The following is a 273,905-nucleotide window of genomic DNA, read 5'->3' on the forward strand; positions in this document are numbered from 1 at the left end:
AGCATGGGTGGGGTTGAAAACAATGATAAAGATCGATATATTCTAATAGAACGCTCAAATACCCTAATAGAGCAGTCAAGGCCTTCATAAAAACGTGTTCCTAAAAGTAGCTTTAAAAAAAAAAGAAAAGTTTCCTACATGTACAGTCGCGGGAATCGAACCAGGTACCTCTTACTTTATGAGTTGGCGTCTTACCACTGTATCAAGTGTTTCCAGGTGGCTACAGCCATATAGTCTGTTTTGTACTACTATATTTGAAATGCTATATGTTCATTCTATCTCACTGAAGCCATAAAAAACTGGGAGTATATGGTAGTTAAACCGGTAGTTAAACCCCAGTACATGTTCAGCAAAAATTGAAGCCATACCATTACAAAAACTACATATTCAGCAAACAATTAAGCCATACACAACTGACATGCTTATTAACACATTGCTTATGAACTTGACTACTTCCAAGCATGGGATAGAAGCTAGTTAAACCCCACCTGCACTTGTAGGATATCTAGTTATCAACAACTCGGCAAAGATAACAACGATATCCTATTTGTGCCGGGTGGGGTTTAACTATAAATTAACCCTGTAATCAACAGCTAAAAGCTTTGCCAAAAAAAGTTTTTAACTGGAAAATAGCCTGTTTTAAATAGTTTTGACTAAAAGTGGGTGCTTTAGTTAAAATGCTTTAAATTGTACCTATAAAATTGCTATGAATTAATTTTGGTGAACTTTGAGACATTGTGAAAGCTAAAATGGCTAGGCTGCGCCCTCCAGACCTCCCGCTGCCAGAGACTCTATACTCTGGTCAGCCCCCCCCCCACATCAACTACTTCCTCCGCCAGCAAATGCTGTACCCACCAAATGTTTGTGAATCAGTTGAGTCAGAAAGCAGACCCTCTCAATTAGGTCAATGTATCAGCAAACTTAGCCTTGGTAAATTTTTTTTCCTGGCTACACCACTGAGTGGTGACTGATTGACTGACTGAGATAATGGCTATAATGCTACAGGCTTGATCTTTTTACTGTTAGATGCCGACAGGTGCCTTTTGGCATACTGCAATACATACATTGCATGCATCATGGAGTTACTCTTACTCTCCTTTGTGTCCCATTTATCTTTGCTGACAGTCCAAGGTGCTGATTTGTGGTAGCGCACAAGCTCCCTATGTTTGTAACAGAAATCATCCATATTTTCAGTAGCATCTGGATTGATTGCAGAGATGCTTCTTGCACTGCTCTTCATTTGTAATGCTGTATATTGAACCGAGGCATGGCTGCAAATGAAGCGTATAATGACTACTTCACGTTGCCAGGGTATACATTCAGTTGAAAACATTATCTCAGGCACCATTCTTTTATTTGATGCAGCGTGCACAGGTTGACCAGTTACAGAAAAGTAAACAAACAAGGAAAATTAGGAATTTTTAAAGATTATAGGCTATAAAATGTAGTCAAACAAAGGAGGTTGCCTATACACCTGCGGATATACTAGTGGACATTTAATCCCTAATTCATTCATGGATATAGACTGAAGTAGAGTTTAAATGTCCATTAGTATATCTGCAGGTGTAGGTGACCTCCCTTGTGTCTGTACTTTTATGTCTATGATTCCTATTTGAAATTCCTTAGATGTACTTGTCAGCAATATCGTAACAAAATTAAATGTATCTTATAAAGGGAAAACTACGTATATGCTATGAATGTGTATAGGATAGCTACTGCTAGGGGTCTGATGTTATATTTATGTATACATTGTAGTTGCTATAGCTACTTGAGCTTTTGAGATGACATTATAAACTATATTATTTTTAAGGTTGCAAACAAATTAAATTTACGGCAGCTGGCACTAGTTACCAGCTGACCCTCAGATCTTGTAATTTTTATTTCACCCTTGATTTCTCTAATGTTTCTGTACATCTATTAATTTGATCTGTAAAGTATTAAAATAAATAAATAAATAAATCAACATGAGAGCCAGCTGGAAAACTTTAGTAGCTATAGCCTAAAGATGCTCAAATCTTATAGCTGTGTTACACATGCACATGCATGCAAGACACTTAATTGGACAACGTTCAACCATTCCAAGACTACTCTGTATATCTTGATATCCTAACGAAACTGGTGATACTTTACAAGCTTAATGATTTGGTAGCTCATTAATTTTGGTAGCTATTGTAGCTGCTGAAAATTCCAGCAGGGACGTAGTTAACATATAGCTATGATGTCATGAAGTAATATAGTAGTACAGTGGAGCCTTTCTAAGCCGGTCACCTTAGGACCAAGATTTCTTCACCCGATAGGTAGGTGGCTGCTTTAGGGGGATGTGTTAGAGCATAAACTTGTTACTTTAGGATTTTAGTGTTGATCTTTTAGAGAGGTGGTCTTTCTAAACAGGTGGCCACTAAGACTGTATAACAAGCAATTTAAATTTGAATTATACTGACTGCTGTATTCAGGGTGAACATGCAGGGCACATCCGATCCCCCCAAAAATACATTGCCAAACAAAACTTAAAACAAGATCAATATACTCTAATAGAACAGTCACTACAAGTAGCACTATTAAGAAACCTCCACATCTGTGGCACCATCTCATGGGCACATTGATTTAGGAATTTCACAGATAAAAATGCACATGGTCTGCCTTTGTATGCATGACATTCCAGCTATACTCCAAGGCATAACTGAACTGTACTGATATGAATGGCACTGATTCTCTACTATTCTTGATCAATGCAGAGCAGGCCACTTAGAAAGCATAATTTAGTGCATAAAAACTGCCCCTACTGAACTCTGTTTGACAGTAGCCCGGTAGTAGCTAGCTGCTATTAGAGACTGATCAGAGATGATCACTTTTCCAGTTTTTGCTAGCTAGCTAACTAACTTTAGCTACTAGGTATATACAGCTATAGCCCTATATATCAAAAGTGGTTTGAATGTTATTCAATTTTTAGTGCTCTAATTATAGCCCTTGATTGTGATCAGAGCCTGTGGTTAGGCCTAGCCGCCCGCCCTTACTTTTTACGACGGGGCGGGTGGCGCCAGACTATGGTCGGCCGGGTGTGCGGGGCGAGAAATTTTTAACACGATTATAAAACATGGATTACAAAAATGGAAAGGAGTCTGAAGAACCCCTCAGCAAACTATTAACCCTTCCTACTGAGCTACTGATCTATATTATCACATTTTTGACGTGTGCTCGTGACATGGTAAAGCTGCGATATGTTTCACGAAGAGTGAGAAGCATCTGCGAAACTCCGTTGTTGTGGAGGAAGTTTATCTGGCCATATTTTGATACTCGTGAGGAGCGCTGTGTGTTCAGTGCATTTAAGTCGTGTGGACGGTATATAAGACAACTTTCTTTCCCTGATCACCCAGATCACATGACAATTGACCCTCATAAATTAACAGCCATGGTGCGACAGTGTAGTAACCTCGTGGATCTTCGCGTATCAACTAGTAAACTAAGCTCTGACCAATTAGGAAATGTCATTAAGTCTATGGGAAACTTACAGGTTTTGGATATATTGTGGACGGGTCAGATTCATTCATTGCTAGTGATTTGTAATGGACTAAAGGAACTTTCAATCAGAATGAATAGTGTAGACATGGATAAAGCACTATATGATTGGACAATAAATGGACTTCTTCCCAAGACAGTAAACATTTTCTGTGATCATCACTATTCAATAACAGCGTTAACACAACAGTGGTCATCTTTAGTGAATCATACTTTACTTGGTACTGCCCATGATATGCGTTATTTTAAAGTATATAGATACCGTAAAATTCCGATGGATCTATCCCTGCCACTACCAAGTTTTCAGTTACAGTTTGGTCAGTCCTGTACTCTACCATTTGTAGCACCCGGTAAATTTGGTTTGTTAGGATTGGAAGATTATCTTTTATTGTTAACTGACTATACCAATATCTATGATGGCAAGACACTATACAAGGCAAGAGCAATGTTAAACTATGAATTCGGTCGTAGTATCATTCAAGACAGTGGACCCAACAGTTGTTTAAACAGTACTGTTAACAGCACCTTCATAACTCATTTTAATGGTTCTTATTGCCAATTACATTCTGGACACCTTGAACAATTAGCCATGGCTTGTCCTAACTTGTTGGAATTGAACTTGGAAAAAAATGTCAATTGTTTGAAGAGGTTACAAGGTTTGCGTACCATTGCTACTTGTTGTCAGTATCTAAGAGGACTAAATTTATTATTTATCTCGGCTAATGATTTGGAGAGTTGCATTCAGTTGTGGGAAATTTTGGTCGAATTAAAACTGACATACCTAGCCATTGATTCGTGTGCTTTGTTACCTCATGAAATAGATGATCAAACAATGAAAACAATTGTTAGCTTATACCAGGAATGTTCAGATTTAAAAGCACTAGAGTTTGACTACTGTGATGATTGTAAACATGCTGGTGATCATGGAGACTGTCAGTTATTGTCCAATTTTCCATCACTTGTGCACTTGTCGGCAAACACCTTTACCCATCCCACTGCTATGAGAGATATAGTTAGTAGTTGTACCCAGCTCAGATTCTTTATTTATTCTTCAAGTATCAGCTTTGATTTATCAGGTTTTTCAAATTGCAACTTGGTGGAGTTGGACTTTGATTTTCTTAGTGTTGATATTTCTGATAGTTTTATGGAGTCTATATCAAGTCATGGTGGACTGGTACATGTTGTTATGAGAGTGAAATCAGTGACAAGTGATGGTATTGTTGCTCTTATAGGAAGTTCTCCTAAGCTCATGATTTTTCACATTAGTGCAAAATGTGTCAACGCCTCTACCGATGTTCCTTTAAAAAAACTGAGAGGTTTTAAAGCAGCTCTAAAGAAAGAATTTTACAATAGGAAACTGTTTTCTTGTGGCAGTTATCGTTTGACTATAAATCGCCGAGGAGAGGTGATTAATTGTTCTTTGATGATACTTAACAACACAGAACTCACTTCATTGTGGTGACTGTACATGTGGTCCTAGTATTTAGACACTTTAGCCTTAACATACATTGCCATAGCTACATGTATCGTGTAACTTAAGAAATTTTTCACTTTTCTGTCGTGATGCTTACATGATGTCAGGCATGCAACTAATCCCATTTGTATTATCGGGATTTTCAGTCCATTGTCTTCTTATAAAATTTACCCAGAGTTTGATTGGTCAGGGTTCCTAAAGCTTTAAAAAAGGTTTTCTGTGCACTTTTGGATGAAGCATGCAACTCGGCAAAAATCTGGTTACATGTGTGATAAAGATTATTTTTTGATGACCTTTACAGGCAATTTAAAGTTTAAAAACTCAGTTTTGTGTTTGTACTATCCAAAATCCACAAACTTGGTGTCAAATTGAAGCTCTTGCCCTGATAAGTTGCAATTGGTTTTTTACAGAAAGTCTTACTCTGTTCTAAAGTTGCAGTGATTATGATGGTAAAACATGCCGCTATTTTCTCACGCACAAGCTTTAAATAATTATGTCAAGCTTGATGAATTACCATGGGGTACAACTCTTTAGAGTAAGAGTATTAACTTGATGATGCCCTATAAAAATAGCCTCAAAATGCAGAGTACATATATTGATTGATTGATAAACGGACACATTTCTGCCTGCAAGCCATACTGCATGCTAGAACACTTATTGGCTTCTTCAGGGCGTCACCTACCATGATCTACTGTACACTTGAGCATGGGACAACACATCATGCATTTAACAGTACCTGTTCTGTTGCTCACATTACATCATACTCTTCCTCACATTACATCATACTCTTCCTTACATTATTCATGTCTCTACAATTCAGTAGGACTAGACATATGCTGACTTTAGTGTTCTCACAGTTCTCTAGTGGGATAGCACTTCCACACCAATGGGATATAATGGCTTTCTGTGATTTTGCAATAAAAAGAGGTAGGCGTTTTTGTCACTGCAAGCTAGCTAATGAATTTAGTATGGCTAACAAGTGACCCATGCATGACTAAAGGCTCTTGGGGGTTCCATAAAATTCTTGCCCCCCTCCAGATCTGCCACTGTCCTGGGTGGAATCCTGCTTTAAAAGTCTGGATCCACCAGTGAAGAAACTTATAAAAACATTATAGTGAAGAAATATAAGAAAAATTCTTAAGCTGGTAGGGATCGATATCATTACAATGAAAACTGCTATAATGGAAAGCCATGCATGCAAGCTATGCAAATGTAATCCCCACTTTAACCATGGTGGTTTGTTACAGAGTATAGGGAATAAAATTAATATGATGTCATGATCATAAGTAATGACTGATCATGTTTAAAGAAAATCAATGCGACTTAGAGAAGGCTTATACTGTCATGCACATATTACCATATGAATATATTGTATGGATTTCATTGGTTAGAAGGCAACTGATCCATCAACAACTAATAATGTCTCAATCAGCTCTCCGTAAAGCTATATATCTATTATATGGTAGAAAGATTTTCAAACACTCTACACTGTAAATTCAAATGACCCTAATTGTTGGGTTGTTCTACCTGCAATTCAAATGACCGATTTTTTTGGTAGTAATGACCCAAGGATGTACTTGTTTATTTTAACTTTGTAAGATATAGTCATATTATATACCCAGATGTCTATGGTCTCTTCAACCACTAGCAAAGTGTTTGAAATAACCTTGCCATCATGGTCATTTTAACCATCTGTCATAAAATTAACTCTCATCACAAAATATTTGTTTATTTACATTAATTAATGAGTAGGTCATCATTAGTAATTATATACATTAATCTATCTATGACACATATATTCATGATAATTATTACGTACTGCATCCTATTATATTTTAAACAGTTAGTCCAAGGGCGGATTTAGGGGGTGCTTGTGGTGCTGAAACACCCCCACTCCAAAATTTACCATGTGCAAGCTAGGAAGCTTCTAGAAGTTGCAGTACAGATGCAATTGCATCTTATACGTATGCATGGGAAATGAAAAGATGGAAAAAGAAGGGAGAATGGCTAATCTTTCTAAGAGGGGTTCAAATTATACTTTTGGTGTGAGACTTAACCTAAAAGCTGCTAAAAATCGAAATACTCTAATAGAACACAGTCAATTACTCTAATAGAACATCCATCATAATGTTTTTTTCAAGAAGTTGCCAGTGTGTTTTCTTGACCTGTGCACTGCTATCTTACCATTGCTCCAAACATCCTGCCATATACTGATCACTTTCTGAGAACAACTTCTGTCAAATGATTTAATATTATAGTGGGTGTTTTCAGTTGTTGCTACAAACTTGATGCTTGGGTTGACATGCTTAAATAAAACAGTTAATTTCTTAGAATTTATACAGTTAACAAGGCTGTAACATCTGAGAACTGTTTGTTTTTGTTTTATCAGTACCAAAGTTCCATGCTGCATTTATCTGAATCTAGCATCAATTGAAGCTAATAAAATTTAATGTTATACAGGGTTTGCACTCCCAAACTGCCCCTCGAAGCTCAACTTTATAAGCTCAAATGATACTGCAGCATTTACGCTCATTTACGCTGTCACATTATAAGGGGGTTAGTTGTGGCCAAACACTAGTTGTATATGTATGTGACTTTGGACTCATGTTGTAAAAAATTAATATGGTGATGCATGGGGCCATAGTTGTAAAAAGTCAGATTGAAATAGCAACAGAACGGACTGTGGCTATATTACAAAGTTGAAGTTATTATTGTGTGCATTTTAAATCTCTACAATGACCTTAAGATCCAATCGACCTGTGTATACTGTCTTTGACAATCTACTATTATGTATTGCCTTACAATCCAATAGCATTTAAAAGTGTAACTAGCTTGTTCTGTTTTTCTAAAACTGCACTCATCCATCTTGTACCCACAATTTTTCAGTACAATAGAGTATTTGGTTAAAAATAGCTTCCAGATTCAATCTTGTGATAGCTATGTTCTAAAAATTTCCAGAGGAAGCATCACTCTGGACCCTGGCTCCCTAGCTGGAAAATTCTACATATGTGTACTCTACACACTGATGGTGAGTGTATACAGTACTTGCCTTCTCTTCATTGTTACTGTTTGGACGTTATAGTTTGAACCATGAGACTGTAAAGCACACTAGCTATACTTAAGCCAAGCAATACACTAAATTTGGCGATCTTGTATGTGACCAATTAGCAAAACCATTAAATTGCTAAATTTAATGTACCACTAAATTAAGGTATTTCAAACACAAAATTAATGGATCATTAGCTGGTTGATATTCATATCCTTCCCCTTCCTATTCTTTATGTGAAGAATAGATTTTTAGTTACTGGCTGTGCCCTTATATGACAGCTACTATTACAACTATTCTGGAATAATGGTGTCATTTCATCATTATATACACTTAGGTCACTCGCAATGCTTTGCAAGCATTGTGAATCACTTAAACAAAGTGGCATCATTTTTCAGTCAAAAATATTACCAAATTTAATACTGATTAGGCTAAATTTGCAAAATGTTCCTGTGGGCGCATGCCCCCAGACCCCTCTAGATAGAACATGCTCCACATTATGTTATAGTCAATACAGCGGGATGTTATGAGGTAATTGTCAGTGTTGATCAAGACATAAGGGATTAGTCCAGGGGCAGATCTAGGATTTCAGAAGGGGGAGGGGTGCTAACATGAATGGTTGGTTGGCTAAGAAAAGCAAAAACTGGTTAATACAAATAGCTATAGTGTGCTTTTTGATCAGCACTGACAATTACCTCATAACGTTCCCCTGTATTGACCATAACATAATGCACATCTGTAATACGGTTAATGTAATGTCCATCTGCAGCCATCACTGCAAGTAGCACATGTTGCTGTCAGACCTTCAGTGCTGGTCACTGTAAAGCTTTAACTTTGAGTATATACATGATTTTCAATGGAGAACTTGTATATGCATAATGCCAACATTATTAGTGTACATTTGAGATGTACATAGGGGGAATAAACTGTTATGTTGATAACAAATAGATTTTGTGTAATGTCACACAATTGTACAATCACGTACAAAAGAAATAATGGCCTACTAAAACACGTCGCGACAACACTCTACAACAACCTGGTACAACCGGAATACAATTACAACTCTATTACACATGCGTGCAACTACAGGAAATTACTATATGTCAATACACCACATCTCCTCCCCTCTAAGTCCTGAAACGCTTAGGATGTCTGTCCCTTGGAGGGTTTTGACACAGGACAGGAGGTTGTGATGGTGGAATATCAACATCATGATGCTGTGTTGTTGGTTGTAACTCATCGACACTCTGTTCTGATGATGTAAAAGGAATGAAAGGAGATTCTGAGTCAGTCAAATGAGAACTGTCTGTTGTGGGACTAGACTGTACATCAGTGTTAACTTTGTTCCGGATGTGGTCAACATGTCTCTTCCACAAGGACTTGTCATCTAACTGAATCATGTAAGTAAGAGGACCAACGTTCTGTACAACCACTCCTGGAACCCACTTAGTACTTCCACGAAAATCTCTAGCCCAAACAGTCTGACCAGGATTGAAAGAACAATCTTTACCATGTTCGTCATGCCTTTGTTTCTGTTTAGCTTGAGCATCACAAACTCTCTTCTCTGTACTGGGTCTTAACATGTCAAAACGTGTTCGTAAAGCTCTGCCCATCAACAACTCACAAGGTACAACATTTGTTGTGGCTTGGGGTGTTGTTCTGTATGTGAGAAGAAAATTTGCAAGTCTCTGCTGAAAGGAAACATTGTCTTTAGCTGTTTTCTTCATTGACTGCTTGAAAGTCTGTACCATGCGTTCAGCTAAACCATTGGAAGCTGGATGGTAGGGGGATACCCTAATATGTTCACACCTACAAAAATCAGTCAATTCTGATGAAGTAAATTGAGGGCCATTGTCACTCACTAACTGTTCAGGAATCCCATGGGTCGTGAATATTTTACGTAACACTAAAATAGTCTGGGCTGCTGTGGTTGAGGACATCTCAATAAACTTGGGCCACTTTGAATAAGCATCCACAGCAATTAAAAAATACTTTCCCAGAAAAGGACCAGCGAAATCAAGATGAACTCTAACCCATGGTTTGCAAGGCCAGATCCAAGGGTGTAATGGGGTGGACTCAGGGACTTTCTGTACTTCCTGACAAGACTTACAGGATTTTACAGAGTCTTCTATTTCTTTATCTACGCATGTCCACCATATATAGCTACGGGCAATCATTTTCATTTTTACCATCCCAACATGACCTTCATGCAACAACTTAAGCACAGATGACTGTAATTTCTTAGGCACCATTACTCTTATTCCCCATAAAATACAGCCTTCTTCAATTGAAAGTTCATCACGGCGGGAGAAATAAGGCTTTAGTGTATCAGGAACTTTCATAGGCCAACCACTTCTCAGGTAATGAATAACTTTGCTAATTATAGGGTCAACACGAGTAGCTTTACATACTTGAGCTACAGACATAGGTAAGACACTTATCTGTGAAACATTAAAAACAGACACTTCTGACAAACACTCACCACTACTTGAATCTTGCAACGGCAATCGTGAAAGGCTGTCTGCATTAGCATGAGCTTTTGTTGGCCGAAACTCAATGGTGTACTGATATGAAGATAGCAGTAATGCCCACCGCTGCAGACATCCAGCTGCTAATGGTGAAACTCCAGACTTTGGGCCAAACAAAGCTGTCAATGGACAGTGGTCTGTGACTAATGTGAAATGCCGTCCATACACATACTTGTGGAATTTACGGATACCAAATATTAGTGACAAGGCTTCTTTTTCTACTTGGGAGTAATTTTCCTCGCACTGTGAAAGAGTTCTTGACACAAAAGCAATTGGGTATTCCTGACCATTGTTATCCACATGTGATAACACTGCTCCAATTACATAATTTGAAGCATCTCCTGCTAATCTTATGGGAAGTTCTGGGTCATAGTGCATCAATACAGGAGCCTCACTTAGCTTCTTCTTCACTTCTTTAAAAGCTCTATCACAATCATGTGACCAATGCCATATGGTGCCATGTTTCAAGAGGACATGTAATGGGTGAAGCTGTGTGGACAAGTTACGCAAAAACTTTCCATAATAGTTGACCATCCCTAAGAAAGATCGGAGTTCTGTCACATTCTTAGGGGCAGGGGCTCTTGTAATGGCTTCCACTTTACTGGTAGCAGTATGAACTCCTTGAGCATCAATGTGGTGACCCAAGTAATCCACACTGTCTTGCATAAAGCTACATTTTTCTTCTTTCAGTCGAAGTCCATGCTGCGACAATCTCTCTAAGACAACTACTAAGTTTTGCAAGTGTTCTTGTGGAGTGGAGCCCGTCACAAGAATATCATCGAGATAGCAAATCACTCATGGTAACCCCTGGAGGATAGTGTCCATTGCCTTCTGAAACACTGCCGGTGCGGATGACACTCCAAAAGGTAAGCGTAGATACCTGTATAAACCTTTCTGTGTGTTCACTGTGACATAAGGACGTGATTCTTCGTCAAGGATCATTTGCTGGTAAGCTGAAGAGAGGTCTAGTTTGGAGAGCTTACAGCCACCAGTTAAGCAAGACATCAAGTCTTCTGGGCGAGGTAGTGGGTATTGGTCAGTGTTAAGCACTGGGTTTACAGTCTTGCTGTAATCACCACATAGACGTACACTACCATCACTTTTGGGAACAGCAACCAAGGGTGTGGCCCACTCACTATGTGATACACTTTCAATCATCCCCAATGATTCTAATCGCTTCAGTTCTCTGTCAACAGCATCTCTTATGGCATAAGGGACTTGTCTGGCTCTACAAAATTGTGGCTTGCTTCCAGGTTTAACATTTAGCTTGATCTTGAACCCAGACAAAGTGCCAAGCTCTTTCTTAAAAACATCAGAGTAGGTAGTCAGTAAATTCTTCAAGGTCAGGGTGTTGTTTTGAACAGTTGCCACACAAAGGCTTGACCAGTCCAGTCTGATGTGCATGAGCCAGTCCTGCCCAAATGGTATAGGGCCATTCCCACTAACAACAAACAGTGTGTGCTTTCCCGCATAATTAGCATACCTAACTTGTACATCCAAGGTGCCAACCACTGACAAGGACTCTGCTGTATAAGTGTGAGGTCTTCTGGAGCTGTGTTTTAGGGAACAACTTCTGTGTTGCTTCAGACATCAATGAAACTGCTCCCCCAGTGTCTACTTCCATGACCATTGACTTGCCATTCAGTTCTAAAGTAACTGTAATTGGTCTGGTGCTGTGCCCCTGAACTTTCAGAATTCCATCATCTGGAAAAGGTTCAGCTTCTTCTGTCGGCTATCTATCCAATTATTCCTTTTTAGTTTGTCAGTTGGAGGTTTACCCTTAGTACTGGTGGACTTGGAAGTCCGTGAGGAACGACAAACTTTTGCTAAGTAGCCTTTCTTACCACATGCATGACACACTGTTTCTCTGTAACGACACTCGTGGCTTTTGTGAGTGTAACTGCCACATCGAAAACATTGATCAGATCCACTTCCTCCGTGTGTACCAGATCGAGCACTAGATCCACTTCCGTGCGTACTATTACGATGAATGTCGCTTACTCGGAGAGGGTCACTATTACCTTTCTGTTTGAGACGCTGAGTGTTGCGGTCTGCTGCTTCCATACAGTCTGAGCGATTTCTAACGCTTTAGTCAATGTTAACTCAGCTTCCGCCAGGAGACGTTTCTGGGTACCTTCACTTCTCAGTCCACAAACGAGGCGATCTCTTATCGCCTGAGGTAAGTTTTTTTATTATTATTATTATTATTATTACTAGGACCGCGTCACATATAACCAAGTACATACACCAACGTGACAGCCCCCCGGTGAGGCTATTAGGTGGTGAATGCATTATCCCCAAATCAACTCAATATGTCACAGTAGTGACAGATATAACACTATAGTGGCATCGTAACTAAAGGCCACCAGTAGCTAAGTGCCAGTACATCATTGGTGTGGTATAAATGGCACAGTGATGTGTACAAAGTATATGTATACAAAACATACAGGAGAGAACTATACATTATTGCAGTATTGTATGCAGCAATACATTATAGGCAACATCACCATGCAGATAAAAATTATTAGCCAATATACAGCAATGCATATCAACATCAACTAGAGCTAAGTAAGGTTCATCAGTGATGTAGCAATGGCACAGTGATGGGTGACACACCATAGTTATGCATACACAACTTTCAGGAGATAGCTACACAATGCTGTAGGCGTATGCAAGCCAGATGAACCAGATAAAGGAAGACAGCCAAGCCAATAGAGCCTAGTAGCTACGCCAGGTGAAGGCAAAAAAGATTAAGCACGTATTGAATTGCCTGACACCAACACAAAGAAAGTTCGCCATGCCAGCTGCACAAGACAAAATTGTTTACTTGTATTTTATATGTAACTGTAAGCTTATTGTAAAGAACGTGGCATATGTCAGTTTAATGTTTTCTTGTATTGTTTATTTACATGAATGAATCCACTGGCAGCTGGCATGGAGACTTGAGATGTTACAAACATAAAAACTTACTTGTAATCTTCTTGTTTACACAAGTGGCTTCTGTAATCTTCTTGTTTACACAAGTGGCTTCTGGCTCTCCTGCACGGGCATCACTAATCTTCTTCGCGCAATATGTAAGTAATTAAGCAAGGGTGTGGTACTGGGCGTTATATAGAATTACACGTATGGTCAAGTCATCAGCACAAACAGGAGCGACGATTATACGTTTGTGCCTTCATTCACAGGCGAATCTATCCCCGGTTAGTTCATGTCTCTAGGCCTCGTAGTTTTCTCAAACATTAATTATTAATTTATTTATTACGTAATTTTAACCGCGTTTCGTATTATTCTTAGTACTTGGTTATATAATTAGCACTTTACAGTGACCAGCACTGAAGGTCTGACAGCAACATGTGCTGCAGCCTTAGGATTACCTAACCTAATTTCAGGGACTTAGACCAAATGACTTGACTTACTGACTGAAAAGGTGTAACAGAAAAGGGGCCAAAGTAAGGAAAAAAATCCCTCCAACCCCAGGATTCGAACTGCAGGTCACCCAATGTCTATAGTCGGGGCCACACTCAGTCTTCAGTAGTCCCCAAACTTACAGCTTGCAGCCAGACGACGCAACTCAGCTTCGTACTCTGCGACAGATTCACCAGGTTCTTGGTTTCGTCGATGGAACCGAAAGCGTTCCGCAATAACAACAGGTTTAGGCTTGAAACGAGTCTGTAAGGCCTCTTCAAGTTTTTCTCGGCTGGTTTGGTTGGTGCTAACAAGTCACTCAACAAGGCGTAAGTTTTCCCACCAATCACCGAGACTGAGAAGTGTTGCCACCTGTTTGTCTTCTTTTACTCCATTTGCTACGAAGAACAGTTTCACTCGTTCCAAGTACGCGGAGATTCATTCGTTCTCAGGATTGAACGCTTCAATGTGTCCAATAGACCTCGTAGTGTTTTACTCAAGTCCTTGTCGCCAGTTGTTATGTTGATAACAAATAGATTTTGTGTAATGTTACACAATTGTACAATCACGTACAAAAGAAATAATGGCCTACTACAACACGTCGCGACAACACTCTACAACAACCTAGTACCGCATGCGTGCAACTACAGGAAATTACAGAAAATTGCATTGTCTTTGCAACAACCGGCCATGCGCGGTTTGAGCATGCGCGTGTTTTGAATAATAAAACGCGCGCAATACCGGGTATAGCAGTACGCAGGTATCGAAGCCGTTCAATTCCGCGTCAGTTAAATCATTGCATAACCGGAATTATACACACCTTTACGGCAAGTATACCAGGAATGGTAGGATCATCACTAGTTAGCAAATACCAAAACCCTGTATTGTACGCATTTTATTATTCAAAACACGCGCATGCTCAAACCGCGCATGGCCGGTAGTTGCAAAGACAATGCAATTTTCTGTACCGGGGTTTTCAAGTCCGTTGTCCTATTATAATTGCGCATGCGCTAAAAACCTACTAACCGAAGGGCCATTCACTGGTGATAAAGGAGTCACAACAACACAGTGAGTAATAGTTTTACCAAATTTACAATCATCCATCATAATAGGGCACACACAGTTACCTGATCTCACTTGAATCTGCCATTTCTTTCGCACTGCTAAGCGCATGCGCCAAAATACATAGGACAACGGATTTGAAAACCCCGGTACTAGACTATATGCAAGACTATAATTATGTCAATACACCACATAAACATTACGGGTAATGAATTTCAGTCTGCACTGCTGGATCTGGCAAAGACATTTGTTTAAGAAAGCAACGCACATCAATTGAATTCTTGGCTAAATGCTGAAAAGAAGTTTCCTTTATAAAAAGCAGCACTAAAACCTCAAACCACATGCGCATATAGCTACTTCAAGGCTGCAGAATAACTGTGCGAAAGCACGTTTATGCGTGCATAGCTATATTATAACTGTTATGTACCACTCACCTAATAGGTGGGGACAGTCTCACAAGACAGCTGTAACACTTATAAAGGCCAGGTTTCTAACATCGATTGTGGGTAACCAAGCCAGACGTTGCGATGACGTTCACCCTGCAGTACTGCAGCCACCTGAGATATTGAAAGCTAGTACGCTATGGGATAAATTATATCACTAACCTGCATTCGCTGTTCGACTCTCATTATGTAGTGCTCAACATGCCAGCGTGATCACTCAATCGCCATATAGACTAAGCGCCAGACTAATTGCCATAGTGATTCCCTCGAGCGAAAAAAAGTAGCTAAATAGACGTTTTAAGTAAACAAAACCCAACTACTAAACGATACTAGTCTAATTCTTACCATTCACACTGGCTAAACACAAATCTGGTGGCATGACAAAACTGGTTACCACAATCGAACGTAAAGGTTAGTATTATTTAGAATATATTTGTTTTATTGAGTCATTGTCGAAGTGGACTACAGTTTAATCTGGGCTAAGATGGCACCAGACTAGTAAGGTGTATAAGTACGTTTATATATATGTAGACTAGAGTTGTGGCCACCCGTGTTGGCTTTTTCGATCGCCATTGGCTGCTTGTAAACATTATACGTATTGGTGACGTTATGGCCCACAATCGACCTTTACAATGAGATCAGAGATCTAACTGCTACCCTGTTGACTGAAGTATGCTCTCAGGTAGCTGTTGAACCAGAGCTCCAGCCGGTTTCACAGCAGGACTACCCTGCTTCTGCCAATATCCAAGATGGTGCCCGTCTTGACATCGCCATGAATGGTTTTTGGGGTGGAAGAAGTGAAAGATGTTTTGTGGATGTGGGGGTGTTCAACCCTCTGGCTGCTTCTAATGCGTCCTCATCACTGGCCTCCTGTTATCGGAGGCACGAGAACATTAAGAAACGTGCGTATGCTCAGAGAATTCGTGAGGAGGAGCATGCCTCTTTTACCCCCCTGGTAATGTCTGCCTCTGGTGGTCTGGCTCATGAGGCTTCTGTTTTTTATCAACGCTTGGCTCATCAACTTTCAAACAAGTGGGGCGATGATTACTCTGTTGTCATGGGGTGGTTAAGGTGCTGTCTATCTTTTTCTCTCTTGCGGTCCTCCATACAATGCATCCGCGGAGCCCGCTCATCCATCGGTCACTATGTTAAGACTCCCCCAATTGTGGAGCTGATTCGGGCAGAGTCTCAGTTTGCCGTGGACTAAGAAAGTCCCGGTTTGTCCAGCACAGGCCATTTATGTGCTGGGGGTGGTAGGCAAGGGCAGTCCATCAAGCCCGGGTTAAGAAAAAAAAAAAAAAATTAAATAAAAAAAAACAACAAAAACAACAAAAAAACAATCGACCTTTACATGTCAGGCTATAAAAGAATTCGAGTGATCTGTGAAGTGTCTTTCCACCTATCAGGTGAGGTGTCGTAGTGGTCTTCGCCACCGGCACTTGTGCTATGCTGCACAAAACCGCAGCCAGTGCAATATCTGTATATTGCACTGCGGTCGGTGCATTATAACTTATAATGCACTCGTTGTGGTCTACAAAACCGCAACCAGTGCGTTATAAGTTATAATGCACTCGCTGCGGTCTGCAGCAGTGCAATATACAAATTATGGCACTGGCGGTGCCTTTGAATTGCCCACGCAGAGTGGTACATATATATATATATATAGGTAACAGAAACACCCATATTATTGCATTTAGACAGTCTGTAGCTACCCGTGTTGTTGATTCGCTAGAAAATCTAAACTGACTCGATATTAATACTGACGTACTGATATAAGCTGATCCTAACTACTATAGTACTGGTCCCTCCGCGAGTGCTGGCAATGCATCAGGTTAGTAAAGTTACTATATACTGTAGTACGATATGCTATGTAAGTAAACCGTATGAAAAAGGCACAACTACTAAGCCATACATGGATGTGCAGGATTTTATGAGCAAGTGGTAGATTATGAGCAAGTGGTCCAAATCAAAAACATCACGTGTAGACTAGCTAGCTACCTTGCTAGCTATATACAGCTATAGCCTGCTATTCAATATAGCTACGTAGCGAACTGATCTGCATATCGTAGAGAGCTAGCTGTACAAGTGTTTTGTCTTCAAATTTCCAATTTCTTGGCTGATTACAACGAAAGCGCGAGGGAATCGACAAGGGAGCGGTCTATGTGCTATTTATTTGTTTAGCTACTTTATTAGCTATTGTTATAATTAGTCGAGATACAAGTGTATTGATGGTCTGCTAACAACCTGTGCTGGCAGCCAGAAAAATTTATATACTTAGCTAATGACAAAACTTGTTTATCACTGCATGGGCAGCCAGTAAGTGTAGTGCGGTTGTTCAGGGGGCGACTGCATGACGCCCCCAAGACCGCGTATATGCATGGGCGTATCTATTTTTATGGATCACTGATTGTGGTGCCCTGCTTAGTTGCTCTCAGTGACGTTTGCAATTTTGTGCATGGTGTATATGTTTACATCTCCATGTTCCCTGCGAATCACTTGGTGTAGGGTGTGACAGCGTAGAGAACTTAAGTCCACTTCGCACCCTTTGTTGATATTCAAACTTTTTACTCCACTGTCTTTCATCATATCTGTGTGACTGGATTTTGGAAAAATGATCCAAATCGCACATTAGAAGTTTCGAGATAAACGGTTTTAAAGAATTGAAGCCAGCATAACTCTCTAAGGATAGCAAGCATGTGTGTGAAATTTACACAAAAGATGCATCAATCTGTTACCTTTCAGGCCACTTCCAGTACTTGTAGCTGCTTGTAGAGTTTCCTGCCAAATAAGAAAGAAAATCTGAGCAGTTGGACGAGCGAAGTAGTATCACGAGTGCTCACAAAGGGGTGGGGGGTGGCGGGGAGGGAAAGAAATAGACCTCAAAATGGAGGCAGACCACGATTAGAGTCCAGACACGAGATTACAGGGCTGTGCTGGCTCCTTAGTGGCTGATATGTAGCAAAATCAACGGAGAAAACGTCTGGCCAACATTATAAGGTTGTCCACCAGTAAACCAGTGATACTTGCCAAGCCAGGTCCTTCACAAGGCCTGAAACCGCCATTTGAGCACTCCACACCACCCAGAAAAGACGTCTGTTAAAACCAGCCTCGTGTAGTTTGGGTAGTACTGAGGGTAAAAACTAGTAGTACGATAGTGTAGCTATTAGTGTTGTAATAGTAATGTGTTCTAAGTTTTGTTGTTATTGTAGAGCTTCACAAAATACTTTTAGTTTTAGTTATTAATTGTTAACAGTGAAGCCAGCGGGTACAATTTAGTTATTTTTAATATTTGTTATTGTTAATATTTGTTATTGTTACATTCAAAGGTAAATTACATATTCTATACGTATACATGTATTAAATGTACTGATCATTAGCCTTAATCAGGACTTCTCTCTCTAAATTAGTGTTGGTTAAACGATTGCGTCTACCAATACAGCAGTATCCTGCTATAGCAAAGGTGCGTTCTATTGGAGCACTAGATGCAGGTACTACCATTAAGTCTACTGCTAAGCAAAAAAGATTTGGTAATGTAGTTTCCAACTCTAACCAAAATGTAAGAGCATCTTTTTTACTGGGCGTTGGTATGTTGAACCGCAATTCATAAAATCTCTCAATTTCACTTTCAGCAGTAGTTGCAGCTATACCTTTGTCAACCTGGTGTGTTTCTCATAATCTTTGGCTTATGATACTGGATAAGTGACGAAATTTCTTTAGAGGAGGTTGTTCATCACTATTTGCTACCACAGACACAGTTTCTGTGCTTCCTGACTCAAGGGTGGTGTCAGTAAATTCTGATATTTCAGTTTTCAATGCAACTATAAGATGTGCCTTTACCACTGTGGTCTGTTGATCATTCAAAATTAGCGTGTATTTTGGATCCAGAAATGTTGCAACTAAGTAATACACATCAAATCCAGCTACAGAGGGATTCACATATTTATCAAAACGGCTTTTCAGCTCATTGTTCAACCTTTTTGATATGGTAGCCATTCCAGGCTTTGTAGACATCTCTTCCAAGTGATACTGTAATTCTACTACAATAGATACAACTGATGATATAGTGGTATATTCTTCCCCACTACACAGAGTTGTGTATTCTGCAAAGGGTTGCAGCAATTCTTGAATATTTTCTAGAACTCTCCATTCGCTGTTCTGCAAACCATCCCAGCTGTGCTCATCAAGAACTTGTATAACAGAAGCCTTGACTGTTAAAAATCGATTAATCAGTAGATATGTAGAGCTCCACCTAGTTGGGAAATCTCCTAGTTGGGCAATCTCCTAGTAGTTTTAAGCCAGCATTTGCAATCAGTTTTTCAGTTGCTTTTGTTGATTTGCTAAATTTGCTTACTATATTCTTGGCTTTTTTAATGGTGTGTCTAAATACACTACACTCATCAAATTTACTGACAACCAGTTGTAATGAATGGGCAAAGCAACTAAGCCTCCTATATCCAACAAATGCTATTTCATGTTCAAATTCGTTTTCATCGAACTCTCTTTCTTGTTCATACATGTCTTGTTGATGTGATTCTTCGATGGTTTTTTCCTGATCAGGTAAAGAATCATCTAAGCTGCCAGTGTCCAATACATCTACGTTATCTGTATCACACAATTCAAAATCTTCCTCATCATCACCTTCATTTTGCATATTTTCTTTTTGTTGTAGCTGTAGAATTTTGAAAGCCTTCACCATGTTGCTCCCATTATCAGTTATTATGCTTCCAATCTTGTGATCAGGAATGTTCCAATCTTTGAAGATTTGCAAAACAATCTTTAATACTTCCTCCTCTCCTGTATGAGGGCTTGGCATGCGTTTCACTGCTAAAGTGACATTGTGACGCTTGTGACTGGCAAAGAAATGAGCAGTGACACCAATAAAAGAAGCTGTCATTCCCTTCTTGCTCCATATGTCAGTACAAAAATTTACTTTTCTAGCTTGCAACATGTGGGACAAAATATTGCCTTTTAAATCTATAAGCACTTCATCTATCTTCTTTGACATCATATACCTAGATGGAATAGAGTACCTACTGTCTAATTCTGTGATTAGTGAAGAGAAAGTTGGATCCTCAACCAAGCTAATAGGGGCACTAGATGCTGCTAAAAATATAGATAACTTTTTTGTGATAGCCTTGCATTTAGGATCTTCATTGTGATACAGCTTGGGCCTCTTAAGAAAAGTAGTGATTTGTGGTTGATTACTTTCCATTGAAAAATTACAGGCAGCATTAGCTCTAGTACATGACTTCTTTTCATTTTCTTTCTCTTTGTTTTGCTTTTCTTCTTAATTACTTCATCATAGGCTTCTCTATGTGATGACTTCAAATGCAACTTTAGGTTTGTGTTAAATTTTCCTGAGAAGGTTTTCCCACACTTAGTCTTAGTTACTACATTTGTTATAACCTCACATTTGCTCTTTTTAGCACTTTCATCATATTAGCTGAAATAATCCCACACTGGACTTGTTTTAGGTCTTCCAGTTACTGCTAGATCACTCATTGCTATCATTCAAAGTCAACTAGTTTTAGAGCTTAATTTACAAGTGAAATAGGTGGTTGGTAGCAAGTTATTTATGCCTTGGCTGACCCATCCCATAGTACATCTGCTTGTTGTGTTGTTTACACCTTCACAGAATACATGGTAGCTAACTCCACCTGGTTAGTTAATTGCATGCTTTTCATAGATATATCCTATAATCATAAATACTACCAGGGGAAGTGACTTTAACCAGCTAATTGTCAAAGCAAATCCTTAATGTTACAAAAACTCTGTGACCATTATTGTTATTGTTATTAATTGTTGCTGTCTATAAAAAATCTTTTAGTTCTAGTTTTGTTATTGTTAACAATAAATTTTATCCCTTACAAAAACTGGTTTTTGATATTGTTATTGTTAACAATTACAACACTAGTAGCTATCCACTGGAGATGTTAGTTTGATTTTGCCTGATGTGCGATTTGGATCGGTTTTGTAAAATCTGGTCACATTTTATATTGAATCTTCAGGCTTTCAATTTGCATGACATCATTTACATTGTTTCCGTTGGGCGTAAGGGAGGTAATGTAAACAATCGTTTATCGTCACCGCGTATGTATTATTGGTTCCTGTACATTTCTCAGCATCAACTATCGGCACCTCAGGGTTTACTGATCCTACCAAACATGGATGGTCATGCATTCTGGTATCCATAGCCGTAGAGTAACTCACTTATTATCGGACGGGCTCCAAAATCAGACGCGATTACTTGAGCTACAACAGGAATTTTTGAACAACTTATATGTCTTTAGATAGTTCAAGGCTATGGGACTTTGTCTGCCCTGCAAACTCTTTTCCAATTAATACGTATAATCGGAAAGAATTTGATTCCCAGACATCCACTGTCTACAGTTTAGACTTACATCCAATCAAAAGTTTTACATCTTGATGTGGTAGGGTAACTCATCTACTTTCTAAATATCCCTAGTTTATTTAATCGAATCTTTTTAATCACAAATTACAAATCAAATAAAATGAGACATCACTGGAATAATAATCACACCATATATTTAAGTATATGGAAACTTGATTAAGTTATAGTTATATCCCGTTACGAGGGTGGTATCATTGTTATTACATGAGTCCGAGGTTGAGCCGAGGACGAGTGTTATAACAATGATATCATCCAAGTTTAGGTTTTATAATGTAGATAAGTAGGTGTAGCTTGTAAGTAGTGTAGTTTATTGTAATTAGTGTGGTAGTTTATTAGCTAGTCTTTGTATTCTTTTGTGTTAACTGTAAATTCACATGGTTAGTATACCGGATATAACTATTTTATATCCCAGTGCGCAGAAGTTTACGGATAGTAAATCAAGTTCCAGTTTGAGTTTCTGTCACTGTGTTCAAGATTTCTTCCAAATTGTGTGGAGATTAGCTACAACAGAGACCCTGCATACTGCTTATAAACTGTAGCGAAGGGCGATGTTACGTAGCAGTAGTTCCAGGTACGGTTCACCTTCATCAGAAGTTGGTATGGTGGTGTCGTGTGACGTGCAAGAGAAAAAAAAGACCAACAAGTGGCTACCGTAGTCCGAGATAGAACAATGAAGCTAGAGGTGATCGAAAGAAGTTAGTTCTTCACCATAGTGAATGTTGGGACTGATTACTGGAGCGAAAATCAGCACAGAATGTTCCTGACATTTGTTAAACTATCGTATTGGTAACTCGTAGTGTTACTGTGTAAAGGATTAACAGTTTTCTTGTAAGATTTAGCAGGTTTAAGTGCTGTACTGGTGTGTTTTGTATCAATATTTCCTTATTTGGCTTTTTATCCATTGGTAAACAATACCATTCACGGTTATTATGATGTCACAAACGAGACTGAGTGGCTCCGCTACAGGGTGATAAGTTAGTTATCACTGATATATCGTACAGTAGCAGCGCCGCTCTGTCTAGCTGTATGGTAGTTATAACACAGTGCAGTGCTTTGACACTCCCACGCACTGGGATCTAAGTATATGTAGTTTGAGATACGTTTACGGGAAATGTGTACCGTATACTTTAACAAACACCGTGTACTTAACTTCATGGTGTGATCATTACTCCAGTGACGTCTCATTTTATTTGATTTGTAATTTGTGATTAAAAGGATTTGATTAGATAAACTGTGGATATTTAGAAAGTAAATAAGTTACTCTATAACTTACAAATATAAAACTGTTGATTGGATGTAAGTCTAATTTGTGGACAGTGGGTGTTCGTGAATCGACTTATTTTCCGATTATACGTATTGATCGGATAATTCTTTGGAAGGCTGCTGTGACGAGACGAGGAATCCGGGAAGGCTGATATTTGGTGTGCGAACTTGTGCAACCTTGACCTAGGTGAGGATGTATAAAGTATTGAAATACTGTAATGCATCTCTGTATAATCGCGTATCCGAGGTGAACCCGTCCGATATTAGGTGAATTCCTCTATAGGGTCTTAGCCATGGTACCAAGGAATCTAAAAATATAGCTATACATAATTTCCATATTTGGGTGCAATTACAGTGCACTTGCATAATAAAGATTTTAATTACATTATGTAAATTAAAATACAGCAGAAACAACAAGTTTTCAATATACAAAGTTAAAGCACATGGTTAATTAGTAAGCAAAAGTACAAGTAGGGTAGGTAAAAACTGAACTGTTACACAGCACAGAATGAGCAAAAATGTTCTTTGCTCCTTTGTAAATGTAGCTCTCAAGTGTACACATCTTACAAACTCATTCTCCATGATTACCACTTCAAGCATCATCTTAGTAGCGTAAGCAATCAATTATCGACCGATGTCTTCGGTATAATACACTGTTGGTAGCAGTTCTGAGAAGTACCGTATAGAGGGAAACTTTGGAGGGGGTAAGCTTTGGCGAATAGCAAGCTAATCCGCACTTGGCGAAATAAACTTTGGCAAATTCAAGCTCAATCTGTAGCTATGAAGATGCTAATCTCAGGCACTACGAATAATTGATGGGTTAAACTTTGGTGAATTTGTAGCAAATCGCTAAATTCGCCAAAGCTTTCCCCCACCAAAGTTTCCCTCTATACGGTAGTATAGAAATAAAGTTACAGGATAAAAAGTAGCAAGGCTTGCTGAATGGATCATTGTGCGTGTCCATGGCCTATTTTTAATTTCGTTTTTTGGATGGAAACAGCCCAAACCTGGCCGATTCTTCTTGGCAAAACCCATTACACATGAGAAGCCACACAAGATAGAACTTAAGAGTTAGGTTTTTTGGTGTGCGGTGCTTGTGGCTAATAGAATCTTTATTATGCTCAGTATAGGCCAGGATGCATAATCTGTGCTGAAGACTTTGTTGTAAGGTGGTTTCTTTGCTATGTGATTATTGTACATGGGCGGGTTATCAAGATTAAAATACTCTAATAGAGCAGTCACGTAAATACTCTAATAAAGCAGTCAAGTGTATAACAACAATCCTTACATTGAATTTGACAGCTATTTTAAAGGCATCAGTAACGTATGACTCTCAGTCTATGCACATTGCAATTTGATCAGTTTCATGTGTGTACTGAAACGTTGACAGCATTACTATGCAGAATGCAAAATTAGTGTATTCACCACAGTCTTCATTATCAATCAAAGAAATCCATAATCCATCACTGGATTAATAAAAAGTACATAAACTAGATGAATAAAAAATTGAAATTTTAAGAGGGAGAATAGGAATCGCTGAAAAAAGCCATGAAACAAGAAGGGATTGCTGGGATGGTAATGTAAACCACAAATCCCTATTTTGACTCTCTGTCATAAATCTTTAGTTACATGCTCTGTCATTTTGAAATGAGTCAAAATAGGGATTTGTGGTTTACATTACCATCCCAGTGATCCCTTCTTCTTTCGTGGCATTTTTCAGCAATCTCTATTCTCCCTCTTAAAATTTTTTCAATTTTTTATTCATCTAGTAAATATCATACCAATGACTATTCTCTACTTTAGATACTACATGATCACATGAACCACTTGCACAAATGTAATGCCATCTGTGTAATGTAATGTACGCAGTTGTGTTGTATTTGACACTAGGCATACAGCTATACATTCAGTATCCTATGATAATCTTCAGTATATTGAGTTACATAAGCACTCTTGATGATGGTCATAAACAATTTTGTCCCATCTTGTGACTCTTTTATCTGCATGTCTTCTTAAACACTGCACATAGTAGCTATCCTTGTGCACCAGTGATTATCATGCATGACCTACAGAGTTAGCACATGTGCAAGTAAATTAGAGACTCTACACACCTACACGATAAAAATATACTAGTAAAGTTCACTACTAAATGTAGTGTGTCACTGACGGTAGTGAGGTAAGACAGTAGTGCTACTTAAAATAGTGAGTATTGTGGCAAAAATTAGTAGTGAAATTCACTACTAACTTTAAAAGTCTTACCAAAGTAAGTTGTATCAATTCTGAACCAATCATCCTGCAAGAATAGCATCACTCATCTAATGGTCCTATACATAAACAAACATTTACTTACTTGCATAAGTAATATCAGGAATGGTATAACTAATATATCATACAGTACGATAGAAACTGTATATTAGGGATCATGAAGAATTGGGCTTTTTTGGCCAAAAATATCACTCCAAATACAGCCTTACAATGCCTTCATGGTGTCTTGGCAGTATTGGCTGGGGGAAATAATCAAGCTCAAAAGTGCTTTCAGTGAATGCTTTCAACATGCAAGTGTGTATGGAATTTAATTAAAATTATATTCAACAGAATTTTCTTCAGTAACTGCCTGATGCCTTCAAACAAACAGAACTTAACAACTGCTATAAGGCTACAGGTTTAAGTTTTTTCACTTTTAGATGTCGCTTCAGCTGTACTGATGCCTTTTGGCATACCGCAGTACATACAATGTATGCTTCATGGACTTATCTGTGTCCTCCTTTGTGCCCATTCACTTTTGTTGACAGCACAATGTGTCAATTCGCAGTAGTGCATAGTGGCTTCCCCATGTCTGTAACGGTAATCATCTGTATTTTCTGTAGTGACTGACAAAAAAGAAGAAAAAAACATGCATATAACATAGAGACAGAAAGCACTATGTGACTCGCTGAGCAAACTGCAATGTACACAAACACACAACTCACATTTGCTTCATGTTACAAAAACAAAACAAAGATATCCTTACTCTCCATGACTAAGTGAACACTGTTTATGGAAGCAATTAAAATGTACATAAAATTGTTTCATAGCACATAATTTATACTCAATATATCTATTTCAATGGCATTTATCTCAAAAACAACACTATATACCACATAATTATAATGGCAATGTTTAATTAATATGTTAATACAGTAGGACCTCCATTATCTGAACACCAGTGTGCCAGTTAAATCATAAAAGTGTTGAATTTGTTCAGATAAATGAAGCCCATTCATTTATATCAGAGTTCTGTTCAACTACTCTAATAGAAGATACAGTTATTCTAATAGAACGTTCACCTATTGATGAAATACTCTAATAGAACAGTCACTTATACTCTTCGGATAATCGAGGGTTCGGATAGCTGAGATTCAGATAATTGAGGTCCTACTGTAATAAAAAATGACTTTACATAGCTCTGAAAACCAGGAAGCTTTTTTAAAAATGTCAGCCAGTAAAGAATTCCACAGGTGAGTGGCTCTCTATTGAAAAGTTTTGCATGATGATTGGATACTGTAGAATTAGCAAAATGTACTGCAGTTCTGGTGTGATAATTTATCTGGTTGCCAAGCAGAATTGGAAGGAAAAGTGAAATTTCCCTGATGGGATGGTACCGAACAAACAATAAGATTAGGAAATTGGAAACTTTCACCACTATAATGAGTATAACATTCCAAAATGTGACATGGTCATATTTGTGTGAGCAACAACAAACAACCTGGTTTTGTAATGAACAACCTGATATTGTAACCGTTGTCATGGAATTGAAGCAAGCAGAATCCCACACTGGTAAAGCATAGTTCAAGTAAGATGACACAACTGAATTCATTAAAAGTGATTGTGATGGCTATACTTTCATACCTTTGCAGTTACTCCCTAGTAGCTATATCATGTGACCTGGCATTTTTTAGTAGAGCCATGCACACATTCTACATTTATTGTAACAGCTCCCACACCAAAACAATTATGGCTTGAGTGGTTTAATGTCGTGTGTACAGAACAAACTTCTGGCATTCCGCCTCAGTAACTTTTCATCCAGCCAAAATGTGCCTTCTCACAGGCAGTAATTTTGGTCCCACATATATTCCACTTAAGTCTGTAACCTTCCGGTGTAACTCTTCACTTCAAACAGCTCACTTTAGACTGAATTCACCAAGCCCGGAATTCGCTACTGGCTACTGCCACAAGATTTTCATGTTAACATCAATCAAAAGACTGTCAGTACAGTAGAGGTCATACCATATGCCACATGTGTACAGAGATGCAGTAGTGAGGGAAATAGAAATAATGTTGGAGGAAAGTGTAATCAAACTATCTAATAGTGAATGGGCTTCTCCAATGGTGATTATCAGGAAGAGGGATGATATTATCCGGCTGTGTGTAGATTACAGGAAGTTGAATGCAGAGGATGCATACCTGATGCCAAGGGATGATGATATCTTGGATCAGGTGGGTCAAGCTAATACCACTTGGATTTGCCAAATAGTACTGGCAGGTTCCTGTTGCAGAGGAGGACTGGCACAAGACAGCATTCATTACTACCGAGGGACTCTACCAATTCAGGATGATGCCGTTTGGGCTCTGTGGCAACATTTCAGAGAATGATATCATCAGGGAGATGAACCAGTTTGCTAATGCTTACCTTGATGATCTGATTGTGCTTAGTACTACCTAGAAGGATCATCTAACATGCTACATTTAAGAGCTGTGTTGGGTAGATCGATGGGTTGCAGGGCCGGAGGAGGGAAAATTGAGTTGGTCAGGCCATTGGCTATAATGTTGAAATTGCTACTGTATACATGTGCCAATGAGAGAGGAGCTGTTGCACAATGCACTCTGCGAAGTGCGAAGCACGAGCATTCTAGGGGGTCTAGGGCATGCCCCCACAGGAAATTTTTGAAAATTAGACACTCAGATATGCAATTTTAGTGATATTTCACTGCTAGCTAGCTATATAAATATGCTCAAGTCTATCTGTTGTTCTTCAGACTTTCTATACTATGTATAATTGTAGACCTGACATACAGGGGACACAGCATGAAACTTGCTGTATGGTTCATTTAGTTATAGCTAGCAATTAGAAGTTCAAGGGGGGACTGGGGGTGCAACCCCTAGGAGCTGGAGAATTTTTGCGATTCAAAGGTTTGAAAATGCCGTAAAATTTAAAATTGATACTAAATTTTAAAGTAAAACTAGCTAGCAAATTGCAACTTCCCCCCCAAATTTCACAGGGAACCCATGCAGCATGACCCCCTTTAGCTAGGATATAATTACTATACAATGAATTCACACAGCTACAATAAAATGCTGCACAGCTGCATACTACTATACTGGTTTGTATGAAGTGAACGGATCATCACGTAAATATACTGGTGGACAGTCATGAGACCAATCAGTATTCGAAAATGGTGCGATGTGGGTGAGACCGATCGGGTGAGACTGAGAGTTTGCTCAGTATCTCGACAGGACGAGTGGGTAGTTGAAGAGGAGTGATTTCTACTCAACATCTCATCCAGATGGCCACCATGTAATGTATGTGTGTGCAGCTTCTTGCCTAGGAATGAGTCATCTGGTTTGTCACTGCCAGCCCTTCGCCCAGTAAAGGAAGCCAAGAGAGACAAGCCAAGGAATGCTAATGATTATTTTATGAAGATTGAATTGTGATATAAGTGTGCTGGTTTAGAATCAAAGAAAGCACCTGCCTTACACGTGATAAATGCCAACTGTCAGCACACATGATACTGTACGTAGAACCCACAATCATTTCTGTACAAAACGATACGAATGCTATGCTGTACTGTAAGGTAATTGGAGGTACTATACGTATAGTTCTGTGCTTTAGTTAGGCTGAGAAACTAGGTAACTACTCGTGTCATGCATTTTCAATAACATCTGTAAAATGTACGTAGCTACATGTAGATGTGATCGTCCAAAGATTGCATGAGAGTAATGTAGTTCGAGCTGGTCAGCTAGTTGGTTCAACTCCAGATTATTGGTCCGGCTCAGGCCTGACCAACCGGACCGTCTCCTCTGGCCTTGGGTTGACAACCAAACCCTCTAAGTATCAGTTTGCAATGGTGGAGTGTACTTATTTAGGACATGCAGTCAGCAATGGAGTGGTGAAGCCAGAGGCTATTAAGTTGTAAGCAATAGAGCAGTTTCCACTGAAGAAGCAAGTTTGATTATTTTTGGGGCTAACTGGCTACTATCGCCGCTTTGATTCATTCTCGTATTACTGTGCCGCTGACTAATAATATTTGACAAGGAAGTGTGTACCAGAGAGGGTGAATTGCACTGTGGAGGATGGTAGGGCATTTGATAAGCTAAAAGAGGTGTTGTAATTTTATCCAGTGTTTAGGAATGTTAATTTCTCTCTTCCCTTTGTCTTCTGAGGTCCATAGGAATAGGGGCAGTGTTGAATTAAACAGATGAGGAGAACTTGGACCACCCTGTGGCCTACTTTAGTACAAAGTTACTCCCTGCTTGAGCCAATTATGCTTTGAAAATAGCCTATTATGCTTTTGAGCAGTGCTCAAGAATCAAACCTATTATGCTCAAAATTATTCTCTCAAAAATCAAGATTATGCTTGACTGTTTTATTTGTATTTCCTGACTGCTGTATTAGAGTAAGTGACTGCTCTATTAGAGTATCTCGATCTTATTGCTATAAAGTGTGAATAATCAGTCAAGAAATAGTAAAAATAGTAACACTACAAGCTTTATTTGATATGAAATGCAGTAATAATGTGCAGTGTGTTCATTTTGTGCAGTATTTTTGGCGTGCGCATATTATTTTTGAAAATCGTCCTATTATGCTGGCATAATGCTTGATGCTTTTGCTAGCCTATTATGCTCGAAAATTATGCCGGCATAATTGGTGCAAGCCTAGTTACTCCCTAGAGAGCAAAGATTCTCTGGCCATCAAGCTTGGGATGGAAGCCTTTGCTGTCTACCTATTAGGAAAGGAGTTTACAGTTCAGAGAGACCACCAGTGGCTTTCTAAATTCCAGAATATGAACAGTAGATTAGTGCGGTAGAGCTAAGCACTGCAGCCTTAGATATGCCACCAGATGAGCTCAGAGAATACCAATGCTGATACCCTCACCTGGATTCCAACAAAAGAGAAGGGGGGAGGGGTGTGAGAGAACAAGAATTAACAGGTCCGGATGAACCTTGTTTATTGTTCAACTTGAATTTTGTTACCATGTTTTCCTGTATCTGGAACAGCATACTTCATAATACAAATACTTTCTTTATTTATTCCGTCTATGGTTTTGTGTTGGAACTACTAGTCCAAAAATTTTACTTAGAATCAAACAAATACAGATCACAGGCCCCAATATTAAATAGCATTATAGCCATTTATAGCTAGATTTGTGGTCCATTTTGTCTCGGTATAGGGAGTTTTTAAGCAAAAAGATGAAGTTAGTATAGGCAGTATTGGAACACTATTTTTTGCTATGTGGCCTGTTGGCAATTTTTGTATAAATAGGCTGCTATATTGTCATTTTGGTGCTTCTATTGCCCTTGAATGATTAAATGAACTGCTGTCCATCTACCTCGAGCTCGCACGCCTTTTACATAGCTATGGAACATGGCTCTCCTCTTTCTCTTGTCCAGCATGTACACTTCATAGTTCACCTCACTTACTCTACACAACACTCTATATGGCCCTTGCCACTAAGCCAACAATTTGTTACTACTGGCGGGCCATATACAATCACATGCTCTGTGAACTCTAACATGTTTATAATGTCTCTCCCTTCTCTCAGACCTAGACTTCTTCAGTTCCTTGTCTTTTTCACAACCTACAAACACATCATTGAAACTAAATTCATTTGACAACAAATCCTTCCCAGCAGACAGATCTGTCCCCTTTGACAGGGAACATGATGGATCTCCTGAAACCTCCAGTAGGGCTGAACCTACATTACTATCATCCTTATCTGCCTCTGCTCTGGACTCTGTGTTGACTTACTTCACCCTATCTGAAGAAGTTTCCATATTTTCCCCGCTACTCTGCCCAAGCTGGCTCCTGTAAGCTAGGCTCTGTTTGTAACCATAAGAACCTTGTCCTTTCCCTCAACAAACTCACCAATTCTGGAACATCAGTCCTTATAAACACTAAATATGGAAGCTTGACTGACACCACCACATCCACATTAACTACTCTCCCCTGCACACTAATCTCAACCTTATCAACAGGGTACACCACAGCATCTCTGTGTGTACACTGCACAGTAACAGTTCTCTCCAAATTAAGTTTCCTCCTCCACGAGGTCACTTCTCACTAAAGTCCTTAGTATCCAATACAATGTCATTAACAAACTGATCTTCAACAAACCTAAACGGCTGTCTCACCAGTTTCTTCTCTCCATGATAACCAGTAGACTTCACAAAAGAAAGTCTCACCAGGGCACTACCTTGAAGTAAGCCCACATCCACCACAATTGTAACACACAAGAAGCTTGTTCTGACTCTTCGGCCTCTTTTTCACTTTGACCACATCCTCTCCTTTTACATAGCTAGATAAACTCACCCTCTTGCCACCACCACTGCTACTACAGTTCTTAGCCAGGTGTCCCAGCTGACCACAGGAATAACAGCCCCTCTGTACAGGTACTCCTATCCTGGCATAAGTCTTAGGAACTAGTGTTCACAATTCTGTCTTCCTGGCTTGGCAATAATCCTCAGCCAGTCTACCTGCTTCCTGAGTAGTCCTAGGTGTCCTTTCCTTCACCCAAACCTTTACTTCTAGTAGCACTTCCATACTTCCAGTAGCACTTCCACAAACTGCTCCTACACCACCGCATCAGCTACATCTTGCCTGTGTGGACAGTCCTTCATCCATTTCTCAACCAGATCTTTAACTCTAATAGCCAGTTCCACTGGTGTCTCATTATCCAGAGGCTTCACTGCATGTAAACATCACCGGTAGGCCACCTCATTGATGTCATATTGCTAAAAATGGTCTTCACCCTGTCATAGTCTCTAGCATTAGCATCAGCCATTGCTGCGAAGGCCAGATGTGCCTTCCCAGTCAGCTAAGGTGCCAGAATAACCGCGCGATCGTCTCTGTCCACCCCATTTGCTTCTACTACTCTCTCAAAGGTTATCAGGAAAGCCGGTTTCAATATCATCACTGTCTGACAGCTTCATCAACTCAAGTGACTCTGGCCCTAGTTTGATTCGATGTGGCCTTCACTCTGTAAGCCCTCTAATAAGCTCTTCATAAAATTATATACCTCGCTCTCTCTTCAGCTCGTTCAGGTTTATAACGCCTCTCTCCTCTTCTCGCTCCTCTTTCCAGGCCTTTAACAATTATGCTACTTCACTCATCTCTGGCTGGTATTGTCTTCCAGAGCATAGCATAAACCAAAACGGGTTTCTTCTGACAAATGCAATCAAGAAGATTCCACTCCTGTCACCTGGTCTTGCGTGGCCAGACCACTTTTTCTCAGCATGGCGCTTATCAATCTCTAATTGATAAGCGCTGTGCCAAGAAAAAGTGGTCAACTATCCTATCACCAAATGTAAAAGGTATGTGAGCTCGAGGTAGATTGACAGCAGTTAATTCAATGTTTCAAGGGCAACAGAAGGCACAAAATGACAATATAGCAGCCTATTTATACAAAAACTACCAGAATATTCTGGAACAGGCCAGACACAGGAATATATGGTTACAAAATTCAAATTAAACAATAAATAATTCTAAGATCTGGGCCTGTTTCTTACTCTCACACCTCTTGAGTACTGCAGTGGCTTCTAAATTCCAGAATATGAATAGTATATTGATGTGGTGAGAGAGAGCAAGAATTAACAGGCCTAGATCTGAACACTGTTTAGTGTTTAATTTGAGTTTTGCAACCATGTTTTCCTGTACCTGGCCTGTTCCAGAGCATTCTGGTAATTTTTGTATAAATAGGTTGCTATATTGTCATTTTGCTCCTTCTATTACCCTTGAAACATTGAATGGACTGCTGTCAATCTACCTCAAGTTTGCGCACTTTTAACAAACTATGAATAAGGTTTCAGTGTGAGTTCAAGGTGAGTTAGGGTTGGAGGGCGCGAAGCCGGGCTAGACCTTGAATAGGGACGCGTCTATTATGCTGGAATAATTTCGGGAATAATAGGTAGTGGAAAGAATTGCCAAAATAACCGGATGAGTTCTAGGAATATTTAGTGAGTTTTACTTGTAGTGTGATGCAAAAATCTTTTTGATACAACACTGAAATAGTGCAAGCATAAAAACGATTGAAAAGATCGAGATACTCTAATAGAGCAGTCAACTTCGAGCCTATAATTCTAATATAGCAATCACTTATGTAAAACTCTAACTAATATGCTTGTTTTTGCACAAATTCCAGGAATAATTTTGGGAATAATTGGTAAATTTTAAAAGAATTGCCAGAAAGAATATTTGGAAGATTAAAAAGCATAATAGACTCCTGCCTAGCCTTGAATTTATCCTGAAATTTCCCTCATGTAGACACTGAAACACATCATTATGCTTAACAGGTAAACGTCAAAGTTACTGTTAGGGTCAGGTTCAGCTTTGGTTTTTTCTTCATTCTGCACTAGGTTCTAGAGCTTCTACTTGATACAGCTATAGCTATGGCTTATTCCGCTTGCCTCACATACAATAGATAGAAACTAAGGGAGGTAGGTAGCTAGCAGCATAGTGTTTACCACTGTGGGCTCACATCCTAGAGGTCCTGGGCTCAATCCCAAGAACGTCATTTTTGTCTAGTTCATGCATGTGACTGCAGCAATCTCTAATCAATAAGCCCCTACACTGAAATAGTAGTCTGGTTACGTGAGACTAGGTTGACTCTTGAAGAAGTGAAATGTTCCATTTCTTGGCTACTGTTACAATGCTGCAAATTGAAATATATATAAACTAATTAAATCTAAAATGTGGGATGGATTCCTTATGACTTATAGTTCATGCAGGCACCTGCCAGTACAGTGTAAATAGTAAAACTCTGTAAATGCTCCAAACATTTCTAAGGATAGATGAAGTGAGCACAATCGAACAAGTGAGTGTGGTCATATGAGTCAATGATGGATTACAGGCGATCAAAGCTTTACCATATAAATTGTACAGCCACTCGATTACCAGCTGTTAAGTTTTATACAAGCCATGGCTAATGAATTGAACATGTGGTGTTTGGTTGTGAAGTTATGATTGTTTAATTCTTGCTGTTCTTTTGAGATTCAATCTGTGTATTTGGTGTAAATAAATGTATTCCATTTTTTCCAACAAGTGGCAATATCACCATACTTAGAATATCCGGGGAATTTTTTTTTAGGATACCAGAGTAGTAAATAACTGTTTCAGAGCTAGTGTGATCAATTGTCTAAGGAATAAAAAGATTGTCTACAAGAGATAGCTGTTAGTTATTATGGAGTGTCTGCATGTCTTCATGTTTGCACAAAAACCTGTCACTAAAATACCTTTGATCATTGTGAAAGTTGTATGAGACACACAAGCTATAAGCTACACTGCATGCTAATAGCAGGAGAGTATATATCTGCACTCTACAAGGGCTTTCATTTATTTACTATCTGATTTGTCAAAGATGGGGTTTCACCAAAAGGCTCAAGGCTCCACAAGGGTATTTTCCAGATTACAAAAACAAGTACACAAGCAAAACTACAGAAATAGCTAACACTACAAAAGCAAAAAGACCAAAAACCTTGTATTTACAAACCAACAAAAGCATGAATGACAAACAACAACATTGATTGCAAAGGTAATGATAAAGAGTCCAGCAAAACACTAGTATACAGGACTGAAAAGACATAAACAAAATAGAGGATAGCTATGGCTCTAAAGGATGTACAAAAAACAAAAATCTGTAACAATTAATTAATTAATAAACAGCAACTCAATAATCGAATTCCTTGTTCTATAGCGAGTAAATAGGTATATAGTTTTATAGGATTATATTATATGGTGTGCAAATTACAGCAGTTTAGAAGCAGTAGTACAAATTTGGTAGTGAGGGTACAAATTTGGTAGTGAGGGGGTTAACCCCCTCACTACCAAATTTGTACTACTGCTTCTAAACTGCTGTAATTTGCACACCATATAATACAATCCTATAAAACTATATACCTATTTACTCGCTATAGAACAAGGAATTCGATTATTGAGTTGCTGTTTACACAAGAGAAACTATAAAGCCATTATATAACTTTAAAGTACAAAACTTGGTCTAAGTGAAACCAAGCATCATGAACCTGTTTACAGTTGAAGCAATTATCTCTAAGTCTGGTTTTCTGGCATTTGAGCACATGCGCATGTGCATACAGACATGAAGTCACTGTTTTGAAGTGTACAAAAGTTGCACCATGCTACTCCAACCTATGTAATCCCTCTCCTTACTGTTTCTCCTCAATAGTAGTGCCATTATCACTTCGAAGAGTCATCTACAATGCTTGTTATTGACTTTCCGAAAGTAGGCAATTGCATCATCTAACTGTGCGATAGTGTGCGAGAGACCGGTTATCCCTATTCCCATTTACTTAAGGGCGTGCCTACTACAGTATATGTGCAGAGACTACTACAATGCTTGATTGAAGTTACAGAGTGTTTAGAATGTGATGCTATGGGCGTTTATATATCAAAACCACCATATGGTAGCTGTACAAAAATAGTGGTTGAACTCAATGGAATTAAACAGAGTGAGTGTCTTCTAGTACAGTAGGTAGACTATCTAAGACTATTAATGCCTTTGGTTGAGTTGTCAGTTTCTATTTTGTGTCAGAATATTTAGCAACTAGCTGTGACTTGTATTTGTCCTGTTTAAATCTCAAATGAGAATGCAATCAGCAGTAGTGCAGATTGTCTTTGGGGTATAGCTACAGTAATACCTGCGTATTAAGGACACCTTGCCTGATATTGTCAATGTGTCTTGATTTTCCAGGTCAGATTACATGCTAAGTGGGACCATTGCTAAGTGTCCAGATTGCACAGGTGTCTTCATTTTCCGATGTCCTGATCAACAGGTTTCACTGTACTATACTGTGTATACAGATAAAGAGTAGAAAATCTGTGAGATTGAACATGGACATTTTAAGTCTCAGTATGTTCTCTGGTCACATGAGTAGCTATAGCTGCTGTATTGCCCGGGAAGATACACTTCTGTAAACTTTACAGTAGATTGATGAATTAGCCTTGTTACTTGATATCTTGTCTAGTTGCCATCATGTAAGGTGTGCTTGTTTAGGTGGTGATCTAACTCTTTATGGGTTATGTTTCAGCAAGTGTATGTTGCACTTGTAATTGGATCAGTTATTGGAAAAGGTTTTATCTGTTTGTTGTTGTTGTTGTTGTTTTATGATTCCTTTTTGCTTATCAGGTTGGTACATGTTTAATGAAGAAGTGTGGTCACAAAAATGCACCGCATGCGCATATTACCAACCATTTTTGTAGGGCAATGTCAACTGGAACTTATCAATCAAGCAATGATAAAAATGGGTAGTTTCCAGACTAAAACCAGGGGCATGGTAAAATAAGCTACTTTCCAGACACTAAAGTATGTTTTTAGGAGGTAATTTAAATTTCGTGTTCATAAACCAGCTGTACAGAAAAGTCACCCGTTATTCTTTTTCAGCATATCCCGAGTATTGATAAAGTTTGACTACAAGGTTTGTATTTCGGGTAGTGATTACTTGATGTAGTATTATACAGTGCTCAGAAACACTTCAAAAATGCTTGCCCTACTTTGATTTTCCCATTCTTTTTGCCCTACACAAATCCAGATTGCGTTACAGAAAAATGATGTACCGTATAGCTGGTAATTTCGAAAGGTTTTTATTTTCAGATATTTTGAAGAGGTCCTTCTTTGCAAAAATAAATTCCCATGTCTGGTTGTTCTTCGAAAATAAATTCCCACAAGTGAAAGCAACGATCCAACTTTTGGCGATTTGTTTGTGTATTCCTCGAGTTTTGCTCAATAATACTGATGATAATGGGTAAACTGTATCATTACTGTGCCAATAACCAGAAAACAGGTGATCCAGAATGGGAATTGATGCCAGAATCTATGGTAGATAGCTAGCTACGATCGAGCGCATTCGATCGCAATCGAGCCAGTGAATTTACTCCACTCGAGACTCTCTCAGTCTTCTTTCCAGTGCACAGGGATAAGGATTATTCCATCAGTTTTTGGCAAACAGTCACACATCTTCATATTTTGTGATACGAATTTCTGTTTATTTGAAATCCATCCAGACTTTGAAATATGCACTCTTCGAAATTAAAATCTTTCAAAATTCAGATTTTGCTTCTTTTGCGAAATTTTCTGTTTCGAAAATAACCTGCTATACGGTAATATAGTGCCACGCCTTCTTGTTAAATCCCGTCTATATGTAAACGGCAGATACGGATACAGACTCACACAGAAATACATGCTCATGTGCATATGACAATATAATATGGACACATTCTTATACATTATACACTACTGCTGATTTGTGCAGTCAGCTATTGCTGTACCTCTATTGCCACTACAATCATACAAGCATGCTAAATTAGTCCTTTATAGTCAATTTTACACCAACCTTTATGGAAATGTGTGTATATACAGATTGAATACATTTATTGGTTGGAAATGAACCTCATATTGGCACAACTGACACTCTAATTCCAGTTTCAGTAAACTCAGCACTTAGGGAGTATTTGACTAGTTCCTCTCCTCTCTTCTTTTGCTCTCAAGATCCAGAAGGGTGGGACACAGGCACTTGTGCTTTGCCTGCAAATAATTATACATTTACACTCAGGCTTGTGCGGATTGTATGTCAAACAAAGCATTTGAGCCTGTGGTATAACTATTGCATACTGTAATTTTCTTTTTTCAGTGTAAAATAATTTTCGTATGCAAAAATTTGTACGAAAATTTCTTACACAAAAACTTTTACATAAGATCGAACTACTGTAATAGAGCAGTCATTCACATAAATCATAAGAAAATATTTTACTTAAAAATTTTTATCACAAAATTTTTGCATGAAAATAAAGCAAATTACGGTAATACCATGCAGTGTATGCTTTTCAATGTAGTTTGAGTTCATCTAGAGAGTGTATGTATAATTTTCTTGTGGTCGCAATATGCATGTTATGAATACCACATTAAATTTAATAATTATTTGCATTTAGTAGAATAAGTGACCAATATTGAATGTGATTCATACTCAGCTCAGTAAAAAGACTTATACATATGATGGGCCTTAAATTTTTTCACCAAGAGGTAGTTCCGTTCTTGAAGAATTTGCTTACAAAATATGTGACTGGATTTTGGAATAACGATCCAAATCGCACATTAGAAGTTTCAAGATAAATGGTTTTAAAGAATTCAAGTCAGCATAACTTGCCAAGGATAGCAAGCATGCATATGAAATTTAAACAAAAGATGCATCAATCTATTACCTTTCAGACCACTTCCAGTTCTTGTAGCTGCTTGTAGAGTTTCTCGCCAAATAAGATAAAAATCTGAGCAGTTGGACGAGCGAAGTAGTATCACGAGTACTCACAAAGGGGTGGAGGGTGGCGGGGTGGGCAAGGGATAGACTTCAAAATAAAGGCAGACCATGATTGGAGTTCAGACATGAGATTACAGGGCTGTGCTGGCTCCCTAGTGGCTGATATGTAGCAAAATCAACACAAAAAAACGTCTGGCCAACATTACGAGGCTGTCCACCAGTAAACTAGTGATACTTGCCAAGCCAGGTCCTTCACAAGACCTGAAACCACCATTTGAGCTCTACACACCACCAAGAAAAGACATCTGTTGAAACCAGCCTCAATAGTTTGAGTAGTAGTGAGGGTCAAAACTATTAGTACGATAGTGTAACTATCCACTGGAGGTGTTAGTTTGATTTTGCCTGATGTGCGATTTAGATCAGTTTTGTAAAATTTGGTCACATACTATTTTCTGTTTTTATGATTTCTTAGCACCATAATTTACTGGTTAGTTGGCACCTAGTTACTACCAAATATCAAACACCATGATGCACGTTTTCTACTTTATTGAATTTGCACAAAATTCATACTGTATATATACCGGCATGATACAGTACCGCTCAAATGTAACGCCGTCTCGCGAGAGTGTAAGTGATTAAAATACTTACTAGTTAATGGGTGTGGCACCTGTTTTACTGGTGAGCATTCACCCTGGGATGAATATTCGTGAGCAAAACGGGTGTCACACCCTTTAATTAGCGAGTTTTTAAATTACTCGCACTCTTGTGAGACAACGTTACATTTAAGCAGTACCGTAGCTGTAGTACCATAATTACTATGGTAGTGATTACACATGCACATAATAGATGGCTGTGTATACAGGGGAATTGTTTAGTCTTACACACATATAGTTTAAATTGTTCAATTAGTGTAAATGACACTCTTCACCATGACACCATTCTTGTTTTAACAAACACGTAAAAAGTAAATGTTAGGCTGAATGTTTAATTGTTCATGGTAAAAAAGGTACTTTTGTTAGAGCATGCAGCAAATTATGCCTCCAGTGTAGCAGACAGTGATTTACTAAGCTATAAACATCCTACAGTGGCAACACTAGTACACCACACTACACCAATTCAGTCATGTACAGAGATTTCCATATAAATTTGATAGTCAGCACAAGAGAACATAAATTCTGCTGATTTAGGAAGCAAGGGATAAATGCTACTTATTCTGATCATCATAGATAGTGACCATAATAAGTCAACCACAAATCTATAATTAGTAGCTATAGCTCTTTAATTTATGTACTATATCACTATTGGAATACCGAAAAGTCGGGTTGTTAAGCGCATGCGCTTATAATTTTCAGAGAAAACTTTTTTGTAAAAATCATACTATCTGTTAGGTGAATATATACGCCTAATAAATAATTATGGTGAGTGTAACCACAGTAGCATGGAATCACTACATTGTAATAGAGTAGTTAATAGTTTGTGCCAGTCACCACGCCAGTATGTAAGGATATTTGACTCCATTTCTGGGTGAAATCCTTTGTGATGAACGAGATTATCTCTATCCAGATGGCTGATTTGCTGTATACATAACAAAGAGAGACCCCAAGGGAGGCATAAGCACTTGAGGAGACATTAAATTTTCAGTACTTTCATCTTTTCTTGCTGTTTCTTGCTGTGTGTAGCCCTATCATCGCATTTTGCTGTGTGCGCTTATCATCCATGGTTAATTACAAGAAATGTGTATGCGTTTAATAAAATAATATGCGCTTAATAGATACATGCACTTAACAACCCGACTGTACAGTATTGTCCCTGATTATCTTGTACCCCTCATTATGTATTAAGGTGTACGGTATGAAGTGCATATATGAAGTCAACCAAGCTGTTTTGATAGTCTACAGTGTTCCTGCTAGCTACCTTTTCCATATAACATTTACCATACTCAAATAGAAAATAATCAAATTACAAGCATAGTGTCTCATAACACCCTGTATGTCTCAAAATATACACACTTACAGTCTCCAGAAAAAGTGTTATACAGGTAACCAAACCATAGAAAAAAATTGAAATTTTAGTGAAGTTTCATGTCACAATGTCATAGTTTACATTTGGGTCATAAGCACTCATGATCATTTGATGTATGGAAATCACCATAGAAACTCAGGAACTGACTAATGATAATGTACTAAAAAAGCATAATCATTAATGATTATTTTATAATTACAGCAATTTAAATCAAAACTAGTCTACACCTCAATATTGACCACACAGAACCTTGTAATAGCCTCATGTACCTCCTTTAACTCTGGTACACCCTATTTCTTGCCCAATCCTACACATTGAGTTCAAGCCTTGACTGGCATGTGTCCAATATCAAGCCATGTATCCGGGTCATAAAATAAATGCGTATGTACAAGCTTATATAAACTGTGATTTGTGGTTTAAGCCCTTTAAGTTTTATACAGCATGTTTGTAATTGTATTGTATACTTTGGTATACACAGCTACTAGCAATAGCTATTCTCCTGGAAAGCTTGCCTACAATGATTGTTGCCAATTCTAACAATGCTCCAATAATAAACACCACAACTGTATGGGATTGTACACTGCAGACTGATAAAAAGCCTTGTAAAATAACATTTGTAGTGGAGCCATTCATGTCGATGACCTACTATGACCTCATTGATGGAAACAGAAAGCTTATGGGATGCAGAGCACGTTTTGATGAACAGGGTGAACTAGTCAACGTATCTAAAAACAAGCGATGTAATGAAACAGATCAATTACACCCACCAATTACAGTAGATGGTGAATATAGACCCTTGATCACTGTTAATGGTCAAATGCCTGGTCCCACTATCATAGCAAGACCAAATCAAAATCTTCATGTTACTGTCTATAATGAGTTACCTAATGTTGAAGGGATATCTATTCATTGGCATGGTATGCATCAAATAGGGAAAACAAGGATGGATGGAGTTGCATTTATTTCCCAGAAGCCTATTCTTACACATCAAAAGTTAACCTACAAATTCATAGCATTTCCTAATGGTACACATTGGTACCATGCTCACAGTGGTGCTCATAGGACTGATGGACTATACGGTGCGCTGATAGTGAAGGATGACCTTCGTCAGGACTTGTATGATGAAGATCGTCCTGAGGAGCACACACTTCTACTAATGGACTGGCAGAAGGATCCATCAATTGACATGTTCTATCAGATTAGAAGTAGCCTCGGATTTTACAATGATGAATATACAGCTTTTGGTGACACCAGAGCATTGGATAACACACAAGTTGCTCCCATCCCATTTTGGTCAGGTATTATAAACAGTAAGGGAAGACACTACAATAAAACTAGAGACCACAATTATGCTGAACTTAGCAGGTTCAATGTTACACAAAACATGACATATCGTTTCAGGTTGATCGGAGCTCAAGCATTGTATGCATACAAGTTCTCCATTGAAAATCATTTACTAACAGTGATAGCTACAGATGGAAATTACATTGATCCCATCACAGATGTACATTATGTTATAGTCAATACAGGGGAACGTTATGATGTAGTTTTTAATGCTAGTGAGGAAATAAGAGATTACTGGATATTAGCAGAGACTATAGAAGATGATAGAATTAGAAATCCCAATTTTAATAGTCCTATTGATAGCCACAAAGCTGAAGCAATACTGCATTATGAGGGTGCCTCTCAATTTGACTATAATGTTGCTACATCTAGGACTTGGTCTGGCTTATGTGAAGTATGCCGTTACACTAACTGTCCCTATAGATCATTTGATCCTAATATTGAATGCATTAATGTTGATGAATTCAGATATCACACCAGAAATAATTTAATATTTGACCGTAAAAGGACAACTACTTATTTTTACAACTTTGGGTTTGATGGTGAAAATACTACCAATGGTAGTTCAGTTGATGGAATAAATTTTCGTTTCCCATCTGACTTGCCTTCCACTGATGCATTTAGAGCAGACACTTGTCCAGGGAGAGGATGCTCTATTGGTCATTGTGCCTGTACGCATGTCATTGATATCAGTAGGGTGAAGAAAGGTGACATTGCTGAGTTTGTCCTTACTAATTTTCCTAGACAACCAGAAGAGAGTCCAGAATCGTCCCATCCAGTTCATTTGCATGGACACAGTTTTTATGTGGTCAAAGTAGGATATCCAATGTATAACTACTCAACTGGATACTATATGTCTCAAAATGAAGACATTGAGTGTATTGTAGAAGAAACTGGTGGGACATGTAACAATTTTATAACTGTGCACGAACGAAGAAATGGAAGAATTACAGAAATACAAAATATCAGATGGACGAATAATACGCCACCGTCAGAAGTCCTTGACAGGAACACAAATTTTTCACTGAAGGACACAGTGATAATACCATATGGAGGATATACTGTGATAAGATTTATAGCAGATAATCCAGGATGGTGGCTGCTCCATTGTCACATTGAGATCCACCAACTAGAAGGAATGGCTGTTGTTGTTAAAGAAACAAGAAGTGGACAAGGTATGTGATACTATAAGTACTCCCTTGCTAGTGAATGGTACTTGTATATAAACGTATGTACATTGCTTTATGCCCACCAGTCGCTTTGTCCATTTAAGAAGATAGCTAGCAGTGTACTTTTTCTAAGTAACGTAAATAATCAATTATCATCAACATTTCATCAAAACTATCATAACTTTGTAAGTGAACAACCTACAAAGGTCCAGTTTTCACTGTCCAATAGACCATTCTTCACTCTCCATGGAAAAAAAAATATGGAAGTAATCAACTCATTATGTCAAGAAGCATAAAACCGCTAATTAATCAATTATTGATGTCATTAATTTACTATAGTCTGTTCAATACATTGCCACAGATCTATTATTGACAAGTTACAAACTTTCCCTCTGACTTTCTGTGGAATTTATGGCAAGTAAAAAAAATTATATAACGTGGGGATATCCTTGAAGAGTAAATGGCTCAGGTTTGGCTTTGTTGTGCTGTACCATTATTCTGTAATTACATTATGGGTTTTCGCGGTTGGTGAAAACCACTGAACTATTCCCAACAACTTAATTTGGTAACTAGGACCTAGGACTCGTAGAGAATATACAAGAATTACTTTCTAACTCTTACCAATAAAGAAAACCATGTATTTTGCTCCTTGTTTGATGTGTATACTATCATTCTTGTTATAGTACTGTTTATGTTGTGCATGCCTCAATATCATTGATAATAGATCTAAGTCGATAATTGGTCCCTTATCTACTGTATAATTATATTTACTTGATTAAATACTGCGGTATATCTATTACCTTTTCGAATTTGACCACTACTCGATACTTAAATTGATGTTGAAGCTCTTATTGTAAAATTTGATTGTGGCATCACTCAAGTAAATATACACTACATTAACATGTTTCTTGCATGCACCCAAAGCAGATTAATTCCACAGATAATTACAAAATCTCCGTGACCTTCATTATTTCAATTTCTTGGAATTGTGCATAGGGGCTCTGACAAATATAGCTCACATGCATGGCCTTATTGCAGTAGCAAATAAGAACATGTTAGGAAAAATAGGAATTATAGAAATAATGAAAAAAGGTTGGCCTGCCTCCTACACCAGCAAATATATCAGGTGATACACATGAACATGAACCTCATGTGTAATATAAATATGCACATCATGTCATGATCATACTAGACAATTCCAAATTCCCCTGTATAGACATACTGAAAGTGCATACAATTTCATTATTTTAAAACAACTTATGCATGTGGGAAATATTAAAAATTGTTGAAATTAGCTTGTTCTTCCTGTGAGAACTTTATTGAACTGACACATAGCACTATCCAGTGCCTTGTAAATAGTATCAATAGCTCATTTACTAAACTATATACCACAAGACTTGCTGAATGTACTCGTTAGCAGCTCATGGGACCTGCACAGAACCAGTCGATAGTTATCTAGCTATGACTCCACCAATTTTACCAAACACATATTTAGACAATTTACTGCAATGCTCACATCATTGTGCACTCAGATGCTGTATTACACTATACTCAGCCACCTGATAAGAATGCCTTCTAGTCTGACCCATACACCAAGGTTATACATGGAATAGGTGTCAAAAGCAGTGTAACATTGTCATAACATAACATATACACTGTTTCTAGTCAAGCAACAAAATTATGTAAAGTCTTACAAGGCTGCATGTTTGCATAAAAAAACACAGAAAACTACAGAACAAAGCAAAGCAGTACGAAGTATTGCAATAATTTTCATTTATTTATTACTGCTTTGCAACACTAGATTGCAAGATTACAGAATTAAAATAGCAATAATAATTATATACGTAACTCTATTCCTGTCTATTGAATTGTCAGTCCACTATTGTTGATACAAGTAATGTTATTCACGTTCTAACATCATTACCTCATCAAAAATCCAGTTAATTTACAGCAAAGCTGTCATTGCATGGTTACTTCTTTACAGAGCACGTTCAGTCTAGCCAGCCACACAGTCTCACAGCTCTCTGTTTCTGTGTACCATAAACCTTCAAGGTTTGGGTAGAGGCACCAGGAAGGTGCTATTAAAACTATGATGCTTCTTACATCCCACAAGTCAAAGTAAAAGGTTATATTATACAGATAGTTTAAAACTACTAGATTGCTTGCCTCGTACTTATGTTTAATGTTTAGTTTAATACATCTTGATGCATTTTAGTCCCATGCGTTGCTTCAAATGGCATTTTTTTAAACTGCTGTACTTTTGCTTTTATGGCTTCACAAGTGATAGCGTCTCAAAGCCATGACTTTTGCTCTATATCTCGCAATCGCCTTAGAAAGCAAAGATCTTAATACCACACAAACCTGAGTAGGAATGATATTAAAATACGCCATATATTTTTAGTGCTGATATCTACTTCCTGTGGGCTGTAGACACGCGAAATAAGAAGAAGAACAATAAGAAGAAGAAGATGGAGATTTGGGGTGATTTTGGAAACTTTTAAAAACTCCCAAAACCACTTCCCTTTTGTTTTATACTTCGAGATCAGTCTTTGCAATACCAGAGGAAGGTTTGGAAGGTTTTTGAAACATATCCAAAGCCCGGAAGGCTGCTTTTGGTGTATGTTCTATTAGAGGGTTTCGAAAATTTTTGCCCAGATCCCTATTATGAACCACGATTGTGGTTCATGATACTTTTTTGTAGCATAATTATGACAGTATGACTAATGAAAACCCATGCACTTATACTGTATCAAAAGAAAGAATGGCACTGGTAGACATGCCATAAATTGGTTTATATTGATACAGGTACCCAATACAATTACTGAGAAGTGAAAAAGCCATTATGTTTTGTTTTCAGATATGTTCAGCCCACTACACAGCATTTTAAAACAAGCAACAGTAGAAGCTTCACTGCAATTGATCCAGTCACTACGGAAATACAGCTGATAACGTCTTTGATAGCTACTCAGCAAAGCCATAGTGTACTACAGCGAATTGATATTTTGTAGTGTGCATTAATTTCACATGCCCATGCACATATACATTTACATAATGTAACAGAATTGGTTCCATGGATAATAGAGGGCATGTACTACCTATGGACCAACCCTCTTGATTCTAGTAGTCCAAAGTTAAGGTTAGACTTTGAGTCACCTTAATCCCAGTTAGGGTTTGGCTTGAAGATAGACTAGTTATTCATATTATCTTGAATATAACTATAGCTAAAATTCGGGCCAGGGTTCCAGCAGCTGGTAGAAGTGTGGATAGGGCTCAGATGTATTATAAAATTGAGCTCAGAAGCTCTATGCAATTTTGGTTCTTCATTTTTTACAAGTAAACTCACAAAAGGCATAGTGTATTGTAAAAGTAGTGCTACCCATCCCCTGAGCTGTCAGTGAAATGAAACGAGACATAAGACAGCTCAAAGGTATAAGTCCATGATGCGTGTATTGCGCAGAGTATGGTATGCCAAAATACACCGGTTAGGCTAATATACAGTAGCAAAAAAAAAAATTGCTGGGCAACCCTTTAGTCTTAGCCATTCAACATCGAGTTAAGCTTGTGTGAAGACATTAGTAAGGTACAGTAGCTAGTTAGTTAAATACATTTTGTATATAGCAGCTTATTGAAAGTGGTGTTTTGAATTACAGTGAAGTTACTAATTTGTAAGTAATCATGTTGAAAGAAAACTCATTATTCAATACCAGTCTCTAGAAGTGGCATTTATGAATCTGCATGATATGCAATGCATGGTGCACAACATAAAAACTGTAAAAATAATGTAGCTAGTAGCTCATATAATTTCATGCATCCAGAAAACTCCTGATTTCATTCCACTTTGGAATGACTGACCCTGTTAACTATTCTCCAAAACTTATTTCTATTGGTAGGCCTAGTGGGACCCATACCTATAAACTGTTCCACTCTGGAACATGGTAATCGATTGCCATGGCCAGTAACTTTAGTTTAGCTAGCTATGGCTATCTCAGTATATAGTAGCTAGCTATATATGTAGTAATATTTTTTGCAATGTTTCACTGCTAAATCTTACCATTAATAAGCCTTTAGAATATGCTTTAAACCATTAAAACGATAACTACTTTTAGAGGCGCATATATGCGTATTGCATATGAAGAGCCAAGCCTTTTGATCCCTGATAGGGGTGATGCTAGGATGGCATCAGATGAATAACTAGACCGTTAACTATTACTATAGGGCGAACATGAATTGTGCACTTGGCTGCTGGTCTACAAACTAAGTAGTTTCACCCACCTGTGCCCGCTCTGTAAACTAATTTCGGGTGTACGCCTTATTTTTGGAGGAATTTCATTACAACCCCCATGTATTCACTACTGAGGGTAAGAGAGGTTGATTTCTGGTCAATATTTTTTATGAGAATGTGCAAACCACCATGGCCCCTAATAATTATACAGTACCACTGCACTGTATATGATACCTATCAGAGGACTAAACAGGTGACTATAGGTTTAGTTGGTGTTGGTGATTACTTGAAGTTAAGAAGGAGGAAAATCCTAACTACCTGGCAGAGTCCTGTAAGCATTCGAGTGTAAATCGGATGGCTGCAGGATTGAGGCTGCCCGAGTCCAGTCATGAATTTATTTTTCTCCATTTTGAAACTTAGGTGTCCTACAGACCTTCAGCACTTATGCTGTAAAGCCTTAATAGATGAAATAAAATACTGCAAAAAAGTATCAAGACCCATAAATATCCAGCACAGCAGTTAAGTATGTATGTGCATCTATTTTACTATCAATGTCTACATAAAATTAAACATTTTTTTATATTAAATATAGGGTCCAACATGAGATATCATGGATGGCCAGCAGTTCAAGGTTTGATGATGGGGATTCTGCTGATTGTCACCCTGATGGGATAGCTGATAGTATAATAATACTATGTTACTGATGCTGCGCAACTATAGGCTTAAGCAATTTGACATTTGTACTGTTATTTAGAGTAGATAGTAGTTTCATGCACAGGATGCATACATTTTAGATTGAGATGCATATTTTATTTGATGCTCACTTTTTTGCCTGCACATGCATGAAATAATATTAGCCATAAACATAATAATATAATCATCCTCATTCAGCAGTAAAATTAATGTCACCTCACCTTAACCTTAAAATGCAAATGTAAATGCAAGTGATGGAGCTGACTCAGACAGAATTAATGTACTGTACAGCTATTAGTTGTGTAGCACTTGTACTGTATACCTACAGTAAAACAGTCATGGCCCCCAAAGGGCAGAGTTCATTTAAAAAGTTGTGAAATCAAAGGTGCATGGTACCCCTGCAATGATGCTAATGCTATAAATATAATGGCATTGCTGTCATTATTAAAATCAACTAGCATTAACATGTACAGCATGCAATAGTTTAGCTACCAAATTTTATGGTAAATTTGTGGCATACCATTACCGTGTAGCCTAAATATTGCAAGGGGCAAATGTTTCAAGGTTGAGCAATGTTGCTAAAATTAAAAATTTTGCGGATTTGCAAGCACTTCCAAAATGTATTAGACTATATAAAGGTCTAAATATTTCAAGGATAAAGTTTTCGCTGGTCATACCCCCCTGAAATCAGCAAAAATTTTCCTCCTCCAAATATTTAGGCTATATGGTAGCAACTGACCAGTTTGTTTACCATCAAACTAGTACTACTCGCTACTAAGTCAGTTTAATTACCAAATTCTGATTGGATCACGTTAGTGTAATGATGTGGAGTGTAGTAACACGTCATAGCATATATACCCCCATGAGCCACGCCCACTTATGTAAATAACTCTGTTAGCATTATGGTAGCCACGCCCATTTATCAGTCTGTAGGTATTCACGAATCCACGTCAGTCTGTAGGCTTATGTAGAGCCAAGCCCACTAACCAGTTGTTATTATACGAGTCATAATCTAGTAGTGCTGTAATTAACTTTGTGACTGGTTTGTGAAAAGCAGGCTATTTAGTGGTCATGCGCTTAAGTTCACAAACAAGTATAAGGAAAATTAGGAATTTTAAATTAGAGTAGGGACAGTGTATAGTGCTGCAATTAAAAGTACTGAAACAAGCTGGATTGGAGTAGTACATAATGTCCAAATACTGTAAAACAATAAGAAGTGATTATCCCTACTGTTTCAGTACTTTTTATTGCAGCACTATATATATACACTGTCCCTACTCTAATTTAAAATTCCTACACTTGTTATTATGCATATTGCACACATCATACTGATTATTGCACCTTCTGAAGCATCACATTATTTTCATTCACTTGAGAGCAATAACTTGTAGCTGTACGAGTATACTGACATGTTTGACATTTACTAGTGAAGTTTTTGATGTGATTGAAGTAAACATATACTCTCCTTTTATGTGGTATTGATATGATGATTTCATTAGAGGAGTTGAGCACAAGGATCATCATTGCCTGGGTATAGCAAGGTATGCACTTTTTCTAATGGGGAGGGCATATATACATGCTAATATAATAAGCTGCACTCTACCATGCCTCTCTTAAGGTTTGAATCCAAAACATGTACAATTTCTTGACACAAATTACCTAATCATGAATCAGTGTGTTGGTTGTTACAAACTTACTTAATCAATTACTTGAGTTTCAGTGTTATATACCGTGAAACCTCTATTTAATGGACACAGAGGACACTTTGGAACCAACTGATTATTGTGAAATTTTACTGATACAAGGTTGTCCTTTTTAGAGGTAAAATTGCATAAGGTCTGGACCTCAGAAACTGTCCTTTATATATAAGGAGGTTAAATGTAGTGTCCTTTACCGGGAAGGTCCTTTAATCTATTTTGTTTTTCAGTACATAAAATTATACAAAGAGGTTCCACTGTAGATGATTTGTAAGTAATGACATTGAGGTAGCTATTCCCAAGTTTCTCAATTTGATAACTATTTGAAAATTGTCCAGTGGAACTCAGGGCACAAAACATGCAATGTTTAACTTGAAGATGAAATTTGGCATGGATATGCTGAACATTTTGGCAATCTTAGTTTAAACATTCTTATATAGAAAGTTTTGTGATTGAATTCTTGTATAGTGCATGTAAAAGTACAGTGAGATAGAAGGTATTCACTAATGTTTGAAGTAAAGTACTTTGCTTGAGTTAGTGATTTCTGGCTGCATAACAGTTTTCTAACATCAACTTAGAAGTATAATCAAACTTTTGATGTAACTGGATACATTTACTACATTATGCCTGTTACTTGAAAGAATTACAAACGAATTTTCAAGTTAAATGTGCAATACAATGTTTAATTCAACACCTCAAGCAAATACAGTTGTCTTGCACCTGAATGCACAATGTAAATACACTAAAAAATAAACCTAAACAGAAGCAAATTATATAGCAGTGCAACTAGTGTTATGTAAAAGTAGCTCGCGTATTACATAATTTGGCTGGTTTTACAAAGGTTAAGCAGAAACTGCAGACTAGGATAACCTTTCATCTTCAATGCTGCTGATATCAGATCCTTCACATGGCCAGTCCTCTGTAGTCCTTCTATTACTGACTTCATTTTGTCTGATGCTGTAGGTAATGGTTGAATTGGCTGGCACTCTTCACTGATAAAAAATTCAAACAGATTTTGTTGGCTTAGTGTGCGACAGTAATAAACTGCATAAACCATGTTTTCTGGAAAATTGTTGGAGCCTTCATTTGTGCAAAGAGTAATGTTGACAGTACCATACCAGCCAGATGAGAAATGCCCTTGTAAATGTACATACATTATCTCTTTGTGATCTTGGTGTATTTTGTGTGTACGCATTTGAGAGGGAAAGCCATCAAACACATCATTCACCAGTAAAACAGATGGATTCTCATCTTCAGACATGCTGGTATAAGCCTGGCAAGTTTCAGAACAAAACTTGTACACTTTTCTGTCGAAATGAGAGACACAGTAGCCAAATGATGCTGGATTCATACAGATGCTACACTTTGGCATACAATACCAGCAGCAGTTAGAGGTTGAACATTTAACATCAAAACAACAATCGTCATTCCTAGAAAAACCAACCAAGAAAGTATGAATTGGTCCTTATATATACATACTGTACATATAGCAAGGTGATGGTTTAAAACGATTGTAGAAATCACTACAGTGATCAGTTACATGTGGTTTGCTATGGCTGACTAAGTTTTAAATATTTGTTACAATTTTTGTAACAAATCAAAGAACAAATAGACAGTGGGTCAGCCAGTGAATACCGAGAATGATTTCTTGGGGAACAGAATTTTAAGTACACAATTTGTGAACATATAAGAAAACAGAAAAAGATAATAGCTAACACACCAGTGCTCTATACTCTACACACACAGACTCTTTCCACCTTGTGAGTGGCAATGTATAATCACATTTCTGAAACTCACCATGAAGCTGACAGCTGAGCAACCAATGATCCATATGAATCTATACCCTTATTGGCAATTGCATCATTCATCATAGTAGGAATTATCAGTTTTGCTTCTTCGATTTTATGTAAGTGGGTATCTCTTAACAGCAACTTTGGCTTTTTATCTGGCAGCATCTCTAAAACAGTGAAATTTTCTGTGGAGATGAAAAAGCCAATGGAAAATTGCAATCCAGGGGAAGAGGAATGATATATGACATAAGGTTTATCAAATGAATACAGACTGCCCAAACCAACCACTAAAAATATAGTGATCTCTAAGCTGTCAACTTTGTTAGTGGCATGAAACACTACTTTATGGTTGTCTGGAAGAAATACTTGAGATTTATCATAGGTAGGACTGATGACAAACTCTTCTGGCAAAAAATTGATAACTAATGGCACACTTTCATCAACAGATGGTCTAATATGGTATGTAGCTACTTCCTTGTGTGAGGGTTGTCCATCACCACTTGTTTCAAGCTGAAACATGTCTTGGACTTCTTCCTGTGGTTTTTTCAACTTTTTCTTAGCTAAAGAGTCAGCCGCTTTAGATGGCCAATTTAAATAATTTTCGGTGTTTGAAATGGCAATTAACTCAAATATTCTCCATATGTTAGCAGGTATCTTGGCTTGCCTAAAATGAGCAGCTGGGATATGATATAATCCTCCATTGGGATTAATGTAATACTCTTCTGGTATTGCTGTGCCAAGTCGACCGGCATCAAGCACATATACGATATTGATTATGCCAATACGAACCACTATGCATTGTAGCATAGAAGAATAAAAGCTGATATCAGGAATCATCAAGTAGCAGGCAATGGGATTTAGTACACTTGTCATTGACATTGGACTATTCTCTACATCTTGGGGCGACAACAGGATAGCAACATCAGGCTTGTGAGGACAGTCAGTGATATGTGGTACAGAAAGAAGAAGCTCACGACATATTCTGAGTAAATACATCAGTTCATTTTTATTGAAAAATTGTTCATTGTGGTACACGGCAATCATGCGAAATATTATTCCAATGCAAAAGAAATACAGCCACTCATCATATTCAATTGTTTGCTCAGCCTTTACATTTGATGGTACATTAGTATCATAAATTCGTTTGAAAAATTGCAGATAAAATTGGGATTCCCCGTACTTGTTCAGTAAAAGTTCACAACTAGAGCAAAGCATTAAAAAGGTGAACTCTTTCGGAGACATATCTGAGCCAGTATGGCTTGCACCTGGACGTAAAATTTTTAGGTTTGTGGGAGCACTGAACCCTTGACAAAATTCCTCCAATAGAGCTTTTGGAAAATAATGACTTCTCTGAAGCTTTGCTTTCTTATGGCACAGGAGACAACGATCAAGGGAGTTTGTAGACAACATGTAATCAATCATGGCAACATCTAACATCTGAAATTCCTCGTCAGTTTCTAATAATCCATTATCACAAACAGCTCCCAGCAGACTCACAGTAGCTTTTGCTTTTTGGTAGCATTCCTTGTATTTGATTTGGCCACTTTTGGAGTAGATCTTGTGCAAATCAGCTTCCTTCTCAAGCTGATGTTGTGTGCTCCTATAAATCTGAAAATTTGCCTTTCCTTGAGTTTTGCTTTTGAGATGTCGTTGCTCTGTAGTCAGGTTACTGTCTACTATCATTTCACAAGTGTCAAGGCTTTCTGTATAATACCCATATTCATATAAACTACCAGCATAATTCAACAGTGATGAAGCACCTTTGAAAAAACAATATGGAATTAAATAACTTGGCGCATCTCAGCTACAGATAATATAACATGTTAAAGCTTATACACACATATATTGTAAAATGAATGTACTTACACAATTTTTTTTGAAAGACTAACTATTGATTGCAGTAACTACGAGAATAAGTGAGTAACTAATGGATAAGTGGGCATGGCATGTACAATACAGCTAACGTGTGAATGGTACACTTATGGACAAGATGAGTTCTACTCAATAGGGTGCACATTTAATGGTCTTGGACGTAAACCAACTATAAAACCTAATATATGCACTACATACGTATGTTCATCACTATCAAGAATCAACAACTTCGTTGACATTAATCCATAGTTTTAAATGTTTAGATAATGTATTTAACAGGTGTAGCTTTTGGGGTTTGATGTCAAATGGTGCGCAAGTAGAGGTTTGTTGGAACAGACTAGTTGATCAAAACAAGTGCTATTTCATGTTAAACACCCTACATGCACAGCCCTACACCCAGGTCCTCAAAATTGATATAGAAAGCTTAGTGGATAGGCAGATATGACTAGCATTATGTATTAATTACTATGCAATTATGGTCTTGTTCAATATGGAGTTAGAAACTTGCAACTGAATATTCTGATGACTATAGAATTTAGAAATTGACTTCCATTTTAAACAACCTAAGGCTTCTACACACACACACACATGCACGCACGCACATATGCACCCACTTACCATCCACCCACACTACACACACACACACACGCACACGCACACTCTACAACACTCTGTACCTGTATCTGTTATGCTGCCTAGACAAAAAAGAGAACACCATGCCAATGAACTCAACTCTGAATCTGCTGAATTTTGAAGTGTTTGCAATACTTCAATCATGGGATAATCAGAAGCAACAGCAATTTGCACTCGGAAAGCAGCATCCATTGTAAGCTTCCAGGTTAATGAGCAAGCTGCTTTTTGCACGTCAACTGTACCACACCCTAGCAGTGATACAAGTACAGGAACTGGATTGTTGTTGATGATAAATTCTGTATTGTGAGGCTCAATAAGAGTATTCAAAATCATGTGGACCAATTTCTCAGTAGGCATACGAAAGCAAAATATTGTTTTGACAGGATTAGTTTCAGTACTTGCTTCTTGCAATGCCTGCCACACGGTACTCATAATGACTGTGTTAAGACGCATACAGTGGCTGATTTCTGAGGAAGAAAGCAATGGAATAATCTTGCTCAGAATCATAAAAGCAAATAATTGTATTGTTAAATCAGGAGAGTTTGCATATGGACTGAAAATTGTTACACAATTCCATCGAGGATGTTTGAAGCAATGCTGAATGTCTACAGCTTCAGAGCACTTGAGAACAGCAGACATCTCTTGCATCACTACATTCTTCACATCCTACATAAAAATAAACAATCTTGCTAATTTTTTTTAGAGCTTGGTTATTTTGTGTGGATTAAACTTCTTTGGATTTTAAAGGCTGGGGTCCAAAACCAGCCTATGCTGACTTTGGAATTTATTTCTACATTTCCTCTAATTTATACAAACACAATGATGATTATTGAAGAGTCATAAATGCATTGTATTGCATATTTAATTTCAATATTTGGTAATATTACGTGTATTGTAATACTCTAATCGAGTGCACATTTTTGAGAACTTGTAATACAACACACCATAAAACAATTTAGAACTTCCATTTGAAATTATAAATGCTTACTAATAAACTTTATTTATAAAGTAGAAATTAAGTGAGCTAATCAGCCAAGATGGCAGTGGTTCAGTGGTGTATTAGGTATGGAGGTCTCTGGTTTGAACTTTGGTAAATTTTTTCAACAATTTTTGTGCACTTAATCACCCCGCAGTGACCGCTCCATTAGAGTATCTCGATCTCGCAAATGTACACTTGTTTGGTTTTTGCTTTTTGCTTATTACTCTGTAGTTATAACTCTATTGTTTTTCAAACCATCAAAAGGCACTGCTACAATGATCAGCCTGTATCCACACTGATTTTCAAGCTATTCCCATACTGTCTCAGTTTACTGTGTAGCTGTGACACAAGTTGGATCTTTTTTCCATGGATAATTACCATATTCATAGCAAACTTATTATATAAATTCACCTTTTTACACTAATCTCTTCTTTGTGCTAAATATTGAGGCAATCAAGTTACACGTTTGCATTTTATAACACTTTTTGCAAGTGTGCAAAAAAAAATCTAAGCTCCCATAGACCCTCTACAGCTTAAAAAGAAAAAAAAAGGAGAATAAATAAAAAATTTGAATGCCCATATCTCGTAATGGCTGATGTAAAATTTGCTGTGTTGTGACCTACCCTACCTGGCAGACAGCTACAATGCAAAAACGGTGTGCATTGGAGAAGGGGCCATGGAGCTATGCATGCGTGAAAATACTGCTTTCTTTCTTCCCATCAATATCATGACACACTATCATGTGTCTTGGTATGCATATAGATTAATGACCATTGTATGAACCAAATTCACAGCATTATTAAATGCAATGTTTGTAATTAATTAATTTTGACATTACTCATTTTTTTAAAAATGGGAATTCAGTTTATGATGAAAATGTAGTTTTTTGTTTGCACGATATGGCTAAGTAGTCCAATATAACACACACCAATGGACAAAATATCCTTATAGAAATGTGATAGATGCTTCTGTTGCTCCTTTGTATAAATCAGGTCTGTCCTTGGATACTCAATACCAAATAGCCATTTGCAACATACTGATGGTGACACTGTGGACATTATGAACAGTAGATGGTATTGTAACTCATTTAGTAAAAATTTGCAACACACATACTGTGAGTCCGTGACACTACTGATTGTATAGAAAAATCCAGAAATCCAGCAAATGTTTTCACTACATTATCATAACACTGTCTTGACCAGGTAAATTGTTTGCAACATGTTTGCCATAACACTGTTGACCGAATGACCAAATATTTGCAAAACTATCGGGCGCTCTTGTGTCACGCAAGAATTTGTAACATTAGTTAATTTTTGATATATATATATATATATATATCACTAGTAACTGTTGATCCAACGAAACTACTTGAAAATCTGGAGCTCACTCAGGCTTGCCCCAGTAATATCCTGTATTTGATGTCCAAGTGTTGGAAAATTAATGACAGAGATAGTGCTGAGAAATAACAGCCTTAATATACACCCCCTCATTTAATAGCTTATGGTTTTTACTAGTTTTACTTGTAATTTGTTGGCAGGAGACCTTATTGATGCTAAGAATATACACTGTATGCCGTCTGTATGTGACTTTCTGCATGTATACTTTTACATTTAAGTGTGTTACTATTTGTATGTATATGTGCATGTATTATAGCTACATAATAGCACATTGCATGTATGCAGTGTATATATGCATGCACATACTGCACACACAAATGTGAGTGCACATCCACGTACGTACGCACGCACGCATGCACACACACAGCAGGGGTGTAGTTAGCCAGAAGGTGATGGAGGGGCAGGCATGCCCCCACGAAACACTCAAAATTGTTCATGCTTGCAAAAAAGGCTAATGACTCAATGATGGGCTAGCCAACATAAGGTGCTGTATTACAGCTTGCATAACTAGTTACATAACTATTAAATTACTGATTGCTATCAGTTGTCACTTATCAATGGAGTATATTCATCGAGCATAATTGCACGTGCCACAACTGTACTCCAACAAGTTCGTCCACAATCCGGTAGAACTATATTGTGAATATTGTAGTGTAAATACATGTATCACAGTTACTTACGTTAGCCATAGCTTGTACTACAGCCCTAGCACACTGATAGTATGACGTGTTCACTCACTTCAGCCACCAAAATTCTAATGCCACGTATTGCACGAAATCCCAGTTCATAACCTGTCTTGCTAGCAGAACTTTTAAGCTTGTGACGGATCCGCCTGACTGACAAAAATTAGAGAGGCATGCCACTGCACTTCTGTATGACTGTAGGAAGATCCAGTGTGATCAACTCAAGAAAAACTTCAAGTTGGTAAGTTACATTAAACACTTTATCACCTTGTAGGCAGTAGGTTCATAGCATCATCTGCCTGGTCTCCTTTGTCACTTGTGAGTTGCAACTCCTGCGAGGTCATTTCGAGCGGGTCACTTGTCTTTTTAGTTCAAAAAATGCTCCATCACGTGAGTAATTAAGGCTAAATATAGAAGTGTGTCTATAATTTTCATTAGGTGGATACATGAACGAGTTGAATGTTGTGTGCGCAATCACTAGCAACCCTTGGTAATTCCGCTAGTAGTGCACATAATTTATAGTCATTTGCATGTCAGTTACTGGTAAGCTTGTGATGGAGGTAAAAAAAAACAACAACAACACTTAGTGATTTGCTCCCCCCCCCCCCCCCTCTATTGGATCTACACCTCTCTCTCTCTCTCTCTCTCTCTCTCTCTCTCTCTCTCACACACACACACACACACACACACACACACACACACACACACGCACACACACACACACACACACACACAAACACTTACCAGTCCAGCATCTCTCAAGCAGTACAAAATAAACAAATGATGAGCAATCCAACCATTTTCCACAATTTGGTGACAAATTTTGTTATTTCCTGACATCCACTGAACCAAAAAATATGACAATTTGAATGAACATTGAGGCAAGTAGACATTCAGCTTTATTCCTTTGCTTCGAGCTATATAATAACATAATTATATACACATGTATACAAACAAATGTACGCATGTGTTGAATTGACAACCATGCACCAGTGTTTGTCATGGTTGAAACAAAAGTACTGCAGACACTTGAATATGCGAAAATAAATTTTGGTGTTTTGGGTAGTAAATTATATTTATAGTACTGGAGTACTCAACAAGTTCAGATGAACTATTATTACTGTCAGTGCAGGCAATCCAACTCTCATATAAATATCAAAGATTATAGAACTTAGTGATATATGTGTTAGAAACGTTCACATGGGTGTTTGTATGTAGTGTACATGTGTGCATTGTTACTTGGAAAAATGTACTGCATTTTATGTCAGGTAGAAACAGTGGAAGAGTTAAAATGGAATATCTGGACATACTGCATGTCACAATATACTAGTTGTGTGAAGTATGCTAAACTAGGAACCTCCAGGTAGAACCTTTGAAATGACAAAATGGAAGACTAGTAAAGGTACTCCAATCTTGTAGTTACATAGTTTGTTTCCATATTACAGGCATTTATAATTCTGAATCCAAAATCTGGCTAAGCTTTGAAATTAGTTTGTCATAACAAAAAGTTACAAGATCATAATTAACTAACCTTCGTAGACAAACTTAATGAACTCATAAATGTCCTTTAGAAGGTTGGCAATGCTCATCACTTCAATGGCAAATTGTTTGGCAGCCCAAACACTAGACATATCATAAATATCCAATATCTTCTCCAGGGTGTCAAACAGCTCTATACTGGCTAGGTCCTGAGCACTACTGGCTGTGACACAGTTAGACATTAAGTACATTGTCTTGCCTATCAGGCATCTGAACAATACAACTGATAAGGTGTCTTGTACACTCAATTCCAAACGTGAGATAGAAGTACTATTTGAAATCAGAATAGGCAACGGCAGTGGCAGTGTTAGTGATACTGAAGCATTGGACAGACGGCCCTTCCACGCAGCCAAAAACAAATCACACTGTTTTTCCATTGGCTTTTGACAAACATGATCTGATATTGGGATCTGCTTTTGTCGCTCTTCAGATGCACTCTCACACCCTTCTATAGAACAGAGCCACTTGAAATAGTTTATCTGACTACGCCATATAATGTGCAATAAATAGAGTGTACTGCATGTACTAAATATATGTGTGCTTAATCATTCAATATAGTGACATGCAATTATATAATATCAATAGTGTGATAATCGTATCACAGTAATCCATTATCGTGATATGATTATAGCCTGTGATTATCGTGAGTGCAAATCAGATATTCTTATCTTCAAAGTAATCTTACAATTGAAGCATTTGTTGGTTTATTTCAATTATTTAATTAATTTGCAAGATTTGCCATATTTATGAAGGTTTGCTCTCTCAACATTAACAATTGTTACATTTCAGTATGGCATAGGATCAATAAAATTACTATCAAATTATACATCTTACTAATTGGATCTACTATCGTGATAAACTATTGCATTGTGATGCAAGTATCATGATAATCGATATAATATATAGCAAAATCATTATCACACATCACTAATTTAATATGATGTATAGATATGAAGCTCAAATGAAATCTCACAATGACCTGAAGTACCTTCGTTGTCAGTCCAAACGTGTTCCTTCCAGCCCTGATTACCCATTGAAATAGTAAAGCTTGCAAATTGCCATCCAATTTATTGGACTATTGGATATCATTACTCTAATAGAACATAATGAGGCCACCTGGCCAGGACCAGCAAGTCCAGATGTATTTTCCATTCTAATACATTGGTGTGGCTTTTGGTAATTGAATTATGCACTTAGGAGCAGCAAATTTTGTAGTGACACCCTGACTGTCTGGCCTCTTTATGAGGGAAAAACATGAAAAAGGAACTAATAAAGCCAATCAGTACTGCAATTTTTCCCAAAAGCCTTGTTTTTCACTTGAAAATTTTTTTTCTCCCCAGGGTGGCCATCACCCCTTCCCCAGCACTAGATGGTAAAGTGCTGGACAAAGAGTAAACCAATGTACTTGACCTTCAGATGTTGTGAGGTCAAGTGCCCCAATCACCACTGGGCTACCACAGTTGGATTGAACTCCACAAAAGCAGGTGATAGCTGACCATAACATAAATACAATTTGAATATGTATGCATGCATAACCTTGTTTATGTTGATCCATTGATGCATCAATCAGCTTCCCTGTTTGTTTTCTGTACAAGCAAACACACAGTGTAATAATAGATCAATACATGTGGACTGGTTGAACAAATATATATTATATGTATGCATCCCCTTTAAATACCTATGATTAATGTGTGTACAAGTATGTGTAGCTACAGGTAGTGTGTAGAGTGAGCTTACATACTGAATTGTTGATCATGCATGTCAACAATGACTACATAATTAATGCATATATATGTACAAATTTTTGAGGGATGATTTTTTTTTTTTTTTTTTGCGGATTTTGCAGTTGCTTGACTCCCGAAATTTATTGTCCTTAAAATTTAACAATTATCAGAATAGACCATAAATTATGCATTGCCATAAATATTATTCTAATAACATGTGACTTTTTGACATGTCACGACAGTGACCGAATGCAACATGGCATACATAGAAAAATATGCAAATTGCAGTGACTCTCAGGAAATAGACCAGTTACAAGAGCTCCATCTGGAGTGATATATTCCTCTACCTGTATAGCAGAGTAACTGGAAAGAGGAACCCTGTCTGTAGTGCTAGTGGTGAGTTATGGCCCGAGCTGCATTACTACATTACCATCACTCCAATACAGACGTCTGAGAGGTGACCTAATTTTCCTTTATAAAATTCTTAATACTACAGATTTTACTGATTTGTATACTTTCTTGACTACTACCACCAGGGGGGCATCAGTTCAAGTTGTTTAAGGAACGGTCAAGATTATTGTGTGGATCAAACTACTGTATTAATAGGATCACCAATGATTGGAATAGTTTACCCACTTACGTTATAAATAGTACCTCAATTAATACTTTTAAATCGTTGTTAGACAATTATTTGCTAGATTCAAGATTTATTTTTGTATAAGACATTGCATTGATCAGGTATACAGGTTGTGCCTTTCCCCGTAATCATAATCCTAAGGCTGCAGTAATGGTAAGGTTGTGCCTTTCCCCGTAATCATAATCCTAAGGATCCTTCAGTGCTGGTCACTGTAAAGCATTAATACAATAAATACTTTAGGATTAAGGAAGAAAATCCATCCCTCCTGGAGGAGACTGAGTGTGGCCCCGACTAGACATTGGGTGACCTGCAGTTCGATTCCTGGGGTTGGAGGGATTTTTTTCCTTACTTTGGCCCCTTTTCTGTTACACCTTTTCAGCTATAAGTCACTAAGTGTAAGTCCTTGAAATTAGGTTAGGTAATCCTAAGGCTAGACCTTCAGTGCTGGTCACTAAAGCATTAATACAATACAATACAATACAATAATCACTATCTGTACTTTTGTATGATATAGAAGTAGCCACGCTGCTAATCAATGCAAATTGGTCATTTTTCGTTCAATAAATAGAGCGTGCATATGGTCTATTGCCTTGGCTCTATGCTGTGAAAACGAGTGATCTTACTGCAAAAATCCTGTGTTAATCCACAAAAATTATGCACTGTACATACCTCGAAACTTTGCATCTTGTTCTGAAAAATACTAAACTTACTACTGATTGTAGGGGAAGAAAGCAAAAATATTGGTCCCTGTAGGCGGATTCTTAATTTTTCCTTAATTCCTCCCCCCCCCAAATATTTAGTCAGGGAAAACAGCATCAGCCAAGGAAGGCTGTTTTTCAGCTGTGCCCCGAGAACACAATAAATACAAGATACAGTATACACTATACACATAAAAGAAAAATTAACTACATCACACAGTACAATTTTTTAATTTAAATGAATTCCTTTTTTTCCTTACAAGACGTGTAGTCTGGCGGCGCCCGCCCTTTCGCATAGCTTACTTGCGAATAGGGCGGGCGCCGCCAGACTAAAAGACGTGAGGGTAAAGAGTGCCTTTAGGGCTGGAATACCGTTGCTTTTATTAAGCTGTATGAGTTCGGCTGTGAGGCAGGGTCACACTGTCACATCCCACTGCCCATGGGGACTCGCGTAAAGGCCAACAAGCCTGTAACTATGTAGGAAGCCACAACGTCACTCCATTGCCCAGTAAAATACAAGACCAGCGGTCAAAACCTTGCCAGTGGCGACTAGTCTCGTCCTCGGTCTCGTCTCACGCCCAAACTCTCGCCCAGACGTATTGCTATAAAGGTAAACCAGACAGATACATTATATATTCCATACTCACCATAAATCTCGCCATAAAGTGTATACAAGGCAATGAAGAGCAAATCCAACTCGGGAAAATCCTGAAATTAATTGGCACGTGATTAATAAACCTACAACCACAATTAAACTTTCCGTTGTGATTGTTTGTTTTGTTTTTATCTGCGGTACTGATTCGCACAGCTGTTAATAAACTGTATGATTTTTATGCTCGATTTTATGGCAGTTGAAGTGACCTGTAAGCAGTCCATAGTCCACAGGTAGGTTACTAAATTACTATTACTCTATGGGTCGCTCTATGTGTGTATAGTGTGTAGGAGGTACGTATTGGCAGCACACGCACACGCACGCACGCACACACACAGATGCCAACCTCTCAACAGTTTTATGAGTAAGACCTCAAACACTACCAGCAATGTGGACTAGACTCAAGTGCAGCTCCAGGATTTTTGGTAGTGAAGACCAAAAAAAAAAAAAAGGTCGCTGCATGCTCAAAGTACATAAATAAGCACAGGGCTAATTAGGAAGCAGATCAGGCTTGAGAACGAAGCTGAAAAACAGAGGGTTAGGTGTGAGAGCATGAGTTACTAGACTCATGCCTAATGCGTGAGAGTTGGCATGTCTGCACACACACACACACTCACAATACACTGCATCCTCCTTTATGCATTCCAAAGGCCACTCCAAATAAATTGTCTGTTTCCCGTCCTCCTCTCAGGCATATTCGCATGCAGGCAGGCAGGCGGTCCATTTCCATTATAAGATTGGCAGTTTTTCAAACCATTATTTGCTGGCACAACCGTGTAAAGTATAATTTACCATAACAACATAAGCTGCAGACTTGTAGGCACTGTTGACACTTACAAGAACTGAGCCTGTACGGAATGCAAGAATAACCGGAAAATAATGGAAGAATAAGGAATATTTAGAGCTGACAGTAAACCAGATGTGGGCGGTGGATGGGTAACAGAGAATTTGTTTGGAATAGCCTAACGGCAGCACCCCTGAATTCCCTCGCATTGCAAGCCACACACAGCAGGGTATTTCATCATGCATACACTCAACTGGGTAACACACAGGCACTCACTGTAGGTTGTTGATCTGCAACTGCGGTCAATGTAAACAATTGGAGCCGCGCCAAGTCAATGGCCAAGAGTGAAAATTTGAAACGATCACTGGACTGGACTATGGACTCAGGTTTTTTTCTTTTTAGCACATATTTGGGAAACTGGTTGTTGTTACTTACTGCTATGTAAATATTACTGCTACATTTGGATGTAAAATATGTAGGTGAACCTGTCTAATTGGCACTACCTGTTTATCTTAGGAATACGTGCAATGCTAACCTTGAATTCTGTGCAAAGCAAAAAAAAAAACCTGAGTCCAGTTCAGTGATTGTATACAACCATTTGAAACTCACAGTCAATAAGTATAAACATTTGTCACAAAGTTAAAGATTAAGTTACACATCAAGGTGAAAGTTTGGCCTGTGAATACTTTGACCATGGTCCCAGATTTACCTGCATTGGGTGCCTACATGACACCACCTTGAACATTCTTTTTTGCAGGAGGATTTAGACAAAGTTGATGACCCAAGCCCTGCTATTGTCTTAGAAGTTTGTCTGCCCTGCAGGAAGTAGGAGGCTTGTAAATGGATTACTCAGTGTTCCATGGTTAAGTGGTTCTCAATGCTCATAGGGGAAGAAGGACTCTTGGACAGGCATTAAATAGGTGTGTTTTGTGGTATACTGTATGGTGTGGGTGTGCGTGTGTGTGTGTGTGTGTGTGTGTGTGTGTGTGTGTGTGTGTGTGTGTGTGTGTGTGTGTGTGTGTGTGTGTGTGTGTGTGTGTGTGTGTGTGTGTGTGTGTGTGTGTGTGTATTAGTGATGCACTGACTAATTGGTAAATAATTGGAAATCAGTTTATCAGCTAGATTTCAGCAATATCAGTATCGGTAATTATTAGTACATTATTTAGCTGATTAATTCTACTGACTTATTTTCATAACAATAAGACAAAAATAAAGTTTAAAAGTGGTAATTTTACAAATGCTTGTAAGCATAAACATCAGATCGATTATCGGTATCGGCCATGATGTGAATTTCAATATCGGCTAATTGGATAATCAGCAAAATCTCTTATCGGTGCATCACTCCGTAGTGTGTATGTGTGTAGTGTAGAATGTGTGTGTGTGTTTGTGTGTTTGTGTGTGTGTGTGTGTGTGTGTGTGTGTGTGTGTGTGTGTGTGTGTGTGTGTGTGTGTGTGTGTGTGTGTGTGTGTGTGTGTGTGTGTGTGTGTGTGTGTGTGTGGTGTAGTACTACTACTGTCTGTTGAGCTATGCTATAAAATGTAAACGTGTTGCAATAAAAGCTACATAACTTGCAAGTTTTAGCCATTCCACTAGCAATTTTTGGATAGTACGTACTAGCATGCCCACTTCTTGTCTCCTTCATTCTTAATTTTAGTATTGCATCCAAAATATCATGAGTGGGAGATGCACTTGTATTAAACTAGCTACAGTGCCCTTCCAAAATGCTAAATCTTTTCTATCTAGCATTTTTTAAAAAATCTTAATTTAAGAATGAAGTAGGGATCTATGCAATAAAAAGTAGTGAAACAATAGATGAATGACTAGCTCGGTGGGAAGTCCCTACTTTGGCATTAGACAAAATAATTATTATAGCTAATGTACCAAAGTAGGGACTTCCCACTGAGCTATGCTGTAATATCATTATTCATCTCTTGTTTCACTACTTTTTATTGCATAGATCCCTACTTCATTTTTAAATTGACATTTAAAAAAAAATACTAGTAGTTTTGTTGTAGCACAGCTAACTACAGTGTAACCTGTGACCATCAAATGGTATGGTAGTACCGTTTAAGTAGGGATTGCCCTGAAAATTTCATGCGCCTCCCAAAATTCTGCCTTTGAAAATCACCCTAGAGATATCTTACATAACGAAAATCACCTTTACGGAATAGTACTAGTTCATATAATATATAATATATAACAAAACACTTACAGGTGGCCGAATATAAAATCGCCAAAACTCAAATTTTTAGTCTTACTGCCTCACTGCCTGACTGACCACAGTCACAAGGCTAGATCGTAAACGAAGCAGTGCACAGCCACCATTTTATACCACAATAGCAAACTCACCAGTGGGATGTCGGTTCCGACAAGTGTAGGCCCCTGCTCCTTGTCTTTTCTTTTATCTCCAATCAGGCTGCTTGTCTTCTTCTTCATACAATGAAACCATACCGAGGCATTAATTTTCTTTATCAGCACTTTCTTTTAGCAGCATATTTAGATGCCACAGAATTATTTGAGAGCTGGATTTCAGAAACGCTTTAGTCCTGGCATTACTATAAGAGGTATATCAGCTAGATACCTGCAACTTCGTGATTGGGATACCGTTTGCGATTAGTCTGGTGGCGCCATGCAAAATAGCAGGTGCTGCCAGACTAATCGCTGGGAAGTTGAAACGCCACCAGGTTTGCGACCACACCCATCAAATAAAGATCTAGGTTGACTAATAGCGATAGAGTACGGAGACCACACCTCTTCATAATATAGCTATTTACTTAACAGAAAACAAGACCTTATCGGTCTATATAACTAGCTGCACACACCTTGTCTGACTCGAGATACTCTAATACAACAGTCACTCTAATGCAACAGTCATGCATGTATGATATTCTAATAGAACAGTTACAAGTTTAGCTGTGCTACAGCAAAAACTAAACAAACTGGTATTTTAAAAAATTGTTAATTTAAAAAATGAAGTAGGGATCTATGCAATAAAAAGTAATGAAACAAGAGATGAATGATGGTATTACAGAATAGCTCGGTAGGAAAGTCCCTACTTTGGCACATTAGCAATTATTTTATTCAGTGCCAAAGTAGGAACTTTCCCACCAAGCTATGCTGTAATACCATCATTCATCTCTTGATTAATTACTTTTATTGCATAGATCCCTTCCTCATTTTTAAAATTTTAAAAAAATGCTATTCTCTTAGAATATCGTACATGACTGTTGTATTAGAGTGACTGAGTATCTTGAGTAAGCCAAGGGGTGTGCAGCTAGCTAGACCAATAAGGGGTGAAGTCATCTTGTTCACTGTTAAGTAAATAGCTAGATTGTTAAGAGGTGTGGTATCCATGCTCTATTGCTATTAGTCCACCTAGATCTTTATTTGATGGGTGTGGTCGCAAACGGGATTCCAATTGCGAAGTTGCAAATATCTAGCTGATAAACCTCTTATAGTTCTGAAATTCAGCTCTGAAATAATTCTGTGGCGTCTAAATATGCTGCTGAAAGAAAGTGTTGATATGAAAAAGGGAAGAAGACAAGCAGCCTGATTGGAGATAAAAGAAAAGACAAGTCACAGAGGGCCTACACTCATCGGAACCCCAAAAGTCACATTCCACTGGTGAGTTTGTTATTGTGGCATAAAATGGTGGCCATACGCTGTTTCGTTTGGCCTCTAGTCTTGTGACTGTGGTCAGGCAGTCAGTCAGGTAGTGAGGCTAAAATCTGAGTTTTGGCTATTTTAAAATAAAATTCTATATCCAGCCACCTGTAAGTGTTTTCGTTATATTTATGTATTATATGGACTAGTACTATTCCGTAAAGGTGATTTTTGTCGTGTAAGATGTCCGTCCACCAGTCAAATTAGATATCTATCACTAAAGCTAAGTTAGTTATGGCTTGAATACTGGGGCTGCAAGTCATCCAAGCTGTGGATGGCCAGTTATCTGTTCACCCTAGGATGGATGGTTATCCTTTGTTAGTACTGTGTCACTACTGGATTGATAGCTAAGACTCCAAACAAGCTTGGATGAGATAACAACCAGGGGGTGAGCTCCACTGGATTGAGCATAGGACTGGAAATCAAACAGAAGAAAGAAAAATTAATAATACTACTCATTATACAGTGTATATGACATGCATAAATTAGCAAACACAACAAGTGCAAATACGTAATGTCTCTGGTGAACATGGCACCAAACAAGCCAGTTCAACTATCTCAACCAATGTCCTGGCCACAACACATAGCCTCTCCCTCGAGTCTGGATGTAGCATGTGTATGCCAAACTGCCTACTGGACAAGTACTTGGATAAGGTAATCAGGGATTCCCACATAAGCTGCTGTAGTGTCCGCCACAACTCAGAAGGTATGACCACTATAAAAAGATGTCTCACTGCCTCCAGAGCTGCTTTCAGTGCTGCTCACCTGGATGAGCTGAAAAGTTAAACCTTGGGCAGTCCCCGGCAAACCATGTCATCCAGAATAGCTGCCACAGAGCACAATACTTGTCCTAGGTAAGTTGACACATCATGCCAAAAGGAGTTGGTCTTGGACGTGTACTTCCACATAGGATGATTGCACCTAGTTATCGACTCAGACATCCCGTAAACTAAGTGAACAGTAGCATCAAGGCTTAAGTCCCTTGGAATTACTGCTTCCCCTAGTCTCAAAAAAGAAGCCAAAACAGCACATACAAGAGGCTGCCTAGAGTATGGTGGTGTAGCACCTTTAATGATGTACTCCGGTCTGGCTATCTTGCCTATATGTGGATCCCCATACCCAAGAGATATCTGGGTGTAACAAATTGCCACAATGTAGTATTTGATTGTAGTGGGGGCAAGGCCATTGCTGAACAAGTAAAGCACGAAAATGTTTGTTCATTGACTGGGTATGCTGGAGAAATAGTAAAGGTATTTTAAAGTTTTCTGGAGCCAGACATGTATGATATTTGTGTGTTACTGGCTATACCTGCTGAAAACAGTTCCTGAACCGTCGTGTCCAAGTGGAGGATGTCCAGCCTGGCTGTAGATCCAACAATAGTTCTATCACACTGCAGAGGAACCAGGCACTGGTGTCCAATTGTTCCTGACACCAGTGACAGATATAATTGTGCATGGTTAGCATCTGCCCACCCATTAGCTGCCCAGAAACATGTGCCACCTCCACCCCAAGAGCTCGAATAAAGAACAGATACCTAAGTAGGTGCATGACGGGGTAACACACCTGTACCCTGAATTGATTGCTGCAACTGCCCCAATGGTCTGCTACTCAACAAGAAATCATCCAGGTAGGTGAACCAAGAATTCAGCACCCACCACCTACTCTGCTGCATCCGCAAGAGCTGTGAAAATCTTAGGTGCTGACCTAAGGCCGAAGGAAAGCAAACACCGCCTTTCTCCATCTTATTCCCAACAGTCACCAACCATAAGGATGAATTGGTACATTCCTGTAAGCACTCTTAATGTCCATTTTTGCCATTAGTGAGCCTCAGCCAAAACTTTGTATTGCCTGGGCATTGTACTGAATGTTGACATAGGTCAGTCAGCACCATGCCTTGGAGATTCCCTCATTAACGTTATCGCTGTATGGGAGAAGATAGGTCCATGATCAGACACCAGTTCCCTGTGGGAGGGACACTAAATGGGCTAATCTGAACTTGGGTGGGTTAAAAGGACCAAGCACCCTGTCTGCTGCACATGTACCCCGGATGTCATTGAGCATGACAAAGACACTGTGTGAGTCCCCCATGGCCATGACTATGCCAATGAACAATCATGTGAAACCCATACATGGGCAACCGCACGGCCCAACAGCACTGAGTGAAGTACTATTCACCACCCAGGTACCTCACCGAAGCCACCATGGATCATTCTAATAAAGAGACATCTGCTGATACTATTACATTACACATAAATTTTGTCTCTACACAAAATATAAAAGAAATTACAAGTGTAATCAGGGCTGCCCACAGGGGGGGGGGGGGGGGGGGCAACTGGGGCATTTTGCCCCGGGCCCCAGCCTGAAAGGGGCCCCCTGAATACCTGTTTAAAAGATCGATATACTCTAATAGAGCAGTCAGATCTAAATACTCTAATAGAGCAGTCACAGTATTCTTCAGAGGAGCAGTGTAGCAAGCTTATAGATAAGGAGATATGGTGATGGGTAGTTATTGTCATTGCCAGCAGGTTGTGACCTTTTTTTTTTTTTTTTTTTTTTGGGTCTTCACCTTACAACTTGGGTCAAGGGCCCCCACTTTAACTCTTTGCCCTGGGCCCCTTAATTTCTCTGGGCAGCCCTGAGTGTAATAAGTGATGAAGATGCCTAAGTCCAGTCCTCAACAATGACAGTTGGTACTCTCCTGCCTCAGTCCTTTCCTGGTTGCCAGGAATCCCCTGGCTAGCCTAGGAAGACTATAGCTGGGTGTGTAATTTGCACAGTGGGTGTCAACAGCTGCGGAACCTGCACAGCCCACTGTTCCATAATTAGCGCATCTCCCCTGATGGCTGGACCAGCAACGGTTGGATGCAGACGCCCCATTTGAGAGTGACAGCATCACAGATTCAATGGCTTTCAGTCAGTCAGCAAGAGTATATAACCATGACTGCAATTGTGAATGTTTGTAAATTATTTCACATGGTATTTTTGTGTAATTCAGTCAACAACAACCTTGATGGTTCAAAGATATATGGGTGAGCTTGTCTGTGTGTGTCATAGCTAGATGCATGTAACCACATAACTACACTACAAGGTTGAGTGATGGTGGGAATTGGTAAGGGTCACTGTGATACCAGCCTGAGGACAGATCCCAGCCTGAGGACAGATTTTGCTACTCTCTTAAGGTAGCCAAATGCCTCGTCATAAGGTCGGTGATGCACATAAATGAAAAAATTCCCACTGTCCCTATCTACTGTGTGGTGATACCACAGCCAAGGAACAGGAGGAGCGGGCTTGGTAAGGGATAGAAGACCCTGTTAAGCCGGTCTAATCTGACCATGTGAAAAGTCAGTCTTGGTATCAAGTTCAGGTGAAAAACCCATTTTCACCTACTTGGAGTGGGTGGAGCATGGGATTTATGGAAAATAAGTAGCAAGTGTTATATCTGGTCAGGGATCACACTTTGTGCAGAAATGACTCATATGTCCTGGCTAGTATCAAAATGCTTTTAACAGCTATGGTGTTGCAGACAAATAAAAGCAACAGACATCATGTTTTTAAAAACTGAACTAAAGAAATAAAAGCTGGATAGCTACCAAGTTGTACTGCACTATAGATCCAAATTTATTCATGACATGTACTGTTTTGTGTTTGTTATTGGATAGCTTGGATAGCATTCATATTGCTAACAGATGGGGGTTGTTCAAAATGTTATTGTTCTGATAATTGAATTCATCCACTCTATTTCCAAGAAATGATTACATTCTTATGACTTCTTCAGATGGTGTACTGAGTTCCAGGAACTATGAATGTTGACCATTGGCCACACACAATGTGTTATGTGTTGGGCGTTCAGTACACTACACACCTCACTGTACTTACTTTTACTTTATCCCAATCAGGACCTTCAAGAAGACTTGCGAGTGTATTATGGTAAATGGTCAGAAACTTCAATTGTAATTGCTGAAAATAACTTCAGACTTTGACCCCCAACATTTGCTGATTAATAGCAGCATGAGTTCATTATGACCTCTTGGTAGTAGCAGCAATATGTAGTGGTATAAAAGCTGGTCAACTAGGTTTAGTCAACCATGCAGTATACAAGCTCTAACCGCAGATCACCTAGGCCAGACTTTATTCTTTTGTTATTTGGTCAGGAATCAAACGACCAAATGACCAAATTTAAAAAAAATTTTTTCCTGACCAAATGACAAAAGAAAAAAATGCAGTCTGGCCTGGCGAGACTACAGACCACCATGACCAGTTTATTTCTCAACTTCTCATTATTAAAAATTTTAGTTGTATTGCCATATGGAGAAACGTGGGAAGTTTTGTTTAGCATTGGGAATGACTACATGCCCATCCTATTCCATTAGTGTGTGGACTTCATCACATTTTTGTGTGAAGGCAATTATATTAGTGGTTACCATATAATAGTGTTTGATTGCAGTGTGGCCTCACAGTTTGTAGGAGTCTACTGAAGTTGTTGGTAGCAAAGTTTGTGTCTGTGCCAAGATGTTGAAGGTAAACATATAGCATGTTACATAGCATGAATGGGTAGCTTTTAGGTAGGTAAAATGTATGTATGAGAAATCATGCTGTCTGGCTGGATATAGGTAGGGTGTGTAAGTTTGTATGGGCTCAGTATATGTGGCATATATTAGTGAATATCATAGTTCTAGTAGTTTCTTTTGCTATCCAGTCTCACCGTATTAATACATATACAGCATTTAGGACACTACGCCGTTTAGTTTTGAATGTAAGGTTGTGATCGAAATAGGAATTTAGTCAGTCAGTCCTTTAGAACTGTTGGGAGATCTCTTGTGCTATCAACAATTCTCCAGATTGACAATATGCAGTGTATTAGTTTAGCTATAATGGATTGGAAAACGTTTTAATATTTGTTGTGTATGTGGTTGTATCAGTAATTATTATGCCACTTTTGCTTTACTGTGTAACTGTGATTGTAATTATAGTAACACAAAAAATAGTTTATTTTTGTTGTGTAGTTGTCGGTTGCAGTCATCTCACTGGCATGTCTAGTAGCAGCTAATTCTAACAATGCTCCAACATTTAATGCAAGCAAAACTGTATGGGATTGTACACTGGAGACAGTTGGAGACAAGCCTTGTGAAATAGCACTAGTGGTGGAGCCATTCATGTCAATGACATATTATGACATCATTGATGGAGACAGGAAGCTTGTGGGGTATAGAGCACGTTATGATGAAGATGGTAACCTTGTTCTTGTGTCTACTACACGCCGGCCAACTAATGAAGATCGATTGCACCCACCGATTACTGTTGATGGTGAATTCAGACCCTTGATCACAGTTAATGGTCAAATGCCTGGTCCCACTATCATAGCCAGAGAAAACCAAACGCTGCACATCACTGTCTATAATGAGTTACCAAATGTTGAAGGAATATCCATTCACTGGCATGGAATGCATCAGAGAGGTACATCAGCGATGGATGGAGTTGCGTTTATTTCCCAGAAGCCTATTCCCACACATCAAAGTTTCATATACAAGTTCAAGGCATTTCCTAATGGCACACATTGGTACCATGCTCACAGTGGTGCTCACAGGACTGATGGACTGTATGGTGCATTGATAGTGAAGGACGATAAACTTGATTTTTTGATTGTAGATCGACCTGAAGAATATACACTTCTACTAATGGACTGGCAAAAAGATCCTTCAATTGACTTGTTCTATCAGATTAGAAATAGCCTTGGATTTTATGATGATGATTACACAGCTTTTGATGATACTAAAGCGTTAGACAACACACAAGTTGCTCCCATCCCATTTTGGTCAGGTATTATCAATAACAAGGGAAGACACTACAATAAAGATGGTCAACACAATTTTGCTGCTCTAAACAAGTTCAGTGTAGCGCACGGAGAGCACTATCGTTTTAGACTTATCGGAGCTCAAGCATTGTATGCATACAAGTTCTCCATTGAAAATCATGTGCTAACAGTGGTAGCTACAGATGGACATTACATTAACCGTATTACAGATGTACATTATGTTATAGTCAACACAGGAGAACGTTATGATGTAATTGTCAGTGCTGACCAGGAAATAAGAGATTACTGGATACTGGCAGAAACTATAGAAGATCCAGAACTAGGAGATCCTAACTTTAATAATCGTATTATGAATCACAAAGCTGAGGCCATTCTACATTATGAAGATGCCACTCAACGTTTCAGTAATTCAGATGTGTCCAGGACTTGGTCATGCTTGTCTCAAACTTGTCATTATGTCAATTGTCCATATATGCCACAAGAAAATTCAAGCTTTACGTGCCAGAATGTTGAAAAATTCAGAGATGCATTTAACACAGCTATTAATAATCCAAAATTTGAGAAAAACCTAACAACATTCTTTTATGACTTTGGTTTTGATGGAGAAACAAGTACCAGTGGTAGTTCGGTTGATGGAATAAATTTTCGTTTCCCTTCTGACTTGCCTTCCACTAATGCATTTAGAGCAGATGTTTGCCCAGGGAGAGGTTGTGATAACTCTACTGCTCACCATTGTGCCTGTACTCATGTGATTGATATTAGTAATGTGAAACAGGGTGATGCACTTGACTTGGTTATTACCAACTCCCCTGGAACCAAACCTCCAAATAATCCAGAATCATCCCATCCTGTTCACTTACATGGACACAGCTTCTATGTGGTCAAAATAGGATATCCAGAATATTACTCAAATGGGACATATCAGTCTCCCAATCAAGATATTGAATGTATTGTGGAAGAAACTGGTGAGGAGGAATGTGAACAATTCATTACTGTAGAGAAAGAGGTTAACGGAAGATTCATACGTAACCAAACTGTCAGGTGGAGGAATGATACGCCACCAGAAGAAGTCCTGAGGAGGGACGTAAGTTTTCCATTGAAGGACACAGTCATAGTACCATATGGAGGATATACTGTGATAAGATTTATAGCAGATAATCCAGGATGGTGGCTGCTCCATTGTCACATTGAGATCCACCAACTAGAAGGGATGGCTGCTGTTGTTAGAGAAAGTGGACAAGGTTTGTGAAGAAAGGGTCTAGATATATAAAGGGTGTCCATGTATCCATTCACTGCTGCACTCAAGTTTTTTTTCATTTTGTTGTCTGCTATAGCCAGACTTAACCACACTTTAAGAAAGTGACAAAATCCTCCACAATGCTTTAATTATAGATTTTAAAACTTGCACTTTATTGTCCGACAGTAGGAAAAAGTTGATAAATCAGTTAAATTTGTCAACTTTTCAAATGTTGATAAGTGCCTCAAAAGTGATTCTTTAGGTATATAATTTTTGTCAACATATAACTCATCGAAGCTAACGAAGTGTGGATCATCAACTTTTTCTTCAATCAAAATTTCCTGTTGTAGAGTGTTCACTACTCCTCAGTGTAAATCATCTAAGATGATCACTGCTACCACATCTGTCCATCTTCTCCAGCTGTCTATTGTAAATAGTAAAGTTCAGTCAGTTTTGTGTAATGCAAATATAACATAGAATTGACATAGCACTTGTCTATTTTAACAGTCTTTTGTAAACACTTGAATCGCCAGCTTTTCAGTTTATAATTCTTTTAAATTACAATATAAGTGCAATGAGTAAAATGCAGTTTTTCACAGATACCGTATTTCCTGGTTATGTAACACCACACCTTTAGTAGTCGCCACATTTGAATAGTGGCCACACTGCACCCTTATAGATAGAGTATAAATGCTGCCAATTTGCCAATTCCATGGCTATTATTTGAATCCTTAGTGTTTGATTGTTCTAAGGTGTTTTCTGATTATCCTTCAGTTTGGAAGGAAAAGTAGACTATCTTGCAGTATTGTTCAGTAGTATCTATTATACAAGTATGAGGAAAAATTAAGAATTTTTCCTTATACTTGTTTGTTTACTTTTTTGTAACATCATCATGACTGGTGAACCCACGCATACCACATCAAAAGAAAGGATGCCGCCAAAGTTAATGTTTTCATCTGAACGCACACCCCACGTATCAGTTACTGACTTGAAAGTGTTACGCTTCACTATCAGCTACATATGTTTACCCCATTATACAACGATGTAAACAAAGAACAATAAGAAAAGTACCTCTGCAATCAATCCAGTTAGCACCAAAAGATACGGATGATTCGTAAGCCCCAACTACTTGAGATTGGCTTAAATGGTGGCCATTATGCTTTGCTTTCATCTATGTATTTCAGTCCATTACAAATGAAAAACAGTATGAAAATCGTCTCTGCAATCAATCCAGTCGCTACGGAAAATACAGGCGAGATATACCAACACAGCCACAGGGAAGCTGCATCGTGCTATCGTGAACCGACACATTGCCGGTATTGCATGTCAGCAAAAAGAACCGGAACACAAGGAGGACAAAGGCAAGTCCATGATGTGTGTATTGTACTTACTGCGGTTTGCGAAAAGGCACATCTCAGGACAAAGCGTCATTGAACAGTGAAGAAATCAAGCCCATAGCTATATCCATGGTCAAGTTATACTTGGCTGAAGGCATCAGTTAGTCAGCATAAAATTCTGTTACCAATATAGAAAATTTTTAAAATTGCATAGAAACTTTTTGGAGGGGTTTGGGGTTGGTCTGAAGCAGTGCCAGAAATAGCAGTCAGCCATTGGCCATTTTCTGAGAAAATTCCCATTTCAACCAACTATTTGGTGACTTGTTCAGTTGAACGTCTGACCAGCAGCAGTGAGAACAGAAGCCATGGTAAAGCTGGCACTGCAAACAGTAAAGCCACAGTAAATCCACGGTACACAAACAAAAACCACGGTACAGCCACGGTACACAAAGCCACAGTAGAGCCACGGTAAAGCCACGGTACACAAATAAAAATAGCAATTTACCATTGCCATATAATGATATGAATAAAACTCAATCAGGCTAGAACCAGTGTCACATCAAAATTAGCTACTCAGCATTGATGTCATAATTGACAAAATGGCCATGTTAATGTGGGGACTTCATCATGTTTTTATTTGTATGTAGTAACTAAAATGAGCCTTGTTTGTGGCTTTTACAACATGGGACCATTGGATAATGAAGGTAAGAGGCTAGTTAGCATGATGTGGCAACGCGAAATAATCCCACCAGGTGAAACCAGACCTAAGTTTTGATACAGATATAAAATTGTGCTCATTTGTCTTGTAAGTAAATATGTATGCCTCACCTTGCCCCTTTTGCTGTATGTCATAGCGAAATGCCATCTCTCTCAATACAATCCTGTACAAAGTCCCCACACTATCGCAGCCATTTTTACGTTGTGACGTCAATGCGGATAAGGTCCATTCGTCCAGGGATCACGTGATCATGTGTAAGGAAGGACTTTTCTAATACTTTGGCGCACACGTTAACAGTCTGTGAGGATGGTTTTGTGACTTTGTGCATTGCTTCATGAAAATAAAGCTGTAGGATGAAAACAGTTTGGGAGATTTTTGCCAAGCAAAAGACTTTATAAGTGACTTGTCACGTGTCTGGTTTGGCAGGCTGCAGTTAAGCCACATTGAGAGTAACCTCCTAAGTGCTCTTACAGTCTTGGATATATATACAGTGATTCAAATAGTAAATTTGAAGGAAACGGTAGAAAACCAATGTTATCAGATGAGGATTCATGGACAAGCCAACCGCTGAACCGGAAGATGTGATACCTGGCGATATGGATGATAATAAAAAGGAAGGTAGTGGTTCTTGCTGTAGCCACGTCACTATCATGTTAGTACAATATACTTGAGCCAGATGTGGCTATTATCAAAGCTATGGCGTTTAATGTAGTACATCCTGTAGCTAAATAATCGTGGCTTGTGAGTAAGCTTATTTGTACATTCAGTATAAATGCACACATTTTTGATTAACAAAATTTAGTAGGAGCCCATATGAAAATGGTGCTCTAAATGTATGTGGTGGAGTCAGAAATGTTTCTAAGTGTTACATGTGTTGGTAAGCAGTGAAAGCTCCTGGTGTCCACTAGTATCCTGTCTGTCACTGAAACTCATCAGCTGCTGTAAAACTTTTATACACACTGTACAGGTTATTCCCAATGATGCAGGATGACCAACCAAATCTGGAAATGACCTAGCAAATTTAGTCTTGCTAGGACATACTACCACGCAATACTGAGTGCTTATTTCTGGCACTGGTCTGAAGACATTTTTGGCTGTGCCTAACCAATACTACCAAGTTGTCATGAGGGGAAATTGAAGCTGGTATTAGGATGATATTTTTGGCCAGTTCTGCATGATCCCTAACATAATGATAAAGCTGAGAAGCCGTCTGACCATCATGGCACTCACTCACCAAACTCAGCGTGAACACAATCAGTACTGATAATGTAACACTCATCATCCGGCTACTCAGATTATTATCACAAGTTCATGCGTGCTTCCGTTTGTTCTCTACAGCATATAGAAGGCTAAGGTGTAGAGAACACTTGAGCAACATTCCTTTGAAAACCACTGTACAAACTGTTCAAGTGGTAGAATGCCTGACTAGTGTCATGGGTTTGAATCCACGTGTTGGCACTTTTTTTTTCTTAAATAATATCTTTTTGTGCATTTTAAAACTTAACTTTTAGCTCATAGTATCTTGGCATGCAAAGCATGTATTATACAGAATTTTAGAAATTAAATGTCCATCATCTGGGAATTCAAGTGTTGTTGTAGCAAATCATGAAGGCACTGGTGTAGGGAAGGATCACTGAAAAGTTGTGTCAAAACCACAAACAAACAACTGTGGTGACTTGTGCACCTCCCTTAACCCCAAGTGATTATAATAACTTTTTTTTCACTTTTGGGACCTTTTTGATGCACCTTTTTTTGTTATATCTGTTCCATGCAATTTTTTTATCCACAAACTCTTATGTTCACAGTTTTTCAGCACTGGCACATAGACTGCCTTACATCATAGGGACTCTTTATAGCACTTTTGTGGTAGGGCAGGCAGCTCCATCTGTGTGTTTGTCCAGTGTGTAAGTAAAAGCTTCTTTCACACTTAATCTGCATGACATTTTGTTCAGATTTATCTCATTACTGCTGTAGAAAATAAGCAACTTGCATGATTGGGTAGGTACTACTGTGCATCTGCAAAATATGTTACTGGCACCATGCAGATACCGTAGTTTATGCTGAGGAACTGTGTGTGCAATTGCTTGACCTTTACTTACTCTACATCTACTTAAAGGATCACACATTACCTGGTCATGTAGGACATTTAAAATTAATGGTGATGTTTAAACACCTGCATGGGGTTTTGTATGACAAGAGGTATATGTGTGTCACTACAACCAGGGGCGTAGCTAGCCAGAAGGTGATGGAGGGGCAGGCATACCCCCACGAAACACTCAAAATCATTCATGATTGCAAAAAAGGTTAATGACCCAATGGTGGGCTAGCCAACATACGGTGTTGTATTATTACAGCTTAAAGAACTAGCTACGTAACTATTTCAGTACTGACTGCTTCCAATCGAGGTAGCTATATTCATCGAGCATCATCGCACGTGCCACAACTGTACTCCAACAAATTCATCCACAGTCCGGTAGAGCTAATACTTTAGTGCAAATACAGGTTACTTTACGTTAGCCACAGCCTGTGCTGCAGTCCTAGCACACTGCTGACAGGATGACGTATTCACTCACTTCACTCGGCGAATTGAAATGCCATGTATTGCACGAAATCCCACCTGTCTTGCTAGCAGAACTTGTAAGCTTGACTGATCCACCTGACTGACTGACTGACAAAGTAAAAACAGACTGCACTTCTGTACGTACAAAGGTCCAGTGTGATCGACTCGATAAAATAAACTTGGTACATTTATTTAGCTAACACTTTATCACCTCGTAGGCAGTAGGTTCGTAGCGTCATCTGGTCTCCTTTGTCACTTGTGACTCCTGCCGCGGAGAAGCGGGTCACTCTTTTTAGATTCAAAAATGTTCTATCACGCGAGTAATCTAGGCTAAATATAGAAGTATGTCTCTAATATTTTCGTTTGATGGATTCACGAGCGAGTTGAATGTTGTGTGTGTGCATTCACTAGCAACCCCTGGTGCTACCGCGTAGTAGTGTACATAATTTACAGTCATTTGCGTGTCAGTTTAATACTGGTAAACTTGTGACGAAGGTTTAAAAAAATCATTTAGTGATGGGGGGGCAAATGCCCCCCCTTGCCCCCCCTTAGCTACGCCTCTGACTACAACATTAAAACTGAAAGTGCATAGCATAGGACAAGTTCTGAACTTATGTACAAGTTCATTTCTTGACAGTAAGACATTTCTCTTTGTTGACAGTAAGGTAAATGTCATGTATAAACTGAACTGTGCTATATATGTGTACACCACCTGTCTTGTAGGTATATATACAATTGCCTTAACTTCCTTGTAGTTTAACCCTTTATTTCCCGAGTTTTGCAATGGAGTTAAAAAGCATCTACTCACCAATGGAATTCACTCTCACGAAGGTCCTCGCACACTAGTAGTGCTAGATGGGCCTTTCAATTAGGCTTCTAGCGCCCACAGAATCTATTTATAAAACACTACTGCACTTCTCCAATTGATGGCACGAACAAGATCAACATGGATCTTGTAAACAAAAACTGAACATTTTTTAAAATGGTTCTCCTAAAGCAATTCTTCCAAACTTGATACACAGCAACAGTAAGGTATGGGTAACAGGTAGAAATAATATAATAGTTGATAAACCTTTCCACAACGATTAGCATGCATGTGCTTACAATAATCAATAAAGTCTTTCAATCATTTTATCCATCCTCCTGTAGGATATACGAGCGGAAAAATCTTTCCATGACTAGCCAATTCGATGGTTTCACTCCAGGGAGAGAAAGTTCAGTGGAAATCAGCCTCTAAACAATCCATATCCTTCTTCTTTGTCACTATCACTCACCTGTATTGTTCTTGAGGCACGCGTAATATAAAAAAGCAACCATGTAGTGTTTCAGCTCTTCTCTCATCCGAGCGCTATTTAGAACTACCCTGACTACTATTTCTAGGTGTTACCATATATAGCCACTTCCTGAAAATCTAAAAATATCACACAAATCACTTTTTGTGTATTGAAAAAATCTACTAAAGATCAACCCCTATTCTGTCCTCATTTTCTATGGGGCGGGAAATAAAGGGTTAACTGTATGTAGTTTAACCAGCCTTGCATGTAAATTATTTCACTATGCGTACTTAAAAGATGACATAAGGATCATGTACTTTAAAGCACTATCAACATGCATGCTACACAGCAATATGGGACACTATAGAATTGACAAGACTAACCTGTTATGCTGAGCAGTACCAAATGTAGTTAAAGCACCACCATGCGTGTGTATGGAAAATACAGCATGATGGGTGTGTGTCAAGAGGCTAATATCAGACTATCAGACTCGGTAATCATACTATCAGTAAGTTGTCATATAATCTATTTGTAGTCGTAGAACGAACTGGTAGGAGTAGTTTGGCTAGCTTTAGTGTTTGACAGTGTCACACACGTGATCCACTGTGCCGTCTGTGTGGGGCTATTGCATCAATTTTCCGTGTCAGATTACCTGTAAGTGTTCATGTAAGCTATTTCTAGTCATAGAACCCACTAGTAGGATTAGTCTGCCTAGTTTTAGTGATTTAAGATGTCATGCATGTGATCAATCATGCTGTCTGAGTGGGGTTGTTTTCATAACATTCCTTACATAACTGTTCTGCACAACTGTACTGTATTTACACAACTGTGCTGTATTTTCCCAAGTGTACTGTATTTTCCCAATTATCTGCATAACTACACTGTATTTGCCCAATTAGCTGCATAACTACACTGTATTTGCCCAATTAGCTGCATAACTGTACTGTATGACTCATACAGTACAGTTATGCAGCTAATCGATACAATATGGAAAATACAGCTTGCAGCCACACTTTGATCCTCCCACGCAAAGTACAATAATGTATTTGTAAAAGACAGAAGAACAGTCATACGTAGTGTATGATAATATAGTAAGTAACAACTTATCAACAACCGTTTCAAAGCATACACAAACACATTAACATTGGAATCACCCAGCTAGGCTAATCTCAACCTGGACAGCCACTGTCTTTTTCTTTTGGGACGACCAACAGTGGTAAAGCAACCCATTTCTCTCAAATCAAAAAATCAACCACTATTCTCATTCACCAGCTTCCTAACTGTAGCCAGGCTGTTGTCTTCTTGCTGGAATTGTCTTAGCAGCTCTGGTGTAAAGTTAACAGTACTACCATAAACTGATGACTTAAGCCAAGCTTAACTCAACTATGCTACCTCTATACTGTTTAGGCCCGGGATGTTTCACCTACCACATCAGCTACAGTGCATGTATGATTTGTCATCCTTTGTGTCCCATCTACACTACTACATATGTGTTGATTCGTAAATAGCACATCAATGGTTTCTTGCAATGGCTGTCACTTTTATAATAGGAAATTTCCATATATAAGTGGATTGACTGCAGAGACGCTCCCATAACTGTTCTTCATTTGTAAAACTGTTCTATGACCAGAACATATAGTAAAATAACTGTGTTGCTGTTCAGTAATATAATAGTTGGGGCTTGCATTATTCGATCATACAGTATGGTTCATACAGTAGCTGTGTAGTAGGGATCATGAAGATTTGCACTTCCCCACAAAAAGAATGTTGACCAGAAACCAGCCTTACACATTCATGGTGGCTTTGCAGTATTGATTAGGCATAATCAAAACTTAAATGTGCTTTTAGCGCAATCAAAATACTTCTGATAAGTTGCTACAAATTTTTAATTTTTGTCTAGGGATCATCCATAATTTTCAGCATTTTCACAAGTGTACAGAATGTACTGTTTTTGCCTACCCCTTCCCTCCTACCTTAAAGCATACTATAAAAATGTTGATGTAATACAGTAGAAATTCACTAAGGGATCATCCTTTATTTTCAGCATTTTTGCAAGAGTACAGAGAGTACGCTAGGGGGGAGGGACAGTTAACAAACAAAGTTATAAGGAAAGTAAAGAATTTTGCAGGCTGGTAGGGATCATTACATACAAAGTGCTGCCATCATTTTAAATACTAGTTGAAGCACTGCCGCAAGTGCAATATAGGAAAAATAGCACGAGGGTATGGGCGAGAGACTAATACAGCACAAGGCAAAGCCGAGTGCTGTATTCAGCTCAAGACCATGCCAGAGTGCCATTTTTCCCATATTGGCGTGGTAGTACTTTAACTGGTGTAAAATGCTTTCTGGTCATCTTAGTTCAGAATGTTCATTTTGTAGACTTGAACCGTATCGGTTTTCAGCCATTACACAATCAGTAAGTGTCTACATAGTACAAGTTTGGTCATAAAACAAACAGATAGCATCGTTTTGGCTATTTCTGGCAATTTAAAATGGTACGCACGTGATCAACAGTGCTATATTTTCCGTATACAGAGCTGTATTTTCCTTTCAGTGCTGTATGGAAATAATAGCACTCTTATTCATTTGATCTTTGCCCACGCAAGTGCTTAAAAGTCTATATACGTAAGTGCAAGATAAAACATTGAGAAACTTGAGCACATGTAAACAAAGTGACGATCTTATTTTACTTTTGGTAGTTGAAAAGGTGTTAGAGTAAAATTTGTGTGAGTCCAGTAATCCGGTCCAGTAATTGTATACAATCAGGTTGTTTGCTGCTGAGAGGTATGTACATGCAGATCAAAACAAAGGCCTGGGCTTTATTTATGGTTGCATGGTCATGTAGCAGAATTCCTGTATTGTAAGCACACATGGTATTGAGTGTTGAGGCTTGTTTCATAGCTAGGAAAGCAACGCTGAGTTACGTGTGACTGACAGACAGTTATGAGGGTTCTGGGACACAATTCATGCATGTAAAGGTGTTAGAGTTGAATTGAGGTTTAAAAAATGTTTGAAGACATCTCTCTCTGACTGCCCCACTTATCATGCTTAATAATGTACCAATTATTTAGAACATTTTACTAAACACAAAGCAGTATAAATTACCTAATTAAGACATTAGAAGGAGATAAAACAGGACTTTTGTCTATTTATTCTTGAAAAAGAAAAAAATACTTTCTCTTTCAACAATATGTGCCATCCAAGTGCACTCATTCTGTACATTCTCAGGTCTACTATTACAAGACACATTGTATTGTGTCATGTGACCAAGAAAGCCAACACGTCACACTGGGTATATTAACAGGAAGGTAGATAATGTAATTTTCATAGTTTCGTTTTTCGTGCTCACCTTTTTTACATACTTTACATTAGAGCTGAGCGATAGTTGCGATCTATCGATTATTGTGATAGTGAGTAACAATTGTGATAATGATAGTATGTAATTGTACTATCGTGATATATTAAACATGTTTCACAAACATGAATAACAGTAGCAAACATGACAGTGTTGAAGTTGAGGAAACTGTAAAAGTCCAGTTGAGCGTGCACAACAAAGATTACAACTGTAATACATACCAATTTTTACCAATGGAGTGTAAGAAAAGCAAATACATGGTGTGTAATTGGATTATTTATGTGTGTCATTTATATGAAGTTGAGTGTCTGATAAATGCTAGCAATATCATGATACTATCATTATCGTGATATAAAAGTTACTATCAATCATGAATAATAATAGTTGTACTATCGCTCAGTCCTACTTTACATGCAAACAACACAAATGCGTAGCTTGATCCTGTTTTAGTGGTCACATGTGACCGAGGACTTATTTATGCAATTTAATTTGTTGTTTCACACTAGTCAGTGAGTGTTATGGACAATTCTGTAGTAGCTAGAGTTACAAGGATGAAGCCAAGCTGGTGTAAACTTGTGGGTCAATATACTCTATTAGAACAGTCTAAAAATGTTGAAAAACCCTGTTTAGTGTTTGAATCAAGTATATTATATACCTTACATATGTTTGAAATCTAATTGATTTCACTGTAATAACAAGGAGGAGTTACTATAAATGAGATTTCAGTGTTTTAATTTTGTACGTGCATGTGATGTTTGTTGTTGTGTATTAAAGATGTTCTCTTTTAACAGGTTCCAGCTGGACAAGGCCTCAAGCTTGGCCTGTTGTGATGATGGCCACCTTGTTAAGCATCATCATCCTGATGGGATAGCAGTATTCCATCACTTCTGTAAACACTTATAAGTTGCAATATTATAGCCAACACATTAGGCACATTAGGCAGCTGGGAATGACTATGTTTTTGTATATGCTATTTTGTTGTGTGATTTTTAGTTGTAATAGATTTGATTTAGTTTATTAACAGTGTGTTCAAACTATGCCATGTAACAACCACCAATGGTAACAAAGCATTCCAACAGTGCAATTAATGCACTTCTGGAAGACTTCCCTTAAATAGATACATTTTGCTTTATGATTTTGCCTTGGCTCAAGCCTACCAGATATTGAATCCTGCCTACAATATATATAAACGACATAATATATAAAAGTATGAAGTGACAAGAATTGCAGGTAATTGTGCTTCTTTATTAGAATGAAAAAGTGATCAATACATTCTCCATTTCAGTACACCCACTGGACTATCATAATAACCCAATAAGATGACTAGTGCTGTTTACAGAAGACTTGATGTTGAGGCTGTCACTGGATAGAGGAAGCCTTCTACAGGTTGGTATATTGTGTTATTGTTTGCTTTCCTCACTCAACTTTTCAGTTTCTTGTGGCCAGTCCACTTTTCCCTGTCATTTCCCCACTTCCAGGGAAAGAGGCTGTCTGGTCATGCAAGACTAGTTACTCAGTACTAAATGTACAGTGAGATGTACATAACATAGTCACTTGCATAGCCAGACCACTACTTTTCTTTGTGTGGGTGGGAAAGTCCACACACAAAAGAAAGTAGTGTATGAGACTAGAATAATGTGCTATGGACAAGTTAGCATACTGGTTGCACTAATAGCCTGCAACTTTACTCAAGGAATACAATTGCAACACCTAACATATTCCAAATTAAATAAGATCATAATTTTGGGATAAAGTGCAGGAGGGTATTTTATACTTGTGTAGGAACATGGTTCCTACATGTGTAGAGCTTTATTGAGAATTTTTGCAAAATTTTTGTTGGAAATGTTCCCACACTGTTGAATTTTGTAAGAAAGATTCCTACACATTGAGCAAAGTGTAAGACATCTTCTTGCAGTGTAGGAATTATTCCTACAAGTGTAAGAATTGTTCCTACTAATTTAGGAATAGTTCCTACACTTGTAGGAATTATTTCTACACAGCATGGAAATGTCTTACATTTTGTGTCGCGTGTAGGAATCTTTCTTACAAAATTCAACAGTGTGGGAATATTTCCTAAAAAAATTTCTTAATAATATTATAGCCCTATACTATACGTGTGGGAACCATGCTTCTATAAATTATGGTACAGCACATAATTATTTACTGTGTTTTGAGAAAAATCTGCCACAACTTAAATTTTGGCTCCTTGTTTAGTTTGGAACATGTTACCTTTTGAAATCCCATTTATAATTGAAAATTTCAACATGATTAGTTTAATTTTGTGTCACTATGAGCTAGTAATATGTGTGTGCAACTGATTTCCAATGATTTCCAATCAGTGCTGTTGATTTGCATGAGCAGAAATTGCATATATATATATAGAATCATTAGTGCTTGTTTGGCACAAAGTCAAGGCTTAGATGTAGTATATAAGAGTTTTACATGTCAAAGTTGCAATATCAGAATCCTTAAATTCCAATCTTTTCTTGACATGTTCACATGTACTTTGCACACACATTGTCAGATTATGCGATCCAGGGGTGATCTGCAATGTTACTTCTGTCCAATTTGACATAGATCAATGAAAAGTAGCTGTAATTTACTATGGTTTTTGGCTAAGCTTGAGCCAATTATGCTTTGAAATAGTTTATTGTGCTTTTTTGAGCAGTGCTTAAAAAACTATGCTCAAAATCATTTCTTTGGAATCAAGGTCATCCTTGAGAACTGACTGCTTTATAAGAGTATATCATTATTTTGGGGTTTAGCCAATGTGTCATGGTTTAGCAATGCCTCTGTGTGTGTGTGCGTGTGTGTGTGTGAATTATTATACTTACTACTGTTTTGCACTTTCCAATCAGTACAGTGTGTCAAGATGTTCACAACGATGATTAACATACAGAGCTTACATTATATCCTGACATGGCTAAGTGACCTTCTAATGATGGTCAGCAAAACTTGCAAGTTCATTCCATTGTAAGTTCTACCCTGGTGACTACATTACTGCACACTTGTATACTGTACACAGATTACAGTTCACTCAGCTCCTTGTCAGTATTCTCCAAATATCAGGTTTGGACCATTGTATGGATGCATGTACAACATAGGACAGTTTCAATTGTATATTATCAGTGCACATGTGCACGTAATCCTTAAAAGTGAAGCATGAAATCTAAAAAGTGAATCTGTTTGAACCACCCAAACCAGCGCATGCAGCAATAATTATGATTTCTTTTGGTGATGAATTTAAATCAAGGTTTTTAAACTTGACAGAAAGGGTGCCCCTGTTGCCTATATTATGTACCACCTTCTATTATCAAGTTTTGTAACTGCTCTAATGTTCAGCCCAACTGGAACCTAGTGACTTACTCTATATGCATCTAAACCTAGAAGTGTGCCTGGACAAATAACTACTACTACTTTTCTTTTACTGCAAGAAGCGTTACACATTACTTGTTAAGTGGGGAATTTATAAAGAGCAGCTGTGTATAATAAAATAGTGTAGCTAGCCTTACATACATCTTTGGGCATACTATGTATCTATGCTATTGGTAGAATAAAATGCTCCTTCTTGACTTGCAATTCTTTTTGAGACGTACTTTATTCACCTGTGATTAGCATTTTGTGTATGTGGCCAATTCATATAGTGTCAATTTGCTATCACCGCAAAGAACTGAGGTGAATCTGAAGTAAGAAGTTTGCAGCGGATGTGCATATGTTTCAGATTTGAATCTTGCCATAATTTACTGTTTAAATTTTTGCTGTCAACACAACTTGTCTGGATACAGAGGCCCAAGGAAGTGAAGTGTTAAATAGTAGTGATTCAGCAAATTCAACACTAACTTTTCCAAACACACTAAAGTTTCCTCTCGTGTAGGGCTTTTGCGGAATCTGCAATCCACCCATATGTTACACCTGTACATAAATTAAAGAATAATTATGACAATAATATTGTCTGGTTTAATTAAGATTCTACTCATTTCAAAGAAGAGAAAGCATGCTTATGCAGGGACCCACCAACTAATACAACAACCAACTTTAGCCACTGGCAAGAAAAGTATTAAAATTATGTAGGAAACTAAATACACCAGTCCAGTAGTTCTGTCCTGTGGCCAATCCACTATTTGTATCTTCCCTATGAGCTCCTACGTAGTTCAGAAACTTATCAAAAGTTACGGACTCTTCACCTAAGCCATGATAACTGGCACGGGGATGCTTCAAGAATTCACCCATGTTTGATTTCTTATATGAACACACCATAAAGTGATGATAAATGCATGTTGCAATTCTTGCATACAGAAGTACGTACTTATAATCTGATCATATGGTACTTTGTACATAGCTTTAGTCAACAATATAAAAAAATTATCATAGATGCAACTATATATACCACTGCAGGCATGGGGGATTGTTGAGGTCACCCCCCAGGGACAGGCTTTGCTACATGTTTCCATTCTATTAATGTAGCCATGAGCCTCGTCACAAGATTCTATCTGCTATCTAATGAGACAACGCCAAGGATAGCTAGACAACTAAATGGACAAATGACTTGGAAATTAATATGATGGTCAGATTAGACAGGTGACCTTTAGCAATGACCTGATTAGACAGGTTTCATGTGTGTTAGAAATTGATGTGTAGAAAATCTGCACTGCACATACACTTGTTGTGCAGGCCTGGGAGTCAGAAACTGAACTAGTTCAGATGAAGTTTAAACTCCTGCTTTTGTAGTCTGTTGTGTTCACCTGAGCCTTCATTTCTTGTTAATAACTCTTGTTACATGGACCAGCTGCCCAAACATTTAACGCCCAAACCAATAGTAAAAAAAGTACTTTGATACACGGACAAGAGCAAGTGAGTTATGAGGCTTTAAAAATATCCCATACATTTAGTATGGATGATTCAGGTGTACAAGCATGTTTACAACATGAAAACATGCTTGTTTCAGTACAAACCATTGGGAGTGAACATGTGTTCACCTCTTTGATATTACTATATTTGGCAGGGGCTCAGGTGAATACTACTGTCAGTGATAATGTAAAACACATCCTATCAATGTATAGTACACTACTGTCATGTGGGCACTTGAAAAAATAAGGACATGCTTCTTCAAACATATTAATGCTCTGGAATCAGGACAGTGTGATACTAAATCAGTTTATCTGTAGACAGGTTTCAGTGTACTGAGAAATAACATGTTTGTACAAGCTGACATGTAGTTCTCACACCCTTGTCTCTATCTCAATTAGTGTCAACTAGTAAACAAATACCATTCCCAGCCTGTGTAGCACTGTATTTGACCACATCTTAATGTGATTAGACAGCTGTTGGTGGTTTCAATATAATAATAGTGTTTGATTGTAGTGTGGTACACAGTTTGTAGGAGTCTACTGAAGTTGTTGGTAGTGTTTTTGTGCCTGCGATACAGTTGTTAGTAACAATTGGAAAGATGTTGAAGGTAAAGATATAATGAATAGATAGCTTAATTTATAGGTGGGTGACATTCAAGGTCTAATACTAAAATGTTCTTAGAAGTTAAAGAGAGTCTGCATGCTACAAGTACAAGTGTAGTATATGGCATGTATGGTCCAGCATACTATACTATGTATGAATATTATAGTGCTAGTACTATTAAAGTTTTATAGAGTGAAGTAGAGTCACACAAAGCTCTGGCTAGTAGTATGAGGTAAAAGTGTATTACTGAATTTTGAGGTGCTGAAATATATAGTTGATCGTTTTTAGCAATTTAGTGCGAAAGGTTATGCAAGTAGTTGTGTGGTCATTGTGGGGAGACATATGATTCTTGTTGCTTTTATGCAGTTGTTGGTTGTGGTCATCTCACTGGCAAGTGTGGTAGCAGCTAATACTAACAATGCTCCAACATTTAATGCAAGTAAAACTGTATGGGATTGTACACTGGAGACAGTTGGAGACAAGCCTTGTGAAATAGCACTAGTGGTGGAGCCATTCATGTCAATGACATATTATGACCTCATTGATGGGGACAGGAAGCTTGTGGGGTATAGAGCACGTTATGATGAAGAGGGTAAACTTGTTCTTGTGTCTACCACACGGCGACCGAGTAATGGAAGTAAATTACACCAACCACTTACTGTTGATGGTGAATTCAGACCCTTGATCACAGTTAATGGTCAGATGCCCGGTCCCACTATAATAGTCAGAGAAAACCAAATGCTACACATCACTGTCTATAATGAGTTACCAAATGTTGAAGGAATATCCATTCACTGGCATGGAATACATCAGAGGGGTACATCAGCGATGGATGGAGTTGCGTTTATTTCCCAGAAGCCTATTCCCACACATGAAAGTTTCACATATAAGTTCAAGGCATTTCCTAATGGCACACATTGGTACCATGCTCACAGTGGTGCTCACAGGACTGATGGACTATATGGTGCATTGATAGTGAAGGACAACAAACTCGATCTTTTGGTGGTAGACCAGCCTGAGGAATACACACTTCTACTAATGGACTGGCAAAAAGATCCTTCAATTGATTTGTTCTATCAGATTAGAAGTAGCCTTGGATTTTATGATGATGATTACAACGTTTTTAATGACACAAAAGCATTAGATAACACACAAGTTGCTCCTATCCCATTTTGGTCAGGTATTATCAATGACAAGGGAAGACACTACAATAAAGATGGTCAACACAATTTTGCTGCTCTAAACAAGTTCAGTGTAGCACACGGCTCATACTATCGTTTCAGACTTATTGGAGCTCAAGCATTGTATGCATACAAGTTCTCCATTGAAAATCATGTACTGACAGTGATAGCTACAGATGGACATTACATTAAGCGTATTACAGATGTACATTATGTTATAGTCAATACAGGAGAACGTTATGATGTAATTGTCAGTGCTGATCAAGAAATAAGAGATTACTGGATACTTGCGGAGACTTTGGAAGATCCAGAACTAGGAGATCCTAACTTTAATAATCGTATTATGAATCATAAAGCTGAGGCCATTCTACATTATGAAGGTGCCACTCAACATTTCAGTAGTAAGAATGTGTCCAGTACTTGGTCTTGTTCATCTCAAACTTGTCATTATGTCAATTGTCCTTATGTACCAGTTAAACCAAACATAGATTGTACAAATGTTGAAAAATTCAGAGATGCATTTAATACGTCTATTAGTAATCCAAAACTTGAGAAAAACTTTACAACACTTTTTTATGACTTCGGATTTGATGGAGAAACAAGTACTAGTGGTAGTTCAGTTGATGGAATAAACTTTCGCTTCCCATCTAACTTGCCTTCTACTGATTATGAAGCATTTAGAGCAGACGTTTGCCCAGGGAGAGGTTGTGATCATAATGCTACTGACCACTGTGCCTGTACTCAAGTGATCGATATCAGTAGGGTGAAACAGGGTGATGCCCTTGACTTGGTTATTACCAACTCTCCTGGAACCAAACCTCCAGATAATCCAGAATCATCCCATCCAGTTCACCTACATGGACACAGCTTCTACGTGGTCAAAGTTGGGTATCCAGTTTACAAGTCCAATGGAGAATATGAGTCTCCTAATGAAGATATTGAATGTATTGTGGAAGAATCTGGTGAGGAATGTGAACGATTCATTACTGTAGAAAAAATGGTTAATGGAAGTTTCAGACGACTACAAACTGTCAGATGGATGAATAATACACCACCAGCAGAAGTCCTTGACAGGGACACAAGTTTTCCACTGAAGGACACAGTCATAGTACCATATGGAGGATATACTGTGATAAGATTTATAGCAGATAATCCAGGATGGTGGCTGCTCCATTGTCACATTGAGATACACCAACTAGAAGGAATGGCTGCTGTTGTTAGAGAAACAAGAAGTGGACAAGGTATGTGATGAAAGGGTAAAACAGCTTGCTGTTGAACCAATTGTGATACGCTTACAGTATATAGATCAGGGTTGGCCTGGCAAGATGTTCATGCATCATAGTTGCCATGATGTAAGCTAACATGGTGCGTGGTATTGAAGCTTGTTTCTTAGCTAGGAAAGCAATGCTGAGCTACATGTTGTTTTGGGGTGGTTTACAGACAGCTATCTAGTGTGTTGTGCAGCCATAGATAATATATACTACATTGGAAGGGATTGGAAACCGGCTTGCGTACTTTTGATGCGGTGTGAGGCGTCCACATTGAATCGTTAACACCTTGCCCTTTGAAGTGTCGGTGTGTTGACTTGAACGAAACTGGAGATGAAACTAGCCAAAGGCTGAGAAGAAAGCATGTATCATCATGCTGTTAGGTTTGGTAGACTGGATACAATTAATGTTACTACATTCACAACAAAAACGAAGCCCAGCGAGTTTGGTTGAACACAGTTTTGTTTGGTAAGAGCTATTATTCCGCCATGGCAGAGCAGCTGGGTTCTTTAAACGATCTAGGGGTAATATTATTGCATATAACACTTACCACAGTGTAGCTTATGGTCTGTGGCATAAAGGATGATAGGTTATAGAGCTAAACAAAGCGTCTGTTTAGTAAATTTGAGTTCCCACGTTACCTCGCGTTGTTCTTTATAGTGAAGAAAAGGGCTCATAAGCATATACTTGTGAGGAGATACTTGTATTTCTAGGTTTTTACAGGTAATTTAATACCAGTAAAACACATGAGAAACCATTAACAGGTGATGCTTTCTTGTAAAGCCTGAGTTGTAAAGGAACTTTTGGGTAATTCCATAAATGAAGCTTCCTGTAACCTCTCCTCTGACTCATTGTACTTAAATTAATATCCATATTATGTTAATAGTAGCAGGTAGTCACATCAAAGTTCTACTGTGCATTAAGACTGGAGAGGTACTTCACACATAGATGATTATATGTACATAGGCATGTAGTTATATTATCTATGGTCACATAAGTAAGCAACAAGTATTAACATAATATGGATCTTGATGAGTCAGAGGAGAGGTCACAGGAAGCTTCATTTATGCAGTAATAAGTGCTATGAGAAATTTACTGCATAAAGTCAAGTGTTCATTATACCTTCTCAGAGTGGCCAAGTGTGTTCCATGTTGATCTACCACAGCAGTTTAACAACTCGGATTGTGGAGTGTTTGTATGTATGTACACAAGGTGTTTGGCTGAGAGATGACCATTTTGTTTTACTCAGACAGATATCCCTTTTATTAGGAAGCAAGTAACTTTAGAATTATTGTATAAGAAATTGCTTTGGATTGAAATTAAATATAAATTTCAATGCATCCAAAAATTGCAGTACATATGTATAATTCTACTGACTACTAGAAGTTTTCTCATATAAATCTCAGTGCAAGCTCTTCGCTCGTTGTGTGCCTTTCTTTTTGTTTTGTTTATACCGTTCCATCCACATGGCCACACTCCAGTAAGTGAAAAGCCTCTCACAGTAAGGAATAACTCCACTAATTTCTTGAGTAAAATCTCTTGTGCCTCTCTATCATCTATTTCAAAATCAGCCGAGGCTATCAACCAGTAGAACTGAACATTGTCATCACTTATTACACTCTTGATGATGTCTGCTTTTGAGAGTGGTGAAGGCTTTTTTAGTGCAATTAAAGCTGATATTCAATTGTACAGAAAAGCTGAAATGTAGTTTCTTTTACATACCATAGCCCACCTCTATCTTGCTTTCTTGTCCATTCTTCATCTGTTTCACAAAGGTTATCTTTGCTCCTTGTCAGCTCCATCAAGCACAATACTAACTCCTTTCATGATTTTCCCTCTCTAGTTGTTGATGTAAATGATGACAAACATAACCTGCAACATATCCTCCTCTCATTGCTTGTTGGGGTGTCTGTGATGTCCTGTTGTAAATAATGTATCTGAAAGTGGTTATCTATCAGTGCATTGAAAATTCTATCCGTTAAGTGCTGGTACAAAACTGGTTGAACTGGTTTGTCAACACCTATCTGCAAGGAAGTCTGTCCATTGTTTTACAAAGTCATCAGAAGTCCTTAGCAGGTAAAACTGCTCCTACATCTTCTCTTTATTATATGAAAAAGACTTTTTGACAGAGGATGAAATAACATTAGTGTAGTTGCTCTGTCAGTTGTTTAACAAAGACTTTCACAATCCGTTTATTAACATCTCTTAAGCACCATTCTAATAAACCCACAGCTGACTGCCTCGTTTGAATGGTAACTGATGTCCTAATTTCAAAGGATTTATCTTTCAGAACGTCTTGCAGAGATTTCACCAGCACGTTTTTTTCCTCTGTGGCGTGCCTCTTACAGCTGGTTGCTGATCATGAGTCGTTCCTATACAAATTAAAGCATGCGTTAAATAGTACATAAATATAATGAGTATTTAATGTTCTAAACGCTACTTAGATATCGAATCACCTGAAGCATCGTTAGAAGCAAGCAGCGATGTCGCCATATTTACGATACATACAATCCAGGGTAATGTAACTGATTTCCAATTATTGTAGAGCAACACATGTTGATAGATGTTGATAACCCTGGTTTCCAATCCCGGGTACATAGTATATATTATCTATGGTGCAGCCAAGAAAGCTGGCACACCGTATAAAGACAGGAAGATAATAAGCACAATTTTTCATGCATGCAAAGCTTCTCCAAAATTAGAATGATTTTTGTAGTGTGAACATATTAAGATGAATACATGTTCCAAATCTGATAAACATTCACGGAGTTAATTGTTTTTAAAAAGACCAATTTGTTTTGTCATGCCCACTGCATATGGGAATGACCTGAAAATTGAAGGTTAGCCATCATAGCTCAAACCTTTTTGTGTGTTAAAATTAGTCACAGTGACAGCTATAGAGTTACAAAAAGAAGCTGGTGTAAATCTAATAGAATGTTTACAGTCACCAAGTAGCAAAAATGGTACAAGAGAACCGTCAAAAAAAGTTGTTCAGTGTTCAAAGCAGGGACCAACTTCCAAACCCTTTACCACTGAGTCACTGTAGTCAGCTGTTCAGCTCATTGGTAGAGGAAGTAATTAATGTGAGAGAGTAGTATACCAGTACAAAAAACACTTGAGGCCTTTTTACACTAGCTCCAAACTGGTGCAGCGTTTACACTGCTGTTATGGTCTAGTAGTTTTGGAGATTCTCAAGTGTTAATTACTTTACAATAGCACTGAACTGTTTTACCAAGTGGCTGAACAATGGAGTTAGCACACTGCCTACTAAGCATGAGGTTGATTCTTAAGTTATTGCTACATATGTAGAAGGCAAACCTCAAGAAGATGTAGAGTAATATTGCTTATTGCAGCAGTTGAAAAGGAGTTACAGGTATATATGATATTGTCAAAGAGTTAAGCTTTTAAATTACCATCAAGTTGGTCTTGCATCTTATGATCACTACATATTATAGTCAGCACTTTTACTTTGTTGTTGGACCAGTTTAGGCTGTCCTAGTTAAACTGGATTAACAGCTATCACCTTTTTACACTATATTTAAATTAAACTACCTGCTGAGGTGCTTTAACTAAACTAGATTGAAGTCACCTTAAACCACTTAGGACTTGTAAGGTTGTAGAACCCTGGTTGTAGAACCCTGGTTGTAGAACACTAGTGTAAGCTGACACTTGGGAAATGCTTGTTGCAGGGGTAAGGTACCAACTCACAAAGTGGTTCAATTCCTGTTATAGGCAAAAATAAATTAAATTAAATCGGGAACGTGCCCACAGCCAGCTGTGGGTGTACTCCTGAAAATTGTCTTCATAAAAACGTGTTTGTGTACCTATCTATCTATCTAACTGTCTATCTAGTCCGTACATGTCCACATGAGCAAATCCTTTTAATAGTAAAAGCAGCCAGCCTATGAGAATTAAATGCTTGATAATTAAATTTTAGCATAGCTAGGTAAACTTTGCACTAAGTCCATTACAGTCCATTACAAATGAAAAACAGTATGAAAATCGTCTCTGCAATCAATCCAGTTGCTACGGAAAATACGGGCGAGATATACCAACACAGCCACAGGGAAACTGCATCGTGCTATCGCGAACCGACACCTTGTCGGTATTGCATGTCAGCAAAAAGAACCGGAACACAAGGAGGACAAAGGCAAGTCCATGATGTGTGTATTGTACGTACTGCGGTTTGCAAAAAGGCACATCTCAGGACAAAGCGTCATTGAACAGTGAAGAAATCAAGCCCATAGCTATATCCATGGTCAAGTTATACTTGGCTGAAGGCATCGGTTAGTCAGCATAAAATTCTGTTACCAATATAGAAAATTTTTAAAATTGCATAGAAACTTTTTGGAGGGGTTTGGGGTTGGTCTGAAGCAGTGCCAGAAATATAGTATGTTCACATTGAGCTGAATCCTGAAAAACAGCTAAAATTAAAAGTGGATTTTTTCTCTATAGAGTGAACATTTCAGCTAACCAGATGATTACTGGTAACAGCAAAGGTGTCAACAACAGACACATATGGTTTGGCTCCATTACAAGTTCTGGAAAGGGCTGCAATGGACACTGTACTTGTATGGCTTTCCCATAGGAAATGTATTGTGAAAATTTTGATTGGCCATAAATATTATGTCAAACATTTGAACAAAAAGATTTTGAAATATTTTTAGCGGGTTAAGCAGTACTACAAATGAGCCAAATTTCAAGATCATGTGCAATTGCATCCATGAATTATTAAATGTTTTTGAGGGTTCAGCTCAACATGAACATACTATAGCAGTCGGCCATTTTCCGAGCAAATTCCCGTTTCAACCAACTATTTGGTGACTTGTTCGGTTGAACATCTGACCAGCAGCAGTGAGAGCAGAAGCCATGGTAAAGCTGGCACTGCAAACAGTAAAGCCACAGTAAATCCACGGTACACAAACAAAAACCACGGTACAGCCACGGTACACAAAGCCACAGTAGAGCCACGGTAAAGCCACGGTACACAAATAAAAATAGCAATTTACCATTGCCATATAATGATATGAATAAAACTCAATCAGGCTAGAACCAGTGTCACATCAAAATTAGCTACTCAGCGGACCTTATCCGCATTGATGTCATAATTGACAAAATGGCCATGTTAATGTGGGGACTTCATCATGTTTTTATTCGTACGTAGTAACTAAAATGAGCCTTGTTTGTGGCTTTTACAACATGGGACCATTGGATAATGAAGGTAAGAGGCTAGTTAGCATGATGTGGCAACGCGAAATAATCCCACCAGGTGAAACCAGACCTAAGTTTTGATACGGATATAAAACTGTGCGCATCTATCTTGTAAGTAAATATGTATGCCTCACCTTGCCCCTTTTGCTGTATGTCATAGCGAAATGCCATCTCTCTCAATACAATCCTGTACAAAGTCCACACTATCGCAGCCATTTTTACATTATGACGTCAATGCGGATAAGGTCCATTCGTCCATGGATCACGTGATCATGTGTAAGGAAGGACTTTTCTAATACTTTGGTGCACACGTTAACAGTCTGTGAGGATAGTTTTGTTACTTTGTGCATTGCTTCATGAAAATAAAGCCGTAGGATGAAAACAGTTTGGGAGATTTCTGCCAAGCAAAAGAACTTTATAAGTGACTTGTCACGTGTCTGGTTTGGCAGGCTGCAGTTAAGCCACATTGAGAGTAACCTCCTAAGTGCTCTTACAGTCTTGGATATATATACAGTGATTCAAATAGTAAATTTGAAGGAAACGGTAGAAAACCAATGTTATCAGATGAGGATTCATGGACAAGCCAACTGCTGAACCAGAAGATGTGATACCTGGCGATATGGATGATAATAAAAAGGAAGGTAGTGGTTCTTGCTGTAGCCACGTCACTATCATGTTCGTACAATATACTTGAGCCAGATGTGGCTATTATCAAAGCTATGGCGTTTAATGTAGTACATCCTGTAGCTAAATAATCGTAGCTAGTGAGTAAGCTTATTTGTACATTCAGTATAAATGCACACATTTTTGATTAACAAAATTTAGTAGGAGCCTATATGAAAATGGGGCTCTAAATGTATGTGGTAGAGTCAGAAATGTTTCTAAGTGTTACATGTGTTGGTAAGCAGTGAAAGCTCCTGATGTCCACTAGTATCCTGTCTGTCACTGAAACTTATCAGCTGCTGTAAAACTTTCATACACACTGTACAGGTTATTCCCAATGATGCAGGATGACCAACCAAATCTGGAAATGACCTAGCAAATTTAGTCTTGCTAGGACATACTACCATGCAATACTGAGTGCTTATTTCTGGCACTGATCTGAAGACATTTTTGGCTGTGCCTAACCAATACTGCCAAGTTGTCATGAGGGGAAATTGAAGCTGGTATTAGGATGATATTTTTGGACAGTTCTGCATGATCCCTAATATAATGATAAAGCTGAGAAGCCATCTGACCATCATGGCACTCACTCACCAAACTCAGTGTGAACACAATCAGTACTGATAATGTAACACTCATCATCCGGCTACTCAGATTATTATCACAAGTTCATGCGTGCTTCCGTTTGTTCTCTACAGCATATAGAAGGCTAAGGTGTAGAGAACACTTGAGCAACATTCCTTTGAAAACCACTGTACAAACTGTTCAAGTGGTAGAATGCCTGACTAGTGTCATGGGTTTGAATCCACGTGTTGGCACTTTTTTTTTCTTAAGTAGTACCTTTTTGTGCACACCATTTTAAAACTTAACTTTTAGCTCATAGTATCTTGGCATGCAAAGCATGTATTATACAGAATTTTAGAAATTAAATGTCCATCATCTGGGAATTCAAGTGTTGTTGTAGCAAATCATGAAGGCACTGGTGTAGAGAAGGATCACTGAAAAGTTGTGTCAAAACCACAAACAAACAACTGTGGTGACTTGTGCACCTCCCTTAACCCCAAGTGATTATAATAACTTTTTTTTCACTTTTGGGACCTTTTTGATGCACCTTTTTTTGTTTTATCTGTTCCATGCAATTTTTTTCAGCACTGGCACATAGACTGCCTTACATCATAGGGACTCTTTATAGCACTTTTGTGGTAGGGCAGGCAGCTCCATCTGTGTGTTTGTCCAGTGTGTAAGTAAAAGCTTCTTTCACACTTAATCTGCATGACACTTTGTTCAGATTTATCTCATTACTGCTGTAGAAAATAAGCAACTTGCATGATTGGTAGGTACTACTGTGCATCTGCAAAATATGTTACTGGCACCATGCAGATACCATAGTTTATGCTGAGGAGCTGTGTGTGCAATTAGTTGACCTTTCACTAATCCTACTTACTCTACATCTACTTAAAGGATCACACATTACCTGGTCATGTAGGACATTTAAAATTAATGGCGATGTTTAAACACCTGCATGGGGTTTTGTATGACAAGAGGTATATGTGTGTCACTACAACATTAAAACTGAAAGTGCATAGCATAGGACAAGTTCTGAACTTATGTACAAGTTCATTTCTTGACAGTAAGACATTTCTCTTTGTTGACAGTACGGTAAATGTCATGTATAAACTAAACTGTGCTATGTATGTGTACACCACCTGTCTTGTAGGTATATATACAATTGCCTTAACTTCCTTGTAGTTTAACCCTTTATTTCCCGAGTTTTGCAATGGAGTTAAAAAAGCATCTACTCACCAATGGAATCACGAAGGTCCTCGCACACTAGTAGTGCTAGATGGGCCTTTCAATTAGGCTTCTAGCGCCCACAGAATCTATTTATAAAACACTACTGCACTTCTCCAATTGATGGCACGAACAAGATCAACATGGATCTTGTAAACAAAAACTGAACATTTTTTTAAAATGGTTCTCCTAAAGCAATTCTTCCAAACTTGATACACAGCAACAGTAAGGTATGGGTAACAGGTAGAAATAATATAATAGTTGATAAACCTTTCCACAACGATTTTACAACAGAATAAAAGCATGCATGTGCTTACAATAATCAGTAAAGTCTTTCAATCATTTTATCCATCCTCTTGTAGGATATACGAGTGGAAAAATCTTTCCATGACTAGCCCATTCAATGGTTTCACTCCAGGGAGAGAAAGTTCAGTGGAAATCAGCCTCTAAACAATCCATATCCTTCTTCTTTGTCACTATCACTCACCTGTATTGTTCTTGAGGCACGCGTAATATAAAAAAGCAACCATGTAGTGTTTCAGCTCTTCTCTCATCCGAGAGCTATTTAGAACTACCCTGACTACTATTTCTAGGTGTTACCATATATAGCCACTTCCTGAAAATCTAAAAATATCACACAAATCACTTTTTGTGTATTGAAAAAATCTACTAAAGATCAACCCCTATTCTGTCCTCATTTTCTATGGGGCGGGAAATAAAGGGTTAACTGTATGTAGTTTAACCAGCCTTGCATGTAAATTATTTCACTATGCGTACTTAAAAGATGACATAAGGATCATATACTTTAAAGCACTATCAACATGCATGCTACACAGCAATATGGGACACTATAGAATTGACAAGACTAACCTGTTATGCTGAGCAGTACCAAATGTAGTTAAAGCACCACCATGCGTGTGTATGGAAAATACAGCATGATGGGTGTGTGTCAAGAGGCTAATATCAGACTATCAGACTCGGTGATCATACTATCAGTAAGTTGTCATATAATCTATTTGTAGTCCTAGAACGAACTGGTAGGATTAGTTTGGCTAGTTTTAGTGTTTGACAGTGTTACACACGTGATCCACTGTGCCGTCTGTGTGGGGCTATTGCATCAATTTTCCGTGTCAGACTACCTGTAAGTGTTCATGTAAGCTATTCCTAGTCATAGAACCCACTAGTAGGATTAGTCTGCCTAGTTTTAGTGATTTAAGATGTCATGCATGTGATCAATCGTGCTGTCTGAGTGGGGTTGTTTTCATAACATTCCTTACATAACTGTTCTGCACAACTGTACGGGTAGTTGGAAAAGGCGGATACGGTCGGACACGGACGCGGACATTTTCAAAAAGCACTTTTACATTTATGTAACAGTTATTTTTCATACCTAATGCTGTTTTTACAGCAGTCTTTGCTTCGAGACCCAGGCGTCGATCCTTTCATAGCACTTATCCATTTATAAGCGCACGTGCGAAGGACTAGACCAGCACTCCACAGCATGCCAAAGACCATAATGGTGTTGTACACATGTTCTAAAGTCTAATACAGAGTTATATAGTTGTAGAGATTAGCTTGTATTCCCCATGCAACTTAGCTTAGCAGGCCAAATCCACAATCTTACGCCTTTTAGTATAAGGCGCAGGCGCTTATACCGAGTGTTGAGGATTTCAAGGACCTGGCCTACGAGATTAAGTTGGGACATGCTAGATTAATCTCTGTGAATCTGAATTAGATTTCTAGAGCACGTATACAACACTATAATGGTCTTTAGAGTGCTAGTCTATCCTTCGCATGTGCGCTTATAAATGGATAAGCGCTATGAAAAGATCGACGCCTGGGTCTGGAGGCGAAGACTGCTGTAAAAACAGCGTTAGGTATGAAAAATAACTGTTATATAAATGTAAAAGTCCTTTTTGAAAATGTCCGTGTCTGCGTCCGACCGTACCCGCCTTTTCCAACTACCCCAACTGTACTGTATTTGCACAACTGTGCTGTATTTTCCCAAGTGTACTGTATTTGCCCAATTAGTTGCATAACTGTACTGTATGACTCATACAGTGCAGTTATGCAGCTAATCGATACAATATGGAAAATACAGCTTGCAGCCACACTTTGATCCTCCCACGCAAAGTACAATAATGTATTTGTAAAAGACAGAAGAACAGTCATATGTAGTGTATGATAATATAGTAAGTAACAACTTATCAACAACCGTTTCAAAGCATACACAAACACATTAACATTGGAATCACCCAGCTAGGCTAATCTCAACCTGGACAGCCACTGCCTTTTTCTTTTGGGACGACCAACAGTGGTAAAGCAACCCATTTCTCTCAAATCAAAAAATCAACCACTATTCTCATTCACCAGCTTCCTAACTGTAGCCAGGCTGTTGTCTTCTTGCTGGAATTGTCTTAGCAGCTCTGGTGTAAAGTTAACAGTACTACCATAAACTGATGACTTAAGCCAAGCTTAACTCAACTATGCTACCTCTATACTGTTTAGGCCCGGGATGTTTCACCTACCACAGCAGCTACAGTGCATGTATGATTTGTCATCCTTTGTGTCCCATCTACACTACTACATATGTGTTGATTCGTAAATAGCACATCGATGGTTTCTTGTAATGGCTGTCACTTTTATAATAGGAAATTTCCATATATAAGTGGATTGACTGCAGAGACGCTCCCATAACTGTTCTTCATTTGTAAAACTGTTCTATGACCAGAACATATAGTAAAATAACTGTGTTGCTGTTCAGTAATATAATAGTTGGGGCTTGCATTATTCGATCATACAGTATGGTTCATACAGTAACAGTGTAGTAGGGATCATGAAGATTTGCACTTCCCCACAAAACGAATGTTGACCAGAAACCAGCCTTACACATTCATGGTGGCTTTGCAGTATTGATTAGGCATAATCAAAACTTAAATGTGCTTTTAGTGCAATCAAAATACTTCTGATAAGTTGCTACAAATTTTTAATTTTTGTCTAGGGATCATCCATAATTTTCAGCATTTTCACAAATGTACAGAATGTACTGTTTTTGCCTACTCCTTCCCTCCTACCTTAAAGCATACTATAAAAATGTTGATGTAATACAGTAGAAATTTGCTAAGGGATCATCCTTTATTTTCAGCATTTTTGCAAGAGTACAGAGAGTACGCTAGGGGGGAGGGACAGTTAACAAACAAAGTTATAAGGAAAGTAAAGAATTTTGCAGGCTGGTAGGGATCATTACATACAAAGTGCCGCCATCATTTTAAATACTAGTTGAAGCACTGCCGCAAGTGCAATATAGGAAAAATAGCACGAGGGTATGGGCGAGAGACTAATACAACACAAGGCAAAGCCGAGTGCTGTATTCAGCTCAAGACCATGCCAGAGTGCTATTTTTCCCATATTGCATGAGCGTGGTAGTACTTTAACTGGTGTAAAATGCTTTCTGGTCATCTTAGTTCAGAATGTTCATTTTGTAGACTTGAACCGTATCGGTTTTCAGCCATTACACAATCAGTAAGTGTCTACATAGTACAAGTTTGGTCATAAAACAAACAGATAGCATCGTTTTGGCTATTTCTGGCAAATTTAAAATGGTACGCTTGTGATCAACAGTGCTATATTTTCCGTATACAGAGCTGCATTTTCCTTTCAGTGCTGTATGGAAATAATAGCACTCTTATTCATTTGATCTTTGCCCACGCAAGTGCTTAAAAGTCTATATACATAAGTGCAAGATAAAACATTGAGAAACTTGAGCACATGTAAACAAAGTGACGATCTTATTTTAATTTTGGTAGTTGAAAAGGTGTTAGAGTAAAATTTGTGTGAGTCCAGTAATCCGGTCCAGTAATTGTATACAATCAGGTTGTTTGCTGCTGAGAGGTACATGTATATACATACAGATCAAAACAAAGGCCTGGGCTTTACTTATGGTTGCATGGTCATGTAGCAGAATTCCTGTATTGTAAGCACACATGGTATTGAGTGTTGAGGCTTGTTTCATAGCTAGGAAAGCAACGCTGAGTTACGTGTGACTGACAGACAGTTATGAGGGTTCTGGGACACAATTCATGCATGTAAAGGTGTTAGAGTTGAATTGAGGCTTTAAAAATGTTTGAAGACATCTCTCTCTGACTGCCCCACTTATCATGCTTAATAATGTACCAATTATTTAGAACATTTTACTAAACACAAAGCAGTATAAATTACCTAATTAAGACATTAGAAGGAGATAAAACAGGACTTTTGTCTATTTATTCTTGAAAAAGAAAAAAATACTTTCTCTTTCAACAATATGTGCCATCCAAGTGCACTCATTCTGTACATTCTCAGGTCTACTATTACAAGACACATTGTATTGTGTCATGTGACCAAGAAAGCCAACACGTCACACTGGGTATATTAACAGGAAGGTAGATAATGTAATTTTCATAGTTTCGTTTTTCGTGCTCATCTTTTTTATATACTTTACATTAGAACTGGGCGATAGTGATAGTTGCGATCTATCGATTATTGTGATAGCGTAACTCACCGGTTATCGACCAGTTAACGTTTCTCGCGTCATAAATCAGCCATACAACGTCGTAGAACAGTGAAAATTTCAACACAACTAGATAAAGTAACGCCTAATACATCTGCTAAATATCATTCCCACAATTAAAACTACGCAAATACAGTGGTGATTATAGCTAAGGGCGTACGTTCATCTATTATCGACCGTCTCTATCTATTATCGACTTACGTGTATATTCCAATTAGCTATTATCGACTTTTTCCAAGAAACTGGTAATAGATCGCTATGAATTTCATGAAGCAATACAACTATGCAAACAGTCTAACCACTATTACGAGAAGGGTCTACACCTAAAAAATGAATCCATTTGAACCTATAGTTCAAGAGTTATGCACACACAAATTAGCTAAATTTATATTTACAGATCCCACATATATACAAGTCATTGTTAACTTGTAAGCACTGGCTGTGCATCCACTTCTTGCACCGTTCATTAGTACACTCAACCCACTCCCTCATCAGCTTCCCAGCACTTGACAAATCATCCTGGTATAACCCAAAGCATACGGCACATTCATTACTAGAAATTTCTTTGTCTTGTACACCATATTGATCTTCGTCTTCTACTTCTGAGTCAGAAGATAGCTCAGCTACCACTGTTGCCTTCTGTGTCTTGTTTGCAGACCTCTTGTGTTTCTGTCCTCTTTGCTTTGCTCTCTCTTCATCCTTCTTTCTTCTCGATTCAACTTTTCTTTTCTTCTTCTTTCTCTTGTCGTTTTCTATCTCGCTCCTCTTTTCTCTTTGCTTTCTGTTCCTCTTCTTCCTTTTTCTTCTTTTCCTTTTCAATTAGAAGTGCTAAAGACTCAGCACTTGTGAGCACTCTAGCAGTTGATTTAGATTTGGTGGATGCCTTCGATACTACTCTTCTTTCACCCAAAATTTCCCGAAGCTCTGACACAAACACTCTGGTATTTGCTAGACTAGCTGAAAGACTGTACGTAGGCTGTTCTGGTGATGGCACTACATTTTCCTTGTCTACTGTACTGTCACTGTACTGTCCATAGGCTGTTCTGGTGATGGCACTTCATTTTCCTTGTCTACTGTACTGTCATCTTCGGTACTAGTATTACAGTTCAGTGGTTCAACTTGCTCCCCATTTACCTGTGTCTCTATGGTGGTGCTCGATGACAAATTCTCTGGAAGGTCATCTGGATGTTGTTGCTGTAGCCATGACACATACATTTGATCGTCATAAATGTTGTAGCCATTATCATACCTTCTTTGAAACAATTCAATTTGCTCCTCACTATATGAAACAGGTGATAGTCCCGGACCACTTTCTTCTAGATTGTGTTCACTAAACCCATCTTGTGAAACACTTGAACGTTCATTGGGCTGTGTCACTGCTGGCATCATTACTGGTGTTGCTTCTGGTATCTTATTAGATATTGAAGAATTATCATATGGCTTGATGGCAGTGGAATTGAATGGATAAACACCCACCTTTCGAAATCCGGATACAATTGTATGTGGTTGTATAGACAAAAACCAAGCCTTGTTGAAAAGTGATGAGAACTGAAATCTGGTGACCACTTTACCAGGGTTGTCGGCCATGTACTCATGACAAACTCTAGACCAATGCTTTTTTAAAGGGCCAAAAAAGCTCACATCAAGAGGCTGAGCGACATGAGTGGTATGGGGTGGCAAGCAAAAAAGAATAATTTCATTTTCAGCTGCAAACTTTATAGCCTCCAAAGTAAAATGGGAGGAATGGCCATCTAAAAGTAACAACACAGGTCGAGAAGGTGGAATACTTTTTGTGAACTGTTTACTCAGCCACTCAAAAAACAGCTCGTGGTCTGTCCACCCTTGGGGTGACATTGCGTATTTTGTATCTGGTACCTCACCTCTAGTCCATTCATAGTTCAAGCGTTCCCCCTTAAAAATCACCATTGGTGGTATCATAGTGCCTACAGCATTAGCACAGGCTAAGATTGTTATTTGTGCCTTGTTCCCCGAAGATGGTCCATGAACTTTTTTGATCCCTTTAAGTGCAACACGTTTCAGCTGCTTATGGTCAAGTGGCATGCCCGACTCATCCATATTATAAATATAACTGGGTTTATCCATCAAGCCATTCACCTCCAAGGTATTCCTTAGCAATACAAAATAGTGGTCTAGCGCTGACTGGCTTACTGCATTGAACCTGCAATGTGATAGTGGATCTGAGGTTCGTAGGGACAATTCGGAATGTCTTTTCATAAATTTATACCACCATCCTTCTCCATTAAATTTTATCATTTGCAAACCCTCTTTTGCTCTTTTCTTCTCCACCAACCTCTTCACACAGTCTATTACTTCCCTCTTTGTTTTTCCATTCCCCATTTTGCAGCACTCTACTAGGAAATCAACCAATTCTTGGTCTTCCTCTGGTGTTAGGAAGCCTGGTGGACCAGGCTTCGCTCCATGCTTCACTCGTCCAGAAATTCTGTCCTTTAGTGTAGTTCGTGGCACGTCAAATTGTTCTGCAGCTTTATTCACCCCCATCTCCTTTGAAATAACCGCGTTCATTGCTCTAGTCATAGATTCAGGGTCCCACAGTTTGCGGCGTTTAACAGCGCCAAGATGCTGTACTTCCGATATTTTATTTCTTGTCTTCCACCCTTTCTTAGCGGTAGATGTTCGCTTCCGTTTAGGCATTGGATTACGCCAGACCAGACAGCAACAAAGGTCTCAAAGTTGGTCTCTAGATAACCTTCCCGTATAATTGCGTATTTATTCGTATACTGACTGGTCGATAATAGGTGTGGTATCCTGGTCGATAATAGGTAGTGGTCGATAACCGATGAGTTACGCTAGTGAGTAACAATTGTGATAATGATAGTATGTAATTGTACTATCGTGATATATTAAACATGTTTCACAAACATGAATAACAGTAGCAAACATGACAGTGTTGAAGTTGAGGAAACTGTAAAAGTCCAGTTGAGCGTGCACAACAAAGATTACAACTGTAATACATACCAATTTTTACCAATGGAGTGTAAGAAAAGCAAATACGTGGTGTGTAATTGGATTATTTATGTGTGTCATTTATATGAAGTTGAGTGTCTGATAAATGCTAGCAATATCATGATACTATTGTTATCGTGATATAAAAGTTACTATCAATCATGAATAATAATAGTTGTACTATCGCTCAGTCCTACTTTACATGCAAACAACACAAATGCGTAGCTTGATCCTGTTTTAGTGGTCACATGTGACCGAGGACTTATTTATGCAATTTAATTTGTTGTTTCACACTAGTCAGTGAGTGTTATGGACAATTCTGTAGTAGCTAGAGTTACAAGGATGAAGCCAAGCTGGTGTAAACTTGTGGGTCAATATACTCTATTAGAACAGTCTAAAAGTGCATTAAAATGTTGAAAACCCTGTTTAGTGTTTGAATCAAGTATATTATATACCTTACATATGTTTGAGATCTAATTGATTTCACTATGTACTAACAAGGAGGAGTCACTATAAATGAGATTTCAGTGTTTTAATTTTGTACTTGCATGTGATGTTTGTTGTTGTGTATTAAAGATGTTCTCATTTAACAGGTTCCAGCTGGACAAGGCCTCAAGCTTGGCCTGTTGTGATGATGGCCACTTTGTTAAGCATCATCATCCTGATGGGATAGCAGTATTCCATCACTTCTGTAAACACTTATAAGTTGCAATATTATAGCCAACACATTAGGCACATTAGGCAGCTGGGAATGACTATGTTTTTGTATATGCTATTTTGTTGTGTGATTTTTAGTTGTAATAGATTTGATGTAGTTTATTAACAGTGTGTTCAAACTATGCCATGTAACAATCACCAATGGTAACAAAGCATTTCAACAGTGCAATTAATGCACTTCTGGAAGACTTCCCTTAAATAGATACATTTTGCTTTATGATTTTGCCTTGGCTCAAGCCTACCAGATATTGAATCCTGCCTACAATATATATAAACGACATAATATATAAAAGTACGAAGTGACAAGAATTGCAGGTAATTGTGCTTCTTTATTAGAATGAAAAAGTGATCAATACATTCTCCATTTCAGTACACCCACTGGACTATCATAATAACCCAATAAGATGACTAGTGCTGTTTACAGAAGACTTGATGTTGAGGCTGTCACTGGATAGAGGAAGCCTTCTACAGGTTGGTATATTGTGTTATTGTTTGCTTTCCTCACTCAACTTTTCAGTTTCTTGTGGCCAGTCCACTTTTTCCTGTCATTTCCCCACTTCCAGGGAAAGAGGCTGTCTGGTCATGCAAGACTAGTTACTCAGTACTAAATGTACAGTGAGATGTACGTAACATAGTCACTTGCATAGCCAGACCACTACTTTTCTTTGTGTGGTTGGGAAAGTCCACACACAAAAGAAAGTAGTGTATGAGACTAGAATAATGTGCTATGGACAAGTTAGCATACTGGTTGCACTAATAGCCTGCAACTTTACTCAAGGAATACAATTGCAACACCTATAACATATTCCAAATTAAATAAGAAATCAATTTTGGGATAAGGTGCCGGAGGGAATTTTATACTTGTGTAGGAACATGGTTCCTACATGTGTAGAGCTTTATTGAGAATTTTTGCAAAATTTTTGTTGGAAATGTTCCCACACTGTTGAATTTTGTAAGAAAGATTCCTACACATTGAGCAAAGTGCAAGACATCTTCTTGCAGTGTAGGAATAATTCCTACACATGTAGGAATAATTCCTACAAGTGTAAGAATTGTTCCTACAAATTTAGGAATAGTTCCTACACATGTAGGAATTATTCCTACAAGTGTAAGAATTGTTCCTACAAATTTAGGAATAGTTCCTACACTTGTAGGAATTATTTTTACACAGCATAAAAATGTCTTACATTTTGTGTCGCATGTAGGAATCTTTCTTACAAAATTCAACAGTGTGGGAATAGTTCCTAAAACATTTCTTAATAATATTATAGCCCTATACTATACGTGTGGGAACCATGCTTCTATAAATTATGGTACAGCACATAATTATTTACTGTGTTTTGAGAAAAATTTGCCACAACTTAAAATTTTGGCTCCTTATTTAGTTTGGAACATGTTACCTTTTGAAATCCCATTTTTAATTAAAAATTTCAACATGATTAGTTTAATTTTGTGTCACTATGAGCTAGTAATATGTGTGTGCAACTGATTTCCAATCAGTGCTGTTGATTTGCATGAGCAGAAATTGCATATATATATTATATATAGAATCATCAGTGCTTGTTTGGCACAAAGTCAAGGCTTAGATGTAGTATATAAGAGTTTTACATGTCAAAGTTGCAATATCAGAATCCTTAAATTCCAATCTTTTCTTGATATGTTCACATGTACTTGCACACACATTGTCAGATTATGCGATCCAAGGGTGATCTGCAATGTTACTTCTGTCCAATTTGACAGATCAATGAAAAGTAGCTGTAATTTACTATGGTTTTTGGCTAAGCTTGAGCCAATTATGCTTTGAAATAGTTTATTGTGCTTTTTCGAGCAGTGCTTAAAAAACTATGCTCAAAATCATTTCTTTGGAATCAAGGTCATCCTTGAGAACTGACTGCTTTATAAGAGTATATCATTATTTTGGGGTTTAGCCAATGTGTCATGGTTTAGCAATGCCTCTGTGTGTGTGCGTGTGTGTGTGAACTATTATACTTACTATTGTTTTGCACTTTCCAATCAGTACAGTGTGTCAAGATGTTCACAACGATGATTAAGAACATACAGAGCTTACATTATATCCTGACATGGCTAAGTGACCTTCTAATAATGGTCAGCAAAACTTTCAAGTTCACTCCATTGTAAGTTCTGCCCTGGTCACTACATTACTGTACACTTGTATACTGTACACAGATTACAGTTCACTCAGCTCCTTGTCAGTATTCTCCAAATATCAGGTTTGGACCATTGTATGAATGCATGTACAACATAGGACAGTTTCAATTGTATATTATCAGTGCACATGTGCACGTATTCCTTAAAAGTAAAGTATGAAATTTAAAAAGTGAATCTGTTTGAACCACCCAAACAAGTGCATGCAGCAATAATTATGATTTCTTTTGGTGATGAATTTAAATCAAGGTTTTTAAACTTGACAGAAAGGGTGCCCCTGTTGCCTATATTATGTACCACCTTCTATTATCAAGTTTTGTAACTGCTCTAATGTTCAGCCCAACTGGAACCTAGTGACTTACTCTATATGCATCTAAACCTAGAAGTGTGCCTGGACAAATAACTACTACTACTTTTCTTTTACTGCAAGAAGCGTTACACATTACTTGTTAAGTGGGGAATTTATAAAGAGCAGCTGTGTATAATAAAATAGTGTAGCTAGCCTTACATACATCTTTGGGCATACTATGTATCTATGCTATTGGTAGAATAAAATGCTCCTTCTTGACTTGCAATTCTTTTTGAGACGTACTTTATTCACCTGTGATTAGCATTTTGTGTATGTGGCCAATTCATATAGTGTCAATTTGCTATCACCGCAAAGAACTGAGGTGAATCTGAAGTAAGAAGTTTGCAGCGGATGTGCATATGTTTCAGATTTGAATCTTGCCATAATTTACTGTTTAAATTTTTGCTGTCAACACAACTTGTCTGGATACAGAGGCCCAAGGAAGTGAAGTGTTAAATAGTAGTGATTCAGCAAATTCAACACTAACTTTTCCAAACACACTAAAGTTTCCTCTCGTGTAGGGCTTTTGCGGAATCTGCAATCCACCCATATGTTACACCTGTACATAAATTAAAGAATAATTATGACAATAATATTGTCTGGTTTAATTAAGATTCTACTCATTTCAAAGAAGAGAAAGCATGCTTATGCAGGGACCCACCAACTAATACAACAACCAACTTTAGCCACTGGCAAGAAAAGTATTAAAATTATGTAGGAAACTAAATACACCAGTCCAGTAGTTCTGTCCTGTGGCCAATCCACTATTTGTATCTTCCCTATGAGCTCCTACGTAGTTCAGAAACTTATCAAAAGTTACGGACTCTTCACCTAAGCCATGATAACTGGCACGGGGATGCTTCAAGAATTCACCCATGTTTGATTTCTTATATGAACACACCATAAAGTGATGATAAATGCATGTTGCAATTCTTGCATACAGAAGTACGTACTTATAATCTGATCATATGGTACTTTGTACATAGCTTTAGTCAACAATATAAAAAAATTATCATAGATGCAACTATATATACCACTGCAGGCATGGGGGATTGTTGAGGTCACCCCCCAGGGACAGGCTTTGCTACATGTTTCCATTCTATTAATGTAGCCATGAGCCTCGTCACAAGATTCTATCTGCTATCTAATGAGACAACGCCAAGGATAGCTAGACAACTAAATGGACAAATGACTTGGAAATTAATATGATGGTCAGATTAGACAGGTGACCTTTAGCAATGACCTGATTAGACAGGTTTCATGTGTGTTAGAAATTGATGTGTAGAAAATCTGCACTGCACATACACTTGTTGTGCAGGCCTGGGAGTCAGAAACTGAACTAGTTCAGATGAAGTTTAAACTCCTGCTTTTGTAGTCTGTTGTGTTCACCTGAGCCTTCATTTCTTGTTAATAACTCTTGTTACATGGACCAGCTGCCCAAACATTTAACGCCCAAACCAATAGTAAAAAAAGTACTTTGATACACGGACAAGAGCAAGTGAGTTATGAGGCTTTAAAAATATCCCATACATTTAGTATGGATGATTCAGGTGTACAAGCATGTTTACAACATGAAAACATGCTTGTTTCAGTACAAACCATTGGGAGTGAACATGTGTTCACCTCTTTGATATTACTATATTTGGCAGGGGCTCAGGTGAATACTACTGTCAGTGATAATGTAAAACACATCCTTTCAGTGTATAGTACACTACTGTCATGTGGGCACTTGAAAAAAATAAGGACATGCTTCTTCAAACATATTAATGCTCTGGAATCAGGACAGTGTGATACTAAATCAGTTTATCTGTAGACAGGTTTCAGTGTACTGAGAAATAACATGTTTGTACAAGCTGACATGCATGTAGTTCTCACACCCTTGTCTCTATCTCAATTAGTGTCAACTAGTAAACAAGTACCATTCCCAGCCTGTGTAGCACTGTATTTGACCACATCTTAATGTGATTAGACAGCTGTTGGTGGTTTCAATATAATAATAGTGTTTGATTGTAGTGTGGTCCACAGTTTGTAGGAGTCTACTGAAGTTGTTGGTAGTGTTTTTGTGCCTGCGATACAGTTGTTAGTAGCAATTGGAAAGATGTTGAAGGTAAAGATATAATGAATAGATAGCTTAATTTATAGGTGGGTGACATCAGTTCAAGGTCTAATACTAAAATGTTCTTAGAAGTTAAAGAGAATCTGCATGCTACAAGTACAAGTGTAGTATATGGCATGTATGGTCCAGCATACTATACTATGTATGAATATTATAGTGCTAGTACTATTAAAGTTTTATAGAGTGAAGTAGAGTCACACAAAGCTCTGGCTAGTAGTATGAGGTAAAAGTGTATTACTGGATTTTGAGGTGCTGAAATATATATAGCTGATTGTTTTTAGCAATTTAGTGCAAAAGGTTATGCAAGTAGTTGTGTGGTCATTGTGGGGAGACATATGATTCTTGTTGCTTTTATGTAGTTGTTGGTTGTGGTCATCTCACTGGCAAGTGTGGTAGCAGCTAATACTAACAATGCTCCAACATTTAATGCAAGTAAAACTGTATGGGATTGTACACTGGAGACAGCTGGAGACAAGCCTTGTGAAATAGCACTAGTGGTGGAGCCATTCATGTCAATGACGTATTATGACATCATTGATGGAGACAGGAAGCTTGTGGGGTATAGAGCACGTTATGATGAAGAGGGTAAACTTGTTCTTGTGTCTACCACACGGCGACCGAGTAATGGAAGTAAATTACACCAACCACTTACTGTTGATGGTGAATTCAGACCCTTGATCACAGTTAATGGTCAGATGCCTGGTCCCACTATAATAGTCAGAGAAAACCAAATGCTACACATCACTGTCTATAATGAGTTACCAAATGTTGAAGGAATATCCATTCACTGGCATGGAATACATCAGAGGGGTACATCAGCGATGGATGGAGTTGCGTTTATTTCCCAGAAGCCTATTCCCACACATCAAAGCTTCATATACAAGTTCAAGGCATTTCCTAATGGCACACATTGGTACCATGCTCACAGTGGTGCTCACAGGACTGATGGACTATATGGTGCATTGATAGTGAAGGATGACATACTTAGTATTTATCCGATTGTAGATCGTCCTGAGGAACATACACTTCTACTAATGGACTGGCAAAAAGATCCTTCAATTGACTTGTTCTATCAGATTAGAAGTAGCCTTGGATTTTATGATGACGAATATACAGCTTTTGATGATACTAAAGCGTTAGATAACACACAAGTTGCTCCCATCCCATTTTGGTCAGGTATTATCAATGACAAGGGAAGACACTACAACAAATCAGGTCAACACAATTTTGCTGAACTTAACAGGTTCAATGTTACACAAAACACAGTATATCGTTTCAGACTAATCGGAGCTCAAGCATTGTATGCATACAAGTTCTCCATTGAAGATCATGTACTATCAGTGATAGCTACAGATGGAAATTACATTGATCCCATTACAGAAGTACATTATGTTATAGTCAATACAGGGGAACGTTATGATGTAATTGTCAGTGCTGATCAAGAAATAAGAGATTACTGGATACTTGCGGAGACTTTGGAAGATCCAGAACTAGGAGATCCTAACTTTAATAATCGTATTATGAATCATAAAGCTGAGGCCATTCTACATTATGAAGGTGCCACTCAACATTTCAGTAATCCAGATATGTCCAGTACTTGGTCTTGCTTGTCTCGACATTGTTATTATGTCAATTGTCCTTATGTACCAGTTAACCCAAACATTGATTGCACTAATGTTGAAGAATTCAGAGATGCATTTAACACGTCTATTGAGAATCCAAAACTTGAGAAAAACCTTACAACATTTTTTTATGACTTTGGATTTGATGGAGAAATCAGTACGAGTGGTAGTTCAGTTGATGGAATAAACTTTCGTTTTCCATCTGACTTGCCTTCCACTAATGTATTCAGAGCAGGCGTTTGCCCAGGGAGAGGTTGTGATCATAGCGCTACTGACCATTGTGCCTGTACTCATGTGATCGATATCAGTAGGGTGAAACAGGGTGATGCCCTTGACTTGGTTATTACCAACTCTCCTGGAACCAAACCTCCAGATAATCCAGAATCATCCCATCCAGTTCACCTACATGGACACAGCTTCTATGTGGTCAAAGTTGGTTATCCAGTTTATTACCCAAATGGGACATATCAATCTCCCAATCAAGATATTGAATGTATTGTGGAAGAAACTGATGAAGAATGTAAACAATTCATTACTGTAGAAAAAATGGTTAATGGAAGTTTCAGACGACTACAAACTGTCAGATGGAATAATACACCACCAGCAGAAGTCTTTAACAGGGACACAAGTTTTCCACTGAAGGACACAGTCATAGTACCATATGGAGGATATACTGTGATAAGATTTGTAGCAGATAATCCAGGATGGTGGCTGCTCCATTGTCACATTGAGATACACCAACTAGAAGGAATGGCTGCTGTTGTTAGAGAAACAAGAAGTGGACAAGGTATGTGATGAAAGGGTAAAACAGCTTGCTGTTGAACCAGTTGTGATACACTTACAGTATATAGATCAGGGCTGGTTTGGTAAGATTGTTCACGCATCATAGTTGCCATGATGTAAGCTAACATGGTGCGTGGTGTTGAAGCTTGTTTTTGAGCTAGGAAAGCAATGCTGAGCTACATGTTGTTTTGGGGTGGTTTACAGGCAGCTATCTAGTGTGTTGTGCAGCCATAGATAATATATACTACATTGGAAGGGATTGGAAACCGGCTTGCGTACTTTTGATGCGGTGTGAGGCGTCCGCATTGAATCGTTAACACCTTGCCCTTTGAAGTGTCGGCATGTTGACTTGAACGAAACTGGAGATGAAACTAGTCAAAGGCTGAGAAGAAAGCATGTATGATCATGCTGTTAGGTTTGGTAGACTGGATACAATTAATGTTACTACATTCCCAACAAAAACTAAGTCCAGCGAGTTTGGTTGAACACAGTTTTGTTTGGTAAGAGCTATTATTCCGCTATGGCAGAGCAGCTGGGTTCTTTAAACGATCTAGGGGTAATATTCTTGCATATAACACTTACCACAGTGTAGCTTATGGTCTGTGGCATAAAGGATGATAAGTTATAGAGCTAAACAAAGTGTCTGTTCAGTAAATTCGAGTTCCCACGTTGTTACCTCGCGTTCTTTATAGTGAAGAAAAGGACTCATAAGCATATACTTGTGAGGAGATACTTGTATTTCTAGGTTTTTACAGGTAATTTAATACCAGTAAAACACATGAGAAACCATTAACAGGTGATGTTTTCTTGTAAAATAGTAGAAATCCTGTGTTGTAAAGGAACTTTTGGGTAATTCCATCAACTGACCATTTATGAAAGATGCCAACACAATTGTTAGAGTTAGCCTGTATATTTCCTATTTTTAGTTGTGTAGTTGGTTGCTATCCTAATGCAGATAGTCACATCAAAGTTCTACTGTGCATTAAGACTGGAGAGGTACTTCACACATAGATGATTATATGTACATACGTATGTAGCTATATTATCATGGTCACATAAGTAAGCAACAAGCATTAACATAATATGGATCTTGATTTAGGTACAATGAGTTAGAGGAGAGGTCACAGGAAGCTTCATTTATGCAGTAATAAGTGCTATGAGAAATTTACTGCATAAAGTCAAGTGTTCATTATACCTTCTCAGAGTGGCCAAGTGTGTTCCACGTTGATCTACCACAGCAGTTTAACAACTCAGATTGTGGAGTGTTTGTATGTATGTATGTATGTACGCAAGGTGTTTGGCTGAGAGATGACCATTTTGTTTTACTCAGACAGATATCCCTTTTATTAGGAAACAAGTAACTTTAGAATTATTGTATAAGAAATTGCTTTGGATTGAAATTAAATATAAATTTCAAGCATCCATTATTCAACAAAAATTGCAGTACATATGTATAATTCTACTGACTACTAGAAGTTTTCTCATATAAATCTCAGTGCAAGCTCTTCACTCGCTGTGTGCCTTTCTTTTTGTTTTGTTTATACCGGCTATCAACCAGTAGAACTGAACATTGTCATCACTTATTACACTCTTGATGATGTCTGCTTTTGAGGGTGGTGAAGGCTTTTTTAGTGCAATTAAAGCTGGCCTCGCTTGATATTCAATTGTACAGAAAAGCTGAAATGTAGTTTCTTTTACATACCATAGCCCACCTCTATCTTGCTTTCTTGTCCATTCTTCATCTGTTTCACAAAGGTCATCGTTGCTCCTTGTCAGCTCCATCAAGCACAATACTAACTCCTTTCATGATTTTCCCTCTCTAGTTGTTGATGTAAATGATGACAAACATAACCTGCAACATATCCTCCTCTCATTGCTTGTTGGGGTGCCTGTGATGTCCTGTTGTAAATAATGTATCTGAAAGTGGTTATCTATCAGTGCATTGAAAATTCTATCCGTTAAGTGCTGGTACAAAACTGGTTGAACTGGTTTGTCAACACTTATCTGCAAGGAAGTCTGTCCATTGTTTTACAAAGTCAACAGAAGTCCTTAGCAGGTAAAACTGCTCCTACCTCCCTCACCATACTATTACCCTTACCACCCACCCACAACACCTTGGGTTGTGTGCCACCAAGCGTGGGCTACTGTTTATCACAACTAACACTTACAACCACATACAGCAACTGCCTATGCACGTACAAGAGGAGAGTGGGGGCTTAGCCACAACTAATAATAATAACAGAAATAATAAATTCGGAACTGCCCTGCCCAAGACAGCCCCAGGAAAAAAACCTGACGGGCTTTTACTTTTTTTTTTTTTTTTTTTTTTTGCCCATCAGGAAAAACCCCAAATTAGCTCCACTCTCATGTAATCATGTATGCACATCAGTTCAAAAAAAAAAAAAGGAAGGAAACTCTTCGATGCCTGCCTTCAGAGACTCTATCTGCAGGGATAGTCAAGAGAACAACGTTCATAAATACATGGTATATATATAACAATTACACAGAGGGGGTGGGAGGGTACCCCACTTGTCCAAACACGTGGCGTAGAATGAGTTATCACACTATACCAACCTTATAAATACCACTTGTCACGTGAGAAGGCTCACGTGACCACCAATAGTATTCGTGCGGGAGCTTATTTTCTGTCTAATTCAGTACCCTCAACCGACAGAAAATACACCTCCCTCTCCATACTATTACCCTTACCACCCACCCACAACACCTTGGGTTGTGCGCCACCAAGCGTGGGCTACTGTTTATCACAACTAACACTCTAGGGTGACAAAGATAGCGTAGTACAATTTACACCTTACATTATAAGCCAAGCTGCTTGGTGACAGTCAGCCTCTGCTCTAATGAGTCCTCGATATAGCCGTCCTTAGCGTTCTCAGATTTCCACCTGCCATGCCTCTTAAACAGCCTGTCAGGAACTCCTGCATTGGCAGCCTGGGTAGCTCCCCCAGCTCTCATGCTATGCAATCCGAAGTCACTTGGATTGTAGCCCAGCTCTGCCAGCTTCTTTTTGAAAAGCTCGTTGAGACAGGTATAACTAATGCTGCCTGATTCACGTAACTTGTCCCCTGACTTGACTTTACAGATTGGATGAAATAGAAATCTTTGGTCCTCCCACCCCATCTGGGTCCTCGTCATATATTGTTCCAGCTTTCCAACTGGACAAGTATCCGCTCTGGATCTGGCAATGATGACCTCGTTGCCCTTCCTCAGCTGATCTGTCTTACTACGTGGCAAGCGTAGGGTCATGTACTCATCTTGGACAGAAATTTCACAAGGTCGGAGCTTCACTAGCTCGTCAAATCGTAAAAATCCTGCAAATAACAATAAGCACGCAGTCACAAGCCTTAGGTCAGATAAAGTGCCACTCAGCTCAGCAACTTTGACCATCTTCTGCAAAATGTCAACTTTCATAGGGGCTTTCTTGCTGACTGGTTTTGCCAATAATCTCCGGAGACTGTCCAGAATGGCTCTGACAAAAGGGGAAGATGTAGGGGAACTGACGCCTGCTGTGCAATGCACCCATGCCAGTGAGTTACATGCCTCCTCCACTGCTGACTTAGAGGCAACTGTGTCAGCCAAATGTTGCAGGTAGAGGCCCACATGGTGTTCCTTGGCTGGCATCACTGGCAGGCCATACTTTAGGGCCCACTGCTTCCATCGTTTGTATGCCGCAAGGTATTTCCTCACTGTGGAATCTGCTCTACTGTGCATCACGGTTTGTGGGAGCTTCCCTGCCAGCTCCTGGAGCTCTGGGTCCTCCATATCCTTCACTGCCGACCAAACCCCTCGTGAGAATAACTCTACAGAACCAACAAAACCATACAGTTATGTAGCTCCGCTTACCGGCTTGTTAATCTCCCTATGCTGCCCCGTGCTTAGGACCCCTGCTGGCACTTCTGCCATCCTTAGATCCCCGTTGACCGGGTTGGGTCTTATTGAACAGTCCTCCCATACTGGCTGCAACCTCTCTTGGGTCATACTCAACAGTCCTTTAGACTGTGACCGCACTAGGGTCATACTCAACAGTCCTCTAGACTGCGACCACACTAGGGTCATACTCAACAGTCCTCTAGGCTGCGACCACACGTACTCAACAGTCCTCTAGACTGTGACCACACTTGGGTCATACTCAACAGTCCTCTAGACTGCGACCACACTTGGGTCATACTCAACAGTCCTCTAGACTGCGACCACACTTGGGTCATACTCAACAGTCCTCTAGACTGCGACCACACTTGGGTCATACTCAACAGTCCTCTAGACTGCGACCGCACTTGGGTCATACTCAACAGTCCTCTAGACTGCGACCACATTAGGTAACATATCGGAAGTTTGGACTAAGTACACCTTTCCATAATTTAAGTACGGAAACTTAAACGCAAGGCCCAAACCTTTGTATTGGGGGTACCCTTAAATAACAAGGACCCCGAGTGACCTGGGAGGAATAGGTGATTTATTCTGGGGAGCTCCCGTATCTCTACTACAAAACTTGCCGGGTGGTTTTCACTGGGGAACAACAAGGGCCAGAAAGGGGCGGAGGGCCATTGGGGAATGATCAAGGTACCTGAAGCCATACATGCCCTGGCGTGTCCCAGTAAATGGGGAACCAAGAACAGAGGAGGGCACCACCAGTTGTTTTCACTGCCCCAGTCACACGTGAAAGTGTCAATGGCTTCCGCGCCCAGGCACCAATAGCGGGAGTTGAAACGGGGAAGTTGAGTGTTGTACTCATCAGCAAACCTATCTACTGTGTGAGGCCCCCACAAGGCATCCAACTTGCTGAACACCATTGGGTTAAGCATCCAGTCATCGTGATCCACTATCCTACTTATGTAATCAGCAATTTGGTTGCCCTCCCTGGGGATCCACTCTGGTTCCAGGCGAATCCTCCCCTTCACCGAAGTATCGAAAATTGCTAGGGCTTCTTGTTGGAGGGCAGGTTTCTTACTCCCATGCAACACAATTCTCACCACATTTTGGTTGTCTGTAAACCAACGGACCCTTTCGTTTTGTAATTTTTGCTCAAAGGACTCCAATACCAGTCTAACTGCCCTCAACTCTCTCCATGTTGAATTCTGCATGGCCTCTTCTTTAGACCATTGACCATTTGCTATCTGCCCCCCCATGCTCCACTGTATAGCCGCCGTAACCAGTATTACTGGCATCAGAGTAAACCACCCTGACCGCTGAGGGCTTAGGCCACAGGTCTAGCCCATTAAACTGGCTGATGTTGTTCCGCCAGAACTGGATTTCTGCTTTTGCGTCTTGTGATAGGGCCAGCTGTTGGCACCATGATCCCCTGGAATTTAGTGTAGCATACAAGCTGCGCGTCATTAAGCGGGTTACTGGCCCTAGAGCAAGAGACATTGACACTATTTTCCCTATTAGGCTGGCCAAAACTTTGGTGGGAATAAACTGTCTATGGTTTAGGGACTCCAACAACTCACAAAGGCGTGCTAATTTTGTCTTTAGAATAAGGAGCTGTTCCTCCTGCATGTTTAATTCAAAGCCCAGCCAAACTAGCTGCTGCACAGGGTTCCACTGAGATTTTTGCTCATTAGCTATAAAACCAGCACTAGCTAGGTCTTGCCTCACTCTTCCGCTAGCTTGATTAGCCTTGTCCAGCCCTTCTGCAGCCACTATACCATCATCTAGGTATAAAACCACTCTCATGCCTTGACCCCTCCAGTATCCTACTAAGGGTCTTAGCAACTTTGTGAATGCGTAACAGGCAGAGGATAGCCCAAACGGCAAAACTGTAAAAACAAAATAGGATTGTTCCCCATGTAAGTCCCATGCGAACCCTAGATAGCATTGGTGGGGCTCAAATACATCCAGGTGATGGTATCCTGACTTCAGGTCAAATTTGAACAGATAGTCACCCCTGTTGAGCATCAGCATAGCGGTTCTCAGGTCTTCATATTTAAAATGATCCTTACGTAAGTATTGATTTAAAACTCTGAGGTTAAGCACTAGCCTACATTTCCCTTCGTGGTTGGTCACAACTGATAATGGGCTACAGACAAAGGGTTTTTCTTTAACTTCTCTCACGCACCTATTAGCTAAAAGTTCCTTGATATTCTCTGTGACAAAGTTATGGTGATCTAAAGCCGAGCTGTGATTACTATGTTCGTATGGGGCCGGTGCATAGAGCAATGGAAGCTTGTACCCATCTCGTATCCACTCCAGCACTGGGGCTGGAGCATGTAGGACCTCTGCCCAAAATTTGACACTTTTCCTAAGCCGTCCTTGAACATCTAAAACCTGTTGGTTGGCATCCTGTTGTTCCTCTGCTTCCCTTCATTTGTTTCACACAGGTCAATAGTAAAGCTTGCTGGGCTCAACAGGGTTCTGTTCTGACTACTTCCATCTACCAGAACCTCAATTGGCATGACCTCTTGGTCACCAGTGGACCCTGATACCCTTGCATTATCAACACCCTGAACACTTTGACTAACAGAACACTCTGAAGCACTGTCAACACATACATCTTGTGTGACCATATTATTGACACCTTGTGGCTGACAGGTCAGCTGTTCATCACAATTAAGCAGTGAACACTAGATTGACCTCTTTTTCTACCTTGGGCACACTTCTGAGTTCTGTATCACCCGGCCCACACACATGTACATTACCCAAATCCTTCACAATTGAATCTATACTCAAAGGATACGGTCGTTGAATTTTGGTGCAGGCCCTTGCCAAATGACCATACTCATTACAATTGTAGCAGGGGCCCAGCAGCCTTGTCTTGGGGGGTGGTCCTCTGGGTTGCACATCCACTACTGGAGCCGCCACTCTGCTGGAGCTTTCGGGTCTGCTACGCTTCCGAGGAGCGTTGTCTTGTGCATTCCTCCTCTTTTTGCTGTACCGCTCTTTCTTTGCTCTGTACAGCTTCTTCTCGTCCGCCGAGTCGTCCGCCAGTTCGTCAGCCTCATATTCTGCGACCACCCCCCAATCCGAGCGGCTTTTGTCTGATCCGTATCGCCTCCTTACCCTTATCCAGCTCCTCTGTGGAGGAAATCTTTCTCCGATTCCCTAGGCGTTACCTTCGCCAAGCTTCTCTTCGCGGCGTCCAAGTGGTCCTCAACTGTGGAATTGAAGGTGAACTGGGCCTCATTGCCTTTATGCTTGAAATGGTAAGCCTTCTTGTTGATCTTGGTCATCACTTCCTGCAAGCTAGTCGCTTGGCTGGCCTCCACCTCGTGTTGCAGTTTGTCCAGCCTTGCCGAGAAATTCGCTTCGATTCCCTCCTTCGTGGAAGTGATAGCGTTCATCAGTTGAGTGAATTGGTCGTCTCCTAGTGACATCGCTGCGACAGAATATAGAAAACAGTATCCCACTTGTCCAAACACGTGGCGTAGAATGAGTTATCACACTTTATACCAACCTTATAAATACCACTTGTCATGTGAGAAGGCTCACGTGACCACCAATAGTATTCGTGCGGGAGCTTATTTTCTGTCTAATTCAGTACCCTCAACCGACAGAAAATACACATCTTCTCTTTATTATATGAAAAAGACTTTGACAGAGGATGAAATAACATTAGTGTAGTTGCTCTGTCAGTTGTTTAACAAAGACTTTCACAATCCGTTTATTAACATCTCTTAAGCACCATTCTAATAAACGCACAGCTGACTGCCTCGTTTGAATGGTAACTGATGTCCTAATTTCAAAGGACTTATCTTTCAGAACGTCTTGCAGAGATTTCACCAGCACGTTTTCTTCCTCTGTGGCGTGCCTCTTACAGCTGGTTGCTGATCATGAGTCGTTCCTACACAAATTAAAGCATGCGTTAAATAGTACATAATTATAACGAGTATTTAATGTTCTAAATGCTACTTAGATATCGAATCACCTGAAGCATCGTTAGAAGCAAGCAGCGATGTCGCCATATTTACAATACAATCCAGAGTAATGTAATTGATTTCCAATTATTGTAGAGCAATACATGTTGATAGATGTTGATAACCCTGGTTTCCAATCCCGGGTACATTGTATATATTATCTATGGTGCAGCCAAGAAAGCTGCCACACCGTATAAAGACAGGAAGATAATAAGCACAATTTTTCATGTATGCAAAGCTTCTCCAAAATTAGAATGATTTTTGTAGTGTGAACATATTAAGATGAATACATGTTCCAAATCTGATAAACATTCATGGAGTTAATTGCTTTTAAAAAGACCAATTTTTTGTAATGCCCACTGTATATGGGAATGACCTGAAAATTGAAGGTTAGCCATCGTAGCTCAAACCTTTTTGTGTGTTAAAATTAGTCACAGTGACAGCTATAGAGTTACAAAAAGAAGCTGGTGTAAATCTAATAGAATGTTTACAGTCACCAAGTAGCAAAAATGGTACAAGAGAATTGTCAAAAAAAGTTGTTCAGTGTTCACAAATCAGGGACCAACTTCCAAACCCTTTACCACTGAGTCACTGTAGTCAGCTGTTCAGTTCAATGGTAGAGGAAGTAATTAATGTGAGAGAGTAGTATACCAGTACAAAAAACACCTGAGGCCTTTTTACATTAGCTCCAAACTGGTGCAGCGTTTACACTGCTGTTATGGTCTAGTAGTTTTGGAGTTTCTTAAGTGTTAATTACTTTACAATAGCACTTAACTGTTTTTACCAAGTGGCTGAACAATGGAGTTAGCACACTGCCTACTAAGCATGAGGTTGATTCTTAAGTTATTGCTACATATGTAGAAGGCAAGCCTCAAGAAGATGTAGAGTAATATTGCTTATCGCAGCAGTTGAAAAGGAATTACAGTTATATAATATGATATTGTCAAATAGTTAAGCTTTTAAATTACCATCAAGTTGGACTTGCATCTTATGATCACTACATATTATAGTCAGCACTTTTACTTTGTTGTTGGACCAGTTTAAGCTGTCCTAGTTAAACTGGATTAACAGCTATCACCTTTTACACTATATTTAAATTAAACTACCTGCTGAGGTGCTTTAACTAAACTAGACTGAAGTCACCTCAGGACTTGTAAGGTTGTAGAACCCTGGATTAAGGCACTAGTGTAAGCTGACACTTGGGAAATGCTTGTTGCAGGGGTAAAGTGGTTCAATTCCTGTTATAGGCAAAAATAAATAAAATAAAATCGGGAACGTGCCCACAGCCAGCTGTGGGTGTACTCCTGAAAATTGTCTTCATAAAAATGTGTTTGTGTACCTATCTATCTATCTAACTGTCTATCTAGTCCATACATATCCACATGAGCAAATCCTTTTAATGGTAAAAGCAGCCAGCCTATGAGAATTAAATGCTTAATAATTAAATTTTAGCATAGCTAGGTAAACTTTGCACTAAGGTGGTTTCTTTTTGCTGGTTTGAAATACTGGTGTAGTGACTCTCTACAAACTTTGTAAACTACCTTCCCATTGGGCTCTTCATGTCTTTAACTACTGAAAAACACCATAGCAGGCCACCTAGGCTACTAGGAGAAGCGTATCATCCCCCCCCCCCTCACTTTTATGGAACACTGTTTGCAAGAAAAGATCAAGATACTCTAATAGAACAGTCAGGATATGGATACTCTAATAGAGCAGTCACAGTATCCAGAGAAGCAGTGTAGCAAGCTACTTAGCTACGTATGTGTAGTTATAAATAAGGAGATATAGTTGGTGGAGAGCAGCTATTGTCAGCAAGCAGTAACCTTTTTTTTTTTTTTTTGGTTGGTCTTCATCTTACAGTTGGTCTGGCCCCCTCACTTATTGGCCTGCTCCACTGCCCCTGTATCTCTTCCACTTGAAAGGGGCGTGTCCCCTACATACATGAACGAAAATGAAGGCCAGCCTGAGGGCAGCCTTGAGGGTTTGTAGAAAGAATTTACGGGAAAACAAATTACAAAACAATTGCTTTTGTGCATAATATGTTGTTTAAAGTGGTTTTTGTTCGGATAATGCTTTCATTGTTACAAAACAGAAACCTCTTAGTTAAAACATTACATTGTTCCAGCTAGCTATATAACTAGCTAGGTGCATGGCATCTGGTTTTTAAAAGTAGCACAACTAGGAGTGTGAATCATCAAGCAACACCAACTATCACCTATCACTTTACAAAGATATCATGATATTGTGTCAGATAGATAATGTGTTTATTTCATGAAATTGAATTACAAGTTAGTAAGTTATATGGAATGCACACTTGGTGTGTATAAGCTGATCACACATTTACAGTAATACATCTGAAAGGGTGGGTGTCATGTGTGCTTAGCTGCATGGGTGGGTAAGTACCTTGAGACATCCAGTGTACCTGTAGAAGAGGTACTACTGTTGACCAACTTTGTGCCAGCCATTTTTGCATTAAAATTATATATATAATCTGCCATGCGTACAGTTATCATGATATGAAGTTTTAATATTGGTATCATGATAGTAAATTTTAGACTACTTTTAGGACACATTTTTATGAAGCACTTTGACTGCTCTATTATGGTATTTGAACGCTCTAAAAATATCAGTCTTTCAGTTTTCAGTCCACTCCAACAACAGTAATTTTGGCAAAATATTCTGAGGGGGGCCTTGGTAGACCAAGGAGGGCTTCAGCCCTCCCCCCCCCCCCCCCCCCCACTTCCTTTCTGCTGCCTAGGGTTCAGCTTAATTTTTATCTTATAAATGAAAGTTGTAATCCTCTATAAATGAAACTTTTGGTTTAAATCTAAAATAGTAAATGTTAAATTCATAGATCTACCTAGAAAATCCTCTGTGTGTTATATTAGAAAAATCCTCCAGATATGTGCACTCTATTAGAGTATTACAAATATAAACTAGTTAAAGCACCACCGTGAGTGCAATATGGAAAAAATAGCACAAGGGCGTGCGCGAGAGACTAATACAGCACGAGGCAACTTCTTGTACTAAAATAGTGGTTGCGAAGTGTGGAGTTGACGCCTAGTAGCAGGAGGTGAGTGCCTATCTGCGTAAGTTCAAGACTGTGTGTATTGCAGTGATTAATTAACTATCCAAGGCATTATTCATACTCGTTCATACTGCACCAGCGTGAAGCTAGATACGTAGCTTTAATTGATTTGAGCTGCCGAGAGCGACAGTAAATTAAATGGCCAACTGCCAGCTTGTTCCTTGGTCGAGGCCTGGCTTAATGCCCATGAGTAAGTCTGTGACTATGTTATAGAGAGGCTTGTTATCATGTTTAGCGGGTGAGAGTGCATTTATAGAAGCCATGGTGTGGCAATGGGGACAATACCACGAAGGCAACTGGAAGCACTGGCGTTCCACCTGGCTTTACAATGTGGACAGGAGTCACTTTGTAGTGTTGACTAACGCTGTTTCTTCATTCGCTGTTTCTTCATTCGCTAAGAATGGCTTTCAGGTTAATTCGCCCACTTGTATTTACATCATGGCATTGTTCTGTGGGTCATAATTATTGAATGGCTTCATAACATTGCAGTGGTTTGATGAAAGGAATGCAATAATGTGTCTGGCATTGGTCATGCTTTGGTCAACTTGTTTACTGTTTCAACAGTGCTGTATTGGGATCAAAGGGAAAATACAGCACAGTTGAAATAAATACAGCACCCTGCCAGCTTTGAAGTGTGCAGCCAGGTGTACAATATGGAAATAAAAGTACACTTTTCACTTTGATCTTTTCACCCAAAGTACAATAAAGTCAAAGTATGCATATACAATTATTCTGTGAATGCAGCTTCTGTCTTCCATAATCATCATTGTGTCTGTAGATAAGAAGAAATGTGGGTAAAATCAAGCCCCAAAGCCAACTTATGGCCAGCTTTGAGATATGTACACCTGTAATATACAAAACGGTGAAATTCATGCAAATAAAAGTAGCCAAGCTATAAAAAAAAAGGTGTGCAGCCTTCAGTGTAGGGAAGGGGAGAATGACGCTTCACGTTGATGTGATGTACAGGAGCAGGAGGAGTTGACGGACTACTAACACTACACCAGCACGTGTTGACTCTTCTATTATTCACGTGACCCAAAACTCAACCCCACAAGCGAAAACACAAAACAATTATACAATACATGCCTAGGCCTAATACAATGCTAATAATAATAGTATTATATGGGTTGTAGTTAGTCAATCATCGACATCCTCCGGGGCCACGGTTAACTGATTAGTCCAACTCTTAATTCGTACGCGAGCCCTTGCAGCAGCATCTCTGGTTGGTCTCTGGTGAACAGGCTCAGAACTAACATCGTGATCATTGTCCCTATCAGTATCTCTGTTGTCATCACATGTTGTAGGCTCACATGGGGAACTCAACTCAAGAGGGTACAACTTGGCAATTGGTCGGTTTGTTCTCCCTGTGCTTGTCCTTATTTTGGCTGCTCGAGCATATCCATCAAGGCCTTCCATCAATTCTTCGATCACAGCCAAACGCCATTGTAGTCTGGGTATATCATCATGCACCAGAACGACGTCCCCCACTTTCACTGATTGTTTAGAAGTACCTGTAGCCTTGTATGCCTCTCGGAGGGAAGTTAAATATTCTCTCTGCCATCTCCTCTGAAAATGATTCAACAATAGTGTTTGTCTGTTGACCTTGTCACGCAGTGATGTACTGGATAAAAAGGTAGGGTCATGTTGTTCCTCTTCTACGGCTGGGTAAGGTAACATAGTCATGCGTCGTCCATAGAGCAGGTGCGATGGTGTCAATGGCTCAGGGTCAGTCACATCTGCTGATAGATAGGTCAGGGGGCGATCATTTAGTACTGCTTCAACTTCAACTATTAAGGTTTGTAGTACCTCCAATGTAATAAATGACTTTCCCAAGACTTTCCTCAATACCGTCTTCGTAATACCAATCAACCTTTCCCAAAACCCCCCGTACCAAGGGGCACGTTTGGGGATAAACTTCCATCTCACGCCCTTGGCATTCAGGGATTCTCCTAGCTTATCTGAGGTAAAAATCTGTTCCAACTCCTTACTCGCAGACACATATGTAGACGCATTATCGGATATCATCACTTGGGGCAGTGACTTACGTGACACAAATCGGCGGAATGCTCTCAGAAAGGTTTCAACACTCAGATCACAAACTACTTCTAAATGGACTGCCCTAGACAGACCGCACGTAAATAAACAGATATATACCTTCTCTTCAGTTCCATTGTTCTTCACGTGCAGGGCTCCGGTGAAATCTACACCCGTAACATCAAACGGCTTACCCTCCTTAACTCTATCAAGTGGCAATGGCGGTGGTTCTGGTACCATGTAGGGTTTTCCTGATACCTTACGGCAGGAGACACACTTTCTGATTAGTTGCCTTACTAACTGTCGAGCCGAGGGGATCCAGTATCCTTGTCTTATAGACGTAACTGTTCCAGTTACACCTGCATGAAGTTGCTCCTTATGAACAGCCAACACTATCAGCTTTGTCAAGGGATGATGTTTAGGTAGTAGGATAGGAAACTTGGTGTCAGAATCTACATGCGCGTTATGGATCCTCCCGCCACAACGTAAATAATCAGAGCTGTCCATGAACAAACGTAGTTGTCTCACGAGAGGTAATCTCTTTCCACGTTTAGCCCTAATGTTCAAAATTTCCTTGTGGAAGGTGGTGTGCTGACAACTGTGGATCCAGAGAGTAAGTGCCTTGTTAGTTTCATCCACGGACAGTGGACCAATATGTCGCTTGGTGGGATTCCTAGTATTATGGACAAATCTGTAAACATGAGCTGACACTCTTAATACTTTCATCAGTGAACTATACTTTGTAAGTTCAATAAGGTTGTGAATACCTGAGGTTACTGTGTTAGGTAGGTCAGTAGCACTGGTATTTGTCTCCATGACATCGTCATCCACTTGTAGGTGTAGGATCTCACTATGATTCCAAGCAGGCCAACGAGTTTCATCTGTGAGCCACGGTGGGCCTTGTTGCCACAAACACGATGAGTTTAGCTGAGCAGCACTCAATCCCCTTGTTAGTAAATCTGCCGGGTTGTCATTGGTTGGGCAGTAGAGCCAAGGAATATCTGGGAATGTCTTATTAATCTCTTGAACTCGGTTTGAAATGAACTGTTTTAAGCGTTTCTTACTGTACAACCAATGAAGCACAATTTGGCTGTCACTCCACAGCTTAACTGCGTATTTCTGAAGTAGGTGAGGAAGAGATGAAACAACAAATTGAGCCAGTCTTGATGCGACAACAGCAGCCATCAATTCAAGTCGCGGAAGTGTGTGTGGCTTGAGCGGTACCACACGTGATCTGGCCAATACAAAGCAGGTGTGCTCACCAGTTCTAAGAAATGCAATGGCACCATAGGCCTTCATACTGGCATCTGCAAACACATGTAATTCTACTGGCTGGGAGTATGTTGGTCCAAAGTAAAATCTAGGTATTGTAATCTTACTGGTATCTTGTAGATCCTCAGCTATCTTCCACCATCTGTTTGTGTGTTCTGGGAACAATGGGTCATCCCAAGCGATACCTGATCTCCATAGATCCTGCATTAAAATCTTTGCTTGAATTGTGACCGGTGACAAAATTCCTAAAGGATCATATACCTTTGATGAAAGTTGGAGTACTAAACGTTTAGTGACAGGTAGTGGTACTTCTGTGTTGGATAGAAACTGTTTAGGGGTGAAGCTAATGGTGTCAGTAGCTGTGTTCCACAACAATCCTAATAGGTTTACAGTAACATCACAATCAGCTGTTCCCTCAGCCACTGTAACAGCTTGCAGTTGTGAGCTGTTAGATGCCCATGATCTCAAATTGAATTGGGCTTGTGTCATTATGAATCGGGCTTCTCTGTAATACTTAATAGCTTCTGCTTCGGTACTACATCCACTAATGACGTTATCCACGTAGAGATTCTGCTTCATGTCCTGAGCTACTGGGCTATCCCAAGAATTCAGATGATGATGTAGTGTGGCCATAAGCATAAATGGGGAGCTGGTAGAGCCAAACAAGACAGTTTTAAATCGATAAATTTCAAGGTCACTTTCTGGATCAGATGGTGATGATAACCAGAAGAATCTGGTGTTGTCACGGTCGGACTCATCCAGCCTAACATGTAAAAAGGCCTTCTCTAAATCTGTAGAAATTCCAATGGCATGGGAACGGAAGCGTAGGAGGATAGAGCACATGTCTGTTGTGAAGGATGGACCAGTTAGCAAGCAATCATTAAGACTGGGGTGTCTAGCCTGACGGTAGCTACAATTGTACACGATTCTGATCGGTGTTGTCGAGGAAGCTTTACTAACCGGGTGATGTGGTATATAGTGGACATCCTTGGTAAGGTCTGGTGCAGTTACCTTCTCGATGAAACCTCTTTGTTCTTGTTCCATAATAATTTTCCCATATAGGTGCAGCAGTTCAGGAGTGTGGCTGAGTTTGCGAGCTAAAGAGCGGGTCTTGTTTTTGCAAACTGCATAGTTTGAAGGGAGGGGTGGATATTCTTGTTTCCAAGGAAACTTCACACGGTATGCACCATCCTCTTCTCGCCTGATGCAAGATTGTTGGTATCTCTCCAGAAATTCGTTCTCTACTTCTGCTGTCTCAGGCTGTGTGACATTAGCAGATTCCATCATCCAAAAGGTCGGAGCATTGTTACAGTCAGTAGCTGGTGTGGAAACATGAAACATACTGGCGTTAGTAGTAGGAGCTGGTGGAACAACAAGTGGTCCAGACAGAAGGTAACCTAGTTTGGACTGCATTGCAGTAGGTCCATTACCTCGCACAATGTGGTCACCCACGAACTGCCAGTAATAATCAGCACCAATCAATAATGAGATGTAAAAGTTACTGGATGTTGACACTGGGTTGGCTAGCTGAAGTCCCTGTAAGTGTTCTATGTTTATCAAGTGAGTATGATACCTGTTCTGTAGGGGTGCCGCAATGACTGGGACCAGTAGAACTGATATTGGAATAGATTCACCTGTCAGTGTCTCAACGTTGACTGTAGCATTGTCCAACTGTTTGGTCAGGGTTGGTTCTCCTCCAAAGGTAGAGATATTGATGTGTTCAGTTTGTTGAGGAGATATCATTAGCTTCTTGGCTAGTTGGTTAGACATGAAGGATCTCTGGGCCCCTTCATCGAACAGAATGTGTGCTTCCACTCGGATGCCATTCACACTAACTTGAGCAACTGCAGTTTTCAATAAGCACATAGAATTTGTACGTGTGGCGGGCTCTGGGGGAATAATGGCAGCATTCATTGCAGTGGATGATGGTGTAGTGGTTTCTGTTGTCTGAGATTGTACTGTTGACTGAGGTTGTACTGTTGTTTGGGGTTGAACAGAAGTGTGAGGTTGCACTCTCTCTGTTGTGATAGATGCCTGTGTAGTGACTGGAGTGGTATTAGACTCAGATGGCTTGGTAAATGCACCGCATAAGCTAGTATGGTGCTTCTGTCTGCACAATTTGCATCTCAACTTTGAAGGACACTGTGAAGCCCTATGGTGCCCCAAACAATTAAAGCAGTGTTTCCCCTTCTTAACTAATTCAAAGCGTTTTTGGGGATCCTTAACAACATCACAGCGACCACAAAAATGTGGACCCTTACAAAATACACAGGTGTTCTTACTAGTACCTGAATTAGCAGGTTGGGATTGACGTCCACTTGCACCGGTATGTAGAGTGGTAGCCATTGTAGACTGGTAGGGTTCCATTGTCTTGCACTTGTTGGACAATGATCCACATTCTAAAATAGTGATTTCCTTCCAAATGGCATCTCTTAACTCTGCGATGGTCCATGCCCCAACGCCGTGTTCTCGAACAAGGTTCTTATGTACATCACTTGGTAGCTTTCCCAGAATGATAGGCACTAGCATTGATTCATACGAGTCTTCTGTTTTGCCAAGTGCAGTCAATCCTCTTATGTGGGCTTCTATTGTGTCGTAGAACAACTGCAGACTGGACAAGGACGAGGTGGGACAGTTGGTTTGTGACAGAGCTTGCATGTGTGCCTGTTCGATCTTATGAGACTGACCATATCTCTGTGTAAGAAGGGCTATGGCATGGTCATAGTTAGCATCAGTGAGTTGTAGTCCAGCTATGGCCCTCAGTGCATCACCCTGCAACTGCGCTCTCAAGTAGTTGAACTTCTGCACTTTGCTTAGGGAAGGAGAGTTGTGTACGGCTGCATCAAACGAGTCTTTGAAGACTTGCCACATCAAGGTATCCCCCGAAAAGTGGGGTAAGCTTAACTTAGGTAATCGGCTTACCGGTTCTCTGGTTACTGGTGGTGGCAACGTGGGTACAAACTCTGGAGCTGTTACACTGAGAGTGCGAGCAGGTTCTCTAGTTTTCTCAAGGCGGTGTTTAATCAGACTCATATACTCAATGATGGTGTCCTGTATTTCTTCTGCTTCAAGAATCTCAGTTTCTAATTCCTCTGATGTCTGTATTGATGAGGCGATCTGCCCGTTCAGCTGTTGTAATGTATCCTTCTTCTGGGTTAACTGTTCTAAATTGCTGGTGAGTTTGGCGACTTGAGTGTCCGTCAATGGGGTTTCCGTCTCTAGATTCTCGTCTACTTTCTTAAATATACGAGTAACATGTGCGCGATACGCCGCACGTGATCCCTTTGTACGTTGAGTCTCCTCCATCTCCGTGAATGTTTTCTACAAGGAAAACGACACAAAACAAATGAACACTGTAGGTGAAGCGCTTGCCTTCCGGGGTACCGTTTAAGAAATGCTACGGTACCAAGCGTTTTCGCGAGGGGTTACAAGGTCCGGAAGTAGCTCGTTTGACGAAACGACTCCAGCGTCACAGCACCATGTAGGGAAGGGGAGAATGACGCTTCACGTTGATGTGATGTACAGGAGCAGGAGGAGTTGACGGACTACTAACACTACACCAGCACGTGTTGACTCTTCTATTATTCACGTGACCCAAAACTCAACCCCACAAGCGAAAACACAAAACAATTATACAATACATGCCTAGGCCTAATACAATGCTAATAATAATAGTATTATATGGGTTGTAGTTAGTCAATCATCGACATTCAGAGAGTAGGTTATGAATAAATGTGGTAGCCAAGAAATGACTGCAATCATGTTCATTCCAATCTATTTTAATAATTGCTGCCATGCACTTTTTTACAGTTTGGTTGTTTTTTTTTTGCATCAGGTTCACTATTGAGCACTAATCATACAATACGGTAGGATCATGAAGGTTTGAGCTTTTTTGGCCAAAAATATCACCTTAAAACCAGCCTCACAATAACTTCATGGTGCCTTGGCAGTATTGGCTAGGTATGACCAAACCCAAAAGTGTTAGTATGACGTATTTAGTGGAATTTTCTACTGACTGACTGACTGACGGATGCCTTCAGACAAGCATAACTCAATAACATCTAAAGCTATGGGCTTGATTCTTTCACTGTTCGACATCGCTTCATCCAGAGATAGGCCTTTTGGCATATTGCAGTACGTACAATGCATGCATCATGGACTTACCTAAGTTACCTTTGTCCTCCTTTATGTCCCATTTCTTTTTGCTGACAGCTCAAAGTGTAAATTCACGGTAGCTAGCACAATGGCTTCCCTACAGGAATTGTCCGTATTTTCCATGGTAGCTACAGAGGCACTTCTACTGTTCTTCATTTGTGATGGTGTGAAATGGGCTAAACATAGCTTAAAGCAGAGCGTAATGGCCACTAACGAGTCAGTAATTGATAGTTGGGGCATGTGAATTGTCTGTATTTTTCGTGGTGACTGGATTGATTGCAGAGGCTCTTCTCCTATTGCTCTTCATTTGTAGTGCTGCGTAACAGGCTGAACATAGCTGAAAGTAAAGCGTAGTGGCCATTCACTTTTGAGCCAGTAATTGATAGCTGGGGCGTGCGTTCAGATAAAAACATTAATTCTGGCAGTCTTATTTCTTTTGATGCAGTATGCGCAGGTTCACCAGTCATAATAATGTTACAAAAAAGTAAGCAAACAAGTACAAGGAAAAATTAGGAATTTTAAGTTCAATTATGGATCATAGAAAAAAAGTAGGGAACAAGGGAGGTTGCCTACACCTGGCGACCTCCTACTTTTTCTGTGATCCCTAATCGAACTTAAAACTAATTTTTCTTTTAGAGTTTGGCGGTATTGAAATTTGAATACACGGTATTAGTAACAGGAAAATATCGCGGTATATCGGTATACAGTTAGCTTGTTATTGTAAGTATTGCATCGTATAGTTCAGTACAAGTAAGCATGTGTTATAGTGTGACAACCTCAAGTTTTTGTTTAGGGTGTGTCTGCTAAACCATCAACAAAATTGGATAATTAAACACCAAAGGCTGGGTTAAAAGCAATCCTATACTGGTATTCATCGATATACTGGTATTTCGATATATCGGTTATTAAATGCTGTCACGGTATGATAATCGGTTATGACAATTTATTACGATAAACAGTATTACGGATATATCGCAGAGCACTATTTTCTTTATTTATTATTAACCCATTAACAGCTGAATTCCTGGAGGGAATTAAAAAAAACGCATGACTCAAGACAAGCCTCTTTTCTAAGCAAACAAACGGTTAAATCCCTTGGAAACCATATATCACTATGTTCCCCATGGACCAAGGAATACAACTATATGCAATTTGTTGCCATAGCAGCAACCACATATACATTACAATATTTTATAACTCCGTATTTTTATATGCAAACGGTAAAACCATACTTGACACAGTTATTCTAACTTTAGACAGCTAACAACAAACCTTACTTCATCACAACTGCATTGTATACGCCGACGGGTGAAGCGCTTCATTTCCCTGAGAGCGGAAGGCGATGTTTCAGGTAAGCGTATTCAGCCATAGATTTTTGATACGATTGCCGTACGCGCATGCATAAATACTCATGCAATAACAATGGCGTCGTCACGTTTCACAAATTCAGTGATGATAGAGGTCATAGCAGCAAAGGAACGATCAATGACGAAGCGATTTCTTAGGGAGAAGTATGAAACAAACGAGTCTATCGAAGCAGATCAACGGTATCGTGATGTTTACGTGAGTGAATGGACGTATTTGTATTGGTTATTGTTTACTGGCTAATATAGATTAGTATACAAGCAATTAGCATTTGTTACAAAACATTATATGCAAAACAATAAAGTGCTGCGTACTAGTTACTACAGTTGGGCTAGCTAGTGTTCCAGTATTCTACCTTTGTGTGATAAAGTTTGAAACATTCCCTATCGTCATTTACACATAAATGTACATTACAGTAAGAACATTTAAATCGAGTTTCATGCCTCAGTTCACTTCTAGAAAGATGTTGCTTGTTCCTTGTCATGTTGCACACTACACATTCAAGTTTCTTTGTTTGTTGTATAGGCCAGTGACCAAGATTCAAGTTCAGTCGTGTTTCACTATGCTCCCTACTCCGCTGACGACCAGCTCGTTGCCGGAAACGATAAGGTCCGATTAGCTGATTGGCTACTGCAATGCGGAAGCTAAGATAACTTCGCTTTTGTCGACTTGGATAACCAGCATACAGTGATGGATTGGAGTACCTCTCTAAGATGTAAGCATTGTAAAGAGCACATTCTATCAGATGAGCAAAAACTCTTTTCCACCACTTGCGGGATCTTCTTTCCACATTATAGTATCCTATATGCTGATCACTGCGATCCACCCCTCGCATGTACTGCTGATAATCAGGCAGCAGTGGCGGACAAGAAACATCACTTGATGTCCCATCAGGATTAGTACGTCGGACTGTCTCTCCATGTGATGCTCCTTCATGAAAGGTTGATAGAAAATAGACAAATCTTCGATCATACCATGCTGCTGCAAGGAGTGGACCATTTGATAGGTAATTATATTATCCCCTATCTTCCGTTGTCCTTCTAATTATTGACTTAGGAAACCCTGTTCTGTTTGTTCGAGCTGTCCCACAAGCGTTGTTCTGATCTTCATACAGGGCCATGTACAGACGAGGGCTGGTATAATAATTGTCGGTGTAAACTTCATGTCCTTCAAGTCCATCCATAAGTTCCAGTACAACTCTTGAACAAAGCCCAATATCAAGGTTTGACTCCATGTTTTTGCCTGTGTATATTTGCATTCTGTATATGTACCCATTTGTTGCATCACACAACACAAACACTTTTATCCCCCACTTTGTAGGCTTGTTCTTCATATATTGCTTGAAGTTGAGACGACCCTTGAAAGGAATCATAGCCTCATCTACAGTCACAGCCTGGTGAGGTGTGTAATTAATTGGAAGCACATTGGGCAGTGACCAAGTTCAGCAAGTTTCTCACTTTGAAAAGTTTGTCATGTCGTGGATGCCCTGCTGGATGTTGCTGTCTATTATCAGCAAGATGAAGGAAACAGTAGATCTGGAGAAACTTGTCTCTACTCATTATTTCCGAGATACCAGGAGTACTCAGGACCTCCTCATCAACCTGCCAGTACATGTCAAGGTGTGGCAAGTGTAAGATCCCCATCATTATGAGCATTCCAATAAATGCCTTCATTTCTTCACAGGTGACATCTTTCCACGGTCTTGCATATTGCCGACAGGGAAACTGCAAAGCAGCATAACTATTGGTTTCAGTGACCAGCAAGTCCCAAACATCATCAGTAAAGTACAAATAAAATAAATCAACTGGCCTTGTGTTTGGTGGAAATCGTACATTTGGACCAGGAGTTGGTGAGTAGCTAAATTTAGTGTGTGTGGGCTCTATATTCTCCCACTCTCCAGGTAGAAAAGTTACTCCAGCTGCTCTTCCATCACCAGGTATGGTCCCATGTCCCCTACCAGCACCACGACCACGTCCTCTGCCACGACCACGTCCTCCACCAAGACTATTTGTTCTACTCCGACTACGCTCCCTGCCACGACCACGTCCTCTGCCGTCACTGCGACGTACACCACGTCCACGCCTGGCACTGTCAGTAGGTCCTACACCACCACCACCTCTTGTTGTACCCCGTCCTCGTCGATGTGCACGTGCTGCTCCTCGAGCTGTTGTAGTGGCACAGGTTGGTCGATCAGGTGATGTTGGTATGGAGTCATCATTGGAAGTGTCACTATCAGTAGGATCAAGTCGTCGTTGCTTGGGAGAACTTGGGTGTTCTGAACTGGATTGCTGCAAAAGAATACAAACATTTATTTGCATTATGTAGTCACTCATAAATAATTTTACTTAGCCACAACTTGTATTTTTTTATCTATTGTCTGTATGTTTTCTATTGGTATGCTTGTATGTATTCTATCTCTTTTCACCAGTGCATATTTATCATCAACCATTTATACCATTTATCATGAATAGTTGTCACCTATTCATATCTATGTGAAATCATTTACACTTTCATCTCTATCATTGTGATCACTAATACTTCCTGTCCTACTGATGGCTTCACTTTGTTCGCTGGAAGCATCATCAAACTGTTCTTCATCAACCCTCTCTTCAGTAGTAGGATCGTTCATGTCTTCAGTAGAAGGATTGTCCCTGTCTTCAATATCATCTCTGTCCTCATTCAGGTCGCCAGCAGCATCCCAAGCGTCTGCCACTGGTTCGAGTACAGCTTCAGCCTCCAATTCGCTTCGACGGAGAACAGGCTCGCCCAAGTAGGCATATATCTCTTCTCCTTCATTATCGTCGCTCTCATCACTGCTGAATCCATCATCAAGAAGAGTATCGAGAAGGTCTGTTACGGAAAGTCGGGATGCCATTATGTCATTTACGCGCAAAATGCGAATCGCTTTGCGGGAAGGACCATTTATCCTAGTAACCAAAGGGGTGTGGTCGTACAAATCTTAGCACACGTGCGTCGGCCCTTATGGAGCTGCTTTATGGTTAAACCAGCATGCTTTGCCAAATCATGTGGATTTCTAACGCCATATGGTGGCTACCGCCGTTAATGGGTTAATGGTTCTGAAAAAGACCGAAGTCTTATATAACCATACAAATTGAATTATATAATCATAAATCTACTGTCTCTCCAATAAATGTCTAGTAATGTCTTAAAAGAAATTGTGTCTGAAGTATTTACTATATCAGTTGGAAGGGTGTTCCAGTCATTGATTATTCTGTTAGTGAAAAAATTTAATCTAGTGTTGGTGTTGACCCTTTCCTTATATAACTTCAAACTATTAGATCTTGTGGTGTTATAACTTAAGGTGAAAGATCTTGATGTGGTATATACCTCAACTAAGCCCCTGATAATTTTATAGGTAGTTATCATGTCCATTTGTTTTCGCCTGTAATAAAGGGAAGGGAAGTTTAAAACTTGTAATCTTTCCTCGTAAGTCAACCTACACAAATCTGGAACCATCTTGGTAGCACGTCTTTGCACTGCTTCTAATGTTCTAATGTCCTTCAATAGGTAAGAATTCCAGATTATATATGTTTCTGTATACTTGTTTATTATAACCTGTAACCGGTGTTGTTGGTTATTCCACATACTACATGATGTTTATCTGTGCAAATTCTTGACAACTACTTAAAGTGAAACCTTGTTAATAGGGCTGGACCAAAATTACATGTGGCTTTTGTAATGAGGTCATGAAGTCTCGTGAGTTGGACATGTTAAAAGTGTGTGGGCATGGAGACCATTCACCAATATTTTGTTGGCAGGCACAACGTAATTTTTATCCTGGAAGAAATGTCATGCATCCTTAGCAAAAGTTGTTTTATCCCAAGTGGTGTTGTATCATTTTATGCACCAACTATGGTGTTTTGATTGGCTCTGCCAGAATTTTGGCAGTGGTGAACATTATTACTAGACAGTTTTTTCCATGCCCACACACAGAAAGAAGAAAAACCGGCTGCTTTGCAAGACTAGTCAAGACATTCACCTTACCTACGTTTGAGACCTATTAATATGGCCAATGAGTTGGTGATATTGAAGAGGTGGTTGCTAATTGAGGGGTTTCTCTTTTAAACCAGGCACATGTCCTGCTTCAAATTGTTCTCCAAAAAATGTGTGTTGTATGTATGTTTCTATGTCTGTTTACACTCACACTTGTGCAGCAATGAAGGTTTATTTTAATGCCAGCCAGTGTGAGTGCTCTGTAGGCTTTGTACTTACAGGCAGATAATATTTGAGATAATTATACTTTTGTGCCAATTCCGAATACTGGGAGGTTTCTGAATACAGTGTGAACATGTTTTAATGACCAAAAATAACAATGCAGGCCTTGTAGACTACCAGATTGTGTATCCTTTTGTGGGTGTGTCTCTCCACATACAAAAATGAAAAGCAGACTAAGGCTTGTCTAGATAATTTTTTGTAAGGAAACGCCATAGACAAACTATAAAACAGTTAAGAAGATAGAGTTCTGAGCATTGTTTGTGGTTTATAACGGTATGTTCAACTGAATTACATGCTTCCTTAGCAACAAAAAAGTGGTGATTGATTAATGAATTACAAAATACATGAAATTACAACTGTGACAAAATGCTGCATGTATTTAGCTAGTAATACAAAGTCAAGAACAGTAGTAAATGACACCATGATTTTAAAATGTTGAATCTCAGTACTATTATAGTATTACCAAGAGTTCATACTGAACAACTGGTATTATCTAGGCACCTGGTTTTTAGAAGTACCACATCATTGGCTTGTTCAAACTATAGATGTGTTGTTTTTTCTTTGTAGTTAATTGTATTCTATTAACAGGTCTCAGCTGGACAAGACCTCAAGCTTGGCCTGTTGTGATGACAGCCACTTTGTTAAGCATCATCATCCTGATGGGATAGCAGTATTCCACCACTACATGACCAATTGTAACATGATAGGCATTTAGGGATGGTTTGGCTATTATGCATTTAATGTATGTATGCTTTAATAGTGTTGTACATTGTACTTGTTCAGTTACTGATAACACATTCAAGCTATTCGAATATAACAATCACCAATGTAACAAATATTTCACTAGTGCAATACACTACTGAAACAGTTTCCATGCAAACTCAGCAGAAAGATGTGAAGTGAAACTTTAAAAAAAAAATCACTGGGTATATATGTAGCAACATGTGCTGAAATTGCAATTAGTTTGCACAGAATATTTACAGGACAAGTCAATATTGACTTATCAATGAAATTATAGTAAATTTTTACAGCTATGAGCATACTGAGGAGAGTGTATGTTCCACTCCTAAGGAATTGATTTGTCACTCCCAGCAATAGATTCTACTATAAATTAATAGCAATGTAGCTAGTAATCAGAGCATATAAGTAGATTAAAACAAGATTCTATCTACTATCTGCAGCAGTTTGCAAAAGATTGTGCTAATCAAATGGCACATGTAAGGGGAATTTGTCAATTTAAATGTCAAAAGTAGCTTTAAGTGCTTTAGTGGTACCAGATGTCGGTGGATGATGACAGAAGTCATTTCTTACACTTTACAATTCACTACTTTACAATTCACTACTGTATGAATATATGGCTCTAATTTTTTTTTGCAAGATTTGTGTAAATTGCTATAATGTGTCTATGGTCAAGGGAATGGTATGGGCATAGCAGAGAAAGACAATTACTATGCAGTTTGCATGATGACTGCTGGCAAGTGAAAGCAAACAGACATTGGATATCATTTGTGCTGCACTACAGATCAAATGATACTTAACATAGCATATATGTGCTGTTTAGTGATAATGTGTTTGCTATTGCAGAACAGATGGGAGTGCTATTGTTGTATAACTAAATTCATCCACTCCATTTCCAAGAAATGATTGCATTCTTATGACTTCTTCAGACTTTGTACTGAGTTCCAGGAACTATGAATGTTGACCATTGGCCACACACAATGTGTAATGTGTTGGGCACAGAAAATTACACCACACACACACACAATGATCTTTATTGTAAAAAAAAGGATGCAAACTTGAACTCATGCAGGTTAGCAGTAAGAACAAGTTTACAGATAGTGGTATGTCAAAGCTAAGAGTTAACATGGCACAGGGAGAGTTGATGAAATGGACACATAAAAAGTTGTCCTTTTAGGGTGTAACTTACCATAGACATCCTGTTTTGTTCCTAAATTTTCAGTATTACATTATACCTAATGGGAATATATACATAGTTCAACTCTTTCTCTTCAGTTTACTGTGAGGCTGCAACTAGCTTCCAGCTGTGAGCATGTTTCACTGCTTCACACCCATCTGTACCAGTCCCAGCCAGTGTGGCACTTGACAACATTCTTATGGGATAGTGCATTATTTAATTAGACTGTTATGTTGGTGGTTACCATTATAATAGTGTTTTGATTGTAGTGTGGTACCACAGTTTGTTGGAGTCTATTGGAAGTTGTTGGTAGAGTTTGTGCCAGTGTCAAAATGTTGAAGGTAAAGATATGTATGCTTCATAGCATGAATGGATAGCTTTTAAGGGAAGTATTAAGAATAATTTGTGAGAAATCACAGAAATTGTATAATTGGCTATAACAGATTTTTATGGATAAGGGTACAGCATTATCATAGGTTTGTATGGGCTCAGTGTCATGTACATTATTAGTGGATACAGCGTTTAGGACACTAGTTTCTGTCTTAAAGAGTCAATTACCTTTTATATTGGAAACTGAGCTTTTACAAAGTTCTGGCTATAATAACTTATTGTAGGTTACTAGCTATAGTCTGAATCAGTCAGACCTTTATGATTGTTGGGAGATTTCCCTATCACTGAATGCAATAAGGCTAAAGCTGTGGATGTTAAATTCATTGGCCATTGTTTTGTGGTGTACGTGGTTGTAGTGTGATTGTTATTGCACCACTTCTTGTTATTTTGATTTGGCTATTATCTAGTTGCTTTTATTTTTTAGTTGCTGGTTGCAGTCATCTCACTGGCATGTCTAGTAGCAGCTAATTCTAACAATGCTCCAACATTTAATGCAAGCAAAACTGTGTGGGATTGTACACTGGAGACAGTTGGAGACAAGCCTTGTGAAATAGCACTAGTGGTGGAACCATTCATGTCGATGACATATTATGACATCATTGATGGAGACAGGAAGCTTGTGGGGTATAGAGCACGTTATGATGAAAATGGTAGCCTTGTTCTTGTGTCTACTACACGCCGGCCAAGTAATGAAGATCGATTGCACCCACCAATTACTGTTGATGGTGAATTCAGACCCTTGATCACAGTTAATGGTCAAATGCCTGGTCCCACTATCATAGCCAGAGAAAACCAAATGCTACACATCACTGTCTATAATGAGTTACCAAATGTTGAAGGAATATCCATTCACTGGCATGGAATGCATCAGAGAGGTACATCAGCGATGGATGGAGTTGCGTTTATTTCCCAGAAGCCTATTCCCACACATGAAAGTTTCACATACAAGTTCAAGGCATTTCCTAATGGCACACATTGGTACCATGCTCACAGTGGTGCTCACAGGACTGATGGACTGTATGGTGCATTGATAGTGAAGGATGACATGCTTAGTATTTATTCGATTGTAGATCGTCCTGAGGAACATACACTTCTACTGATGGACTGGCAAAAAGATCCTTCAATTGACTTGTTCTATCAGATTAGAAGTAGCCTTGGATTTTATGATGACGAATATACAGCTTTTGATGATACTAAAGCGTTAGATAACACACAAGTTGCTCCCATCCCATTTTGGTCAGGTATTATCAATGACAAGGGAAGACACTACAACAAATCAGGTCAACACAATTTTGCTGAACTTAACAGATTCAATGTTACAGAAAACATGATTTATCGTTTCAGACTGATTGGAGCTCAAGCATTGTATGCATACAAGTTCTCCGTTGAAAATCATTTACTAACAGTGATAGCTACAGACGGAAATTACATTGAACTCATTGAAGATGTACATTACGTTATAGTCAATACAGGAGAACGTTATGATGTAATAGTTTATGCTGATCAGGAAATAAGAGATTACTGGATACTGGCGGAGACTTTGGAAGATCCAAACCTAGAGGATCCCAACTTTTATAATAGTATTATGAATCATAAAGCTGAGGCCATTCTACATTATGAAGGTGCCACTCAACATTTCAGTAATCCAGATGTGTCCAGAACTTGGTCTTGTTCATCTCAAACTTGTTATTATGTCAATTGTCCTTATGTACCAGTTAACCCAAACATTAATTGCACTAATGTTGAAAAATTCAGAGATATGTTTAACACATCTATTGGTAATCCAAAACTTGATAAAAACCTTACAACATTTTTTTATGACTTCGGATTTGATGGAGAAAACAGTACCAGAGGTAGTTCAGTTGATGGAATAAACTTTCGTTTCCCTTCTGACTTGCCTTCCACCAATGCTTTTAGAGCAGACGTTTGCCCAGGGAGAGGTTGTGATCATAATGCTACTAACCATTGTACCTGTACTCATGTGATCGATATCAGTAGGGTGAAGCAGGGTGATGCCCTTGACTTGGTTATTACCAACTCTCCTGGAACCAAACCTCCAGATAATCCAGAATCATCCCATCCAGTTCACCTACATGGACACAGCTTCTATGTGGTCAAAGTTGGGTATCCAGATTACTACCCAAATGGGACATACAAGTCTCCCAATAAAGATATAGAATGTATTGTAGAAAAATCTGGTGATCCGTGTGAACAATTCATAACTGTGGAAACAGAGACCGATGGAAGTTTCACACGACTACAAACTGTCAGATGGAAGGGTGATATGCCACCAGAAGAAGTCCTGAACAGGGACATAAGTTTTCCACTGAAGGACACAGTCATAGTACCATACGGAGGATATACTGTGATAAGATTTATAACAGATAATCCAGGATGGTGGCTGCTCCATTGTCACATTGAGATACACCAACTAGAAGGAATGGCTGCTGTTGTTAGAGAAAGTGGACAAGGTATGTGGTAAAAGGGTTTAGCACAGAAAGATAATTACAGCTTCTGTTCAAACAATTGAGATGTATATTTCTTTATGCCAGGTGTATCTCAGAATCTTGCTTGGAGAGTAGCTGCTTTCCAACTATTTGGAATTTGGTCACTGTGGCTATTGTGTTAAACTATACAGTTTACATTACAAGTACTTATTTAAACTGGATACTGCGGTATGATTTTGCTCTACCACTATAGTGGTAGTCGCACAAGTATACTAAAAAGTATATATGCAAAACAGCTACTTATTAATTAATAATAGAGGCATGCTTTTTGTCATGATCATAGTGTCATTCATCTAAAGCCATTCCTTCCTTTGATATGGTGTTATAAGTAGTAGTTGAATTGTGTTAACAAGTAAGTGTAAAGAGCTAGTTGAGATCATCACAATGAAAAATGGCCTGGTATCAAAAAAATATTCACCCTAATAATACATTCACCCAAATTATCAGAGTATCTTATATTCTATCTGCAATTCAAAGTGCTATTAAAGTACATGATTGGCTGCCTTATAACCAGAAATAATTTTGGGAACAAGAGGTAGAAGTAAAAAGAAAGAATAGCCTGAAGCATAATCAGCTGATCCCTACTGACAGACAGTTTATAAGGGTTCTGGTACAATTATGGCATACAGATCACATCTTGGGGTTTGTTCTCAAGGTTGAATAATTTTTGAACTTCTCCTTGAGATGAGATGTTTGATCAACCTGCAATTTTTTACTATACATGAAGCAATGATTATTATGAGAGAAATTGCTCAGTCTTATACCAGCCATTCATACTGGTGGTAAAAGCACATTTAATTAATTTGCTCTTGGAAGAGCTGGAGTAAAATTCCCACAACAGTTTAAGCTATATAGTAACTGATTACATCATAAGTTGAAGACAAAAAAAAGGTAACTACCTGTTGACAATGGCTGCCTTCCACCAACTATAACTATCTACGTAGCTTGTTACTGCTCTTCTGAAGAAGACTGTGACTGCTCTATTAGAGTATCTTGATCTTGACTGCTCTATTAGAGTATTTTGAATTATTGATGCTATTGAGGCTTTTCAAAAAAGGGGGGTTCCGTGGAACCCTTTGAACCCCTCCCTGGATCTGCCCCTGGGGCCATCTCATGGAACCAAATTATGACTAACAATAGTGAGGTTATGAAGTACACATTACGTATGTTTGGCCATGGGACCCAATTACCAGGAATTTACAGTCAGTTGTCCTATTACTTATACATGTGCTTACAAACCAGGTGGCTGAAGGGTTAATAAAGGCATCACAACAGCACGACAAGTAATAGTTTCATCATACAATTATCTATTGTGATAGGACACACAGTGACCTGAATCTTGATTGAATCCACCATTTTTCTCGCACATGCATAGGACAACAGACTAAAAATCCTAGTGATTTGGCCAATGAGGTGGTCATATTGAAAAGGTGATCGCTAAGTGAGGTTTCTCTTACAGGTCCCAGCTGTACAAGACCTCAAGTTTGGCTTGTTGTGATGGTGGCTATTTTGATGAGCATCTTCATCCTGATGGGATAGTAAGTGTACTATCACTTTTGTTAACACCAACATGTTAAGCAGTTAGGAATAGTATGCATACAGTGTTAAGTTGTATGTTTTGCTGTTTTTATTATACTTGTGATTTAGTTGTGATGTAACAGATTTTGCCAATCCAGTTTATTGTGTGTTGAAATTGCAATTACACTTTTATCAACAGTTCGTAAACCCTTGTTTATAGTGGAATGTTGAAAATTTATATAATTCCAGTATAGATAATGGAACAACTATGTAGCCTATTGTGTGCAGGTAGCTGGCTGCAGAACAGCCCAAATTATTACAGTAACCATCATTCAGTTGTTACCTGGTTCTCAGCTCTTTTAATAATGAAGATGACTCTTAGATGGTCATTTGCTACACTGATATGTAACTCATCATTTGCTCGAAGTGATAGTAATTTAAAGCTGAATGCAGCAAGTCTACCACCTGAGTATGGTGTCATCATCCTTTCCACCTAGCTAGTTACCAGTTAATCACCTGCCTAATCTGGGTACTTCATAATTATCTCTACACTGGCCTAGGACACCTTGATAAGGAGGACACTTGATTAATTTCAAGGTATCTATAGTATGCATGCGTTCAGCTGAATCCTCAAAAACATTTAGTATCTTATGGATGCAATTACACATGATCTTGAAATGTGGATCATTTGTAGTACTGCTTGACCCGCTAAAAATATTTTAAAATCTTTTCATTCTAATGTCTGACATAATATTTAGTCAATCAAAATTTTCACCATACATTTCCTATAAGGAGGCCATAAAAGTGCAGTGTTCATTACAGTCCTTTCCATGAAGGTTAACTTAAACAAGGTTAATAAGTATGGAGGGTGCACAGCTACAGGAAAGGGCATTTATTGGAATGTGCTTGCTAGAATATTCTATTGTGTGGACAGATGAAATTGTGGGGACCGCATGGCAAGGTATATAGCAATTCAATTTAGTATGGGATATAGAATTGTTAGCTCTACCTACAGCAGGCATGGTGTTCATATGTAACAAAAAGGTGTGCTACTGTTATGGACATAACAATATGTAGGCTGGGCTATTTTGCAGTGGTCTTTTCAATCTACTATACTAGTCTCAACAGTCAGCACAGGACAAAGGTAACCAATCACTCAATCTATTAATTTATGATTATATCTCAGTAAATACATATCACTTGGTGTAGCACTGCAATATAGCTATTTGTTATTTGAAATTGTAGCATATACAATTGCAGGTGAGTGCAGGATTGAGGCTGCCTAGGATTTTTTTTCTGCCTTGTTTGGTTTTTCAAATATACTTCTTTAGCAGGGGGTGTCCTAAAGACACTCAACACTCATGATGTAAAGCTTGTACTAAATAGCTAATGGGACGGTTATTCCAGTTGAGAATTAGTAATGGCTAGTAAGCAGAACTAAGGCCTAATAATTATGGTAAACATGCATACATTAATCAGCCAATCCAAGTAATGGTTTCCACAAGCTAAACAAAGATGACTCAGCGATGGTTATTTGGTGTCATTCTCCTGGACTTTAATTAGTGTGGTGCAATTATACCACCAGTTTCTTATGGCCAGCCACTAGAACATTTAGTTGTCATCACTGCAAGGTCATCAGTGGTCGTGACTCTCGTGTAGAAAAGTGGTGATACATCGTGGTTGATTATTAACATTAATGCTATAGTAGGTATCATGTTACTGAGATGGCCATCAATTACACTCAGTTGCAAATTATTTAGAATGACATGAACTGCTTTTAAAGGTCATGCCTCTGAGAGATGTGTGGATAGGTATACAATATACTATAAGAAATTTTGGAGACTTTCAGCTTGGGTGAGATCCACTCCTACCCAGGGATCAAGAAACAGAGGGCAGGAGCTCACCTTGGGTGTAGTGAAGGGGCCCTTATCACTTATTCTCGCCCAAGCTGATTGTGAATGCTATTTTGTATAAAATACAGCCAGATGCACTCCTCTACCCAAGGCAAGGGGTAAGGAACAAGCATGACAAGAATGGGGTGCCTCAATAGAAAAATCCTATTGCGAAGGGCTACACCTAGCGATTCTGGAATTTCATAAATTTTGCATAAAACTTTCTCCGTGCCAGAATCTTCCATTGGAGAGTTGGCACAATCAATTCGCTGCCATACGAGTGATTGGTCAAACAATTGGATTGTTTCTAGGGTTTCTGGGGGCAAGGAATACGATGGTGCAGTTAGTTTGCTGCTACAAATATGTTTGTGTGGAGTTTTATGCCAATTATAAGATTATTTTGCAATAAAGCCACCACAATGTTATGTTCTCTTTGCAAGAAACGACCTAGCACATGTTATTTACACCAAGGTGAACATTTTTGTCCATGTAGTTTTCAATATTACTATGCTAAAAGTCAGCCGGCACCTTTGCACCACAAATAGCTCATCTCTGATGCACCATTTAGGTAGCTGTCAAGGAGCTGTACATTCAGAGAAAAAATAATCATATAAACAGCTACAAATCAACTGTACAACTCCTTGCTTTGCATGCACATTATAATTTTGAGTGGATATGACTGGTACAGAGTGGTTACACTTCACCATGTGTATGCCGTTTTACCATCCGCAAAATGCTAAATGTATGTAGTGGCCTTCTATGGAGGTGACCTTTCTTCAGAGGGTTTTACAAGTAAGGTTACGCTGTGGTCTCTGATGTGTTACAGTATTAATAACAGAAAACAGAAGTTCAAAATGTTATTGTAAAGCTCAGTTATAAGCATTTGTTCAAATGTGCCATTTTTCAATGGAAAGATATGGAGAAAATTTTTCCTATTTTAAAGCGGATAAAATTGCTTATAACTCCACCATCCTATGACGGATTTTTAAAAACCAAGTGTTTATGAGATCCTCAGGGAGTACTGCACAAGGCTATGCTAAATAAAAGCCATTTCCATTAATTTTAAAATTCTCTCAGAATCGCTACTACACCCAGCTGCCAAACCTACCAAACCTCCTCATGTGGTAGACCACAGCCTGCTGCCAGTGATCATGTAGTTCCCTGGTAGTTAGTGAAGGAAAGATTTAACTGTGGAGTATATATTTCTTTGTGTATTATGTATTTGATAATATAGCTACTAGTGTAAAAAAAAAAATTAAAAAAACCCCTCTTGGATTGATGGGTTTTGGTAGGAGAGCCGCTTATGCAAGGCTGGCTTATACTTACCCTTAGTGCTTTAACGAACTTGTAATGAAGTCAAATTGCACGTGTCTGTTGTTGACACCTTTGCTGTCACCATTAATCATCTGGTTGGCTGAAATGTTCACTCTCTTGAGAAAAAATCCACTTTTAATTTTTGGCTATTTTTCAGGATCCAGCTCAACTTGTACATACTATAATCCCGCCCCTAATTTACGGAAAACTATATTCCGTAAACGTTACAAAACGCCTGAACAACGGCTACAGCTTGGCACTGACTGTAGTTCTTGATTCTAAGAATGAACAAGTGAGTTGTGTACCGCATTAGTATGGCTTTGTCACTTGTACGGCTTACTGACAAGTTCATTCGTGTAGCGGAGAGTGTAACGATCGTATGAAGGTCTCGTGACCGATTGTAGTGCGCGTTTATTGAGAAAACCGTCCTTTTCGAAGTTCTGCTTTTAAGTTTGTCTACTTTGACCATCCAACAAACCGACAGTGTAAGCCTTCATCCTGTGTTCACTAGTGTGTAATAGGAAAGGCTCTGTACGCTCGGCTAACAGTATTATCAGTAAGCTTCACAGTGAACACGACAGGGCGCAGGGTTTTACACGTGTATGTGCCACATTTCAGTACACCCACTGGACTATCATAATAATCTGCTAAGATGACAAGTGCCGTTTACAGAAGACTTGATGTTGATGATCCTGAAGCCGTCACTGGCCACAAGAAGTCTCCAGGTAAGCAGCTGTATTGTCTGCTAAGTGACGTACTGTACATGTGGTGTGTGACTGAACTCATGTAGCTAGATTAGTGTGTTGTGGCCAAGCTACAATAATGGTTGCACTGATAGCTTATGTAGCTATAACTTAACCCAAAGGGTGTAATACCTTGTGAAATATGTGATTTGAAATGAAAAGTAGAGTAGTGTTGAACCGCTCTTTAGGGAAGATCCTGTTATTGTGGAGAGAACTTACTTGTGGTTTTTGTGATTGTTAAATGAAGTGTATACGTGATACAGGGATGAGGTACACCCTGTACCCCTAGACACCTCAGTACATAGTTTACAAATCGTATCTCCTATTTATTATTTTTATTTTTTTGCTTATGGTTTAATTGCTAAAGCCAATGTCAATGTCTGAATAATTGTCTAATGCTGATTCATTGTTCTTCCAGTGCCGCCACCGATTGCTCAAGACAAGCTGGAAATGGAGGCAGTGAGACTGAGGAGCATCACCTTGAACTTCAAGGACTTTTACAAGTGAGTTACGTAGCTAGTGTACTGTATATTTGGCTAACTACCAACCTAATTGATGTTGCTCAATATGAAAGCTTTAATTTCTAAACTGCCTTTTTGTTGCAAATGGCACTCCATAATTAAGTTCATGATATACTAACAACTCATTAGTATATCATGAACTTAACTACAAGGTACATATACTATGGGTAGAATTTGATATGCTTGTCGAAAATTTGATTTTGATAATTACACACAGCAACAAGATCATTGGAGACGCAGAGTATCGTTTTGCTGCAGAATTTCAGGCCCAAGACATGTATGGTAGAAAAGTTCTTGCAGACAAGAAAACTAGCGAGGTATGTGAACTTATTGTTCATGTAGACATTAGTAGGTGTATTGTGTGTACATGGATTGAAGCAGAAACGTTCAAGTGGTTGGGGAATTTGCCGTAACTGCAAAGTTTGGTACCCAGTTGTTTGTGTTGTAAGAAACTTTATTCCAGCTTACCCATCTGTAAGGGGGATCTGGTGTTAGCTGGGAAACAAACGTTCCACTGCCATCATCCAGAGTTCAAAATAATGGGTAGCCATTGGCCATTTTCCGTGCAATTTAAGCAAACTGCCATACAAACTTGACTTGGAGCAGCCACATTTACTGTACATTACAATAGTGGTGCTCAGTAAATGACACGACAATTTTAATAATTGCCACTCAATTTTCATCTCTTATTTTGAACTCTAGCCATGTCTCATGTGATAGAGGTTCCCACTCCTGCACCATGAGACATGGCACAGGGGCACTAATTCTATCCCAGGAGAATCCCTAAAAAAGTTGCCCTGTGTTTTACTGGGTAGGTATAATCATGTAACAACCAAAAAATTTTTGACTTGTGTGTCTGAATGTGCATGGGAATGATTGTGAATGTAAGTATATATGTGTCAACTGTGAACTACACTTACTGTGTATTCTATATACTACAGTGTGTCAAGATGTTCACAACAATGATTAAGAACATACAAAAGGACGAGAGCTTGCGTTACATCCTGACATGGCTAAGTGACCTCCTAATGGATGAAGATACGTTGGTAAAAGTTGCCGAGTTTACTCCATTGTAAGTCCCACATTTGTCACTCCCATGTATACACTTGTATACTATACACAGACCACAGTTTACGCAGCTCCTTGTAAGTATTCTGTTCCGTAATGATCTCTATGCTAAACATCAGGTTGGTTCTTTGTATGGCCAGTGTGTACAGTACATATTAGTGTATATAAAATGCTTGTAGTATATGCATAGTGATTATGTATGTGACAGTACATGCCCTTTACATTCACTCTTATACATTTTTTTGAATTCCAATTTATTACTTCTCTGTTGTCTAGCAACAAAGGAGTGGACAGCCATGAAATTTTATTCTTACATGTAGAATAGTCTTGGAGTTATAATATAGCGCCAGACAGTTGGGACAACATTAAATTTGATTTGTACAAGCATTGAATTAGTATCGTAATAAGCTACAGCTCACAACTGAAGTAAGCTACAAAAAACATCACTTGGCTCAATCTTTTCACCATGAACTGACAAATCTGTCAATGCATAGGGCTTTGCCTCTATTCCTTTGTGTGCACAAAGAAAAAGGCCATTACAACAAATGACAATGGAAACTTTATTTCTACCACATCGTAAATCAGCCCCCAAACTCATGTGTCTTACTCTATGAATACGAAGCAAAGGTTTCCTTACCCTTTGTGAACAGTAGAATCTAGGTTTTAGGTTTTATTGATTTGAGTTTTGTTTCGCTGTGTAGAGAAACAATTAAAATATACATAAAACTTTTATGTGGCACACATATTTTTACACAGCTTGTTTCAATAAATTATAAAATAGAAAGTTGCAAAAATGTTGGCTCATTTTTCATGTTGTCTCTTTTAATTGACTGCTCTGTTAGAGTATTTAAGAACCATTGACTTGGTACCACCAATCATTTTAGTTTCTTGGAAGGCCTGAGTGGTGTAGATAAGTAAGCAGTCATTTGTAGTATTGCTAGTTTCATCCAATCCTGTATATAGTCTAGCATTTCTACAAGGGTATTTTTAAAATTATCACTGTTAGACTACATCAATTAGTTTCTCATACCCACCAGTATCGCTATTTTCCTTTCCACACCAATGATATGTAGTGACTGAATGCAGCTATTACCATACAATGGGTTATTTCTTAATTTTTAAATTAATCAAAGAGCACATCTATGAAGATTTAACTCTTCGAATATAAAGCAAATACGCAATGTAGATACCATGCACAATTGATCTCAAACTTTTATGTGACTGTCTGAAGCTGAGTGTGTAGAAACATTTGGGTGCATCATGACATTACAACTAGACGAGATCTCCCTCTGTGCATGGCAAATGATTTCACTGCCTTTTATAATTACATTGGCAAATCAATCATGAAGATTTTCTGGTACTCGTCTGCAAAAGAATATTCCCCCCTAGTGTGTAGCGGTCCACATTTCTATGTAGACATGATACTTCTTATCACTGTCTCCATTTCAATTGTATCGGTTTACGTGGTTGCCATACGTAGGTCTCTTTTAATGTGCATTATGATGCTATGCTGTAAATATGTACACATTACTTAGACCCTTCACATTTGAAAATAAAACTGTTGGCTATTCTTTACCTTTGAAATAAACTCATCGTACGGTACACAACTGTTAAAGCTAGTGGCAAGCTAGAGCAGATGTAAAAAAGTAGTTGCATTCTGAGTGATGTGAGCTATGTAATTCAGCAAAATCTGCCTGCCTGCTCACAATGTTACTTTGAGTGTTGGTAGAATAATCAATTTACTTGTTGCAGTCCAGTATGATAATTGCCAAGCTGGCCTTCTGCAGTCAAGAGCAGATTGATGAGGAGAACTTGATGCAGTACTTGGAGTGGTGTGCTTCTCAGCTATCAGGACAGGTACTACAGTAAGCAGTACTCACACACACACACACACACACACACACACACACACACACACACACACACACACACACACACACACACACACACACACACACACACACACACACACACACACACACACACACACACACACACACACACACACACACACACACACACACACTGTATTGATAGTGGGAATAGTGCGTAGTTGTCACTCAGAGATGTCAATATTGAACACTTTTGAGACCACAAGATGTTAAGTGACCAGCCTTCTCTGGTTTATTAGCACTACGTATGTACCAAGAAATGTCTTTATGTATAATGAAAAGACCGCCAGTTTTGGTGTATTGAGATTGGTCTTAGAATTTTATACTACAGACCTGTTAGTATCATAAACCTCTCCCTCTGTTTTGCTACTGGTGTTCCACTGTACATGTGTGTGTATCCATGCATGTACACACACACACACACACACACACACACACACACACACACACACACACACACACACACACACACACACACACACACACACGTGTGTAATTGAGTGTGTGCTCCATGTGTGAGTGTGATACTGCATGTATGTGTAGGGATTTTGGAGTATGTGTAATTCTATAATATAGGCTGCAACAAATATTCAATTTGTTTGGATATTTGTTCGTTAACCCATAAACCCGCAGAGAACTTTGCGGAATGTGTGTTTACACAATATGGGCACACATGGCGACATTAGGTCGGGTAAATTAATTCTTATAGCCTAAAATAACACAGTGTTCTAAAGTCTGTTCACAGGGCTACTTGGAGGAAGGTAAAATGGACACTGTAACTACAGTAGCTTACTTGTGAACACGCATCTCTGTGTTTCAAAATTCTTGCCATGTCTTTATTTTGATTGTGGGTTTACTCACGTGAGTCATATATGGCCTGATAGAAAAAATTGTGGTGAAACGAACGGAACTTGTTGCAAGTTGATAGGATCAACAACCATTGAGTTATGGATGATTTTATAAAGGTATGTAAATGGTTTGCATGTTTCCTTGCCAAAAAGTTATTTTCATGGCTAGTTTTAGCCTCGCTATTTAGTGCTAGGGAAAACCCTTGGTATCATTTAAATCCCTGTTACATTACAAGTAGAATGGCATAAATTGCGAAGCCATAGGATGGATGCTTTGAAAGTCATAGCACTTTGTGCAAAGCACACATATTTGGGCCAGTTTTCTGGCCTATGAGAGTTTAAGGGCTAAGGTTTTATCCAGATACCATTCGGATATTCATTTACTAGTAAATTACAAGTGTTTACAGTGGAAATGGTATTGGTTACCAGCTATATTTGTCAAAATGGACTGTTCTGCCACGTAAAATTGAATATAAAGACGACCACCATTAATTTTACATATATTTCAGAGAGAAAATGACCATTATGTAGCACTTTTGCATTACTCAAAATGTTACTAAATAATTCGATATTTGTTTGCTAAGACATCCTAATATCCATATACTAAATTTGACATTCGTTGCAGCCCTATCAAGAGTCATTGCTGGTATTGCTGCCAAAAGCACCATGCATAATTTTACAACATTTTTTTTCTTGCAGCAAACTGATTATTTTGTCAACTTGTCCAGATCACTTCAGTACTTACTCAGAAGGGACTGCTACCGTATACCATTTTATGAGGCCAATGGAGTGAAACTGTATGTGACTGTCACCCTGCTCCGTATACTGTGTTATGTCGTTGTTACTTATAGTATACTACAAATACTTGATGGAAGGATTGACTTCCAGCAGCAATACCAACTCATTTTTTGCTTGTGGATGTTAACTTTTAATGAAAAAATTGTGAACCGGATCAAAGAGTAAGTCAAAATACTAATGTGCTGCACGCCTATGGGAATGCAGAATATTTCTGCGAGCCATGTACAAGCTCATTCTGTATTATGTTCCCACATGACCTCTCACAGTCAGCCGATAGTGATGGTGTTATCTGATGTACTACGTGGAACTGAAAAGGAAAAAGTGAAGAGGATAATTTTAGCTACTCTCAGAGTATGTACCAACTTCCTGCTGTCTAACTGTTTGCTTTGTCGTATACATGTACTAATCTGTCAGTCTGTGCTTGCGTGTGTGACTGGACACATTCTGCCTGATGTACTCACTTATAACTTAATACATGTGTTCACCAATTTTATCACTGTTTAAAGGTGTTTAGCGTCTAACAACAAGTTTAAATGTAGTAAACTTTTTTGGTAACATTTTTAAAATTGTCTGATTGTAGCAATTTGCTTGCTTGTGAATACAAGAAGGCAGTGAAAATAGCCATTACACTTCCCTCTAACAAGTACTGGTTTTAATTTAATGCCCACGTGTTGCCAACATTACAGTGTTGCTATCGTGAAGTAAATGATAAGTTATTATGGGAAGTAACTGAGTCACTACTGCAGCAATGTACATGTGATGGTATTTTTCTTTCCTAGAACATGCTGGAGAAACCAGAGAAAGCTGCTGCTGACCTCTATGCTTCACAGATGATCCATTTCAAGGCACTAAGAGTGAGTGGATGAAACTGCCTCTTGTGGGGCAGACAGTGTAGGGTCCCAGTGTTCTCAGATAACATATCTGTTATTCATTTACATACTGTACGTGTTCAACTGCTCTAACAATGTTATATCAAAACACTCTAATTGAACAGTCATATTCAGTTTCTTATGACTGAACTGATTAAGTCCAGCAGCACAAATCAATGTTTCAACCCATGCACCTAGTCAGGGTACGCTCTGTACAACAGTAATCACGCGATGGCAGCTGTTGCTGTTCGCCAGTGAGTTGTGACAAGCTAATAGTTTTAAAGCGTGAATAGCATTAGTTGTATCAACAGTAGCTGGGCAGACTGACACAGCTTGTTCTGTTAGTCTACTGAGATGCTTCGTTGTGGTCTATGGATTTCCATGTTTGTTCGTGCATTACCACAAATGTGCTGTCCGAATAACTTACTACGGCTGCCCTTAGCACCACCTTAACTGCAATATTCGCTTCAAAATTGTGGCTGGTCTGTGTGTATGCTGGAATTGTTTGGATATGAACTGTTGTTAGGCAGGCTACTATAAAAACTAGTGAACGAAATTGCACAGATGATGATACACTCCATTATGAGCACTAAGTGATTTAGTAAACCTCTAAATGAGCTGTACTATAGTCTAAACACTGTCGACTGCACAAAACCGACATTTAAATACAAAACCAACAATCACGTATTCCTTGAAATCAACTATCCCTCTGATTGTGCTCTCCTTGATGTGTTCTAGTCATTTATTTGAGACCTGGCATTTATTAATGCTCTATCATTTAAACAATACTGGCTATAATTCAGGTAATGTGGTACCAGGCTATGTATACAGAGCCAATTACTCTAATAGTGCATACACCAGTTATAACAACAACATAAAATACTCTACAGAACAGTCAATTCACTGTTCAGGTATTCAAAGGTTCGGACTATCAATGTAGTTGTTCAATCTTCTTAGTTTATAGCTGAACAGACTACAGTACAACGTATATTGAAAGTACTTTAATGGCTATGGCACCAAACAAGGTACCTTTTGCTGTGCATAGTGTTGACAAGAAGTCAACATGATTTTTATTAATTAAAATGTAACAGATTGGATGAATTGCTATGGATAGGATGAAGTACACATTGTGTTTTGAACAACAGAAGTCCTGTTGTAAATATTTTTGTATTTACAGAATCCCATTTCTTTTTGTAAAACAATTGTATGCTGTATGTATATACACTGTATTGCTCGAAGCAATATTTTTCTCAGTGGTTATTATGTATTTTTGCAGGTACTAAACATTCTAGTAAAACAAACATGGGTAGATACAGAGATAGAGGTACGTATTTTACTTCTCAGTGTATATATATATGTATGTATGTATGTACATAATATACCATCAGTTAAATGCTGTGGTTACTATATCTTTCAACATGAAAAAAAAAACAGCCAGTCACTATCCAAGGTTAATCGCGTTGCTGTGCACCTGACGTAGTATTTTTGTTTTGTTTTGAGTGGCTTTTTTCCAACTGCTCTCAACAGTACCACTCTTTAATTTTCTATTTAGTAAAATTCTGCTCTTCCTACTTCACACATGTACTCTGGGATATTATTTAAGTGCACTGTTTGTGGCTGTGATGCTGCTTCAAAATAAATGTGGCCTTGTGGTGTTTAACTGGTGAAAAGTATTACTGCATTCATACGTATTGTATGTATACACATTGCTTTAGCCAATCTCTTATACTTTTATTACTGTTCTAGGAGGATATAACCTTCTTATACGAATACTTGACTGCCAGTGAACAAGACTTGAGGTAAGATTACTGGTAATAGTGTATTGTGTGGGTGTATATTAAGAATGAACTATTGATATTATGTCCTTTAATCCTTAAAGACATATAAGCAACTTTTGTAAAAGTATGCTTGGAAAATGCGTACTTGTACATTCGCAGACATTAATAAGTAAAGTACCTGTAGGTAGTGCTCTCAGTCTCCTTGCTTGTTTCATGATCTTCATCACTTCACCTGAGTTCCAATGAACATTTGTCCTGGATTGACAAGAATTTCTATTAACTTACTCGAAGGCTGTCCACGAGGTGACCAATCGTGGGTGATTTGCTGAAAACAACACATCTTGAGCAGTGTGCCACGGTGGACCTTATCAACTTGTATATTGACACATAATCTTTCCACATGACACTCTTTAATTTTCTATTAAACCTTAAGGATGTCGTCTTCTTTAAAACAGTATGCGAATTACACTCCTGTATTTAAATCACCATAGCTTGGGGAAGAAACGTCACAATCAATTAAACTTGGTGTCCATTTTGTTGTGTATGATGTCGGCTTTCCAAATTGCAAGTCCATGTGACCTGTATACAAGTTATCAATCACTGAACACAGTAGCCACTTCAGTGGCTTATGCAGTTATGGTATATGCATTTTATCAGGATTTTATGCTGCTGGAATTAAGGGATAAGACAAGTTCCACTGTATTGTATACAGTCAGTATAAATGTGCATTGCCATGTATACATATTGTTGTGATACAATAAGATTGATACAAGGTCAGCAGTGCAGCACCCTACTTTGCTGTGAAGTATACGTACACACAACACATTTGTAAATTTGTCATTACTAAAGCAAATGACAAGGAATGTGATTAATTAACAAAATGACTTTGTGTTGGTAGCAAATGAATAGTTTTACTGCTTTACTTTATTTGGTTGGGGAAAGCTGCAGTATATGGTTAGAAAACTTTGGCACAACAAATGTTTTAAGGTTGGGGATCTTCAATTTTATATTTTTAAGGTGTGCGAAGAAGTACTTATATAAAATACCAAAGGCCTACTACAACTATGAAGAATAATATTTTGTTTTATGGATTTAGTAATAAAACTTTGTTGTATGTCCTGTAGCTGTAAGGTATGCTATTGTGTGTTCAGTAAACACATGTGGTACACATGCTTGTAGTTCTTTTGATGAGTATGTCCATGAAGTACGATCTGGCAGACTGGAATGGAGTCCGGTGCACAAATCAGAGAAATTTTGGGTAAGTCATTTCTTAATATTACAAGTCAGTGTGAATCTTGAAAGGCTCCTTCAACCCTCCCGTAAGCACACTGGGTATGCCTGTGTTTTAATTCTTGCTTGTACAAATAAAGCTGTTGCTCTATATCATTACATGTGAGATACATCTGGAAAGTAGAGAGCTTTGTAAAAATGTACTTGTGTATGTCACTGTCCATAACAAAATAGTAAACTCATTTGTGTAACTTACTTGTGTTATGAAGACAAAGAAACTGTATAGCAGGGTGTGTTGTTTCGATTGTGTATTTACGTGTTTCTATCTAATGCCCTATAGCGAGAAAATGTCTCAAGATTTAATGATGATAATTATGAAATCTTAAGGTGCAATAGAATGTGTATGAATTAATCTATGTGTCTGTGTGTGCCTAAGTGCTCATGTGTGCGCATATGTGTACGTGTAGATTGTGTACGTATTGTTATATTGTTCTGTGTGTATACATTAGGGACTATGCATAGTTGCGAATGAATGTATGTATATACGTGTGTTGTGTATGGTAACTATCATAGGATGATTATTGATTGTTATAGATTGTTAGTGTCAATCTTAGAGGAGTCTCCATCTCCGGTGGCAGTATCTGTGGCATGCTTTGATATTGGAGAGTACGTCAGGTACTACCCCAGAGGGAAGAAGTTAGTGACATTGTGTGCATTGTGATAACCACACTTATCCAAGTCCGTCTATTGTATGCACTACATTTATGTCATCTGTGTTGACTATCAACCCTAGATTGTCAGGGGGCTGTAAGAGTATTCAGCTTTTGACTGTAAACTCATACTTTGAGAAAACTTCTTGGCAGGGGCAATTCTAAGAATTTCTAAAAGGGATTTTCAAACCCGCATGTGTGCACACACAGTGAGACATGGCTACAAAGTTTAAAGTAGGGGGTTAAGCAGGGTGGTGACTGGTTGATACAATTTGTACAATGTGTAAAGCTCACTTAGTATGTGGAGCATACACTTTCTAGTGGGGTCTGGGAGCATGCCCCCACAGACACACAACACACACACACACACACACACACACACACACACACACACACACACACACACACACACACACACACACACACTCATGCCCATGTGATGCGTAATAAACATTATAGACTGTACATCACGCTCGCGATATAATGTGCACATGACCCTGCAGCTGCCACACATAGCTAAACTTTTGTGGATATATACATAATTTGCATGCATATCATGTCCTGTATGCTTTGTAATAGAGTGTTATATGATGCAGTAGTCCGAACCCCAGTGTTCTCAAACAATTTCAAATAACCATTTTTTACAGCACTATTCGTATACTGTAATAGAACATACAACTTCATTTGAAATACTCTCTAAACATTTTCAATTTCTCAATTTTGGGTATCAAGAATTTCCTAAGTTAAAAGTGGTAGTTAAGTACATTAGATTGTCTTGACTATTTCCTTGTTATGTATTTGTTTTAGAGTAATAGAACAGCTGAAAGGAAAGGAGGTGGTGATGAAACTTGTGGTGCACAGTAACTCCGAGGTACGTATGCAGGCTCTACTAGCAGTGCAGAAGATGATGGTCCAAAACTGGTAAAGTATATGTGTAGTGTGCATGTTTATTTTTGTGTGTGTATGTGTGTGTGTGTGTGTGTGTGTGTGTGTGTGTGTGTGTGTGTGTGTGTGTGTGTGTGTGTGTGTGTGTGTGTGTGTGTGTGTGTGTGTGTGTGTGTGTGTGTGTGTGTGTGTGTGTGTGTTAGGGTGTGTTAGGGTGTGTTAGGGTGTGTGTGTGCGTGTGCGTGTGTGTGTGTGTTAGGGTGTGTGTGTGTGTTAGGGTGTGTGTTAGGGTGTGTGTGTTAGTGATGTGCGATATATCGAAAAAATATTGATTTCGCGATAATTTTGTCGATATCGTTATCGTATCGATTTTCGATACTGCTTTAGCAGATTTCGATATTTATCGAAAAAGTAATATTTTGCGATAATTATCGAAATATCGAAGAATATTTCGATAAATCTACAGCATTTAGTATGTGATTGCGCAGAAATGAAGGTTGGTTCTGTACTATCTAGCCACTTTAAAAACTTGTCTACCAGTTTCCTAGGCTTATTATTAGTTTTATGCAATAGTTTGTGTGTAAAGTGTATTTCAAGCATATTTATAAATATCGGATGCCCACGCAATTACACCACCCACACAATTAAAAATTATCCAAAATCGTATCGAAATTTCGATATTTACCCCAATATCGTATCGATAACATATCGAAATAAAAATCCTGATATCGCACACCACTAGTGTGTGTGTGTGTTAGGGTGTGTGTGTGTGTGTGTGTTAGGGTGTGTGTGTGTGTGTGTGTTAGGGTGTGTGTGTGTGTGTTAGGGTGTGTGTGTGTGTGTTATGGTGTGTGTGTGTTAGGGTGTGTGTGTGTGTGTGTTAGGGTGTGTGTTAGGGTGTGTGTGTGTGTGTGTGTGTGTGTGTTAGTGTGTACTAGTGTGTGGTGTGCGTGTGCGTGTGCGTGGTATGGTCAGTACATAAACAACAACAATATACTGAATAGTTGCCACACTTTTAAAACGGCCTTATGCAATAAACACCACCCTCAAATAGTGGTCATCCTTGAATAGTAGCAACATCAAATTTTCATACCAAGGTATTAATTTAACCAAGTTCCTGTGGTATGCTTGATTCTATATGGCACCTTGACTTGGGCAAGTACCCAAAGTGGGGAACCCACTTGGAAAGTCACTTAAAAAGCCATAGTGTACTTCAATGTCCTAGACATACTTAACTCTTGTACTTACTATAAACAAGAGGTAATACCACTATTATTAACTCTTGCTATAAGTATACTCATGCAAAAATGTTCAGATAGTTACCTTTTAATAATTCTGTTGTCTCTGAAGTTTAGGATGTGGTACAGACAGTTACTTAACATCCCGCACTTGTATGGCCTAGCCATTGTGGCTGCCCTAGGGACTATATGACATGTGACTGTACTAGTTAGTTAGTATTAACAGGTACAATTCTGAAGGGTGTAGTAATCCCTGATAAGGAAGCACAAAGCTTGTGTGGATCTGTTGTATAGCAATGTAGCATAACATTAGAACCTGAATTGTTACAATAACATGTAACTTTATGTAGTCAGGGATGTGCCTAAGTTTATAGTAGTGGTGGCTGCAAGAAAGAGGACAAAGTCCAACAGATTAGGATAGAACATGTGGGGCCTTAATTTGCATAAGTTAGAAGTGAATTTGTAGTGGTTGGTGAGTGATAGTGGTGGCTATTTTATTTGAGTGGTGGCTGGTCCCGACCACTGTGGGCACATCTCTATGTAGTGTCTGTATCATGTACCACAATACACTAATAGTCCCAGTACATTAGTGAGGACTTCTGTGGTCTTTGCACTTGAGTGTTTTCCTCTACACTATGTGGACTGACTGACATTGTTAAGTTTTTGAGCAAATCTTTTGTGGCAGTCCAGTGATGCTGTAAAGTAGTGTGTGATCTGTTTAAAATGCAGGGCAAATGCCTTACTACATTTTCCCTTCGATTCATTGCTGTTTACGGTTTTCAAGACTTCTTGTAATGTATTTTTGTTTACCAATGTTGCTCTTTATGTATCTTTCATTTTTCTCATCTCTACAGGGAATACTTGGGCAAGCAGTTGAAAGGGTCGTCATTGTTATGAGAAGTGACTTATCTCAGAGTGTTGCTAATGTACACTGGACTGTGTAATTGTATTGATATCTGAATGTATTTTTGATGTATGCTAAAAATGCAACATTATCTTATCCATATCAACAGGGTTGATGTTGTCTGATCGATTGACTATGGGATGAAAGTTGTTGGCAAACAGGAAGTTGGTCATTTGTCAGTGTAAATATTTGGTAGTTCAGTGCTCAACATAATGTCTCTTACATGATCTGTCAAAATGACAGGCCAACATGCAACATAGTCGGCCATTGGTACACAATAGTAAACAGCTTATATTCAACGTTTTTATAAGCTTATTTTAAATGCCAGCCCATTTTAAATTTGGTTGGTAATTGTGGCTTTTTGGTTGGAAAATGACATGCTGTTATTTTGAGCTCTTGCAGCTATACTAGTGGAGACTCAATCATGGCTTGACCAACTATGACTGAGGTAGGAATTAAACATATGGATGGCTTGCTAATGACAATTAGTCAATGTAGGTGTACAAGACCTCCTTTGTTTCATTCCTATGACCCCTACTTAATTTTAAACCGTATATACTCACAATTAATTTTATGACACTATTCTTTCTCTGATGCAGTATGTACTGGTTCACCAGTCATAATTACATTATAAAGAGGCTATCAATTACTGCTAAGTAATTCAGCTTCTGTTTGAACACTGTGTGTTGTAAAGGTAATGTGATACACCTTAAGCTTGTCACATGGTTCACTCAATATGCAAGTGTTAAAATTGAAACTGTATGTCCCCCCCACCCCTACACAGTCTGTTTGTAAATGCTATCCTACAAGGGACCTGCTAGAAGAATAAAAGCAGGGAGCCAGAACCTTGAAACCTATTCTGTGGAATGTAAAAAAAAAGAAATTATAAAGGAACGCATCTCTAGATCTGCAATCAATTCACTCACTAGAGAAATTACAGACTATTCTTGTAATAGCTAGCACAAGAAGTCATTGATGACATGGCTACCCATGAACTAGCTGGAGAAAGAAATGGAGCACAAATGAGGACAAATATATGATACATCCTTTAGCTGTTGTAGTAGGTGAAACATTGTTTACCATAATCAATTGTGAGTTACGCTTGACTGAATGATTAGTAGATAAACTGGTTATCTATTAAAAATGAAGTTCTTGTCAGGACTTTTGGGTCACTCTGAAAACTCATTTGGTCTTGGTTATACCTAACCAGTACTACAAAGTTGTCACAAAGGAAAGTTGACGTTGCATGGTTTTCGAGCAATTTTTTTTTTTTTTTTTTTTGAGACAAACTGCACAATTCTATACTATTGTACAGTGCTACCAACTACCTTACTGTGTGATAATTAGTTATCATAAGTTATATCCTTTTAGCTCAACATAACATAACTGAATACTTGCTACATTCATCCATGGTGTGTATAATATTATGTACATGTCTGCATGGGAAACAACTCTGATTATTACAACATAAGTTGATTATACAATTAGCTATAGTGCGTGCAACAAATGAATGTCACTGTTAATTGAGGTGTTCAGTTGTGGTCATCAACTCTGTCATAGGCGTACAATATCGCATTCCTGTAAAACAGATATATCCAGTTACCAGTATAATTATTGCTTTATGAGCCTACAAACTTACTGTCCTATTAGGTGCAGCCTTTCATCAGGATTTTCCATTTGACCATACTCACAGAGTCTCTCTTTCTTGATAAAAGACCAAATTATTTTCCTAATTTTAGTGATGCAGAATAGAAACAGAGGAAGTATTACTAAGACTAATGATATCTCAGTTGCTGAGTTTTGTAAAAATGAAAAAATGTTAACATTTACAATGAGCACCATGATCAATAAACTTAGTCCATCTAGTGCATTTAATGACTCGTCTTGATAAGGTTGGATCCAAATATGGATCATGGCAATGAACATACAAGCTGTTTGCAAATAGTACAACATGCTGTAATAGTTACTGTTACCTACAAACACAATTAACATGATCACTTGACGACATATCAGATAATAAGCAGCAAACCAGCGATACTTGTCCTTGTAGCATCCTTGAAACTGATCCAGTAATGGTTTGATCTTGATGAAGTTAATTTTCCTACTTAACAATGGCTCCAACAATAACAACAATGGTAAACCAATCCCTACAACTAGTTCACAGATCACTGCCACAATACCATATATGGCATGACGACCATAGAAATACTCGATGTTTGGAGATGCGTATGTAAACATTCTATTGATGTCTGTAAATTTGAGCGGCTGTAGTAGTTGTAGTGAAGTGGATGTTAATGACGTGTAAGATAGTAATAGGAGAAGACAGATAACATGAATGATACATCTACTGATATACACCGTCACTCTTATTGAACATCTAGCTGCCAGTACAATTACCAATGTCAGTATTGAAACAGCAACAGCATGAGAGTAGTGGATAAATAATTGGTCTATTCCACTTAATCCTTTTACAAAGCAAAGTTGTCCAAGAAATTGTGGAGATAGTTGTGCAAAACTTGATAGGATAGAAACAAATTGAAAAGCACCATCTGAAATGTATGGATTATTATCCAACAAGATACCCACCATACTGTAGTAATAGATTATCCCATACACATATCCTGATGATATCTGAAAGTTGAAGTACATTAAACTAAACACACCAACTACCAGTACAATCCAATACAAACAGGTCAACACTACCACTAACACTGTCATTCCAGTACTACAATGGTCTACACTGATACAGTCAGTAGAGTCATATGCTAGAGTGTGTCCTGGACCACATTCTCCACAAGCAGTCCCTGACCTGTGATCATCACACTGACCATTAATTGTTCTTGGTAATTCAAAATATCCTTGTCTGGTCTCCTTACGATCAACAAAGTTACAATAATGGTTAGGACACAATGAGGTAGTTGGCGTTCCTCCAACACTACCAAACCAGTAACCTCTTCTGATCTCATTGTAAGTGTCATAACAAAAGACCAAGTTACGATGATAGCAGACACACATACCATTCTCTTCATTGTACATATTTCCAGGATGATGGGAGCAAGGCAACAATTCTACTATCAATTTGACACCTACTCTATGTCTTGTGCTCATTTCAAGCAACGAATAAAACACTGACCTTAAGCTTAGAGTCATGTTTATACCATTTCCATCAATTTTATGTCCCATAAAACTTACACTAAGTTGTGTTGTATTGTCAACTAACAAGTGACTATCATCCACCAAATGTATTGAAAAGCAGTCAATACATTCCACACTTATCTGTATCGGCTCCACAGGTTTGCCAAAATAGTCAAAAACAGCGCCTTTAAAGACCACCTCATGACCAAGAATATTGTTCTTTATGTAGTAAATGTTGTGATCAGAGTTAGATGATATGTTAACGCCATCATTGTTTGGGAAATATAATCTCACTTCATGTGGTGAAGTGACTATGGGAGGTCCAGTACCATTAAGTAATGTGTAGTCATAATCACATGGGATGTGGGTCACTTCACCATTGGCTGGTTGAAAATAGCTGAATGAGCATGGTACAAACATAATAGAAGTGTAATTGTTGACATCTGTATTTATAGCACAAGATTTTGGGACATTGAAATATATTGAATTACCTGCAATACCAGCCGAATTGTTTGAAAACAAGACGGTAGGGGAACGAGTGAAAGTAAAAGTGTACACTTCAGTATTACATAGCAGATCCACATATATGGCTCCTCCATACTGTGTGGATGTATTATTGAGAAATAATATGTTTGCTGCATGTGTGCCATCAATGTGAATTGTACTTCCTTGGTGTAGGTACACCACCGCTCCATTATCAGCTTTGTTGTTCTTAAATATTACTTTATTCAGGAGGGTCAGGTGACAAAAAGGTATGTACAACGAACTACCGATGTTGTTAGTAAAGTTTGAATTGCTTAGTTGTATTTCAGCTGCACTAGAACCAGTACTTGTAATGTAAACTGTGCTGCCAACTCCAAAATTATGATCAAATATGGTATCTGCTATTGTTATATTAGAGTTGAACAGGTTTGAGTTAATATACAAGGCTGAACCATGACCAGGAGAGGCATTGTCAATAAACTTGCAGCTTGTTATTTGGAGAAAAAATTGTTTTTTATGATAGTTGTCTCTGGATTGTATGAAGACAGCACCACCATCGTGTCCTAAATACTGATTAGATGACAGAATTACTTTGTTCATCTCCATCTTAACATCTCCACCTATTGTTACTAGAGAAATAGCTCCAGTTTTGTGGTCCACACTTTCAGCTGCAATAACGTTATTGCTGATCAGTACATCGTATAACATAATATGTTTTGGTGCAGTATTAAGTTGAGAAATAAATCCAATGGTAGCCATGTTGCCACGCCATGTATCTGCTAGTCCATTATCAGTAAATTTTGTATTGTATATTACAACTCGTGTAACATTCCCATTCATGTTAAACCACAAGCTACTACCAACATTACCACTAAATACTGAAGAACCAATGGAGAAATTCGTGTTGGTTGAAGGCTCATAATTTGAGAAAGTAATACCCCCTCCAAAAGGAAATACACCAATGCTGTTGTTGTGTACATTCACTTGTAACAAACTGATTGATCCAGATGTACCAGATGTAATAAATGCTGCTACATTGTTATCAATGAAGGCAGTATCAACAATTGCAATAGTATACTTAACAACTGTGGTGATGTCCATCACTAGGCCACCTGCTGTGGGATAGTCAAGGTTGTTAGCAGAGCCAGTGTATCCATTGTTAATAAAATTGCAGTTGACAATGATTAGATGTAAATTGTTAAATGTATCTAGTCTTAAACTTCCAAGAAACAAGCCACCAAAATCTTTTGCCACTGGTTGAGGCATAACATTTGAAATAAAATTGCAGCGCTTAATTGAAACATTTTCATGTACTTCCAATAATGAAACAGCTCGTATTTGAGAATGTTGAAAAGTACTGTTAAGCAGTGAAATATTACTAGTGATATTAAATGTCACTCCTGCGATATTTGTTCCATTAGGATCACCACACCTGTCCCATGTGATCCCCTCAATGACCACATTATCACATGACTCACAGTACACACCCCCACTATTGTTACACATGATGGTAGCACCATTACCAGTTATTGTGATGTTGTTTAGATCACCTGATCCCATTTTGATGTTATCTTCTAGTGTAACTGATTCTGATGTAATGTTGATTACAGTGTTACTGGTCATATAGAGTAAAGCAGTGGATAATGAAGAACAAGAACAGTTTTTTCCACCTGTGCAACATTCAGTATTGCTTCTACCACTGGTAGTGCTAATGGTGATGACCGTGGTGGCATGAACATGTTGACTGGTGATCAAGGTGATCAAACTAATCCACACTAGGATCAAGATCATGATGATGATGTATTCAAGCTAAATAATGTTAATGCGCATACTTCATAAAACCACAATATCACTTTAGCTTATTGATGTAAACTACTGCAATTTGTGTGTATATTGATGAAGTTTTTGCCCACCATGCAGGCTGTCTTTTCATGTGCTTATATCAAGAAGAAGGGCTATACAATGCTTGTCTTGTGCTTACATACTTACTACAAAATTTTCATCTAGAGTTAGGAAACAGCCTATTATGCTATTAATTTTACTATTAATTTTACCTATTATGCTATGCTACAGTGCCCAAAATTTCAACCTATTACACTCATAATTATATGTTCAATATATTTATTCCTTAGTTCCCATGTCATTTGCACTGCCTAAATTGCTATATTGTAATAAATTTTGAAAGTAAAAGCATTGGGAAAATTATTGCCTCATCTGTCAATGCTTATATGATTTTATATCTCTTTTATTAATGAGACTTCTAACTAATAGCTAAAACAGTTGACTATTCTTAGTGATATTTAAACAAATGAGAGTTGTGTCAAAAGCTACACTACTGCTCCATTAGAGTCACTGACAATCTTTTTTATTGCAGTATAGATTTTTATAGTATGGCACTGCAGAAAATTATACAATATCATACTATATCGTTAATTTGACTATGACAATGTATACATTTTGATTTGTAATGGAGAAGTACACCTATATGTGTAACGTAGTGTCAAGAGTATATAGTGAAAGGCTTCACTACAGGAAGTGGAAGTTGCTAAAGGGCACATCCTGTGTAGACTTTGCTGTGTGTTTCAAAAGCCATACATTGTTTAAAATCAATTTTTAGTAGTCTATATTGAAAATGGATTGCAAATACAATGTGTTTCCTGCTAGGCCACTTTTAAAGTTGCTTTCACATTCTCATTTAGTATAGGGAATAATTACCCTTGCATAACAGCCAGTATAATTATGTAGCTAGATGATAAAATTGTGTGAAAACCAGTAGCTATTTTATTCTTGTATAAATCATGCAACTTCTAAACATAATTGTGTACTGCTAAAAAAGTAAAAAGTGGATTATGTGCAATGTATGCATGTTAGTGTTCTACAAGTGTGAATGCAGTATATATCAACAGCTGGTGATTCTACAAACTATATATAGTTATAATAAATCATACTCTGTGATCAGCTGGTGAAGGCTGATAACTGACAATGCGATATACCTGCATGGCTCCAGTGTTGGGCAAGTTACTTTGTAAAAGTAACTAGTTACATATTACATATTACTTGCAACTGAACTATTTAGTTACAGTTACATATTACCCATAAAATAAAGTAACTGTAATAATATTACATATTATATTACTTTGTGTCCACAGCCGTAAGCTGTCACGTGTGAAACTACTACCTTATCACGTGACATGATTGCGTTGTTTGACAATGTGCAAATCTTGGTTATAAGTAAGAAGCTAGTGAATAAGCTTCATTCAGTAGGCCTCGTTACTTCGTTGTGGTTAGGCGTTACTCAGAGGATTACTAACGAGATCAGTAACTTCGTTACTTTAAGTAATAATATTAGACTCGTTACAGTAATTATATTACTTAGGTAACGCATTACGTTTGTAAGTAAAGTATCTTGCGTTATATTACCTGTTTTCATAGCGTATTTCGTTATATTACTTTGTTACCACAAAAGTAATAATATTACGTAACGCGTTACATAAGTAACGCGTTACTCCCAACACTGATGGCTCCTTGTAGCCTATGGTTTCTCATCCTCACCTACATCACCATTTATTTTACACCACATCAATGATTTTGTGCCATGTGCTAGCTATATATAGCTGAATTCAGCTATTGAGCAAAATTTTAACTATAAGAAATTGCCTTCTGAGTTATGTGAGGCTATGCATGAGCTAACTCATTCAGCTATCTTGTCAAATAGCTAGAACAAACCCGCACTACATGCTATTTCAGTCAAGGATGCATGAGAAACCGTCTATAGCTATATATTAAGTTTATCCTAATCAGTTTTGAGGCTTAATTAATTGTTTCTCATCCTCTCACAAAAGAAAAGTCCTACATCACTTTTCACCCCCATCGCCTCGATGCTCATGTGTGCATAATGTGGGCAGACCATTGTTCTTGAACACAGGAAACCTCTCTTGGTGCTCAAGGCAAAGGCAGCATGGTTTCATCATAGGATTGTTTCTGCCGCACGCTCGCCTGGTTAAGTCAAACATGCAATCACTTGACATCAGTCCGTGATAGTACTACTACAAAATAAGGCAACAGGGCAGGCCGTGCTTGAGTTAGCTTTGCTGAGGGATCCCGAGGGATCCTTACGAGTAGCTACACATGACATGCACTAGCTGAAATGTGTACCTTGAAAATCCGAAGAGAATGCTGAATCTAGGCTGAAGTATCAGTTGCCAAAATTGTCCACTACATTCAGCTGCACGACTGGACAAAGTTTAACTGCATGCATGGACAGTTCCCGATGGACTAACCGGCGTATACATACCTCCCTGGCTTATATCTGTTCCGCACTGAGAGGCGCTCGCCGACATATACAACCAGCTTCCGTTCGCCCGGTTTGCCAAGTGATGATTGATCAATTACTGTGTAAGTAAGCAAAGTGATACTGGGCATCACAGCATATACGCGTAGCAAGACATACTTTGGTCTTGAAGAGCATAAACTCTTTTTCAGCGGAACTGCAAACATTGTATAGAACTCAATAACTGTAATCTTTGTAACTACGTAGCTAAATTCATTTTATGATTGCTTTTCTTTTCCTGAGCATATCAGCTGTGCTGTCTGCTCAGTAACAATAATAATAATAATAATAAAAATAAAAAAAAAGATAAGAAAAGAAAAGGTCATCACCTGCTAAGAATGGCGTCCTACACTAAATATATACATAAAAATCCTTATTCACAACTTCATAGTTTGCTACACTATTCTGAATACTGTGATTGCTTTATTAGAGTAACTGACTGCTCTATTAGAGTACCTCGATCTTTTTCGAATTTACAATCAGAAAATCGCAAGGGCCCCCCCCCCCGGGGTTGCTATGCTTATGCATCACAGGGATGTGGCATATACGCTAGATGATCAGCTACACTATATAATTTGCTAAGCCTACTACCTATACTAGAGTATGCACACTGCAATAATCATCAGGGATCCCCATCAACAATTTCTCATTGACAGAATACAATCATATAGATTAACAAGATGGACCAGCTAAAGCTGATTACAGAATGACTAGCAGTGTAATCTCAATATTAACTGAATTGAATTGGCCCACTCTGCAGCAATATATGTCCCATGCATGACAGCATGCAGACTGATCATGCTTAGCTAACTCCCTAATAATAGTATCTAATCCAAAACAGCCAAGCTGTAAAAAAACAGTGCGGCCCTCAAAAAGGCTATGGTGAAAAAAGATGTGAAATCCAAGGTGGCGGCCAAGAAATGGCTGTGATGGTAGGTTAATGGTAAAAATTTTAATAACGACAATTCAGGTGAATTTTTGTGCCGCTTGGTCTTGGCAAAAAATTCACCTAAATTGCCGTTTTTTAAATTTTTACCATTAACCTACCATCACAGCTATTTTTTGGCCGCCACCTTGGATTTCACATCTTTTTTCACCATAGCCTTTTTGATCTGTTTTTTTTTTTACAGCTTGGCTGTTTTGGATTAGATTTCATTTCTTTTTGTATTTGTATACCACAAAGCCGGCCTATGACCGGCTTTGGGACTTTTCTAACCTGTCTTTTTTTTCTTTACCACAGGAAGAAGAAAAGATGAAGCAGATGTACTTTAAATATTTCAGTAAATGTACAAATTATATATATAATACATATATTTATTACAGAACTCTCCATGGTGGTTTCTTTGTAACTGAACACTCTACAAGGTGACTTCTTCTTGCTGCCCTCTCTACAGGGTGAATTGTTTGTAGCTGAACAATCTACAAGGTAACTTCTTCTAGCTGATCTCTCTACAGGGTGACTTGTTTGTAGCTGAACTATCTACAAGGTAACTTCTTCTAGCTGATCTCTCTACAGGGTGATTTGTTTGTAGCTGAATTCTGTGCAGGTGATTTGTTTGTAGCTGAGCTCTTTACAGAATGGTTTCTTTGTAGCTGAACTCTCTACCAGGTAACTTCTTCTAACTGATCTTTCTACAGGGCAATTTGTTTGTGGCTGGATTTTCTACAGGGTGATTTCTTTGAAGCTGAACTCTGTACATGGTGGTTTCTTTTTAACTGAACTCTCTACAAGGTAATTTCTTCTAGCTGATCTCTCTACAGGGAGATTTGTTTGTAGCTGAACTCTCTACAGGTGATTTGTTTGCAGCCGAACTCTCTACATGATGGTTTCTTTGTAGCTGAACTCTCCACAAGGTAACTTCTTCTAGCTGATCTTTCTACAGGGTGATTTGTTTGTAGCTGAACTCTCTACAAGGAAACTTCTTCTAGCTGATCTCTCTACAGGGAGATTTGTTTGTAGCTTAACTCTCTACAGGTGATTTGTTTGCAGCTGAATTCTCTACATGATGTTCTTTGTAGCTGAACTCTCTACAAGGTAACTTCTTCTAGCTGATCTTTCTACAGGGAGATTTGTTTGTAGCTGAACTCTCTACAGGTGATTTGTTTGCAGCTGAACTCTCTACAGGTGATTTGTTTGCAGCTGAACTCTCTACATGATGGTTCTTTGTAGCTGAACTCTCTACAAGGTGACTTCTTCTAGCTAATCTTTCTACAAGGAGATTTGTTTGCAGCTGAACTCTCTACATGATGGTTTCTTTGTAACTGAACTCTCTACAAGGTGACTTCTTCTAGCTGATCTTTCTAGAGGGTGATTTGTTTGTAGCTGAATTCTCTACAAGGAAACTTCTTCTAGCTGATCTCTATACAGGGAGATTTGTTTGTAGCTGAACTCTCTACAGGTGATTTATTTGCAGCTGAACTCTCTACATGATGGTTTCTTTGTAGCTGAACTCTCTACAAGGTAACTTCTTCTATTGATCTCTCTACAGGGCGATTTGTTTGTAGTTGAACTCTCTACATGGTAGTTTCTTTGTAGCTGAACCCTACAAGGTGGTTTCTTCTAGCTGAACTATCCCTTTCCATGCATAGTTGCATGAACTCCCTACAAGGTAACTTCTTCTAGCTGATCTCTCTACAGGGTGAATTGTTTGTAGCTGATCTCTCTACAGGGTGACTGGTTTCTAGCTGATCTCTATACAGGTTACTTGTTTCTAGCTGATCTCTTGAATTCTCTTCAGGGTGACTGCTCTATTAGGATGACTGCTCTATTAGAGTATTTCGATCTCGCACTTGCAGCACTAAGTTGGATTTCGTGCGTGGCTTTAAGTCTGATTCTTCTACACCATTGAAGAACCTTTCTAAGATGATTATTCCATCTATACAGCTATATTCAAAGCAATACCCCAAGCGGTTTATCTGGTAGGCGTGGCAAGTAGTCGTTTTTTTATTTTAGCTAATCTCGATTGCATAATTGTTACACGCTGTTGGTTTTTTCGTTGTATCTTCCTGGTTTTTAGCTCGATTTCTTTCAAACCACAAAAGGTTTGAGGTTCAATAGTTAACCGAATCACCCACCGATTTTCAGCTTCTTCCCATACGCGGTTTACCCTGTAGGCGTGACAACATATTGGTGTTATTTGTCGTGAATAATCGATCATAACTCTTTGCCGGTTTATCGTATCCTAGCGAAAGGTGGTACAGAGATTCGCCTTTATACCCCCCTTCTGTGTGCCAAATTTCAAGGCAATCGGATATGGCGTTCGCGTTTTATAGCAGTTTTTGTAAGTGTGCGAAAAGAGGAAGAAAAGTAAGAAGAAAAAAAACGAAGAAACTAAGCCAATTTTTGAAGTCGAATATCTCGGGAACGCTTGAAGCGATTTCGCTCTAATTTGGAATGTGGAGTGCTGAAAGTGGAGGGAGTGTTCACAGCAAAATTCGTCTTGTTTCATCAAGGCAGCACAGAGCTACGGAGGTGCGAAAATTGCGTTTTCTTTCTTCCTGTCAATATACTCACGGGTGTTGGGCGCCGGCTTCTTGGGCCGCACGACACACTACCGTGTGTCTTGATAATCAGCTTTAGCTAATCCATCTTGCTACTCTATAGCTATACATTTATCTATATGTATTCTGTTAATGAGAAATTGTTGATGGGGATCCCTGATGATTATTGCAGTGTTCTCTAGGATAGGTAGTAGCCAGGGGCGGGGGGAGGGGGGATTTGGGGGCTGAGGCCCCCCCCCTCCCTTCACTTTTACTCTTTAGTTGATCAATATGCTGAGAATTATAATGAAATTTTGTCTTAGCATAATTATATGATCAAAGAAGCTATAATTGTGCTGTCACAGCTAATTTACCTGTTCATTGGCATGCTTTTAAAGAAATAAAGCGAAAGATGCAGAGGGAATGTAGAAGAGCTTTATATATGTTCAATTCCATTCAAGATCCCTATTTGAGTGGGAAAAAGAAAAAAAACTGTACCATTATATCAAGCCATTATGATTGGATCACTGTTATATATACCCAAAAAAAATAATGTGCAGTGTGTAAAAAAAGTCGGATCACTACATGTGGAATAAGTACATTGATGAAAAACAACACTTGCTATACACTGATAACCAGAAATCTTAAATTCACAGTTTTCCTCTATATTCACCAGAGATGATGGCTCTGCTCTACCTGACTTGGGAACAAGTCCTTACCCAGACATCTCTACAATTGAAATCAATACTTCTGGCATTGTCAAACTTTTGAATGAGTTAGATCCTTCAAAATCTTCAGGTCCTGATAAAATCCCACCAAAATTATTGAAATTATTAGCTGATGGAAGTTTCACCTTGCCTTCAACTCCTGTTCTCTGCTTCTTTACACCAAGGTATTGTACCAGCAGATTGGAAGAAAGCAATTGTGTGTCCAATATTCAAGAAAGGTGACAGAAAGAATCCTTCTAACTACAGACCTGTGTCCTTGACTTCTTTTTGTAGCAAATGTATTGAACATGAAATTTATAGTAACATATGTCTCACCTTGACACTTACAATATTCTATCACCTGATCAGCTTGGTTTCCGAAAAGAGCACTCAGCTGAGCTTCAACTCTTACAAACAGTTCATGATCTATAGCTGTTAGCTTAAATGATAGAAGCCAATGTGACATAATTTTACTAGATTATATAGTAAGGCATTCGACCATGTATCTCATCATCATTTACTATTAAAACTTGACCACTACGGTATTAGAAATTCAAATTTAAGTTGGATATCAGTATTTTTATCTTCCCATATTCAACACGTTGTATGTGGTGGATGCTATTCAAGCCCTGCTGAAGTATTGAGTGGTGTTCCACAGGGTACAGTACTGGGGCCCTTAATTTATATTAACGGTATTTCTAGTCAAATAACACCATCATGTCGTTTGCATGCAGATGATTGTATATTGTACAGACAAATTGAGTTGCAAGCTGACTCTAGAACTTTACAAAATGACTTATACACCATTGAAGAATGGGAGAGAATATGGAAGATGAAGCTGAACATTGATAAATGCATGGTTTTAGCAGTAACACTTAAAAGTAACCCAATAACAACACAGTACACTTTACATAATCAAAGTCTCATTTCAGTTAACTCATCCAAGTATCTCGGAATTACAATTGATTCCAAGTTGTCTTTCAATGCACATGTCGATTCCACCTGTAAGAAAGCAAACTCAGCACTGGTATTTCTCTGCAGAAACTTCAGATCTTGTCAGAGAAAAAAAAAGTTGATCTTTATTTAACATAATGTTAAACCAATTCTTGAATATGCTGTGTCAGTATGGGCTCCTCATATCAGATGTATACAATTAATAAGCTAGAGAGTGCACAGAGACATGCTGCATGATTTGTATTGTCAAATTATTCTCGGACAAGTAGTGTCACTGATATGCTCAACTCACTGAATTGGAACAGTGTCAAAACTCGAATATTAAAGAACTATGTTTGCATACCTTCTATAAAATCATCTATGAATGTGTAAATTTATCACTTCCAAGTTACATACACAAGCCACAAGGGGCAATCACTTAAAGTTCATTCAACCAGTTACCATTGATGCATACAAGTTTAGTTTCTATCCTAATGTCATACAGTTATGGAATAATTTACCCGATTATATAGTATCAGCACAATCTCTTGACTTTTTAAAGTGTTACTCACAAATTTTATTACGACATATGTGACCTGATTTGTGAAAAGGGGTCTTCCACATACAACCAATTTACCAACTTTGATGATTCATAACTTCAGATTAGAAAATACTATTGGCTTCAAATTGGGTCAGTAGTGAGCACCAACATAACTTAATAAGTGGAGAAAATTTCAGGATTTTATGTTTCTTGAACACAAAGTTATGGTCTTCCAAATGTATAGAATTGGATATGTGTGGAAGAACCCTTTTCGCAAATCTGGTCACGTATTGTATTATACTCATGCATATGAGGTTTACAATTATACAATAATAATAATAATAATTGGTCTGTTTAAAAGGCTTGATTCATCTTTATTCTTTATTATTCTTTATTATTAATTACTAGGCAGGCAGCACAGCTGGTTTGCCTAGGATGTAAATCACAGAACACGTTACAATCAATAAGTTAAAGTATGTATGCTACATTGTGTATGTTACAGTTACTAATAATAAACAGTGTATGTGTTGATTACAATTACTATTCATAAATAATAAGTTACAGCATACAGTACATACATATAATTGCTAGTTATAATCAATCAGTGAGTTATAGTGCATATATTACAATAAAAAAGAAAAAAAAAAGTTACGATAATATAACTTGATTATACAATTAATAACTTACGTAGTTGATTAGTAAAATTATCTAGAGTAGCAGCTTCTATAGCAGAAATGGGTAGTAAGTTCCAATCACGAAAGGATTTTAGAAAGTAACTATTATGATAATAATTACTTCTAGCAGTAGGTATATTGAAGTGAAAATAATGTTGAAATCTAGTGAAGGGTGTGGTGGTAGTGGCTGTAATATAGGTAGGTATTTCTAGTGAAACTGAATTGTGTATAGTCCTTGGTATAAGATAGAGAGCCTTGAAATTTGTCTTCTAATGTTCAATGCGGGCCATTGCAACTCTGAAAGCATGCTGGTCACCAGGGCCGCCCAGAGAAATTAAGAGGCCCAGGGCAAAGAGTTAAAGTGGGGCCCTTCACCCAAGTTGTAAGGTGAAGACCAAAAAAAAAAAAAGGTCACAACCTGCTGGCAATGACAATAACTACCCATCACCAACCATATCTCCTTATCTATAAGCTTGCTACACTGCTCCTCTGAAGAATACTGTGACTACTCTATTAGAGTATTTAGATCTGACTGCTCTATTAGAGTATATCGATCTTTTAAACAGGTATTCAGGGGGCCCTTCATGGGGCCTCCTGGGGCCCGGGGCAAAATGCCCCAGTTGCCCCCCTCCCCCCCCCCCCCCCCTGTGGGCGGCCCTGCTGGTCACACTGTTTTCCCAGTTGTAGTTAGATTTTACCCATCTGGCAGCAATTCTCTACTTGTGTAGTTATTATTAATGGCAATGCTTACACAATTTCCTTTGAAAATGTTCTCAGATTCAATCTCGTATCATTCAAATTTCAAAAATTTCCCACTTTCAACATTATTATTCTAACATGCACCTATTGTTGTGCAATTGTGAGAGGGTGCATCATGTGTTTGGTTGTCTGAACCTACCCAAACTTTTCCATTAGCAAATGCTGCAGAGAGCCATACCTATAATCTAAAGGCGGTATATAAAATATTTGTACAGGCAGAAATATGCATTTTATGTGGAAATGTCTCAGTATTTTAGCATCTATTTTTCAAAAATTTCCTGGGGGGCATGCCTCCAGACCCCCTAGTTCCAGCATGCTTCGCAGAGAGGTGTACTTCACACACCTCCACCCAAGAGACTAGTACCTTGAGTTAGCCCCCCCTTTATAAATCCTAGATCCATCCCTGATAGCTATAAGTATAGCTTTGACATCAACACAACATTTAGATAGGTTATACATTTAAGAAAATGAATTTTGTTTTTTGCTTTGCCCACAGTTGACTAGCTATACCATGACAAAGAGTTTTGTAGTAGTTGATATCTCTATTAATTGTTGATCCATGCACTGATTCCAATGTAGTACTTATTATGCAGGAGTGGTGGTATAGTGAATGTGATCTTGTATAGTGCAAAATGTCGCACTTATCAGGATTTAGGTTCATCTACCATGCCTGTGCCCAGCTACACTAGTTTGTTATGCCCCGACTGCACCACACATATGTTATCTATGTATAACTGGGTACAGATTGGTGATAAAGAATGGAACACTGCATGTTGTTTTTAGCATCTTTATGCATATAGCAGTGTATACAGAGACCATGCATAACTAATTCTTGGGACAACGTAGTATTCATTTGTTCACTAGAGCAGTGATATACCATTGTTGTCCCTATCATGCAGAACACATTAATCCTTGAGTTACACATTTTCAGCTTCTAAAATAATTTGGTGGCTTTGACTGGACAACAAATGAAAAACATCGATCCATACAGTGACCCACTTCAGAGCTAATTGTAATTACATTACAATGAAAAACAGAACCATTTGCATGCTGATATTCAATTATTCTGCTGCTGGCAGCAATGGCTACAATTCTATGACTGTTATTGGTTGCGGGTCTAGCCGTTTAGCATTGAATTAATCATGACATCCATGACACTGTAGAATTCATATTTAAATCTGCTATAGCTCAGCTCTTGCAGTGTAAAAGGCATCATTCTTGCAATCATGCATGTAATACATATGTATGCTATAGCTGCATGGTTGCCTGCAACTGTCTCCATTATTCCTGGCCTTGTGTATACAATATTGGCCAACAATACACTTGCAGTATTGTACTATGTGAAATATGTACAATTCTGTCATGATATATATGTGTGTGTATGTGTGTGTATGTGTTTCAATCTTTACTCTACCTAAATCCTACAGTAAAGACATTTATCGAGTATTATTATGTAGTACACAGTGAAAATTATAACTAGATATATACTCACATAGGTATACAATAAAGCGGTAGATTTATAGTTACGGCACTTAAAGTACAGGAGATGATCTGGTGAGAGATATGTATTCTGTGTAGCACCATGACCAAGTTCCTATGGGCAAACACCCAAAATAGAATCCATACAAACATTTTCAGATTGTAAAACAATATTCCTAATATAATACAGTTGGGATGTGGCACAGACAGTTGCATAACATTGTACACTTGTAGGGCCTAACCATTGTATACCCAGGCCAGGGATTATCAATGCTCCATCCATCCAGTAACATGTGACTGTACTTTTGTGGTTTTTGGTACTTAATGGGTACAATTCTGAAGGGCATAGTACTCCATAGGGCTGGAACAAATTTAATGTTTGAATGTTCATTTGATTAATTCCTTTCTATTTGTATGTAAACCACTATACTTTGAACATTCATTTTTCTTGGCTCTGTTATAGTACTTAAGTGGTGAATTTAACCAACTGCTATAACATATAAATCTTTGATATTAATCACCACTTTTGCATTAGCTCGTTATTTATTGGACTGTTTTATGTTTTTTGTGACTAGGTACTTTTACAAGCTTTTAAAATGGTCATTGGTTTGATGTCAAAACATTTAGACTTAAAAATAAATGATTATCTCAGTCCTACTGCCTGATTAGGAAGCATATATACATAGTATTATAGCTCATGGCTATAATATTGGAGCTATGTAATTGTGTTGTATGTAATGTGTGTGTGCGTGTGTGTGTGCGTGTGTGTGTGTGTGTGTGTGTGTGTGTGTGTGTGTGTGTGTGTGTGTGTGTGTGTGTGAGTGATGCACAATAGTGTAAAATGATAGTCCTATATAATTATAGTGTTTGGGTGCATGGGATGAACATTGGTAATGTACTTTGATTTTTTTAGTTACACTACATTTATATAAAACATGGACCAGCATCATTAATGCAAATCTTTTGTAACAGTCCGGTGTTGCTATGACAGAAGTTGTTGGAACTGTCTAACATGTATATAGGCAAGTGGACTATTGCGTTTTATTATTAATGCTTTACAATACTGGTCTGCCAAAAAACCTGTGCTGGCAGCCAGAAAAATTACTTAATTGCAAAAACTATAAATTACAACTAAGAGTTGACTATACTTACATTACTGAGAAGTTACTAGATATTCTTAAGTTATAACAATTAGAACATCTACAACAAAAGTGGTAGGTACATGGGATGTCAGAAGCAAAATTGTTCTTGAAAATAATGTTGTTGCAGGTATTTATAGATGGTAGATTTAATGGTTGGTAATGACTGGTTAAGATCAATGAATGGTAGAGAAGCCTGTTAAAGTAAAAGTTTCTAGTATAGTTGTTGTTGGAGCGGATGTGAATAAGTTTGTTGGTTGAGGTTGATCTGGTATTGAGAGGTGCTGAAGGACACATATTAATGTGTGTTAATGGTTTGCTGGTCGATCTGGTATTGAGAGGTGCTGAAGGACACATATTAATGTATGTTAATGGTTTGCTGGTCATTTTAGTGCTTTGATGAAAAATTGTATGTCATAGAAATCCAATATATGCATTAAGGGTAGTAAATCAAATGAATTTTGTAACCACTATCATAATCTCTCAAAATAAATTTAGTAGCTTGTCTCTGGATCCTTTCTAGAATAACTGTGTCTTTGATCAAATAGGGATTCCACAGTTGGGAACAATGTTAGCTGGGATCTGACTAGAGTGGTGTAAAGGAATTTTTTTGGCTCTTATAGAATGACAGCTACTGAATGCACATCTCAGTATTCCTAGGTATTTGTAAGCTTTAGAAGTTATATGTTCATAATGATTCTTCCAAGATAGACCATCAGATAATAGTAGACCCAAGTCACGATGGGAGTACAGTTGTGGAAGTGAATTTCCACCAACTGAGTAAGAGGTTGGTAGCCATCTTGTTGTTGAAGCTTAAGTGTATACATTTGCTGATACTGAACATCAGATCAGTGTCAATGCTCCAAGTTAGTCAGTCATGTGTTTGGTCATTTTGCAGTGACTCAGAATAGGCAACTATAGGTATAAGTAAGTGCATGGTGCTGTCCACACATTGGGACACCTGTGGACAAAACAAAAAATCTTATTTCACTGTGACAATGCATCAGTGGCTCTACACATGATATAGAGACCATGTGGCATGTCATTGGCACATGCTCTACTTTCACTGGTGCAGCACATCACCACATCAATATTATAATCACGCATATTGCTGGTACCAACAACAGTATAGCTGATTCTTTTTCTCGTTTCCAAGCTCAAAGAGTTCAAGTATTAGCTAGACCTAGCACCGGGAGCTCAGCCAACACCAGATCACATCCCTGCATGGCCGACCCCATCCTTCATTCAACCTTTCAACAGCTTGTTTACCTGAGGTAGCCCCCTCCACAAGATGTACCTACCGATCGGAAGCCAACAGCATATTTGGATTTCTGCACTGCATACAATATCACCTCATACCCCTGCCTCAATGTGTATCCTACAAAAACCACCCACCTAGAGCTGGGTCACCCTGATCCTACCTCCAATGAACCCCTCCATTTGTTGATTAGAGGCGTAAGAAGGCTACAAGGTGAATCTCCTCATCCCCAGCTACCCATCACAATAGGCACTCCAAGATTTGCTAACTTCTCACTCTGTGAACAACACCTCCTTTGGTCACCATTTACCCTGGCTTTTATGGCTTCCTCCTAGCAAGTGGAGTTGACAGGCACTCCTTGTATATCGCATCTACTAGCTAGTACATCAACTTGTCCAGTTAAGCAATATGTGGCAATGATTCCCAGGGAGGGCCCACTGTTTGCAGCCAGGCAATTTTCCCCCTTGACAAGGGCCCAACTATCCACTGCTTACATCGCCTATTATAACAAATTGGCTACAATTCACACCTTTATTGCACTTATAGTTTTAGGATTGGTGCAGCTACCACCGCTGCTGCAGCAGGCTTCCCACCATGACTGATCAAGACCCTGGAGCAGTGATGCTTACATGAGTTATGTCCAAGCTGCAGCGGCCATGCTAAGGCAAGCACTATCCATTCTTGCTAGATTAGTCATCAGTGATGAGTACCCCACCCGATGAATACTAACAATTTGTATGCAGTTATTATTGGATGCACCACGCCATGTTGGAACATATGCACCAGCATTAAGTGTAATCACTCTTTCATTAGCCATATAACAGTGCTTTCTTTTCATTTTAATCCCAACAGTAGACTTTAACACTTTTACTTGTTGTGTTTGATTAGTTTGCATGCAATCCAGTGGAATACGTGCACCTATTTACTGTAATCATTCTCTGCGTGTCTCATTATATAATATGCCATAGTTTGTCGTACTATCAGGATCATATCATGTCATATGTCAATCAATAGTGTGGTATGGGCCATGCATGGTGCTGTCATGTAACACTTACATAATCATTGCATTGAATCAGTATCTCATATTGTATCATATAGTACAGTATGTCATAATTCATCTTATTAGGTACATTATATCTTATTTTCATTGTTTGCTGTTAGTTTGCACTCAATATAAATTAACATGTGGACATATTGATTGTAATAATTTTCTTGGTTTGGCCTTTAATATAGCATGTTTTATGGCATTGCTGCATTTTCAATATTATGTGATAAATCAAGACGCTACATGACAATAAAATATTTATTCAACACAATGAGTGATACATAACAGCAATTAAGTATGATGCACACACTATTATATGCTCTGTCAAAATAGTGATTCTGTCTTGTATATGTACTATTACATGGTACCACATATTTTTATTGCAATTCAGAATGTCATATGTACTATCAAGATTATATTATGCTAAAATTTATCATTTACCACACTAGTTATGTGTGGTGTGTATTGTGCATGATGCTATAATGTATCACTTACATAATCATTGTACTGACTCAGTATCTCATACTTTCATGATTAATTTTATTATATCATACTGTAATGGTACATACTAACAATCCCACAGTATTACAATACAGCTATATACATTGGGGGAAAATTGGGTGCAAAATTGCTTGCCATGCCATTAAGTGTTATTAGTAGTCCAAAGCTGGGTGTGTTATCATTGATGTTTTATTTGTTTATCAGTGAATGTCTGTAGGCATTTTTGTGGTTTCTTGTTCAAATTTTGTGATGTCCGTGTTACGAGCATGTCTGTTGCGAATGTTATTTGTTGTGTAAGAATGTGGTATTTGTTGTGGCCGATATTTATGATGTATGGATGTTGTACTTGCCTGTGGTTGAGGTTTCATTGTGATCAATGTTTGTGGTATACGAATGTTGTGTTTGTTGCAACCGATACTTGTTGTGACCAATATTTGTTGCTTATGAATGTAGTGCTTGTTGCGACTGATGTCCATTGTGATCAATGTTTGTTGTGTATAAATAGTTGTTATGTATTACTGTTGCATTTGTTGCATATGAATGTTGTGTTAGTTGCAGCCATTGTATGCAGTGATCATCATGTGTTACGCATGAATATCGTGTTTGTTGTGATCAATATTTGTTGCAACTTATGTATTGCAATGATAACACACCTCACCTATCTGGCATAACTCTGCATCCCACCTCAGTTGTCCTAACTCCCCCAAAGAATTGTTTATTGTTTTTGTGTCAAAGTTTGTGGATGTACCTGTACATTTGTACTCCTGGTACAAAATGTGGTGTCTTGGTGTATCTCACTTGTGGCAATGTTCATAGAGCTTGGTTCAGTGGAAGAGTGGTTTGTGTAGGAAAGCATGCCATAACGTATTGTGGTATGTATTTGCTCATATAGTAGCATATTAACTGTACTGTATTGTATTTAAAGACCAATCACCAGATTGAATGCTCACTTGTATATTATAGTAAACACCAGTGTGGTTAACTGTTAATGTAAATGTAATCACTAATTTGTGATATGTCATACACAGCTGGTATACAGCAAAACAACTAAGCCACTACAATACAAAAGTAGCTAAAAGGCCTATAATGCAAAATGGTTCTATAAGTTCAGTAATGTACATCTACGTACTATAACAATGATATAAAATTCTACATGATTGTGTGTTGCTGTTTCTGTCAAACACTAAAATGGTGCATTCTTAGAAGGGTATGTAGTACAATCCAAGGGCATCCAAGAACCAACCAGACCGACCAAAAAAGGCGACAACTCTTCCATTAAATGTGTGTTCTTCAGTTGCACTTCCTCCATATGGCCCGTACTTCTTTTTGCTTCCATCTTCCTTTTGTGTTATAAACTGTAAGCTTCTAATAATATAATTTGGTGTCTGCAATGTTGTGTCTTTGTATGTACTGAGCTTAGTTTCAATCACCTCTTCGCCTTCTTCAAATTCCAATGAATTGACATTCGCTTCATTAGTGCAGCGACCGTGTTTCACAGCCTTCAGTGGCCTTCTCATAGCATCAAAGTAGGTTACTTCAATTGACTCAATTCTTGATGACGAGGACTGCACTTTCAAAATTTTAATGCCTGCAATATTTGTTATATTTTCAACATCAAATTCACTACCACCACTTCCTCCAAGCAACTCAGTGCGTTGTAAAGTGTAATAGAATCCCAAGGAGTCGAGAAACCATCCGCTACGACCATAAAGTCCCAACAGTGCACCATTTATCACAAAACTGTGATTATCAGATCCTCCTACACGTCCAGGATATGGTCCATAAATGTTGGTGCTACCATCCTTCTTCTGTGTTTTAAATGACAGTTGCTTGACAATGTTACTAGGTTTCTGCAATTGTTGATCAAAGTATGTATTCCCACTGACTTGAATCACAGCCTCTCCATCTTCAAACTGCAGATCAGCATTGAAGTGCTTTTTGCCCCCATGCATGGGAGCTTCCCATATCTTACCATCTTGCGTGAGATATGTTAACTGGATTGTAGTGACATGATTTGATTTGTATGTAACATTTATGCTCTTGATACCTACCACTCTAGGGATATGTGTTAATGTATGTTCATCAAATGGACTACCTCCCTCACCACCAAACTGATTGCTGGCCAATAGGATAGGATGAGCATATGTAAATGTAAACCCAACAGCATTAATAAAATTGTCATCACAATTTCCTCTGATGGCTAACACATTTCCTGAGAATTTTACTTGTTGTTCGGGATTGCTTGACACAGCAGAACCATAAGGGCCATATCTCTTGTAGCTACCATCAGCATGTTGAATGATGACAATCAATTGACTAAGCTTTGTTGTATTCGATGACAATGCACTTATTGCAATAATGGATTCCTGTTTGTTAAAGGTCAACACACTTTGGTTCCCTGTTTGACCACCATGAATTGGTCCTGTATATACTGATCCATTAGCTAAGTAATATGATGCTTGTAAACTGTGGATTGAAGACTCATGATGGATTACCAGGCTCTTCATTCCAACTATGGCAGGCTGGCCAGCACTATCATCAAAATATTTGCCACTAGGTGTACCAAACAGTTTGCTCTCAGCAATAAGTTGTGTTTTAATGCTTGTTTGTTTGCTTATTACAGTGCTTGGCAACTGATCTTTCTTCACTGATGTCATGTTTACTTCTATTGTTTTAGCATATGGTGAAGTAGAGGGATAAAGGATAGATCTTTTCTGAAGAGTACAGCTGGTTACATTCTCCACGGATCTTTTTACTTGACCATAATCTCCATCAACAGAGATATTGTATGTTACATCAGGACCACCAGTATTCCAAGAAACTGTCATCCCTGTATCAGTTGAACTAAATGAAATTCCTGATGGTGGTGTAGTGCGAACAATTTTCAAATCATTACCGGGACTATTAATGTACATACTAGTTCCAAGTGACCTTACTGTGACAATGATGGATTTGACTGAGTTAAATATGCTTTCCCAGTGTGAAACTTGTTTTTTCATATCTATTATTAAGCTTGTGCTTTGGGTTTCTTTGGTAACTACACCATTAATCTGATCTTTTGTTTCATAAGAAATGCTCACTTTGTAAGCTGTGGCTTCAGGCTCATTAGACCAATTGACAGAGAAGCTTGTAGCACTTTCATCATAAGTAGCAGATGTGATTTTGGGTATCGGTAAAACTTTTACATGGTCAGGTAATGTCACTACACCACTTGGCAGACTCACATTATTCCCCAGTGATTCTGCAAACACAAGCCAATGTTGATTTGGTTTGTTAACATCTCTCACTTTCTGTCCTGCAAGTTTTATTTGGTATTTGTCATCATCTACTGTACTGGTGGTTGCTGAAATTCTGTTAGCACTTGATTCAGCATCCAATAGTCCCAAAGTAACCTCAGTGTTGCCACCTTGTGAATTCTGGCAAGTAATGGTAATCACATCATCTGTGTTAGAGTAAGAATATGTCAAATTTGTTGGGGACTGCTGCTTTTTAATTTGCTTAGGTTCAGAAGGATCACTGGTAATATAATAGCCGGATCCCACAGCAGTTACAGTGACACTGATAGTTGTCACCTTTAGAAATATCAAGTTCCATTCTGGTATTTCCTGTGATAAAATGATTTCTGCTGATAAAGCTTCATTGTTAGTTGATGGAAATTCTTTTGAAATGTGTTTCAAAATAGTATCATTGGATTTGACATCACATTGTATTTTATAGCTATTTGCATTTTGTACAGATGGAAAGATGATTGTCAAAACAGTAAAGGAAGAATTGAGCTGCACTGATTTGATAGTGGTTGTAGATAAAATATGCACATTGTCCTTCAAAAACAGACGAGGGCTTGGTAGCTCAGTAGTGCTTTGATTAGTCAAAGTTGTTTGTGCAAAACCCTTCCATAAATCAATCCCAGATGAACTTAGATTTTTAACTACAAAAATTGAAGCCAGTTTTCCTTCAGGATTTTTGACCGCTAATTTAGCTATGCTTGACTCAGCTCCATCCTTTGAATAACCAACAAATCCCAGCTTATAGGAATATCCATCTTCATCTATTGGAGAACATGTAAGGGTGATAGTATCCTGCTCTGGTGAATAGGAGTACTCAACAGTGCTTGGCTGTGACAGAACTTCTAAATGTTGAGTAAATTTTGTAGACTTACTACTTAAAAAGTATCCTTTACCCAAAGACTGTACAGAACCAGTAACTTTATCTCCACTAGAAACTTTATCTATGAATTTATCTACAAATATAGCGGAAGTAGCTGTTGGCTGCTCACCTGATGTAACTGTATCACTTGCTACAGAATTTTCTATTGAAAAAAGATTTGTCAAGTACGTAGAAGTGTTGTCTACTACTTCAAATGTCATGACCACAGACTCATGATCATCACTAGGTGTATACTCTAAGGTATTTGCTGCTGGAGCATGCAATACTTGTAACACTTTCTCTGCTTTACCAGGAACAAGAGAATCCATTGTGTCATTACCATCTGCCACTGATGTTACCTCAACATTGTATTGTACACTGGGATCATCGATAGTTTGTAACTCAGCATGTGGAATATTAACACCAACTTTCCCAGGCTCAATATCAGGATCCCTTCTTACTTCTACAAGTTTAGAAAAGACGATTGCAGAGTTAAGGCCCTTTATTTTTATGCCATACTTCTGTGTTGCTTGCATATAGATCCAAGATATGCCTAAAGTATTCTTAACATCTGAAAAATTGCATGTCACATTTTGAGGTGATGGTAATGAGGTCACCAGTTGACCAATAAATTTGCTATCCATTATTGTTTCAGAATTACTTGATGCACTAACTTGCAATACTAAATTGATAGGATCATTTAGCAAAGGAACTTTAGCTATCGCAGTAATTACGTCAACAATTTCAATACTACATTTTGTTGGAAGTGGAGCTGTGGCAGTTGAAGGGTGAACCTCCTTACTTACCAAAACTTTGCCAGATTTTCTTAAAACAACCTGACATAAAAATGCAACAGTTTTATCAACAGAATCAGGCAACTCCCAATTTAACTCTAACTTTGCACTTCTGTTGCTGAAGTGAGGTATAATAAGGCGTAGATTTATTACTGGTTCCACTGTTAGTAACTCGTTGGAGAAAGAATAAGCACTTGATGCTATGTTAGATCCTGACTTAGCGACTGACTGCCCACGAACTTTGAAAACACTACTTGATGACAAATTAATGACAGAATGTGAAAAACTACACTGTATTTCATTAGAAATAGAAGATGAAGTGACCATGCACTGGGCAAGTGATAAATTTTTGCTATCAATCAATTCAAAATAATACTTTTCAGCATGCTGCACAGGCTCTGCAACAACACCAATTTGAAGAGATGAATGATGATAGATTGCACGTATATTAGATGGTGGGTGTAGAGTTGGATGAACATTTGGAACATCAACTGTATATACATCACCATTATAGGTGTGGTCCTTATTTACTATCAGTGTACCATTGACTGACAACCTTAGTCCAACAACATTATAAAGGTTCTCATTCTGATGATTCAGGTGAACATCAGACACAATCTTATCATAAAGTGTTATGGGACTAGTGTTAACTTGACCGAGATTATTCTGCATTTCAGATGTGAGTAGAGTGCCCTCCAAATGCACATGATACTTTACTCCATCGTCTTTGATTGCATTCCAAGATGCTGTAAGCTTGTCTGGTGGAGTGAAAGTAGCTAAAGGATTTTGTCTGATATCCAGTGCATTTCTCATTTTCTCATTAATTTCGTTCAATCTATTCTCGATTTGCTTTTTACGTTCTTCAGCTTTCTTTTTCTTTTCCTTGTAACTGCCAATGCCAAAGAATCCCAGGATTGACCCAATAGCAGTAATAATACCTGCAAATAGACCAACTGCTGTAATACCTTCTGCTGAAGCCCCTGCTGCTGCCGTACCAGCAGCTGATAAGCTTCCATCTTCAAGTGCAGATTCAAATGTATCTACTGCCTCATTAAATTCACTTTCAGCATTATCAGCTTCACTGAAATCATCATCAGTAACATCATCTCCACCATCTGATGGGTCTAGATCTTGTGCATCAACATTCCTACAAACTAGGGTTCCAATAACCTCTTTTGTGACCTTCTTAAGTAGAGAAATTGCTAAAATTTTGGCCAGCCTGTCAGGATAGTTAGTTATTTGCTGAATGATACGATCTGAATTCTTTGCAAACAAATCTAAAATAAATTTCGGTAATTTACCTAGCATAAAGTTGTCTTCTTTTGGTATTCCCACACTGATATTAGGAATTGGAACTGAAGCAATTTTCACCTCTTTCAGCAGCAACACATCATATGTGCCCGTAATGTCAATATCAGCTAAGAACTTCTCTGGCTGCTCTGATTTTGAAAGATTTACGTTAATGTTGAACTGAGTTTGTACACCTTCTTTGAAGGACAAATCAACTAGGGCTCCACAATCATCTTTGTAGTTTCTTAAAACAGCAAAGAAGTCGAATGCATCCTTGAATGATCCTACTACTGGCCAATTTGTTACTTTAAAACCATACTCCTTGCTCCATTCAAATTCCATGGAAGGATTTTTTATAAAGCCTATGCTTCCATTATAAGCTATTTGTCCAAAGAAAACTTTTCTGTCATTTGATTTAAGCTTATAACCAAGCTGTGCAGCTCCTAGTGGGACATCAAACAACACAAAGCCAATATCCATTGAAATGGAAGTACTACTTGAATTAGTAATAAAAAGAAGTTCAGGACTTTTGGATATATCTGGCTTACTGGGATCACTATCATCCACACCTGTAAACTTGGCAAATCCTAAATCTAATGGAGTATTAGCATACCCACTTATTCTAACCTCACTGGATGATATGTCTGCATTAATAGTAAACAATTCGTTAAATACTTCTATATCAGCAGAAATGTGGTATCCAGTTTTGTATGTAGCTCCATCTATTGTAATTGATTTAGTACCTTCTTTAACTTTAGCAAAGTACACCTGCCCATTCACAAATCCAATATTCAGATACTTGTGAACATCAAAATCCCATCCAAACACAGTCTGTACAAAATCAGCAATTGTGAGAGGAGCTGTTGGCTGCAGAGTGATCTTCACTACAATAGGACAGTAATTGTCAAATAATATTGAGCATTCCAGCACAATTGATGGTGTTGGCGGTTCTTCACTTGATGATGACTTGTCTTTTGAATAAAAACTTACATTTGCTAAAATAGTTTGACTTGAAGTATGAGGTTCTTCTTGTGGATAATTGTATATCATTTGCAAATGTGCATCATTTAAAGTAATACCAAACATTCCCAGTGGTTCAGCAATCTTTAAAGCATGATCAGTGCTAACTGTAAACTCAGAGCAAGCATTGTTACAGCTAAATTTCCCTACAAAGTTGTAGTTTTGTTCTCCAAGCATTACCGATATGGTACCCATTAGCTTAAACATAGCTTTATTTGCTGGCTTATAAGAAAATGTGATAGCTGAAAACTGAATAGTTCCAAGAAGTATTAGTTTAGCAATATATGCTTTAAACTCACTCTTACTGGGATCGGTGCTAATAAATGAACTCACTATTATATTAGGCACACTTTTAGCATCTGTTATTTGAATTATACTATTAAACAATGATCCTAGCTTAGTGGTTTGGAAAATTAACTCTCCATAAATACTCAGACCAGGACCAAGTACTTGACTAGTAGTGAAAGCATCAAGGCTTAAGTCTTTGAATGGAAAAGTACTTTTGTAGTCAGTTGAAAAGATAGCTGACTCTTCTGCAGCTTTAAGCTTAACTAACACATCTTCAGCCTTGATATTCTGAACAGATACTATCATACAGTTCACTTTGTTAAGTGTCAAAATTTCATCAATTATTGACAATGCAGGTATCAAATTGGAAAACTTAAATCCTAGTGGAAGAGATATTCCAAACACATATCCATACTGCTTACTGTCAGTCGAAAAATTTCCAGCAATCAGTAGACCATGACCAATGGTGACAAGCTCTCCAAAGCAAAGAAATATTGATTGTGTAAAGTTCATGTTAACAAAGAACTTTGAATAGTTGATAGGTTGAACACTGTTGGGTAACAAACTCAGAAATTTAATCCCATCACTGTTTGGTTCCTTAGAATGATTGAATCCAAGCACATCATCTGCAACTGATGACACATTCACATTACCGATCTCTGCAGTTAGTGCTGATAAAACTGTGTCACCTTTAGTACCGAAGGACAGTTCACATGCCATCAATATGCTGTTTGAGAACTGAAATTTTCCTATAACATTGACCTTAAACTCTGAGGTGTCTTTATCAGTTGACTTTAGGTAGGACACCATACCTCCAAGTTCTTCAACTGTAAATTGCTGGAATCCTATGTCAATAGGCCAAGTATTACTAGATTCTCCTCTGAAGTCCAGGGACTTCATCTTGCTAGCGTATAATAGTTTAATGTCTAACCTTACTGCTAGCACTTTAAAATTCTCAGGAATACCAATATCAGTAGGAATCACTGGAGTATCAGACCCATCTGGAGTTAGTTTATTAAATGCTTGTTGAACATCTATAGAATTATGACTCCAATCTGCATCTAAACTAAAGATGGTTCCCTCCTCTTCTCTACTGCCTGAAAGTTTAAATTGAACATTTCCAATGGTAAATTCACCAAGAAGAAATGCTTTTGTAAATGGTTTAGGGTTTACATCATAATCAACTTGAAGGGAAAGTTTTTCGAGTTTTAGTAGAGGTGAGTCCAAAATAACAACTTCATTGACAGTTGAAACCTCTAAAGAAAATGCAAGAATTTGGAAAGATGGAACTGACACAGAAATAGTGCCCTTTGTCAATGCAATATCAAAAAATTTTGGCAATGTTTGTCCTTCAATTTCAGGTAATGGGGGAGAGGCAATGCCAAGTACAGCAAGGAAAGACTTCAGAGACAGTGAACTGCCTTGAATGGGTGATAGTGATGCAGTAACAGAGCTCTCTCCTGTTGTATCTCTAGAAAGATCAAATTCCAGTATACCTCCTAGGTATTGTTTTTCATTATTAACCAACCGTCCTACTAATTTATACACATCTTGTGACTGAGCATCTCCATCGCTTTTGTGATGATACTCAAACTGCAGTCTTTGTAGGGCAATGGGACCAATTAGTATTTCCTTATTTAAAGAAATCACCAAATCAGTCAACATAAAATTACCTGAAACAAATTTCATCGCAATTGTTATACCAAGTGTGGAAGATTCTGAAATATTTTGAAATACAACATTCTTGTCCACAATATCTATGCCATTCTTGTTCAATGCTGTAAGCACTTCAGAAAAATTTTCTGTACTAGAAGTGCTGATTGCTACTTGTCCAGATAAGATAGAGGTATAATAGTCATATTCTACATCAAGATATACTTTCTCATTTATGAAACCTCTGATGGAAAATCCAAAGACATATCCTTGTTTTGATGGGTCAAATATGAATCCAATTGTAGCATTCACTTGTGATAATTTGAACAAAGACCCAATTTCAATTACTTCAGTATATATTGATACTCTTCCCCCAGTAATTTTCACTTCACCAACATTTCCTTTCATCATCTCAAGGGATGCTTCCTTGACAGTGACATTTAACAACTGTCCAACAACTGGTAGGCTATTTAAATTACCCAATCCAAAAACATCAAGAAATTTTGCTATTGTAAAATCACTGTTAGGGTTACCAAAGGAAAATTTTGATGAATCACTTAGCTCAAAATGGGCATTAACAGAGTACTGATTATTAAACGTTACAGTGGTATCAAATTTGGATGCCCAACTACTGTCAATGTAGCTCATTATAATGGATGCTTCTTCAATGATGACTTTTTCAGGTATGATAATCCAGTTGAAAATTATTAGTTCTAGAACAAATTCATTCATCTCTTTACTGTTGGTGTTCATAGCTAGAACAAGCTGCTTTAGTTCAATATTTGCTAAAATTGAACTCAAAATTGGAATTCTATGTGCTGCTTGCAAGGCAGCTGACAATTCAAAGACCTGAAGAAAGTCATTTAATGAAATGCCTCCTTCAGTTGTACCAATGACATCAGACTTCGCCTGTACTGATATTGTAAAATTATAACTGGCAACTGCTTTACTGCCAGCTAAGACAGGCTCTGTTGCAAATGACGCATTCAGCAGAATGTTCTTGCCCACAGAAACAGTGACATGAAATTCGAAGTTAATCTCCATTGCAACTTGAACAGGTGATATGTTAGGCTGATAAATTGCAACTGATGCACTAACACTCTGCAAACTTGAGAATGATGATGGCAAGTATTTGGCTAAATTTTCAAATTTAATCCCTAAGGCTAACTTACTGAGGTACACTTGCTGGGTACCTTGTATGCCTTGCTGATACGTAACAGAGGTGTTGATGATTTGTACATTTTTTAGAATATTAGAAGTAAGTGGAATAGAAAAATCAGATATTCCACTGCTAACCTGAAGGAGATTAGTTAGATCACTCAAAGACAGTGGTTTTGTGAGTGATACCTCAAAAGTTGGAAGCATGCCAACATTTGGAGTAAAAGCTTTTAGCTGCAAATCGACACCTCCAATTGTTGCATTTGCAAATAAATACATGGAATCTACAAATTCTACCTGATTTGGAAGCATAAACCCAATCTTGTTTATTTTTAAAGGGCCTTTCCAGCCAAGATCAAGTGGTGGACAATCATCAGGTATCTCTGCAACTATACAAGCACTGATTACCACTGGGCCAGTAGGAAACTTGACAAATTCTACAGAACTGGCTTCTTCATTGATGCTCCATTCTAAAATGTCACCAAGCATCTTACGTGATAAAGAAGATAAGTAGACAAAACCAGATGTCTCTGACTGCAGGAGCAATATGACAGCATCAAATATCTTGAAGGTGGAAACAGTTTTAGTAATTCCTAAACTAATAAGATATTTTTGAAAATTGCGGACATATGTTTCACTCTTCAGGTGATATGTCAAGGTTACAGGAATTTCATTATCAGTAGTGTCAAGCTGTAAGGTTACCATTTGATTAACAGTCTTAGGAGAACTAACTGCAAAGTTCACTCCCGTTATTGGGTAATTGTGTAACATTAAAGGTGTTGTAAACAATTTTAGTTTTACATCTGCTGAGATAACTTCAGAATCTTGTACCAAGAAAGTGGAAGATGCATCGACTATGAAGGTGAAAATTCCAGCTATGAAATCCCCAATAATAGAACTGGAATGCTCAGTAAGCAATTGTGAAGTAAACTGCTGGGACACAAGAATATGCAGAAGTTCTTTGCAAGCAATTGTGTCCCCGCTGTACTGAACTAGTTGAAGAAATTGCTCTAATGTCATGAACTCATTACCCTCATCAAGTACAGCTGCATTCATCAGTGGCAGATTGGTGCTATCGACATTAACCTTTTTCATAACTCTTGGTGCTCTTACACTCAAAAGCATGTGTGAAAAAGTGACAGTTGATACTGGCACAGAAGTGAACTGAAAATGTGTAGCATCCTCCTTCTTATCTGATGTGGAAAGAGCACCATTCTTTATTGTAAAATACATCTCTTTGTTGTCATTGGAAAGTGTGTATAATAAGTAAGTTATTAATTGACTAGATGGTGTGTGAACACCTAACAAACCATACACATTAACACTAAAAGGGGGATACCTGAATGCAAACTCTGTAACAATATTTTGTATCGATTTGGCAGGAAATATGATGCTTACACTCTCCACAGCAATAACTGCCCTTTGTGAAGATAATGCAAGTTCATATCCCTTTGAGGAAGATTGCCAGGCAAGCCAAGAATTTTTATCTGTAAAAGGATTAATTTCATATTGACCTGATGAGGCAGATCTTGCAACTTTTAGCTCTTGAGCACCTTTGGCTTTATTGTAACCATCCAATAATTCATTTTGTTTTTGTTCAGACAATGCCCCTTGCCATTCAACAGTTCCAGGAAGGACAGTTAGTGGATTGGTTTCATCAGGATCAATTTCCACAGAAGCAGTATTTGATGCAAAATACTGAAGTGAAACGTATTGTTTCCAATCATCAGTTAATGCCAGTTCACCAAGCTTGTCTGCTTTAATGTTATTGCCAGAGGTCAATAACAGACGGCATTTGTATTTGGTATCTTTTTGGTGCTTATCATGAGCAGCAGCTATGATCCCATTGATTACCTCCCAATTTGGATGGTCATGGAAACTTCCTGAAGAAATGAAATAGGTTTGAGCATTGATTTTTAAGTAGAAAGCCCTGCTTAATGTAAATGCTACTTTACCACTAAATGCCCTATCTGTCTCCAACATGCTGTATATTTCTTTAAGAGCCTCTCTTTCTGTAGGTGTAGTGGCACTCAAAGTTTCATTTTTGATGTTATCATAATGTTTTTTTACAAAGTCATCCAGTTCATTTTTATCAGGTATATTGTGGGTGTACAGATCAACACTGTTTACATTGGGGTTCTTTGAATTTTTGTCAATTGCATTAGTTAATCTTATAAGCTTTTGCAAATGCCCTTCAGAATTTATGCCTTGGTTTTTCAATGCATTATTAAATTTTTTAGCTAAATTTGCAAGCTCATCATTAAAATATATTGGGTTTGGCCTAAATCTTTTGCGTCTTAATTGCATTGTATGTGATGGTCGCTCTGTAAACTTTTTAAAAAATGTTGCAAGAGATCTTGATGTAATTTGTTCATTAAAAAATGTGTAATCATATTTTTTTAATGCAAACTGAAGAAGCATTAAAGTTGCTAGCAATTTTTGTGTTGATTCTAATCCATTCGGAACGTACTCTTTTAATTCAATGCTGTTATGGATACTGCCATGGTGTGAAACTTTAAAAACTTTAGGGTGTTTTCCATTCAGTGACTGAATAATTGAGTGACCAATGGCATCACCATTTAGTGATACCAGTGGATTAGTAGAATTTGGATCATTTACAACCAGAATTGTACTGGACAAGTTGGGATTACTTGTACTGGGACTATACCTGGCTGATGCCAGCATCGCAAAAGAAACAGAAAAAAAGGAAGGAGGTGGTTGGTATGTGTATAGTGTTCCTGGATAGTCATCTACTGGGTAAACAAAAGTGAAATTCTTTTCAAAACCATCAATCCGATCACCAGAGTCAATGTTTTGCTTCTGAAACTTGGCATCTTTTATCACACTCATTATCCGATGAAAGCTATTAGATTCAAAAAATTTTGTAAGAAGCAGTGGACCTTTAAATTTAAATTTTGCATTTCCATGTACTGGATCTTGATTTGGAGGAAACCTTTCAAACAGTTTCAAAATACCTTGGATATGGTCAGCATCAGGGTGTGTAACCATAATACCATCAGTTTTGAATGTATCACTGCCATCTTCCTGGAATGCATACTTCAGAAATGTTTCAAGTAAATTCTGAAAGAAGCCAACAGCACCACGATTGCCTGGAAAAGTAGTAGGGCCTCCATCAACAAGGTAATGTCTTTTGTTCTCTGTAAGTCATAAAACAAAGTCATATTATCAACTTTCAAGACATACAATAGTGAATCATGTAGCCAAGGAAGCCAGTGTGAGTGCATGAAAATAAGTGTGTGTTTTTTACAGGAATCAAGAAATGCCATTTTCATTCATCCATAACTCAGTAACATTCAAACATGTAGCTATTTCTGCTATGTAATTGATAAGGCACCTCATATTAAAAAAATTGAGTTGAATCTGCTTGCTCTATTTAAATTTGGAGGGTATTATTATTATTATTTATCTGATTTGTCAAAAGAGACAGGGTGACACCAAAAGGCAGAGCCTGTACAAGGGTGTTTCCCTAGAAGATACAAAACTAAAAATGGAGGGGACAAATATGAAAACACAGCTACAAAAACCAAGAAAGAACACATACACATATAAATTAATTACAACAAAACAATTTATACACAGCTTGGGTAAAGAAAATAACTGTTAAAGTGCAATTGCAGTCCGTTTATTTTTAGATTAAATAAAGAACCAGCAGGGTCTTATAACCAATGTTATAGCAACAAAATCATGCAGTACGATAGTACTGTATAGTAGGGGTTGGTATATGGTTTTGTGGATTTTTGCACCTTAAAAATGGCCTTGCAATAAGTTTGACCCGAAAAAACCACCTGGAATGCATTAGTACTGTTATATTGATGCTGTACCTTGGGTAAACAAAGCGAAAAGTCGAATGCTTCAATGTACAGTGAGTTTTAAAAATTCAAAATTCACCTACATTTCGTCTGCCAGCCTGCCTGCTGTAAGACCCAGTAGCGCTAGTTGTATGGCTCCAGAAATTTCAGACAGCCTCTTTCAAATTTGTATACAATATAACTGTCTTCATTAGCTATTAATGGCCAAAAAATGGTTTCATTATCTTTAGCATAGGGAGTAGCAGCCTCACAATTTTTAGTGGTAAACTCGGATGCATTTTATTTTTAATTTAGCCATGCCCACCAGTAAAGTTAATTCTTTTACATCAATCACACCAGTGCTAAAGCACAGAAGCATGTACATAAATATCTTTCAAGTGTAGAAGTATGCTTTTAAAGTTTATATTCAAGATATTTCGGTTGGCACACTACATTTTGGCTCCTAAATGAAGGAGATGCATGCAAGGTGGAAAACTGAAGTTACGAGAAATTACCTCCTGACCACCCACATAGCTATGTTAGTCTTGGTGTCCTATTGCACATACCGTCCTGGAAATTGAAAAGCGTTTGTTTCTCTACCTTATATGGATGCCCAAACTGCAGGTGAATGCCACTTTATGCAGTGGCGGATCCAGGGGGGGGCACAGGGGGCACGTGCCCCCCCTCCCTTAAAAAAATGTATATAAGATCGAGATACTCTAATAGAGCAGTCAATCACCAATCACTCTAATAAAGCAGTCACAGTGTTCATGGGGAAGTGTAGCTTACTTAGGAAGCTATAAATATAGGATTTTATTTTACATAACATACGTGATATAATATATTTGGTAAAGGATAACTAGCTATTATTGTTGTGACCTTTTTTTTTTTTTTTTTTGCTCTTCAACTTTTTCCAGCAAGGTGCCCCCCTCTTTCCAGACTCTGGATCCGCCCCTGTTATGCACCCATATAAGGTAGAGAAAGAAACGCCTTTCAATTGCCAAGACGGTTTTTATGATTGGGCACCAAGACCAACATTTGTGGGTGGTTTATTTACCTGCTTCTGTGCTTTAGCACTGGTGCAATTGATGCAAAAGCATTAACTTTACTGGTGGGCATGGCTAAATTAAAAACAAAATGCATCCGAATTTACCGCTAAAAATTGTGAGGCTGCTATTCCCTCTATGCGAAACCAATTTTTGGCCATTACTAGCTAATGAATAAAGGTATATTGTATATAAGTTTGAAATAAATTGGACATTGTTTACTGGTAGTAAAAATCAAAGTCCAAAAACTGATAGTTTTGTCCGGACGTAGAATTTATCGGACTGAGCAAACTATTGCCTGCAACTCTCAAGCAATTAATCATGCATAACTCATTATTGGAGGATAATTACTGGTTAGTGTAGCCAACCTTTTGGTACAATAACCTAAGCTGCAAGATTTTTAGGAAGTGAGTGGCAGTTGTCTGAACATCGTATTGTTCGTTAATCGATAGTTGACTCTAGCTAGCTAGACAAAAAAGTAACTATTTAAAAAATTAAAAATTTCAATAGGAAGTTAGGGCTGATATAATATACACGCTACAAAGAGTAAGGAAACAAGCTTAAAAACGTTGCAGCTGAAATGAGAAATGATCCAGCAGTAAAAAGTAAGGAAACAAGATTAGATGACTACTTGCTAAAATGAGACACACTTCAATGCCTACTTTTGGCTAATTTGATGGAAGATGCTAGCCAAAAGTAGGCATTAAAGTGTGTCTCATTTTAGCAAGCAATCGTCTAATCTTGTTTCCTTACTTTTTACTGCTGGATCATTTCTCATTTCAGCTGCAACATTTTTGAGCTTGTTTCCTTACTTTTTGTAGCGTGTATATTATATCAACCCCTACTTCCTTTTGAAACTTTTAATTTTTTGAATAGCTAGTCAAATGAGGAGTTACTCTAATCAAGAATTCATGTTACTTAAACAGAACAGTTACATATAATGTATATGGCATAATTATTGCTATTTTATTTTCTATTACTGTACACAGTGTTGGGAGTAACGCGTTACTTATGTAACGCGTTACATAAAGTTATTACTTTTGTGGTACCTAAGTAATATAACGAAATATGCTATAAAAACAGGTAATATAACTCAAGTTAGTTTACTTACAAATGTAACGCGTTACCTAAGTAATATAGTTACTGTAACGAGTCTAATATTACGTAATATTATTACTACAAGTAACGAAGTTACTAATCTCGTTAGTAATCCACTGAGTAACGCCTAGCACTACGAAGTAATGAAGCCTACTGAATGAAGCTTATTCACCAGCTTCTTGCTTATAACCAAGATTTGCACATTGCCCAACAACGAAATCATGTCACGTGATAAAGTGGTAGCTTCACACGTGACAGCTTCACACGTGACAGCTTAAGGCTGTGGACACAAAGTAATATAATAAGTAATATTATTATAGTTACTTTATTAAACCAGGCGCACGCCCACGGCCGGCCTTTGGCCGGCTGTGGGCGTGCGCCTGGTTTACTGAAATTGTTTTCGTAAAAGTTTGTGTGTGTGTGTACCTATATACCTATCTATGTTTGTCCGTACGCACCCACGTGAGCAAAATCGTTTAATAACGGTAAAAGCAGCTTTTACGTAAGAAGTAAAAGTGAAATGAAGTCTGTATTAAACTTCTGCACAGGTGAACTTTGCTCTGAGGTGGTTTCTTTTCGGCGGACTGAAATACGGGTGTGGTAACTTTCCTCAGACTACCTTCCCCTTGAGGTTTTCAGGCTGAAAAACAACGGTGCAGGCCTCGTACACTACCAGGAATAACCTATCGCTTCGAGTTGAAAGGGGGCGTATCCCTTACGTACGCGAACGAAAATGAAGAGCAGCTTTGAGGCTTTGTCGAGAGAATTTGTGGGAAAAAACACGTTAGTCACACCATAAAACAGTTTAGAAGATAGTTTTGTGCGTAATATGTTGGTAAAAGCGGTTTGTTTAACAAACGCTTCCTTAGTCTGATCACGTGATCACAGGAGTGATTGGTAACTGATTCGCTCTCTTCTTTGACCGATTAACCTATGGTTTAACTCGATTCAACTCCAGAGACGAGGAAGTGATCAGTTTTTTTTTTGCTGTTGCCATGCCAGTAATTAGAGGAATCAGGCGCGACCGCGAGCACTACTTGACTTCACCTGAAACCACACTAATCAACGATTGTGATACTTGTATTACTTGTGATACACCAATTATCAATGACCATCTAGAGTGTGTGTGGTGTGAAAGGCATCAGCACCGAAGTTGTGCAAGGATAAGTGTTGACCTTTGCGACCTTCCCAAAAACATCGTATTTTTTTGTTGTGAGTGTATCAATAAACTTCCTACTGCTCTTATCACCTATGACAAAACTAAAGAAGCTTGTACTACTATTGAAGACAAAATAAAATCAGTACAGGATACTTTGTCCAACAGGTTTGATAGTTTAGCTGAGACAATAAATGACCTGTCCTACCAATTAAACTGCCATGATGTAGAAGATTTGGATAATGTCTTTACAGTAAGTAGTCAGCCACCCAAACAAGAGCTCTCTACTCGACTCTCCAGTAAACATCCCTTATCTGTCAAATCTATTGCTTCGATGACTGCTGACATCATATTGGAAGAAAAAGAAAAGGAAAAGGAGACAAAATCTGATTGTACATAATGTTCCCGAATCAAACTTAACAGAAGCACATGCCAGAAAAAAGACATCCAAAATCTAACCACTTTATTCAACCAGTATATTGGTGTATCAGCTTCTATCACTAATGAAATTTGGCACACTTAAAGGGCTCATTAAGGCGAATCTCAGTACCAAGTTTGGTAGGAATCTGATGAACATTCACGGATTTATGACCGATTATTTGCGTAAAATAAGGTTGAAGGTCTGTCACGCCCACAGGGCAAACCACTTGAAGGAATGAGCTGAAAATTGATGGAGTAACTATCGTAGGAGTGCCTTTTTGTGGTTTGAAAGGAATCAAGTTAAAGGCCATCAAGATATGACACAAAACCCAACCTGTGTCACAATTACGCGATCAATTTTTATGAATAAAAATCATAGTGGATATTGAGCCATAGATGGCCGGTACCAGTTAACAAGCACGAACGGCTATTGTGCCGGCATAGTAGTATGCCCCGAGTATTCGACTTTAGGGTACGCGACCAGTAGTTTGCCTCGAGTCTTGTACTTTAGGGCACACAAGTAGTATTAGCGTTAGGGTTAGGGTCGGGTTCAGCTTTCATTTCTTCTTCACTTCAGTTGGACATTTACAAGGTAGAAACTAAGCAAGTCAGTAGTTGCGGCACCAGTGGTACAGTGGTTACGAGTATGGACCATGAGCCAGTGGCTAAAAAAACTATTTTTTACAACTAGCCCAAACCTGATACGGGGGGGGGGGGGGTAGTACAGCAGGACCTCCATTATCTGAACACTTGTGTGCCAGCTGAATTACAAAAGTGTTCAGATAAGTGAATTTGTTCGGATAAATGAAGCCCATTGTTTTCTATACAGAGCTCTGTTGAACTACTCTAATAGAACATACACCTGTAACAAAATACTCTAATAGAACATACACCTGTTGACAAAATACCCTAATAGAACAGTCATCGCTACTGTTCGGATAATCGAGATCCTACTGTAGTACATATAAACAAAATAACAAAAATTTCTGTGTTTGGATTACATAAAATTCTTGTATTTTGTCTTCTATATTGTCGCAATTGTTGTGTAGCAAAATGTCAGTGAAGGGAATGATTGAAGGGATTTCAGGGGAGTGTGGGAGCATATTTACCTAGTTGAAACATAATTGTGCCATGATTGAACCTGTGATAAGTGACTGAGACCAGGGCTGTCCATATTTTGTTAGCATTCTATAGAGATGTGTGGGAGGAAGGGAGTGCCATTAGGGCCGGAGATAAAATATTTAAAAAAACAAAAAAAACGGGGGGGGGATTGGGGCATTTTGCCCCGGGCCCTAGGAGGCCCCCTTGAATATCTGTTTAAAAGGTCGATATACTCTAATAGAGCAATCAGATCTAGATACTCTAATAGAGCAGTCACAGTATTCTTCAGAGGAGCAGTGTAGCAAGCTTATAAATAAGGAGATATGGTTGGTGAGGGGCAGCTATTGTCAATTTTAGCATGTAATGACTTCTTGTTTTGGTCTTCAAGCTACAGCTTGGGTAAAGTTGTTATTCAGAATGGAAGCCTCCTTGCCCCTGGGGCCGCACTTTAACTCTTTGCCTTGGGCCCCTTAATTTCTCTGGGTGGCCCTGACTGAGACCTGGAACTAGGAAATAGCAAACAAACTTACAGTGACGTACAAGCCAATTCTTTAGATCAAACTATTGTTTTATAAGATTTTAAGGCAATTATTTTACATCAATAGTGGACTGGGAAAATGACCATAACTAGCTATAAGTTACAATATTAGTGGACCACAAGTGGAAAATTTTTGAAATTGGCAATCTCAAGACTGGATCTTGAAGTACTTTTAGTCAAATCCCTGTAAACATGCATAGCACATGTATGTAATTTTTGACTTTATTCTTTTCTAGCCAAAAGACTAGCTTTTTGGCCACAATTAGCCCCTTTTTTTAGCCACTGCCATGAGCACGGATGCTAGGGTTCCAGCCCCAGCTGAGGCAACTTTTTTTTTCGCTTCTTAGGTATTTTGTACAAGTTTTTTTTAAAATGCATGTAACATTCTCAGTATTATACCCTCTACTGCCTGCAAAATAGCCGGCGAAACAGTGCAACCGGTACCGGCTCTATATAACCTGCCAATAAAAACTATTACTTTTCACGCCTACCAGGCAAACCGCTTAAAGCAATGAGCTGAAAATCGGTGTGTAGCTGGAATAATTATCATACAAAGTCCTTGCAGTAGTACAGAAGAATCGGATTACAAACCACTGAGTTATGATTCCAAAGCCAACTACGTGTAGCATATGCGAGATCGAGATATTCTAATAGAACAGTCACCCTAATAGAGCATTCAGCTACGTTTATAACTTACTCCATTATAGAATTAATTACATTTCAAGTTATTCTGTAGGGAGTTCAGCTACAAACAGTTAATCTTATAGACAATTCAGCTACAAGCAAGTCACCCTGTAGAGAGTTCAGCTACAAATATGTCACTGTAGAGATTCAGAACATTATAAGTCACACTGAAGAGAATTCAGCTATAAAGAAGTCACCCTATAGAGAGTTCAGCTACAACAAGTCACTCTGTATAGAATTCAGCTACAAACAAGTCACTGCGTAGAGAGTTCAGCTACAAAAAAGCTACCCAGTAGAGAGTTCATCTAGATCAGCTACAAACAAGTTACTTTATACAATGTTCAGCTACAAGTAAGTCACTCTGTAGAGAGTTCAGCTACAAAAAAGTCACTCTGTAGTACAAACAAGTCACTGTGTAGCTGGAGAGTTCGGCAACCAATCAAAAAAACTACTCTGTAAAGAGTTCAGCTATACAAACATGTTATGACTCTATAGAGAAAGTTATAACTCTATAGAGAGATCAGCTAGAAACAAGTCATCCAGTAGAGAGATCAGCTACAAAACATCATCTTATAGAGAGTTCAGTTACAAAGAAACCACCATGTAGAGAGTTCAGCTGCAAACAAATCCCCTGTAGAGAGTTCAGCTAGAAAAAGTCATCCTGTAGAGAGATCAGCTAGAAACAAGTCACCCTGTAGAGAGATCAGCTAGAAACAAGTCACCCTGTAGAGAGATCAGCTACAAAGAAACCATCCTGTAGAGAGTTCAATTACAAACAGATAACCCTATAGAGAGTTCAGCTAGAAACAAGTCACCGTGTAGAGGGATCAGCTAGAAACAAGTCACCCTGTAGAGAGATCAGCTAGAAACAAGTCACCCTGTAGAGAGATCAGCTACAAAGAAACCATCCTGTAGAGAGTTCAGCTACAATCAAGTTGCACTATAGAGAGATCAGCTTATGGCCAGCTTTGTGGTTTGCAATACAAAAAGAAGTGATATCTAAACCAAAACAGCCAAGCTGTAAAAAAGAGTGCGGCCCCCAAAAAGGCCAAGGTGAAAAAAGATGTGAAATCCAAGGTGGCGGCCAAGAAATGACTGTGATGGTATTTTAATGACAAAAATTTTAATTACGACAATTCAGGTGAATTTGGTGCCAAATCCTAGTGGAGGAGGTAGTGCAAATTCACCTGAATTGTCGTAGTTAAAATTTTTGCCATTAACCTACCATCACAGCCATTTCTTGGCCGCCACCTTGGATTTCACATCTTTTATCACCTTGGCCTTTTTTGGGGCCGCACTCTTTTTTACAGCTTGCTTGTTTTGGTTTAGATTGTGAAAACACTATAGCAGAATGTGAAGATCATGAAATCATTGATGTACCTCTTACAGAAGCAATTTATAATGACAATCCAATTCCTAGACATTCTTTAGCATAGGAACAGACATCCACCAAACAGACTGAGCTTGTAAGCACAACTTTTTTGTATCAATAGCTTTACCTAGTTATGTTAACTGTTAATGGAATTACCTTAACAGAGCACCAGTTAGCAGAGCATCAAAGATCTCAAATAAGAGGCCAGTGGGCAGTTGATTCTATATAATTATGTTCTGTGTTCTTCTGTCACCAGTTAAAAGAGCATTGATATTCTCAAACAGAGACAGGTATAGTTCAATCCCTATATATGTTGTGTGTACTTGTATTCCAATTAGGGAAGTATACTAGCACTGTTGTATATTGACTATTGATAATATTGCAAGAGGTATACTTCCCAATGCACAGTATTATTTAGAGGTACAATTTATGTATGTGATACTTTAGGCAGCTAACTACAGAAGGGAGATTGGTGTCCTGATACAGTGGTGACTCTATGATACTCAATAACTGTACGCAGCAGTGTTCAGCATTGTACAGTATGTGAATTGTTGACCATATATACCTTGCATACACAGGTTATCACCAAACAGATACTTTGTACTCTTCATTGGGAGTGTACAGTGTTGGGCCGGTACTTTTGAAAAGTAATATATTACTTATTACTCGTTACTGCCACTGCAATGAAACGTGCTACAGTTACACATTACTTCAGTATAAAAGTAACTAGTAATATGTTATATTACACAATGTATAAAGGTGCTTTGTTAGGTAATAATATTATAGTAATGTGCTAGTTAAGTAATGCGTTAGTACTTTGTTAGGCAATGATAATACAGCAATGCTCTAGTTAAGTAACGTGTTAGTGCTTCGTTAGGTAATAATATTACAGTAACAAGTAGTAATGTGCTACTTTAGTAACGCATTACTTATGTAAAATAACAATCCATTACATATTACTAGCATAAGAAATGTAGCGCAATTATATTACTTCGTTACTGCATTGAGTAATAATATTATGTAACGTGTTACGCCCAACACTGAGTGTATACTCTGTCTGGGGTGCTTGTAGGGCCTAGGTGCTTGTCTGTGACACACAGCAGTAAAGGTGGGGTTGCATGCATTGTGTGAAAGTTTAAATAAAGAACAATATAAGCTTCTTAATCAATTGACATCTAGCATTGATAATATTATTGCAAGTTCAACAAATGTGAAACCTATTCAAGGCAGCTTATGATCATTTCTATCCACAAAGCCCTTTTCCCACATGACAATTCTTGAAACTGAGTCACTAACATCAGAGCACAGTGAAATTAGAAAACAAATATCAGATTTGTCTAAGAAAGTCAATGCTTTAAGTTCTATGAATGAAAACTTACAAAAAGGGATAAAGTCAACAGCTTCCTCTTTTACTTAAAGTTCTGTACCTGCTACCCAATCTACTTCAGCTGCATTGAGTGTCATTAATGAGATCTCTAATCATAATTATTGCAAGAACAACTTAATAATGTACAACTATCCTGAAGGAGTTGATTTTTCAGCCAATAAAGAATCATTCATTTCCCTTTGCTTATCAGTTTTTGACCTCAATGTAGAAGTTGATAAAGTCCTTCGCCTCGGTAAGAGGCTTGAAGGCAAGCATAGGCCATTGCTTATTAGAATGAACTCAGAAAGTGATAAACAAGCTACTTTCTCTCAAGCTCCCTCCCTGCCTTAGGTTTCATGATTGTTATAGGAGGGTATTCATTTCCCATGATCTGAGTGCATCAAACACAAGGCACTAGTCCAAGAAATGCAATCCAGAAGAGCAAAACGTGAAAAAAACTTAATGATCCGAAATGGTAACATCATTGTTAGATATTCTCATGTGGTAAGTAAGGAGTCTGACTTAAATACTCTTACACTGGCCTCAAATTGTTCCTGATAATATATAGGCAATGAATATGGTTTAATTGCTGATGATTCCAGCTCTATCAACTCAGATATACGTATGTACTTATTTTAGTGATAATGAAACCCAGTTTAGTGATCTTAGTGAAACATTTATTGTTGATAGTGGTTCCAATGTTCCTCACTCAGTAACTGAATTAACTGTCAGTGATAAAGATCTTACTAATCCTGATTCAGAAAGTGAACTATCTATCAAATATAATGATTGTGATGTCTCTGATTCAGCTGCAGATTCTAATAGTAACTATACCCATTGTTAAGTCTTCTGGTGAACCTACAAAGTGTGAAAGGAAGAATTTTGGGTGATGTTAGACACTTATACCCCTGATATAATTATCGGTTGTGAAACTTGGCTCATCCCAGTAGTTCTTGATAATGACAGGAGATATCAGACACTGTTTTCAAGGATGCATGTTCATAAATTTAGCTTCTTTCAGGCCACCACTAGATTATGGAACAGCCTGCCTGACTAAATTGTTAAATTCAAAACCATTGGAAGATTTCAAAACTCTGATAAGGGTTATGTGATCAGTATCTAAATTACTTAATAATTATTTATACTTAGCTACTTAATTTTTACTAAACTAAACTTAATTATACCTACTGCACTTAGTATATTGCATGCATACTCTTTTTATAGAGTGCTGCAATTATAATAATAATCAACTACCTAACTATTGTCATGTGTTAGGCTACTATAGCTATTAATGAATATGCTGCACCTGTTTTATGTTACTCTGGAGGAATTTTAAATTGGACAGTAATGGAATTGCAGGCTATTGACAGGAGGGTAAGGCAGTTACTCAAACAACATTGTGCTTTGCACCCTCGTGCTGATGTAGACAGATTATATCTGCCAAGCCCTTCCGGTGGGAGAGGACTGATCAGTGTTGAGGATTTTGTAAGAAAGTAATGCTGCTCTTTATATGGATATGTTAGAAACTCAATGTTGTGTGCTGTGGCTGGTAGTGGACAATTATTTGGTGATGAGAGTGTGGAGCAGTTCTCTTCCAGGAGAGTTGCAGAGAGGCTTGAACTATATGTATCGAAACCATGCATGGCTACTTTTTTAATGTGTGCAGTCCAATTATGGACAAAGATTTTTCATTTCATTGGTTAAAGTATGGTGATCTTCATGTTGAAACTGAGAGCATGCTATTAGCTGCTCAGGATCAAGCTTTGCCTACAAGGTCCATTCAACATTTGTATGATGAACAGTTCCCTTCAGTATGTAGACTTTGTGGTGAGCAAACTGAACTACTGAGCATATCATTTGTGGGTGTAAGTTTCTTGCTGCTACTCAATACAAGTCCAGACATGATTCAGTAGCAAAGATTGTACATTGGTGGTTGTGCCAAGCCAGCTCATTACCGTACTCTGTGAAATGGTGGGACCTGTTGTAATATGACATAATACATGTGTGTATTACTGTGTAGCTATGTAATCAGACAGGTTGTCTCTGTAAATTACCACATAATGTAGTTAAGGTTTTGAATTAGTTTTGTAATTGTATTTACATGCTTCTAGAAGTTTCTGGACCTGTACAGAACTTTTCTGTGGTTTTGTAGGTATAAAAGCAGTTGTAACTTTTAATACTTTAGAGTAGAATTGAGTAGCTGTACACTGTGTGACACTGTTTATTGAGTTGCTGATTAAAAGTTATTTTGTAGTCATTTGTCAGGTTAATTTGCGAATCTGCTAACAGGTTATGGGCCCAGACACCTGGAGTTGTTAACTGATCTGACATTGGAAGAGCGAAGTGGTTAAACTTTTATAGCAACTGAGTATTGTAGCTAAGTGTTTGAGCTTTAAGTAATCGACAGGAGTTACTGGCATACGTAACTGGTTTAATTTCATTGTATCGAGTGCTGTATCAGCTGTTAAATAAGCTGGAAATGGCAGGATCAGCGATAGATGAAAAGTGGTCAATTGAGAAACTTGACAGCTCAAACTGGACTACATGGAAATTTCAAATGCGTCACTTGCTACTCGCGAAGGGGCTCTGGGGGCATGTGGATGGTACTGAGGTACTACTAGCTGAGGATGCAAATGTTCAGGCACGGGCTGAATTTCGTAAAAAATCTCAGAGAGCATTTTCCACAATAGTTTTAGCTGTCAGTATGTCACAGCTGTACCTGATCACATCATGTGAGCAACCTAAAGATGCGTGGGATGTTTTGAAAAAGCATTTCGAGCGAGATACCCTAGCAAATAAACTGTTTTTGAAGAAGCGATACTTTTGAACTGAAATGAAAGAGGGTGCCTCGATGGAATCCCACCTGAAGCATATGAAAGAGCTTACTGACAAACTGGCAGCAATTGGTGCTCCCATTACTGAGGAAGATCAGGTAGTTACCTTGTTAGGTAGTTTGCCCCAGAGCTATTCTACTCTCGTAACAGCCCTTGAAGCTCGAGTAGACGACATCAAGTTCGATTTCGTCCAGCAGGCATTAATACACGAAGAGCTGAAGATGAAAGGGCAGAACAACAGTGAAGAGCAGGGTGATTCTGCATTAATCGGTAAATTCAAGAAGACAGTCAAGCCACAGAATTTGAGGTGCTACCACTGTGGACAAGCAGGACACTTTCGTCGAGACTGTCCCAAAAGAAAGCAGAGAAACAACTCGGAACATAAAGCAAAAACTGTAGTTGGGGAACCTCCTGAAGTCAAACTTGATGACCATCCACACGAAAGTGCGTTCGCTACATGTACATCAGCTGGTTCAAAGGGATTACCTCAGGTAGACAAGTGGCTGGTAGATTCAGGTGCCTCTAGTCACATGACATCAAATAAGAAGACACTGGCTAACCTTCGTGAATTTAAGAAACCTGAAAAGGTTGGCCTAGGAGATGGCCACACAGTTGATGCAATTGGAGTGGGAAATGTCTATATTAGAATGTAGCTAGCAAAAGGTGAATCCAAAGAGTTTGTGATACACAAAGTGTTATATGTTCCAAATCTTGCATGCAACCTCTTTTCAGTGAGAGCAGCATCATCAAAGAGCAAGTCAGTGAAGTTTATTGATGACAAATGCTGGATTTACAATTGAGCTGGGGATGTTTGTGGCATGGGCTCGCTGGTAGACAAATTGTATCATCTTGATTGCAAACTGGTTCCTTCAGAGAGTGTGTCAGTGGCATTTGAGAAAAGTCGTGTGATTGATTTATGGCATCAGAGATTAGGACACCCTGGAAAACAACATCTTTCACTGACTGTGAACAAGCAACTTGTGAGTGGTATTAATGTTTCAAAAATGGAAGAGTTATCTTTTTGTGAAGGGTGTGTCGAAGGAAAAATACACCGTCAGTCTTTTCAGCCAGTGGGAGAAATTAGATCAACTGAGAAATTGCAATTGGTACACAGTGATGTGTGTGGTCCCATGTCCACAGATTCCATTGGGGGAAGAAAGTATTTTGTCACCTTTACTGATGATTACTCATGTTGTTGTTCTGTGTATTTCATAAAACACAAGTATGAAGTGTTTGAAAAGTTCAAAGAGTTTGAAACAGCTACCACTACTAGCAGTGGTCAGAGAATCAGAAGGCTACAAACTGACAATGGTGGTGAATACGTTTCAAAAGAGTTTGAGAATTATTTGAAATCAAGAGAAATTTTTCATGAGTTTACTGTTCCTCATTCACCTGAACAAAATGGGGTAGCGGAAAGAATGAATCGCACCCTAGTAGAGTCTGCTCGTAGTATGCTGTCACATGCAGGGTTTCCCAAGAGTTTCTGGGCAGAAGCAATAGCCACAGCCGCATACATCAGAAACCACATGCCAACAGCAGCAATCAGAGAAGATAAAACACCTTATGAAAAGTGGTATGGAAGAAAGCCAGATAGAAAGAAACTTGACAAGAAATCAGAGAAGCTGCGGTTTGTTGGGTATAGCATACAGTCTAAGGGATACAGACTCCTTGATGAAAATCAGAAGGTGATTGTAAGACGAGATGTGGTATTTAACGAGACAGATTTTGGTCAAGCTGAAGAGAAGCTTACTGACAAGTTTGATGTAGATGTTAGCCAAGGAGAAGCTAACACACCTGAAGTGGAACAACAGCAGCGTCCACAGCGACAGAGAAGACCTCCTGTTAGGTATGGTCAAGACGAATATGCAGACACAGTGATGCATGAGTTTGTTCATCATGTTGCATACAATGTCAACCAGGTTCAAGAGCCAAAATCATTAGAGGAGGCTTTAGCTACAGAACATGCCAACCAGTGGAGAGCTGCTGCAGATTCTGAGTTTGAATCACTAATGAAGAATGAGACATGGAAACTTGTGGAACTACCAAGTGACCGTAAACCAATTGGTTGTAAATGGGTATTCAAGGTCAAATACTGTAGTGATGGCAAAATTGAACGTTTCAAGGCACGTCTGGTAGCAAAAGACTATGCTCAGAAGTATGATATTGACTATAATGAGACATTTTCTCCTGTTGTCAGATTTTCCTCAATCAGAGCATTGTTAGCCTATGCAGTACAGAATGACCTGCTGATCCATCAAATGGATGTAGTTACAGCATTTTTGAATGGAAACTTTGAAGAAGAAATATACATGGAGCAACCTGATGGTTGCATTCAGCCTGGAAAGGAAAATCTCGTGTGTAAGCTGCAAAAGTCCTTGTATGGGCTCAAGCAATTGCCTAGGTGCTGGAACACAGCATTTCAAGAATATATGAAAGTAATTCAGTTCAAACAAAGTATAGCAGATCCTTGTATCTATGTCAAGATGACTGATGCAATTGCCATTCTTGCTGTTTATGTGGATGATCTGATTGTAATGGCCAGTACATTAGAAGAAATGCAGCAGATCTGAAGTCACGTTTTCAGATGAAAGATTTGGGTAAATTACATTATTGTCTGGGAATAAGTATTGAGCAGGATGAAGAAAGGAAATGTTTGTGGTTACACCAAAAGCAGTACATTCTGAATATGCTGGAGAAGTATTCACTCTCCAATGCAAAGGTTGTCTCTACTCCTGCAGATGTTAGTGTTCAACTTAAGAAAGATGATGGTGTCAGCAACAAAGTTGATTCAGTTACCTACCAATCAATCATTGGAAGTTTGCTGTATGCTGCGATAGCAACTCGCCCAGACATAGCTCAAGCAGTGGGAGTAGTGGCAAAGTTTAGCTCCTCACCAAATCAAGCCCACTTAACAGCTGCCAAGAGAATATTGCGATACCTTAAAGGAACTTTGAATTTAGCAATTAGATATCAAAAATTAGAAGATGAAGAATTGATTGGTTATACAGATGCAGATTGGGCAGGTGACTTGGACGATCGTCATTCTACAACTGGTAATATTTTCATGATGGGAGGAGGTCCAGTTAGTTGGTTGAGCAAAAAACAAGCAATTGTAGCCTTATCTACATCCGAAGCTGAATATGTTGCTCTTAGTTTTGCCACCCAGGAAATTGTATGGCTGAGGAAATTATTGATTACTGATCTCAAGTCTACTTCACAAAAACCAACCGTTTTGATGGAAGACAATCAAGGTGCCATCTCAATTGCCAAGAATCCTGTCGCACATGCTCGAACTAAGCACATTGATATTCGTTATCACTATATCCGTGAAGCTGTACAAAATGGAACTATTAACTTGTGCTTTTGTCCATCTGAGAACATGATAGCAGATCTGTTAACAAAACCATTACCAAGAGGACGTTTTACAATGTTACGTGATGCTATGGGACTAACTGTGAACTTTTAAGTATGTAACCTGTCGATTAAGTGGGAGTGTTGTAATATGACATAATACATGTGTGTATTACTGTGTAGCTATGTAATCAGACAGGTTGTCTCTGTAAATTACCACATAATGTAGTTAAGGTTTTGAATTAGTTTTGTAATTGTATTTACATGCTTCTAGAAGTTTCTGGACCTGTACAGAACTTTTCTGTGGTTTTGTAGGTATAAAAGCAGTTGTAACTTTTAATACTTTAGAGTAGAATTGAGTAGCTGTACACTGTGTGACACTGTTTATTGAGTTGCTGATTAAAAGCTATTTTGTAGTCAATTGTCAGGTTAATTTGCAAATCTGCTAACAGGACCATGTTCCATTTCCTATTGTTGAGGATGGTGTCACTGAAGTTTTGTGGGATTTTAATATCTACACAGATCGCCATATCTCAGCGAAAAAGCTTTATATAGTATACATTGACACAAGAATGTGAAAGTTTCCTGGGTGATTGATGTTGCTCTGTTCCAGCTGATCATCATGTGAAGGGTAAAGAAATATAAAAGATTGATAAATATCAGGATATGTGTTTGGAGATACAGCAGCTATGGAATATGAGAACGATTGTGATCCCAGTTGTGGTTGGTGCTTTAGGAGTTGTGTCTACACGTTTTGAACATCATAATAGTCAACTTAATTTACCAAATTGCATAATTCCACTGCTGCAGAAGACAGCTTTGTTAGGAACAGCCAAGATTTAAAGACGAACACTTCAGCTCTCTGGCTTTTGCTAAGCCTGAACTGTTGCTGTCTATTAGCTATCTTTACCAGTGTTGTAAAACTGTGCTAATCATTCATAAATCCCATCAAAAAAACAAAGTGTATAGATTCCCTGATAGCAAATAAATAGTTTGAGTTTGGCCACCTTTCCTTTGTTTGTAGCATTGCCGTATACAGGAAAGGTGGCCAAACTCAAACTATTTATTGCTAACAGAGAATCTATACACTTTGCTTTATTGAGAATCAAATTTGAGTGGTATCCATGAAGAGGCTCAAACCTTTTTGTTAGCATAAGCATATATACTCTCACTGTTGAAAACAGTAAGTGGGTTTCCATAGTTTTGACAGAAACCCCTTTTAAATTTAGATTACAGTGACAGAATGTTAAAATACAGCTGTAATTTTAGTGGCATGCAACTGCAGTCAACTAACATTCATTTTAACTATTAAACTCTTAGTAACACTTTACCTTTCATCATTAAAACGATCAAGATACTCTAATAGAGCAGTCATAAAACAGCTCTAATACAGCAGTCAAAGTTACAGCATAGTTACAACTTCTACCTAGAATATAATTGCATTGTGTAGTTAAATTACTAGCTACTTACAGACTTTACAATATAAAAATACTGCACTTGTAGAAACGTGACTGTTCTATTAGAGTGATTGACGGCTCAATTAAAGTAGCTATCTCGATCTACTTCAAGCATTGACTAATTCAAGCGGAGAAGCCATGCCCCTTCCCATATCAGTACGAGCGCTTTGGAAACGAGAGTAGAGAAATGGTGAGTATGTCAGTAGACAATAGAGGGGCGTGTAATTATGTCCCATTGTAAATAAACGCCTTTAAAATTTATAAATAAGCGCACTAGAATATACTGTGATCTTTGCAAGAATCTTAGGGCTGCTGTCCCATCGCTCGAAGATTGTCTTTTCATGTTGAAGAGATTTAGCTAGTGCCACTGAGACACAATTGGTGAGTTTATGGTATAACCATACATGTGTTTGTGTTGTAAAAATTAATTGTAAAAGGTGTAATAGACAAATTCCATAATAAGGCTTTATAGCATATAGAAATAACTGTTGCCCCTAGCAACCTGGATTTCCTAATATTTTTAGGTGATAACATCTAAAGTAACTTCTCCAAATTTTGAAAGGATGGCATGTATATGTGATAAGATATGACATTTTGAAATTTGTGGTTTTCCCATACATTTCTATGTGAGAGGGCTACAGTTGCCCCTTCTGGGTAATCACAAAAATGAGGTATTTCAATGTATGCAAAGACCAAAAATTCAAAAATACACGTATCTCAATTTGAGTTACATAATTTGTAGGTGTGAATGTCAACAATAATCTCTCCAAGTTATAAATGGATAGAGTATATAGGTCATAAGATATGACATTCTTTAAATCCCATGATTTGTGTGATTACTGAGAAGGAGCAACTGTTGCCCCTCTCATTGACAATGTATGGGAAAATTGCAACTTCAAAATGTCATATCTCATGACATATATATGCTATCCTTTTAAAACTTAGAGAGGTGACTTAAGACATTGACACCTACAAATTATGTAAAATTTAGGTTGCTAGGGGCAACGATTGATTTTTTCATTATTATGAAATTTGTCCATTAGCATGTACTATGATAACATGTATTTTGTACAGTGAGTCTCTATCATGATAGTATACAATTATTGGACATTGGACCAGGGTGAAAATTTTACTTTGGAGGTTGTCCAGAGATGACATTGTAGCGTATACAATCCAAGTATCTTGATAATCTCCTTCACTAATAGTACACACGGTGAAAACTGGTCATTATTGTAGGGACAAGATTTTCTGACCTAGCTTAATAAGGAGGTGGCTGCATTTTGCAGCCTTGAGCAATTGGTAAGAAGTATCTGCAATGCAGCTGGCTATAGAGATGGGTTTAGTGATGGATTTAGTGTGCGACAGCATGTGTGAGTGCTGGCAGCAAGGGGGCAAGTGTTGCTAACCAATCTGTTTGAGCGCCAAAGGCACTTATAAGCTCTTGATGTAGGTTATAGGACCACAGGTAGGTCATTTCTAAGTTGGCTGTCAGCCAAAGGTGTAAGAATTTTCACTTTTGGTACTTATAAGCTCCTGATGAAGAAAGTGATGAACTCATTATCCATAGGATATATTTTTTAGAATATCTGTTTCAGTTCTACTATATAGTAGCCAAGCATAAGACAAAAATAACACCATTCACTTCCAGCATTCCAGTGGTTTAGTACCATATATACCTGAGTAAATCAGCTAAGTAGGTGCAGTGGAACCTGTCTAAGATGGTTACTTTTGGGCCAAAACTTCTTGGCTTAATAAGCAGGTAGCTGCTTTAGCAGGGCACTGATTTAACCATATAGATGTCTCACAGGAGAATTTAAAAGTTGGCCTTCTTAGAGAGGCAGCCTTCTGTACAAGTGGCCACCAAGGCAGGTCCACTGTGTAAGAGATGAAAGCCAGGCATTAGATATTTGGCATTTCATGTGTTGAAGGCATTCCAGGGCTTTTGGTAGCATGAAATCTCACCACAGTTTGCTCTGACAGTGTTATAGTCAGCAGCCATATCAGCATACTGCCTATATAGCAGTGACACTTATCATGAGTATTTACGTCACAATGCGTTACTTTATCATCCATCTAAATACAATTCCTGAATGAGTCATTTTGTGTACAGATCAATCTGCCACAAGGTTGGCCATAAAATGACCTGAGTAAGGTTTCAGTGTATATTGTTAATCATTAATATTGTTCACAATTGTTAACTGTATGTACTCAGTTATATGCATTTTTACTTTTCATAACTTTTCCTCTTCAGGTTTACTGATGGGCACTATGCAGTTTTGTTGACTGGTCCGTGAATAATGTGGTGATTTGGAATACTGAAATGGTACATAGCATTTCTTGTATGCACATGTTGTAATATGTTGTAATGTGTCCGCACATATTAGAAATAAATATAATTATATTCTCCTCTATAAATACTCAGTTCCATTGGGTTGTAAGTGGGTTGAATATGGATCATCCAGGACATTTAGGTCACATTTTGTCCTGGCCAAGTGGATTTCATCCACTGGCAGAATGTACGGGATCAGATCACGTGTATAAATTACAGTGAAACTTGTTTATAGCCACCTTCACTCAATAAACAGGTAGCAGTGTACAAATTCTCACTTTGGAATTGGCCTTTCGAGAGAGGTAGCCTTTTTATACTGGTGGCCATTAAGACAGGTTTCACTGCAACAACCTTGATTGTACTGATGGAGTGTACATACCAGAGATGCAACAATATTCTCCACTCAGTGTCGTTTGATAGTGATGCAATAGAGACTATGTATCGTACTTAAATACTATACTGTTGCAACTCTAGTACATATTTATAACAAGAATGTGTGTTAACTGTCTAGACATACTGGAGTCACACCCACTCATCTGGATTCTACAAATGGAGTCATACCAACTTGTTGTCAGTGCACTTACTCCCAGCTATTGACCATTGCTTATCTGTGTTTGGATGAATATGCCATCGTGTGAGACCTGCTACCATGGTAGAATCTGCTGGGCCACTGGAGAATTGGAGACATTATTTTTCATAGCAGTTATATCACAGTCATTATATTGTACAATTCTTACATGAAAACTGTTGGGTATTCATGTGTCCTGTGTATGTTGTAACTACATGTGTACCCACATATAATTTTGTGTGGGGGTGTTATAAAATGCATAGTGACAAGTCTAAATATAGTTGGCGGTTTTGCAAACTTCCTTTTAGGCTAGCTACATGCACGAATTAAATATTTGCAGCCTGTTTCAACAACTGGTAACCACAGCTGGTGCTCAACAACTGGTGCTCTGTGTCATTCTTTAAGCTGCACCCTTATAGAACAAATTACGTGGGGGCATCTAATTTCAGACTAGTCCATTTGCTTTGCGAACTTTAAACATCATTGCTGACCAAACCACCCCCCATAGTGGTGTTCCTCCCAGGTTAGAAAGAAAAAATCTCCAGCAACTGTCGGTTGCCTTATGGACTAACAATAGTACAATAATCCTCAGCTATTGGGCTCTGCAGGGGTCTGATGATGACAATCTCCTTTCCCCTTAGCTATAGTTAGTAGTAGTAGTAGTAATAGTGGTAGTGTAATTGTAGTAGTAGTAGAGTTAATTTAGCTTTTTGTGTTTGCTCATTTGTTGCATGTTTCGAAAACTATTATGTAACTAGCCATTCTCGAAAACATATGTAACAATCTCAACAATACTTTTAGAGTAGTTTATAGATACAATGCCCTAAATGCCAAGTGAGTATTGTAATATGGGTTTTGTGTTTGGCCTCAGTCTAGGTTGACTGAGGACTACTGAAACTTTGTTTGGTGCTGAAATTAGGACTATAGGGTAATAATGTATGACGAAATCTATGATGTGAATCTTGAAGTGATTGAGTAACAGTGTTGCCAGATGATTGCTCCAAATTTTCATGTGAAAAATAAATTTATTCATAAAAAGTTCATAATCCAATGGTCACCCTCTGAAAACAGCATGTACCAAGCCCACATATTATAAATAGGTGGATCTCTTGGTTAGTAAGGCACTAAAAAGCAAAAAAAAAAAAAAAGGTCTCAGCCTGAGATTGCCAAAAGTTCATTAAAAGTTTGTAGATTATTTCAGGTTCACAAACAAGACAAAAAGTTTCAAAAGTTCATAAAAAATTCATAGATTATTTCAGATTCACAAACAAGACAAAAAGTTCATAAATCTATGAACTTTATTCACAACATGGCAACACTGTTGAGCAAGTATTGAAGCGATAGCAGAGCAATGAATGTTTGGAATGTACAAAGGAACCGCAAGGCATGCACCTGTGGTTGCGTCTAACTGCATGCAAAAAACAACAAAAACGAAACCTCCCCTTTGATGTCGGCAATCTTGATCTCGAAACAGTCGACATGGATTTGCTTCACTGTTTGTGTGGTAGTTACTAGTGACACGATGAGTTCAACTATAGAGTTTCAGAGGGATAGCATAAATGACGGGTGAGTTACAGGTAGGCCGAATTTGACGTTTGTTTCTATAAAATCCTCACGTGTAGTGGTTGCGTCATTTATTGTCTGCGGCACGCGTTTCTGCTTTACTGGCCATGTGACTCACTACTGTGAGTCTTGATCTATACCAAATTAATGCAATACTCAGGCTCGCCCCACGATGCTGATAGCATCTGTCTAGTATTATCAAGGGTGGTGGTATCCAGCATGGCTTTCTGTACATGTATTAGGCATTAAATTTCAAAAATAATCACCACAATCAAATGCATCTATGTGTAAGGGTTTTGCCAAATTTGGGTGAGAGTGTGGTCACAATGTAAGGACACAAGAAGCGTGCCATCAATTAGTGGGGCATGGCTACAATGTAGGGACACCGCATCATCAATTTGCTTAGGTACCAAGTGCTGGACGTGGGACAAGCAAAGTTAATATTGCATAAAGTACACTAACAGAGCAGTCACACTAACATTGGTGCTAATTGTTTCTCACTCAGGTTGGCAAATGAAACAAGGAAGTGCTGGTACCAATAGTAGTCCAGACTCTCTCTAATTCAAAATAGCTATGTTACAGACAATAAGTATATTAGTGAGGTCAATGTTTTTTTGAAAATAGAAAAACTCAAATTTTAGCTATGGAATCTTGTAGAGCTCAAAAAATGTGGCAATTTGATAAATAGGTTGGCCACAATTGCTTTTGTAATAGTTAATAATGGTTAAGTAAACAAATGGGCAGTTCCCAGAATCTCTGTAAGACTCTTGTGCTTCATTGGTAACTATGGCACAAAACAAAAACAAGTGACGTATGCGTAATTACATCACTTTGTATTGTCATTTGCATAGCATCACCGATCAACTATTATAACTGGTTAAGTTGCATCTCACAATGACCAAAGACCATTCTATCTATGATCTGAAATACTTCTCTATGTGGCAAACTATGAAACTCGTTTTCCATACATTTTCTATGGAAAGAACTTACATTGGAGATGAAGCATATGCCTTTTTGCTGTGATCACAAAAAAGAGCAACATTTTACCAGGTTAACAAAACCCATAAATCTACCGCCTAAGCCATCTACAGAACACATAGCCATTGTGCCACTTTTTAACACAATTTCAGGAGAAAAATTCCTTAATTTTTTTGGGGTTTTGACCTCACTAAGTATATACTATATTTGATGTAGTGTACATTCAGTTGTGCTGGCTCATTTAACTTCCACCTCCTAAATTCTTGAAGCTTGGTAGATAACTATGCTAGCTGGCAAACACAACAACAACAAAATAAATTGACTAAAGACTACTTATGTACTTAAGAATCTCATACAGAAAACTTGATATCGTATTGTGACACAGCTGTTAGATAGAAACACTGCGTTAGTATTTAATGTGTACAGTGAAAGTGATTTAGATACATGTATTGGTAATGGAAGCCTAGCAAGCTACCACATCAGTAACTATTTTAATGTGTTGTCATTTGTGCTGTAGACAATGTACCACTCTATCTTAGGTGTCCGGTTGACCCATTAAGGATGGATACTCCTTGGTCTCGGGGTTCACTAGTCCCCTGGAGTTGGCACTATGATGATCCACCAGGGGACATATGCACCTATGTAGTGCCCTGTGCAGCTAATTAGCATGGCTACATTACAAAATAAGGGAAAGGAAAGGCTAATCCAAAATAAGGAAAAGCTAGCCATACAAGCTAATCTGAAGTAAGGAAAAGCTAGCCATATAAGCTAATCTGAAGTAAGGAAAAGCTAGCCATATAAGCTAATTCAAAATGAATAAAAAGCTAATCCGAAACAAGGAAAAGCTAGCCATATAAGTTAATCTGAAATAAGGAAAAGTTAGCCATAAAGTGTATAATTATTATGGCTTCTCCTTGCACCTAGAATTGTAGCTTTTGCTGATGTGTGTCTTGAGTGTGCAATCTATCATAAGACTTAGCCAGATAAAATGAACCAACCTGTTTTCTATTGAGAAGGTTACAGTTCACAATAGGTCTTAGTAATTTGCAGGAAAAAATAATCTCATAAGGCTAGTGCAACTACAACGGCAATGATAATAGCAAAACATTTCCTGTGAAGAGTAAATTCCATAAATAATATAATAATATATAGATAGGTAAAACTCACTTGTAAGGTACTTCATTATTTTTATTATTAATATTTTTACTGTACAATTTCAATTTTAAGGATATGTACAGATCAAAAAGCAATATCAAAAAATCAATAAATTACATTGCAATCAAAAAATATTATTTAATAAATATAACTTGAATTGATCAATAGATGATGAATTTACAATGTGGTCTGGTAATTTGTTCTATTTGGGTACAGTGCGGGGGAAAAAAGGAACTCTGAAATGTGTTTTTGTGGCAATGAAATGGAATAAATTTGTAACAGTTAGTTCCTCTAGTAAAACTGACATTAGAATATTGGAGATAAGAATTATATGGTATTATGATTTGTTGATTTATCATTTTATAGAGCATTGACAGTCTAGTATTGGTATGGCGGGATTCTAAGATTTCATTATATAGTGTGTAATTGTGTTGAGTCTCAGGCAAGTTATACTGGGACTGGGCTTTCCCACATAATATTTGGTAGTTTTCAGTGGCAGTTTCCAGTGGTAGTGTGGCGGCATACCACAATGCCAGCAATTTCTGGAGCTCATTTGCACAGTGACTCATTATATACAATTCTTATTGCAACTCCTGTCCTAATAGATTGGTTTACAATGATTTCTTGAGCTTTGTTGTTATCAGTCTTTGTTACAATATTATATAATATATGTTGTAGTATGATGTGTGGGTGGATCAAAAGCTGCCGCCAGCATTACAGATCACTGATCACTGACCAGATCTGCTGAGAACCCTAATGTTCACAATTTTATTACATATCCTTCATTTACAAAGCCATATAGGAATGGTAAGCTGAAGTTTCAGCTTTAGAAGCTGAGAACTTTCGAAGCTACAGTGCTACACAAAGTGGTAACAACAGAAAGATCAATTTGTACAGTGACAACATGGAAAATAAACTACAGGTACTTAATTAATTATAGTCATAACTTACAAATAAAATCCTCTATATACGGAGATGCAACTTACCCCATCATGTTCTCCATGAACAGGAGAATCCATTGGCGGGTAAGTTCTTTCAGATCTTTCCTACAAGGCAAAAGCTTGAGAAAAAATGATAGTGAACCACTTGTCCAATACAAGGCAGACTAATTAATGTTTATATCTTCCATCTTCTTGGGAGCACTGACACGAAACAAAGATTTTTGAACTCTTTTTGCTTTAGGGAGCACAATGCTACCACAGTTTTTGCTAATAGCACCTTCTTTTATTGCAAAATAATTTATAGATTTTCTGCATAATATAATTTCACCCCTTCAATGCATTCTAAAACTAGCATGGCATGAGTCTCGTGTGTAGTAATGTAAATATGCATATATTGTTTTGAGATTGTATGCATTCTACAGATGAATTTAACGTTTTGGGATTGTCCATATTATGATCATGATGTGTGGGAAATATTAGAATTTGTTGAAATTAGCTTGATGTGTCTTGAATGAACAGACCCATGGCAGCTTTGACTCCAAGCTACACACCTTTACCATAATGGGATCAAGTTGTCCCCATGTTGTCACTCTTCACCCTAAGGAAAGGTGTTCTTGTCCTTCTACCTCTGAGTGCTACCACATTATGGCAGCCAAGATGGTTATTGGTGTTCAGGAAGATCTTAAATGGGTGACGTTGAATCTAACACAGCTTCGTAGAAACTAACGCAACCTAAGAAGAGCAAAACATCTGGCAGAAAGTGTCCACGTCCAGATGATTGTGATGTTATTCCTGCTCCTGATGCTGTAAAGCAGTCGAAGTCTATATGGCTAGTTAGTATATTGTTAGTTTTCATCTTGCATATAATCTACATATCACTCTAGGCGGTGACTGTGATGATGAAAGCTCTTCTACCCAGAAAACCTCTATCAACCATCACTTAAATTAGCTGCAGAGCACTGCACTGGCTGTAAGTTTAGGAGATAAATGTTAGAATTTTGTAAACTGGAAAAAAGCTTGCATTACCTGGAATATCCCATCCCAAGCTGTCCCCTGCCTCCGAAGTTTATGAAAGCAAAGGGAATTCAAATCATATTGGATATCCAGTTCAATTGTGATTTGGTAACAAATTTTCCTCCATCAAGGATCAATGAATTATGTGACTGGGCACAGGCAGAGATTGTCAAGCACTCCAATAGTAGGCATTCCAATATCCGAGACTTTTTAATAAAAAAAATTCTCCATATATTCTTCAATAGAATCCTGGCACAAAATAACAACTCATGTTTAACTTAAGATTATTCTGTCATCCAAGCTCCAACGAGGATGAAAATCACCATGAGGTTTGATTACATATAAGTAAGTTTTGTGTTGTTTTGTAATCTTCTCAAGCCTTGTAATGTATGTAGAATACTTTACAACTTTAAAAAATGTACTGTTGGGAGTAAGGTAGTAACTGGTGCTTACTTTAAAGGGTGTAGTTACTTCGCTTGGGTTAGCAACTTTCAGCTCCACAGCAATTTTCTGATGGCTGTGTCATCAACTCAAAAGTATAAACCACTTCAAAGTTGGCATAACAATGCCGTAATTGAAACCACAACTCCACCTTAGGTATTGTTGCATCATTGTGGTATATACCTCCACTTTAGTTCTTTACTTTTATAAGTTGTTAACTTGATGTTTTTGCTTAGTTGACATATCCTCTTGCTTATGGGTATACGCCATTGTATTGAGAAGTGTGCAGTAGGTGAAACACTATTTGCTCACCACAAAGTATACAAAGATGACTGAGATCTGATAAGACCTGAAGTTATTCTCATTACATCATGTACAAACTTGCAGCTAGAAGCAACTGCAGTTTTAAGACAGTCCAGGTTGCTAGATGGCAATTGTGCCATTTTTCCCTGTAAAATGTATGGAGAGCCCCTGAGAAAAAATGTACCTTTTTTCAGTTTTTAAGCACTGTGCATGCCAAAGTAGCTAATTCCAACCCAACAAATATATATTTCTGAGATCGGCAATCAATACTCTATCTATTTAACATATAAAAAGTCCATTTTTCCAAAATTTAAAATTCAGGCTGGAATGCCTACCAATAGTATTAAGTCAGCTAATTTTGTGCTCTTAACCATTACAGAGTAGTTGAAACTTTATGCTGTCTGGAGTTGTGTCTTGTCTCTGAATTTTTCTAACTAATACTCACTGAGTGGTATGGGCATTCATGAATCGATCTAGCATACTGTGCTACAGAATTATATTACTTCTTAGGTATGGTAAAATCTATGGTATTTTAGTCTCACAATTTTATATCTAAATTGTGGGGCTGGTGTTGAGCAATGGCTACTCTTCAATGTCATTGGTAATGTTTAGCAACATGTGGTGGACACACTTAGATCACTTGTTGTTGGGTTATAGACTTGTAATAAATAATAATAAATGCATGCTACAAGTATTAAACTTCATATAGACAGTTTCCAACTTGACTGTATGTGAAGACAAGCATAAATTTAACTACTGAGAGATATACAAGTCAATTTTGGTGCTCTCCCCCATTTGCTACTGTTACAGTTCCATTCTGGTTGTAGCACTGTCCAGTGTATGGGCATCCTTGAACAAAAAGGTATTTCTTTTCTTATTGCTAATCCAATTATTGGTGAACTTGTAATAAATTTTGATTGTTAATGCAGTAATGTGTATAGCTTGCATTGCATTTGTAGATGTGTGAGTCAAAGTGATTTTTATCACAGGTTACCATTCAAAGGAACCTCACCTGGCTGAAGTCAATGCTACTAGAACTAATGCTACAACAACAGGAAAGAGTGAATTGTCACCTGTAAAAGGAACTAGTGTGAAATAAACAAAGCTGCACAATAAGCAATGTTTAAAGTAAGGCAGCTGCATGTGGAACAGCAAGCTAGTCATGACGTGATAAATTTAGAAAACAACTTGAGCCAATCACATCAGCAACTGTCAAATCAGTCACCAAAGTCTGATCCACAGCTGGACAATGAGACAGCTTGGCTAACAAGTACAGTGATTGATGCTGCCCAGAAATTGTTGAAAGCCTTGCCTTGAACCATTTCAGTGGGTTTCAATCAGTGGTAGTGAGATTGACCATGCAGTTTGAAATCATGGAAACGGAATTTGTGCAAATATTGCATTGTAATTCAGGCTACTGGCTAACTATAGCCAGTGGCCTGAATCCCCAGAGTCCCACAGCCTTGGAGCCCATCTGATATTAGGTGAGTTTTTCTACCTGGTCATATTAGGCTATACGGTACTGGGTCACATACAGTCGATTGCAAAATTCTTGAAAAAAGTATGCTGTACCGTGAGTGCTTTCATAAGGCTCCTTGTAAGTAAATTTTATTGTCCTTGCCACAGATTCAACAGCACTTGAACCACACTATTCTTTTTCCTCAGTCCGGCTAATCCGGTGTCACTACAAATAGTTTTCCAGCCCACGGAATGTTTACAGCATGGGAAGAAAAATTTCAACAATTCTGCAATCGACTGTAGTACATTTAATATGCTTACAGCTAATTGTGTTAGTATATATTGCTACTCAGACCTGTGCTATTGTGGGTCACTACTATCTTGGCTAAAATCTTTCCTGAGTCACAGATCACAATATGTTATTCTGGATAACCACAAAAGTGATACCATCCAGGTCCTTTCTGGTGTACCTCAAGGCACGGTTCTTGCCCCTCTACTGTCTTTGATTTATATTAACGACCTACCTCTTTCCATCCACAATTAAGATCAAACTGTATGCAGATGACGTATTGTTGTATTCTCAAATAACATCAATTGCTGACTGCTTAAGTTTACAACAAGACTTAGACCTACTTTTTCAATGGGCCAACAGATGAAAGATGACATACAATATCCTGAAATGTGAGCTCTTGGGAGTAACAATCCAACACAATCCTATCTTGCACGCGTATTATATTGAAAGTTCTCCTATTAAGGAAGTTACATCTGCCAAATATCTAGGGGTCACCATAGACAACAAGCTTACCTTCAATGACCATATCCAAACAATCACCAATAAAGCTAACCAAATCAATGCCTTTATTTACAGAAACCTGCGCCACTGTTCAAGCACTGTGAAATGTAACTGCTACAGAAGTACCAGTCGCCAGTGCTTGAATATGCATCACCTGTATGGGACCCCCATACCTTAAATGGTATTAATAAAATTGAAGCAGTGCAGAGAAGAGCGGCCAGATTTTGCCTTAAGGATTTTTTAAGTCACTCTAGTGTTACTAACATGCTAAGCACACTCAACTTACCTCCTTTACAACAAAGAAGAGAGAGAGCTAAACTTATAATGATGTATAAAATTATTAATGATCTTGTTGATATCCCCAAAGATTACTTTACCCCTAATGATTAGCGATTAAGAAAAGGATACAAGCAACTGATGACAAACATTGACTCATATAAATTTTCCTTTTCCCCCTCTGTGATTAAATTTTGGAACCCCCTCCCCCTACATGGTTAATTCCCCTTCCCTGGATAATTTTTGTAATAAATTAAGTAATTATATCTGTGCGTTATAATCATTTATGATTTCTGCACAGTAAAAACAAATAATAATAATAATAATAATAATATTGAGCTTTTTACTCCGCAGTGGGTCGGTCACACATAGAGTAATGGTAATAGCTACATTGCACTTAATAACATGCTCACTTTTATTGTCTGTTGCTTCAATCAAAGTAGCATCTCCAAATCCAGCGTGGATTACAATAACCTTGAATTTCACGCCAGGTAAATCCAATTCTCCCGTGTTGTACAGAAAACCGTTGAGTTTTTTAGCCATGTTTAGCTAGATGTCTCGACTGGCGAGATGTCTAGATCCCCTGGTGGGTACGCGTCTCTATACTATCTGTGGCGGTAGGTAGTTACTCCGAGAGTAGCTAGGTCTGTAGCTACTCTTGAAGTCAGTACACCACGATCGAATGCAAGACTTGCATTGCTGCGGCCTTTTATTTTTAGTCTCACGTGCCAAACGGTTTGTGGGGTAGAGTAACTCCCTAATATCGCAAGGGCTGGTTTGGGGGGGTGCTTGGGGTGCTGAAGCACCCCCCTCCAAAATTTTATCATGTGCAAGCTAGGAAGTTTCTAGAAGTTGCAGTATAGGTCCAATTGCATCTTACCAGAGGCGTAGCCAAGGGGGGGCAGGGGGAGGCATTTGCCCCCCCCCCCCCCCCCCCCCCCATCACCGTAGTGTTTTTTTTAATAAAAAAACCTCCGTCACAAGCTTACCTGACACGAAAATGACTATAAATTATATGCGCTACTACGCGGTACCACCAGGGGTTGCTAGTGAACGCGCACACACAACATTCAACTCGCTCGTGAATCCACCGAACGAAAATATTATTATTATTAGCTATTATATTGTTTAATTAACAGAGCCCGCCTGGGCATAAGTGCTAATGTACATTAAATTAAAAGTAATTGTATAGCTAATAATTGTTTGAAGCTGTCAATAGTTTGTTGGTTGATGATGTCTTGTGGTAGTCCATTCCATTCTGGTATTAGAGACACACTTCTATATTTAGCCTAGATTAAGCTCACGTGATAGAGCATTTTCGAATCTAAAGAGTGACCCGCTCAAAGGACCTTGCCGCGGCAGGAGTCACAACTCACAAGTGACAAAGGAGGCCAGATGACGCTAAGAACCTAATGCCTATGAGGTCATAAAGTGTTAGCTAAATGTACCAAGTTTATTTTCTCGAGTCGATCACACTAGATCTTTGTACGGCATGCAGTGCTGCCAGTGTAGTCGGCCTATTCCAAGAGGGCGGTTCTTCAGAACCCCCTGGCTACGGGCCTGGATCAGTCACAAGCTTACAAGTTCTGCTAGCAAGAAAGACCGGTGGGATTTCATGCAATACGTGGCATTTGAATTTCGCCGAGTGAAGTGAGTGAACATGTCATCCTGTCAGCAGTGTGCTAGGACTGCAACACAAGCTGTGGCTAACGTAAAGTAACTTGTATTAGCACTAAAATATTAACAATATAGCTCTACCGGACTGTGGATGAATTTGTTGGAGTACAGTTGTGGCACGTGCGATGATGCTCGACGAATATACCTCCATTGAATCATTGATAAAAGATAAGCAATCAGTACTGAAGTAGTTACGTAGCTAGTTGTGTGAGCTGTAATAATACAACACCGTAAGTTGGCTAACCCACCATTGGGTCATTAGCCCTTTTTGCAATCATGAATGATTTTGAGCGTTTCGTGGGGGCATGCCTGCCCCTCCATCACCTAGCTAGCTACGACCCTGCATCTTACGTATGCATGGGCAATGAAAATATGGATAGAGAACAGGGGTGGATCTAGGATTTCAGAAGGGGGGTTGTGTCTAGTTACTACTGTTATATATGTGGTCTATATATTTTAAATACAGTAAGTAGCTACCTAGGGAATGCCCCCAAAATGGCATCCATGTTTGTTGTATACTTCCGATCCAACTCCACATTTCTCCACCCCTTTGCTCTTTGGCCTGTTCCACTGCCCCTTGTACTATGCCAGCAGAAGCAATCACAATTATGTTGATAAGTTATAAATATTTTTTGGGTGAAATTATTATCAGATTCAATGAAACTGGTCACCAGGATTCCTGGATCTGCCCACAAAACAGTGACAGCAATCCTACTTTGTAGTATAACATCTACAACAAGATAATGTTTTTCCAACAAATACAAAACAATTAAGCTTGTAGTTGTATGCGACTGTTTGTTGTTGTTTGCATGCTGCTTGCTGTTGCCTGTAGCAGTGGTTGCAGCAAGCAACAAATAGGCAACAGTTTTTCTGTTACGTTGGATATCTGAATTATGTAAAAGTATAGAAGGGTAGCAGTCAGTCATGATCATTAGCAATGTGACTGTTCTATTAGGGTGGTTGATTGCTCCATTGGAATATCTAAAGCTTTGTACCAATGCAAAATAAGTATAATCCAATTGCCTGAATTTACCAGACCAGTTTCTGGAAACCTCAGAAACCATCCTGGAGCTGCCCCTGGTATTCTGCTATGTTGCCATTTTCTCCTTAAGGAAGAGTGCATGGGTTTAACACAAAGAAAAAAGAAAAATTGAGAAATAAACCAAACAACAGCAAGCAACCAAGCAGTATATAGCAGTAACAGGAAAAAAGAAGTAGCAGCAATTAAGCAGCTTGTAATGCAAGCAAACAGCAGTAAGAAAGCAGCAGCAGTAGAAGAAACATTGCAGCAGCATACAGGCAGTAGCAACACAGTATGCAGTATGCAAGTAAGGAAGCAGCATCTAAGTAGCAGCAAGATATAGTGCAGCAGCAGTATTGGCAAGCAAGCAACAGAAATTAACAGAGTAGCAGCAAGCAACAGCAATTTAGAGAGTAGCAGCAAGCAGTAAACAAGCAGCAATGGAAATTGAAGCAAACAGAAAAGTAAGCAGCAACGGTAGCAGCAGTTCAGAGGCTAGCAAAAAACATAGTGTCTCCAGTAATTGTCAATTGATGTTTTGCAGCAGAATTGAATTTCAACACAAATACTGTTGGAAAGACTGCTCCACTCATATAGATGAAAGCATGATGACTATGATAGCAAGTGGGCTGGAGGGCCTCAGAATATATATTTGTTTTCTTATTTGAGTTTGTAGTTTGTGGAAGGGTAGCAAAGAAAGAATAACTAACCATATTTCTAAACGTAATATTCATCAATGTGTATGGCTTGTAACAGTTTAGCTTCCTGATGCTGTAGACTTTATTAAGTTTCTGTTGGTTTAATTATTGGTACTGATTTGTATAATGTAGCCAAAGAGGTTTCACACCTTGTCTCTTGTTTCAATGCTTCATAGTATATACATGTATACCTATATTTTTAATTTAAAATTAGCTAAATACATCATAAGGACAACATTGGTTGATGTTCTAGATTTTCTACAACACTGTGAGCAGTGGGTGGGTTATTGTCATTATCCAGTAGTGCTATTGTTATTATTAATAGCAATTGGCAGTCAAAGCTTTATGTAATAAAAATGTGATCTTATTTGTATTATAGGGCTTAAAGCCTTCTCTTCATACATTAATTAAATGATAAGTAAATGGCTCAGATGCTCATTGATGGGCCATTGCGGTATTATGAAAGAAACATCAAATAGCTGCCAAACTAAATTACCCAGACTAAAATGTGGGCAGCAAAAGTGCATGTACATGCAAGTACAGTATGCATGATATGCCATAACACAAAATGAGTATTTGTAATTGCCAGTTTTAGTATTATGACCCACAGTGGCATGTAGTAACATATATGGTCTGGGATGAATATTCCACATCTATGCTTAATGATTAGTAAATATGTACAATAACATGGGTAGCTATAGCAGTGGAATTTGGGATAAATTCCATGCGTGTTGCATTGAAAATTGGTAAAATTTTCACAAGGTGAAGCTGAGTGTAATTTCCACTTTCAATGCAACAAGAGTGGTATTTATCCCAAATTTCATTGCTACCCATGCTATTCCATGTTAATACTATACTCATTTTTTCATTGTCAAGCAACAATTTTTAGAGTGTTGCTGCTAGCAATGGTTGTCAAGGAGTGGTTGCTAAGATGCAAATAGCAAATCTCCCAAAATTATTTTCCTGGCAATTGTTGCCATGGAGACAGTTTCTAATGTAATAAGCGTTCTGGCCCTTCTAGGTCATAGCAACTAGATAGTAGTAACCAACAACAAAATTAATGTCACACTGAACAAAAATTCTACTCAGTGAAATTGCAATTACAACTTTTCACTGATATTAGTAAAATAATTATTATAGATACTATAGACTTATAATACTATTGTGAAATTAGGGATTAATTTCACTGCTGGTATAGGGACTTTTGTATGGGTAGTGAAACAGGTACGTTGTAATTTTCGTCTGTTCTGTAATTGTTTTTGGTTCTGTTACATAATTATGTGTCCAGTTGATCTGTTATGCTTAGCTAAGTTTTTTCTTTTTTTTGTGATGTGTATAGTTAGTATTGTTGTATGTTGTCACTCCTGCAAGGAAGAATGGCTCTAGCTGATTGCATAGTGTTTAAACAAAAAATCAATCATGTTGAGCAATGTATTGGTGCATGATATTGCATAAAAGTATAGTGCATGATGGTAAACATTAAAGGGTGTGAGTGAGAGTGTGTGTATGACATTCTATATAGTATAGTTCAATTGTCATGAAATGAGGAGTTAAGTAATGCCTCTTGGAATGTGTTGTAGCTTTGCTTGGCTGTCTGCTTCTTCAGCATTATTAGGCTGTACATTCCCAGTGTAAACCTAATAATGCTGAAGAAGCAGACAGCCAAGGCTACAACACATTTCAAGAGGCATTGCTTAACTCCTTGGCTGTCTGCTTCTTCAGGAATTTTTGGAGGGGATGTGAGGTTCAGGAAGTTGACCGGGGTGAATGTTAACTCAGTCTTGATAGCTCAGTGGCCTATAGCTACTTAGATCTATAGCTTAAACTAGCTAGCAATGAATCAGAAAAATCACCCTACAGTATTGTCTCATACTTGAATCTTACAAATCCAGGCCTTCGCAGAAAGTCTTGAGACAATTGCAAAAGAGCACAGTGTACTCATTAAAATGATAATTATTTTTAGAAGCATTTAACATGCTTAAATGTTGACTAGCTACTCCATGACAAAGAGTTTTGTAGGAGCTGATACCTCTGTTGGTACATGCACTGATTCCAGAGTAATACTTATTATATGATGTAGGAGTGGTGGTATGTAAATGTGAATTGTATAGTGCAAAATATTGCACTTATCAGGATTTAGGTTCATCTACCATGCTTGTGCCCAATTGCACCAGTTTGTCTAGATATCATACTGAAAGCAGTTATATACATATCTTCATAGTTATATCGTATCTCAAGATGATTGTATACCATGACAATCATCTTGAGATATGCAACTTATTAGTAGCTATGCATGCAGTCATCAGCAAATAAATGTACTTAAGAGCAAAATTACATGCTTGATGTTGTCATGCTATGGACCATATGCTTGTCTAGTTTACACATATAGTGGTAGCATGAACTGAGGCATGAGTTTAAGGGACATGCACTGATTCCAGTGAACTGAGGCATTTACATTGATGTAAATTGTTAAGGGACCTAGGACTATGCCCTGAGACATTCCTGATAAGACTATGACCTTCCACTGTTGACAATGACTTTCCGAGTCCTGGTGGTGAGCCAAGTAGATAGCTAGCCATGTAACTATGCATAGAGTTTTGGATTCCACATAAGTTTGTTTAAATATTTATTATGACAAACAGTATCGAAAGCTTTCAAGAAGTCTAAAAGTATATGATCTACTCTACTTGGTGATAGGTGTCCTTAATATTCATTAGTGATATATCATACCATAAGTTGGCATGACAGACCTGGCTGGAAACTGTGCTGGCATGGGTTTAGTTGCTGAAGGATGGCATGAAAAATAATGTTTCATGATTTACAGCACACTGATGTGAGTAATATTGGTCTGTATAGTTTCCTGCAAAGTGCTTGAATTGAATAGTGGGATGACATTGGCTGATAGCCAATCATAGCAGTATGACTCCTTGATAAATGAATGCGGTGTGTAAAACAGGTGCAATTTGTACATGTGAACAGAGCATAACTTCAGGATCCAGGATGTGATGCCATCAGGTCACACACCTTTGTCTGGTTTAAGGTCACAAATCAAGTTATAGGTTTTCTATGCCAATAGTAAAATACGTATGTTATCTATAACTGGGGTGATAAAGAATGGAACACTGCATGTTGTTATTAGTATCTTTATACATATAGCATGCAGTGTATACAGAGACCATGCATAGCTAATTCTTGGGACAATGTAGTATTTATTTGTTCACTAGCAGTGATATACCATTGTTATCCCTATCATGTAGATTACACTAATGCTTGAGTTACACATTTTCAGCTTCTAAAATAACTTAGTGGCTTAGACTGGACAACAAATGGAAAAATCATACAGTGACCCATTTCAGAGCATTACAATGAAAGAAACAGAACCATTTGCATGTTGATATTAAAATAACTGATTATTCTGCAATGGCTGTAATTCTATGTCTGTCATTGGTTGCAGGCCTAGTCATTATAATCAATAATTGTTAATCATGAAACTGTAGAATCCGTATTGAAATTTGCCATATACTCATCCCTTGCAGTGTAAAAGACATCATTCTTGCGATTGTGTAATACACATGTATACTATGTACTATAAGAAAATAAGATTAATAGCTATTGCCTTCAACTGTCTCCATTTTTCCTGCCCATGCATGTATATACAATACTGGCCAACAATACACAGTATTGTACTATGTGAAATGCACAGTACAATTCTGTCATGATGTACATGTGTGTGTGTTTCAACCTTTACTCTACCTATTATTAAATCCTACAGTAAAGACGCATATAAATATAACGTAGTATAAATATAACGTAGTACACAGTGAAAACTATAACTAGATACTCACTACTCAGTATGTATACAGTAAAGAAGTAGATTTATAGCTACAAATGTTGAAGTATATACACTAAGCATTTTTCACTGTGACTTTCATGTATGGCAATTAAAGTACAGGAGATGACTTGGTGAGAGGTACGATTTAAAGCATACAATACATAGATATTTATGGAAACATCAAATTACTGTTTGAATTTGGCAGGCTGGTAATGTGGTGCAAGGGAAACATGGGAGGCTGCAGATCTAGTATGCTTCTGAAATTGTATTTAAAAGTGTATATATACACATACAGTAAACGAACTGGCAGAGTTGGGGGTGTAACTAGTTACTTTTGTAACTAAGTTACGTAACTGATTACTTTTAAAGTAACTAGTAATATAACTAGTTATTTGTTTTGTAACTAGTAACTTGTAACTAGGAGTAATTGTCTGAAAAGTAGCTAAGTTACAATAGTAACTAATTACAATAGTTACATTGTAACTATGCTTTAAAACAAGAGCACTTCAATATTTGTGCCATATATGCTACAGCCACATTAAGTAGACAGATTCTGTGTACTGTTCTCTATGATTCAGCTTGAGTAACAGACGTAGCAATAATTAAAACTGACCTGAAATAGCCACAGAATTGTTATTTTAAGTGCACGTATGTATTGCATCCCTTAATGATGCATATCTGAGCAAAATTTATGTTACAAAAGCTAAAAACAAGTCATAATTTATACTACGAAAGTAACTAGTAACTAGAGTATTTAGTTACCTTTTAAGAAGTAACTGTAACTAAGTTACATGGGATAAAAGTAACGCGTAACTAGTAACTAGTTACTTTTCTGAAGTAACTATCCCAACTCTGTATACATGTATATGTCATCATTTCTCATTACATAATACAGACAATTTCAGATATCCAACAGAAAAACTGTTGCTATCGCAGCTGTTTGTTGCTTGCTGCAGCCCATGCCACTGGCAACAGCAAGTAGCATGCAAACAGCAAAACAAGCAGCAGCTGACAAAAAGCTTGTTTTGTATATATTTGTTGGAACAACATTAATTATTTGTTTGTTGTAGATGATATACTGCAAAGTAGAATTGATGTCACTGTTTTATGGGCAGATCCAGGAATCCTGGTGACTGGTTTCACTGAATCTGGTATATAGTAATTTTGCCCAAAAAATTTATTATGTTTATAACTTATTGACATAATTATAGGCTGCTTGTGATTGCTTCTGCTAGCATAGTATTAGGGGCAGTGGAGCAGGCCAAAGAGCAAACGGGTGCATGGAGATATGTGGAGTTTGAAACATACAACAAACATGGATGCCATTCTGGGGGCATTCCCTAGGTAACTACTCACTGTTTTTAAGATATAAAAGTGACTGTTCTATTAGGGTGGTTGATTGCTCTATTGGAGTATCTTGATCTAAAGCTTTGTGCCAATGTAAAATAACATTTGTCTGAATTTACTTGACCAGTTTCTGGAAACCTCAGAAACTACCCTGCAGCTGCCCCTGGTATTTTGTTATGTTGCCATTTTCTTGAGCTCCTTAAGGAAGTAAATGTTAAATGGTGTCAGTGCAAGTGTGTGCATGTGCGTGTGTAATATTGAATAGTTTAATTGTTATTAAATAAGTTTAGCAATGCCTCTTGAAACATGTTGTAGCATATAATAGTTGTATTCTGCATCAGATTTACTTACTCCATCAAGATGTTACATAAATGACTCATTTATATGTAACCTCTTGGCCATCAAGGGAGCATCCTTTGAGATTAAGAAATGAATAACTATGATGGTGAAGGAAGAATACTGAGGGAACAGTATCAATTTTTACCAAAGCAACTAAATTTGTGCTTTTGTTCAAATCATTTAAGTAAATGCTACTAGATTAATTCATCTTCACAACAGAGATGTATTTTTGGATTTTCTGTCTGTTTAATAATTGTCCAACAACTGGTAGGCTATTTAAATCACCTAATCCAAATACATAGAAAATTTAGCTATTGCAAAATCACTGTTAGGGTTAGCAAAGAAAAACTTTAATGGCCAAATAGAGTCACATAGCTCAAAATGGGCATTAACAGAGTAGTAATTCAGTGATTGTTAAACGTTATAGTGCATCATTCATATCAAATTTGGATATGTAACTCATAATAACAGATGATTCTTCATGATACAGTGATCCAATTGAAAATTATCAATGGTAGAACAAATCATTCACCCTTTTAATTTGGTTTTCATGGCTGGAACAAGCTGCATGCTTTAGCTTAATATTTGCTAAAACTGAACACATACTGTACTGATACTGTATCTAAATCTAATGTCATTGGCACAACTGAAGGAGTATATTTCATTAAATGATTTTCTTCAGGTCTTTAGATTGTCAGATGCTTTGCAAGCAGCACATTGAATTCCAATTTTGAGTTCAGTTTTAGCAAACATTGAGCTAAAGCAGCTTATTCCAACCATGAACACCAAAACAAAAGGGTGAACAATGTGTTATATCATTGGTAATTGGATTACTGTGACATACCTCAAAAACTCATTGTTGAATCTATGCAACTGGCAATTTCCTTGCTGCTAACTAGGATAATTTTCATGAAATTAAGCTCCATAGTTTGAAATATCCACCTAATTTGTTAGCGTCATGCTGGAATAGCACTCCAGTCTATTATGCTTTTTATTATGCTGGCATATTTGATGCAAGTCTAGTCAGCAATTCGCTGACCCACTTTTGATATTCTCCAGATATTGGCATGCTTCCAACATCACTCGCCAAGGTCAGGCATTCCACTGCTAACCTGAAGAAGATTAGTTACATCGATATCATTCAAAGAAAGAGGTTTTGTGAGTGAAACCTCAAATGCTAAAAGCATGCCAATATCTGGAGCAAATGCTTTTAGTTGCAAATTGACACCTCCAATTGTTGCATTTACATGGAGTCTACAGATTCCAGCTGACTTGGAAGCATAAACCCATGCAAACTAAAGGACCTTTCCAGCCAACATCAAGTAGAAGACAATCGTTACTTAGGCATTTCTACAACTATATTAGCACTGATTACCACTGGGTTAGTAAGACCCTTGACAAATTCTACAGAGCTGGCTTCCTCGTTGATGCTTCATTATAAGTTGTCACCAATTGCAAACATTTTATGCAATAACTATGATAACCAGATGTCTCTGACTGCAGAAGCAATATGACCAGCATCAAAAATGAAATAGTTTTGGTAACTCCTAAATAAAACATCTGTTTGAAAATTACGGACATACGTTTCACTCCCCATGCAGGTGATATGTTAAGGTTACATCATCATTATAGTGTCAAGCTGGAAGGTTATACCTTTTGGTTGACAGTATACATCACTAACTGCAAAGTTCACTCCTGCTATTGTGTAATGATGTCACAAGTAATTTTAGTTTGATATGAGCTGAGATAACTTTATAATCTTGTATCAAGGAAGTGAAAGATGCATCAAGGTAAAACTTCCAGCAATCTAATCTGCAATGATATATAGAAATGAACAAATGTGAAGTAAATGAGATATAGGACCGAATTCCCTTGAGTACTTTGATGTATCCAGGGACCAGGGTATACAAGTATACACACATAGTAGCACATGCACTGATAGTGCTGGGGGGTAGTGGCAAAGGGTGCTGGTGACCCCAAAATAACATGCACTGGTATGCAGACTGATCATGAGCTGCACTGTATACATTGCTGTATACGTGGCCATACACTGGTATATAGACACAGGTATACACAAGTATATATATATCTGCAGGTATAGATGCCACTACATCAATGATCATGAATTGCCCTCATTCTGCATTCATCAACAGCAGAGTAGTGGCTTTAGGGCTATCCACATTATGTATGAAACGTTTTTGAAGGCCATACATAATATAATATAATTATATGTGGCATGGGGGAGGCAAATTACAAAGCACTCTAATCTAACCAGCTAGTGCATGTGCTTATGAAAATTGTATTAAAATGTACACCCATGCATGTAAATGCATCTGGATGCAAATAAATATGGGATCTGTTCTATACAATGAAGGACAATAGGTTATGTGCACATGGAGTAAAACTCCTGGTGCACTGATGCACATCATCCCTTAATTATTTTCATCAAATTAAAACATGTGCATTCATTTAGTGTCACTGGTGGCATGCATAATATTGTATGTGTTCACACATTCATGAATGTGTGGATGAGCAATTAGTCCCTTTAATTAATAATGTGTTGGTCTAGTGTACATACTGTATTGATTCAACAATACACAATTTGAGGGTTGTGCACCAGTAAAAAGTGTGTGAGTACATGGATATAGTATAAAGTGTGTGTATAATATCCAAAAAAACATAACATAAATTTCAGTTGTCATTTAATGAATACTCTAGCAAGGATTCCTGAAAAGTGTTGTAGCCTTGGCTGTCTGCTTCTTCAGCATTATCAAGTTGGATATTCCTGCAAGAAAATAGTAGTAACATTAGTGTGCGTAAATGTGTACGTGCATGCATGGGTAGTTAAATACACAAATTTACCTCAATGCATTTTCTTCAGCTATTTTGTCATTATTATCATTACAGATGTTATCTAATTGACCATAGAGAGGGTAACGCTTTTTCTTTACACAAGATCGAACAAGTTTTTGGACAGCAATGGAACAAAACAGAAAGATGGGAAGCACTACCAAAAATATTGATAGCTCTGTTGTCACATTTTGTAAAAACAGAAAGGTGTTAATATTGACAACCAGTACCATTACCAGTAATATCAGTCCATCTAATGCATTCAGTGACTCATCTTGATATGGTTGAGCCCACATGTGGATCATTGCAATAACAACTAAAGTTGTCTGTAGGTAAAACAACATGTTGTAATAGTTACTGTTACCTACAAATACAATTAACATGATCACTTGACGACATATCAGATAATAAGCAACAAACCAGCGATACTTGTCCTTGTAACATCCTTGAAACTGATCCAGTAATGGTTTGATCTTGATGAAGTTAATTTTCCTACTTAACAATGGCTCCAGCAATAACAACAATGGTAAACCAATTCCTACAACCAGTTCACAGATCACTGCCACAATACCATATATGGCATGATGACCATGGAAATATCCAATGTGTGGAGATGCATATGTGTATACCTCATTAACATCAGTAAACTTGAGTGGTCTCAGTAATTGTAGTGAAGTGGATGCTAATGACATGTAAGATAGTAATAGGAGAAGACAGATAACACGAATGACACATCGACTGACAAGTACTGTTACTCTCACTGAACATCTAGCTGCCAGTACAATTACCAATGTCAGTATTGAAACGGCAACAGCATGAGAGTAGTGGATAAACAACTGGTCTATTCCACTTAGTCCTGTCACAAAGCAAAGTTGTCCAAGAAATTGCGGAGATAGTTGTGCAAAACTTGACAGCACAGAAAAAAATTGAAAAACACCATCTGAAATGTATGGATTATTATCCAACAAGATACCCACCATACTGTAGTAATAGATTATCCCATACACATATCCTGATGATATCTGAAAGTTGAAGTACATTAAACTAAACACACCAACTACCACTACAATCCAATACAAACAGGTCAACACTACCACTAACACTGTCATTCCAGTATTACAATGGTCTACACTGACACAGTCAGTAGAATCATAAGCCAGAGTGTAGTTTGAATTGCACATTCCACAAGCACTTCCGGACCTGTTCTTTTTACATTGACCATTGATTGTTCTTGGTAACTTAAAATAACCTTCTCTGGTCTCATTACGATCAACAAAGTTACAATAATGGTTAGGACACAATGAGGTAGTTGCACGAAGTGTTTCTCCAACTTTCACACTACCAAACCAGTAACCTCTTTTGATCTCATTGTAAGTGTCATGACACTCCACCACATCATGATGGTAACAAACACAAGTCTGAGTCAGATTGTTATACTTATTCCCAGGATGATTGGTACAAGGCAATAACTCCACTACAAGTGTAGTGCTTATCTGCTGCAGTGAATACAAAGTTGAAATTAAGTTTAAAGTGACACTAGTGTTGTTTCCTTCAATGTTTCCACCCTTAAATCGGACACTTAGATTCGTAATATTATCAACCAACAGGTGATTATCACCAAACAGAGAGACAGTAGAGCAATTTACACATTCCACACTGAATTGTGATGGTACAGAAGGCTTCCCAAAATAATCAAAAGTAGCACCATTAAACTTCACTTCATGACCAAGAATATTGTTCTTTATGTAGTAAATGTTGTGATCAGAGTTAGATGATATGTTAACACCATCATTGTTTGGGAAATATAATCTCAGTTCATGTGGCGAAGTAACTATGGGAGATCCGGTACCATTAAGTAAAATATAGCTAAAATTACATGGAATGTGTATCAGTGTTCCATTAACTAGTTGAAAATAATTGAAAAGACATGGTGCATACATAATGTGTTTATCCATGGTATTTTCATTCAATTCATAAGATTTAGGTATGTTAAAATATAACGAATTACCAGCAATTCCAGCTGAGTTGTTTGTAAATGAAACATTAATGTAGGAATTATCTATTAAAAAGGTGTTGTCCTGGTTATTGAAAATTAAGTCTATGTAGATAGCCCCTCCATTTTGCGTAGCCGAATTAGCAATAAACTGAACACTTGCTTCCCTAGTAATGTTAACAGTTGTTCCTTGGCTAAGGTACAATGCTGCCCCATTATCACCTCTGTTGTTCCTAAATATCACATTTCCCAGCAAGTGTACATTACATGCAGGTATGTACATAGAGGTAGCTACATTGTTAGTAAAGCTTGAAGCCACAAGTTGTACACTGGTAAATGAACGTACTTCTGCTATATAAACTATGCTGCTACCAGCAATATTGTTATCAAATATTGTATTCACAATGTGGACACTAGAATTAGAAATGCTCCCATACACATACAAAGCTGCACCATGTCCAGGAGAGACATTGCTTCTAAATTCACAATCAGCTACATATAAATAGAAATTATATGCATCATAAACATCTTCCAGTGGTTCAATATATACTGCACCTCCATTGTCTCCTAAACAATGATTTGAAATTAACTTGACCTTGGTCATGTATATGTCAATACTTCCTTTCAATGTAGCATATAGACAGCCCCAGCATTACTACTGTCTCCATTAGTCGCTGTAACACTGTTTATGATTTGCACATTGTGAAAAACAATCTGTGATGCTGATTTTTTTCTAGTTGCAGGAAAAATTCCTACAGTACTGACAGCAGCCCAACTAGCACCAGATGAGTTTACTGGTTTACTGTCAATGAAATTAGAATTATTTACTACAACTTTTACATTATTCCCAATGATTAAACACCACACATCACTGCCATGGTTGTCATTAAAATTTGATGACAATATTTCTATTGTCAGATTGCTAATTAAAGAGAAACATGGTATAAATACAATACCACTTCCAAAAGATTTCCCTGAGGCAATATTGTTAAACACACTGATCTGTGATAGTACAATTCCATGTAAATTTGGCACTTCGATTGAAAAATAAGCTGCTGTTACATTGTTAAACGAAAACGTAGTCATAGCCATGGCAATTGTAAGCGTTGCATCCAATGAATCTGTGACATTGACATAGATCTCCAGTGCACTGCTGACAACATCACTATGATTGTTACTGTTATAATAGCCAGTATCATTAAAAATACAATTAGAAATGGTAATATTCAAATTATTAAATCCTCCTAATCTCTTAATACTCAATGCACCATACGAATCAGCTGTCAAATTGGAATTATGCATTTTATTAGAAAGTAGATCACAGTTTTCAACCATAACAATTCCAGACACTTGCAAAAATGAAACAGCTTGTATTTGAGAGCATTGAAAGGTACAGTTAAGCAGTGAAATATTACTAGTGATATTAAAAGTCACTCCTGCGATATTTGTTCCATTAGGATCACCACACCTGTCCCACGTGATCCCCTCAATGACCACATTATCACATGACTCACAGTACACACCCCCACTATTGTTACACATGATGGTAGCACCACCACCAGTTACTGTGATGTTGTTTAGATCACCTGATCCCATTTTTATATTACCTTCTAGTGTAACTGATTCTGATGTAATGTTGATTACAGTGTTACTGGTCATATTGAGTAAAGCATTGGATAGTGAAGTACACACACACTCTCCATCAACACAACACGTAGTATTGTCACTATCACCAGTAGTGTTGATGGTGATCACTTTACTATTGACATGTTGACTGGTGATCAAGGTGATCAAACTAATCCAAGCAATGACGGAGGTTAAGATTGTCATCCTACAAAATTGCAGTGTTATTTGTACTAGTAATAGCATGGGTAGCAGTGAAATTTGGGATAAATACCACTAGTGTTGTATTGGAAATGGTAAATTTCACTCGGCTTCGCCTCGTGAAATTTATCCCCATTTCCAATACAACACTCGTGGTATTTATCCAAAATTTCACTGCTACCCATGCTATTCCCAGTTAATACCATATTTGCTGCATATACGCATGCTGTGCATTAGCATTGCTATGTACGCAATTTGTCACTATGTACTAAACACGCGTCAACACTAATTGGCGCTACATTGTTAACATAAATTCTAGCCAATGAAATTGCAATTACAACTTTTTCACTGCTACCAGTGAAATACGGGATAAATTTCACTGCTACCAGTGAAATACGGGATAAATTTCACTGCTACTATTGAGACTTTTGTATGGACAGTGAAACAGATATGGTATTAACCACTAAATTGTATAGCTCAAATGCCAGTTTTCTGTATACTGAGTGATAACTACTTATTAAATAAAAATGGAAGGAGAACATAGGAATTATTTTAATGCCAAAAAGCAATAAAGAACAAACAAGAGGGATTACTAGTAGAATTACATAGACAATTATTGCGACTTAAAATTACTGCGATTATTGTATACCATACTGTACCGTATAGCAGATATTTTACCACAATGACTAATATATTTTTGCAAACAGTGGCTAGCAGCGGTAATTTAATTAGCACTTATTTTATCTCACGTGCTTTTGTGTCTTCTTGCCCTGTAATTCTATGTATTATTGTGCCACTATGCATGAAACGAAAACAAGCTGCATATCCTTGAGAGGGTACGCAGTAAGTGCCCCACTACCGTTTGGTCATCACGCAGCACACATCTTTTCTATAATGCAAGTAAGTTCCTCACTAGTGACAGGAGTCCAAAATGTCTTTGAAAATGTATTCAGCTGCTTAACAATGCTGCTTCTCTTCTCTTTCAATGCATTTCTAGTAACTGAAATAAAAATTTCAGCGGATTTTATTTTAGTGGAAAGCTGAGTTTGCAGAAATTTGTGTCACGCTCTAAAGATTTGTGATAAATTATAGACACAGTAAAAACCCACTATGCAGTATTAAATGACATCAAGACTCACTGTAGTAAGCCAAAGTAAAAAGTACACGCCCCAATAAACAAGGCAACCACCACTGTGAATTATTAACATAAAGCAACTGTTTTGGAATCCTTGCCATAATTCACATAATCTGTACCATTTTTGACACCTCAGCTCATGAACCTATGACACCCTTTCAACTTGAGACAAACAATCTCTGTATCCATACCACCTAATATGAAACAAATTGGTGTGGAGAAACTTGGTTGGTTCAATGCTGTTGTGAAGAAGCCAACTGGAATTTCTTATAACTTCGCAAGACACTGCCTGGACACAATTGTCATCGTCATATAAACATGGTGTGAGAACTTAAAGAAAATAAGATTTTTGTGAAAGGAGATATATTTCTAACCGCAAAGTCAATTAGATCTATGGGCTCTAGTGCAATATTTAAAATGCACTTATAAAATCCATGGTTCTACTGGTACCAATTACGTATTGAAACTTGACCAAAGCAGCAGAAGAGAGTGGGATTTACCACTTATTTACATATACCAAGTAAACTAGGATAGCTATAGGAGAAGATTAGTGCCTGGCCTATGGAATCTAGCATAACCAAATCATCTGCCAGTGATGAAGTACAGTGTGATGCATTTACTGGTTTGCTCTTGTCAAAGGGAGATCAATGCAGACCTTCAGCACTTGAGCTGTAAAGCGTTAATAAATAAAATAATAAATAATTATTAATGTAATGTACAATACAAAGCAAAAGCCAGTACATTTACTACTTTAACACAATCATTAAGAGGTGCAAGCTACTTCAAGTAATCATAAGCTACATGCAAGTAACAAAACTTAATTGAAGTCCATTTCATCATAGTGGTTAAGAGTTCATTACATTTCCGTGATGTTGCTTGCTAATAGACTGTGGAATAACTTATGGAGCACCTGCCTCCTATAGCAGTGGTATAAGGTACAGTGTTGATTGTCCAAACAATGATATCAATATCTCCTACAAGTGCATGAAGTAGTTTATATACTCTAACAAAAATATTTAAAAGTCTATGAACCCTATTTATGGCCACTCCAACTGGTAATTTTGTTTCTTGTCCATGAAATTCTGTTGCAACAATAAAGCGACTGCTCAATTGTGGAGTATTTTAATATTTTATTGACAGTTCTATTACACAGTATTGATCCACCTTACATATTTTCTGCTAGTAAAAGCTGATTTATGACACTCTGCATCATGCATCACAATAATTATATAATTCTGAAATATGGAAGCCAATGCAGGTATTTTGCCTTACCAATTAGAGTAGCCTATCCAAGTAAATTCATTACTTCAATACACAATTAATTGAAGTATCATAACACAAGTAAAGAAGTCTGACTTGTACTTTGTTTCCAAAATCACTATCAAACAGTACAGCAGTGCTGTTTTAAGTAGGGATCATCCCTACAATGACATGTGCTGCCTAAAATGAAGCCTTCCTAGAAACGTCTTACATGACAAAAATTACCTTTAAGAATAATGTTAGTCCATATACAGCATTAAAAACAAGAAAATGCTTACAGGCAGCCAGATATAAAATTTGGAAAAAACTTCCAAAACTTGACTGAAGGCCAAAGAAGCAGTGTACAGCCACCACTTTACACCAAAATAACAAACTCACCAGTGGGATGTGCCTTTTGGAGTTTTGACGAGTGTGTGCCCTCTGCACCTTGTCTCTCCTTTTATCTTCAACAATTAAGCTGGTTGTTGTCTAAGAAACCACATCCAAGTGTTAATTGTCCATAATAACACTTTCCTTGAGCAGCATATTTAGATGCCACAAAATTATTTAAAATGCTTACACTACTGTAAAAGGTACTACCGTATGGAGGGAAACTTTGGCGCCATTAAAATTTGGCGAATTTGGCGATTGACCATGAATTCGCCAAATTTTCCCCATCCAAATATTTTGGTGGCGAAGAAAATAGCAAACCAAGCCTCGAACTAATCAATTTTCTACTCAACCAAGGGATGGTAGGCCAGGCATTACGCTAGAGCCAAGCCTGCCTCGACTACCTCACTAGGTAGCTAGTTACTGTACACGTGGTAGCTATCCTCGAACCGTCACCTCGAACGGGAATGACAAGTATAGCGAGTCCTACCATGTTAAGTACGATATTCGCTATTCCAGATTGTGTAGATCTACTGTCTATATAGTATTACCTTTTAGTTGGTAGCTGACTCCAGGCGGCGAATCGCTGAGAGGCGTGACACTCTAGTTCTCGCTTCAGGCACAGCGATTAGTGATCTAATTAATTCAATACGGCGTGCGCTTTGCTAACAATTCGCCAAATTTTATTTCGCCAACAGTGATATTTTGCTTGATTCGCCAAATTTTCCCCCCTCCAAAGTTTCCCTCCGTACGGTAACAGGTTCAAGATCATGCCCATTAACAATTAATAGCAATCAAGTGCATAGACCATAGTTATTAACAATTTATTCACTTGAAGAGTCAACCTTATTGGTTTAGTTGTATTTATAATAAGAGCACAGTGAAAGTAAGGAATAGTGACCATGCCCCTTGGTAGTGAGAGGTTAATTTCCAATTTTCTATATACAACAATCACCCTATAATAGAACAGTCATGTGTATAGCTGTATGCTAGTATATTTAAAATTTATTAGTTTAAACATGAATTAGGGATCCAAGCGATGAAAAGTAGTGAAACAAGATGAATAATGGTATTACAGCATAGCTCAGTGGGAAATCTCCACTTTGGCATAATTGTTAAATGCCAATGTAGGGATTTTCTCACAGAAGTATGCTGTATTCATGTCTTGTTTTACTACTTTTTATTGCTTGGATCCCTACTTCATTTTTAAATTAATACTTTAAATAAAATATATAAAGGTTATTTTACCTCTTAGCTACTACGTATCTGATACTCACAAAAATCACCCAAGCAAAAACAGCTTGGTTGTACAAAAGGGTGCATCCACAAAAGTAACTAAAATAGCTGATATTTGGTGCGGCTGAATGGTAATGCAAAAATCTAATATTAATCCTTTATTGTTGATTTGTGCAGTCCTGCTGCATTCCTATTTAATCAAGACACACATTTGCGTGGCAAAGTACAGTTGGTGCAGCACATGACAGACAAGTGTGTATTTACAGGGAACAAGACAACGCCATTTTCCTTCATCTGTAGCTCTATAGTTCTGGGAACAGGTTGAAAATTGGTTTGTAGTTAGATTAACCACTGCATGTGGGCCTTTTGGTGAAGAATAGATATTATAAAGATCAAAAAATGCCAACCATGTGTATTATATTAGATACATGTGCATAATGTAGCACTGCTGCTGCTGTTGCTGATAGTAGAGCCCCATATATAGCTTGAACTGTATGGTAACTTAGAATAAATGCTGGTGCTTTGCTATGCAGGTATGGCTGTGCTGTATAGTACTGCAGTAGTGACACTCCGCAAGGAAAGAACAGAACAAACACACAAACCACAGACAAACACACAAACCACAAACAGATAAAATTTTGCTGAGCACGCGGTTGAATCCAGGGACACTGATGCACACGCTGTGTTTTTAATTAGAGCTTAGCCATACTTTTTTGGTGCCCAACATAGCTAGCATGCTATAGCCTGTACTTCCCTATCCACTATGTCCTGGTAGTTAGCTCCAAAATTAATTCATTTAAATGATCATTTAAACACCATTATAAGAACTTTACATGCATGTAACATTTTTCTCTGCGATTCTGAACTTTATTGTGCAACATTCTTTTCTGAATGTGTGCCCTCTCAGTGTAAATACTTTTGACATTAACTTATAATGCTTTTATATTGAAATAAGGGTAAGGGAAATATGTACATGAGACTATACTGTATCTATAGAGTAGACACTGTTTAGAGTGAGCATCCTTACCATTGTCAGTCATTTGTCCTGCATGTATAGGGCAGGCTTAATACTGCTGGAGTGTAGGTGTGCTTGCAGTAATTAACTTTGTATGGGTGGGTGTCACAATTTTACTTGAAAGTGTAACATACTTAACAGAGAAACTCCTGCACTGTAAAGTAGGTACCATGGGTAATTTTAAGCTTAATGTATAACATGCGCAATATGGTAAGTCCTACACTGTAGGGCAGGTACCAACGCTATGGTCATTTCTTTTTTATGTCAGTGAATTAAAGTTGTCAAATGATGTTACAGGTATTGCCTGCATATTAGCAAGGGAATAGCCAGGGGGGTTCAGGTGGTTCAGACAAACTCCCCTTTCAGAGGCAAAATATTTTAATCACACCAACTCTTACAGCCCTGGAGCTCTCTGGTAGCTATTTGCACACTGGTGCAGGTCTGTGATACTTTTGAGAGTCACATTGCATTATAATGCTAAATCATTGGTGAGTCAAGTACTGCATCATGTGATTAATAGTGCACGTGATGCATGGTGGAAATGGTGAAGGATTGTCGGTTCAGATATATTACAAGGAAGCAGCTACGATAAACTTGAGTGGTTGCATTATACGGGTGTTAGGTTAGCACAATCCGTGAATAGTTGATGTATATTTACACAATGAATGTTTTGTTTGTTTGTCAAATATTGTGGGCAAGTGATGTCTGAAATATATTGGAGTACAAGGAAAGTATACCGACCATCAACAGGAGGAATAATGTATACCCGGAAGAAAGCATTGCCAACTAAGGACTCAAATGTGGAGAGCTCCCATATGCTATGAAGTAGAAGTTGGCTGTCAGTATGTTGTTTGGAAGTGAACATTAGTCAGTATTGCAGTAGGTTTATAATTTCTATAAGCTGTATAAACAGTGGTGTGTAGGTTTTAGCTAGTTAGATGCACAAACAGCACCTTTTAATGTTACTGCCCAAGGCCACATTTTGTGTACACATTGTTTCATTCAAACGTGTTTCAGGGGAAGTGCCCAGGCCTTCACCCAAAGACGTTCCATGCACTTCAAATTCGAGCCCCCTTCCAGAAAATCCTGGCCACGATCCTGAATAGGACAGGTACATGTACACACCTGTGTGGTAAACATATAATTTATGTAGACACATTACTATATTTGTCTTAGCTTAGCCATAGATAATAGAGTACTTAAAGGGCTATATAGAAAACGCAATAACGTGACGTCACAAAATACGTACATTTCTATTGGAATTCCATGTATTACGTCACGGACATACTCGTTACGCTTGCTGCGCTTGTATCAAAGAGAAACAAATTGTTGTAATAACAGGATTTTGCAACCAACAACTATGAAAACTTCGCTACAATGAATTCAAGTAAGTAATCGAGGGAACTAGGATGGTACCAACCATCAAGGAAGTTGTGCGCAAAATTAAAGGAGATTGAAAGTGAAAAAAACAGCCCAAAAATTACTTTAAACCACTTTACTTTCTTCGTAAATATATTCTATCCTTTTAACTGTGATAAACCTATTCCTTACCATTTAACAGAGGGAACCAGAGGAAATATCAGAACAAAATAGGAACTGTTGCTTGAAGAAACGACTAAGTATCTTCCATTTTTTACCAAAAGTTTAAACCACCTTGCAGTACAACGCAACGGTAAAAGACTGTGTTGGTGACACGCCTAGCTTACCACAAGATTCGAAAGTGGAACCGGCTATAAAAGAAGCGGCATGGACAAGGCATGAAGGTACTATGAGCGAAAGTACGACAGCGTGTAACAATCACGGTTAATGCGATACGCTTTGTTACAAAATCTACGGTCTGAATTCTCTCGCCAAAATCTCTCACAAAGGCCTAAGTACTTGCTGTAGTCTGTTGGATTACTATTTACGCTGCTTAGAACACTAATTCCCATGCTTGAACATAAAACTGTCTTGTCCTTTCAAGTCACACGTAACGGAAATCAAACCGGAAATCGCTTGTGTTTCCTATCCCTTTTACTCTATTATCTATGGCTTAGCTTAGATACATGCAGTACTGCTATGGTCACAACATTTCATATTGCTTTCAGGCTTAAAAGTGATATCACCATGCATGCTTGGTGCAGTGATATTAATGCTTATGAATTTTAGCTATAGTGTAGACATGGTCCTACACGTAGGGCAGGTTAGTATTACAAGATACGTGAAACCAAATCACAACCAAAACCAAAACATAGCTACTTATGTATAGTAAACTAAATGATCCAATACTGTCTCAGTCTCACCTGGCAACACAAAAACTAATAAAAACTTTCTATTCAAAAACAACACACTAACCAAGATTACATAAACACACATTGTCTGTAGCTAAGTTTGGCCATAAATCAGTTAGTAAGTTATGAACAGTGGCAAAACATTCACGAAGTTACTTCCATTTACCTTGCAAATTGTTGGACCTGATTCTTTTTCTTTATTATCAGGTGGCAGCCATGAAATGGCTGTAATGATGTCGATGACAGTAAATTTTATTAATGCACAAAGGCCTTTATCATCATCTACATCATTTCAGCTATTTCATGGCAGCCACCTTTGATTTCACAACTTTTTCACCTACGCTTTTTGAAGGTCGCACCCTTTTTATACAGCTTGGCTGTTTTGTATGGATTTTAACTATATATACTGTTGTCAGTACTCACATGAACTTCCACCCTCTCAAAGGAACAGTTCTCAAGCTCACTCTCACTCTTCAAAGGTTTATACATTACTGGATAAAGGTTCTTCTAGTTAGTTTACTGCACTACCAGTACGAGAACTTTTTCCTGCACAAGACTGTCTTGAGATATTCTTGATTTGAGATACGGATATAGATATCCTCCATATCTCAATGCATGATATGGATATAGTTGTCCTCTTGAACTGTACATGTGGTACCAGCTTTTTTGTTGATCATACATACCCTGTCATGTCCAAAAAGTGGATACCTGTCAATATGAGTGAGGGACCACACTACCTTCTATAATTATACCATCACTAAGGGAATCTTATTGCAATACGTTGATTTTACCACTACCACCCTCATTTGCTCAGGCCCTACTTCTGACCAATTGCTGCAACAGTGAACTACCAACTGAAGCTAATAAATTATGGACAGCCAAATGCAGCGTAAATACACACAACTCTTCTGTTAGGTGGTTTTGTTCAACGCATACAAAAGCTTTCCAAATGTGGAATTCTCTACCAACAGAGCTAAGCACATACAATGATTTCTATAACATTTGTAATAACCAATCAGTAACTGATATATGTTTTTCTTGTTGTTTTTTTTTGTTTGTAATTGCTTTGTGTAGTCCCACTTAGTGGTATTTGTAACTGTACGAGTGTGTGTTGTACATGATTTTTCTTCTCTTTGTAACTTCAACAAGAAAGAACAGCTTTAATTGCTAACTGCTGAAGGGTTAAAACAATCAATCAATCAATCAATCGATTTATTTATTTATTTATTTATTTTGCATATTGATTATTGCTATTACAAACAAAGACATAAATGACTATAAAATGTCCAAACTAAGGATGGAGAATGTCCTTCATGCACAGCCAGGTTGATCATTGAGGGGTCAGGCAGGTGTCCAGGGGAAGAGTGGCAAACACAACAGCTGAGTACATTAAGGAAAATCCAATCAAAACCAACAAAGCGTGTAACTGTGGGCTTTCCTTGGCGGGTGGCAATGCATGGAGCCAAGCACTAGAGCCAACCTCTTATGGACAACATCAGCAGTTGGTCCACAGCCACAAACAGCAGAAAAGATAAGTAGTGAGAAACATCCCATCTCCACATCACACACACGCTGGTCATAAGCCCTCCTCTACTATTGCTCATTATGGTGATAACAAGTTGACACTGGTACTGATTGATAAGATGGGGCATATAGGGATTGAACACACATACATCAAAGAAAGCACGTTGAAGTGAAATGCCCCAAAAACCACAAGCAATTGAGCACCATCACCTGCAACAGCACTACAATAAGACAGGTCCTCCCCAGACAACGGCTGAAGGCCAGGCTCAACACAAACATGAAAAATCTCCTTTAGTAGCGAGCGATATTTTCATTATGGTGGACAAATAAGAATCCTCTCCAAGGACAACTCAACAGTAAAGGAGACACCACAGGCACACACACAGGAAGCTGGAAGTAAAGCAGGCATCTAGAATATCGCACACAGAGGACATTGTGAAAATCACTCTATATGTAGATCATGATCTTTCAGAGGTAAAGCATACAACTGAGTGGAGGCACCAGGCACACGGACGATATCAATTGAGCAGCTCAAGGCTGAAGGTACAGATTCTTAAAATTAGTTCAGTAGATGGTCAAGCCACTGCTGACGGTTAAGTGAGCACAGTTTAGCCTTTGCAGAGTGTTGTGATTCCACAACCTTGTGATTGATCGATCAATCAGTCAATCAATGGGTCATGAAATCAGATGCTGTGTTTTTGTATTTTTCCTTGCCAAGCCTCTTATGTTGTCGCATGTGACCAAGGACTTATCATTGTCACCTTTTTTACTACATCACATTGATGGTTTCAAAAAATACTAGAGAGACTATCCTTAGGCATTCCGGTATCTGAGATTTTTATTTCAAAAAATTCCCCATATATCCTCCAATAGAACCCTGGCACATGATGCGCATTTAACTTGACATTGCTCCATCATCTCCAATAGGGATGAAAATTATTATATGGGGTTTACATGTTGATCATCATGGAAATCTTAATTTTATCATGCACGTTCTATACATCTAAGTAAGTTTTGTCGTTTTGTAATCTTAAAACCTTGTAATGTATGCAGAGCACATTGAAACTTTAGAAAAAGTACTGCCAGATGGAAGGTATTCATTGGTGCTTACTTTAGTTACTTTGCTCGGGTTAGCAATTTTCAGATGATTGTGTCACCAACTCAAAAGTATAAGCCACTTCAAAGTCGCCATAACAATGCCATAATTGAAACCACAACTCCACCTTAGGTGTTGTTGTATCATTGTGACACCTCCACTTTTATTTGTTTACCTTTATAACTTTTTATACACCATTGTATTGACAAGTGTACACATAATTTACCACATAGCATACGATGATCACCGAGATCCAATAAATCCTGAAGTTACTTGTAGGAACTGAACCTTAATGCACGCACAATGATTGTAATCTAATTAGTATTTAGTAGTAGCAACACATGTTGTCTTATGTAATCTGTATGTGTGATTGTGGGTTTGAATCATCCAGTTATCGCGTGATCATACTTGGCGCTGCAAACAGTTCGCATCCCTCGCCCTTCGTAACCCAACTACCGATTCCCTGGTGCCGGTTAGAGGCACCCATTAAGGTGACAGTTACATACTTGTACGTCTTTTCTCGCTCCCTTTTCTCCGTATAGAGTTTTTCGTTCTTGCCATTTCCCGCCACACAGGAAGAACAATGGCTACTTTTACCTTCCGACAAGGTGACTTACCAAAGCTCGATCTTCAAGTGGATCGAGGCACAGATTTCGCCGCATGGAAGGCCCAATGGGACTGCTACTCCAGCCTGTCCGGACTTACTGATCAATCGGATGAAAAGCAAGTACAGGCGCTGACCCTCTGTTTCTCCCGTGAGACCCTCACAATCGTCCAGAACCTCGGACTGTCAGAGGACGATAGAAAGAAGGTGAGTCTCACTATTGCTGCATTGAAACGCTATGTTGATGGTCACGTTAATGAGACCGTCGAACGTAGGAATTTCCGCAGGCGTTTTCAACAGCCTGGCGAGTCATTCGATGACTATCTTGTGTCACTACGTGAGCTTGTGAAAACATGCAATTTCTGCTCAGAGACGTGTGCTCAAAAAAACATACGAGATCAGATTATAGAAGGGTTAGTCGATGGTGAAATAGTCGAAGACCTATTACAACAAAGCGATCTCTCCCTTACCACAACCATCAGCAAGTGTAGAGCAAAGGAGGCTGCAAAACAGCAGCGTGCAGAGATCTCTGACAGATCCCAGTCCATATCAGCCCTTTACCAACCTAACACCAGCAGACAACCCACTAGCACAAATCCTTGTTCAGGATGTGGTGGCAAACTCCACCCAGCAGGTCGTACACAGTGCCCTGCATACAACTTGACTTGCTTCAATTGTCAAAAGGTTGGCCACCTCGCAAAAGTATGCCGTAGTAAGCCACTCCGTAGACATGTTCCACAACTGCCCCCATCAGAGTACACTCAGCTACCATATCAGTCTGTAGCGACCACCCCCAAACGCATCAAGACCATCACTTGTGCTGATACAGAGGATCAGTTATCATTGCCCCATATCAAGCATGTAACCACTAATGATGCTGCACCGACCATTCTAATTCATGTCTCTTCCTTGAATGGATTGAGTGACATTGAGATGCTACCCGACTCTGGTGCCGATATATCAGCAGCAGGTAGAGAGATACTGACACGGTTGGGTGAGCACGTAGACAACCTTCCACCATCTGGAATTACACCACAAACAGTGAATTGTTCAACAATGCAACCACTTGGCAAACTGCCAGTCACCCTTCGCCTTGGCGACAAACAATACCAGGATGACATCCACATCTACCCTGGGGTGTCAGGAGCCTTAATATCATGGAGAGCCTCTAAGGACCTAGGTATCCTCCCAGAGCATTACCCCCATCCTGCACCTACCGTGGATACTTCATCATGTCCCACCATCAAGGTTACCAGTACGAGTCAGCCCTCATCAGTCGTTGACTTCAGCAAGGAGTTTCCAACAGTATTTGATGGCATAATCTGCAACATGGATGGTGAAGAGTTCCACATCTCGTTGACCAAAAATGTCAAACCCTTTTGTGTTCACACACCAAGATCAATCCCATTTGCGTTTCGTGACAAGCTTAAAGCTGAATTAGATCTCTTGCAGGAACAGAACATCATAGCTCCTGTAACTGAGGTGACGGAGTGGTGTGCACCTATTGTCGTCACACCTAAGAAGAATAGCGAGTCTATTCGGATGTGTGTCCGGCGATCTATCACGTTTGAACAGGTACGTCCAACGCGAGCGCTACCAGTCTATAACCCCAGCCTAAGCAGTAGCAGACATTGCCTCAAGTGATGCAAAATATTTTACAGTGCTTGATGCTTTGAAAGGATACCACCAATGTGCACTCGACAGTGAGAGCCAGTTGCTGACGACCTTCATAACTCCCTTTGGGCGGTTCAAATACCTCCGTGCACTATATGGGATCTCATCTATCTCCGAGCATTACGACCGCCGCATGGCTGAAGCGTTTACAGGGCTCAATGGTTTCCGTCGCATCGTTGACGACATAGTTATCTATGATAGTGATGCTGCAACCCATATAGAACATGTTTGTGCATTTTTGAAACATTGTGCAGACAAAAACATTGCACTTAATTTAGCTAAATGTAAATTTCATCAGACAAAGGTCACCTTTGCAGGATTCATCTTGTCTGCAGATGGCTACCAGGTTGACCACACGATCACAGACGCCATCTCGTTATTCCCAACCCCAACTAACCGCACCGACTTGCGTTCATTCTTTGGCTTGGCTAATCAACTGTCTGCGTGCACCAACTCAATTGCCACATCGTTGGCCCCACTGAGACCGCTCCTGAGTACAAAGAACGACTTTTTATGGTCACCAGTACATGATAAGGCCTTTGCTGCTGCTAAAGATACCCTTACTGTAGCACCAATTGTTTCCTTCTTTGACCTAGTGAAACTCACTCGTCTGTGTACAGATGCTAGCAGGAACGGATTGGGATTCATACTTCAGCAGAAGTCAGTAGACGGACAGTGGTCCCTTATCCAGGCTGGATCTCGATTCTTGACAGAAACCGAGTCCCACTATGCCGTTATTGAGCTAGAGCTGCTCGCTATATCGTGGGCCGTGTCTAAATGCAGGTTGTTCCTCACTGGATTACAGCATTTTACTGTTCTCACTGATCATAACCCCCTCGATCATCCCAATCCTAAACAGCCATCGCCTCGACGAGGTCGAAAACCCTCGCCTCCAATGATTAAAGACCAGATTGATGGCATACAATTTCACTGCAGAATGGCGAAAGGGTAGCCAAAACGATGCACCTGACGCTCTGTCACGCAACCCCGTGTCAGACCCCCAACCACAGGACATGCTTGCTGAGCACGACATCTGCAATCAACCAGAAATGTCTATCAGGGAGATCAGAGTCATCACTAATGATGGCCATGATAGCCCCCACCTCCAAGATCTTCGCAGGGGCGCTGAAAACGATGAAGAGTACCAGCAACTACTCAGCACAATCCTCAGTGGATTCCCTGATCATCGCGGCCAGCTGCCAGATCCATTAAGACGTTATTGGCACATTCGTGAACATCTATCAGTAGATGACAACCTGATCGTCCATGGATGCCGCCTCCTTATCCCAAACAGCATGCGTAAACAAGTCTTGTCTGAATTACATGACTCACACCAAGGTGCTGTGCGCACCAAACAGCGTGCCCACCTAACCGTTTACTAGCCTGGTATAGATAATGACATTGAGAACATCGTCTTCAGCTGTAAACAATGCCAAGACCACCTCCCATCTAACCACAAAGAGCCAATTCTTCGTAAGCCAACCCCTGTCAGACCATTTCAAGAGGTAGCAGCAGACTTTTGCTCACATGGCGGACAGTATTACCTAATCCTGGTAGACTGTTGTACAGACTGGCCTACCATCGTTCCTATGGGACTCAACACAACAGCACCACGCCTCGTTGCTACCGTCAGACAATCCTTTGGCCGTACTGGAATTCCCGACATCTTTTGGTCCGATGGGGGACCTCAATTTACTTCGAAGACCTTCCAGAATTTTGTACGCAGATGGGGATTTCAGCATCAAACCTCAACACCAAGATACCCACAAAATAATGGGAAAATCGAAGCCACTGTAAAGTCGATGAAAAAACTGATTCGTGCGTCATGGACTGGCCGTACTCTAGATGAAGACAAACTATGCAAGGCTTTACTACAATACCGCAATACACCTTCTCGGAAGGACGGTGCCTCTCCAGCACAGAAGCTATTTGGACATCCCGTACAAGATTCACTCCCAGCACACCAGCGCTCATTTTCCCCAGAATGGCAGCGCAAAACCGCTGAAGCCGAGAAGCAGTTAGCTAATACGCTAGAAGACTCCACTAAATATTACAATACTCATGCTCATCCCTTACCAGATATTCACATTGGCTCCAATGTAGCCATTCAGAACCCACAAACAAAATTGTGGGATATCTATGGCACTGTCACAGAAATCGGTCCTCACAGGAGATACTACATCAAGACACATAGTGGCCGTGTCCTAGTTAGAAATCGTCGCTTCCTGCGTCGTCGAGTACCACCTCCTTGTTCTACCATGAATCCCATAGTCAACCCATCGATGGACACTAACCAAGATACCTCTACCCCCCAGCAGAACCCACCCCCAAGACGTTCTTCACGTACACGCAACCCACCACAAAGATTAATTGAAGACCCAAGCTGGTCATGACTATAGTATTTCTGACACCCCTCCCACAAATACTTGGTGGGGGGAGGGGGAGATGTAGGAACTGAACCTTAATGCACGCACAATGATTGTAATCTAATTAGTATTTAGTAGTAGCAACACATGTTGTCTTATGTAATCTGTATGTGTGATTGTGGGTTTGAATCATCCAGTTATCGCGTGATTATACATTACTCTCATCACATGCACAAACTTGCAGCTAGAAGCAACTGCAGTTTCAAGACTATCCAGGTTGCTAGATGGCTTCCTAATTCCATTTTTCTTTAAAATGTATGGAAAACCCCAGAGAACAAGTTGATGTTATGCTACTTCTAAAGGCCAGGCAGCCATGCAGTTAATACTTTCCAATTCTAACTAAATAGGCAATTAATCCACCATGTATATTTTATTCATACTATTGCTATTATTAATTCAACTACATAATTGGATTTGTAATTCTGTAATTACGTTGCTATGTGCTGCTAATGAAGCGAAACTATTTCAAACCATAAATTACGCACAGAAGTATCTTCTCAACTGTTTTATAGTGTGTCTATCGTGTTTTCTCAAGCAAATTATTTAGAGAAACCCTTGAGACTACCCTTCATTTTCATTCGTGTAAGTACAGGTAACGCCCCCCTTTCAACTCGAAGTATACGGAGGCCTTCAACGTTGTTTTAAGTTGTTAAACATCCGAAAGGGAAGACCATTCATGAAGACTCACCATACCTGTATTTCAGACCGCCAAGAAGAAACCACCGCAAAGCAAAGTTTATGTGTGTGGAATTTTAATAAACTTAAGTTAATTAGCTTTCAATTCTTACATCCGGGCTGCTGTTTACCATTTAACAATTTTGCTCACGTGAGTGCATACAGACAAACATAGATAGGTAGATAGTAGATAGATAGGTACACGCACGCACGCACGCACGCACGCACGCACGCACGCACGAACGCACGCACGCACGCACGCACGCACGCACACTTTTATGAAAATAATTTCCGTAAACCAGGCACACACCCACAGCCAGCCTTTGGCCAACTGTGGGCGCGCACCTGGTTTAACAAGTTGATGCTGCGCTACTTCTAAAAACCAGGCGCCATGCAGCTAGCTAACTCATCTGGAATTAACATACTATGTATTACTATTTTTATTGTTATAACCAATAGGATTTTTGGTTGTGCAATAATACATTATTATTAATGTGTAATTCTTGTATTTCATAATTCATGAAACTTCCATAATTCTTTTAATTACATTGCTATGCACTGCTACAGAAGTGCTTGTTAAACAAACCACTTTTACCAACATATTATGCACAGAAGTATCTTCTAAACTGTTTTGTAGTTTGATTATCATGTTTTTCTCACAAATTCTCTCGACAAAGCCGCATGAAGAGTAGCACAGCTGCTCTTCATTTTTGTTCACGTACGTAAGGGATACACCTCCTTTTAACTCAAAGGGATAGGCTATTCCTAGTAGTCTACGAGGCCTGCACCATTGTTTTCAGTTGTTAAGCACCTGTAAAACCCTGAAGGGAAGGTAATTCACAAAGTCGTATTTCAGACCGCCAAAAAGAAATCACCTCAGAGCAAAGTTTACCTGTGAATACAGACTTCATTTCGCTTTTACCATTATTTAACGATTTTGCTCATGTGGGTGCGTACAGACAAACATAGTAGTTAGATAGATAGATAGATAGATAGATAGATAGATAGATAGATAGATAGATAGGTAGGTAGGTAGGCACTCACACACACACACACACACACACACACACACACACACACACACACACACACACACACACACACACACACACACACACACACACACACACACACACACACACACACACACACACACACACACACACACACACACTTTTATGGAAACAATTTCAGTAAACCAGGCACACGCCCACAGCCAGTTTTTGGCCAGCTGTGGGCGTGCACCTGGTTTTAAAAATGTTGCATTTTTCAGTTTAAAGTCAGCGCTGTACATGCCAAAGTGGACAATTCCAACCCAACAAACTATATATTTCTGAGAATGGCAATCAATACACTATTTATTGAGTCCATTTTTCCAAAATTTAAAACAGTGGATATGCATACTGAAAACATTCTAATATGCATGGGATTTCTTAACACGTCATGACGATGAACATATTTGGGAATCGATTCATAACGTGGACAGCAGACCATTTATCAGTGCTTCTTACAGAGCAGTGATTCTTCTACCTAGGAGGTAGTAAAACTGGCGAGCGAAAGCCTGCCCATAGCATTAGTGGTGAATTATAGTCTGAGTGCAGTTATTAGCGGTTCTTACAGAGCGGTTGTTTGTTCTGCCTAGGAGGTAGTGTATTTGGCAAACAAAGGCCTGCCCGTAGCATTACTGGTGAGCAGAGGCGTAGCCAAGGGGGGCAAGGGGAGGCATTTGCCTCCCCATCACTGTAGTGGTTTTTTTAAAAAACCTCCATCCAGAGGTGTAGCCAAGGGGGGGCAAGGGGAGGCATTTGCCCCATCACCGTAGTGGTTTTTTTTTTTAAAACCTCTGTCACAAGCTTACCAATACTAAACTGTCACGCAAATGACTATAAATTATGTGCGCTACTACGCGGTACCACTAGAGGTTGCTAGTGAACGCGCACGCACAACATTCAACTCGCTCGTGAATCCACCGAACGAAAATATTAGAGACACACTTCTATATTTAGCCTAGATTACTCACGTGATAGAGCATTTTCGAATCTAAAGAGTGACCCGCTCAAAGGACCTCGCTGCAGCAGGAGTCACAACTTACAAGTGACAAAGGAGACCAGATGACGCTAAGAACCTACTGCCTATGAGGTCATAAAGTGTTAAATGTACCAAGTTTATTTTCTCGAGTCGATCACACTAGATCTTTGTACGGCAGTGCTGCCAGTCGGCCTATTCCAAGAGGGCGGTTCTTCAGAACCCCCTGGCTACGGGCTTGGATCAGTCACAAACTTACAAGTTCTGCTAGCAAGAAAGACCGGTGGGATTTCATGCAATACGTGGCATTTGAATTTTGCCGAGTGAAGTGAGTGAACACGTCATCCTGTCAGCAGTGTGCTAGGACTGCAACACAAGCTGTGGCTAACGTAAAGTAACTTCTATTAGCACTAAAATATTAACAATATAGCTCTACCGGACTGTGGATGAATTTGTTGGAGTACAGTTGTGGCACGTGCGATCACGATGATGCTCGACGAATATACTTCCATTGAATCATTGATAAAAGATAAGCAATCAGTACTGAAGTAGTTACATAGCTAGTTGTGTGAGCTGTAATAATACAACACCGTATGTTGGCTAGCCCACCATTGGGTCATTAGCCCTTTTTGCAATCATGAATGATTTTGAGTGTTTCGTGGGGGCATGCTTGCCCCTCCATCACCTTCTGGCTAGCTACGCCCCTGCTGGTGAGTTATAGTCTGAGCCACATTTGCTACCCATACCTAAATATGGGACTTTCACAAATCTTCAATAGTCGTTCACCGTCAACTTTTTGAAAACTGTGACTACACCACATTTTTCTTTGGAATAATATAGTGTGCAGGGGGAGTCTTGAGACTCCCCCTTCAGGTTGAACAGGAAATCTAAGACAGAAAGTGAATGGAGGTAAGCAACAGATTGCGAAAGATCGATGTACCGTAATAGAGCAGTCACTAACTGATAAAGCATCACGTGATGATAGCTCACGCGGTATGGATTGTTTAAAGTACAGCAAATGGTGGAAGACACACGCTTACTGTGTGTAGAAGAGTTGGCAACTGCAAGGGAGCAATGGCATTTGTAATCACTGATGTAAAGGTACGTCTGATTTATATATAAAGAGTGTTTTACTGCCGGTACTTTTCTTTTGTGGTAATACACCTGACTCCGTCTTTGGTCAATATGGGCACGTGATATCACTCGGCTGTTCTTGATACCTCACCTAGAAGACACAGAATGCCGGTCTCCACACTCGACAGTATGAATTACAAAGTGACACAGGAGTTAGCTACTTCAGTAGTTCTTCAACTTGTTCAGGAAGACCAACTTCACTCACACTTGCACATTTGGTGCCACTTCTGCGAGGGTGCCGGACAGAAAGCAAGAAGTGTGATCGAAAATCTGGTGCAATGAACAAGTGATCCATTATTCGTCATGACTATACTGTGTGCCAGGAAGTTATATATGTAGTAAGCTATAAGTTTACAATAGCATAGTATAGCAATAAGCTGCACAAACAGCAGTGTAGGTTAGTTATAACTAGATACACACATCGTGCTTGTTAAAGTTTGCCTAAGGGCATATTTTATGTATGAATGCTACGTACAGCCGTAGGCCAGATGTACTAAGTTAAATAGTTGTGTGAAATTTGTGTGTGTGTGGGAGGGGGGGGTTGTCCTCTACCCAGCTCAGAGACCCCCTCCTGAAAAATCTTGGATCCGCCCCTGGTGTGCATATCCTAACCTCATTAGGGGGCATTTCCAAACTGATTTTGGTAGTCATAATGACATTAAGGGGGGAGGGGGTTCAGGCCATGACGTTATAAATTTTCATTAAAGCAGTTATAGTGTAAACAGCTAGGAATAGAGGAATTGACATGATTAAGCAGCTATACTGCTTGTAGACTATGTTTTCAGGTAAAGAATATAATGTTTTGTGCTTCTATTGCCAATGCATTGTTTTCATAGTGTGACGTTAAGGAGAGGGGGGTCTGAAGTTAGTGTCATTATGACGTTAAGCGTACCAAAATCAGTTTGGAGATGCCCCCTTAAAGGGTTGAAATACCGGCCTACTATCATTTTGTTAATGCGCTCAGCAATACTAGCACAATCAACACAAGACCAATTCATAAAAAGTACCTCTGTGGCTTTGGTCCAATTAGAAATTCAGGTCTAATATCCTTCGTTAAAAGAAAACTAGTGACACACCCTCGTGCCGGTATCGTTTCCCCTCACGTTTCCCATACAAACAGTCAAATGTGTGTAAGACCATAAAAATGTCACGTACCTCGTGAAAATCTGAAGTGTAAACCTAAGTAGCCAGTACTGCAACATCCACCAATGCTGAAATCACGTGGTTACCGTGCAGGGTTAATATTTGCGAGGTCCAATTTTTTTGCGAAGTTTGATTATTCAACTTGCAAAATTTTCTGCTAGAAGACTGACTAGTCCCACTGGACATTTAACCAAGCTGATATATCTTACCACATGTACAGGCAAGCAGCTGGCTATTGCAGGCAGGCAGGCTATTGCAGGAAGGCAGGCTATTGCTTCCATATATGTATAGCTACTTGCCAAAATGTTTAACATTATCCAAACCTTGCAATTTGAAGCAATCTGAGTCCCTAGCTTATGTACACAAATAGTATTCTTTGAATAAGTATACAGCAAACAGTATTTTTCAGTGCCGTAATTAAATAAATTGATTTTTCAATTATGATAGCTATAAAATATAGCAATCAACTATTGCTCAAACTAAATCAACTTGGTGTATCCAGCAATGGCTTAAATTCTACCTCCTACACCGTCAACAGTGCGTAAAGATAAATAATCAATTTTCTGATTTCCTACCGGTCTTATCAGGAAATCCCCAGGGCAGCATTTTGGGCTGTCTGCTGTTTCTTGTTTACATTAACGATCTACCAGACCATATATTGACTTCAATATTACTACTATTGTACAGATGACACAAAGTGCTTCAAGACTATGTACTGATATAAATGAGTCTAGATCATGTAGACATGATAATCTAGATGGATGGAGTATCAACTCTGATCTATTATTCAATCTTTCTAAAATTTTATTCATGTCCTTTAAATCCCACCTGCAAACATCCTACTCTTTTGGCAACAATGTTATATCCAAAGTTTCTACTCATAGAGATCTGGGTATCATTATTCAGATTTAGACTGAGAACCCCACCACCAACACATAATATCAAAGGCTTATCATATGTTAGGCTTATTACGACGTTCCTTTTCAACAAACATAACTGCTATATCCAAGAAACATCTATTATATCACTTGTTAGATCCCAATTAATGTCTTGCTCAACACTATGGAAACCATACCTATTAAAAGATATCAGACAACTAGAACAGATTCAGCGTCGCACAATGAAGTACATATTAAATGACTATACCAGCAACTATAAATCTCGATTACTTGAGCTCAAAATTTGCCTTTAATATACGTTTTGGACATCTGTGCCATAATTTTATCAAAAGTTTAAAAGCCCCTACCAATGCATTTAATATGACTGACTATGTTAAATTCACTTCAGCTAGGAAACACATGATCAGGATCTAGCTATAAACTGCAACACGTAAGAAATACTAATGTTTACAGCAGCAACTTTTATTTCAGCAGACTCCCTTGTATATGGAATGCTTTACCCGATAATAAATTACGATCTTAACCTACCTACTATCAAGTACAAACTTTCTTTGGAATCATCTTGAACAGAATTTTGATCCTGACAATGCATGCACTTTTTCTTTTGTCTGTCCCTGTAGTAACTGTAATAAGTCCCCCAAACCTCCCAACTTTGATCACCTGTAACCCAAGTAACTGTAACTAATCTTATAACTTACTCCTGGCCACTGGACCTTCAGCACACACTAGATTTAACGTCTACTAGTGATTATACTGTACATATCTTGTTGTATGTATGCTGTAAAGCAAATAATAAATAAAATACTCCGCATCCCAGAAATATTCTTTGCTGGCAGCAACCCAACTTGGATATAATTGACTATATTGTGTATGTCTGCTTTGTTTTGTATCCATCCTACTTTGACTTTGGTCTTTGTGGTCGCATGTAACTGAAGAATCGTATGTATTATTTAACACTTCATCTCATTTGATGGTTTCAAAAACACATACATTCATACATATATACATGCTTTAGAAATCATATAGCTATATCAATATATATACTTTGTAGCTATATACATAATCTAGAATTCATGGCCAGCCACCCATAGCTATTGAGCAGTTTGCTCTCTATCCTAAGCTTTTAATTAAATGTGAATTTGCTTTCCAATCCACTAGCACAATGATATAACAACAATGTATATGTAAAGTGTATTAAAAGTTGTGGTTATGCATTCTCCCACACCACACAGGCCAGGGGTGGATCCAGGAGCTGGAAAGGGGAGGGGCACAAAGCTCAGATCCACACCATTAAAAAGGGGAGGCCATTTTGAGTAGCTGGTATATATAGCTAGCTACAATCTGTTGTCTTACAAAGCTATGAATGGCTTAAAGACCTGCCATACAATAATTATTTCTAGAGGCATGCACAAAGGTGCTGCCAGAGCATCTATGTGTTGAGTGACAGTTTGAGTTTGAGTTCAGCAAGAGGTAAGTATAAGCTTAAAAGCATTTATTTCGTGATTTACTGCTCAAACTGGCATATCACACTGAACTGAGTAATAGCTATAATTCTTCCTCAAAGGAAAGGGCAAAGGGGGAGGCATTTGCCCCAAATGCCCCATCCTGGATCTACCATTGCAGGCTAAATAGAACAAGAGGCCACAGTCATCACAAGGTTTGTGAAATGCATTGACTTCTAACACAATTTGGTGCTAGTATAGGATTATCATCAACAAATGACTATACTTTTAGGTAAGAAATCTACAAAAGTTTACTTAGACTGTCTACAAAGTTGGCCATAGTGACTTAGTTACACAGATTTCACCATGTATTACGTGATATTAGGCCAGGCCAAATTAATTTACAGTTTATCGTCACCACCCTCATGGGTTTTTAGGAATTGAGCAATAATTTCATAATCCATTATTTCTCACTTGATAATCATTGCTTACGCTTCCGAACTCATTTTTGTATATTAAACAGCGTTGAAACCGGGTCACTACTGCTGACCCGGATGACCCACTGACCCGGATTAATTAAAGCCGAGGCGTGCGATAAGAGCTATGTTTCGGCTAGTCTCGAGCGAGCGAACGAGACTACGTTTTGAGCGTTCGATTCGTGTTGAGTAAATATTGCAACTTCAGCCTAGCTGTAGGTTGAAGACAAAAAAAAAAAAAAAAAAAAAAGGTCATCACCTACTCAGGCTACTGAGAATAGCTACCCCTCACCATAGATACCCTCAGTTTCGTGCTAAATACTGCACTTACTAATAAATGGGCGTAGCTGAGCGTATTTTGGTAACGCGATAAGTGGGCGTGGCTCACGAAAGAGCTACGCGATAGCGTTTATAAGTTCCACGTCGTCAAACCAACAATTTCGTTTCTCACGTGATCCAATCCGGGTCAGACCCGGATAATTTGTAAACCGGGTCGGACCCGGATGACCCGGAGAAAATGTGACCCGGTTGACCCGACTCGGTTTCAACGCTGATATTAAAACATGGTGTGTGCAACAAACGTGACGATTGTCCCCAGCCTGGACTCGTTAGAATCTTCAATAAACGGATTTCTAAAGAGAGATTGCATAAACGAACAGCTAAGTATTAACAGTGACGCTATCAAATAAGCTTGCAATCATTGTTAAAGTAGCTAGCAACTGTGTGAAGCTACTTTTTAAATGTTTTTCCATGTTAAAAAAATTATGAAATATGAAAAATGACCTCCCGCCTATCTTTTTCAAATATCCCGGACGATAAACTGTCAATCAACTTGGCCTGGCCTTATATAGTTTTGGCTTCTAAATTTATACACTGAACTGCTAGTTACACACTTACAAGCTTTCCTTGTTGGATCTCTTTGTGTTGAGAAATATGCACTCTGGACAGACAATTAACTTAAACTATGATATCTTTGGTGTGTAATTTTATTCATAGGTTGTACTTATTTAGAGTTTTAGTTTTTTTTAGCTATTTTTAGTAGGTCTAGAACTTTCTCCCTGTAGTACTATATAAACAGATGTGTGCTTGTAAAATTTAGTGCAGTTACTTGAATTATTTTGTGTTGTTTAAACTTTTGAGCCATCCGCTAGCGCTACATGCTAACACTTTGTGATACAGAATATTTGCGTGCAGTGTCATGCATGTACCTAGTCCATAGTACCATACATTGATGTTAACTTCGTACACACAATAATAATTATGATGCACTAAAATTACATACATGTATAAGTACATACATGTATAAGTATACAGACACATACCACATGGCATATAGCTCTAATTATATTTATGAATACCATCTAAACAAACCATCACAAATAGCACACAAAAGCCCATAATTAGCAGGATACACATCTAGTTGTTGTCTGGTGAGAAGTTCAGTAGTGGCTCTCGAAATGTGTTGTAGGTATCCTTACACACTGAGTGACATATTTCTGTTGAAATACATAGTTCATATCATTAAATATGGTACTACATTATAGTAAGGATCACCAAGGTTCATGTTGTCCATTAAAACATATCAACCAAAAACTGTCCTTATCTTTTCTTCAGTATAGTATATCCACCTCAAAAACACCTTCGCTGTAAAAAAAGGCGCGTCCAAGAAACTACAAGTACTTGCAATCCAATGTAATTAAAAACAGCTCAGTTGTAGGGAAAGACTTCATAAAAGTAAAAATAACTGGTAACTTAAAGAGCTGATATCTGGAGCAGCCAAGAATCAATCTTCTCATACTTTTTTTAATCCATGAAAGAACACCTTGCATTGGCTGTAAAAAAAGTGCGCCCATGAAAGTAACTGGCAATTGAAATAGCTGATATTTGAAGTGGCCAAGAATGAATGCTGATATGCAACTGATTGGAATTAACAAAAAGTTTAACATCAAACTTTTATCTTTCAGTTGTGTTCTACATTCACCCTTGCTGCATCATAAATTGATTTCTTTTAACTAATTGGCTGGTAATTTGGCCGCCTTTTTTAACATTCAGTGTATAGAGCAAAAAAAAAGCGGTGATTTGTTTGCAGCTGAACTCTCTACATGGTGGTTTCTTTGTAGCTGAACTCTCTACAAGGTAATTTCTTTTATCTGATGTCCCTACAACGTCACTAGTTTGTAGCTGAATTCTCTACATGATGGTTTCTTTGTAACTGAACTCTCTACAAGGTGACTCCTTCTAGCTAATCTTTCTACAGGGTGATTTGTTTGTAGCTGAACTCTCTACAAGGAAGCTGATCTCTCTACAGGGAGATTTGTTTGTAGCTGAACTCTCTACAGCATGCAGGTGTTTTGTTTGCAGCTGAACTCTCTACATGACAGGGGCGTAGCTAGCCAGAAGGTGATGGAGGGGCAAGCATGCCCCCACGAAACACTCAAAATCATTCATGATTGCAAAAAGGGCTAATGACCCAATGGTGGGCTAGCCAACATACGGTGTTGTATTATTACAGCTCACACAACTAGCTATGTAACTACTTCAGTACTGATTGCTTATCTTTTATCAATGATTCAATGGAAGTATATTCGTCGAGCATCATCGTGATCGCACGTGCCACAACTGTACTCCAACAAATTCATCCACAGTCCGGTAGAGCTATATTGTTAATATTTTAGTGCTAATAGAAGTTACTTTACGTTAGCCACAGCTTGTGTTGCAGTCCTAGCACACTGCTGACAGGATGACGTGTTCACTCACTTCACTCGGCGAAATTCAAATGCCACGTATTGCATGAAATCCCACCGGTCTTTCTTGCTAGCAGAACTTGTAAGTTTGCGACTGATCCAAGCCCGTAGCCAGGGGGTTCTGAAGAACCGCCCTCTTGGAATAGGCCGACTGGCAGCACTGCCGTACAAAGATCTAGTGTGATCGACTCGAGAAAATAAACTTGGTACATTTAACACTTTATGACCTCATAGGCAGTAGGTTCTTAGCGTCATCTGGTCTCCTTTGTCACTTGTAAGTTGTGACTTCTGCTGCAGCGAGGTCCTTTGAGCGGGTCACTCTTTAGATTCGAAAATGCTCTATCACGTGAGTAATCTAGGCTAAATATAGAAGTGTGTCTCTAATATTTTCGTTCGGTGGATTCACGAGCGAGTTGAATGTTGTGCGTGCACGTTCACTAGCAACCTCTAGTGGTACCGCGTAGTAGCGCACATAATTTATAGTCATTTGCGTGACAGTTTAGTATTGGTAAGCTTGTGACGGAGGTTTTAAAAAAAAAACCACTACGGTGATGGGGCAAATGCCTCCCCTTGCCCCCCCTTGGCTACACCTCTGGATGGAGGTTTTTAAAAAAAACCACTACGGTGATGGGGGGGGGGGGGGCAAATGCCTCCCCTTGTCCCCCCTTGGCTACGCCTCTGCTACATGATGGTTTCTTTGTAGCCGAACTCTCTACAAGGTAATTTCTTCTAGCTGATCTTTCTACAGGGTGATTTGTTTGTAGCTGAACTCTCTACAAGGAAACTTCTTCTAGCTGATTTCTCTACAGGGAGATTTGCTTGTAGCTGAACTCTCTATATGTGATTTGTTTGCAGCTGAACTCTCTATATGATGGTTTCTCTGTAGCTGAACTCTCTATAAGGTAATTTCTTTTAGCTGATGTCTCTACAAGGTCACTAGTTTGTAGCTGAACTTTCTACATGATGGTTTCTTTGTAACTGAACTCTCTGCAAGGTGACTTCTTCTAGTTGATCTCTCTACAGGGTGATTTGTTTGTAGCTGAACTCTCTACAAGGATACTTCTCCTGTCTGATCTCTCTACAGGAAGATTTGTTTGTAGCTGTACTCTCTACATGATGGTTTCTTTGTAGCTGAACTCTCTACAAGGTAACTTCTTCTATTGATATCTCTACAGGGCGATTTGTTTGTAGTTGAACTCTCTACATGGTAGTTTCTTTGTAGCTGAACTCTCTACAAGGTAACTTCTTCTATTGATCTCTCTACAGGGCGATTTGTTTGTAGCTGATCTCTCTACAGGGTGACTGGTTTCTAACTGATCTCTATACAGGTTACTTGTTTCTAGCTGATCTCTTGAATTCTCTTCAGGGTGACTGCTCTATTAGGATGACTGCTCTATTAGGATGACTGCTCTATTAGAGTATCTCGATCTCGCACTTGCTGCACTAATTTGGATTTCGTGCATGGCTTTAAGTCTGATTCTTCTATACCATTGAAGAGCCTTTCTAAGATGATCATTCCATCTATACAGCTATTTTCAAAGCAATACCCCAAGCAGTTTATCTGGTAGGCGTGGAAAGTAGTCGTTTTTTATTTTAGCTAATCTCGATTGCATAATTGTTACATGCTGTTAGTTTTTTCGTTGTATCTTCCTGGTTTTTAGCTCGATTTCTTTCAAACTACAAAAGGTTTGAGGTTCAATAGTTAACCGAATCACCCACCGATTTTCAGCTTCTTCCCATACGCGGTTTACCCTGTAGGCGTGACAACATATTGGTGTTATTTTTCCTGAATAATCGATCATAACTCTTTGCCAGTTTATCGTATCCTAGCGAAAGGTGGTACAGAGATTCGCCTTTATACCCCCCTTCTGTGTGCCAAATTTCAAGGCAATCGGATATGGCGTTCGCGTTTTATAGCAGTTTTTGTAAGTGTGTGAAAAGAGGAAGAAAACTAAGAAAAAAAACCGAAGAAACTAAGCCAATTTTTGAAGTCGCATATCTCGGGAACGCTTGAAGCGATTTCGCTCTAATTTGGAATGTGGAGTACTGAAGGTAGAGGGAGTGTCCACTGCAAAAATCGTCTTGTTTCATCAAGGCAGCACAGAGCTACGGAGGTGCGAAAATTGCGTTTTCTTTTTTCCTGTCAATATACTCACGGGTGTTGCGCGCCGGCTTCTTGGGCCGCACGACACACTACCGTGTGTCTTGATAATCAGCTTTAGCTAGTCCATCTTGCTACTCTATAGCTATACATTTATCTATATGTATTCTGTCAATGAGAAATTGTTGATGGGGATCCCTGATGATTATTGCAGTGTTCTCTAGGATAGGTAGTAGCCAGGGGCGGGGAGAGGGGGGATTTGGGGGCTGAAGCCCCCCCTTCACTTTTACTCTTTAGTTGATCAATATGCTGAGAATTATAATGAAATTTTGTCTTAGCATAATTATATGATCAAAGAAACTATAATTGTGCTGTCACAGCTAATTTACCTGTTCATTGGCAAGCTTTTAAAGAAATAAAGCGAAAGATGCAGAGGGAATGTAGAAGAACTTTATATATGTTCAATTCCATTCAAGATCCCTATTTGAGTGGGAAAAAGAAAAACAAACTGTACCATTATATCAAGCCATTATGATTGGATCACTGTTATATATACCCAAAAAAAAATAATGTGCAGTGTGTAAAAAAAAAATTGGATCACTGCATGTGGAATAAGTACATTGATGAAAAACAACACTTGCTATACACTGATAACCAGAAATCTTAAATTCACAGTTTTCCTGTATATTCACCAGAGATGATGGCTCTGCTCTACCTGACTTGGGAACAAGTTCTTACCCAGACATCTCTACAATTGAAATCAATACTTCTGGCATTGTCAAACTTTTGAATGAGTTAGATCCTTCAAAATCTTCAGGTCCTGATAAACTCCCACCAAAATTATTGAAATTATTAGCTGATGGAAGTTTCACCTTGCCTTCAACTCCTGTTCTCTGCTTCTTTACACCTAGGTATTGTACCAGCAGATTGGAAGAAAGCAATTGTGTGTCCAATATTCAAGAAAGGTGACAGAAAGAATCCTTCTAACTACAGACCTGTGTCCTTGACTTCTTTTTGTAGCAAATGTATAGAACATGAAATTTATAGTAACATATGTCTCACCTTGACACTTACAATATTCTATCACCTGATCAGCTTGGTTTCCGAAAAGAGCACTCAGCTGAGCTTCAACTCTTACAAACAGTTCATGATCTATAGCTGTCAGCTTAAATGATAGAAGCCAATGTGACTAGTAAGGCATTCGACCATGTATCTCATCATCATTTACTATTAAAACTTGACCACTACGGTATTAGAAATTCAAATTTAAGTTGGATATCAGCATTTTTATCTTCCCATATTCAACAAGTTGTATGTGGTGGATGCTATTCAAGCCCTGCTGAAGTATTGAGTGGTGTTCCACAGGGTACGGTACTGGGGCCCTTAATTTATATTAACGATATTTCTAGTCAAATAACACCATCATGTCGTTTGCATGCAGATGATTGTATATTGTACAGACAAATTGAGTTGCAAACTGACTCTAGAACTTTACAAAATGGCTTATACACCATTGAAGAATGGGAGAGAATATGGAAGATGAAGCTGAACATTGATAAATGCATGGTTTTAACAGTAACACTTAAAAGTAACCCAATAACAACACAGTACACTTTACATAACCAAAGTCTCATTTCAGTTAACTCATCCAAGTATCTCGGAGTTACAATTGATTCCAAGTTGTCTTTCAATGCACATGTCGATTCCACCTGTAAGAAAGCAAACTCAGCACTGGTATTTCTCTGCAGAAACTTCAGATCTTGTCAGAGAAAAAAAAAGTTGATCTTTATTTAACATAATGTTAAACCAATTCTTGAATATGCTGTGTCAGTATGGACTCCTCATTTCAGATGTACAATTAATAAGCTAGAGAGTGCACAGAGACATGCTGCATGATTTGTATTGTCAAATTATTCTCGGACAAGTAGTGTCACTGATATGCTCAACTCACTGAATTGGAACAGTGTCAAAACTCGAATATTAAAGAACTATGTTTGCATACCTTCTATAAAATCATCTATGAATGTGTAAATTTATCACTTCCAAGTTACATACACAAGCCACAAGGGGCAATCACTTAAAGTTCATTCAACCAGTTACCATTGATGCATACAAATTTAGTTTCTATCCTAATGTCATACAGTTATGGAATAATTTACCTGATTATATAGTATCAGCACAATCTCTTGACTTTTTAAAGTGTTACTCACAACCCCAACATATGTGACCAGATTTGTGAAAAGGGGTCTTCCACATACAACCAATTTACCAACTTTGATGATTCATAACTTCAGATTAGAAAATGCTATTGGCTTCAAATTGGGTCAGTAGTGAGCACCAACATAACTTAATAAGTGGAGAAAATTTCAGGCTTTTATGGTTCTTGAACACAAAGTTATGGTCTTCCAAATGTATAGAATTGGATATGTGTGGAAAAACCCTTTTCGCAAATCTGGTCACATATTGTATTATACTCATGCATATGAGGTTTACAATTATACAATAATAATAATAATTGGTCTGTTTAAAAGGCTTGATTCATCTACTTGTGTAGTTATTATTAATGGCAATGCTTACACAATTTCCTTTGAAAATGTTCTCAGATTCAATCTCGTATCATTCAAATTTCAAAAATTTCCACTTTCAACATTATTATTCTAACATGCACCTATTGTTGTGCAATTGTGAGAGGGTGCATCATGTGTTTGGTTGTCTGAACCTACCCAAACTTTTCCATTAGCAAATGCTGCAGAGAGCCATACCTATAATCTAAAGGCGGTATATAAAATATTTGTACAGGCAGAAATATGCATTTTATGTGGAAATGTCTCCAAATTGCAGTATTTTAGCATCTATTTTTCAAAAATTTCCTGGGGGGCATGCCTCCAGACCCCCTAGTTCCAGCATGCTTCGCAGAGAGGTGTACTTCACACACCCCCACCCAAGAGACTAGTACCTTGAGTTAGCCCCCCCCCCCCCCCCCTTTATAAATCCTAGATCCGTCCCTGATAGCTATAAGTATAGCTTTGACATCAACACAACATTTAGATAGGTTATACATTTAAGAAAATGAATTTTGTTTTTTGCTTTGCCCACAGTTGACTAGCTATACCATGACAAAGAGTTTTGTAGTAGTTGATATCTCTGTTAATTGTTGATCCATGCACTGATTCCAAAAGTAATACTTATTATGCAGGAGTGGTGGTATAGTGAATGTGATCTTGTATAGTGCAAAATGTCGCACTTATCAGGATTTAGGTTCATCTACCATGCCTGTGCCCAACTACACTAGTTTGTTATGCCCCAACTGCACCACACGTATGTTATCTATGTATAACTGGGTACAGATTGGTGATAAAGAATGGAACACTGCATGTTGTTTTAAACATCTTTATGCATATAGCAGTGTATACAGAGACCATGCATAACTAATTCTTGGGACAACGTAGTATTCATTTGTTCACTAGAGCAGTGATATACCATTGTTATCCCTATCATGCAGAACACATTAATCCTTGAGTTACACATTTTCAGCTTCTAAAATAATTTGGTGGCTTTGACTGGACAACAAATGAAAAACATCGATCCATACAGTGACCCACTTCAGAGCTAATTGTAATTACATTACAATGAAAAACAGAACCGTTTGCATGCTGATATTCAATTATTCTGCTGCTGGCAGCAATGGCTACAATTCTATGACTGTTATTGGTTGCGGGTCTAGCCGTTTAGCATTGAATTAATCATGACATCCATGACACTGTAGAATTCATATTTAAATCTGCTATAGCTCAGCTCCTGCAGTGTAAAAGGCATCATTCTTGCAATCATGCATGACATTATTCCTGACCTTGTGTATACAATATTGGCCAACAATACACTTGCAGTATTGTACTATGTGAAATATGTACAATTCTGTCATGATATATATGTGTGTGTATGTGTGTGTATGTGTTTCAATCTTTACTCTACCTAAATCCTACAGTAAAGACATTTATCGAGTATTATTATGTAGTACACAGTGAAAATTATAACTAGATATATACTCACATAGGTATACAATAAAGCGGTAGATTTATAGTTACGGCACTTAAAGTACAGGAGATGATATGGTGAGAGATATGTATTCTGTGTAGCACCATGACCAAGTTCCTATGGGCAAACACCCAAAATAGAATCCATACAAACGTTTTCAGATTGTAAAACAATATTCCTAATGAATAATACAGTTGGGATGTGGCACAGACAGTTGCATAACATTGTACACTTGTAGGGCCTAACCATTGTATACCCAGGCCAGGGATTATCAATGCTTCCATCCATCCAGTAACATGTGACTGTACTTTTGTGGTTTTTGGTACTTAATGGGTACAATTTTGAAGGGTGTAGTACTCCATAGGGCTGGTACAAATTTAATGTTTGAATGTTCATTTGATTATTCCTTTCTATTTGTATGTAAACCACTATACTTTGAACATTCATTTTTCTTGGCTCTGTTATAGTACTTAAGTGGTGAATTTAACCAACTGCTATAACATATAAATCTTTGATATTAATCACCACTTTTGCATTAGCTTGTTATTTATTGGACTGTTTTATGTTTTTTGTGACTAGGTACTTTTACAAGCTTTTAAATGGTCATTGGTTTGATGTCAAAACATTTAGACTTAAAAATAAATGATTATCTCAGTCCTACTGCCTGATTAGGAAGCATATATACATAGTATTATAGCTCATGGCTATAATATTGGAGCTGTGTAATTGTGTTGTATGTAATGTGTGTGTGCGTGCGTGTGTGTGTGTGTGTGTGTGTGTGTTTGTGTGTGTGTGTGTGTGTGTGTGTGTGTGTGTGTGTGTGTGTGTGAGTGATGCACAATAGTGTAAAATGATAGTCCTATATGATTATAGTGTTTGGGTGCATGGGTTGAACATTGGTAATGTACTTTGAATTTTTTAGTTACACTACATTTATATAAAACATGGACCAGCATCATTAATGCAAATCCTTTGTAACAGTCCGGTGTTGCTATGACAGAAGTTGCTGGAACTGTCTAACATGTATATAGGCAAGTGGACTATTGCGTTTTATTATTAATGCTTTACAATACTGGTCTACCAAAAAACCTGTGCTGGCAGCCAGAAAAATTACTTAATTACAAAAACTATAAATTACAACTAAGAGTTGACTATACTTACATTACTGAGAAGTTACTAGATATTCTTAAGTTATAACAATTAGAACATCTACAACAAAAGTGGTAGGTACATGGGATGTCAGAAGCAAAATTGTTCTTGAAAATAATGTTGTTGCAGGTATTTATAGATGGTAGATTTAATGGTTGGTAATGACTGGTTAAGATCAATGAATGGTAGAGAAGCCTGTTAAAGTAAAAGTTTCTAGTATAGTTGTTGTTGGAGTGGATGTGAATAAGTTTGTTGGTTGAGGTTGATCTGGTATTGAGAGGTGCTGAAGGACACATATTAATGTATGTTGAAATGGTTTGCTGGTCATTTTAGTGCTTTGATGAAAAATTGTATGTTGTAGAAATCCAATATATGCATTAAAGGTAGTAAATCAAATGAATTTTGTAACCACTATCATAATCTCTAAAATAAATTTAGTAGCTTGTCTATGGATCCTTTCTAGAATAACTGTGTCTTTGATCAAATAGGGATTCCACAGTTGGGAACAATGTTAGCTGGGATCTGACTAGAGTGATGTAAAGGAATTTTTTTGGCTCTTATAGAATGACAGCTACTGAATGCACATCTCAGTATTCCTAGGTATTTGTAAGCTTTAGAAGTTATATGTTCATAATGATTCTTCAAGATAGATCATCAGATAATAGTAGACCCAAGTCATGATGGGAGTGCAGTTGTGGAAGTGAATTTCCACCAACTGAGTAAGAGGTTGGTAGCCATCTTGTTGTTGAAGCTTAAGTGTATACATTTGCTGATACTGAACATCAGATCAGTGTCAATGCTCCAAGTTAGTCAGTCATGTGTTTGGTCATTTTGCAGTGACTCAGAATAGGCAACTATAGGTATAAGTAAGTGCATGGTGCTGTCCACACATTGGGACACCTGTGGACAAAACAAAAAATCTTATTTCACTGTGACAATGCATCAGTGGTTGACACCTGGAAAAAGGGCTCTACACATGATATGGAGACCATGTGGCATGTCATTGGCACATGCTCTACTTTCACTGGTGCAGCATATCACCACATCAATATTATAATCACGCATATTGCTGGTACCAACAACAGTATAGCTGATTCTTTTTCTCGTTTCCAGGCTCAAAGAGTTCAAGTATTGGCTAGACCTAGCACCGGGAGTTCAGCCAACACCAGATCACATCCCTGCATGGCCGACCCCATCCTTCATTCAACCTTTCAACAGCTTGTTTACCTGAGGTAGCCCCCTCCACAAGATGTACCTACCGATCGGAAGCCAACAGCATTTTTGGATTTCTGCACTGCATACAATATCACCTCATACCCCTGCCTCAATGTGTATCCTACAAAAACCACCCACCTAGAGCTGGGTCACCCTGATCCTACCTCCAATGAACCCCTCCATTTGTTGATTAGAGGCGTAAGAAGGCTACAAGGTGAATCTCCTCATCCCCAGCTACCCATCACAATAGGCACTCCAAGATTTGCCAACTTCTCACTCTTGAACAACACCTCCTTTGGTCAGCATTTACCCTGGCTTTTATGGCTTCCTCCTAGCAAGTGGAGTTGACAGACACTCCTTGTATATCGCATCTACTAGCTAGTACATCAACTTGTCCAGTTAAGCAATATGTGGCAATGATTCCCAGGGAGGGCCCACTGTTTGCAGCCAGGCAATTTTCCCCCTTGACAAGGGCCCAACTATCCACTGCTTACATCGCCTATTACAACAAATTGGCTACAATTCACACCTTTATTGCACTTATAGTTTTAGGATTGGTGCAGCTACCACCGCTGCTGCAGCAGGCTTCCCACCATGACTGATCAAGACCCTGGAGCAGTGATGCTTACACGAGTTATGTCCAAGCTGCAGCGGCCATGCTAAGGCAAGCACCATCCATTCTTGCTAGATTAGTCATCAGTGATGAGTACCCCACCCGATGAATACTAACAATTTGTATGCAATTATTATTTGATGCACCATGCCA

The 273,905-nt window shown here is 38.4% G+C and overlaps 12 protein-coding genes and 2 long non-coding RNA genes across 19 annotated transcripts; 8 read left to right on the forward strand and 6 right to left on the reverse strand.

Annotated features, from left to right (window-relative positions):
* Positions 1-15,642: 15,642 nt before the first annotated feature.
* Positions 15,643-17,071, reverse strand: LOC136243503 (uncharacterized). The gene is made up of 3 exons (XR_010694883.1): positions 16,820-17,071; positions 15,820-16,099; positions 15,643-15,758 (listed from the first exon to the last, which is right to left on the reverse strand). It is a non-coding gene; the product is annotated as an uncharacterized lncRNA (long non-coding RNA).
* Positions 17,072-17,145: 74 nt separating this feature from the next.
* Positions 17,146-48,308, forward strand: LOC136243502 (uncharacterized). The gene is made up of 3 exons (XM_066035006.1): positions 17,146-17,305; positions 41,166-43,206; positions 48,015-48,308. The coding sequence occupies exons 1-3, from the start codon at positions 17,297-17,299 to the stop codon at positions 48,095-48,097; spliced, it is 2,133 nt and encodes a 710-aa protein (XP_065891078.1). The 5' UTR covers positions 17,146-17,296; the 3' UTR covers positions 48,098-48,308.
* A 1,957-nt stretch (positions 48,309-50,265) lies between these two features.
* LOC136242609 (uncharacterized) lies at positions 50,266-62,521 on the reverse strand. The gene is made up of 7 exons (XM_066034052.1): positions 62,412-62,521; positions 60,242-60,291; positions 58,698-59,153; positions 57,911-58,083; positions 54,152-54,773; positions 51,610-53,362; positions 50,266-51,242 (listed from the first exon to the last, which is right to left on the reverse strand). The coding sequence occupies exons 2-7, from the start codon at positions 60,258-60,260 to the stop codon at positions 50,627-50,629; spliced, it is 3,639 nt and encodes a 1,212-aa protein (XP_065890124.1). The 5' UTR covers positions 60,261-60,291; positions 62,412-62,521; the 3' UTR covers positions 50,266-50,626.
* Positions 62,522-62,524: 3 nt separating this feature from the next.
* On the forward strand, positions 62,525-84,194 carry LOC136242610 (uncharacterized). Of its 2 annotated transcripts, XM_066034054.1 has the most exons (4): positions 62,525-62,649; positions 63,958-64,120; positions 71,868-73,917; positions 83,949-84,194. In XM_066034054.1, exons 3-4 carry the CDS (start codon positions 72,018-72,020, stop codon positions 84,026-84,028), a joined length of 1,980 nt encoding a protein of 659 aa, XP_065890126.1. In that variant the 5' UTR covers positions 62,525-62,649; positions 63,958-64,120; positions 71,868-72,017; the 3' UTR covers positions 84,029-84,194. The 2 variants fall into 2 exon arrangements, with proteins under 2 accessions (XP_065890126.1, XP_065890125.1); XM_066034053.1 differs by lacking the exons at positions 62,525-62,649; positions 63,958-64,120 and adding an exon at positions 71,309-71,382.
* Positions 84,195-88,461: 4,267 nt separating this feature from the next.
* Positions 88,462-107,095, forward strand: LOC136243504 (uncharacterized). The gene is made up of 3 exons (XM_066035007.1): positions 88,462-88,612; positions 88,975-91,030; positions 106,850-107,095. Exons 1-3 carry the CDS (start codon positions 88,604-88,606, stop codon positions 106,927-106,929), a joined length of 2,145 nt encoding a protein of 714 aa, XP_065891079.1. The 5' UTR covers positions 88,462-88,603; the 3' UTR covers positions 106,930-107,095.
* A 4,137-nt stretch (positions 107,096-111,232) lies between these two features.
* Positions 111,233-138,846, forward strand: LOC136243505 (uncharacterized). The gene is made up of 3 exons (XM_066035008.1): positions 111,233-111,595; positions 111,964-114,013; positions 138,616-138,846. Exons 1-3 carry the CDS (start codon positions 111,587-111,589, stop codon positions 138,693-138,695), a joined length of 2,139 nt encoding a protein of 712 aa, XP_065891080.1. The 5' UTR covers positions 111,233-111,586; the 3' UTR covers positions 138,696-138,846.
* LOC136243506 (integrase/recombinase xerD homolog) lies at positions 116,132-120,987 on the reverse strand. Of its 2 annotated transcripts, none has more exons than XR_010694884.1 (2): positions 120,701-120,987; positions 116,132-116,453 (listed from the first exon to the last, which is right to left on the reverse strand). XR_010694884.1 is itself a non-coding variant. In XM_066035009.1 (2 exons), the coding sequence occupies exon 1, from the start codon at positions 117,787-117,789 to the stop codon at positions 116,827-116,829; it is 963 nt and encodes a 320-aa protein (XP_065891081.1). In that variant the 5' UTR covers positions 117,790-118,107; the 3' UTR covers positions 116,132-116,453; position 116,826. The 2 variants fall into 2 exon arrangements, 1 of the variants encoding a protein (XP_065891081.1); XM_066035009.1 differs by lacking the exon at positions 120,701-120,987 and adding an exon at positions 116,826-118,107.
* Positions 138,847-140,132: 1,286 nt separating the features above from the next.
* LOC136243508 (uncharacterized) lies at positions 140,133-144,555 on the forward strand. The gene is made up of 3 exons (XM_066035010.1): positions 140,133-140,283; positions 140,757-142,803; positions 144,299-144,555. Exons 1-3 carry the CDS (start codon positions 140,275-140,277, stop codon positions 144,376-144,378), a joined length of 2,136 nt encoding a protein of 711 aa, XP_065891082.1. The 5' UTR covers positions 140,133-140,274; the 3' UTR covers positions 144,379-144,555.
* A 3,199-nt stretch (positions 144,556-147,754) lies between these two features.
* LOC136242778 (V-type proton ATPase subunit H-like) lies at positions 147,755-161,143 on the forward strand. 3 transcript variants are annotated; one of them, XM_066034253.1, is made up of 18 exons: positions 147,755-147,855; positions 148,236-148,288; positions 148,725-148,809; positions 149,045-149,144; positions 149,769-149,899; positions 149,951-150,014; positions 151,648-151,752; positions 153,335-153,432; positions 153,487-153,594; positions 153,700-153,784; positions 154,213-154,287; positions 155,579-155,626; positions 156,049-156,101; positions 157,260-157,338; positions 157,651-157,697; positions 157,905-158,006; positions 158,828-158,941; positions 160,998-161,143. In XM_066034253.1, the coding sequence occupies exons 1-18, from the start codon at positions 147,848-147,850 to the stop codon at positions 161,038-161,040; spliced, it is 1,398 nt and encodes a 465-aa protein (XP_065890325.1). In that variant the 5' UTR covers positions 147,755-147,847; the 3' UTR covers positions 161,041-161,143. The 3 variants fall into 3 exon arrangements, with proteins under 3 accessions (XP_065890325.1, XP_065890322.1, XP_065890324.1); XM_066034250.1 differs by having other exon boundaries at positions 147,761-147,855; positions 148,182-148,288; XM_066034252.1 differs by lacking the exon at positions 147,755-147,855 and adding an exon at positions 147,880-148,119 and having other exon boundaries at positions 148,182-148,288.
* A 1,305-nt stretch (positions 161,144-162,448) lies between these two features.
* LOC136242276 (uncharacterized) lies at positions 162,449-166,288 on the reverse strand. Its single transcript, XM_066033688.1, has 2 exons — positions 162,687-166,288; positions 162,449-162,625 (listed from the first exon to the last, which is right to left on the reverse strand). Exons 1-2 carry the CDS (start codon positions 166,286-166,288, stop codon positions 162,580-162,582), a joined length of 3,648 nt encoding a protein of 1,215 aa, XP_065889760.1. The 3' UTR covers positions 162,449-162,579.
* A 16,201-nt stretch (positions 166,289-182,489) lies between these two features.
* On the reverse strand, positions 182,490-224,599 carry LOC136242101 (uncharacterized). 2 transcript variants are annotated; one of them, XR_010694476.1, is made up of 3 exons: positions 224,325-224,457; positions 220,653-222,233; positions 218,884-220,594 (listed from the first exon to the last, which is right to left on the reverse strand). XR_010694476.1 is itself a non-coding variant. In XM_066033487.1 (2 exons), exons 1-2 carry the CDS (start codon positions 224,452-224,454, stop codon positions 182,711-182,713), a joined length of 12,438 nt encoding a protein of 4,145 aa, XP_065889559.1. In that variant the 5' UTR covers positions 224,455-224,599; the 3' UTR covers positions 182,490-182,710. The 2 variants fall into 2 exon arrangements, 1 of the variants encoding a protein (XP_065889559.1); XM_066033487.1 differs by lacking the exons at positions 218,884-220,594; positions 220,653-222,233 and adding an exon at positions 182,490-195,018 and having other exon boundaries at positions 224,325-224,599.
* A 493-nt stretch (positions 224,600-225,092) lies between these two features.
* LOC136243078 (uncharacterized) lies at positions 225,093-227,412 on the forward strand. The gene is made up of 2 exons (XR_010694745.1): positions 225,093-225,561; positions 225,664-227,412. It is a non-coding gene; the product is annotated as an uncharacterized lncRNA (long non-coding RNA).
* A 7,878-nt stretch (positions 227,413-235,290) lies between these two features.
* LOC136243220 (uncharacterized) lies at positions 235,291-239,602 on the reverse strand. The gene is made up of 2 exons (XM_066034734.1): positions 235,688-239,602; positions 235,291-235,610 (listed from the first exon to the last, which is right to left on the reverse strand). Exons 1-2 carry the CDS (start codon positions 238,270-238,272, stop codon positions 235,517-235,519), a joined length of 2,679 nt encoding a protein of 892 aa, XP_065890806.1. The 5' UTR covers positions 238,273-239,602; the 3' UTR covers positions 235,291-235,516.
* A 10,378-nt stretch (positions 239,603-249,980) lies between these two features.
* Positions 249,981-251,645, forward strand: LOC136242277 (uncharacterized). The gene has a single exon (XM_066033689.1). The coding sequence runs from the start codon at positions 249,981-249,983 to the stop codon at positions 251,643-251,645; it is 1,665 nt and encodes a 554-aa protein (XP_065889761.1).
* Positions 251,646-273,905: the final 22,260 nt, after the last annotated feature.

The sequence above is a fragment of the Dysidea avara genome, chromosome 13, assembly GCF_963678975.1.
Source record: "Dysidea avara chromosome 13, odDysAvar1.4, whole genome shotgun sequence".
NCBI lineage: Eukaryota > Metazoa > Porifera > Demospongiae > Dictyoceratida > Dysideidae > Dysidea > Dysidea avara.

Excerpts from the sequence above, each read along its gene's own strand:
- LOC136243504 (XM_066035007.1), top strand. Across the intron at positions 91,031-106,849 it reads AGAAACAAGAAGTGGACAAG|GTTCCAGCTGGACAAGGCCT; the intron begins GTATGTGATGAA and ends CTCATTTAACAG.
- LOC136242101 (XM_066033487.1), bottom strand. The coding sequence starts at position 224,454 with ATGGCTAAAAAACTCAACGGTTTTCTGTACAACACGGGAGAATTGGAT. Across the intron at positions 195,019-224,324 it reads TGAAGCAACAGACAATAAAA|AGAACAAAAGACATTACCTT; the intron begins GTGAGCATGTTA and ends TATGACTTACAG.
- LOC136243220 (XM_066034734.1), bottom strand. The coding sequence starts at position 238,272 with ATGACCAAGGTCAAGTTAATTTCAAATCATTGTTTAGGAGACAATGGA. Across the intron at positions 235,611-235,687 it reads GCTGAAGAAAATGCATTGAG|GAATATCCAACTTGATAATG; the intron begins GTAAATTTGTGT and ends ATTTTCTTGCAG.
- LOC136243505 (XM_066035008.1), top strand. Across the intron at positions 114,014-138,615 it reads AGAAACAAGAAGTGGACAAG|GTCTCAGCTGGACAAGACCT; the intron begins GTATGTGATGAA and ends TTCTATTAACAG.
- LOC136243506 (XM_066035009.1), bottom strand. The coding sequence starts at position 117,789 with ATGGAGGACCCAGAGCTCCAGGAGCTGGCAGGGAAGCTCCCACAAACC.
- LOC136243508 (XM_066035010.1), top strand. Across the intron at positions 142,804-144,298 it reads TGTTAGAGAAAGTGGACAAG|GTCCCAGCTGTACAAGACCT; the intron begins GTATGTGGTAAA and ends TTTCTCTTACAG.
- LOC136242610 (XM_066034053.1), top strand. Across the intron at positions 73,918-83,948 it reads TGTTAGAGAAAGTGGACAAG|GTTCCAGCTGGACAAGGCCT; the intron begins GTTTGTGAAGAA and ends CTCTTTTAACAG.
- LOC136242609 (XM_066034052.1), bottom strand. Across the intron at positions 58,084-58,697 it reads CATTAAGTTTGTCTACGAAG|CTCGAAGCAAAGGAATAAAG; the intron begins GTTAGTTAATTA and ends GTTATTATATAG. Across the intron at positions 51,243-51,609 it reads GCTCAGCTGTCAGCTTCATG|GAATGACGATTGTTGTTTTG; the intron begins GTGAGTTTCAGA and ends TGGTTTTTCTAG.
- LOC136243502 (XM_066035006.1), top strand. Across the intron at positions 43,207-48,014 it reads AGAAACAAGAAGTGGACAAG|GGTCCAACATGAGATATCAT; the intron begins GTATGTGATACT and ends TATTAAATATAG.
- LOC136242277 (XM_066033689.1), top strand. The coding sequence starts at position 249,981 with ATGGCTACTTTTACCTTCCGACAAGGTGACTTACCAAAGCTCGATCTT.
- LOC136242778 (XM_066034250.1), top strand. The coding sequence starts at position 148,216 with ATGACAAGTGCCGTTTACAGAAGACTTGATGTTGATGATCCTGAAGCC. Across the intron at positions 153,785-154,212 it reads TAATTTTAGCTACTCTCAGA|AACATGCTGGAGAAACCAGA; the intron begins GTATGTACCAAC and ends TTTCTTTCCTAG. Across the intron at positions 157,698-157,904 it reads GATAATTATGAAATCTTAAG|ATTGTTAGTGTCAATCTTAG; the intron begins GTGCAATAGAAT and ends TGATTGTTATAG.
- LOC136242276 (XM_066033688.1), bottom strand. The coding sequence starts at position 166,288 with ATGACCAGTAACACTGTAATCAACATTACATCAGAATCAGTTACACTA. Across the intron at positions 162,626-162,686 it reads AGGCTGCACCTAATAGGACA|GAATGCGATATTGTACGCCT; the intron begins GTAAGTTTGTAG and ends TCTGTTTTACAG.